Consider the following 257818-nt stretch of genomic DNA (forward strand, 5'->3'; position numbering starts at 1 on the left):
GAGCTCGTAAAATGACTTTGTGTAGTGAAATGAATATCGGAGTCGGACTCTCCCATGTTCATCACGTACAAAGATAAATGAAAGCTAAATGAGAAATCGCCCGTGCTTTTCCGTGCTCTTAATAGACGAGGCCTCCAATAGTTTTGCTCGAACTTTAACGCGTTCATGCGCGAAGTTCCTATCTATTCAGCATAAACAATAACGACCCTCCATTATATATGCACGTGCATATTGGGTGGACATTAGTTTAACATGTATTTTGAATGGGACTTTGTTTTAAGTTGGATATGGACCTCAAAGTCACGATTATATTTGCAGGTGGGGCAAGTTCTCGGCCTAACGGCCTCGAACTCGCCCCACGTACAAAAATAATCGTGAATTTTCGGACCATATCCTGCACATAATACTGAAATAAAATGGTCCTTTCTTCCCGAAGTGCATCAAATCACGTGAGCAACTTGATTAAAAACATGACAATATTTGCAAAATATTTGTTAACGGTACACATGCTTTGCAAATCCTGCAATCGACCGAAATCTGCACGGCAGTTAAGGAACCAGATGTTGATTTTGTTACGCGATTTTCATTGGACTATCCATAGACTCGTGCCATCCAAAATATAACTCCATAATACCAGCCTAGATCGGCAAGGGTGGAAACTGGACTTTTATAGTCCGTGAACTCCCTTGCCTCGGGAAGATGGTCCACGGGTATATATGTTGCTGTATACCCTAGAAACATAATCACGGCTCACTGGGATTCGAACCCATGGTCATTGGTTTCTGGCAAACATCCGGATGATCTCGAGAACCGTGCGACCAATATTGAATAATCTTCACTGGCTCTGGACCGCCTGTTTGCATTGCTTCGTTGCCTACTTTACATTCATGATTTAATTTACGTAAACCGAAAGGGATATCCATTAATGAGTAACTGCTTATGACGTGTCCTTTTAATAAAACCATTAAAGCAAAACATGTGTCAGTTTGCATAATGTCAGTTTACAGTGACAAGTATTCCCCTATCGTCTGAGTGCAGTGTTAAATTTGCATACGTGTTATGAGGTATTCGTTTTCTTCCTCTGATATATTTTATTAATACAAGTATTCCAGATTAACATATACTGAGGACGATCTACGCCATGGTCTTGTTCTGGGCAGTGGGGTAGCCTGGTGGTCAAAGCGTTCGCTCAACACGCCGAAAACCCGGGTTCGATTTCCCGCATGCGTGAAGCCCTTTCTGGAGTCCACTGACACTACAGAATATTGTTTAACGCGGCGTAAGTCGCCACTCACACACTCTGGATACGATTATAAATTTCCTACACATGTTATTTGTTGAAACTCATCATGTTAACTCTTACAGAAAATATATTTGCGATGTAATGATTCTGCCAAAATATTACACCATTTAAATGTACGATAATAGTTTTTGTTTCCACACATTTCAGTACTATAACGATCCCCTTGCTTGTGGGTTTCACCAATTCGTGAACATCTAAAACCTGTATCACCTCGGGCTTTCTCCGCACATCAAGTTACGTGGGAGGCATGTGTCCATCAATCATCACACTAAAGGTACTGTTTTTGTAGTTTTGTAGTTTAAGAAATAGGGCAAAGACAATAACTGTGAATATACACAATGATCGTGCTCAAAAACTTGAATAACTCAACAATATGTGAGTTTGTGTGTGAGCTTGAGAGAGAGAGAGAGAGAGAGAGAGAGAGAGAGAGAGAGAGAGAATGTGTTTGTGTGGGAGTGTGTCCGTGTTTCTCTGTGTGTGCCTATGTGCGTGTCCATGTGTGTGTGCGTGCGTGTGTGTCCATGTGTGTGTGTGTGCGTGCGTGCGTGCGTGCGTGCGTGCGTGCGTGCGTGCGTGCGTGCGTGTGTGTGTGTGTGTGTGTGTGTGTGTGTGTGTCCGTTGTGTGAGTACCTCGTTTTGTTGAACGATAATACTCGAGTATTTTTACCAGTAACCAAACAAAGATTAGATGAGCCAGAAGATACTATTGCCTTTAATCTACATTAGCTTTGTCTGAATATTTATGTATAGCGTTGTATATTTTAGCATACACATATTGTATTAAATTCAACGCGGTATAAATACAACTGTTATTGTTGTTTGTTGTTATTGTTGTTGTAAAACAACTAAATTTCCGTTCAGGAAGTGTGACAATGGACAGCTACAGTTGAGGTAGCCGCTTCACGTGGTTAATATTCCCCTGGTGCTCTCGACCATCTACTGGTCAGCTAATAATGCATACCCTTATGTTCAAAATCGGTTCCTAGATTATTTTTTCAGGACATTGTCCTTGCATAGTGGAGCAGGCAGCAAACCTGGCTAGCGAAATGTCTTGTCGCCGACCATAATCCGTTTTTGTGATTTAGGGTTTAAATTTGTTTAGTTGTCATGGCAAAAAATAGAGTACGACCTTTAGCAATGTTCCCGCAAAATCACGACGAGGGACACCGGGAATGTAATTCACACCAAAAAAAATAGAATTGTTCAGTAAAAATAACATAGGCCGAGAAGAGGAAACATCGATTACAATCACATGGGATCTCTGAGCCAGACGTCTTTCTAATATTTCCATTCTTAGATCTTTTCCTTTTTATTTTTGGATGTGTTATTGATCTCAACAATGCTACAGGCATGCAAATTCAAAATCATTTATATTATTTAGATAGATGCGGCTTTCAAAATGTGTTCAGTTAAGCTTGTTGCCTGCTTGAAGATTGTGTCGCCATTTTTTTCAGGTTCGTGTATCAACCAGATTGGGAAGCCTCTCGTTTGTACACTTCAATGCGTCGAGATGTAAACGATGCAAACAGTGCGAATGAGTGAGTTTTGTTTTACGCCGATTGTATTAATATTCTACCACTATCACGGCGGGGGACACCAGAAACGGGCTTCACGCAATGTACCCATGCGGGGAATCGAACCCGGGTTTTCGGCGTGACGAACGAACGTTTTAACTACTAGCTGTAGGCTACCCCACCGCAACTCGCCACACAAAGTTCTATTCCCAACATGGAGCGACTCTGAAGTATGGTCATCTTATCGTTGTTAGTCACTGCTGTTTCTCGGGGGGGGGGGGGGGGGGGGGGGGTGTCCCCAGTGCGAATGATGCTAATGTCCAAATATGTTTTTTTCCGAAATATGGACGGAGAAATAGATTGTTCCGGTGTAAACAGGAGAAGAGAACATTGACTCAATATTGACGATGTGTAACGTTGCAATGTGCGTAGTGCACACACCAAACATGCAATGTGAATGGGTGAACTTGCTCGATCAGTACAGTTGTAAAGCTTTCTGATATTTCCTCTGGCAAGTGACTTTGTACGAAAGAAGCACGTGTTTCACATGCTGTAAATGAGAACCCGATAGCATCTATTGGAAACAGAAATTCAAACTGTCAGTGCCAGAGAATAATTAGTCTTTGACATCTGCCGAAAAAGATTCCATAGAGCGTTACTGACACAGTCTGTTACGTTTCTTTAAGGGTTCATACTTGAGCTCTGTATGAACCCTCAGGGAAGTATGGGATTAGCCTTGTCGTTTAATGTTTGTTTTTGTTGTTTGTTTCACGCCGCACGCAGCAATATTCCAGCTATATGACGGCGGTCTGTAAATAATCGAGTCTGGACCAGACAATCCAGTGATTAATACCATGAGCATCGATCCACGCAATTGGGATACGATGACATGCATCAACCAAGTCAGCGAACCTGACCACCCGATCCCGTTAGTCGCCTTTTACGACAAGCATAGTCGCCTGTCACGGCAAGCATGGGTTGCCGAAGACCTATTCTACCCCGGAGCTTCACGGGTCGAATGTAGATGGGCTGGAATCCGGTGCAGGGCCAAAGTGTTATAACATCATGTCAAGACAATACCCGCCGGATCACCAAATCGGTTGCCGATCAAAGCAACTATTGTTACGTGACCAGTCACTATCTAACTGATCGCTAGGGGGGCGTCATACATAAGTGCAACATTCTGATTGGTCAATATAAGCAATGAATACCATACAATTTCATTTGAATGAACATGACTTTACATGATTGACATTTATGGTTTAGGGGTGGTCAGGTGGCCTAGAAGTTAAAGCGTTAGGGTTCGATTCCCCATATGAGTACAATGTGTGAAGCCCATTTCTGGTGTTCCCGCCGTGATATTGCCGGAATACTGCTAAAATCGGCGTAAAACTATACTCACTCACTCATTTATGCTTTTCTATCTATAATGAAGCTGAGACTTAACATGCAGGGAGTAAAAGAAGAAGAAGAATAGTTTAAGATGTCACGTGTCTGTAAATACATGAGTTGCGTTATATGGCCAATAGAAACATTATTAAAATTGAAAGTTAAAATTATATGTTGGCACAGATGTTACAGAGTAAAAATACAAGTTTCATCCTCGACAGTATTTGTGTTACAAAGTGTAACGAATTCTTTGAACCAAGCCAACCAAGCTCGTCTTCTAAGGGGGGAAGTACCACAGCGGAATGTGCTTAAAATACTGCGTTGTGACCTATTCATGATTGTACTAACATACGGTTCTACAGGCAAAATATCTTTAAACAGTCAGTAGGTATGGAGCTTCACCCCTGTCATTCCATAGACCCGTTAACCAATCAGTATAGTCAAGAGAGACCAACCAGGCTTTCGCACGATGAACATCTAAACCAGACATTCTGTACAAATCAGGGACAGGTCAGTGTAGCGTATTCAGCAATGAAACAACAGAGTTAAGGTTGTTCCAGGATTTGAAAACGTGTACAGACCGTCTACAAATAGAGTCCTGTTTTCATCGACAGAGTGGAAACCGTAACATTTCGAATCCCTTTTTAGTTAAAGAAGACAACCCATCTCACCTCTAACTGCTAAATTGGGAGGGTTTTTTACCAACACAGAGAAAAACTCTTGCAGCTCTGTTTTGAACAGAGTTAATGCAACTAAACTGTCTCGTTCCCCAAATACCAGAGCCATAAGATAAGATTGGCTGGTCTAGGTTTTCATACAGAGTGTTACATTAATCATTTCAAACATTATAAGCCATGCCATCAGCTAATTTAGACTTGCATATCAGGACTCCGAGTGCTCTTCTGGCAGATGTAGCTATTTCTGTAGCTGTAAAGTTCCAGTCAAGATGCTCTTTACAACCAAATACCTAAATATTTATAAGCATGAATAATGTCAATGTGATCACAACCAAATGTGAAATTAAATCCGGATCTTGTAACAGACTGAGGACGGTGGTGTACAATGTTAGTTTTCTTAACATTTACTGAGAGTCGTTACTGCGAGGACCAGCGAGCTAGGCAATCCAACATGCACTGCAACGAATTCTCGTCGGGCGCAATAAGCGCGGCGTCGCCTGCATGCAATAATATACTCACCATGGAGCCGTCCAGCTGAATACCAGAACCTAGAAATTGATTTCTTCAGCCAAACCATTTATGAAAACTGAAAAGAGCGTTGGTGACAGCACACAACCCTGGCGCACTCCTGGTCTCACAGGGAACCAACCGGTGTTACAATTATTTACACGAACGCATGACCAAGTATTGTCGTACATGGACTTCTCAGCATAGAGACATTTACCATTAACACCAAGATTCAATAGTTTATATCACAGACAGCGATGGTTAACCTAATCGAAGGATTTTACGGCATCAATCTTACAAACATAAGTAGACTGTCTTGACATCTTCCTATTCCGAATATAGACTATATATGGGCTCTTGTGTGTTGCGCTTAGAACGGAAACCATTTTGTTCATCACCTGATACATAACTAATGTCCAGTCATCTATTAAGTCGAGTATTAGTCTATCTGAACAACTCTGACATGATACTGACAGTGAAATACCCTGATAACCAAGAGGGCCACGGGGATCAGTATCTGCCTTTTAAATTGGAATAATAATACTAGTGCTCCAAATATCAGGGCAAACATCGTTTTCGAAACAGTGGGAAAACAATCTGAACAGAATGTCAGTGCAACTCGCATTCTTTGGGGACTCCACTGGAAGTGGGTCATGTCCTGCAGCCTTCCCACGATTAGCACGTGCAATCGCACATTCAACCTCAGCCCTGGAAATGGGATGATCAAGGTCAGTTGTACCTGAAGTCAAATCTTGCGTTACTAGATTGTTTTCAGACTCATGGCATACTTTCCGTAAATGTCTATCATCAAACCACGGGTGGATATTCTCTACACATAAGAGTGAGTGAGTGAGTGAGTGAGTACGGTTTTACGAGGCTTTTAGCAATATTCCAGCAATATCACGGCGGGGGACACCAGAAATGGGCTTCACACATTGTACCCATGTCGGGAATCGAACCCGGGTCTTCGGCGTGACGAGCGAACGCTTTAACCACAAGGCTACCCGACCGCCCCTCTCTACACATAAGAAACCATAATCGTCTTTCCACTTATTGAGAACATCACCTCTGTCCGACCATCCCATCTTCCTCGACTTCCCACGGAATACCGTTATCTCTATGCCTAGCTTTCCTATTGCTTTCCAAAAGCTCCGAAAATCATTACAACTGTCTGAAATACGCTGCTGTTGCGAAAGCTGATATGAATTACACATGACGGACAACGTCACAAAGCACGGACAGGCCAAGCTGTGATACTTCATTACCTAACGGTACTTTTAGTGTGTGACGTCGGTGCGCTAACAGTGCTTGACGATAAGGTTTTACTTTAATGTTTTAATTCATAACCTTATTTTTCCTTATATTTATAAGTCATGTAAATCTGTATGAACATTTTGTAAACGTATACACGTAAAAGTAGCTGAAGGACAATGCCCTTGATGGACGGGTCCCACAGAGTGACATCACCACGGACGCCCACTCACCTCCGGGGAGCCCCAGACACTCCAAAGTGACATCATTCCACAGAACACTATCAGGATCTGGGTAGACTTTGCAAGTCTGTGATCCGGTGGTGGATATACCCGGTACAAGACTGTACTTTATCATCCAAAACTGGCTCCCACAGGAGATATTCGTGGATGAGATCGAGCGGTGTCTACATTGTAGATATCGTTGCAATGAAATTGCATCACAATGCTTTGCAGACCATTGTGATGTCGTTGGTTACCATGACGTCACAATCAAATGACATCACTAATGGCTCTGCTACTGAAGCTGTTAGCAGTACTTTTCACACTTAAGACATTGCTTATTACTGTCTACAAACTGAAAAAGTTGGAAGAATGATGTTGGATGATAAATAAAATCTCACCCTCGTGTCTTTTGATATCAAATATATCAACACTCGTTGATAAAAGTGGAAAAACTCCTCGACAAGCCTCGGAGTTTTGCCACTTTTATCAACTCGTGTTGATATATTTGATATCAAAGACACTCTGGTGTGATTCTCATTCCCCCACTGGATCTTGTGCCCCACATGACTGTCACGTGTTGGTGCATTCTTTAATCTGTCGCTGGGCCATGATAACTGGGTGCACTCGGCGACGCATTTTGCCCTTCATGTATTTTGTATTGAATAGATATGTATACCAGTGTAAAGTTTCATTTCATTAAACAATAATAACGACGTCACGCTATTGTGGTTGCAGTTGACCCTGAGCCTGAAATACCCTGGCCATTCTCAACGTGCATTTTGTGCAAGTGTCCAAGAGCCTAAATTTCGCCCTCGGATGGTAGCTCAGGGTGGAGACGGAAGACAAAACTCAGGGGTGAAGTTTAAGACGGCAGCCATGTTTATTGTTGCAGGTCGAAATGGTACAGATGATAATTATGGGACAGAACGCACACCGGGGTCGAGTGGCCAAGGTTCCCGGGTGCGAAGACGCGCTCTGTCACTTACACAAGTCGGTGATCTGCCCCGTCTCCCTGACTAACCATGTCAGTCAGGTTTGTAGATAGAGGTATGACCCACGTGTATGTATGTACATACGTAAGATCTGGGGACGCAAGGAGGTGTTAATTGACATTTATAGATAGCGCTGGAGATTAAGGGTCCTGCCGGAAGGGGGCTTATGATGAGAGGGGATACGCCGAATGTTTCCTGAATATATTGAACAGACAAACTCGAAGAATTTCGGTGCACTTGGAAACATATCAAACCAATTAAGATAAATGAAGTTTTAAATAAAAGTATTGAAATAGTTTGCACAAAAACACACGAAAGCCTGATCCAACTGTAGGTCATTATGCAGAATTATAGAGAAATGTTATATCAAGATAACATGGTTGAGGACGGCAGAATCACTTGAATCGAAGTAGAATTAACGAGCCTCCTTCTCTATTCCCGGAACCAACAGATTTGAGTGATTTGCCCATTACGGAAAATGCGTTTAACTTTCATTACTGTCAAAATGTCACCACTGTCACATGAAATGTCACTGCTGATATCAGCTTTGATTTGAGTAAATACACTGAGGAGCAAAAGAAAGTCTACCCAGTTTGTTTTTATTTAATTGAAAATTGAAAGAACTGTTGTTAAATTTGATTATGTCCATTTAACCATCACTCATTCCTGCAACAGTTTAGAAAAAGTAATCTGTGGCTGGGTAACTTTGTGAAAAACGAAATTGGTTCAATGAAGACTGGAGTAAAAAATGAATTTGCAACCACATGACGCCTTCCATGTTTAAAATGTAAATTTGTGCCCTAAAAAGCGCCTTTATTGATTTTCAAAGAGAAGATGTAGAGTGTATTCTCTGAGTGCTGACGAAGCGCCAGGTCGGATCATGCTTTGCACGCAATATCGCTCAAACACGATTAACAACTGAGGGGTATAGTTTCTTTTGTTCCTCAGTATACCTCAACTTTTTATCTATTACCATCTGAATAAAAAAATATGCAATTGTAGTCTATCAAAGGGAGAAGACAGAAACAATTGTGTTGGTTTGCAAATGCTTGTTCTTTTAACTTCAGATTGTATCAAATGCATGATAAGAATCAAATCCCTATCCTAACATGGTGGCTTGTGTCGGCACCATGTCGTCACTACACCTCTAGGGTACGTAACTGAATCATCTCCTGTTAATCTCATTGGCTGTGTCATTATATTGTAATCTTTGTACATTATCCAATCTCATTGGCTGTGTCATTATATTGTTATCTTTGTACATTATCCAATCTCATTGGCTGTGTCATTATATTGTAATCTTTGTACATTATCCAATCTCATTGGCTGTGTCATTATATTGTTATCTTTGTAAATTATCCAATCTCATTGGCTGTGTCATTATATTGTTATCCTTGTACATTATCCAATCTCATTGGCTGTGTCATTATATTGTTATCTTTGTACATTATCCAATCTCATTGGCTTTGTCATTATATTGTTATCTTTGTACATTATCCAATCTCATTGGCTGTGTCATTATATTGTTATCTTTGTACATTATCCAATCTCATTGGCTGTGTCATTATATTGTTATCCTTGTACATTATCCAATCTCATTGGCTGTGTCATTATATTGTTATCTTTGTACATTATCCAATCTCATTGGCTGTGTCATTATATTGTTATCTTTGTACATTATCCAATCTCATTGGCTGTGTCATTATATTGTTATCCTTGTACATTATCCAATCTCATTGGCTGTGTCATTATATTGTTATCTTTGTACATTCATCAAATCTCATTGGCTGTGTCATTATATTGTTATGTTTGTACATTAATCAAATCTCATTGGCTTTGTCATTATATTGTTATCGTTGTACATTCATCCAATCTCATTGGCTTTGTCATTATATTGTTATCTTTGTACATTCATCCAATCTCATTGGCTGTGTCATTATATTGTAATCTTTGTACATTATCCAATCTCATTGGCTGTGTCATTATATTGTTATCTTTGTACATTCATCCAATCTCATTGGCTTTGTCATTATATTGTTATCTTCGTACATTCATCAAATCTCATTGGCTTTGTCATTATATTGTTATCTTTGTACATTCATCCAATCTCATTGGCCGTGTCATTATATTGTTATCTTTGTACATTCATCAAATCTCATCGGCTGTGTCATTATATTGTTATCTTTGTACATTCATCCAATCACATTGGCTGTGTCATTATATTGTTATCTTTGTACAATCATCCCACCTTGTGGTGTGAGAACATATGTTTACATATGCTTCATTCGTTTTAGGTTTTAACCCATATGATGAAACAGACGATATTCATCTGTCTTTTCTTTTCTTGTTCCCATCATCACATCATATATATAAAGCAATGATTGGAATATATATACGAGTTAAAAGCTAAAGCAGACACTTTTATTTCTGAAACATGAAATTCTCGTTCAATAAAAAGGTGTAAATCAACATGAGAGAGCGTTAATATGATTTCAAATCATAGAACTCAATCTGTTTAAGTCATTCCGGGCCTATCGGGATTGCATGGTTATTTCCAGATGAAGAGGCACGGAACCATACATGATATCGGGCCAAAAACTGTAGCTAAAAACTGAATCATCAGCTTCAAGCACATCACTTCTGAGGTTCTGTTTTATGTTATTATGCCCAGAGCATTAAATCATGTAAGCGTTCCACATTTTCACGCGTCTCCAAATTCTCCCGGGGCGGTGGGGTAGCCCAGTGGTTAAAGCGTTCGCTCGTCACGCCGAAGACCCAGGTTTAATTCCCTACATGTGTACAATATGTGAAGCCCATTTCTGGTGTCCCCCGCCGTGATATTGCTGGAATATTGCTAAAAGCGGTGTTAAACAATGCTCAGTCACTCAGACAAACGTTAGCGATCAAACGAGTCAGCTTCAATCAAAAAAATTAAAATCATTCATCAACATCCACAATTTCTTTGAGTGGCATTTAGAAGTTGGAGTGATGAAGTAAGACGAGTTCTATGGATGAACAACTTCTTTATTACAATTAGTGCGACGTTTCGGTGTAGATCCTAACACCTTTATCAAGCAAGTGATGGCTGTTTTATAATATAACAGTTCACTTGCTTGATAAAGGTGTTAGGATCTACACCGAAACGTCGCACTAATTGTAATAAAGAAGTTGTTCATCCATAGAACTCGTCTTACAACATCCACAATGTTCCTGACTCTAGGCAACGACATCACTTAACAGCTGTGTCTTACAGGCTCTTCCAGCAAACGATGTCCGATGTCGCACAACGTTATTATATCCTGGTGAAGTTTCTCAAAATGAGGGACAGGGCAGGAATTACTCATATTCAAGAGATATTAGATTGGTTCGAAGCACAAACGGCATAACAGTGATGGCAATTATGTGAATGGATGACTGACAAGGGTAAGCATGCCCTGCTCAACCGGTAGTAGCCGTTACTCACGCACGTTTCATGCAAAATGTACTGTTTGTTTGTTAGTTGCCCAATGCCGGACAATACTATCGCCCATTTCAGGTGATATTGCTAAAAGCGGCGTAAAACAATACTCACTCACTCACGCCGCAAATTCCAAAGTCCAAATTCCGCAACATGTTTTGGGTGAATTGTTACATCCTTGAAAGGTCTCAATATTAAACCGAACAAGACCGTACATGTATGCATGAATTAATACCCCATCCCTACCACCGCAGGATATAACATGTAGTTCCCTAGCTTTACACTGACTTTACACTGACTTAACACTGACTCTACACTGACTTTACACTGACTTTACACTGACTTTACACTGACTTTACACTGACTTAACACTGACTTTACACTGACTTTACACTGACTTAACACTGACTTTACACTGAAATTAATGCTTAACACCAGCTGTGGAGTGACATGTACTGTTATCCCACTGCACGAAGACCGTATTTAGAAAGCGCTAATGTCAAAATGAATGATATACTATTTATTTAGATCTATTTGAGAGGAGGGACATAATCTCCCCTTGCTATAAGTATCCAATATATGTTCATTGAATGATTTTTTGCAAAAGAAAATACCCACAGATGACGTATTACAAACTGCTGCAGGAATGAGTGGTGGTTAAAAAGCCATTGTGAAATTTAAGGACAGTTCAATTACATAAAAAACAAACACTGTATCATTTATTTTTTCTCATTTTAGAATCAAAATATTTTTGGATCAAACCTATTTTTGATATCGTTCCATATACATTTGGATTTTTTGGATTTCATTGACAAGATCATGCAACATCTCAATATACATCATAATGCTTTGTGTCCGTGACCTTGACATTGTGTACTATTATAGAGAGTGGCCAAAGTCGTTCTCGCCAACGTAAACTCCGCGTCTTCTTCCCGTGATGGATCATCTTCTTGTCGTATCAGCTTGGATAGTGTACAGGGAAATAGAGTACGGATGTAGAATGTCGGATACATGCATGTGTACATGCACACGACAACACCAGGTGAAGATTCCGGGTTAGAATTGGTCTCCAGCAACCTATGCTTGTCTTAAGAGCGAGTTAATTGATCAGGTGGTACTTGACCGATAAATGACCATCGTATACCGACCTTGTGGATCGTTGTCTGTCAATCATTGGATTGTCTGTCGCGATTAGTTACAGGCCGTCGGCATGTTTGTAGCTGGAACTGGAATATTGACGATTGCGTCGTTACCCAACACACAGGCAACAACATCCCTGTCTGAAGTTGCATACAGTATATGTTGATTAGAATACAGGTTGCTTCACTATTTTGTTTGTTTGTTTGTTGTTTAACGACGCACTCAGCAATATTTCAGCTATATGACGGCGGCCTGTAAATAATCGAGTCGGGACCAGACAATCCAGTGACTGACATCATGAGCATCGATCCACTCAATTGGGATGCGATGACATGCTTCAACCAAGTCAGCGAGCCTGACCACCCGATCCGGTTAGTCGCCTCTTACGACAAGCATAGTCGCCTTTTACGGCAAGCATGGGATGATGAAGACCTATTCTACCCCGGATCTTCGCGGGACTTCACTATTTAAACCATATAAGTATTTATTTCGATCTGAACCGTGACCTCATACACATGCTGAGCCGACTATCACCAACATTCAGATCGCATCTCTGCTATGTCAGTGAAACTTCACTTCACTACTAGCTGGTCTGTCAGATATGTTCCAGAGAGCGGAAGGGTGGGTGTTCTTTCCCGGCCGCGTAATATCAAACATCGTTAAAAGATGGTACTTGTTGTTACCCTGCCTGGCGCTCGGCATTTAGGGGCTAAAACAAGGACTGGTCGGCTTGGTGTCAGTATACTGTGTCTGAATTGGGTATTCATGTTAAACTGCAGCATGGTATCTCAGTGGGCTGGCACTATAAAAACGGCATTAGTAAGAACAAGTACAAGCAGCAACACGCACGTCGCTATATAAGTGCAATAACCTTGAACGCGACATTAAACCCCATTTCACCTCACCTCACTTATCTGAGATGCTGACGTGGTCAATGAAGGCAAACCGGGCGGTGATGTCGTGGGGTCAAGACGGGCCATTCTACAGGACGGCGAGCCCTGGCTACTGTTTTGTTCTGCCTGTGCCTCAGCCTGTCTGTCTCAAAGACCCCAGGAACTGTTATATTATAAAACAGCCATCCCGTTTTTATTCTCCTCACTGTTTTAGCTCTGTATTAATCTCAATTTCAGCTTCACTAAGAGAATTGAGGGTTCCTTGATAGTTGGCGTGACGGAACGTGACTTAAAATTAATTTCACTCACTCACTTAACAGTCGAGATTAATGTAAATATAAAACGTTAACGGCAAAATAGAAATGAAAATTCTGTGAATGGATCATATGGCACGTGGCATATTCAGTCATTGCATTCAGTAGTTCAGAACGGCATTTTTCTTAACACATTAAGGTGTTTCTAGCAGGTGTTATCGCATTCTATACCCTGTCGTTGCGATGTGAAACACTACCTCCCAGGTTTATAACTTGATCCGCCAAATGACAGGTCATGCCCATTGTAACTGACCACCACCAGTAGCAGACCAGAGTGCAATGGCCATGTCTCCTAACCATTGGTCTGTGGACAGACCCGTGAAGATCCGTTCTAGAATGGGTCTTCGGAAACCCATTCTTGCCGTAAAAGGCGACAATGCTTGTTGTAAAAGGCGACTAATGGGATTAGGTGATCAGGCTCGCTGACTTGGTTGATGCATGTCATTGTATTCCAATTGCGTGGATCGATGCTCATGATGTCAGACACCAGATTGTCTGGTCCCAACTCGATTATTTACAGACTGCTGTCATATAGCTGGAATATTGCTGAATGCCGCGTTAAACAACACAACAAACAATACCATGCCGTGGAGCTTATTTACGCTGTTAGCTGAGTGACTGAACAGTTCACAATTACGCAACATGAGGACTTTCCAATCTAGTGCCTGTTATTACCTATAAGATAGTAGTTTTTGTGTATATCTAAAGAACAGCGCAAAATCCACTTCTACAGCCCTAGCTCTACACCGGGCGGCCTTAAACAACAAACAAAAAAAACAAAAAATACAGAGCACGTCTTGGACATGAGGCCACCCGTACGTCAGCCGAAATGGGCCAGACGCTGCAAGCTGTAAGGAAAAGACTCTCTTAAATTGTCATTGGGTGATTGGTTCGGGCCATGCCACGCTTACCATTGCACCCTTACAATACGCGGCCAACATGTCCTGTTGATTGTCACGTTACACCTCGTACTTATTTTACTTATTTATCCACTGCCGTCACTCGATAGCACTTTTTATTTCAGTAACAATCTGTTATTTCCTAGTGTCTCCTACTTGTTTGGACAGACAGACAGACAATTGCCCGGACATTTTGGTACATAAGCAGCAGGCACTATATTTTCAAACGTTCAGCAAAATTATAACGTTTACAGTAATACAGTAATACAGTGGCAGTTACAAAAGCAACGATGAATTTCCTACTTTTTGCACTTCACCCAAGACACAGGAACATGGTAGTGTTTTCACAAGCCATAAATCTAATAGAAGCTGCCAGTGAAAGGTTTGATGTAATATAACATGGAAGACATTCTCGCAGTACAGATTGATAATATTTTCAGACCGTTATAACCTGGAACTCATTCTCCACGCATGACATGTTATGTGAATGACAACACTGTAATAGCCTATAACATAAGGCAGTATGACATTGTCTTCGTGATTCCACAGCCAATCTGAAGTTATTGCCTCTTAACCTCCCTAGGACATGTTATGTGAATGACAATACTGTAATAACCTATAACCTAAGGCAGTATGACATGGTCTTCGTGATTCCACAGCCAATCTGAACTTATTGCCTCTTAATCTTCCTATGACATGTTGATAAAATACTGGAATGTCATAGGAAAGGTACATTTCAACATTAAGCATTATTTTGCAATGTCCATATGAATAACATTTGGAAGATAGTTCAATAGCATTTTACCATTCTTATCAAAGACCATCAAATAATCTGTTTAAACCTGACACAACCATACAACTCCAAATCCATACTGAAGCGAAATGAATGTTTGAAAGAGCATACTCTCTGTGTATATGCTCTGTGTGGGTGCCTGCCGGAGAAACCCAAAATAGCAATGGTATTTCTTGAACACGCTAAATTAAAAGATCTTTTTAAGACTCGCATACTAACCTTAATCAATGCAAGTTTAAACTAAGGATGCAGTGGTACAGTAAATTCGCATAAAATGGGTTCATTGTAATTGCTTCCCCATCTGTACAGTAACAACCTACTTACTGATGGTTACGGTCAAATTTCAAACTGCGTTTATGAGACATTGGGAAATGGTAAATATCCTCGGTGATGCCTGCCATATGATGTTCTATGAAGAACATAATGGACTCGCGAAGTTTCGATGTAGTTTTCTGTATATTTGTGAAATGTCAGTGCATCCGCAAGTGGAAATTAAATCAAACTGTATGTCAGGCATTGGTTCTACCGTCGTTTTCTATTCTCTATCAGAAATTATATGCACTACTTTCATCAGATGATAACATTTACAATTATCCTCTTTTACCATGAGGTCGCACTGCTCTGTACAGAGTTGCGTCCCTTAGTCGTGCCAGTATCCGATAGTCGCGGGTTGGAATAGCCTTTTTTATAGTTTTGCTTTGTCATATGTATCTTTATTTAGTATAAATTCTGCAAGATTTGTTTGTTCGTCAGATTTTCACCAAAACAGTAAACGTCTGGAACCAAGATCACTGCAGGCTTTGCTCCCACATCAAGCTGGGACGCTGTGAAGAAACTGACTTATTGTATTACAGCGAACGTATTCACGCCAGAAGATCTATCTCTATGTTATCTCAACTCATCAAAAGCTATCCTCAATTCCCCTTATTTAGTGACATGCCGTCTCTCTGCTGACAGTATTATTGCCTTTCTAACCAGACAACTGGTTTCTCCAGTCGTGCAGTGATATCATTCCTCCCATAGAACGCACTCGCCTGGTCCTCGCATAGAGCACTGCCGTCTAGTTCTCTCATACAGCACTGCCGTCTAGTTCTCTCATACAGCACTGCCGCCTAGTTCTCTCATACAGCACTGCCGTCTAGTTCTCTCATACAGCACTGCCGTCTAGTTCTCGCATACAGCACTGCCGTCTAGTTTTCTCATACAGCACTGCCGTCTAGTTCTCTCATATAGCACTGCCGCCTACTTCTCTCATACAGCACTGCCGTCTAGTTCCCGCATACAGCACTGCCGTCTAGTTTTCTCATACAGCACTGCCGTCTAGTTCTCTCATACAGCACTGCCGCCTACTTCTCTCATACAGCACTGCCGTCTAGTTCTCGCATACAGCACTGCCGTCTAGTTTTCTCATATAGCACTACCGCCTAGTTCTCTCATACAGCACTGCCGCCTAGTTCTCTCATACAGCACTGCCGTCTAGTTCTCTCATACAGCACTGCCGCCTAGTTCTCTCATACAGCACTGCCGTCTAGTTCTCTCATACAGCACTGCCGCCTAGTTCTCTCATACAGCACTGCCGTCTAGTTCTCTCATACAGCACTGCCGTCTAGTTCTCGCATAGAGCACTGCCGTCTAGTTTTCTCATACAGCACTGCCGCCTAGTTCTCACATACAGCACTGCCGTCTAGTTCTCTCATACAACACTGCCGTCTAGTTCTCTCATACAGCACTGCCGCCTAGTTCTCTCATACAGCACTGCCGCCTAGTTCTCTCATACAGCACTGCCGTCTAGTTCTCTCATACAGCACTGCCGCCTAGTTCTCTCATACAACACTGCCGCCTAGTTCTCTCATACAGCACTGCCGCCTAGTTCTCTCATACAGCACTGCCGTCTAGTTCTCTCATACAACACTGCCGCCTAGTTCTCTCATACAGCACTGCCGCCTAGTTCTCTCATACAGCACTGCCGCCTAGTTCTCTCATACAGCACTGCCGCCTAGTTCTCTCATACAGCACTGCCACGGAGTTCGCATTTAGTCCTCGCCACTTCAAACAGAATAACGAACTCTCGCGATGATTAATTAACGCAGATAGCTACAGGTGTGCTGATACCATTAAAGTGAAAACAAACCATTCCGCCGATAAAAACTTTTACTTAAAGTAATGACAGAAATTGCCAGCACTAACTTAGAGAAAAAAGGCGTGCACATATAGTATTTACAGCGCTATTGGCAAAGTTCACTGTAAAATATAACAGCTCACAGTCACTTGACTGCCGTTTGTTACCCTGATTGTAAACCCTTGATCAAATCTCAATCATTCTTGCTCAGCGCACTTTGCAGTTTTACCATAAGTAACATTCCTTATCGGTAGAATGGTTTGTGTTCACTTTATAAGTATTAGCACACATGCAACTATCTTCGTGAATTATTCATCGCGATATTTCGTGATTCTATTTCAAGAGGCGATGACTATAGGCCTCTCATACATCACTTGGGGCGGTCGGGTAGCCTAGTGGTTAAAGCGTTCGCTCGTCACGCTGAAGACCCGGGTTCGATTCCCGACATGGGTACAATGTGTGAAGCCCATTTCTGGTGTCCCCCGCCGTGATATTGCTGGAATATTGCTAAAAGCGGCGTAAAACCATACTCACTCACTCACTCACTCATACATCACTTAAATCTTACAAGTGGCAGTTTTCCTCAAACAGTTACATTGAGGCTCAGGCATGTTTTCATTATTACTAACACAGTGTAGTAAATGCCACAATCTCACATTTGGCTATTTCCGTCAAGCCTGGAAAAAAGACACGACTGCCAATGCCGCAATATTCGCCTACGCGTGGAAACAGCGCGAAACAGCAGTGACGAAGCAGAGGCAGAGTCCTCATGCTTATAACATAATCAGAGTGCACGATTCGCTCTATGTTGGGAATAGAGCTTTGTGTGGCGAGGGGCGAGGGGATAGTCTTGTGGTTAAAGTACTCGCTCGCTCAGGTCCGATTCCAAAAATGGGTTCAATATATGAGACTCATTGTGGTACTCCCGCCGATGTTGCAATGTGGATATAAGCGGCGTAATAAGATACTCAATAATTCATTCATTGAATCATTCATTCGTGCACTAACAATTGGGCTACCTCGCTGCTACTTTAGACACTTTGCCTATTTTTTTATTAAATTTTGTTTAAATAAATATGTTCCCAGATCATGAAAGAGGACGTGACGTTCGATACGTGTCCACACACCCTTGTTGACGAGGACGTGACGTTCAATACGTGTCCACACACCCTTGTGGAGGAGTCCTTGACGTCCAGGACGTGACGTTCAATACGTCCAGACACCCTTGTGGACAAGGGCTTGACGTTCAATACGTGTGAATACTCCCTTGTTGACGAGGACGTGACGTTCAATACGTGTCCACACACCCTTGTGGACGAGGACGTGACGTTCAATACGTGTCCACACACCCTTGTGGAGGAGTCCTTGACGTCCAGGACGTGACGTTCAATACGTCCAGACACCCTTGTGGACAAGGGCTTGACGTTCAATACGTGTGAATACTCCCTTGTTGACGAGGACGTGACGTTCAATACGTGTCCACACACCCTTGTGGACGAGGACGTGACGTTCAATACGTGTCCACACACCCTTGTGGAGGAGTCCTTGACGTCCAGGACGTGACGTTCAATACGTCCAGACACCCTTGTGGACAAGGGCTTGACGTTCAATACGTGTCCACAAACCCTTGTGGGGGAGTCATTGACGTCCAGGACGTGAGGTTCAATACGTCCAGACACCCTTGTAGACAAGGGCTTGACGTTCAATACGTCCATACACCATTGCGGACGAGGACGTGACGTTCAATACGTGACCATACATAATGGCTTGGTTGATTGTATAACATCGTACTCCGAATGAGTGGGACATGGTTCATAGTATCAACCTCTGGTTTGTGTGGCACAAACTCATTATGGCTGCTTTATATTTTTACGTACCAACAAAACTGTCAACGTCATCGGCGTGTGGAGAAGCGCGAAATTCAAAATGAGTTTGAGTAATAAATATGGTATTTCTTACCTCGGTATTTGGTTATATAATTTCATACATTAAAGTTTACACTGTTTCTTTCATGCTGGTTGGCTGAACTGGTAGTCACGTGATCTGATATTTGGAGTTCACACGATGTTAACAACTTTTTTGTGAAATTGATCTTGTGAACTTTTGCCGGGACCATTTTCTGGGGTTTTCCCCGAATTCTCGATCGGTGTTTACAATCAACTCGTTTTTCTATTTTCCTTTAATCCTTGCATTTATCAGCAATATAATTTATTTAGTATTTTTGCCTTGTCTTGTAACATTTCATCTGATTTAAAAATAAATAAATGCTTTGTTTCTGGTGTTTAATGTCGTCTAGCTGTTAGATGAAACAAAATGGATTGTCCTTACGGTGATTTGGATATGGAATGGCTATCTTTCAATACTAATAACGCAAGTAAGAAAATGAATTCTGTAAAATGACAGGTGAACGCAATCGATTTATTGAGTGATATTGACTTTGGTGCTTTGTTTTCGGAAATGACAATGTTGTACCTTGCTCAGATGTGGCCGTTGACACAGATCAAAGCGACTGCTCCTGGTCAATCCCAAACTAAAACCCGATTCACTATCGTATCGGGAAAAAATCTAAGATTTTGAGAAACCATAAAACATAAAAAGGTATTGAAAGAAACTTAATTTTTTTTTTTTAAAACACACAAAAAAATTGCCTACCTGTTTTACCGATTGGTCATCGGAGACGAGAAAATATCCGTAGACGGAATTACTATTCCGATTTCTGAGTTGGCCGACCATAAAATTCTCCGTGCATTCTAGGCCGAGAAGCGGCGGCACGTGATGAATGACGGGGCACAGAAATGAAGCTGGCATCGGGTCATACAGTAGGTCCATCTCGGGTGACAAGAAACACCAGCTAAGTAAAGTATTACAGCACCCACGACAAATCCCAAACTCCAAATACCCTGCCGCATAACACACAAGTTTCAGAGCACTCCGTTCAATCCCCACCAGTCCATTCCACATCGTTCAAATTGGTTTGCGATTATCCAAACACATTCATAAATCGGTGATATTCCCAATTTGCTTGTGCCATTGGAGGGTTCATGCGTCGGGGTATTTTCCATAACTGTTCCATAAACGTCATTTTCAACAGCAGTAAGTATAAATTTCATCCTCATGCTCCCGTTCGACTCGAAATGCACCTCTTTACAAACTTATATATAAATCCACACTTGGATGGTTGACCTCGCCTCGGTCCATCGAGTCATGTTTATGTTTTTATTCACTTTCCTGTTAACTATTTTTAAGATTTGATTGATACCAAATATCGTTTGTCAATGTATTCAGAGAATAAAATTATGATGATGTTGACATATTTTCAGATTATGTGGTATATATTTATAGAACTATTTTACGTTGCGTAACTGAGTATGAGTGGGGAAACTCTGTGACCGAGAGCCGGCAAATAACGACAAAATAACATTGTTGCATTGTTCTTCCGCGAAACCAGAGAACTTCAAATTTAAGCAAACACTGTTACGATATTCAGCAAGACCGATAAACTATAAAGTATGACATTATAAGAATTGAACGTCAGTTTGGATGGGTTCATTGAAGTGTGAACGATTTATAAGCGCTGGTTAAACTGTGCGAACCACCTCAGGCTCCACAGTTTAACCAGCGCTTTTAAATCGTTTCACACTTCAATGAACCCATCAAAACTGACGTTCAATTTTTATTTGGCCCTTCTTCCTCGATAGTTTCAACACAGTCCTTGGAATTGCCCTCTAGCTATTTCTCATGTATTATTAAAGGACATTTCCCCAGATGTCTAGAATCTTCAGCTCCAGTTCAACTGCACTTCCTTTGTTTTTCCGACGTCTCTGAAGCTTGTTTTTCAATTTTGGAACCAACAATTTTCAAAACAAACTGACTCTGACAAGGGGAGTTACTCTTCGCCAGGGTGTCTCCAAACATGCACGGGATTCTTTGATCCAATAATAACCATTCATCAGAAAAGACAATTTTACTCAAGTATTAAGCTACTGTTTTCGCTCGCCGTACTCAGTCCGTGCGGCGCGATGTTTCAAATTGTAGTCCCAATTTCTTATTTGTTTTCTTAAATTTATTTTCATAAAGTCTACACCTTGTCGTTCTGTTGGCAACAGGTATGTGTCAATTTTCACTTACTCGTGCAGTAATATCTTATAAATGTGGCTTCTGGTTCACCCAACATAAAACGTTCACGAGAATCACTTGGAGTCACTCTTCTCCCACGTCCAGTACGAGGTGTGTTTTCAATGGAGTCTCGCGTGTGTGATGTGGTTTACGTTTTCAGAAGTTTGAATTTCCCACTAATGTATCTAATGATATGGCCATCCGCTGCATAAAGATCAACAGACTTGTTTCATTAGATCTTGGTTCGAACCAACGCCTGGAACGATTAACATTAAATGTGTAGCATATAAATAAACTATAGTTAACAAGCGTCTTTGGAAAGTGAAATGTTTTAATGTGTTAACTAAACTGCCGAGCAAAAGAAAATATACACTTGAACATTTGATTTGACCAAACAGTTGTCGATATCAAAACAGTTGACAAAGTAGACATAATTTATGGATAGCAACTTCTTTAATGCTGTAAAAAGCGACGTTTCGGTATAGATACTTATACCGTTGTCAACCAAGACTGAATGAGGGACATTGTACAGAATATATATAATAGGTGGAGGATTAACAGTAAAAACAATTGCATACATGTGTTGGATAACATGAGTAAGTAATGACAACAGAAGGATAATAATCATATATGCAATTGTTGTTACTGTTAATCCTCCACCTACTATACATGTATAAATATTCTTATAAAGCATAAGAATTTATGGATGAACAATTTCTTTATTACAATTAAGAGCGACGTTTCGGTGTAGGTTCTATCACCGTTAACAAGCAAGTGATATGCAGAGTGTGGTTGGCAAGTATGTATACAAGTAGGAGGCAATGTTTATACAGTAGAGTAGACATTGTTATACTGGAGTAGATCTACACTGAAACGTCGCTCTTAATTGTAATAAAGAAGTTGTTCATCCATAAATTCTTATCCTTACTTAGTACTCCAACTTCTAAATGCCTATCAAAGACGTTAATGTATATATTCTATACAATGTTCCTCATTCAGTCTTGCTTGGCAACGGCATAAGGATCTATACCGAAACGTCGTCTTTACAGTGTTAAAGAGGTTGTTATCCATAAATTGTGTCTACTTTGTCATCCGTCAACTTCTAAGTAATGCCTATCACACAATTCACCAAAACAGATGCTGAAATATAAGCCGTTGAAGGTCAAGGTCGGGGCGATAACAGGATGCAGTTGATCCTGGTGACATAAAAAATGCTGATTCATCAATAGGAGCTCGAGGAAAAAAAGAGCTATATGTTTTAAGACAATGTTAAAACATGACCAGTGTAAAAACACCGACAAGTCATCCATTTAGAGTCTTCTAACATTAACGTCATGTCAGGACTAAAAGTACCCACTGCCCAGAGGAGTGATCACTGTAAGACGTCTCGCTACTACAAGCTACATCATTGCTAGGGCAGTGTATGTCATTTTTTTCAGTTCTCGTCAAAGTTCACGTCATGGACATTATTTTAACATTTTATGTTTCATATAGCCCCGGGGCCAGAGAGCAGGTCGGTACAGCAATGGACGGGACTGAAAAATAAGTTCGTTATATCGGTCAGTTCGTTATAAGCGTGTTCGTTATAAACGTAGTTCACTGTTAGAGCTACGAAAAACATTTCCATAATTATAAGAAATCTAAGCTAAAGCAGAATCTAATGTGCTGTTGTAAATAAACACAGCTCATAATTTTGTGTTCATAATTTCAGCCTCCGTCTGCTTTTGCAAAATAATTCAGCCTAAAAAAATTAGTCTTTCCCGCAAGATGGCCATCGTCATCAATGAAGAGCATTTCGTGAGCAAAACAGTAATCTTTGACATAGAAACATGGCCAAGCCAAACACTTATTTGTTTTAAGAAAATTAATGGGGAGGAGTTTCCGTTTAAAAGACGTAAACAACATTTTGCAAGAATCTTTATCTTTGCCTCATATATGTATAATGGAATGTGGAATGTTTAATAAACAAACCAAAATGTAAATCAATACGCTTAAAACGTTTTTGTTTGTCGCGGGCTATGATAGGAGGGAGACCATTACATAGACATGAGTGAGTGAGTATAGTTTTACGCCGCTTTTAGCAATATTCCAGCAATATCACGGCGGGGGACACCAGAAATTGTACCCATGTCGGGAATCGAACCCGGGTCTTCGGCGTGACGAGCGAACGCTTTAACCACTAGGCTACTCGACCGCCCCCATAGGCATGAGTAATCGTTGGACATATGTATACAAACTGTTAAGAGAAACTTTAACCTTGCCTCACACATGTATTGTAGTATGTGTGCATACGAAAAACCTAAATAATAATGAGGATATTTTAATATTTTGTGTTTGTGGCGGACAGTGATCGGGGGAGCAATGTCTGTCACGGAGGCAGGCGGGGAACTTTGACCTACAGTATGCATTCTTAAAGCAATCTATTGGTCATGGATTCTATTCTTTCCCGCCCTGAAGGCGGGGAAGTATAAGGGTTAGTTTGTTTTTGATTGGAGGAGAGCGCCATTTTTGGTTTCTTTAAAAGAATTGGATTTTGTAAAAAGAAATGAGAGTGACTTAACCTGGATACGACTGTATAATATATTCACAATGTTTTGGTTGAACATAGTAACATTCCTCTGAACATACTTCAAATCTAATCCGGAAGTAATCACAACACAAACCAAATTAACCAAACGGGACTGTACACAAGAGTAATGAGTGAGTGAGTTGGGTTTAACGCCGCTTTGAACAGTATTCAAGTTATATCACGGCGTGTCAGCTTAATGTGGGAGGAGAGCCCGAAGTGATGCAGGTCTTAGACGTTCACCACTATGGTGCTCACAAACCTAGAAACCGAGATTCGAACCCACAATCATAGGTTTCTGGGGTGTCCAAGGGGCGCAACTCTGCACAGCAAATTGCGGCGTCTTAGATGACTGAGCCACCCGTGCCCCCTATTGCTCAAGAAACTTGCAACAATGGTAAGAGGTATTATGTCTAATTTTCTCTAAGGATATCGTCCTTACAATGGTGTTCAGTGTACAGCCATAGCTTTAATAGCTCTGTTGGGTTTTCTTCAGATTCCCCTGCCAATGAATTGGATTGCATTTAGCACGCGATTCTGGTCATGCAGGGTATTTAGAGCCTAATCAGATTGCTGATACTGACAGATAATTAGAGGACATTTAGCCTTAGATATTTCTGGGGTTTTTTTGTGGCCACATGTATAACTACCTTAATACTGAGGCAGGAGAGACGTGCTTTTGTCCAATCAGTCAGTCAGTCAAGCAGCTTTTATGTCAAATCATCCCCTCGTCACTGTCAATGATCTTAGGGTAGCATTGCATGTGGATTTACTCAATGGAGTTGATTAACATGTTTGTGTTACTCGGCCACAATGATCGAAGTGAGGTTTTTCGCCGCTTTTAGCAATATTCCAGCAATATCACGTGAAGTTAAGCAACGTCGGTCTCGGAGAGTAGTTGGATGGGTGACCACGTCCAGCAGCTAGACTCCTGGGAGTTTCTAGGGCTTCGGTCCTGCCCCACACTGAAGCACATGTATCACATGCGGTGTCTCGTTAGGCAAGTGACTTTGTTCGAAATGTGCCTCTGTTCACCCAGCAGTGAGTGGGTACCCGGTAGGATGAGATAGTAATGTGGCTGTTAACCTTCTAGCGCCTCACAGGCAGCTTGGGATGTATACTCCCCAGGGAGATGAGAATGAAAATCGAGTGCTCACTGATCCATTGACCGGGGTAATAATAGTGTAGCGCTATGAGCATCCACTTGGTGAATGGAATCTGGCGCATTATAAATGCAATTATTATTATTATATTATTATTATTATTATTATTATTATATAATGTACAGCAATTAAGGAAAGTTGAACATGTCAAATAATTTGTACAACCGTGTTCTTAAGTCGCCACAAAATGTAAATCATAATAATCGTGCGTCTCTAAATTATATTAAATGACTGTATTATGGGCCTCTGACCTTTATACTGAATAAATCTGTCTGTCCGTCCGTCTGAAATCAGCACATTAAACTTCACTTAATCCTCCAGTGTCACACTTGTCAGTCAATATCATGTATACCCACCACGACCATCAATGCCCGCCCAGCCCGACAACGTGTAGAATATGTAAGACGTCTGGATCACAGGAAATGAGATTCGACGCCAATCTTCTCGGGGGCCTGTGCTGACTGATCCTTGCTATAAGGGCGACCTGCTCGTGCCGTAATTTGTCGGTCAAGGTGATCCCACAAGTGTTCTATGGGTAATGAGTAAGAGGATTGTGCTGGCAAAGGCCAGACGTTGTATATTTTCATTGTCCTGTTTTAAAATCATCTACATGTGATCACTTATGTTCCAGAGAGCCGTGAGGAACATTCTCCTTGGGTTGTGACGTAAATTAATTCTTAGGAACTCTTTTCGGAAGAAAAAGGTCTGAGCCTTTAACAATGAAGAAAAACAACTGGACTCTACAAAAAACCCGAGTCCCTCCCCTTAGTTGTTCATCCATATATCTTAGCCTTACTAAGTATTCCAACTTATAAATGCGTCTCAATGTTTCTTCAAGGTGCATCAGTGCCATGCCCGTGGGATTCACCAAGTGGTAAGCCACTAAGACCTGCATCACGTCTGGCTTCCCACTACATCAACCTGACACGCCGTGTTGGAAACGGAACTGTGGTGTAAATCCAGTCATACGCTAATAACACAAATCTTACCCATGAACTACAGCATATGCCATGTTTGTTTCGTGACATAACATTACATTTTGACAAAAACAACATTACATTTTGAGAAACCGTTCATGGCATATGTAACCGTTGCACACGGAATGTTAAATCAAGTTTTAAATGAAGCCATCGACCGAAAACGAAAAACAGGAAGACCTACAGTCCCACGTGACCTATATACGTAATGGAATTCCCTTACTGCACACGTGTAGTTAGTGAGTGAGTTAAAGTTACGCCACTTTTAGCAATATTCCAGCGTACGTGAGGCATTTCTGAGAATTGACGAGAATAAGACAGGCCTTTTTAAGTTCTTAGCTGAACAAGTTATTTCTTTAGAATGTGGGGACAGACAAACTATAAGCACTTACCTCTCACAGGTTCTGTTCAGAAAGGGTAAGCCTTTGTCAATGATCTGCATCCTTGTTCATATAAATAAGCTGACACAAGGCTCTTTTTGAACATGTCAAATACTGTCAGACAGGGTCCTGATAGGATTATAATTCGAACAGTTGATACTGATCGAATTGTTCTGACCATTGCATTTTAAGACAGAGTATATGTGTCTCGTGTGTTGTAATCTTGATCAAACAACTTCTGAAGGTGTATGACGCTCTTTGAAATCTTGGAGAAAAAAATCCTGCTCGATTGTACCTCAAAAGTTGTGAAATGTAAACACCAAAGGCTGGAGCTGCTTGAATATTGCTCGACATAAAGGGAAACTTATACAGTCATCCCTCTTGCCATACAGTCACAGGTGGCACCAGTCACAAACACTTGCAAAGGCAAGTCAAATTGTTCAGCTGAAAAAACACAGGAACATGAGGTACAAATCAAAATAGGGGATTGAATGGGACATAATTTTTGTTCACGACGCGTCAAATTTGGAAATGTCCTCCACATGTCTACCATAAAACTTTTTGAAAGCTTAACTGAGACCTCGAATGTTGTAACATTGATCTAACAACTTCTGAGTTGTATGGCGCTCTTTGAAGTCTTGGTAGAAAGAGCATGTTAGATTGTACCTCAAAAGTTGTGAAATGTAGACACCAAGGGCTGGAGCTGCAGGAATATTGCTCGACATAAAGGAGAAGCTGTCTTTGGAAAGTTGAAGACATCCATTTGCCATGCAGTCTTGTAGCGAGTGTTTTGTCACTCTGAATCTTTATGCATAGATCTAAGTGAGTGAGTGAGTGAGTGAGTTAATGCTTTACGTCACATCGGCAATATTTCAGCCATATATAGATCTAAGTATGAAACAGATGAGACGGCCTCACTGGTCTCCTTTATTTCTAGTTCAGGTGGTAAATCAGTGGAAGGGAATTAGCTACTTGATGGTTACTGAACGATATCAGATCATCGATATACCTGAAGCTTAAGTAATCTTGGAAAATTGCTAAATTCGGCGTTAAACAACGAACAAAACACTGTAATGATTATGCACTGAAACGTGTTTTTATTGGAGATGGCCATGCAAGTTTCTCAACTTGTGTCTTCATTTGTCAAAATGTGTGTGAGCTAAACGAGCGAGCGAGAGTTACCCACCACCCCTTTGAGCCCCCGCTGACACATCATATCTCTGGTTTGGGTAGTGACATTTTCGATAAAGTCTCTGCACACGCATTAGTTCACACAAACCATGTAAATGAGAGAGTAATGTAAATATATACCACGTAACTCGAAGAAAACTTTTGTAGAATGTTCCCAAAGGAGTTATACACACAAACTACTGTCTTATAGGTAATAACAGGCACTAGATTGGAAAGTCCTCATGTTGCGTAATTATGAACTGTTCAGTCACTCAGCTATCAGTTAGACGAGGCGTAAATAAGCTCCACGGAATGGTATTTTTTGTTGTGTTGTTTAACGCGGCATTCAGCAATATTCCATAATATTCCAGCTATATGCAGCGGTCTGTAAACAATCGAGTCTGGAACAGACAATCCAGTGATTGACATCATGAGCATCGATCCACGCAATTGGAATACGATGACATGCATCAACCAAGTCAGCGAGCCTGACAACCCGATCCCGTTAGTTGCTTCTTGCGACAAGCATAGTCGCCTCTCACGACAAGCATGGGCTGCTAAAGACATTTTCTACCCCGGATCTTCACGGATCCCAGGCCATGGTACACACAGCGATATGACAATAATATTAGTGCTTTGAGGTACGGGCCTACGGTCTGCGGTCCTTGGATAAGAACATAAACTGACAGCTTAAAGAAACTTTACCACTTGAAATTGCAAAGACAAGCTCGAACTAAATCAATGCAAAACACATCGTCCAAACACAACAATGCTTTATGCAGAAGGGGATACACGTCCACGACCTGTTTTGTCGCAGAAAATGCGAAGAAGTGAAAATCCTGTGCCGCTTGGGCAGCCGAAACTACCCGGTCAATAAAGGTATATAGATGATACGAATGCCGTGTCAGACACCACCACAGAAATGCCGCTACTGACACCCGAACAACGCGAAGAGCCCTGGGTATGATACAGATGGGAGTCCACATGCCCACATTGCGAGAACTTTTGGTTTCTCCCTTGTTCCTGATGCCACGTTACAGACAGACCGGGCAGACATCAGAAAGACAAAGAACAGGCTGACCCATGGTAACTACGCCCAATGAAGACCGGTACTTGCGTCCTTTGCATCTCTGGAATCTATTCATGACAGTGACGTCATCAGCGACAAACGTCTTAGGGCATATGGTAAGTCGACAGACAGTGTCCAGGCCACTTGGGGCTCAAGGAATTAGGGCTTACAGACCTTCACACCAAGCCGATTTGGGTCGCCGGAGCTATACCGGAGCACAGATTTGGCGATTTTCGGTGATCGGTACTAGTACGGCAGCGCAACGGTATCACATCGCATAGAACGGTAATACATCGTCAGAACATCGGCGAAAAATTTGCCAACGGCAGGCGACGGTAGAAATTGTTTAACATGCTCAAAGATTTCCGCCGTTAAGCTGCCGGAGCGAGCAACGGACCACAACGGCAGTACAACGGCAATACCTCCATAGCGTAATACTAAACATTACACAGTAGTGGTGATATATTTTCGCCCTGCCTGACCCGTGATTGACAAGGAAAATACGCCGATTCTGTATTATATGATTGTACCATTGATTTAATATCACTGTACATATTGAAACTAACGTTAGAAATCGGCCCTCAATTCCAGTGTTTTTCATTTTCGACCACCGTCCTACTCTTAAGACAGTATCAAATGCCTTTGTAAAATCTATTCAGTAAATGTTTTTTTAATCTTTAAATAGCCATTAATGGGTGGATAACGAGTATCTTTTCCGCAGTTTGAAACCGTTTCCTACATCCCAACTGCGCTGGAGTAAGCATATCATTGGCATCCGTCAATTTTAAAATTCCGTCAATCGTTCATTTAGAATACTGGTAAAAGGTTTTCCCAAACAGCTCAATATCGTAAAAGATCTTTACGAATTTGGATCAAATGGATCGCCTTTATCTTTGAAGATAGTTTTATCATTCCTGGTCTGCTACGTTTCAGGGATTACACTTAATGAGAGCAAAAGATTGAAAAATCAGAATATAGTGGGGCTAGTACTCCATTGCTATCTATGCTATGATCATTCTCGACAAAACCTAGCCCGGAAACCTTTTTTCATTTTTAGTTCCTTTGCAGCTTTTATAATTTCTTCAGGTGTTGCATCATCGTTTAAGATGTTACAATCATAGAACAAAGCTGCAGTTGCACATTATTATGCTAATAATTCAGAATCATTCATTTTTTTCATTTAAGGTTTTATAAAAAGGAATTAATATCACGGGTTTTCGAATTATTTTCTTTCTCACTTTTAGTGAGGATCATCCAAAATGATGAGTCGACTCCATTAAAATCAGAAAAGAGCGGAAGGCACATTTGTAACACAATAACATAATCGACAACACTTTTATCTTCACATGTTGTTTTACCTATCATTTTATATTTTCCTAGCCTGCCATTACCCATAAACACATTTAATTTTTTACAGATTTCAATAAGTTTAATGCCAAAGTTATTTATTCTCGTTTGTCCTGTATTGCTCTCTCACGCGTGGCAACTCACGTTCATCGAGTACAGATTCAGGATGAAATTCTTATCTCATTTCATCAATATCCTAATCAAATTCTTCAATTATATATTCGTCCTAGGTTATTTGTCCAGACATTAAAGTCCTAATTAAAGTGAGATACTCACTTTTTGACATATTAATTATGGATTGCTCATTTTCATAAAATGTATCTTTTGTAATATCCTTTGATCCTTCGGGTGGGATATAAGTAAAGATCCTGATCAAAATTAAATAGAGCTTTACATACTATTCCAAAGAATGTAATCGCATGTTTCTTCAGTTACGGACATACAATATCTTCTATCTCTATATTCACTTGTACATGCTACACCTATACCTACTGCACGCCGAGCAGTGCCCTCCCTATTCTGAAGAAGAAGAGTATATCCGGCTATATCATATCTTATCCAAACTGTTTGTTTTTGGTTTTTGAAATCCAATTATGTCTCTTTAGCTATTAGATCAATACATTCCTTATAGTCAAGGCGCTTTCTGACGCAACGTAATTTAAACTTAAGAAACTAAGACTATTATTTTGGTCATTATCAGCACAGTGATTACCATCATTATCATCATCATCATCATCATCACATCATCAACAGTATAATCATCATCGCCATCAGCATAAAGCACTTACCTCAGCATCATTGTCAGCCCTATCTGTGATAACATCATGAATTTCAAATATCTTTACAACATCCACAGCATGTGGGTTCACTTCTGCATCTTTAGGTTTATCAGTCATAGAAACACCCGTAATGCTGATATCAGACACAATATGAACAACATCTGTGTTTACTGGGGAATAACATGGGATGTTTACCTGGGTATATTTGGTGTTATTACCTGTGGTAGTCTCTAGATTACAGGTCTACAGGTTATACTGCAAATGTCATATTTAGACTCACTTGCTTTACCCAATACAATTACCTCAGTAAACAGTGTTAGTGTTTCTGTCCTACCTAAATCTAATGTAGACTCCTCTCCACCCTCGCATCCCTGTGGCTAATTCAAACAGGTTCGGCTCTATATGGCGGGAGTAGCGACTTTTTGGAGATTATTGTTTATATAGAATATGTCAACGCTGATGATGTCCTTTTATACCCAGACCAGCCGTCTTTAGCAGTGACATGAGTCCCCCCCGTCTATAAGAGTTTACCTCCACCGGGAACTACTCCTGAATACCGAAGGGCTTATCTCTCAAATTCCTCCCTGATCTTCTCACTGCAACTATCTCAGACGAATACTAGTACTTGAATCTGGCTATCATGGCGAGTGGTCGGGACGGTCTCATGGGTTAGCTGGTGTGCAGTTAGCTAATGCGAAGAACACGTTTGAATTTAATTGCGGTCCAGACCATTTGTAATTCTGACGGTATAAAGTTCCTGAGAAACTTTATAAATTCTTCGAATGCCTCGGGTTTCTTTCTCTGGTATTTTATTGACGATCAGGTTGTCTCGGTTTGAATAGCATTTCAAATCGATTAGAGCTTCCTTAAGGCGTGTGTTCTCTTGCTGATGTTAATAAATGGTGTGTGAGCCAAGCTGAATCTTTAAATGACTTAATGTCTTTTTCCATATCAACTTTACACTCTCTCCATTCATAAAAAAATGGAGCTACATTATTTAAGCCTTCTTCTTGGCTGATTACTTTTTTCCTTCCGTTGTTTCAGTTTTTTTGTACTTTCAGATCCAGATGGAATTTAGTGTTCATGTTCGCAATTGAGACTTCGATGGAGTCTAGTTTTGAGAGCTAGCTGTTCATTGTGTTTAGGGTTGCCAGGACGTAAAAATTAAAGACATCTGGAGATACTTGATTATCGTTAGTTTGTACTGCTGGAGTAGGCTATATTCAAGTGAAGACTCATTCAGTATATCTAGTGACTGCTTTACAATGCTACCTGTTGAGCCAGCGCTCATCGTGACTTGTGGGACTGTGCGTTCTGGGGTGTCCCATGTATTCGTGTCAGACTCAGCTGTGCACACCGACGAGGAAGACTGTTTCTTACCTATTCTATGAGTGAGTGAGTTTGGTTTAACGCCGCTTTTAACAGTTTTCTACATCACGACGTATCACTTGACGAGGGGGGTAAGCCCGAAATGATTCAGTCTTGGACGACGTTTACCACTTTGTTGAAGCCCGCGAACACGGGTTTGGAATCGGCAAACCTAGAAACATAATCGGGGATAACCGGAATTCAAACCCACTACCCTCGGGTTCTGGCATGTCCAAGGGACGCAATTTGAACATCCACTGCGTTGCCTTTAAAGATTGGGCCACCCGTGCCCCCTATTGTTTTGGAGTTACCTATTGAAATGGAGAGTTGCAACCACTCGGACTTGCTCTTCTGTTTCATGGTTTCATATGAAATCTGCCATGAAATCTGCACGCAATGATAAATTACACCCCTAACCCTCATGAATTAACATTAAAAGCCCCATGTCAAGATTTTGTATTTATAGAATTAATTATACCACAGATACTCGGTAATGCCGCGTAGCACGAACGTTATTCTATGAACTTATACATTTAGGCACCTTGATTCGTCCATCTGTGATTTTTACCCTGGTGATTAACTGGGAACGGTACCGTCACGATTAACGGAGTTCCTCAGTATAGTAGTGGCGACGGAAACGCTTCCGTCAGTATGGATATGCCGACATTTCTAAATGAACAACTGAAGCCTTCGCAGATGCGAATGTGATACAAACTGTCACGGCGCATTATAAGCAATAGGATCATTTCTGATTTAACAGATGCATAGTTGGTCAGGAGATATACACATCTACAAAGTTATTACTAGGTATGTTACAGATTCTCAAAATAGATCCCTCGGAACAAACCATGGGTAAACGCAAAGACAACATAGATGATATACTCACGTGCTAGTTGGTGATTCATCGGAAACCACAAGTCACGACCAAGATGCATTGATCCTTGTGTGAATATGCGTAAAACTACTCTTACATCCCCATCCTCATCCACATTACAGGACGTTTCAGAAATCCAAACTCTACAAGAGGAACCTATAACAAACGCCAATAGCGCCGTGGACAGGCTGGTTGTGAATCCACCAATACGGAGCAAGCGTCGGCGAGAGTCTCACTGTTCAGTGCGATCAATGCCCGCGTCTTACATACAGTGGACGCTTCACGCTTTTCATCTGGTTCAGTAATTGGGACTTTCTGACCCCCGGTTATTATGATCCACGACACAATTAGATCCCATATTGTGTGATCTTAATTGAGTTTGTGCTGCTAACAGAGCTACTTAAGTGAAGCCAAGAAAAGCACACATGAAGAAAACAATATCTGGCCGTGAGTGACAGATTGAGGAATTAGATTTGCCAAAGAGATGTTTGGCCCAGAAAGCAAACTTTCCCACATGCTCAAGTGACACTGAAAAAAGAGATGGTTATTTGTTAGCTATAATACCTCGTTAGGGCCCATATGTTATAACATAGAGGATAAATTTAACACTGTCAACGAATGAATTGTTTGGCTAATTTTGGACAATTTGCGTATAACGGTACTCTTTCATGAACCTTGCATTGACACAAATTTGAATGTTAATAGCTTATTTATACCCCTTTATATCAGGTGTTAGTTTGTACTACATGTAGACTTTGATGATAGTGATTCGATTAGTGATCCAGTTTTATTTATAGCCACTATGCCAAGCACGCTGCTTCGTTTTGCCTCTTAATTAATTACAAAGAAGACATGTTGTCAAAATACACTCAGAAGATCCTACGATTATGTGGCTTTGTCCTTCAAGGGAAACTACTTTCTAACGCATTTTAAACAATTAATTAGCGCGTGTGATATAATCCGCTTTTGTAACGTTCTTGTCTTGATTTAGTTAATGTCGCCAAGTGTTATAAGATGAAACTGTGGCTACTCAAAGAAGAGGGTAATTTCAAAACGTGTATATAAACATAGAGCATGATTCACTTTCAATTTGCAAACAATACCAGGCGCGTTAATTAATATGAAACCATACTTAAATTAATAAAAGCAATAAAAAAACTAAAGTCTGTTTATTACTATCCTTTCCAGGTATTATATCCGGGAGTCTGTTAAAGACGTATTTTGACATATCAACGTGTTTTCATCCCATGAAACGCCCAAGTTTTTAGTTTTTTGGCAGCCTTTCAAAATTGTTCCAGAAGGGCCGCACATATTCAATAGTTTTTGTGTAAATAAACAATCTGATTCCAATGTCTAGCATTTTCCAAGCTGTAGTGCCGAGTAATAATAATATTATCATTTTTAAACCGATTTTAAAAAGGAATGTTATTACAAAATATTTGTTTCCAGTATTTCAAAAATAATCCCGACAGTGATGCTCAAGATGGAGATGAGTGTCTGAAGTAAGAAACGAGACCCCTCTTCGTCCCTTGATTAAATTTGTTCGTAAAATTCTGTGACGTGATCCTTATTACAGCGTTTCAAGTGAAGACTGTAGACAGAGGTTCTGTACCAAGTGTCTAGCAGGGCCCACACAATTGGATCATGTTTAGTCGTTGTCTATCGCAATTATATTATGACCTGATCAGTCAGTACTTGTTAGTGCTTTGTTAAATATAAGAATATTTTTTATCTTATCCTGCATTACTACTTAATGCTTCTACTGCTTTTCTTTTGACCTAGGAGACGGAGCTGTGAGAAGTCCTGTTACAAAAGTTGTTGTACCAACTGGTTGAGCTGCTTCCCTCCTCCCTCAGCTACCACGTGACCGGAAGTGACGATATCACGTATAATCACATCACTGCTTGTCAGCGGACAGAACCAGATAGCATCCTTTGCGTATCATTTTGCTTATCCTTTGATAACCAATATGATCTCAATTGTGTTTATTATAGTCTGGTGTCCTGGGGGGTCTTTTCAGGCCTACCATAGCAAACTTCCGCCTGACTTTGGCTATTCGCTCGTGTGTTGTACCATACGCCATCTTGTTTTGCCACGTTGTCATGTTTACATGTCTTGTGCTTTGATAATTCAACATGTCTATCTTAGCTATTGTTCATATGCTAAATACTTTTTCTATTCTGGGCTTTTTTTAGTGTATAATAATAATCTTGATATCGTAATTTCTCTCGAAACTTTCTAAAAGTTTGAGTTTTAATACAGCTTTCTTTGTTGACATGTGTGTCTATTCTGCTTGCAACGTTTGTCAATTTCTTTGAAATTATCTGTCGAGTTGCTCACAATTCCGGGGAAATAAATCAGCCAAGGATCCACATCCCCGTTGAACCGATTGTACAGTCCCCTGTTCCTTGTCATCGCGGTGTGATTTTTTCCGCGATCTCTCCCTCAACGACTTCGTCGTAAACCTCACGGTTTGGGAAACACACCCAACGTGCCCGCAAGCATCCCCAGATGCCCGAACACAGGGACACTTCTCCGACATCGACATCAGAGGTCGCCGATCACGTCGATACTGAGGTGCTGTTATCCCCAACAACGCCGTAATCATCAGTCATGGAGCTGTGCCTCTCCTCCCCGGCGTCGTCCATTGCGTTCATCCCCGCCGTGTCCGCACCAACGATCAGACTCCTTCCGGGTTGTCAAACTATAAGCTCTAGTGGCACATAAAGAACTTGGAACTCAAAGCATCATCCTTGACGTGTCTGTCCCGTGGTTGACCCGGCTTCAATGCTCGCCTTATCCATGACAACATAAAAGTCGGCTGGTGTCTTCGCAAACAGGAGACTCTTCATTCGTCATTCCTACTGGCTCAAACCTGGCTCGGTACCTTGTACGGTTCCTCGTACAAATATAGTTTCCGACCTCACTCAAATCTGGCTTTGCGTTTCTTTTTTTGAAGAGTATAGTAATGAACAACAATGGACAGAGGAAGAGACAGTGACGTTGCTCTGGACATGAGACTTATGGGATGATGACCCGACACCACTCAGATGATCACTTAAGGCTATAAATGTCATAATATAAATAACAGTAGTTAATGGGAAGTGATATAGTAGCCCAGGTTGGCTGACAGTCAATCTACAATGAAATGCAGGAGAGGATTAACAACGGCGATTTGCGTCTTATAAATACTGGCAATTAAGTTATGGAGACATATACATGTCATGGCTACAGGGTAATTAGCCTTTGGAATCAAATAAACATTCTGAAAATGGTTGTCCCAAATGAGTCGCTATGACAGCTCTATCGGACAGGAAGGTCTGTGGTTTCCGTTTATCCCGCTCAGAATGCTATCTGGTTAACGGGACTGGAGGGTATTGCCCAACCATTTCTGTAGAGCTTGTATACTTGTTAGCCGTATTTACTGGGGTTTAAACCTAAAATGCAGCGTGGTGTTTCAAGTGAGTGAGTGAGTATGGTTTGGTTTTACGCCGCTTTAAGCAATATTCCAGCCATATCTACGGCGGGGTACACCAGAAAAAGGGGTTCACATATTGTACCCATGTCGGGAATCGAACCCGGGTGTTCGGCGTGACGAGCGAACGCTATAACCACTAGGCTACCCGACCGCCCCTGTTTCAAATGAGTAAATGAGGTGAGTGAGTGTGGTTTTGCGCTGCCTTCAGCAACAGTTTAGCAATATCGTGACGGGGAAAACTAGAAATGGTCTTCCACATTGCACCCATGTGCGGAATCGAACCCGCGTCTTCGGTGTGACAAGTGCACACTTTAAACAGAAGGCTATTTAAATCATGCACCGAAGGCGTTCCCGGCCATCGTCGTTATAATATAAATTATATACAACACTCGGTATAAAGTTCGATATTTGTGTCTTTACTATTGATGTCATCTGGTGCAATCGCGACAAGTCGAAAACTAGGTGTTTTTCATCGTGAAAACGGGGGCACGGGTGTCCCAGTCGTCTAAGGCGCCGCGATTCGCTGTGCAGAGTTGCGTTCCTTGGGCACACCAGGAAGCTATGGTAGTGGGTTCGAATCCCGATTCGTCCCGATTATGTTTCTAGGTTTGTCAGCACCATAACCGTGCCCATGGGTTTCACCGAAGTGGTAAACGTCTGAGACCCGCATCACATCGGGCTTTCCTCCCACATTAAGCTGACACGCCGTGAAATAACTGGAATACTGTTAAAAGTGGCGTTAAAACCAACTCACTCACTCACTCATCTTGAAAACAACACGATTAATTCATACCAGCGTACGTTTTTACGTTAGCTTAATTATATGCTATTTGAGGATTTGTATCAATGTACAACCTTTGTGTAATGAATATATTCTTTGATATTTAACAAAACCAATACGGTATGAAGTGATGGTGGTCGGTTTCACACTGTCTAGATTATTGATCTTTTATATAAGCGTGGTAGTTGTAGCTGGTGAACATCTCATTAATACCTTGTGCCTGCATTTTAGATTGCAAGGAAGTCAAGTTTGAGGTCAGTTTGTGGATATTTACCCTTTAAGGAATGATGAAAGGCGTTTTTCTATCGCTATAACTGGTTGCAGTGAATTCTTTTCACACGCAGTGATAGACCATAGTCTTCAGACATGATTCACAGTTTAAATCAAGTTTCATTATGACGTGGGTGCTTAAAGCTGAGGGACTGGTGTTAAATTACACACGTGACTAACTAAATGCCTAGATGTCCATTGTTCTGAAATATAAACAATGTCAAATTTGTACTGTAGACCCATAAGTGGCATAAGTGGCGTATGAGTGAGTGAGTTGGATTTAACGACGCTTTTAACAGTATTCCAGTTATATCGCGGCGTGTCAGCTTAATGTTTGAGGAAAGCCCGAAGTGATGCAAGTCTCAGACGTTTACCACTTCGGTGAAACCCACGAGCACGGGTATGGTGCTGACAAACCTAGAAACATAATCGGGGCGAACCGGGATTCGAACTCACAATCATAGGTTTCTGGTGTGCCTTAGGGACGCAACTCTGCACAGCGAATCGCGGCGCCTTAGACGACTGGGCCACCCGTGCCCCCAAGTGGCGTATGAAATGATACCACATACAAGTAGAATGCCAGTATGTTAACTGAGGAAGCCATCTGCCAAAAGGAACCTACTCAACTGTACAAACACTGCCTCCTATCCTGTATGTATACTTGTCAACCATACTATGTCCGTCACTTGCTTGATAACGCTGTTAGAACCTACACCCAAATGTCGCTCCTAATTGTAATGAAGAAGTTGTTCATCCATATACTAGTATCTTATCCTTACTTAGTGCTCCAACTTCTAAATGCCTCTCAAAGTAGTCACGTATCAGTACTATCAACTTTTGACTTGACTCTTAGACTCGAAGACATGTTCAGTCCTCTTTGGAACTGGATTCCAAAACTCCATAAATTCCCTACAAAGAAAGATACATTGTTGGATCCATCAAATGTTCCACTAATCTCTATCTCCAAGATTAACCATAATCCGTAATACGACCAAGGAAGGACTTCCTTCGTCATATTCACAGACAATATTTGCGACAAATAGAATTAATATAATGTGGATTCTCAAAAACTCAAACAACTTGTTTGAATGTTAACAATACCAGAATACACGTTCAATTATTTCAAAACATTTGATTTTCAACTTCATTCACCCCCTACAGGACACACTTAAGGAAAAGCTTCAATCCTTGATCCATAGGACATTTTTTGCTTAACGTGGTGACCATCACATCTCTATTTTCATAGGTTCAGAAGAAATTGTCCAAAATGAAAGCAAATGTCATCTGAAGTTTACTGAGAAAATTTCTGAATTGCAGAATTGATAACATATAGGTGAAATTGAAAGATATGTAAAATATGGGGTAAAACATTTAGGCATGAAGCGAGCATCTCCATGGGCTTCAATTGTGCTCCCCTTCTAGCTGATCTGTTCCTTAAGCTTACGTATCGGAATTTCAGCTCAGGTTGGCAAAATCAAACCAATTTGGAATTTTCGCCAACCTTCCGGTATATCGTTGATCTAATACATTTATAATTCAATAATGGTCAAGTAGCCACTTATTTACCCACCTGAACCAGAACTCTGTTCATTTAAATTCAGAGTGACTGAAATTATCAACATTACAGTATGACATGAGGGATGACTTCAACTTTCCAAAAGTCAACTTTACCTTAATGTCGAGCAACATACCAGCTGCTCCAGCCTTGAGTGTCTACATTACACGACGTTTGCGGTACAACCGAGAGGCTCCTTCCACGCACCTTGCAACAAGAGTCATACAGCTCGTGCTCACAAATTGTTTGATCAAGGTAAAAACATAAAATTGACGCATCAGTGACACAAGTGATGCCTGATGCAATACAGATGCCTGTACTATAGTCGGTATCGTCATGGCAATGCTTTTTTATGTCGTTTTTAATGCGTTTTTAATTTTTCAACGTCACATGAGGATGTTTGCAGCTATTTGCGGCCAAAACAAGGTAGTGAAACTACTATGAAGGAATACATGGACCAACAACACGCCCTGAAATGTCTTCAACAAAGAAATGTTGTCATCAATGTCAATGTCCATTGTTCACGCGGCCAACTACCATCAACAAGGGCTAAAAGCTTGCCTAAATCATACTTCATGTGCTCGGGTAAAATCATATGTTGTAATGTCTAACCAGAAGATGGTAGTTGTTGCCTGCCATCTTCCGGTTTGGCGACTCGTACAATGGACAGATTTCTTACGATTATTGAAATGGTTGTGTCTATATTATTGCAAAGTTTCGTTCCACGTGTTACTATTGTGACGTCACACCGCTCCACGTGACCGCAATATATGACATCACAGTCGGAGATAGAAAAGCGCCAAATCCGAAGCCCTCTGTAGTCCCTGAAACTAGAAACATACCATCTTTGTCGATTTCTATCGTGTTTTCTGCATGTATTGCAACCAATACTATGAATATTTTAGTAACCGCCCAGTGGTTGAAGCGTCATTCACTCGTCGTGTTGAAGGCCAGACCTCCTTTCACGCATGGGTACCATGTATGAAGCCGATATGTGGTGTCCAAATATCCACTGTGATATTGCTTAAATAGAGGATTCATCACGAGTGTTTTTTAATATGGGAAATATCAACCGAGTCTTAGTTAATCGGTATTTGCCGAGCCTTTGGCGAGGCAAATACCGATTAACGGGACGAGGTTGATATTTCCCATATTAAAAAACACGAGTGATGAATTCTATTTATCTTTTCACATTTTTGCTTCCCAATTAAGGAATAATTGCATTAAACATTAACATCAGCGTAGTGATACATGTATTCCATAGCCGTGTTAACCAAAATAAACAACCTCTTAACTCCTTTATGACATATTCCTTCGCTGAGAAAAAAAGTTCCTCGGATTATTTTAAACAAAATACTTAAACAGACTTTTGCAGAATAATTGAAATAATGTCTCCAACATCAAAGGTATCCATGTTGTTTGTAAACACCTACTCACGTGCACCGGCGAAAAAAGTCCCACTTCCGGTTATCTAATTTGCATATCTAGTTTGCATACTTATGTCATTGGGGTATGACATACATGTTTTTATGTCATAAGCTTATGTCATGGATAAATGCTTTAGTTAAATGATAAATATTGCTAAAAGCGGCGTAAATTCATATTCACACACTCGTTACATCCAGACATTGATTATACGACTCCGTATCAATTGTAGTAAAAATGAGAATTCACATATATGTATAGTAATTAATCACGGGGAATTAGTATCATCGGTGATCAAGGTTCGAATCTCAATGTGGGTGAACATTGATGCATCCCTCCGTCACTCACTCACTCACTCACTCACTCACTCACTCATTTTCGTCGATCCAAGGACTTTTAAACCTTTCCAAGCGACTTACAAGACACAGTTGCCACGTCCACACACCAGCTTAGGTAATGTACCATGACCAAACGGTTAGGTCCTTCGTCGCAGTAGGCGAGGAGAGGTGAAATAAGGTGTAATGTCGCGTGCGTGCGTGCGTGCGTGCGTGCGTGCGTGCCTGCGTGCGTGCGTGCGTGCGTGCGTGCGTGATGGTACTTACACGTTTTTATGGTGCTGGCCCACTGGGATATTATGCCGCTCTCATACATATTATATTGACTCACTTCGTGTTTTATCCCCTTAGTACCGAGCGCCAGGCAGGGTAACAACAAATATCATTAATTATTTTAACGTCTTTTAGTATGACGGCCAGGGGATAGAACCATCCTGAACCACCGACCTTCCGCTCTCTGGTCAGACGCTCTCGCCACTAGACCACGGAGGCGTTTTGGTTGTGAGAAGCCATTGAGTCTGTCAAAACTCAAAGAAATATGTTTTATGAAAACATTCACTATCGATTGATAATTCATTTTCTGCCAGGAGTTCTACAAGTTGTTTCACGTGTATGTTTTCAACAAATGTAACGCGACAAATAAACACAATTAGGTTTTCTGTCGCGTGTGTGTCACCTCCTGGTGTTTTCCTGCCTGGCGTTCGGCATTAAGGGGCTAAAACAAGGTCGGCTCGGAGTCATGTTCAGAAAAAGTCAGAAGAATGCTGATCAACTTGTCATATACTCAAAATGTTACGGAGCATTGGTATTTTCCGTTACAATCAAAAGTGTTTTCTCAATTAATGGCAACATCTACGTATACAATCCCTGAAACACCCTTCCACGACTGCTACGAGTGTAGGGATAAAATAATTTTAGAGGTTAACCAGTCCATCGGGGTAGATGGTGTGACGAACCCATGTGGGCCTATGTACCCGAATCGGTAGACGTTAATTAGCGTCGGGTACATGGGTACCCACACAGGGTACATAGCCAGAGGGACGGGTGGACAACGAATTTATTCACCTCCATAATTTACGCACGCTTATCTTAAATGACGTCATCAGAAGAGCAACCGTTTCACGGACATCTTGCATAGTGACGAACGAACGACGTCAACACACCAAGCTTTACCGCCCTTGATTTACAATCGGATATTCTCGGGTAAGTTCGCATATGTGCATTTGACAGGTCTTCACATTCGAGACAGTATGATCAAATTGTATTCGTATTGGTAAGATGTTGGGTATTTCCAAGCGGATATTTGAAATGGGTGTCTTATCTGACAGCGGGGTATAAATATTGTCCATCCAGTGACCAATCCGGAGCGAGTATGCAAGGTAAGATACCGGTTCTTGGCGCTCGCTGCTGTTGGCTCCATCGTGGACAAAACATTAGCTCGCCAATTCCATTACAAGGTATCGATTCAGTAGTTTCAGCCCGTGCTTGTGGTGCGGCGTTACACAAAAGTCACCCTTTATATATCTTGTGGTCTCCTAAAGTTTCGAAGACCTAAAGCAACTCGGTATAACACGTCGGGGTGTTGGGGTAGCCTAGTGGTAAAAGCGTTCGCTCGTCACGCCAAAGACCCGGGCTCGTTTTCTCACATGGGGACAACGTATGAAGCCCATATCTGGTTCCCCGGCCGTGATATTGATGGAATATTGCTAAAAGCGGCGTACTCACTCACTTACTCACGTCACAGTGAAATGAATGTTGGCATACGAAGCCAGTGGTAAAACTACCCCTTCAATACCCTGCATGAGTGAACACGTCATTTTATCATTGACATTGATAAAATAAGAGCATCAAAATCTAGCTGCATCTATGCATCAGTAAAATCACGATGTTGAAAATGTTTTCGTTTGTTTGTTTGTTGTTTAACGACGCACTCATGAATATTCTAGCTATATGACGGCGGTCTGTAAATAATCGAGTCTGGACCAGACAATCCAGTGATTGACATCATGAGCATCGATCCACGCAATTGGGATACGATGACATGCATCAACCAAGTCTTCGAGCCTGACAGCCCGATTCTGTTAGTCGCCTCTTGCGACAAGCATGTTCAACTTTTACGGCAAGCATGGGTTGCTGAAGACCTAATCTACCCCGGATCTTCACAGGTCATAACAACAACAATCGAAACAGTCCCTGCATTTTGAACTACACTGCACTCTCCAATAGATCAGTGGAAAGTGACGGTGAAGTGAATTGGTTACAATTACCTGAACGGCTTTATAGGCACCCAACTTATATAATGAAGCAATACAGAACATTTTGAAAGCTAAACTCTTCAAACAAAGCTACTGAAAGATTGTTGAGTTTAGCACTGGACACAAACAGTACCTTAAGTTGAAAATTTCAAAGGGCATCATTTCATACAAAGTTTCATGGAAAATACTGAACCGTTTCTGCTCTATGTTCTGGAGGTGAACCCTCCCAACATTTGAACGAAGTTAATATTTTTCTTTGTTAACGAAAAACCTAAAATCTAAAAATTTTGATGAATAGCAAAAGCACCAGTTCGGCACAAGTCTGATTTTTACGCAAAATATCACATGTTTTAATATTGAACAGCTTATGAGTTAAGTTCCGGAAATGAATTCTACACTCAATTTGAACATATATCCAACGTGTTGCCTGGGAAACACGAACAACAATTTGTTTCTAAATTCATATATATCAAAAGGCGTCAATTTTCTGATGTGTATACAAGGTTTCATAATTAATATTACAATTTTCTCTGTGCAGAGTTGCGTCCCTTGGGCGCGTCAGGAACCTATGACAGTGGGTTCGAATCCCGGTTCGCATCAAATATGTGTCTGGGTTTGTCCGCACCATACCCGTGCTAGTGGGTTTCAACAAAGTGGTAAACATTGAGACCTGCATCACTTCGGACTTTCCTCCCACATTAAGCTGACCCGCCGTGATATAACTGGAATACTGTTCAGAGCGGCGTTAAACTCACTTACTCTCTCATAATAAATATTGAACAGCTCATTGCTAACCACAACCACCATTTCCACGTGAGGCCGTTTAACTACCGTCTACATTGACGACAACGCGAGACCACGGTTCTCTACAGGTAACAAAGATCCTCCAGCAGAACGACATCACGACATTCCGAGGCCTCAACATGTAACACATCCAGGACAACTTTCAGAAATGGCACATGTTTCAATACCATACATTTGGGGCCTGTTTTTTCACAGTACCAAAACCATATCAGTTTCCCTTCCGTTCAGCCCTTACTGTTATGCTATAGCCCTAAATGAAGCAAGTCTAGATGTTCCCGGGCTCTGAGTTTCCCATCTCGCTGGGTCTCCCGGCTCCTTTCCAATTTAAATGTAGTTACTTGTTTCCTTCAAAAAATATTTTTCAGAAACTTAGCGTCAGTCTAGTTTGGGGCAAGCGCACAGGTTTTCAAAGTTTAGGGCCAAAACAGCAGGGGGCACTGAACCGTTTTCCATGTGTGTGGGTGTGTATACTCAGTTAGATAAATAGAGAAAAACTTCGAGTAAATTAATCCTTTTACAGGCGATCGCTGACAGTTCCAACAAGCCTCTTCAGACCATACATTATCGATAGAGGACTGAAGAGGTTTGTTAGAGCTGAAAGCGCCCGCTTTTAAATGGATGTATTTACGCCAAGTATCTATTTTTATCTGGATGCTGTCTGTGGGTTGCATTCCATTAACCTTAGATGTATTAAATATACATCATTCCAGGAAATTAACTTCTTGTTAATGCTTCAGTGGACAATAAAGCTTACGAAATGTCAAAATGTCAAGAAAGGGCTTTCTTTAAATTCACAAAAAAAAGTGTCTACAAGTGGAATTATCATTATCATGTGAATTCTCAAAAACTCAAAGTGTTTGCTTGAATTTTTGCAATCTCAGAAACGAACCAAGTTAAATCTGGTCAAAACATTTGCTTTTTAAGTTTTTTTGTACACCACTGTCCCACACGAAAACACTTAAAGTCTTATGGCTATTTACAACTTTGAAGATTTGGATAGATCGTAACATAGTAAAGGCAAATATCATATTCTAAACATCGAACCCGGCGCGTAAATAAGGTTTATTGGATTATCAATTTATATGCAGGAGCCCCATATATGGTCTCGTTTTAGGAAATTACCTCCAAACTTGATCACACAAGTCCTCCAAAATTACACGCGTGATCGGACCCGTGAAGATTCCGGGGTAGAATAGGTCTTCAGCAACCCATACTTGCCGTAAAAGGCGACTATGCTTGTCGTTAAAGGCGACTAACGGGATCGGGTGGTCAGGCTCGCGGACTTGGTTGATACATGTCATCGATCCCAATTGCGTGGATCGATGCTCATGATGTCAATCACTGGATTGTCTGTTCCAGACTCGATTATTTTACAGACCGCCGTCATATAGCTGGAATACTGCTGAGTGCGGCGTTAAACAACAAACAAACAAACTTAGCGCGTGATCACACAACTAGCCCGCCACACCCGTTTGCACTCCAGCAGGCAAGCCTCCGTCCACGGTCATGGTCGGCTGCATGGTCATCTTCTCGGCAAAGCTAACCTTTTCTTCATCCTTTTTAACCCTTAGACATTCCCCTTTTCACAATTCGCAATGACCAGTGACTCACAACTTTCCTTCCTATGAGTGGGATTAAAAGGATTAACATAACCTCATCTTTCTTTCAACAACGGACATATGGATCACCATCTGAGGTCAATACTCGCCGAGAAACATGTTATTTCTTCAACTGCGTTTATTGTTCGCGCTACGACACTCATCTCATTTATTTTGCTTTAAGACCTTTCTTTGTTTAAAATATTGTACAAAATGATGACGCATCGCGCCTACTTCGTTCCATGTAGCGATAATCGTCAGTTCAAATCGATCGTAACTTCCCGATGTGTCCGACTCTGACAGTGACACTAGTTATCACGTGAATGTTTCCCGGAAGATGAATTGGTGATTTCCAAAGAAGTACAAATGAACCCCTACCAGTGACCGACATTAGTGAAGAAAATAATCAGGCTGATCCACATCCTGGACGCATGGATTACAAGTGATTGCAAAACTAAGATTGGTTTGTTTGTTTAGTTTATTGTCTCCAAATCACAATATTGCCAATTGCTGTCTTGAAATAGCACTACAAAGATGAAGCAACGTGTCATAGACTCTGTGAAATCGCGTCACTTGTTAACGTGTTACTTTCCACTATACACATGGCTGAGTGTTTAATGATACCTGGGCTGACTGCTGGCATACATTGAGGAGATAAATATTTCGTTTTCTTAGATTTGGTGATGTTATGCTGAATGGATGTACGGAAATTTCATTCGAAATTACACGCCGTAAGTAAAGAAAACAATCTTCATATAGATTTTGACAAAACAGTCTTATGTAGAAATATTTGAAAAAATAATCTCTGTGTATTCTGTGTGAGTCGCAGTCGCGTGATGCACGTGTTGCACGTGATGCACGTGGATTGTGTTGCTGTTCATGCACGCACACAGAGAACCTACTCCTATACCCGTCTACCCCTCTACCCCCCACCCCACCCCACCCCCATTTGAAAAACAAATGTAGTATTTTGTAGACAGTAAAATTATCTGAGAGAGGATTTTAATATTTTGGTCCCCTCCCTTTTAAAAATACTGATTCCGCCCTTGACAACGAAACGTTTTGGAAACATGTTGACGGGAATTAGAGGAAATATGGAGCCCTGAACAAGTATCTAAATTGTATGTTTCTCCTGAGTTTTAGTTTTTCGTATCAAGGAGTAATCTAATTACTTTGACTGATACAACATTATACATATTACAATGATTATACAAATATTTGAAGTTGTTTAATAGTTAATTTTACCCCATTCCTTAGCCGAGGTCGCCTATTACCCAAAAATCATACAAAGCCGTCCAAGGACGCTGGGACACGCTTCTTAAAACAATAGTTCTGTCAAATCAAATCGTACATTAATTGAAATGTGGATTCAAGTCAACTTAGCCATGAATAATTGACAACCAACTGTTCATTCATGAAAAATAGTCGATCCTTTCAGCAACACAGTGACGTGAGAGATGTGTTTTAATCGAATCTATCAATCAATGTCTCTTTCGCTATGAAACTATCAAACATCAAACAAAATAAACTTGTTTCGCAGATATAGAGCGCCTGGTTACCAATTATAAACATCCATGTTTATACAACTGTACAATAATATTCATGTAATTGCAATAATTTCTTGCTTCTTTAGTGCCAGAAAATAAACGTTCGCTAAGTTGATGAAACTGTTAAGGGTTTGTTTCTATTTAAGTCTCATTCCAATTACGACTACCGGTATTTTCCAAAGGACGTTCTATCTTTTTCTTAGAAAATGATCAATTAGTAGGTGCAAATAGGAAGAACCTGAGACAGCCCGTTGTTAATAGGGCCAAAATGTGGCAGTACAGCCCTGTCCAAACTAACAGGCGTTTGATTAACGTGCTGTCACGATACAAAGTATACGTTGACGTAATCAATGTGTGTTGGCGTGTCTCATATACTATTTACTTACAGAGAATTTGGGTTTCGATAGAGCTGAAAAAAATGTAAATAATTATAAAAAAAACAACTCCCAGGGCCACCATGCAGCTTACCACGTGACCTGTAGGATGTTGGTTTTGCGTGAGGTGTAATAGAAAGTTGCCGAGTCATTCAGTTGTTAATGAAGCCTGTTTATAGGGCTACAGGCTGTGTTGTGAGTCATATGTGTAGGATACTGTAAGGGACATTCCCGCGATCTCGCATTCTCGCGATCTCGATTTTATGAAACGAGCTAAATATGCCAAAAGTGCGACAATGCGAGAACGCGAGAATGTCCCTTACAGTATTCCATAGATACGAGGTCGTAACGTGAACATATGGACGTCAACCGCCAAATATTATATGTATACTTAAGGGAAGTAACACGTAACAATATTGCCGCAGAATGTCCACATACATATTCTTCTCAACCCTAAATATACTGTAGAAAGCTAACAATGAAACAGAAATATAGCAGACATAAAATAACTTCTGTGTTTAATATAGATCCTTCTTCTCAACCATAAATATTCTGTAGAAATCTAATAATGAAACAGAAATATAGCTGACATAAAATAACTTCTGTGTTTAATATAGATACTTCTTCTCAATTATAACTAAATTGAGGAAAACTAGCAATGAAACAGAAATATAACAGACATAAAAATACTTCTGTGTTTAATATATATCCTTCTTCTCAGCTAAACATATAGTGAATGTCTATCATGGATTTCATCATTTGATATATTTTCGATGTCACTCATACTATGACTTCTACGTGCCACCTTCTGTACCATCATAGTAGAGAAGAAGTACCTCTATAAGACGCAGAGTATATAAGTATTTGTACAACGTAATGCTACGTGATTTCTTATTTCTTTTCCTCAATAACTTCGACCGTCTCCGTGGTCTAGTGGTAGAGCGTCTGCCCGGAGAGCGGAAGGTTGAGAAGAAGGATCTATATTAAACACAGAAGTTATTTTATGTCTGCTATATTTCTGTTTCATTGTTAGCTTTCTACTGTATATTAAGTGTTGAGAAGTGCCGATTTATAGTGCTAGCTCACTGAGATACCATGTCGCTGTTTAACATGAATACCCCACTCAGACACAGTATACTGACTCCCGAGCCGACCAGTCCTTGTTTTAGCCCCTTAATGCCGAGCGCCCGGCAGGGTAACATCTTTTGACGTCTTTTGGTATTACGCGGCCGGGAATCGAACCCCAGACCTTCCACTCTCCGGGCGAACGCTCTTCCACTGGACCACGGAGGAGGTCCGGGCGTAAGAGGCAAAATAGTGGTAAACATTATATGAATGGATCACTGAAAATCAGTATGGACACCAGGTGTTCGTGAAACACACCACTCAGTATCCTCGATTATCCAAGGTGTTATACCTCCACTTGATAAATCCCATGTTACATTCGCTACCATAGCTCTGGGTGTAGTCGGATTTGCAGGACACGACGCTAAACAATAGCCGCGCAATCAAGTTACACTCAGGAGCTAGACAAATGATGTGATTAGTTACTGATAAGAGAGCAATGGCAGCGAAGGGGGCCAGAGTATTTATCATAATGGATCCTGCTCGACTTGTTCAGGATTCTCTTCAACAAAACAACGTGAATGTCATCCCCTGGCCGGCTCGCTCCCCTGATCTCTCACCAATCGAGCACATGTGGGGTGAGATGGATCGGCGCCTTCGACGTCAACCACGTGTTCCACAGACACTCCAGGAACTTCGAAACATGCTCCAGCAGATATGGACAGATATCCAACAGGACATTATGCGACGCCTGGTCCATTCCATGAGACGAAGCTGTGTTGCTTGCATCGTAACCAGAGGGGGACACACACGCTATTGATTTGTAAATTGACATGTTGTTTACGGATTAAAAATAAAATGCAGCAAAGAGGGTTTGGGTGATCCTGGCACAGTCAGGCTGGTTAGGCTCATCATCAGCTCAGGGCCCTTGCCCACTCTACACGCAGCCCAGACAGCGAATGGGTCTTCTCCCAGGTAGCACTGCCTTGTCAAACCCACCCAGAACTTTTCGGAGAATGTGAAGACTCTCCAACACTGCAGCCTTCTGCATTACCTAGATTGTCAGAAGGGCTGTATTCCTGGTAGCAAACCCGGGTACTCTCCCAATGTCAGTCCACAGATTGGGAGGTTCCAAACCTAAGGCACCGAGAACAATAGGGAGTCGGACAACTTGGTACTTGGGATACAAGCGTGTCATTTCGAAAGCGAGATCCGCATATTTGCCATGTTTTTCCTGTATCTTATCAATCACATTGGGGCAGAAAATTCAATGATATAAATGATTTCATTGGATTTATCAAAAGAGGACAAGATCAGGTTTGTTGGCCTGGATACGTCTGAGGCTGTAAACGGGCATATTGTATAAAGATTTTGTGATTATTATTTTCCATGACGCCCTCTACATATTCTGGGTCGTATCATGGATGGACATCTGCGTCAAAACCACAAGCATGGCGAAGACGGTAATAATATAATCGAGCTACTCAATCATGTCGCTTAAGATACTAAGTATGTGTTTTTGCCAAAGCGGGGCATCCACTGACAATGTGTTGGTTGGACAGTCTCGTTAAATTCATTGCGTATTCTACATTTAATCATTTCAAAATCACATACTGACGGTATCGACCGGTAAGTGACTGGTCCTGAGCAGCAAACAGAAAGCCTTCTTGACTCTTCAGGCCAGCCGAGTAGTAGTAGTAGTAGCAGTAGTAGTAGTAGTAGTAGTGGTAGTATATACCGCACTTTATCGGGTACTAGATTAAGTATCTGCTCAAACACGGTATATTTGATCCCCGACCTGTGGATCTGTATGCACTCCAGTTATCATTCTCAACTCCCTGGGGAGTATACAAACCAAACTGCCTACGGGCGCTAGAGAGGTTTTACACCCACCTCACATATCCATGCTAGGAGAACAGAGGCACATTTGAACTAAGTCACTTGCCCCGTGTCACACCGCACGCTGTGTTTGTTTGTTTGTTTGTTTTTAACGCCACACTCAGCAATATGACGGTGGTCTGTAAATAATCGAGTCTGGACCAGACAATCCAGTGATTAAAATCATGAGCGTCGATCAACGCAATTGGGATGCAATGACATGCATAAACCAAGTCAGCGAGCCTGGACACCCGATCCCGTTAGTCGCCTCTTACGACAAGCATAGTCGCCTTTTACGGCAAGCATGGGCTGCTGAAGACCTATTCCAACCCGGATCTTCACGGGACCCCACGTTGTGACACTTATGTTTCGGGCGTATGAACGTATTCGTGTGCAGACAAGCACTATGTTGTCTATACACGAATATTCAGACATGGAGTGAATGAACTCTCGGCTACACCACTGCTGGTATCCGGACAACAGTTTGGTCAAAGATTTATTCCTTGTGATACCAGTGCGGAATTCCACGCTCTTGTAGAAGTATTAAATAGTTGAGAGAAGTGAAATCAGTATGAGTTTGCCATGTGAACCAACTTCCCTGAATACAACTTTCCCGCGACGTTGCAAAGACGTCAATATGTAAGTCTTCGGAACGTTGTGATAACGTGATTTGTTAGCGGCAATTGATCAATTTATGTGGATAACATCCTTTATCCTTCGGGGTATCGTTACCCTGTAATGAAAGTGATTGTTAGAAGCGCTTACGAGTATTCAGCACTGCTGCTGACGTCTCCATAAGCCTCTCCTTGGGCTATGATTACTCTCCGCCATAAATACCATACTTTGGTCGACATCATCAGACGTGACAGAAATCCCAAAACCGTCAATACCGTTAAGGCATTAATCGCATGCATGTGTGATAGGCACGGTGCTGACGTCAGTGACGTCACAGTCGTAGACTGAAACGTTAAATGAGCGACAACGCCAGAAAGAAAGCATGAAGGGAGTTTTGATGAATTTCATCTCATCCGGTTTGAAGTACCCAAATCCGAGCTCTAAGGAGCAGGGGTTCTGCACAAGTACAGGCTCTTATACATATTGATTCAGAATCGCCTGAAGAGTTCGTAGGATAACCACTGACGTCGTGCTGGATCGCCCATCCAAGGATCACTAACGCGTGCTGAACTAGATAAACTCTGATCTTCATAAGTCGCGGTTTCAATACGTAATCATCAAGATAAAGTTCCTGTACAAAGCTCCACCAAGGGATTTACTGATGACTTACACAGACATAACATGACATAAACGATTATCTTTGCTGTTCTTGCTGTTATTAGCAATAAATAACATTTCTTGTCCTCTGTCATATGCGTTGACGACAAAAGATACATTTACAGCATCAGCTATATCAGGGAAATATCTCTGAATATCAAGTTATTTGAATATTTGGAATCTGCCATGTATTGATGTTCAAACGCGTGATCATTATCCATGTTCATTTCAAGTATCCATGTTCATTTCAAGTATCCATGTTTATTTCAAGTATCCATGTTTATTTCAAGTATCCATGTTTATTTCAAGTATCCATGTTCATTTCAAGTATCCATGTTTATTTCAAGTATCCATGTTCATTTCAAGTATCCATGTTTATTTCAAGTATCCATGTTTATTTCAAGTATCCATGTTCATTTCAAGTATCCATGTTTATTTCAAGTATCCATGTTCATTTCAAGTATCCATGTTTATTTCAAGTATCCATGTTTATTTCAAGTATCGATGTTTATTTCAAGTATCCATGTTCATTTCAAGTACTCTTAGTCCAGCAATCTAGGCCATTTCTTCACTCAACTTGGAACAAATAGCAACAGAATCTATTTCACCACAATGCATTTCTACAAGGTCCCGGGGGCGGTCGGGTAGCCTAGTGGTTAAAGCGTTGGCTCGTCACGCCGAAGACCCGGGTTCGATTCCCGACATGGGTACAATGTGTGAAGCCCATTTCTGGTGTCCCCCGCCGTGATATTGCTGGAATATTGCTAAAAGCGGCGTAAAACCATACTCACTCACTCACTCACTCACTCACTCACTCACAAGGTCCCGAAAACAACATACTAAAAGTCCCAAGCAATCCTAGTTTGTGAAATATGTCTAATTTGCAAAATCCAATATGGCCACCAATTATCAATTTACCTTCCATATTTCTGATGAGGTTCAATAGTGTGATGAAAAAAGCATGTGTTGTGTTTCGAAATAGCCATATTATGTTTCTTAAAAGATATTCACAACTACTGAACGTTTTCGACTATTGACAAATCGGAAAAAAATCAAGATGGCCGACAATTTCAAGATGGCCGACAAGTTTCCTAAATGTGTGTTTACACTGTTGAATCTTTTAATTCTAAAATCGTGTGCTATATAACTTGGCACACTAACTCACTGAAGTATAGTTAAAACTTTAAGATAGAAATTCCGGCACCAGAGCCCCCTGGTGGCCAAACATTCCAAGATGGCCGCCAAGGGTTTGATGGCTCGACAGAGGATATCAATACACTGTTGATCTCTGATGACATTTTTGAGTGATTTCATCTACATTGGGGTAAACAGACCCAAGGATGCATGTAGAAGACACAATCATTTGCATAAATCCAATAAAACCACCACATGTCAATACGTATCTGTAAATGTAAAATATAAATGACATGTTTTGGCGACTTTAGATCAATGTTGATTGTTATTGTCTGAATCTACTTATCAACATGGCAATAAACGCTGTAACAAGTTTCGTTTTCATTCATGTAAATACTTGTTGGAAACAAGTATGACCTATATGAGGTCCTCTCAGAATAAACCCAAGCCAGTTGTTTCACAAGAAGTCGATGAGTTATCTCCCTTATGGTTCATTTGCGGAAGTTCAATATAACCACCAAATAACAATATTTGGATGTAAATCTGAAACTTGTTATCCACTGCTTATTCTGTTACATGATTGTGTGATTCATGAACATTATTACGTGGTGAACAGTGGAAAACATGTCACGGGAATGCTGTAGCTTCATGTGGCAGAGTCATGATATACATATACCTCGAAAGTCTCAACAGATTTGTCATCCCCTGAGAAGTTTGGTAACTGTTTATTGGTACAGCTTGTACCATGGTATTCCCCGCACACAGCACTGCAAGTAAGACCAAATTTCCGGCAAGTGCATCTTCGTGTGTTACATTCTTTTTTGTAATTACAGCAGATGATATCAAGGAGTGCCGAAGGTGCTTCAGGCTGATCTGACTGCATTGGTAAGCAACGTCCATCCAAAAACAAGGCTAAAAGTATAAAACCTTATTGATGTACATAACGAGGAATACAAAAGGCATGATGTGTAAATAAATACAGTGATTGCTTAGGACAAGTTAATATGCAAGTGAGGTTACTTAACAGAACTACTTCTAATATACGCCATACATCGATGCGATATCCACTTCCTCAATACATTATTGTCAAAGTTTCTCAGTAAGTTAAGAGAGGTATTTCCGATCTGACATAGTTCAGTAACCATCAAATAGCTAATTCCCTTCCACTGATTTACCCACCTGAACTAGAAATAAAGGAGACCAGCGAGATCGCTTCGTCTGTTTCATATTTAGATCTATGCATAAAGATTCAGAGTGACAAAATACTCGCTACAAGACTGCATGGCAAAAGGGATGTCTTCAACTTAACAAAAGACAGCTTCACTTTCATGTCGAGCAAACTTCCTGCAGCTCCAGCCCTTGGTGTCTACATTTCACAACGTTTGAGGTACAATCTAACATGCTCTTTCTACCAAGACATCAAAGAGGGCCATACAACTCAGTAGTTGTTTGATCAATGTTACAACATTCATGGTCTCAGTTAAGCTTTCAAAAGGTTTTGTGGAAGACATGTGAAGGATAGTTCCAAATTTGACGCGCCGGGGACAAAAAATATGTCCGATTCAATCCCCTATTTTGACTTGTACCTTATGTCCCTGTGGTTTTTTCAGGTGAACAATTTGACTTGCCTTTGCAAGTGTTTGTGACTGGTGCTACCTGTGGGATAGGATACGCTCACCTTTTCATGAACACCTGGTGTCATCACTATGATTCATAAACACATGCTCACGATGTAGTCGGAATAGTACAATCGGCAGAGATGTCTTATGAATATGAAAAGGGTTTTGTCGCTTTATTTAGAATGACTTTGCAACTACATAACCCTGACGTGTTTGAAATGTTGTAAATGTGTGCCGAAAAAAGCAAATTTATTGTTTTCAAAGATAAGATGACTAATATACCCATCAACATTTGTGTATTATGTGAAAAATGTAGTTAATTTTAAATCATGTTATATTTAAAAAATAAAACCATGAAGAGTATTCTTTAAGATAACTTTTGGATATATCACTGACTTAAGATAGTTATTATTGAAAATCAAACATAAAATCAACTGAGAGGTATAGTTCCGTGTGTGCCTCTGTTTAATTGGGTATGTTTACTCTATCATTGTACTGTAAGTGATAACTTTGATTGTTCTAAGAACGATACAACTTGAAAAAGAGATTATAACCATCGTGTATTTTCGTATCGTAAATATCCCATATAAAGAAAAAATAATACCGATTATGTTCGCTTAAGGATCACAGTTTTATTTTATCTCACTGATGTACGACACGGAAACGCCCGGCTTAAATCCTCTGTCATTTGTATCCATTAAAATCAAATCCAAAACGCGAAATGATGGATACTTGTATCGGAAATCAAAGAGTTCTGTAGCCTGAAGGTATTTGAGGTATGGCTTTCTTCAAGTGGTTTGTTCTTAAAGACATTTGATAGGGTAAACTTACCGATGCTTGTTTACATAATGGGGTTTTGTTTGACATACCTCTACCTCACTGCACATGTTGTGAGAGTTTCATGTTACAAACCCGTTAACTCTGACGTGAATGCAGCCACGCAGAAAACGTTGTGATATAGGGATGATTTTTTTGTCATGATTAAACGAAGTCTTCAGAAGTGAACAGAGCTTTATTACACGTAGTGGTGTAAGTCGATATATACTCCTCACACAAACATATGCAACAACAATCATTTGGAGGTTTAGGTATTCATCAAGTTGTAACTCAAATGATCCCACAACAAACCGTTTGCACAAAACGGCAGAAATGTTACAATTGTACCCTTGAAAACATCACACAGACCTTGAGATGACAGATTTGTTCTCCAAAAAGAATGTTCCATATCTGTGTGACGATTTTGTATAACAGAGTCCACAAAATAGTAGTTACAAGATGTGTTGTGTTCAATAGGTACATTTACACAACACGGATATGTTGAATGTATGTGTATTAATATTATTTTGGACGGGTTTTAAGGAAAGCCTTTGCATTCCTCCACGTCATTTCTACATCCAAGGTCAACAACACGTCTTTCATCAAGCTCGACACACCGTCATGTAACTGAAATACCGTTCAAACCATGGTTAAACCCAGTTACCTCACTCACTCACCAGTACATTAGTAACACATATAACACTCCTGGACCATTGTTATTGCGTCAAAACAGTGTTTGGGACTTAAAGGGGCCCTACAACAGTTACTTACCTAAGCGTATTGCTGTTCCGCATCGTCATGGTCAATGTAAGCCATGACTCTACAACTCGCCTGGTCAGGAGAGGGTCATCTAAGGTCAAGGAGAGATTGGTCTATGGGCCGTTACTCTGAACTGTCCTCATCAGCATTCATGTACGGCCCTTATACATAAGAATTAAACATGACACAAGGTTCGCATAAGTTTACCAAGCTCCAGTCCAAAGCTCAAAATACAACTTCTAAACAAGACAGGGTAGGCTCGTCACAGAGTGGGAAAACAGAGTACTGGCGATTTGCCTCAGTCAACTGCAAAACCCGCACTACTCTTTTGGTGTTTAAAGTATTTGTTCAAAGTGTTCGAGTCTGACCTGTCTTTGTCACATGTCTTGATACATCAATTTGATTCGCTAAAAACTAAATCAGACCATGAACTCATGTGTGTCGTAATCGAAAAAATACACATAAAACCAATGTCGCTTTTTGCACAAATATTTCAGAGGAGATTACATTGTGGTATATCATACAAACGTTTCGTAATAAAGCAGAGTTGCGTGCCGTAGTAGTTCCAGGATCTGAATATCCCACATTCGCTCTGATTATGATTCTTGTCTTGTCAGTACCATTACCAAAGTAATAAACCCCGAATCACCCATACTTACTTCCAACAAGTAGCTGACATGTCGTATAGCTTATAGCCCAAATATATATTAAAAACAGCGATAAACTGCTCAGTTTCAATTAAATGCCTCAAATATTGAATGAATGAGGTTCAGCTAATCATGAAACATCCCGAAAGGTCTCTTTTGGTAATTCTGTCAAGTTGACTATTTTCAAACATTATAGTAATTCCAACTATGATGATTGGTATGTCAAACTACAAGTGCCGAACACTCAAACTACACTCTTCAAAAAAGAAACGAACAGGTAGATTTTTAGTAAATTTATTGTACCTAATAAAGTCGATATATTTAACTTAATATCATAGATACAAATATGGAATTTTGGAGCTCGATAGTCACATGTTGTCGGTGCATAAAGGCATTGAAAACTGTTCATTGTCATAAGGCCACAAGGTTGCACTGAACTCAGTATCTTGTGTGACCACCCCGGGCAACAATCACGGCTCAATCCTTGACACTGACTGGATAAGTGTATGCATTCTGTCCTGCTGAATTCTGCGCCATTCTGCTTCTTACACATTTTCCAGTTGTGGGAGTGTCTGCGGCATGTTCTGACGTTGACGTACACGTCGATCAAGTTCATCCCAGGGGTGTTCGATCTGGAGATCTCGACGGCCAGGGCAAGTCTTTGATGTTGGCGTTATGAGGGTAGTCGACCGTGAAATGAGCGGTGTCCTGTTGAAACAGCTCCGTCTGGCAGTCAATGATTGGAAGAAGGTGAAGTTTGATTTGCTTTCAATTTTCCCTGAATCGCAACCAAGTCAGATCTCGTGGTGGAGGATATGGACCCACACACCATGAAACTACCGCCACCGAAATTGTCGAATTCACGGTCGGCCCGTTCTCGGAATTGAATTGTGTGTATGGGGTCAAAACGGTGGCAAGTGCTGTGGTGGACGTTAAAGTGTGTGCAACAGAAGACTGCGATTCCCCTCTTTGGATACGTCCTGTGGCGATGTTCCGATGTTTTCAAATGTTGAAAAATGAATGACAATTGATTGGCTTATGCTTGCCTTTTTATAGCCACTACCGCGAGTTACGAATGCCATAACTTGCAACTGCATTTTGCTTTACTGTTTTCCTTGACATTTTTTAACAAGTGTGAAAACAATACCCTTTAAGACATTGCAAATCGACAATGGCTGCGTTTTGACGCACCGTTTGTCGAATATCAGGCCACCAACATTTTCCAATAACATATATCCAATTTATATACCTGAATTTTGGTGTAGTCAGGTTCAATGAACAACACACTATCTGTGCGTTTCTTCTTTTTTTTGTAAGAGTGTATTTCCTGTTTTTATTTTTTTTAGTGATAGGGAAGATAGTGAGTGAGTGCAGTTTTAACATGGAAGTTCAGCTATTTCACAGCCATATAATTACAGTAAGACCCGGTTTAATCCAATGTAATTGATCTCAGAGCCTAACAACCTGGTCCAGTGTAATCTACACTCACAAGTATACTACGGTCATTTCTCTCAGGACTGATATAAGGTGGTTATACCATTGCATAAGCATATACATGTATATCACAACACATTAGTTCATGAACACAGATGGCGTACATGTTATAGTTTATTTGATGGTAAGCATTTTTTTTCGCGTAAGAACAACCCATGCTTGCTGTAAAAGGCGACTATGCTTGTCATAAGAGGCGACTAACGGGATCGAATGGTCAGGCTCGCTGACTTGGTTGAAGCATGTCATCGATGCCAATTGCGTGGATCGATGCTCATGATATCAATCACTGGATTGTCTGGTCCAAATTCGATTATTTACAGACCACCGTCATATAGCTGGAATATTGCTGAGTGCGGCGTAAAACAACCAACCAATCAATAACAACCTTTTTCTGTTAATATCTAGCCACCATAACAGATATGGGATCAGAGGCGTTTGTGAATTCCTATTGTTGTTGTTGTTGTTGTTGTTGTTGTTGTTGTTGTTATGATGATGATGATAGTGGTGGTGGCTTGTACTTGTCTGGACTTCTTGTACTTGTCTGGACTTATGCCAGTCTGATAGTGCTAGCACACTGAAATACCGGACATGGTGTACTGACTACGAACCGGCCAGTCCTTGTTTTATCCCCTTAACACCGAGTGCCAGGCAGGATAACAACAAGTACCATCTTGTACCATCTTGTACCATATGTTGGTATGACAAAAGGGGATACCAACATCCGCTCTCCGATTTGACACTACCCACTAAACCACGTCATGGTGAAGATGGTGAAGACGTTTATGTAGACAATGACGACGATGATGATGGTGGTGGTGGTAATGACAGAGGGCTTAAATCGTAAGACACAATACCCTCTGCGTGTTTTCAAATTTGCGCTCAGCTCAAACTAAAAGGCCTTATACACTCCGCCTGTAATTGTATTGGAAAGTGTCCATCGAGATCCGCTAAACCTTTAACACTTTCGACTTTTTCTTACTGAAGCTGGAAATATTATTTTTGATGATTGAATCAGTTTTCCAGTTTACAATTATTTCAATCACTCACACTCGAGCTCATGTTGTCTTGTGTGTAACCAATATCGAAAAATACATTTGACTACCAGTCTGCATTTTATGCAAATAGTTTTGTCACATGTGGCGTGTGCCAAATCGTGTAGATGCAGTAGTGCCTAAAGCATGTATCATCCGTTTACTCCGTATTTTGAGTAGTACCGACTCTCAAAGTTTCATTTGTAAACGCTAAATTAATATGGATTTATGTTTCCAACTCTTGCAAAAGTGTTATCTAATCATTAATTAACAGTTTTTAAGTAAATGAGAATTCAATCAAACTTTGTATTACTGGTATATGTTTCCTCACAGAATGACTTCAAGATAATTATATTTTTCTAAATATCATCCAACTTTAGGTCATTCCCGACTTTACCAGTATATAGCCTGCTATGTCATTACACGGGAGGTTGGCTTACCGATCTAATTGTCCAAATGGTTCGATCACAGGCATCCTAAATTAGTTTTGTCTTTACAGAAACAATCCAACAAACAAGACCTATCTATCATTGACAATAATCTTTATATTTCAGACTTGTCGCATCACGTAGCCATCATTTGAGTAATATACATTTCGAAATGTAAACGTCAAGAAATATCGATCAAAATATCTTATTTGGCTTTTTCTATTTTTCAACCAACTGTAAAATATTTTTTTCTATGTTGTGTTTTTCAAACCGACTGTCCGATGCAATGTTGAAGCATTCGTTTCGTGGAACTATCAATTCAAAGAGTTGCACATGTCCTGATGTATGTTTCATTAACAATGTAACCTTTTAACGTTTGATTTTAACTTCATGGAGACAAGAAGTCATTTTGATACTTTTTGTAAACGCTTAAACTTCCCTTGTGCTGAATTTAGGACAAAATCAGTATTAAACAAATAATGTTGACAATTGCTCACCGGAGCCTCTGTATGTGTAGTTTGAACTGGGCACAAAAACAATCTCAGTGAACTTTTTCGACACATTCGTTTTCAAAGCGAGGCTTGGAGTGCTTTAGGTCAAAGTCAGCAAGCCACGCTTGCAAGCAGGACAAGCGGCGTCTATTTGACGTTCCTATCTATGATGGCTTGCGTTGAAAGAGCTGGTTCTAATTATTTTTCAACATAATCTCCTGCGAAATTCACATCTTCCAACTATGCTGAAGTGCCTGGATCCTACTTCTGGTGGTGAAAATAGTCGTCCAAGGTTTGTTTGGGAAGAGTTTGAAATCTGACAATGACGAATCTTGTGAATGAAGAGGATGAAGAGAGTCCAAAGCCACAGTCAACATTGTAGCCTGGTGGAGCAACACATCTTTAGTGCTTTTTGTCCATGACGTGTAGCCTTGATATCATCATGCAATTGCCTCACCTTTAGGGAGTGGACCACCAGTGTGATTCCTTTGAAACTCCAGAAAACCTTTCCAGCTGTTGGAACCAACTTTGCCTTCTTCACCAGGAGACGTAAGATGTTTCCATTGGGTGTTGTTTAATCTCTGGCTGATAATGGTGAACGCAGGGCTTATCCATGGTTACAAATGCTCAACAAAACCAGCAGGGTCTACCTCTCACGAAACATGATGAGCCTGGGGTGTTTCTGAACAGGAATCAGAAGCCAGGGAACCCAGCGTGTTGAAACCTTTGTCAGTTCACAGTTCATTCATCAGAATGTTCTCAACACTCTCATGCCTACTGAACTGCCTCTGTGTCGTGTTGTTCGTCTTCGATCATTCATAATTATATCACGTTATATATGAATAGGGGGGCACGGGTGGCCCAGTCGTCTAAGGCGCCGCGATTCGCTGTGCATAATTGCGTCCCTTGGGCACGCCAGAAAACTATGATATTAGGTTCGAATCCCGGTTCGCCCCGATTATGTTTCGAGGTTTGTCAGCACCATACCCGTGCTCGTGGGTTTCACCGAAGTGGTAAACGTCTTAGACCTGTATCACTTCGGGCTTTCCTCCCACATTAAAATGCCGTGATAGGAGTGGAACACTGTTAAAAGCGACGTTAGATCCAACTCACTCACTCACTCATTCGTGGTTAGGCACAGAACTTTTCAGCCACACCTCGTATGCTTCTCATACGCGGCTCAACTGGATCAGGAGTCACGGGGGCCCAGTCGTCTAAGGCGCCGCGATTCGCTGTGCATAATTGCGTCCCTTGGGCACGCCAGAAAACTATGATATTAGGTTCGAATCCCGGTTCGCCCCGATTATGTTTCTAGGTTTGTCAGCACCATACCCGTGCTCGTTGGTTTCACCAAAGTGGTAAACGTCCGAGACCTGAATCACTTGGGGCTTTCCTCCCACGTTAAGCTGACACGCCGCGATATAACTGGAATACTGTTAAAAGCCACGTTAACCCCAACTCACTCAATTGGATCGGGTGGTCTCCCTAAGGCGTAGATCGTTGCTCGGGCTTTTAGTCGGTGGCTTACCTGGTCTAGACTCAATTATGAACAAGAAGCCGTACTATAGCTGGACCATTATAGAGGCGTTAAACAACAATTCAATCTGGAACTATCGGGAAGGCTGGAAATTCAGATCTCTGCAAAATAATTGCTGGATTATGTGAGTGAACTAGGAGATAAACTTGTGATTTCAATTTCAAACGCAGGTAGATTTTTAGTAAATTTATTGTACCTAATAAAGTCGATGTATTCAATTTAAAATCATGTATACAAATATGAAATTTGGAGCTCGATAGTCACATGTTATCGCTGTACAAAGTCATTGAAAACTGTTCATTGTCATGTCACATAAGTGCCACAAGGTTGCGCTGAACTCAGTATCTCGTGTGACCGCCTCGGGCAGCAATCACGGCTCTGCATCTGGATAAGTGTACGAATTCTGTCCTGCTGAATTCTGTGCCATTCTGATTGTAACGCGTTGGCCAGTTGTGATAGTGTCTGCGGCGTGTTCCGACGTTGACGTACACGTCGATCGAGTTCATCCCAGAGGTGTTTTGGTTGATTGGGTTGAGATCTGGAGATCTCGACGACCAGGGCAAGTCGTTGATGTTAGCATTATGTGGGTAGTCGACCGCGACACGAGCGTTGTCCTGTTGAAACAGCTCCGTCTGGCGGGTAATGATTGGAGGCAGACGAGGTTGAAGAATGTGATTCATGTAGCCATTTGCTTTCAATTTTCCATGAATCACAACCAAGTCAGATCTCGTGGTGTTTCGAGGTTTGTCAGCACCATACCTGTGCTCGTGGGTTTCATCGAAGTGGTAAACGTCCGAGGCCTGCATCACTTCGGGCTTTAATCCCACATTAAGCTGACACGCCGTGATATAACTGGATTACTGTTAAAAGCGGCGATAAACCCAACTCACTCACTTAAACCAACTGGTACACAAGTACAACTTCAAAATAACTATAAGTATGTTATTTAATAACGTTTGTTGATAATTAATTAGTTCATTAGTGTCACTACAACCAGTCTCTCCTACAATGGGAGATGCAATGTTGACTTGCACGAAATGACTTAGTTGAGTCCAATCAATGAAATACATATTGAACAAATACAATAGATATGGATCTATGGAAAGTGATTTGATCGCTTCTTTCTTTTGATCTGCGTATCAACCAGTCAATAATACAAATAATTATTCTTCAATATGAGTATTAATATTTGTTACGTGTTTCACTACCTGTGGCCCCCGTTCGGGATGTTCTAAGATAGCTGTCCTATTTACTGATATGTAGTTACGCTTTAAAAAAGAGTACCGTTTCCAAACCTTTATCGTCATGGTAAATCAATTGGTTTCAAATTCATAATAAGACGCATCAAATATCAAGACACAGTAGGTTTATCACCTATTCGATACTGCTTTGCCGAGCAACTAAATGCAGGATTTTAAAATGTGAAGGTAGGATTGGGCTTAACGCCTGGACGTATCATGACTGGGAGCATTAAAATGGGCTTGGTGTCTTGAGGAGTCGACCTGGCAAGATAACACTTGATCTACTGGCCCTGTTCCTCGCTAGGTCAGACTAATAGGGATGTATTTGGGTAATGTACCGATATCTTCAAACTGGTCACCATGACAACCTTCATACATAACCATTTCTAAGACTGCAGCAAGCTAAACGTTTTTCAATAAGTCAGCACAATAACCTCGTTCCACTGAAACCGTCACAATCTACCTTTTCTGACCAGCAAAACGATCATAGAAATGAGAACAAAAATATATTTTTAAGAACAATTCTAATTTTCTGGTTTTACCTTTTGTTCGGGACGTAAGACATTCCGAGTTTACTTGGTCACGTGACTAACACCATTCTGTAAACATGGATTTAACTTTTGATAGTTTTCACGCCAGTGGCACTAAAGAGAGAGAGAGAGAGAGTTGACAGATTTTACTGCCTCTTTAACCGGTAAAGCTTGAAATTCAGCAGCGCGGCAGCAACATTTGGAATACTTGTTCTTCGGAATATCATCTCCCTTGTGTGTAGTGATTTCCGAATGATGTTTGTTTGTTGTTTAACGCCGCACTCAGCAATATTCCAGCTATTGGACGGCGGTCTGTCCCACCCCTTCCTTTCACGTCTCCACCTCCCGTCTCCCGGTCACTACCCTCACATCAACACTGCCCCACCCATTCCTTTCACGACACCACCTCCCGTTTCCTAGTCACCAACCTCACACCAACACGACCCTCACCCTTCCTTTCACGACACCACCTCTCGTTTCCTAGCCACTACCCTCACACCAACACTGCCCCACCCCTTCCTTTCACGACACCACCTCCCGTCTCCTAGTCACTACCCTCACACCAACACTGCCCCACCCCTTCCTTTCACGACACCACCTCCCGTCTCCTAGTCACTACCCTCACACCAACACTGCCCCACCCCTTCCTTTCACGACACCACCTCCCGTCTCCTAGTCACTACCCTCACACCAACACTGCCCCACCCCTTCCTTTCACGACACCACCTCCCGTCTCCTAGTCACTACCCTCACACCAGCACTGCCCCACCCCTTCCTTTCACGACACCACCTCCCGTCTCCTAGTCACTACCCTCACACCAACACTGCCCCACCCCTTCCTTTCACGACACCACCTCCCGTCTCCTAGTCACTACCCTCACACCAACACAACCGGCACCCCTCCCTTTTACGTATGCTTCCCTCTCCAAGCCGCCCATTCAACGCCTTCACTCCAACACGCAGAAACCCTGTACAGAGTTGTGTCCCTTGGACGAACCAAAAATCTATGGTCAGAAATTCATTCTCCCTGTTTTTTATCCTTGTTTGTCAGCACCATACCTGTGCTGGTGGATTTCGCCAAAGTGGCAAACGTCTAGGACCTGCGCAACTTCCTCCTACTATAACCTGAAGGGCCATTTTATACATTTTGACATTTTACGCGCTGTCATTGAGACTGACTTACTGAGGTAGTTCTTAACGTAGGTTTCTCATCTGATGAGAATATTTTTTTAAATACATTTGTTGTAAAGAAACTCCAAAAGTTCTACCTGTAGAGCATGTTGAGCACACATACACTCATGTCACCTCTCGTTTTGAGGAACTATTTTATTCTACGATACAGCTGGATGCACAGCAGCTGTCAATGTAAACATGAAGTCCAACTAGAAACTGAATAAAACTGTGTCTAGATCTAGACCTACATCCTTCGAGTTAAAAAATAGTGATATAAAAATCATAAGAATTTACTTTCATTTTTTGTGAGTTCATTGGAGTATGAACCATAATAGAGTGGGGGCCAAATATTGTATGAGTGAGTGAGTGAGTGAGTGAGTGACTTAGGTTTAACGCCGCTTTTAACAATATTCCAGATATATCAGCTTAGTGTGGGAGGAAAGCCCACAGTGATGCAGGCCTGAGACGTTTACCACTTCAGTGAAAACCACGAGCACGGGTGTGGTGCTGACAAACCTAGAAACATAATAGGCATGAACCGGGATTCGAACCCACAATCATAGGTTTCTGGCGTGCCCAAGGAACGAAGGAGCGCAACTCCGCACAGAAAATTGCGGCGCCTTAGACGACTGAGCCACCCGTGCCCCCAAACACTGTATGAACGTCGTCGTTGAATATATATATATATGAGGTTCCTGCGAACTCTAGGATACCATGGTGAACGCCGTATACACAGCAAATAAAATGCAAATTATCTGTACAAGATATGCTATATTTTTCGAAATTCTGACATGGACTTCCCGAACAATGATATTTTTTTTTTTATTTCTTTTAAGACAGAGAGATCTTGTGTACGCTCAAGGTTAATTGGGGGCACGGGTGGCCCAGTCGTCTAATGCGCCGCGATTCGCTGTGCAGAGTTGCGTCCCTTAGGCACGCCAGAAACCTATGATTGTGGGTTCGAATCCTGGTTCGCCCCGATTATGTTTCTAGGTTTGTCAGCACCATACCCGTGCTCGTGGGTTTCATCGAAGTGGTAAACGTCTGAGACCTGCATCACTTCGAGCTTTCCTCCCACATTAAGCTGACACGCCGTGATATAACTGGAATACTGTTAAAAGCGGCGTTAAATCCAACTCACTCACTCAAGGTTAATTAGTTCCACTCCTAAAACATCCAAACTCATTTTCCTTCAACGGGGACGCCTGTTTAGCCTAATTGCCTAATTTCTTCGCACAAGACATTAATAAAATGTCATATTTGGGCATGTGTTTCCAAAATATTTATATATCGATATCAAAATTAGATCTAAAAATTGGCATTCATATATATCCTTTTTACTCATAAAACGCTGCTTTAATAGATGGTTATAACAAATATGTTTAAAGACTAAACTATGTATGCAGGCTATTAATTGAAAAAAACGTCAATATATTATGTACTGCAGCGCAATAAAGGTATTGACTATGCACAATGTTCGACCTTGAAAGGAAATTGCCTACCGACCCCCGTTGTTCAGCGTAGTTTTTGCCTTACATTGTTTATGAGGGTTATTGATATTCATATATATCAATGTCTGTCATATTAAATAAACGGAAGCGGTGTCCAAATATTTCACCTAAATACACTCCATTAGTTTATTTCGAATATTTTGTAATAGGACAATTTCTTCCCTGATAACACACATTCCCAAACCGAAAAATGGCAGCTGACCGTGAAGACGAATCCTGCTACCTTGGCGTACACGAGTTATTTCCCCTAGTCGTCTCTTGCTCGTGCATGCGCAAACAAGTTTTACCTCACGTGGTGTATTCGCGTCCCAGTCAACAAACGACAGACGGCAAAAGGATGGCCTGTCTCTAGAAAATGGCGAATGTGTTTGATATTTTCAATGTCAAGCGCCCAAGCGAAGTTGACAGCGGCATCAAATCCCAAGGGGATTCAGTGTCATTCAAAACTTCTGAATTGAACTGTCAGAAAAGGGTTCAAGACAGCACGGAAGCAGACATTTTTGAAAACAAACATGGCGCGAAGGTACCCGGAAATGATACATTGGATGATGAACAAAAATCAATCAGAATGGACAACACACCTTCTTTTGTCATTCCTAAGCTGAAGAGGAAGGAAGAAGGTACATTTATGTATATGCAAACTTAGTTGACAGAAACAGAATGTTTACATTATCTGGATAATCTAGGTAATCTTTGAAACGGGTAGTCTTACGCATTCAGACCCGTGACGTCATAACATTCTTGCTGTACTAAATGTCATGCTTTCGTGACATTAATAAGTTATCATTATCAAATGTATATTTGATCTATCTATATTTTTGCATTCACACAATAGATTATGTTTATGATTTCACTTGTAATGTAAATATCTTCAAAATCGTCAGTTAGGTACGGTTAGTCAAATGCATTGAAATATTATGCATACAAATATTGGCCATGTCTGCATGTTGTTGCACCAGTCAACCTCCCAATATGATTATGCATGAAGCAGATTCGTGCTGATAGATGTTTACTCTGTTCTATCTGCTGAATGACAATTGATATCTTATTTACCAAAATTATTGGTAAGTATTATATACATGATATTATAATATAGTCTATACATCATGGGCAGGAGAAGATTAGCAAGTTAGGGCCTAGTACAATATCAGCCTTGGCTGGATCACATGTCATACTACTGATGTAGCATTGGAACATCAACAGCATCATAAGGTGACCCCAATTTTCAATACATGTCAACAGATACAAGTTTTATCGTCTTAGAACTTTTGAAAATATTTAACAAATATTGCTGAACTAAATTTACAAACAAATTCAACTACCGGTACATCATGTACATGGGTAACCCAGAGGTTAACTTGAATGGCTGGTAATAATTTCATGTCACATTTCGCAAATGTTGTATCTCAAGAATGTTGACAGGTCTACAATGCTGCTTCACATGTTTATATACATGGCAATATATTCCCCGAATGTGGAATTGAGACTACCTGAGAATTCAGCACCACCATGTTTACAAGCACGTCGCAATATCCTACCAAATATTTTGTGAAATTTTGTTGCATAACACAGATGCAAAATAATGCCCTGGTAGGTCAGTCTAGCAACAAAGTTGCCGGGGTAATGGGGTATGCATAGGCTCCTCTTAGTGATCTATCACCTTTACACACATTGTCATTGAATAAGTCCAGCAATGTTGAGAGTTTTGATATTATTTTAATAATTTTATTCAAAATTTCATTCAATATTGTTTACATTAATTTCGATGAAGTAGTATGTGAAGTGATCGATAGATCGGTCTACTGACAGCAACCACGGTCAGATAACCGTTAGTGGTGCCTTGAAACGAACTTTAATTGATAGAGAATGGATACATCATAAATGTTATACTCTGACTCATTAGAAGTCATATTTGCTGTTGTTTGACTGTTATATGTCAACATAGAGTTCTTGAGCACGGGAGCCTCAACGGTGACCATGGTGCCTGGTTATTTTTTTCCCTACGTAAAACATATCGGGCAATAGCGATCAGCAATACTAAAGTTAGTGCTACGCTTATAGTTATTGTTGTTTTAAATATATATAGTAAAGCCGCAACTAAAATATATCGATATTGGAATATATTATTCCTGATGATAGTTTTGGGGTACAATTGTTATGATCATTTCATCAAAGTTCTTTAAAGTTGTATGATTGGGTAATTTTTAACCAAATCACCGGTAGATTATGAGAAAACATGTGTACAGCTGATTGCTGCTTCTGGCTTAGTTTACGAGAAAACACACACAGTAATCTAAATCTCTGCATATAAAACCATGCCTTGTAGGACTGGAAATACAATACTAACAGTAGATCATCTTGTCTAGTGATGTTTTATCTCAAATTTGTATTGACCAAGTTTGTTATCACCTGTTTGTTTACCATGTTTACCTGACTGTGTTGAAGGGATACAATATAGAACTTTTATGCTCATAATACTCCAATTTTCCCCCTAAAAATACTGAATACCATGGTGGAGTCGGGTGGGGTGCATTATACAATGGACATACATGTACAACAAGAAAAGTATTATTTATTGTTTATTTACCTGTTTACACGAGTGTAGCAATGCTGTGGTGTATATCTGAAGTGAAATACAAGATTAATCCATTAAATTCCAGTCAGTACTCCAAGTGTACTCTTTAGTTTTGCCTGTACTCCTATATTGAAATAATAAGGAGTATGTACTCCTGATGCTGAAAAATTACCTGGGACCCTGGCAATAGCTAGTTTATGAAAGCACTTTTAGTTTCAGTATATTGTGTATTTCGATTTAAACTTAATTCGTGGGGGTTAATGGATTATAAATGGGAACCAGTATACATATACATAATTTTTTTTATCAATTATTATTCAATCTCCTGAGGGACATCTTTTCAATAAATAAATAAATTAGGTTTGTAGGCTCCAGTTCTGGCTTCACTGATCGTCACTGATTGTTAGGGTAGGTTACCTTAACTATATCCTTAGCCCTTGGATACCTTTTATGATCAATCACCCATTTAGGATCATTAGGGTTAGGAACCAGTTTAGTGGCTATATTAGTTTCTATAGTGGCTCTTAGTAGTCTTCAAACACAAAAAAACATCAAGAAAGCAGGATGAAGTGGTTTAGTGTCGAATATTTTGCCTTCTGGAAACTTTCCCAGAACATCCACAAAATCAGTTTCTCCAGTTTTATTTTTTCGGTACTAGCTGACTCACTCTTGTGTCATCATCAGCAATACTTATGCCTTCCTCATTCCTTACTATATCCACATCCTTATCGTATAACCTCCTACACATTTCTGTCACAAAATCACCTGACGAAATATTAAATTATTAAAAAATACCATGTCTTTCATATGTACCCACGAATTTGACGTCGGATGCCTGGTGCTGTTTTCAGTTTGCGCCATATCAGTTCTTTCCTCACCACTCAGTAACTTGTAGATTACTGAATAGGTCAAGCGTGTCAAATGGCATCGGCATCACTTTTAGGTGTCCGTAGAGTAAAACCATGAGACGCCATGCCTATCTGTAACCTTCGTAAGTGTCCGTCACCTATTGTGATAAATATGATCAAGATACACAGCAATGTGTTGAGCATGTGTGAATGATTTGGTAGCTTTTTCAATGTTTACTCTGTTCCAGATAAGCTGATAAAGTATGCACAATAAATCACCAAAACACAGCTTATTTTCATTTGCTTGCAAACAAATGTGCATGAAAACTTTCACCTCAATAGTTTAACAACACTGCATGAATTACCCCCAAATCCTTTGTAACTTGCATACATGTACCGGGTATTTCATCACAGACATCTTTTTACTTTGTTAGTGATCAAATGCAGGCAGGGCTAATGCATTAATTATGTATATGATCTCTACTGTGTTAAATATTACATGAACAAACACTACGTCTTGTTTATTGACTATTAGTCATGTTTGTCGCAGTTGTGAGTTTGTTACACACTTGGAACACACAGGCACATTGAAGAATGTTTATCATGCTTGTATCATATGCATGTCACATTCTAGAATACTAAGTACATTTGATGACATAATAATCTTATATCCAAAAGATTATAATATAGTATGCATATTTATATCATGCTCTTTCATGTTCTTTCGAATATTTTTCAGATTTGTTGACTGAAATTAGCAACGATTCCCATGAATTCCAACAGGAGATACTACCATCCATCAGCAAGAGTTTCCGTTGTTCCTCATCACCAAGCAGATTCTCTTATTACAGGATACGAACTGTCCACAATGGTGACCTCACACAAGCTGTAAGTAGGCACCGGTACTGGTAATATTTAGCCCCAAATCCATTGTTCAATCAACCCAGAAAGTGGCCTGGACAGAAATGTTATACATGAATAATGCATCTGTCGGGTCTGTGTACATGGGGTGGTTGGACTGTGACATGTGCAGCGTTAGAAATTGGCACTCGTCCTGTAGTCCTTGCCATACTGCCCAATAGTTAAAGTATCACAAGGACTTGTAGAAGTTTGCCATTTTTAAGGGTTTTGCCATATGTTATCATCATAAGGACAAGTGGGCTAAAAATGTTTATGTTTACCATTAAGTTTATGATTTATTGGAATATTTTTCTTGATAATAGTCAATATACAATACAGAAATGAAATATACATGCATATAAGAAAATAATACTGTTTCTGTTTTCCCCTGTTTTGACATGGGTCATTACATCCTACCAGACCGTCTCCACGTTTTCAGCAGGTTTGTTATGGATAGTTACATCCTTCCGTAGCGCCTCTGTTTTCCCCTGTTTTGACATGGATAGTTACGGTAAAATTAGGCTTGGACCAGTAAATCATGTGATTGCCAGTCCTTGTGGATCCGCAAAATATAGTGCCTTATCAAAATCTTTGTTGTTGAACAAATCATAAGCAATATTCAAATTTTTCCGAACGAGGTCAGCTTGTCTGTTACCATCGAGGTTTCCCCTTGTCTACTTTTAGTGGAAGGAAATAACATTTTCCCTTGCTTCAAAGTAAAATATTTGTAGCAACTTCGTCTCGAAAAACTAAAATATATGAAAAAAATAGTTACTGAACTTTGTGTGAATGACGTGTAGATATAACTTTGACTGCAGAGATGATGTCATTGCGTTGAACATGATGTTGAAGGAATTAAAACCAGGTAATTTTCATACATTTTGTATTTATTGAAAGTTGGGACTAACAAAAATTAGGGGGGGGCTGGTAATTTCTGGAGTTGACAGTCCACCAGGACTGGCAGTTTCAAAAGCCAGCTGGAACACTAGTTATGGATAGTTACAACCTACCTGACCACCTCTCTGTTTTCCCCTGTTTTGACATTGATTGTTACATCCTACCAGACCGCCCTGTGTTTTCCCCTGTTTTGACATGGATAGTTACATCCTACCTGACCACCTCTCTGTTTTCCCCTGTTTTGACATTGATTGTTACATCCAACCAGACCTCCTCTCTGTTTTCCCCTGTTTTGACATGGATAGTTACAACCTACCAGACCTCCTTTCTGTTTTCCCCTGTTTTGACATGGAAAGTTAATCCTACCCGACCTCTCTGTTTTCCCTTTTTGACATGGAAAGTTACATCCTACCTGACCACCTCTCTGTTTTCCCTTTTTGACATGGATAGTTACATCCTACCAGACCTTTCTGTTTTCCCATTTTGACATGGATAGTTACATCCTACCAGACCTCTCTGTTTTCCCTTTTTGACATGGAAAGTTACATCCTACCAAACTGCCTGCCTGGAGAGCAGAAAGATCAGTGCTTCAATCCCAGGCCAAGTCATACCAAAAACGGTTAACGATGATGCTTGTTTTCTCCCTGTGTTCGGTATTAAGGGGATAATACAAGGACTCAGAGCCTGGTAGCTGTATCTGAGTGGGCTATGTGTCTATGTTCAAACTGCGGCATGGTATCTCATTGGTCAAGCACTAAAAAACTGGCATGTCCAGACATGACATGAAGACACACACATGCATGCACGTAGCCATTAAAGTGAAATCATCTTCAACGTGACGTTAAAACCCATTTGAATTCACCTCACATGCTGCCACTCCCTAACAAGACCATCAGCTGTTCCATTGTTCTGCATCATACCCTGGTTTATCCATATACTCCTTATTGTGGCTCACCACATGAAGCATCCTTGACAGATGTTACACCATGTGTACAGAGATACACAGGGATTTATTTTAGTAGGACAATAATTCTGTTTTGTTCAAAATATGGATTTGTTTTGTTTATGTTCTAGTTTTCCAGGGCTTTACCTTGATCTACAAGACGTGGGTTCCATGGGACCCCCAAGAATTAAGTCCAGGGGTCCTGTCCACTAGTGTTCAGAAAATAATGGTGTATAGTGTACTGTATTGTAAGATTTGATAACTGCTTTAATTACCATTGATTACATGACCTTTGTATTTCTTGTCTAGAGTTGGGTACAATGAATATTATTGTGCATGTTGTATATACATTTGTGCTAACGGGATGAACATTTCTGCACTAGTAAACCCTGTTTTCTTAACATTTGTATAATCTATTATTACTTTGTATTAAACATTGAATTCATTGCAATAATGTAAAATTAAACATTTAAAGTGTTTCTCAATATTAGTCATGTTAATGGTAGAATACAAGCAACCTCAACCAAGCCATCTCATTAGTTATAACTTCATTAAAATGAATAGGAAATAATTTTTTTCCATTTGGGGTTTAAGCTGACATTTGCTGCAGACTTGGTACCAAATATCAGCCTATGAGCAGATCTAGTGGACTAACATCTAGTTTCTAAAATAAATAAAATCTCTTAAAAAAATAGTATAAAAAGGAGCCAAGAGACTTTCTTCATTTTAAGGACTGCAGTAATCTAGACTTGCCAAACATTATTAACTTGCATAGGCTGTACTGGATATGTTTGTTTCAGTGTATGACAGACTACAGGTCTAATATAAAATCCCCAATGCGTCTATCTCATGCATCCGATAGAATTTTTTATATATTGATATTATTTTTTTAAAATGGCTTCTTTATTATTTTCTTTTTGCGATTAAAGATGAAACCAGTATCACCTTTATGCAGTAATATATGCTTATATCTGACCATAAAATTTAAATGTAATCAACAAAATATTCTAAAGAATATAAAAGAGTTCTAATTAATTTTTCAAGGGGAATTGGCTGTATTTTTACCCCAGAATTTTGTAATTTTAGCCAAAGAATTCCTAAAATTTTAGCCAAAGAATTTGTCTAGGGCTGGTTGTGTGCCATGGCACAATCTGAGGAAGTGTTACGCGTGTTTGAAGTAAAGCATAACCCAAATGTTAAAAGTTGATGATGTAGGTCTCCCTAGATTCAAATACTATAGGAGCAAACAAATACATATCTGCAATTTGATTAGTTTATGTGGTCATAACACCACAAGAACGTTTAGAAAGGAGAAGCTGGAATATTGCTGAGATCAGTGTTAAACAGCAAGCAGCAAAGGACATTATTTCTATCAAATTTTGCCTTAAGGTAGGATTGATATTATGTATGTTTGAATTGCAAACAATGAAATTTCAAAAGAAAGCTTGAAAATAATGAAAATTACTGTATTGATTGATCAAAAAAGGCAAATTCTGTGGGTTTTTTCTGCAAATCTGCAGTAGGTTTCATTTTCATTTTCAAATCTTATGCTACAAATTCATTGGCAAATTATTCAGTTGTAATATCATAATATTTATAGGACTGTATGCTCGCAAAATCATTGTTTGACAATGATTGACACTGATGCTTGATCATTTTGTCTACATACTAATGTAAATATTATTCATGGTCAGACATCGCCAATTTAATACATGGATTATTGTAAGATACGTGAGAGAAAAATCTCTTCCACTTTTTCACCTTTTTGTCTATTGATTAGAAGGGTAATCATTTGTGAATGAATATCTGTGTATATTTTTGGTTAGATATTAACAAAAGTTGTTTTATATATTTTACTCATAATACAAGAACAGTATGTGATTTCCCATTGACAAGACTGCACTGATGCAAGTTAAAATCGGCTTGTGCAGGTTTATAGTCAAGTCAGTCATGTTCAGAGCTCGATTTGGCTATATCAAACATGCACAAGTGCAACCTTTTATTGAAAAATGAAACCTAATATTTATGTCTGCCTGTTATTTGCACATGGTCCTATTATATTCTACAGCATTGCATCTTTATTTAAGTGACAGTGGCAGCGGGCCGGCCTATGTATCAACTTTGATAAATTTATGGGACCAGAGTGCAACCTGGTTCTGTTTGATGCAACTTGGTTTTCATGTCAGCATGCACCAGATGCAAGTTAAATCAAGTTCCTTAAATCGATCCCTGATATTAATACAGTTATGACTAATATTATGGCTTAGTAGAGGTGCCTTGTTATTTCACTGATAACAGGAGAACATAGAGGATAAGGCATTATCGTATTGGGTACACAGGTGTAATACACAATATAACGATTTTTCCCCAAAATTGTCTGGCAGGCAAATTACATAATTCCCCGTGTATATTTTGTCATTTTATGACTGTTAATTAACATTGTAAAATATTGGACCAAAGTGTATTTTGAATAGTTATTTACGACATGCCAATCAACATGCTTAGGTTTGATCTGTTGATTGGGCTCTGTGAGGCCAGATGTGCCAGATGTGCCTGATGCTGGCTGTACTTTACTGTACGTACTAAGAAAGCCCTGTTCTATGGAAGTATTGTAACAAATTACAATATAATGACGTCTTAGTGATATCATATTTTCTGGAAAATAGTGCACACCCAAGTATAATGTACACCCCCCTCTTGGGAATTCAATATTTTTCAGAATATTTTTGTGTGTGTTTTGCGCAGTAAAATCTCCATCATATCTCTTCAGCAAATTCAGGTAACGAACAGGTGATAACAAACTTGTTGAACTTGGGATAAAACATCACTAGACATGATGATTTACAATTTAAATTGTATTTCTTGTTCTGCTTGGCATTGTTTTTTTATGTGCAGAGGTTATGATTACTTTGTGTATTTTATCATAAACTACGCTGGATATTGCAATCAGCTGGTCACACAAATTCTACCAGTCATACAGTTAAGTATTATACCCAATATTGTAACTTAACAGAATTATGATGCAATGATCAGAAGAATTGTATCTGGAACTATTATTTCATGAGGAATACGAACACCTGTGTGGTCGAGTTGTAGAGTGTTCCCCCTGGAGTGCGGAAGGCCTGGGGTTTGATCCCCAGCCGCGTCATACAAAAACACTTTAAAAGTTTGTACCTGTTGTTACCCTGCCTGGTGCTTATTTTTGAGGGGCTAAAACAAGGACTGGTCAGCTGGGAGTCAGTATACTGTGCCAGAGTGGGGTATTTAAGTTAAACTGCAGCATGGTATCTCATAAAATTGGCATTAGTCCAGACTAGTACAAGCAGGCACGCATGCATGTACGTTGCTATAGAAGTGCAATAATCTTGAACTTGACGTTAAACCCCATTTCACCTCACCTCTCATCAGGAATAATATATTCCTTTATTGTGTTCTTTTAGTTGCAGCTTTTACTAGGTATATCTAAAACAATAATAACCACAATTGTAGCACTTTGGTACAACTGGTTGCTATTGGCAATTACATTTATGTAAGCAATATTGTTTGGATTTTTTTAAATTGTTTCCAACTGAGTTAAGGTTTATGGTGTACACTTTTCCAATCAATGGCAACCATGCTAAATGTGATTTGGGTAGTTTTCAAAACAACTATCTCTGGGCTTGGTACTATGGGTTTAGGGTTTAGCTTACAGAATCGTGTTCATGTGCTAGTCACGGACGCCTGAACAATCTCATGATATTAAATATGCTTGTCAGTAGGGCCAACTCAAATACCCTTGCTGTTGCATGTCAAATGAAAACTAGAAAACTCTGAATAAACAGTGTACAATGTTTGTTTTTCATTTTTAATACAAAGTCTGATCTCTAATATGAGTGACCATTGAACTGTTACATTTTAGCCAGGACAAGTATTTTCGTTTGCTACCCTACTCACACCACCACCCCCAACCCCAACCCTACAAGTGTTGATCCCATTTTTCATGCCTCAATGGACCCTCCAAAACGTTTTCCTGAAACACCAAGGCCTGATATGTTGGAACTTTTACATGTATAGAGTTACAGCCACATGAATACATATCTGATAATTAACTGAATATATAATGAATACATGTATAATGAACTTGGTATGCATAATGTAACCTCAGCCGCCAGCTGAATAGTCAATTGATTATGACAGCTGTGCAAGGAATATTCACGTGTGAGGAAGCTTACGTGTTTGTTATCTGGCAGTCAGTTTTGTTTCCTTTGTGTGTCAGGGTTCTAGTTAACCATATAAAAGATGCACTAGTGCAACCTTGTTTTGAAAAATGGAAGCTCTTATTTCTCTCTTCACTAACGGTGCATGTCAAAACTTTATAAATTTGTGACTGGCTTACTAAGAAAGTTTTGTACACAACATCAATATTTGAACTCAGTACACATTGTTTACCATACGGTTACCACATCATTATTCTCTGAGTGCTATTGGACATTTTCCTTTGAGTAAGAATAGGTCTTCAGCAACCCATGCTTGCCGTAAAAGGCAACTATGCTTTTTGTAAGAGGCGACTAATGGGATCAGGTGGTCAGGTTTGCTGACTTCGTTAATGCATGTCATCGATCCCAATTGCGTGGATTGATGTCATGTTGACCATCATCATATCTAGAATACTGCAGAGTGTGGTGTTTAACAACAAACAAACAAACAAACAAAACATTTTCCTTGGACTTGGTGTCATCAAATGAATCTATTCAGGTCAATCTTATGATAATAACTAGAAAGCAAAAGAACGCATGGGATGTATAAAGCCATCTTGTCAGTGAATAAAAAGATTCAGAATATTTACGAGACTGATTATAAACATCTATTGTTCCATAATGAGCACATGGTTTAGTCTGGGGCAGCAAGGTTGTGATGTGAACAGTGTATGAATTAGTTTCCAAAGTTCAATGGCCAGGATAATGTATCAGTCACAATCAGTGTACAGCTAAAACCCAGTTTTCGATAAACTGCGAAATGAAAACCAAACGAAAACAGACTTTGACAGTAAATCATGCCTTAACTGACCACATGGTTCATAGAAAATGCTAGAAATAAACAAGTATTGACAACAATTTTCAACTAGACAGTCAAGACTCTTTAGGGAAATGTTACTAGCCCAATTTATAAGTCACTGGCATAATTGGCTAACAGACAGACAGCTACCTGACCACTGGATTTCAACTTGCACCAGGAGCAAGCTTATCTAGTTCCTTCAAGCCTTGTGTTTTATTTAAATGTTACCAAAATATTATGTTACTGAAATAGATGCCTGAGCTAGTGTGGAAAATGAACCCGCGACTGTCAAAATTGTTATCGGTCTACTAAGCTAGACAGCTTGTATTTGATTTTTTAATTTACAGACCAGGTAGACCTAAGAAGTTTGGCAGGCAATACATTGTAGCGATAAATTTCAGACATCATTCAGACTTTGTTCATCTTGTTGATTTGACAAGATCTATTCATTTATCCAGCGAAACATACAAGAAATATGTTTGAAAAATATCTTTAATTCTTACTCTAAATTGCTCCAGATTGCACGATTTTCAGTCTACCTCCAAGATTCTGGGCTATTACTATAAGTGATATTGCTTGGTGTCATACACTGCTGAACAGAAGGATTTCCAACTGCAGATACATTTGTTTGTTTGTTTGTTTTTGTTGTTTAACAACACAATGAGCAATATTCCAGCTATAATGACGGAGGTCTGTAATTATTCAAGTCTCGACCAGACAATCACGTGATTGACTTCAATGATAAACAATCAACCAAGTCATTCCATCCGATATCCACCTGATTGAGTAGGGCATGTTTCGTGTGATTGGTTTTTACATGTAGAATGTGCCTTTTAACATAGATTAACAGACATGCGTGAAATAGATAGCTTTCTGTGAACTATTTTAGATCCTATTCTGATCTATGTCAGTTGTTGCTATGTAACCGTGGGTACTGTTAATGTGACAATCATGTTTTGTAATCTAATCTGGTATAAAATACAGTTTTATGACTGACAGGATGACATATTGCAGAGTTTATTTTTTGTATAAGTCACAATTGTATAGTATTTCAGGTGTTTAATTATTCTACTATTGATCAGGTTTTGATGTTTACGTCAGCCTAATGAATTGAGGACAGTATTGATGTTCCAATAAAGAGAGTGCCTTGTAAGTGGATCACTTTTGTGCAATCCGATTTCTTCTTGTCAATAAAATGTGTTTAAGCTAATAGAAATAAGATTGCCAGTTTAGCGCATGACAAGGAAAGCCTACAACACTATGTTGGTTTAGATTACCTGACTGACCCTTATTTTCAAGGGAAGCAAAGCTTCAAGGTCTGGTGCCAACCTTCTGCCATGGTGGAGATATTCTAATTAACACCATGTGGGATATTTAGACAATGTCTCTGTGTAATTAGCAGAGGTGCATGGTATAGACATAATTAACAGTATACCTGGCATGATTTGAAATACTGATGACTTCGTATCACAATACCAGTACATTGTGTTTATCAAAAGCATGCACATTGTCATTTTGGTAAAGTTTACATAAGTGACAATTCGAATGAAATATTGAAATTAGCAGCTGATCTTTATAATTCCTAGGCCCACTTTCATTAGACCCGAACCTTAAAAGACGGGGGTGTATAATTATTCCAAGGAATTCTGTCCATCTCTCCGTCCTTCCAAGGACATGCTTTGTTTGCGACCAACTTGAAAACTACTGCAGAGTTCTTTCCAAACTTGGTGAACACTTTTTATACTAATAGGAGAGGTGCAGTTCAAAGTTTGATTTTCATATATGTAGTTTTCTGGGAAAATGTAAATTTTTACATGTTTTGAACTAAGAATGTTTGTTTTACTTCAACATTTTTTCGACCTATAACTTGAGAACTACTTTATGGATTCTTTTCAAATTTAAGGAACACTTTCTATACTAAAACTAAAAGGAGAGGGGCAGTTTGATTTTGATATGTTTTCTGAAAAAATTAAGGTTTTTTTTTTTTCATGTTTTGAACTTGGAATTTTTTAACTTCCAACATTTATGTGACCTATAACTTGAAAACTACCTGATGAATTCTTTTCCAGGGTGTACAATTTCTATACCAATAGGAGAAGTGCAGTGCAAGTTTGATTTTGATAAGTTGATTTTCTGAGAAAATATTGCTTTTTTTCATGTGTTGAACTTGTCAGGAATTTACATAAACTGATGACAAATTGCCGTAAAATGTAATACGAGCATGTGCACATTATCTTGACGGACCCACAGTTTGACATCAAGCCCAAGATTGCATGACAAATTACACAACACAGGGATTAGTGATGTTGTATGGTACATAATGCTTTATATTATTGAGTGTTCGAAGATCGTTATGTGTAAAAGTTAAGAGTTAGACACACTTTTAACAGTTTTTGACATGATACATCTACATTTCAAATTTGATAAATTTGTGGGACCCGGATGCCACCAGAATTTTGTCTAATGCACCATGCTTTTCATGTCCACATGCACCTGGTGCAAATTACATCAAGTTCCATAAATTGTATATGTTTCATGTCAATACTAGTAACCATGGTGACAAGAAAAAAATTTTAACTTGTAATTGCAGAGGGGTAAGGGGATCACAGGTTGTGAAAAACATAACAAATAATTTGGTTTACTACTTCAGACTTTGCCCATGTTGCCCTGATTGGACTCAACGAAGTTATTTTATGCAAGTCAACATGACATCTCCCATTGTAGGAGAGAGAGACTGGTTGTAGTGACACAGTTATGCTAACTAATTACTTTCTTATCAAACTTTATTATTGTACTTTTTGTACAAGTTGATTTGAAATGACTCCCCAACACGCCAGCAGTATTACACAATCAGAATGTTTATCTCTCCACCACAAACTTTCACCTGGCTGAGCTTAACTTACTACCCTTAATCTTTGCTGTCCATGACTGCCAAAATAGTTGATGGCAATGACAGTGCTATTTACAGGTTGCAAGAGGATAATTTCGATGTGTAGTTGTGTTCAACATTAACGTCATGATTTACTGGTGGAAATATGCCGACTGGCACAACTATTGCAAACAGAACCAACCTGAAGGATGGTTCTATAACCATTTTTTTAGCTGAAGGGCGTTAAACAACAAACAGACTTAAAAAAGCAAATCTCAGCTGAAGACGAGCCAGGCCTGCTCGTGTTTGTGACTTGGTGGCTAATGTTGTACTTACTTATGATGTGGTCCAGATTTCATCATGTTTGATAAGCAGTTTCAGGCCTCACAGTTGCGACTAAAACGGTTGCCAATGCGACCTAAATTTCAATTTGTCCACTGTCTGAAATTCAGAGGTAGCCAAATGACTACCTTGAAAAATATCTTGTGGCGACTGAATTCTATTGCTACACATCTGTAGACACAAAAATAAATAACAGCTGATCTTGGAACAATTGTACTCGAAAATAATTCTTCATAAAGTCTACAATGAAGCAGAATACATAAATATTAATTTAATTAGTATTTTATTTTAGTTGACAATGCTCATTGGATAAGCAAGGATATGCCTTTATTATCTAGTAACATAAATTGCATCATTGTTCGAGTCACAAATAACAAAAATCAAGTAGATCTACAGTTTCCACTAATATACAATTCCAAGACTAGTGCTATGGCTTGTACATATTATAATAGAACTTTATTTGATAAATGATAATTTCAAATGTTTTAGGCTAACTACAATATTGGCTTGACGTCTTGATTTTACATGCAGTTGACTTTCAGTTGACTTTTATAGTCAGTTAACACCCTTACCTCAGGTAGATGCAGCTCATTTGAACAGCTGTTTTCTATCCATTTTCGAATTGTTTTAATGCTTTTACTGTAACAGATTGGAACATGTGGTGTCAAATCGAATGGGGGATTCATAAAACCCCGTACTCACAACTGATAATGCTACAACATGTCATTATTTTTTTGTTACCCCCTGGTATGTATGAAGCTTTTGAGTATGAGATACGATAACAGCTGTGTACACCATCCTCTGGTATTCTTACAACAAACACAACATTTCTGGTGTATGTGAACGGTGAGATGAAATTGGGTTTAACATCCCATCCTAAGATGTGAGTGCGTGTGTGCGTGCATACGTAAAAGATCCACAAGATCACAATTTGTTCTGAGAACTTTTAAAAGACTAACAATACCCATCAAGTTGCTGAGAATTATTATGTTGATTATACAAAAAATAAATATTCTATAATCACTAAATAAAGGTGAGATTCTGTACCGTGGTACTCTAGCTTTTTCTACTGGTAAAATATATGTGCCTAAAAATGCAGTTCAAGTACCACAGAAGACCTCCAGACTCCTCCCTTCCTTCCTCCTCCCTTCCTCCTCCCTTCCTCCTCCTTGGTTTAGCTGAGCACGTCCTGTATCATGTAGATGATATCAGGCTGAATTTTTTATCTTTCTGGCAGATGAAGCATTTTTTATGGATATTTCCTAAATGACGAACATGATCGCATGTTGAACAATAGCTCTCTTACTTCCTGAATGCTTACACACCTAACATGTTGGTATATGCGCAATTGTGATCATAATTATCTAGGACCACTGAGACTGTGCGTGTTCGGTTACAGGAACGACAGCACATGAAATTGACACATGTGGTTGGTTCCTTGTTTTTCCTATATCAGCTGAACAAGGGTGAGTCAGATCAAACAGGTGCTATTTGCCTCACATGGTTTCATGAGGCCTCAAAACTTGAAGGCCAAAAAGACAAATGTGCGAGTGTCCTGTTTCCTGGCCAACCCTGATATGGAGCCCTCAATCCTAAGCTATTTTTATTGCTTTTCTTTAGTTGCATGATAGGTTTTCGCACCATCCTGGTCACTAGCACACATGTGTTGTGCTTCACTACGGAAAAACAACTCAATATGTTAATTTGAAAGTAGGCTTCTCAGCAATAGAAACATAACAGTTTTAATCCACTAGTCCTTATGATGATAACATATAGCAAAACCCTTGAAAAAGGTAAATTTCTACTAGTCCTCAGGATAACTTTTGGAAAGTTTGGCAAGGACTAGTGCCAATTTCTAACGCTGCTTCTACTGACATTCTGCAAATACTGTTTAGAAACAAGAACTCAGCCCACCAGCTGACTGATCCTATTTTGGGATGAGCTGAATTAGGGACATTGTTCCAAGGTTTTTTGCAAACTTAGGCCTTTCATGTTTTATAAGTTGGTTTACAAAAGATTTGACCCAAAATTCAAACACAATTATCAAAACTGTTTCATTGATGTTTGAACGTAGTTCACTACCATTTGAACTCTTCTTGTATTGTTTTAATAACTTTATCAAAAGCCGGTCCTTTGTCTGGTTTCTAAGCTGCACATTCATTAGCCTGTCCTTGCCAAGCTTGCCATAAGACCCGACTATGTGAGATGGTCAGGCCCAATTACTTGTTTGATTGCATGTAATCGGAAGGAGATGACATGTGACATTGCTCTCAATAAAATCATATCACCTAGACTATATAATTGACACGCCCCCATAATATAGCTAGAATATTGCTGTCATAAACATGATAATACAACATTCACATACTGTAGACTTAAGATGTTTAGACATGAGGTAGTCACCAGGTGATCAATCATGCTTATCATGCCTAGAAATTTGTCAGATTGGCATCCATTTGGTAGAGGGCTGGTCAGTGTTGTTTTGCCGTGGAACAAAAATGAATGCTAAAGTTTTCTATTCACCTTTTAATATCTCACAATTACATTTTTACATATATTTACATACAAAACCAAAACAAAGCATAACACTGGACAAAAATAGTACTAGTATTTCCTTTCCGAAATCAGTCCAAATATGAGTGAAGGTTAAACTATAAACACCGATGTCATGGCCACCATGATGAGCACCGTCAGTCTAACGATACGTTCTAATGTCTAGTCACCACAATGGTTGAAGCTAGACTCCTTTGTTTAACACAAGCATTCAGGCAAAGCACATGCATTTTAATGTTCTTTCCTCAAAGCTGAATGCGTTTGCGACACAGTTCATTTCCTGGAAAACAAATATATAAACAAGCAGTCACAGAACAGTTATTCTAAACATTCCATCGATACACACTGAAATCACATGCACCATAAAGTTAAATCCGCGAAGTCGATTACAATGTTGTATTTGAACTACACATCAGACAATCCATGAACAGTTCTTCAATCCAATTGTCTTTAAGCACAATTTTTGGTACTTCAGTATCTGGAGAGAAGACGTGAGTTGAAACAAGCCGGATACTCTGACAGAGATGTTGCTGACAGCTATGCATTCCTTCTTGTGGACAGTGAGGCTGAGGTATGTTTTTGTTCTGATAAATCAGTAACCGTAGCAATGGCGATTAGTGTTTGCCGGTAGGCCAGGGGATAGTAGAAATTACCTCAGGCTAATAAAATTATAATACTACTCACCTGTCAAATCACTGCACTAGACATTTGCCACAACCTTTCAAGTCTTTCTCATTATGGATAATGTTCGCAGTTTACGAATTCACGCAGTACAGATCTTTTATGTTATTGTCAAGCAAGTCTGTTGTCATTCTTACTTGACAACGGTATAAGGATCTATACCAAATATATATAATAAAGAACTTGTTATCTATATATCTACTTTGTCTTCTGTCAACATCAAAGATGGCCTATCAAACAACTAAGTCGACAAGAATGTGCTTGTTAATTCATCAACCTTAGCTGACATTTCACGCTTTGCGACACTTTGTATTTTTCCAATTTTAACATGTGTAATTACTAATATTTACTATTAAAAATATGTGTACTTTTATTCTTCTTAAAGCTAGATGTTCTGTATAGCTATTATATATAAGATAAATATCCAATTTGAAAGCTTAAATCATTTTTGTACATGCCTGTATATGTTCAACTGTAATAAATACCCTGACTACCGGTTGGGGAAATGTCAAGACACTGTTTCATGGATACATACGGATCCTTCTTGAACATGTTGAATGTTATTGTGATGGTGTTTTTGTTGTACTATTGTGGGATGTTTACACTGTTTATTAATAGTGGCACAATACACTGATGCATCGGTGGATCGCAGTTGTTTACTTCTCAATACAAGAAGCGATCACAAGTATTGATTCTCAGCTTAAATGTATTATTTAATAAATGTTACACCAATCACCAATTACTAGCGAAAACGAGTAGTGAAAACATAAATATTTTCATCCATTACGCCATACTTGACACAACCAACCTTAAATTTTTAATGTGCCAGGTATTTGGCCATCTCGTCTGTGAAAAAGATGGCTGATGCCCCCAAATAAGACCACTTGCAAGTATCGTGATACATATTGGATTGTGAGCAAGGTATCGTGATACATATCGGATTGTGAGCAAGGTATCGTGATATATATATTGGTGTATCGTCCCAGCCCTACTGTTTATACAAGCGAGTATGCTGGTAACAGCTGATACCACATGTAGACCTGTGAAGATTCCGGGGTAGAATTGATCTTCAGCAACCAATGCTTGTTGTAAAAGGCAACTAACGGGATCAGGTGGTCAGGCTCGCTGACTTGGTTGATACATGCCATCAATCCCAATTGTGTGTGTCGATGCTCATGATGTCAATCACTGGATTGTCTGGTCCAGACTCGATTATTTTACAGTCCGCCGTCATATAGCTGGAATATTGCTGAGTGCGGCGTAAAAAAACAAACAAACAAAATGATACCACATGTATCAGAGTGCCTGTCCTTCTTGCAGGTGGAAACGATATGCAAGGAAGGGGTGAAGATTGGGAATCTCACGACATCCTGTTTGGGACACCCTCACATGGGTATGGTGCTGCCATTTTGCATTACTGAACAGTTCTTACATGTTATTATTTTTTCTGAAATGTTATATTTAGATTTTTATGGTCTGAAACCTTTTGCATTTATAAGCTTGCTTGTCGTAAGAGACGACTAATGGGATCTGGTGGTCAGGCTTGCTGACTTGGTTGATGCATGTCATCATATCCCAATTGCGTGGATCAATATGATGCCAATCACTAGATTGTCTGGTCCAGACTCGATTATTTTCAGACTGCTGTCATATAGCTGGAATATTGCTGAGTGCAGCATTAAAACAACAAGAAAACAAAACCTGTAAAGGCACTGGTCCTAAGCCTATGTCTAGTATAATAACTTTTGTATAGAAGCATGGCTTATGACAGCTTATACATGTAATGAATACAATCAGTAGTTCAACTTATCTACCTTTGTCAACACTCAGTTCAGACCCTGTTGGAGGATGGTATATTCATATCCCAATTGTTTGTTACATGTTGTATAGATATGAGCATGGTCAAGACTGACAATTGTCTGAAGTATTGATGGGAACACTAGGTCTCCAGTACTCCATGCTTGTATAGAGCTGACTAGAACCTGTGTCAGGCAGTTAGCTGGTTGCATGCCATCATGTCCTGTGGCTCAATTATCTACAAGATCCCATTAGTCAGGATATGGCTTAGGCATTACTAACTACAGCTATAAATAACACTCGCTCAGTCATGATTGGTTGCAAGAGCTCAAGATGACATACCTATTTGCATAAAATACGCAAAATAAATCACCATCATACCATTAATTTTGGGTGGCTTGCATAGAAATATGCATGAAAAATGTCAAAATATATACGGTATATTGAATCCCAAAAGAAAAGAAAGTACTCAATGTGAAGGATAACATGGGACTAAATACTAAATAGCACAGAAAATTATCAGGATCCCCAAGTTACATTGTGATAAGTCCAAGGAAAGATGTGGATGCTTGTTTTATTATAGTTAATTGTGTGTTTCTTTGGTCTAGGAGACCCCAAAGTTTTTTGACACAGACTATCATCTTAACCTTACTACAAGAAATAGTGCTTATCAGAGAGCAGAGACTTGCGTGTTTCTAGTATTTCTGTACGTCCGGTGATCCATGCCACTGTTTCTGTGTAGGTGTGCAGCTGAGTAAGCATGCAGATGTACTACGTCCAACATCCATCCCTGTCCGCAGCAAGGGACTTGTAATCATGTTTAAAGTCATGAAGGTGAGTGCTATATGTAATAATAATTGATCTGTGTTTCTCCTGGTTTTGTGACCTGTGAAGATCCGGGGTAGAATAGGTCTTCAGCAACACAGTCTTGCTATAACAGGCGACTATGCTTGTCTTTAGAGATGAATAACGGGATTGGGTGGTCAGGCTCGCTGACTTGGCTGATGCATGTCATTGTATCCCAATTGCGTGGATCGATGTCCATGATGTCAATCACTGGATTGTCTGGTCCAGAGTCGATTATTTACAGACTGCTGTCATATAGCTAGAATATTGCCGAGTGCGGCGTTAAACAACAAACAAACAAAACATTGTGGTTTTGTAATTCTACATTTTTCCCTAACGACTGATTTGAATAGGCTCAGTTCGAAGTTATTTGAAAGTACATGTATAATAAGGGGTATATATCTCTCAGGAGCTTTTATATTTCACTCTTTATGTGTCTAATAGTGATTGACATGAAGTGACAACTGTCATTTAAGACTGTAAAATTTATATGACTGGGGACAACACATATGAAAGTAGCCTGGTAACCTGACATACAGTAGGTCCTCAGCACACTATTGCTTGTCCTAAGAGCCGACTTGGTGTGGTCAGGTGATCAGTCTTGATGACTTGCTTGATTGCGTGGCATTTTAACCTCGACGATGTGGAGTGTTACACATATGTCATCCACTGGCTTGTCTCTCCCCGTGCAGTGGTGCGTACCTTGGCCATGCCAGAAACTTAGTCTGGGCTCCATTTGGATATTTTTTTAATTTATTTTGTAGATATACATTTTTAACTAAGATAACTTATTTCTGGGACTAAATGTCACTCTCCCACATTAGGCTGACAGACTGCAGGGATTTATCTTGATCTGCCGATATTCACTCCCAAGTTTGCAGCTGATGTGACTTTTTGTCAGTCAAAATTCCCAAATTGGAAATACAAATTTCCAATTCATGTTATGTAGTAATAACTTTATGGTTTTGTGGAAGTGACTTGTATTCCACAGACAAATTTGAACACAGTAATGATTCTTTTCCAAATTGCCTGCCAAGGGCAATTTATTTGGAATCCCAACTGTAGAAATTGGCCAATAGTTATGGTGTCATAAGGACTAGTAGAAATTTGCCATTTTTAAGGGTTTTGCCATGTGTTATCATTATAAGGACTAGTGGACTAAACATATTAGTTTCTACCGCTGAATCCTGGATAAATCACCGTGTTGTCATATAACTGCAATACAAACTCTCACTCTCACTTACTCATGATAGTTCTACTACTTCTGTTGGAACGTTGTGTGATGAAGCCGACAACTTTGATTTCTGTGACAGGGTCGTGTGAAGCCTGTGTTTGAGAACCGAGGCATGCCCTACCTAGAACCAACTCCAAACCATGAGTGTCACGTTTCCAAGGCAAATCCACAGGATGGGAATACTGTCACACTCACACAGCTGTTTGAAACGTCACAGGTGAGTCGACACTCCTACATTTTGGGGCAGTGAGGTTGCACACTGGTTTAACCACTGCATGTCATACCGAATGTACCAGCTATTCAGGGTCAAGAACTCTCTCTGGCATAATAGCTAAATAAAACCATGACCAAATTTTGCTATTATGATTTCACTTGTAAGAGAAGCTCATGAGATGACAATGATTTTAATGAACAAGGAACTAAACCTGATAACCTATTAATAAACTATGGAAGATCTACAAGGAACTTAATGTGATTTTCTAATTATGAGACAAAAAAGTGACTAAACTTGAATGAGAGAAACTAAATATATAATACTATTAATATATTAATGCTTATTCTGTCTAAGTAGTATGTGTACCATCAGCCCTACGGGATTCTAACATTAACTCACACTAAATCCAGTAGTCTGATGCTAACTGAAACCAACTGGCTGAGAGTATGTGTACGTTACCCCTACAGGAGTCTAACACTAACTAACACTCTAACTCATGGTAGCCTAATGCAAACGCTCTCGCAGGAACTATCTAACTAACTGATTGATGCTCGCTACCATCTTATATTTGTTAAAACCTTTGCATGTCACGTGCAGTCATAGCCATACGTTGGTGTGTTCATGTGATGCGATGTTTATGCATCAGGTGTGTTTTGGAGAACATTCTTGAGAACAGTTTATGATTGCACGTGAAGCACGATCTAAAGTCTCAGGTTGCGTTTTGGAGAACATTTCTAATTAACCAACAACATGTGTTCAGAACACGGGTCTATCAAGTTGGTACACCAGGATGCCCTCAGAAATAACTTGAGGGGTCTAAGGTGTATGATGGTCTAGTCACTGTAACCTGTTTGCTTGTGATGCTGAGAGGCTGGCAACATGTGGCACACTACACTTGACTTCATAAAAGGTGAACTGAATGAGGCCTAACAGATGGAGATTTCTTTGTTTGAAACATAGTTTATTGCTTGAGTGAAGAAAATCTGACATGGACAATCTGAACAGATGTATTTCTGATCAATACAGAAATATCAGTTGAATTTAACATGCATACTTCAATTGGGCAATACTGATTCAGAAAAAGATACGATGATTCATTGGGATTCACAATGCATGTTAAATGCATCCTGTGTCAGTGAGTGGGTATGCTTTTTTTAGCAATATTCCAGCAATATCACAGAGGGGGACACCAGAAATGGGCTTCACACATTGTACCCATGTCAGGAATCCTGCATCCTGTGTCAACATTTGTGTGTATGGGAGTCCCAGCGTTAGAAATTGGCACTAGTCCTATCATATAGTCCTTGCCAAACTGCCCAATGGTAAAGGTATCATAAAGACAAGTAGAAATTTGCCCTTTTTAAGGGTTTTGTTATCACTATAAGGACTAGTGGACAAAAACGGTTAGTTTCTAACCCTGAGTCCTGATTTGGTATATTGCTTCTTGTCAAACCCTGTGGGGTAGCCTGGTAGTTAAAGCATTCGCTTGTCTTGTTTAGTCAAAGCCCTGGGTTTGATTTCCAACATGGGTACAATGGGTGACGCCCACTTCTGGCATCCCTGCCGTGATATTGCTGCAATATTGCTAAAAGCGGTGTAAAACCATACGCACTCATTTTTGTGTGATGCCTGCATTCGATCAGTTAATAAAAATGTAAAGAAATATGGGTTGGAAGTTGCCAAGGTACATGGAGTAATTACTCAGTGTTCTTCCACTATTGGGTTTTTGAGTTATCTTATGTATTTGTCGCAGGCTATGCATAATTAATTTGGTGATCATAAAGGGTGACATTTTACGCAAATACATGGCTGATCTGGTGAATATGTAAAGTCACCTGATGTTGTGTTTCCAGCTGTACCTGTATGAGTATGGGGACCTGACTGTAGAGCAGCGTCCACGCCACATCTGCCCCTTTGCAGTCATGTCCTTTAACTACAAGGACGATGTCAAGAAGACGAAACCTGCGGACGCCCCAGTTGTCAGGTGTGTTCATACACGTTTAGTTCATTACCTTGTCTTGTTTGCCTCCTGTACATGGAACCTTACTGTGCCATTAAACAACACTATGTCCATTTATAAAGCGCCAAATTTCATTCACCAGGTGATTGCTCATAACGCTACATGATACAGGAAAAATAAAAGTAAAACTCAAGAAATATACATATATAGACATGTGGTGTAATTTACAGTTGACTCATTGTAAAAAATGTTTAAAGAAGTGTGTCATTAGTCCAGATTTGCAAGGTGAACCCACTCAGAGCTTCTCTGCATGGTTATGCAGGTATTTTTATAGTCAAATAATAACTAATTGACAATAATTGTCAGAATTCTGGAATCCATACTTGTGGCAACAAACGATAACTATCCTGACATCTTGATGTCTGAAATTCTCAATATACCTTTAGATAATGCAATTGCTTCTAGCTCGAGTGCTAATTTCTGTCCCCAAATTCTGGTCATTTACCTTTACATAACAAATGAAACTACTGATGAAATTATTTTATGTAAACTTGTTAAAAGTACCGGTAATCTGTTGTCATTGAAGCCCCAAGCTGTCAAGCCCCAAGGTTTTCAGCCCCAAGTTGACAAGTCCCCCTGTCTACATCAGTCCTGCCTCGCGGCCTCCATCTGCCTCGTCTCCGTACCGGGAGTCGGCAGATGAAGAGTACACCACTTGGAGCGGGCAGCTCAGTGTCAAGGGGCTGTTTACCTGCAAAGTGGAGATGGTCTCTACAGCGGCATGCATCAAACCTGTCAAACTGTGAGTTTCTGTTTCCAGGAGGACACAATGTTTTGTTGGATCATATGTGAGTGAACTACACACAACCAGGTATATTTAAGTGGCATTTTAGAAGTAGATGGTATCTTTATCAAGCTCCAGTAGCTGATTGAGTGTCATAATTCATGCCCTGATTGCACAGATCATTGCTCATGTTATTAACAACAGGTTTACCTGGCCCAAGCTCCTAATTCATGTCCTGATTGCACAGATCATTGCTCATGTTATTAACAACCGGTTTACCTGGCCCAAACTCCTAATTCATGCCCTGATTGCACAGATCATTGCTCATGTTATTAACAACAGGTTTACCTGGCCCAAGCTCCTAATTCATACCCTGATTGCACAGATCATTGCTCATACTATTGACAACAGGTTTACCTGGCCCAAACTCCTAATTCATACCCTGATTGCACAGATCATTGCTCATACTATTGACAACAGGTTTACCTGGCCCAAACTCCTAATTCATACCCTGATTGCACAGATCATTGCTCATACTAATGACAACAGGTTTGCCCGACTCCAATTTTTACAAGCCACCATTAAGTAATGTGAAATAACAGTGCAGCATGAAGTTAAAATTGTTGGTAAGGGTGTTTGTGTTATTTTTGTTGATCAAGATGAGATGTTCATGTTATGATGGCGTCCAATTGTGACTCTTTACGAGGGCCGACATTTCGTTAAGCTTGTTGTTGTTTTTCCAAAATAATATCTCTTTGTGACAAACATTTATGTGTACTGCAATCATTTTCCAGAGGAACCACCCTAAATGTGACTAAGAAGTGCAGCTTGCCCCTCGCCCAGACCAAGTACTTCGGCCAGCTGAGCAGCCTGAGGAAGAACGGGGAAGTGTACTGGCGTGGGAACTACATCAATGTCTGTGAACTTCGACCTAAGGTGGACAGCAGGTCACAGTTCCAGAAAGTGATGAACTATCTGGGAAAGAACAACAGTGTAAGTTGACTGGCCATTGAAGCATGTGATTGTCTTGATGGTGATATGACAACGTCAGCTGATTTGGATTTAATGCATATCGCCATATGTCTTCTTGTAAGGCTGAAATCATATCTTGAGTGCTTTGTTATTGCTGTAGTATGGCAATGAAGACAGGTTTGACTTATTGAATTCAGTGAATTTTGTCGACATGATGGTGTGATAGTTGTCACCAAAAAGCAGCCCTGCAGGTATGTCTAATGTCTACTTTCAGATGGCTGTGTTAAAACCCGACTCGGACACAGTGTTGTTGATGATGCCTGATTGCTCTCTCACATATCAGCTAGGTGAGGACCAGTTCTCATATTCCCATGTGTGTCAAGGATGTATCTAGGACTTTAAACTGAATGCTTGAAGGCAGGCAGCTTCGGGATAAGAATAATATTTTGTTCAAAGTTGGGACAAATATGGTCTTAAGTTTCTTCAGCATTGCATTCAGTGCAATAATAAAGAAGTAAGTATTGTCAGTTGAAGATTATTTTTCTGTATTGTTCCTGTTGTCAGTGAAAGGTAATTTATCTTGGCAAGACTTGGACATTACTGGGTGTTATCTATTATTATAACTTTAAATGGGGACAATATAATTAATCTTTGGGAATTTGTACCAACTGGAGACATGGGTCGGAATATAAACCTCTGCAAATGCCAAGACAAACTTGTATATATGTACTAGGGCTCAAACGAATACACAGTGTGGCCAATAGGATTCATATCACCAATATGAGGTAATGAATGAGAATAATTGTTCAAGAGTACCATAGTTTTTGCATATAATTTAATTCACATTATCTTTTTCACGCCCCCAAAAATATACCTGTGAAGAGCAGCATGCTGATTATACACACAGACAATGGGTTTTTATTTTCTCCCTTCTTTCCCTCGCTTCCTCCTCTCAGCTGATTGCATCAACTCACCCCTATTTACAGCAACCATGCAGTGATTACCACTAGTGACACCTTGAAACATGCTTCAGTTGTCAGAGAATTTATACACACAGTTCGAAATAAAACATGAGTCATGTCATGTCATGTCATAAATCTATTGTTTCGAGTTAAAGATTTATGAGGTCCAAGATTTAAGTACTATGGAAGAGCCACTTTTAGACTGACACACTGTGATATGACAAGTGCTCAAGTCAGAAATAGACCTCATGTACCAGCTCATTTAAGCACCAAAACAGTATCAGGAAGTAAATTCATGTTATTAACCAGGACTCGATTTAGCTATATAAAACATGCACCAGTACACTCTGCTATTGAAAAATACATCCTAATATTTATGTCTACATGCACCAAGTGTGTGTTGTAAAAACATCAAAATTTGTTGTCGGATTCACCTTTACATGTCCATACAACAACGATCTTTGAACACTACTCCAAACCCATGAAGATCTGGGGTGGAATAGGTCTTCAGCAACCCATGCTTGCCATAAAAGGCGACTATGCTTGTCGTAAAAGGCAGCTAACGGGATCGGGTGGTCAGACTCACTGACTTGGTTGATGCCTGTCATCGTATCCCAATTGCGTGGATCGATGTTCATGATGTAAATCACTGGATTGTCTGGTCCAGACTCGATTATTTTCAGACCGCTGTCATATAGCTGGAATATGCTAAGTGCGGCGTAAAACAACAAACCAAAACAAACGAACACTAATCCATACCTCGAAGCTTTTTTGATCATACTACATCACAAACCCTTTTGTTATGTGTAATTCATGACATGACACAGTCATCAGACTTCTTTCTGATTTAGACTCATTTATGCATCTATGTTTCAACTTCGATAAAAACAAGTTACTTAAATCGAGCCCTGTGAACATCTAAAAAATGTAATATTATAGCTAAAATGGATAGAATTATCATTAAACCGCCCGCATGTTATAAGAAATGGGCGGGCCACTGTAACTTGATAATGCCCTCATATTGCTTGATGACGGGCCATTATCACGATGTTGTTAGGTGACGTCACAGAATAGGTGACATCACGTTCAATAGTGACTTTCCATATTTGTAAAAGTGGGTCAGTGACATTCGTGTGGATTGCAGTAAATGTGTCAAAACCGATATTGTTGTTTCTTTTTATTTGATAACAAATTCCATCCATTTTAGCTATAATAACGGTAATGCTCTTTTTCAGGGCATTATCATTTGCAGAGGCCCTCAGTCTTTTCAACTGCCCTCCTTCGTCGGGCAGTTAATGGAAGACCTCGGGCTTCTGCAAATGATAATGCCCTAAAAAATAGCGTTACCCTTATATTAGCAAGACGTGGAGTGAGGATATTTACTGCATTGTTGGTCTTCAGCAACCCATGCTTGCTGTAAAAGGCGACTATGCTTGTCGTAAAAGGCGACTAACGGGATCGGGTGGTCAGGCTTGCAGACTTTGTTGATGCATGTCATTGATCCCAATTGCGTGGATCTTTGCTCATGATATTAATCACTGGATTGTCTGGTCCAGACTTGATTATTTACCGACCCCCATCATATAGCTGGAACATTGCTGAGTGCGGCGTTAAACAACAAACCAAACCAAAACCAAACCAAATACTGCATTGTAACTTGTTACTTTCAGGTTTGACCAAGCCTCATCAGTATCCTATTGTTCTGCACTGTATATTTCTGTCCAAGCAGTCCTGCAAGTTCAAATCTCCCCGTAAGTTTCTTGTTGTCAAGGGTGATCATGTATAGCAAATACTTTTATTTGCAATTGTCTGCTATAAAAACAACCTTGATTTTGTGTCCCATATGCAGGGATGAGAATCTTCCGTAGACATGCGAATTTTAGTGACCGCAAATTTGTTAAAATCTGACCAAGCTCCATTGCAAGGATCTTTCAGCTGTAAAGGAAAATATCCATTATCATCCCTGCATATGCATATACAATGTTTACTCATCACATAATGTGCTGTGTGTGACTGGAAGACTGTAGGTATTCATTATTCAGATTAACAACCATTTGTCTTTGTCAGATCTGTGATCATTGGTGAGATTGCCAGCAATTGAAGGGAGATAACTCACATTTAACTAGCAGGTGCATTATTGAACTGAACCTTAAATAAGTAAAGTTTCTATAACCGTTGTACCGATAGCGTACGTATTGTATCGCACCCTCAGTATTCCAATAATAGCCTGAATATGTCAGTAGTTAGTTCTCAAAGGGCTAGTAATGTGTAAAAGGTCACTACCATGCTGGCAAGCTCAACCTCAGCAAACTATTTTTTCTCTTCTTTTGTCAAATTGAGTAACAGTGTAAAGTGTATTTGTGTACAGTGTAAAGTAACAACAATGTTGAATAAGTTCAGCCCATGTAGCTGTACATTTGGCCGATTTGAGTTTCATTTTGTTGCACTGTATTTCAAGGACATTTTAAACACCATCGGTAATATAGTCCTTTTACAATGATGATTAAGTGGTATTGGCAGAGGTGGTTATTGTGAATTGATACCTCTGACTGACCAAGCAGAATTGGGTAGTTTACAAATTCATTGTCAAAGGATACAACAATTGGTATTGGCAGTGTACATGATACAGTCTGGTGCATTTCTTTCTTCCATCTACCTCCAGGCTACACAATGAACCAGTCTCGAATCCAGTCTCCACCTCTACCCACCTGCAATAACAACACATGTGTTGCCAGATCATCAATGTTACCACCAAACTTTGCGACACCTCTGCAGATCAATATCAACAATAACAACAACCAGCTCCATCCTTCTAGCCCCTCCCTCTTCACCCCTCCCCCCTCAGCCCCGCCACTACCCCCAGAGCCCTGGTCAAGCACACCACCATCTCAGCTGCCGTCTCCACAGGCATGCTCCCCCAACTTCTTTCCACCTTCACTTCCATTCAACCTATGCATACCTCCACCACCACCGCCACCACCCCTTCCACCTCCCCCTCCCCCACCCCCACCACCCCATCACAGCCCCCAGTCCTACCCCAGCAGCCCTGTGAAATGGCCAGCCCTGTCTCCGGGCCAGAGACACAAGTCGACCAGCCAGCCACTGCTGACATGTGACATGATTCCTCCCTCTCCAGCCAGCCCTAGTGGTAAGCTAGTCAACATTTAATGGATGACCAGTAAGCCTTTGTACAGCAACACTGTACGCAGCAATCATTAATCAGTTAGGTGCAAGAAGTTCTTAGGAACATTCCACCTCTTGTCTAGTTACATTTTGCATTCCATTTGCATGTTTTGCTGTTCTATGTCATCATCATGAGCATGCTATTGATATAAGGGAGATAACTCTCATTCCGGAATTTCTCGTGTTGTGATAGCATGTGAATTGTATCGGTTGACAGTTGCAAGTATTGAATGTTACCTTGACTGTGTTGTCATAGTGTTTGTTGGAATGATTGTATGTGTGTGGAGATGATCATTGGTCAGTTGTATAATGAAATTCTAAAGAATAATAACGTTTACCTGAAGCAGAGGGTTCTGTTGTCTATCACTATGCTGCACTTTCAAGTGACATAAACTTAAGTCTACGTAACTTGGGTTGGTACTTTGTGACTGATGCTCTGCTTGTGTTTGTGCTCCTGTCATGTGAACCCTTAGTTTCTTATTGTAAGAAGGCACAGGTGTCCGTGATCCTGAGGTGACACAATTGTCATGAAGAGTTGCTTAATCATGTTTAAATCAGCTAGTTGGGAATATTAGACATTATAATCCATATGAACATGTGCCTGTTTCAACAAAATGGTAAATGTCAACAACCCACGTTTATTTCACTTAGAACTGACACACTGTTTATACCAGTTGTGTACTATTACTCATTACCTGTAGTAGAAAACATGTCTTTGTGTCATCAAATCCTGCATACCTGAATGGCTTTGCTCCTTGCTTGTGATGTTGTGTGTGTGTTTGTTGTAGTGCTGGTGTCTGCCAAGTCGAGTCTGTCGCCGTTGTCACGCAGCATCGTAGCTGCCCGGGAGTGTGGACCTGCTACAAGACTAGGGCCCGTGGCTGGTAATGTCTTGCTATGCAATCCGTACTTGTCGTAACGCCAGCATGCTGAGAAGCTACTCGTGATGCATTTTGTAGCAAGATTGCCATGTAATCTGCATGAAGCAAATAGTGACTTCATATGTTACCCGTGGGATTCCAGGTTAGAATTGGTTCGTAGCAACCTATGCTGGTCATAAGAGGCGACATGGATCCTGTGGTCAGGCTCGATGACTTGGTTGATTGTGTCAACAGCATGTATTGTTGTATACATCAGTCACTGGGTTGTCTGGTCCAGACTTGATTGTTAATAAAACAAAACATACATTAATGGTAGAGGTAGATGACATAGATGTTACATCAAAGTATTACCCCTTCACTTCAGAGTAGTTCTGTTTGTCACAATAGAACGTGTATAAGTACGTCAAGTAGAATGTGTATAAAAAGATGTGTGTACTTTATCTGTTATTGCCTTCTTGGTGCATGATAGTAGATGTTGTTATTGGTGTTTGTTTTCAGAAGCCAAACTGTTGTACCCTCAGTTGAGTGGCCAGCCCCCTAGCTCCACACCCTACCTACAGCGAAGCAGTTCCACCCCAGACATGCATGACCCGCCACGCCCACTTAGGATGACCAGCCTTCCTTTGGGCTTTGACGAGGGCTTCGTCCAGAAGGTGCCAAACCACTGCATGCTGAATCTCTCTCAGATGCAGAAAATCTTTGACTCACAGAATAAAGTGCAACATGACATGAAGAACAAACCACGACAAAAACGTAGCGACTGTGAGCAGGATTCCACCATAACATCAACCTGTGCTGAAGAAGAGGCACATCTGGCTTTTGAGGCAAGATTAGAGTCACAATTGGCGGAATCCTCTAAAAGTGACTCTATGTTTGAGATGAGACGCCAGAGGACAGCAAACATGCATTCCCACTCAGATGTTGAACTTTCTGAAAGTGAAGTCGAGTCTATTGTGAAGAATTTCTCAGTATCGGACGCTTCAGGAAAACATGGAAAGAAGCCCAAGTCTGATGAGGAGAGGCTTGATGACAGTCCATCGTTGAGGCCTCCAGTTACGGATGTTGTAGCTAGTGCTCAAGACATGAGAACTTTCCTTGAAAACAATCTACAACGCTCCAGAAATATACCCAAAGGAGATAAAGATCGCACTGATAAAGTTGTCATTGACACCGTACAGCCAGGCAAGGCTGTGGCAAAGGCTAGCAAGGTGGAGGAAGAACCAACTGTATCATCAACGGATGGGGCAAGAGATTTGAAAATGGCCAACCAACTCTCAACTGCAAATGACATGAAGGAGTTCCTAAATTCCACACTACTGAAACCCCTCAAACGCCCTTCTCCACGGAAAGATCTCAAGAAAGGCACCAACACCAAAGATAAAGTGACCAAGATATCCGATCAAAGGTACGGTATAAGGAATTTGAATGCCAGATTTGTGAGATATAACTTCCATTCTGTGAAAGTGGTGTCAGTCTTAGTGTTTCCTTAACAATAATAGTTAACTTATCCCATCCCCCAATCATTTGACCAAGACCCCACGAAATAATCCTACAGCTTTCAGTATTGTAATTTTTGATAGTATTGTTGTAGATCACAGAACAGGGTCCAGGTTCCTTATGGGAAGCTTGAAACATGACTGTCTAAAGAAAGATTAATTAGCACTCTTATCAGTGTTAGAATATTTTCTTACCCTATTCTTGCTAACGAACTGCAGAAAACAGTGGTCTTAAATACATAATTTCATTGTCATTGGTATAGTATTGCAGACATATCCCAGCCTGGGTGCAACAGTGATGTCTGTGTGCTAAGATATCCCTTCCTGGGTGCAACAGTGATGTCTGTGTGCTAAGATATCCCTTCCTGGGTGCAACAGTGATGTCTGTGTGCTAAGATATCCCTTCCTGGGTGCAACAATGATGTCTGTGTGCTAAGATATCCCTTCCTGGGTGCAACAGTGATGTCTGTGTGCTAAGATATCCCTTCCTGGGTGCAACAGTGATGTCTGTGTGCTAAGATATCACAGCCTGGGTGCAACAGTGATGTCTGTGTGCTAAGATATCCCAGCCTGGGTGCAACAGTGATGTCTGTGTGCTAAGATATCCCAGCCTGGGTGCAACACTGATGTCTGTGTGCTAAGATATCCCTTCCTGGGTGCAACAGTGATGTCTGTGTGCTAAGATATCCCAGTCTGGATGCAACAGTGATGTCTGTGTGCTAAGATATCACAGCCTGGATGCAACAGTGATGTCTGTGTGCTAAGATATCACAGCCTGGATGCAACAGTGATGTCTGTGTGCTAAGATATCCCAGTCTGGATGCAACAGTGATGTCTGTGTGCTAAGATATCACAGCCTGGGTGCAACAGTGATGTCTGTGTGCTAAGATATCCCTTCCTGGGAGCAACAGTGATGTCTGTGTGCTAAGATATCCCTTCCTGGGTGCAACAGTGATGTCTGTGTGCTAAGATATCCCTTCCTGGGTGCAACAGTGATGTCTGTGTGCTAAGATATCCCTTCCTGGGTGCAACAGTGATGTCTGTGTGCTAAGATATCCCAACCTGGATGCAACAGTGATGTCTGTGTGCTAAGATATCCCTTCCTGGGTGCAACAGTGATGTCTGTGTGCTAAGATATCCCTTCCTGGGTGCAACAGTGATGTCTGTGTGCTAAGATATCCCTTCCTGGGTGCAACAGTGATGTCTGTGTGCTAAGATATCCCAGCCTGGATGCAACAGTGATGTCTGTGTGCTAAGATATCCCAGCCTGGATGCAACCGTGATGTCTGTTTGCTAAGATATCCCTTCCTGGGTGCAACAGTGATGTCTGTGTGCTAAGATATCCCTTCCTGGGTGCAACAGTGATGTCTGTGTGCTAAGATTTCATAGTGGACTGAGCCCTGTTCTTTCCTTCCCCTCCCATTATTGTTTTTTGTTGAATTTAGAATTTGTTTTCTTTATTGACATACTGTTAAGTATATTCTGGATGAAGCTAATCTAACCATTTTAAAATATAGAAGTTTTCCTATTTGGAAGATAGATTGAGATCTTTTAGCACCCTCACCTGTTTAGTGTAGCTTTGTGTTTCATCATACATCATCAACTTGTTGCTCATCGTGGCTGTTGGTACCATTTCTAATGAAGTACAGATTGATCCAGTCTTCCATATTATACCTGAAGATGTAGTTGTTTTTTAGTCATTTTGTGTTTGTTTGCATTTATTAATAACATAAGGATAATTATACAAAAATAATGAATTCTGACTATTCATCATAGATAAAGTGAGTGAGTTGGGTTTAACGCCGCTTTTAACAGTATTCCAGTCATATCTCGGCATGTCAGCTTAATGTGGGAGGAAAGCCCAAAGTGATGCAGGTCTCAGACATTTACCACTTCGGTGAAACCCACGAGCACAGGTATGGTGCTGACAAACCTAGAAACATAATTGGGGCAAACCGGGATTCGAACCCACAATCATAGGTTTCTGGCGTGCCCAAGGGACGCAACTCTGCACAGCGAATTGCGGCGCCTTAGACGACTGGCCCCCCATACCCCCCCCCCCCATCATAGATAAAAGACAAGGAGTTTATTTCCAGAAATATGAGGATTTCAAATATAGTTTTATTTTCACTTACCTTAGTGTTTTAGGTATAAGCCTGGGTGACAAAGTGACTGATTTGCTGAATCAAGCCTTACGATCGGACCCTAGTCATCATTTAAGGGTAGCCATTGAGCTGTACCAAAGGGTTGGAAGATCTAAAGAAACACATGATCTAAGTACATCATACTGGGATCATCTTTCTGCGCATGACACTAGTCTTAAAACTACTTGTACAATATTTTGATTGAATGTATCTGGCAAAGCAAGCCATTTACTGCTGCTACTTTTGTTGTTGACAATTCATGCCCATAGCTCCCCAGATGTATATTGTATTGGGTACTTTGACTTAAAGCATTTGAGTCGTTTGTTTATAAACACTTGCTGCAAGGTGAATACAGGGTTGTGTAATATAAACAAACATCTCAATTAACAATAGGGATGAAAATTTAAAAATCTTACAGGGATATCTAATATTCTAAACAAAGTGCCCTTGGCAGCCAAACTGAAAAGAATTTTTAATTCGTGTATCTAATATTCTAAACAAAGTGCCCTTGGCAGCCAAACTGAAAAGAATTTTTAATTCCAATTCAGATTTGAGGCAAAAATCGGCCCTCTGATCAGGTCCAGATCATAAATCCCTAATTCATAATATCAGATTAATGAAGTGAAAGAAAACATGTTTTGTTCAGCTATTGCTATTTTTTTCAACTATAATCAGTGTTCTGAACATGAAATCAGAAGATACAGTAATATATTTTGATAGCAACACAAAACTAAGATTTTGGACAAGGTGAGCAGCATACACACTGATTCCACCATGGTTCCACTAACTGATACACCCTGCTGGCACAGAGGAGATCCCTGCAGCACTGGCATGCAAGGCTGTGTCGTAGCTGTGTATTGCTTGTTGTAGGCTCCATCTTTGCAGAGATGCCAACATGACGATTTTGTTGAAACCATAACCATATCGGTACATCGTGAGTTTTTATGTGACGATAGGTACACGATATGTTTTTTTCTGTACTGATACATTACGATACACTTGCTAAAACATTACGATGAACTTGCTAAACATTACGATGAACTTGCTAAAACATTATGATGAACTTGCTAGAAATAAATTACTTTCTACTCATTTCATGACCACCACCACACATTATAGCTAAATAGAAGAAGAGAAACATTTATGGTATGAACGTTCACAGTTTCCAAGCAGACAGTTCTCTTACATTTGGCTACACTTATGTCATTGTAGGGATGAATGTGGGTTTAGGAAAGAGAAAGACAATAGATAACTGAATCATGATCACTTGTGAACATCCAGGTTAGACTAGGTCTTCAGCAACCCATGCTTGCCGTAAAAGGCGACTATGTTTGTAGTTAGAGGCCACTAACGGGATCAGGTGATTAGGCTTGCTGACCTGGTTGATGCATGTAATCATATCCCAGTTGCATAGATCAATGCTCATGATGTCAAATACTGGATTGTCTGGTCCACGCTTGATCATTTACAGACCACCATCCAGATGACTGGAACACAGCTGAATGCATCAAACACCAACGCCAATTTAATTTTTTTAATATTGCTTATTTTAGACTCTTTCTCAAATCCTCAATTTAGAGTTGGAACCTGTTTTTGTCCCTGACAATTTATGAAGGTAGGATTTTAAGGGGGGCAGCCAATGCAGTAATAAGTATATAGTTATCAATGGCTTCAATACATTTAAATTGGAAGTCTTATTCAATTTTGAAACAAACTTAAGTGAAACTTTTTGTTTCAGTGACAAAGGTATATTCTTCAGTTGCTGGAAACAAGACATTGTTGCTCCATCGGCATTGTATTTTAACTATTTAAATTTACAAAGCCGACTCTGCTAAAAACTCCTTTCTAGCTTTGTCTGATCTTAACCCTTATGGGTTGTTATTTTGGCTGCTACCTTCTAGATCACTGGAGTGTTGGCCTCAAGATGGTCTTCTATTTTCAAATGTCCTTGTTGCTATGCCCAGGAGGAACACAGCTAATCCTGTTCTTTCTCTGACACAGGTCTACAATGGTCAATATTATTAGACTAAAATTTAAGAAGGGAGTTCATTGGAGGTCATTTTAAAAAAATACAACCACTTTTTTTTTAATAACCTGCCCAATTTACCAAGACAAAGTGGAGTAGATTTGAGGCTACTTTTAATATGTAGGTTATGATGGTGACAGTATTATGGTTAATTTATTTCTCAGAAGGGACACCTTGTTTCTTATTTAACTGAGTACCAGAAGAGTAATAGAAGCTGTCAAAGGTCCACTAGCGTCTTTCATTTTGGACAATGATAGTGTACCAATAGAAAATATAACATGTTATTTGAACCTAGGCATTAAATTAATGGATACAAAAACTGCGATGTGTAGGATTAACCTGCCATGTGATGCACTACTCTATACCGATGGCAGAAAATGGAGGGCCTCACCAGATAGGACATGACACTTGCAATGAAGATTTGTTCAAGCACAATTTTCAACTGTCTCAACTATACACTCTTTGTTTTCCACATGAAAGAATTTCCGTGAAGATCCGGGGTGGAACAGGTCTTCAGCAACCCATGCTTGCCGTAAAAGGTGACTATGCTTGTCGTAAAAGGCGACTAACGGGATCGGGTGGTCAGGCTCGCTGACTTGGTTGATGCATGTCATCATATCCCAAATGCGTGGATCGATGCATATGATATCAATCGCTGAATTGCCTGGTCCAGACTAGATTTTTTACCGACCGCCTCATATAGCTGGAATATTGCTGAGTGCGGCGTTAAACAACAAACAAACTACATGATAGAACCTCCAAACTTATTTCTGCAAAAAACGAATGGGGAAAACTGCAGCCATTCTTCAAACACAATTCAAAGCATAATCTAAAAACGCCAAAATTCATAGAAGAGTTATGAACACACTGAAAAACAATGTATTCACCATCAATAATTCAGTGAATGTTAACTGCTCCTCCTGTTGTTTTAACTATCAGTGTAAAAAATGTTGAAGTATTTTGTCCTTTTGTTACGATGTACTTCCCTCCATGAATGCTTGACACATGCCGTTGTGAGAATCTGACCGCCTTGACGATGCTACTGATGCATGATACTGTGTACTTCTCTGCTCAAGTGTCAAATGTGAAATCTTATTCAATTAGTCTGTGATCTTCCTTCAAGTCTTACAGCCGTCTGTGACATGAGCCACTAGTCAGGGTCTAGTCTGTTTTGTTTGATTTAGTAAGATCAGCTAGTACTTGTACATATGATTATTAATAACACAAATATCTGCAAAATATGCTTGTCGTAAGAGGCGACCAAATGGAGCAGGTTCGGTGACTTGGTGACATCGTACTGTGACGATGCTCACAATAATCTGTGGATTGTCTGGTCCAATATTTATAGGCCACTGTGATATAGCTGGAATATTGCCGAGCCTAGCATTAAATGACATACTATACAAACAAGGAAGAAATGAAAAATGATTGTGAGGTCTGTATGGACTAAGTTCCGTTGTGCCCGGTTCTAACTACTCTTGTGTGCACTAATTAGTGTTTTTCTAACAGCTTTTTAAGTCCAATTCTCAAGAAAATCAAACGAAGTAAGATAAAGTCATGGATAAAGGCCATCAACACTAAATCACCGACAACCATCATCACAGGTGCCCTTTTACAAAACCTGTTTCCTTTTTAACATGTTTGCTGTTGCATTTGTTTAAGGAACACTAATGGCATTGCATGGAGTTGTTCAACTTCTGGACATTGTTCCCAATAGCCTATTTTATATGAATATCAACATTTATGACTCATTTCTAGGCAAGAGACACGCAAGCCAGCAATTTTAGCAGGGCCCCATTCCACAAGGCGAGCTTAGCGTTAAGATGATCGTAACTCCCATACTTTACATAGGCTTACGATAGTCGTACCGCTAAGATCGCTTTGAGCGACAGGCCCTGATCATGCTTTTTTCACAATCATCACATCATTGCTATTACTGAAATCTGCTAACATGATTAAGATATTATGTTTCTGAATATGATAATGATAAATGTAGTGTTTTCATTTTCCTAAAGATGTTGCATTCCTGTCCTTATAGTGTATTAATGTTCATAACAGCCCTGTATGTTGATATTAACCATGTTAACTGCTTGACAATAACGGTTTGCCTCTTGTTGCATGAAGCATAATGTGCATGCTGCATTTAGAAATATTATCTAGATAGTTTGAACTGATATACTTTTTCTTACAATTTGACATGCACCATGTTGCTTGATTTGTATCCGAGTTTGTGTTTCCCATCTTGTCATCCTTGATATGTGAAATAAATATCCAACACAAATACCTATAGTGCTGGAGTTGAAGAATGATAGTTGACAGCATTTGGATCAAATCCAAGAGCCAGATCAACAATACTGGCTAAGAAGCCATTCTATGTCCGTATACGATTACCAATTTTCCCAGATAATTTCTTCTTTCTATTCCTAAGAAAACTGGTGATAAAATCCTGTGTGGAGTCTTGTTAAGGATGACAGCTGGGGAATTTTATGCATTATGGGTGCAGATAATAGTTGTCTGCCCTGCTCACGTTGGTATGACAAATCCTGGTGTTTACAGTCCGACCCGATAAATAGCTGAAATATTGCTTACTACGGCATTAAACAACTTTCACTAACTCACATGTATTGAAAAAAGTAACAAATCAAATTTTTTTAAAATGACATTAAATTCATTGAGTTTAAGAATTCCGCCGATAAATTCAGCTGTTCAATGGTGTCTGCCGAGTTTGCCTAAAACCAACTTGTCCAGACCATTGTAAGCATAACACAGGTTGAGATAGATTAACTCCATGAGGTGCTTCAACGTCTTCTGTTTGATAGTAACTTGGTATTCAAGGAACATGGTGTATGTTAGTCAGTTAGTAGTAATATTGAAGTTACTGCCATTTGAATAATTCAATGCATTATGTAACCCTCACTGAGCCACGTTTCTATTGTTTTGTTTTCACCTTCTGGTCCTGGTAAGTTTGGGGCAATTCCCAGTGTTTTTTTGTGTTTTAATTCTTTCATGTTCGTACTTACGTGTTGTTGTCAATGTGCTTTTGATGTTCTTTTTTGTTTTTGTGTCTTTCTTTATCAGTAAAAATGTATAATTTATTTTCAGTTATGTAAAATTTACTTTTCTTTTGTCCAAGGTGAAATATATTTATTTGCTTGTCATGCCTATGTTGTAGAATCTAGATAATAATATTGACCCACAAACTGTCAGGAATTAATCTGAAATTTATTGAGGATATGAATGAAAATACCAACTTTTAGGGTTGAGTTTTATAACATTTGTCAAAATGGTTACCCCATATCTTGTGAGGAAATGTGTCTTATAAGTGCAGGTCAAAGGTTTATTAGTCAAGTGACGTTTGGAGATGATTTTTACCCAAATGTTAATGACAATCCGTCTCATCTGAGGATAGAACAAATTTATGCTGACGTTGCTTTTTCAGTTATTGTGAATAATTTCTTTTCTCCTAATTCAAACACATGCTGCCATAATTTACTTTGTCTTAAATAATTTTAAAAATGATATTGTCAGGACATATACACCTTGGTGTTCTTGCTTTCGACTCTGTATTCTATCATTCCCAGCATGCATTTTTGAACAAGCTCCTTGCAGGCAGGAAGCGTAATGCAAAGTGAGGGAGTATGGTTTTACGCCGCTTTTAGCAATATTCCAGCAATATCACGGCGGGGGACACCAGAAATGGGCATCACACATTGTACCCATGTCGGGAATCGAACCCGGGTCTTCGGCATGAAGAGCAAATGCTTAAACCACTAGGCTGCCCCACCATAATGCACAGTGATCGCCCTTAGACTTAACATGTAATGGGAATTCATTCAGTATACTAAGCTACATGTCTATCTTTCCGTGGGGATATGAAAACAGCTTCCCTGTGTTCTGTATGTTGTGTCATGTGATATTTGAACTGATAAAAGAATATGTTTGCTTCATCTAGCCTCTTCTCATCTGAAGAGAAGTAGCAGGACAGAGAAATAATCTAGATAGGTATCTGGTAGTACTGTCAACTCATCTTTAACTATGAAAGTTATGAAAGTTGCAAAAGCCTTTGACAATGATGTTGTCACACAATAGATCACATGCTATTTGGATCACATCTTCTTATCTTAATGGGTGCTTAGGAAGCAGGGAATATATACAAGGCACTTGCACAAGTAAACCTGCTCCATGCTAAGGAAGGTGTCCTTTGGGCTTGGACAAAATTTGTTTAGCAATAACTCTTTATGCATTATTCATTATTCAGGCAAGTTTTGACTAACTTTGCCACTTGTCTGTAAACTTGTAAATGCTAGTAAACTTACTTTTGGTCAAAGTATCTCACCAAATTAGTGTCTATTTGGTCAATCATATTCCTGCTGAAAACAATCTGACTAGAAGATCAAGTTTCAGGCACAGTTAGCTACGGCAGGTGAAAGTAGGCTATTCCTTGTCAGCATCAGATATCACATGTTTGTGGAAGTGTCTTCATCTGACATCAGGCAGGTGCAGTAGACAGCAAGCATCAACTGCACATTACTGATCCACATGCATCTTATTTGTTCTGGGCAATAATGGTATCTCTCCCTCTACATTTGTGTTGGTCTTGGCCTTTTAATGTTGGGACATTCTTTTTTAGTTTTGTCACCCTAAATTCGTCTCGGTAAGATATGTATTGAAACTTCATATATAGGTATTCTGCAGCTGGTGTAGCAACCTAATACACTCCAGCAGGCAGATGCTGCATATGTACTTCCCTATAAACATAGCATCAACTTCCTCAGGATAACTGCCAGTGTTGAATAAATGTATTTGGTTACAGGGTCTTGAAGAAATATTTTGTTCTAACTAGTTTCAGGGGTTTTGAACAAACATTCATAGATTGGTTCCAGAAAATTGGTGTAAGCTTAAAAATTGAGCTATTTCATTGTGTGTGTACCGTAAATATGAAAACTATTGCACTATTTCACCTTTCTGACATCTTTAAAGCACCATCATAATATGTATATATATATATTGGTTCTTAGTAACATGTTGTTTTTACTTATTTTAATAGTGCCGTCATAACAAATATGAACAATGCTTTGTGCTTAAAAGGACATATATAATGTTAATATCATGAATAGGTACGGTTCTCAATATAATGTGGAGTAGAAGAATTGTATACAAGCCTAATTTTAACATCCTGCTTTTCAGTGCTTACTGTCTCTCAGCTATAACATTTCCGTCAGACTTTACACTTTTTGTAGTCAGGCCACAAACATAGTTGGCTTTCATATCTTGAACTTTTATTTCAGTCCTGCCAACCTTCATTAGAGAGATTGACAGCAAGCACCTGCCGACCATCCTGAGTAAGCACAGCAGTTCTGGGTCCGACACTGGAGGGTCTCCAGACACACCTTCATCATCCACATCTTCACCTTTACCCCCCAATTCTTTGCCTAGTTTTACCTCTCCAGTCACTGACACACAGACACTAGCAAGCCCGGAATCACAACAAACACCATCATCCAAAACTTGTGAGACTCCTGTTGTGCCTCCCTCCCCTGGATTCTTGACTCTGTCGAGAAGGAACAGCGATCTTGCTATTCAGAACCTTTCCGCAGCAACCCTTTTCTCTCCCCCTCGACATGTGCGAGTGACAGCTGATGTGACGGAAGTGAAGATTGTCAACACGTACCAGCATTCTGCTCCTGTCCCTAAGCCTGGCAAGTTGGAGGCAATACAGTACATGCTGCATGGGTAAGTGGAAGAGACACAGTACATGGTGGATGGGTAAGTGGAGGAGAGACACAGTACATGGTGGGTAAGTGGAGGAGAGACACAGTACATGGTGGGTAAGTGGAGGAGAGACACAGTACATGGTGGGTAAGTGGAGGGAGACACAGTGCATGGTGGGTAAGTGGAGGAGACACAGTACATGGTGGGTGGGTAAGTGGAGGAGAGACACAGTACATGGTGGGTGGGTAAGTGGAGGAGAGACACAGTGCATGGTGGGTGGGTAAGTGGAGGAGACACAGTACATGGTAGGTGGGTAAGTGAAGGAGACACAGTGCATGGTAGGTGGGTAAGTGGAGGGAGACACAGTGCATGGTGGGTGGGTAAGTGTAGGAGACACAGTACATGGTGGGTGGGTAAGTGGAGGAGAGACACAGTACATGGTGGGTGGGTAAGTGGAGGAGACACAGTACATGGTGGGTGGGTAAGTGGAGGACAGACACAGTACATGGTGGGTGGGTAAGTGGAGGAGAGACACAGTACATGGTGGGTGGAGGAGAGACACAGTACATGGTGGGTAAGTGGAGAAGAGACACAGTACATGGTGGGTGGAGGAGAGACACAGTACATGGTGGGTTGGTAAGTGGAGGAGAGACACAGTACATGGTGGGTGGAGGAGAGACAGTACATGGTGGGTGGGTAAGTGGAGGAGAGACACAGTACATGGTGGGTGGGTAAGTGGAGGAGAGACACAGTACATGGCGGGTGGGTGGGTAAGTGGAGGAGACACAGTACATGAGGCAATACATTGTATGTTGCAAGTATTCATGGAAGAGTTACCTCACAATAAGATACTCAAGTCACAATGCACTTCAGTGACTTCACAGCTTCTGCAGTATGTGCATAGTGGGGTCTTCAGAGTGTTTGTTCTACTACCTTTTCAAGAATATGTTTCAGTGTCCAAGTTGGTATTTTTATGTATTTGTCACATGATTTGAATTCTTGAAAATTGAAATTGCTACAGATTGCCGATGTCATTGACCTCTGAGAAAAAGTAGCCATCCAATTCTGAGGGACCTTTATCCATTAATTTTGATACCACATTCATTGTTGCAAGTGTTGGGTCAGTTGTTCCATAAGATTGTTTGTGGTTTGCTCTACAATCAGCAATATTCAAGCTATACTACTAAAACAAATGTTAAGGACCACTCAGTTCTTTCATATTGATATGACAGATTAACTATTATAATATGAAAGAATCGAATGGTCCTTAATATTTTTGTAGTATATATGATCCCTATAAGCATTCCCTTCCAGCTTAATCATGTATGGTATGTGTTGCAGGCTGAGTCAAGAGGTGCCCAGCTCACGTCTTTCAGAAAGCATCATGGCTGTCTTGCACCAAGAAGAAGAGGAAGAGGACATCCGTTATGTGAGGTCCGCCGACTCCAGTGACAAGCTAGGGGAAGACAGCAGTAGTCAGGACATGCTGGACAGTCCTAATCTAGATCCAGATGCTAACATCAAAGATAGTCGTAACATTGTTGTCGGTGATGAACTGAATATATCTGATGAAGTTACTGAAAAACAAGAGGAAGGGGTGCTTGTAACAGATGCTGTTGAGGTGTCTCCTGCAACTGATAAAACACAGCAGTTCATGTCAAGGTCACCGAGTAGATCTAGGTCACCGTCACATTCTAGAACTTCAAGTGGTAGCTTAGATGCAAAACCAACCAAAGACAATCCTGAAAGTCACACAAAAGATACTTCTGAAAAAGTGATGGATAATTTTTCTGAAAGAAAAGATGAAGAAAAACATGAATCTCAGACTACATCCAAAGGGAACTCACCAGAGAAAAGCAGGCAACATAGATCTAGGTCTAAGAGTGGTGAGTTCAGTAAAGGAGGAAATACAGAGAGCAAGAAATCAAAGGGTCAATCAAAAGGTTTGGATAAAGATTCAAGGGAGACCAATGTTAAACAGGGAAAATCGAAAAGAAGAACCACTGCGACAGTTGAAGACAAGGGAAAAGAAACATCACACAAGCACAGTAACACAAGTGAACTATGTAGGAAATCGGGGAAAGAGAGAGTTCATAACCATAGTAACACTACTGAAAGATGTAGGGAATCGGGGAAAGAGACAGTTCGAAACCATAGTAACACTAGTGAAAGGTGTAAGGAATCTGGAAAAGAGACAGATCATATCCATAGTAACACCAGAGAAAGGAGTAAGGAATTGGCAAAAGAGACAGTTCGTAACCATAGTAACAGTAATGAACGATGTAAGGAATCAGGAAAAGAAACAGATCGTAACCATAGAAACACTAGTGAAAGGAGTAAGGATTCAGGAAAAGACACAGCTCGCAACCACAGTAATGCTATTGGAAGAAGTAATGAGCCTGGGCGATCAAGACATTCCAGCAGATCATCGGGTAGTTCAAGATCCAGTTCCAAATTTGATTCCCAGTCCAGGGAAAGTAGCTTAGAGAAACAACTGAAACGTGTGTCTAAGATGGCTGACAACGTTTCAAAGAAGAGTGACAAGGACAGACAAAAAACAAATAGTGATCCAAAAGAGAAGTCTTCTGACAAGACTAGGTCAAGATCAGGAGAAAAGACTAGAAAAAGCCGCTGGATGCAGGAAAACGACAGTGATAAACCCAAACCCAGTAGAAATGTGCAAGATAAGCTCACTGATAAGAGTCTATGCCGCATGTCAGACATTGCCGATAAGGTATCTAAAGTCCCTAAACCAAGAGCTGGTTATTCCACCAAATTTGGTGATGGCAAGCCAAAATCAAAAGCACAACTGTTGTTTGAGAAAAAGTATGCTGAGAAACTGAAACAGTCCTGCCTTCCCCAAATACCTGGTTTGTACAGTAGTGAAATGGTGGAGCTCTCCAAACTGCAGCCACTGAAACTGGACACAAGTGTTGGAATATCCCCAGCCTTCAAGCTGTTGGATACAGGTTCTTGTCGCAACAGTTCAGCTTTGCCCAACACAGCCGTAAGGAATCTACAGAAATCTTTGGACAGTAAAAACCATTCGCCTCTGGTTCTGCTAGACAAACAGAATGAAATAGCTGGCAAGTCTGTATGTGAGGTTAAGCCAAGACAAGCACAAAAATCTGATGCTGGTTGTCGAACAGAACAAGAATCGGAGAGACACAGTAGGCATGGTTCTGTTGAATGTTCTAAAACAAATTCTGTAAGCCTCCGTTCAGTTGTCACAACCGTGTCCAACACTGACAGGGTCAACAGCGACAGGGCGAGAACTGATGGACATGAGGCAGCACAAAGCACCTGTGAAAGACGACCCAGTGGGGATCCAAGATTGGAAAACCGAGCCAAAGTTAATCATTCCAGAAGCAATAGCAGCAACAGTGACAAGAGGATGACTGATGACAAGCCTGTCAGTGGAGACAAGAACAGTCAGAATACCATGGATGGAGTAAGTATTGTGATGGCAATATGTCGCAGATACAGTGTAATCTTGCTCCTCCAGAAACTAATCCTGATGTGGTTGCTATCAGTTGATCTGGGCATTGTTTCATAAAATGATCATCCTCCTGTCATAAGACTGTTAAAGAGTAGGAGTTACGATTCTCTTCGCTCTATGACTGTTATAACTCCTTCTTAAGGAATAGGAATTACAATAGTCGTAGCTTTAACATTGGCAATGAAAATGAAATGGGGCACAGTGATTCACTGAACCAGAAACATGTTCTGCTGGTGGCATGTCATTGAGACAGGTAGTCCCAAAAACCTATTCATCCAATGCGTTTGTTCACAGTAGCTGTTTTATGTTTCTTTATCTCCATTGATACAGATGGTTCTGGCTTGCAGTGTATTATGTGGAAAGAATGGCTGTTCTAGCAAGTCTGTTTGTGTAGTTTGAGTGCATACACACTGATGTTGATTCACAGAGTTGGACACAATGTTGAAGAGTTAAGACGGTTATTGTGCTACAATTTACTCCTCCATTCTCTCTCTGTACATGCAGGTCCACCATAACCAAACACTCTCCCAGTATGGAAGCTGAGTTAGAATAGGTCGCCAGCAACTTCTGCTTGTCGTAAGAGGCGATCAAATGGAATGTGTTGACAGGCTCTCTGTCCTGGTTGCTTACCCTGACAGCGTGTATCATTGCTCACGATATTGATCACTGGGTTGTCTGATCCAGATGCAATTATTTACAGGCTACGGTCGTACAGCTGGAATATTCCCTAATGTGGTCACATGCAATGACAGTTTATCAACCTGCTTGTTGCGTATGTTACAGCTTCTGACAGCTGGGATTGATGCTCATTCTATTAACTGCTGTCTGGTGCTAATTTATTTGCTGCCATGTTAAACCATCCTATTTCTGTTGGTGAAACATCATTTGCTAGTTCGACAAGTTGATTCTAGTTGGAGTGGTCGCCAGCAGCTGTTGCTTGTCATAAGAGCCGACAACATGGACGTGGGAATATTGCTTGGTGTAGCATTACACAACAAACTAACTAATGACAAGTTGGACAGCCTCTGGTAGCTAGTCCTGCCATGTTTTGGTTTGGTTTAGTTTGTTGTTTTACGCCGCACTCAGCAATATTCCAACTATATGACAGCGGTCTGTAAATAATCAAGTCTGGTCCAGACAATCCAGTGATTGACATCTTGAGCACAATCCATGCAATTGGGATCAATGACCTACTTCAAGCAAGTCAGCAAGTCTGACCACCCGATCCCGCTAGTCGCCTCTTACGACAAGTATAGTCGCCTTTTACGACAAGTATAGTCGCCTTTTACGACAAGAATGGGTTGCTGAAGAACTATTCTAACCGAATCTTCACAGGTCTCCTGCCATGTAACTTTGTCCCTGCCATTCCAGCCCCCTGGACGACACCCAGTGAGGAACCTCAACATGGCTCAGATCACAGAAGACAGGCACAGTCGACAGTTCCACCCCTACAAGATGACAGGGAAGAGGAAACCAATGGCTTCCTTCAACATTGGAGTAAGGTAAGTTGATAGCCTCGGTGATGTGTCCGAGAGTCCAGGAGTTGTCTGCAGCAAATGACTGATGCAGTCACCAAACTGGCTATGACCTATAAAATGTTAATCACATGTTTTCAGTTGTTTTTTTGAATGAACGTGTATCAATTTGAGTATTCTTCAGAAGGTGCAAATGTTTGACAACCAGTAATATGAATCAGTATTCCAACTGAATGACTCGAGTCCAAGCAAAAACATCCTTTAGAGTTATAAGGTCAATCAAATAGATAAAGCCCTCCACAATAACTGGTTCAAGAAATAGTATTTCACTGCATATATACTCTGCACACAAAAAGAAATGCAAAAGTGATTTTTGATATATATTTTAAATATCATACAAGTAATCAACAGATGGTAATCAATTGTTCAAAATTGGTGCACATCATTGTCATTGACCCAGGTTCCAAATGGCACACATGGAACAGTAGATTTTCAAGGTAAAGGTCATCTGCTCTCAATATCTTGTACGGCCATCATCAGAGTTCAAAACTGACTGGCACCGTCGTCCCGTGGAAGCAATCAGATTCCGAATTGTTGGGAATGTTCACCCACTCTGCCTGCCAGTGGTTGTTGCTGATGTGCTTGCAGTCATTGATCCAGTGCATCTGATAATTGTTTGATTGGGTTTAAATCTGGATTGCTATATGAAGTTTCGTGCATAACGTTCTCCCTGCAATGCCTGTAAACACGACGTCTACCATCCGCACAGCGAAGCATTAAACATGACTCGTTACTATACCAAACTTGTTTCCATCGCAGTTGTGGCCATACTCTGTAACCATGACACTATTGACGGCGCAGACAATGTAGGTCCATCAGATGACACCTAGAACTGGTCATCTAGTGTGAATACCTTGAGTTCCTAAATGGTTCCTCACTGTCTGGGCTGATGTCCTATGCAATCATGGTATTGTCGTAGTAGAGGTGGCCGTGGTGGTTCTTTCACGTAAGTGACATAGCAGTTTGATTCTGTGGGAAGGTCACGTATTGTCCAGTGTGTATGATAATGGTTCCACAGTCCTGTGCTGGTGCTTGGTGCTGCTACGTGCAAAAACCTAGCTACAGCTAAAGATGATTCTCCTGTTTGCAGTTGGCTGATATGCATGTATAGTTGTTGCGTTGGGCTTCCGTCAGTCGTAGCATGTTTTGCTGTAAGATTGTGATGGCATGCAAATGAAAAGCCAACGTTTGTATAGCCCAACAAGTTGCATGTTGCAGTGGTTTTGTCTTTACAATGTTTCACCAAATTCCTGCAATACCACATTCTTTCCACACAAATCGCTCCCAATCCATGCCATAGTGACCAATTCATTTTTATCCCCCCGGCATATAATGCGGGGATATATAGCGGTCAGCCAGTCTGTCTGTCCGTCCGTAATCATTTCCTTTTCCGGGGCAGAATTCGAAAACAATTCAGTGTATTTGATCGAAACTTGGCAAAGCTATCAGGCACATACTGAAGTGGTGCCTTTTGATATTTTGGGATTTTTCTAATTTTTATTTTTTTAAATTTTTATGGAATGAAGTTGGACATAGACTCAATTGGGGATGGGGTTCGTTTCCGGGGCAGAATTCGAAAACCATTCAGTGTATTTGATCGAAACTTGGCAAAGCTATCAGGCACATACTGAAGTGGTGCCTTTTGATATTTTGGGATTTTTCTAATTTTTATTTTTTTTCAATTTTTATGGAATGAAGTTGGACATAGACTCAATTGGGGATGGGGTTCGTTTCCAGGGCAGAATTCGAAAACCATTCAGTGTATTTGATCGAAACTTGGCAAAGCTATCAGGCACATACTGAAGTGATGCCTTTTGATATTTATTTTTTTACGAATTTATATTTTTTTACAATTTTTATGGAAAGAAGTTGGACCTAGACTCCATTGGGGAACGGGTTCGTTTCCGGGCCAGAATTCGAAAACCATTCAGTGGGTAAACAATGTATGCTTCTAAAAGAACATTCAACTGTTGACTCATTACATACAGAATTGCACATTTACTAGTGGTTACTTTACAGACAGCTGCCGGGGGGGGATATGTCATCTTTCTGATGACTCTTGTTGGTATTAATTTTGTATGTATGTCGGCAAAACTCTGTCAGATATATAAAATTTTACTACTTTTGCATTTCTTTTGGGCATTATGACAAGATAGATTATGAAATACAAATTTCTCAAAACATGTTGCTCCCGAAACTAGTGTACAGGCCTGTTAATGATGTGATGGTGTTTTCAGCGACATTGACGAGCTGCTTAGTGACCTAACTTCAACTGGCCTGAAATGGAAGCGCCTGAAGGAATCCTGGAGCTTTGGCCTGCATCACAACTTCAGGCAGCAACCTCGCTTCTCTGACTACATGTTCTTCAGGAATCCTGTGCCACCTTCGCCCATGAAACAGGATAGGTGGGAAACTGATGCAACATTATGATGAATAAAGAACATATTGCATTGAACCCTGTTCGGTAGGGACTGGAAATGGTTCCCAGCTGCCTATTGTTGTTGTAAGAGGCATCCTATGGATCAGGGGGCCAGACTTGGATGACTGACGGTCATCGTTGATTGAGTGGACAATTACTCATAATATCAGGCAATCTATTTTCTGGTCCAGACTGGATTATTTACAGTCTGTCCTCATATAGCTGGATTGCTGTGAAAATCGAAGCTAGAATGTCCTCAGCAACTCATGCTTGCTGTAAAGGCGGACCGCCTCCGTGGTCTTGTGGTAGAGCGTCCGCCCGGAGAGCGGAAGGTCCAGGGTTCGATCCCGGGCCGCGTCATACAAAAAGACGTTAAAAGATTGTACTTGTTGTTACCCTGTCTGGCGCTCGGCATTAAGGGGCTAAAACAAGGACTGGTTGGCTCGGAGTCAGTATACTGTGTCTGAGTGGGGTATTCATGTTAAACTGCGGCATGGTATCTCAGTGAGCTAGCACTATAAATCGGCATCAGTCCAGACTAGTACAAGCAGCCACACACACACATACACGTGCATGCACGTCGCTATATAAGTGCAATAATCTTGGACGCGACGTTAAACCCAATTTCACCTCACCTCACCTGTAAAAGGCGACTAACGGGATCGGGTGGTCATGCTCGCTGACTTGGTTTATGCATGTCATTGTATCCCAATTACATGGATTGATGCTCATGATATCAATCACTGGATTGTCTGATGTAGACTCGATTATTTAAAGACCACGGCCATGTAGCTTGAATATTGCTGAGTGTGGTGTTACACAACAAACAAACAAACAAGTCATTTTGCTGGAATGTTGCTGAGTGCAGCATTAAACAACAGAAGATGAACCTGGTATTGCAGACATATTAACATTTGTGATACTAATAACTAGATTTATGTGTTAATGTTAAAGTATTAACTTAACGTTTAACTTTTATCTTCAAGGTATTAAGGGAAAGGGTATATCAGCATATAGGAAAGCAGTTATTTTATGTCACATATTGTTCATCATGATTATCATTTGGAAGTTTAATTTTGTGACTAGATTCGAGGGGTCACAATACCCTGGGAGTAAACAGCCTTCTGCTAGGTCTCTGTGTCACTTGTGTTGTTCCATCAGCATAAATATCAGTATCACTTGGCTGGGACGGGTAACTTAGGTACCCACAGGTCTACCCGGAACAGCATTAAAATCAATATCCCTTAGGGCTGGCACGGGTAACTTAGGTACCCACAGGACTACCCGGATCAGCATAAATATCAATATCCCTCAGGGCTGGGACGGGTAACTCAGGTACCCACAGGACTACCCGGATCAGCATAAATATCAATATCCCTCAGGGCTGGGACGGGTAACTCAGGTACCCACAGGACTACCCGGATCAGCATAAATATCAATATCCCTCAGGGCTGGGACGGGTAACTCAGGTACCCACAGGACTACCCGGATCAGCATAAATATCAATATCCCTTAGGGCTGGGACGGGTAACTCAGGTACCCACAGGACTACCCGGATTAGCATACATATCAATATCCCTCAGGGCTGGGACGGGTAACTCAGGTACCCACAGGACTACCCGGATTAGCATACATATCAATATCCCTCAGGGCTGGGACGGGTAACTCAGGTACCCACAGGACTACCTGGACCTGTCTTTAGCCACATGATATGTTGTTAGTGACAATAGAACACAATGGTTACACTACAACTTGCTAATGTTAGCATTTCTTTCTGACTGCACGCATTCCTTCTGACTTTTAAATGTTTGAGTAAAGACAAAAAAAGTCAGCCAACTGCAGTGTATTTATTATCAGATCATTCTTATTCTTGATTCTAAGAAGTTTTTGCCTGGGCTTCAGTGAAACAATTCCTAATCGGACATTTTGTACCCAAGTCATGATACCTACAGCGGGTACCCGGGAAGTGTATTTGGACTGGTCCTAGCCCTATTGTCCATCTTTGTCATATAAGACTGATAGGCATTTAGAAGTTGGAAGGTCTAAGACCTGCATCACTTCGGGCTTTCCTCCAACATTAAGCTGACACCCTGTGATATAACTGGAATACTGTTAAAAGCGGTGTTAAACCCAACTCACTCACTAGAAGTTGGAAGGTCTAAGACCTGCATCACTTCGGGCTTTCCTCCAACATTAAGCTGACACCCTGTGATATAACTGGAATACTGTTAAAAGCGGTGTTAAACCCAACTCACTCACTAGAAGTTGGAAGGTCTAAGACCTGCATCACTTCGGGCTTTCCTCCCACATGAAGCTGACACCCTGTGATATAACTGGAATACTGTTAAAAGCGGTGTCAAACCCAACTCACTCACTAGAAGTTGGAAGAACATGGAAGACATGAAACGTTTATGGAAGCAACTTGTTTGTTGTTAGTAACAAAGTTTCAGGGCTATCTCTTGCCCCTTCATCAGGTGATAACTGTGTGAGCTATTGAGTCCCGTTAATATACACATGCTGATATGTTTAAACAATGTAGTATTAATGTACAAAGATAACAACATGATGATAAAGCCAGTAGGGTTAATAGGAGAGAAGCCTGAACAGAGAGGAGAGATGGGACTGAGTGATAACGAAGAGCTGACTAAGGTAACAACATATTTAGGTGTCCGTGTCCGTTTGTAGGTAATGATTGGTTGTAGCACAGGTGACTGCACGCTGGGTACATACAAGTGTATATTATGAGTGGTCACACCCTATAGTCTTTCTTCTACACATTTTAGATCAAACAGACCAGTTGAAAAGGAAAGTGACTTCACATCCGACAACATCCCTGAGTTTGAGAGAAGGGCACAGCAGGCCGACATGTTGGACGAGTTCTTCATGGAAGGAGGAGGAGATTCACAGCCGGAAATATCAGCAACCTTTGACATGGAGAAGCAGTCTTATGATTCACAGGAGGTAGGCAGACTTAATCCCTCTTGATTCCAAGTTATTTTTCTCACACACCTGTCTGCCCCTCCCCACATACAAAGGGAGAGAAGGCCTATTGTTTTTGGCTCAGTTCCTGTCGCCGTTGCCATCCTATTCCGATCCATACCTTGAAAACTATTCAATATTTTTCAACGAAACTTCACATATGGATTCCTCATCAGTTTGACTGGTGCCTTTTGCTATTTAAAGTGTTTCAAAATTTTATTTTGTAATGTTTGCATCCAAACAATTTTGACTTAATCACATGATGGCAGTGTTCGTTTCCGGGCCATAAGTTGAAAAGCGTTTGACTCATTTCAACATAACTTGGCATATGCATTGCTCATAGTTTCAACTTGTGCCTTTTGCTATTTTGAAATTTTTCAAAATTAAATTATTATTTTTTTGTTTCCATGGAAACATTTTGGACAAACAACTTTATTTCCAAGCCATAACTCTCAAACTTATGAATATTTTGATGAAACTATATAAACTCAATATATCCATGAAACTATACATGTGCAATGACTACATGCTCAACCATTGCCTTTTCATATTTGTCAATATATTTTTTTCCTAATTTCTTGTGTTTCCACTGAAATAGCCCAAACATCTTCCTGAACATTCTCTAACACTCCACATCAGTCCACCCTGTTCTGGATGTTTACACATCACACTAGCATCGAAATATAATAACTTCCTCACCACTGCTTACATTAAATATTAGTACATACTAATAGTACAACTAATCATTGTCCAAATACAATACAGTGAACTTCTACTGAATCTCAACAGAAACAATGTAATACAGTTACAATCATTGTTTAACAATATATTTCACTGCCATTTAACAACTGAACACACAATGCCATTTCGAAAGTAGTCAAATGTTATATTTGGGATAACGGTTTCTTAGTAAAGTACAGATTCTCATACTTTTTGGGGTTGAGTCCCGACCGGGATTCGAACCCACACTGCCAGAGTGAGGCACCTAATAGCCAGCACACAAAGTCGGCGATCTAACCCACTCAGCCACCGAGGCTTCCATGTACTAGAATCTATACTTTACTAAAAAAGTGTTATCACAAATATAACCTTTGTTACATTTAACAATTATTTACAGGTTGTCATCATAAAGCAGAAATATTGCGTAGTGTGGCATTAAAAAATAAAAAAACAGACACATTGGCCATGTATAACACTTAGTCTCTATCATGTTCCAGTCTGGGATCAGCCGTGATGTGTGTCAAAGCACAGAAGGATCTCCCCAGCTGCCAGCTGGACAAGCAATTCACAGCACTGCTGCTGACATATCTGGGGAGGTACCACTGCCTGCCAGCGAAATCTTGGACAATATTGCTGCCTCTGAGAAGAGACCTGATCATGCCGGTCCATACAGTCCCGAGGAACTGCAAGAGGTACGGCCTCCCACTGAAGGAGGAAATCAGGAAGATACTGATGACCTTAGAATAAAGATTGTAGGCTGTCACTCTCTGGCAGCTGCACCTGAGACAGTTGAGCCTGCGGTTGATGGATTCTTTGATCAGTTAGAATGGTCATTTGAGACCGATTCCATCAAGTCCAAACAAGATTTAGGCGTACAGCAAATCAACTTTACTGATGACCATATCATGTCAGAGGGAAACAACACAAGAAGTCTGGATAGGGATTCACATGTGGAGGCTGCACATTCAGTGATGAGACCACGCGATCCACGACTCGCCAGAAGAAATGTGGTGCCTTTAAAACCAGTGCTACCTGTCACACAGACAGATGAATGCCTGCCCAATGTCTCAGCACCAGTAACTTCAAAGGCACTTTTGAGCAGCACCCTGCCTGAAGATCCTCACCAGCTTGATACAGTGAAAACCCCTGATAGTGTCACATGTACAGAATTGAATCAAGCTGTGATACCAGACTCGGAAGTAATTGCCAGAAGTATTGAGATGAAGATGTCCTCACAAGGTCATGATGACCTGCAGGAGGCGCCAATGGACATGAGTGACAGTGAACATGAAGCACAATATCAGGTTGATGGACAATCTCAGATTAGCAGTACAATGGACAGTCCTCTGAAAGGAAACAATTCTTGTAGTGAGAAATATTCTGGTGTGTTTGGAAGAAGCTTGTCTGTACCTGATACTCATTCTGCAAGAAAAAGGTCATTTGCAGTGTTCCAGGATATGTGGACATCCCAAACTGGACTTGATCTTGCTGTTCCTGCAGTCTTGAAAACCTTGCCGATTAGTGAAAGTGCTGCTTGTGGTTTGACAGCTCACACAGGTAGCGAATCAGACTCTTTCAAAGATGAAGGAAAGACTGCTGGTGCTGCTGTTAAGAAAGACCGCAGAGAAGATGTGGCTAGGAGGAAGAACGAGGCTGCTGAGATGCTGGAGGAATTAAACAGCTATCTAGAAACTCAAAAACCAAAAGCCAAACATGACACTGAGCATAATTCAAAAGCTGATCATGAATTTGAACAGCCTATAACCCAATCACACAATATTGTCATTGACCAGAAGCTGACATCCTTTCTTGGACAGGTTGATCCAGTTGATATTGCAATTCAAGACTCAACAAGTGAGTCCTTGTCTCAACCTTGCTCCCCTGATTTTGATATGCCAGCCCCCTTCCCGAGACATACAACAGCTGAAGAAGGCCTGTCACCGAAGCTGAAGACTTTCACCAAACAGTTGAGTGGAGAAAATGAAATGCTGTCTTGTCCTACTTTGATCAACTCAGGGGATGAAGACTTGCACGGTAATGGAAACAGAAAAAAGAAAGCATCATCAAACAAGACCAAACGTAGGGAACAAGGTGAATCTTCACACTCATTTTAGCCACATTGTATAATGTCATTTAGAATACTGAAAAAATGGTACACTTGAGCTAGTCCAAGACTTGTACCATTGAGTAGATATGAACTCTAAAGTGATTGTTAAGTGACAAGTTAATTTTTCTAACCCTGTTGAGGGTTGTTATTGGTTACAACCCTAATTATGAGATATGTCCCATTGAATATTCTAAGAAAAGCAAACTATGAAAAGAGTTGCTTGTTAAATACGTTTACGCAACTTTATAAGTCCTATTGAATATTGAGGTTAAAAGCTTGCTCAAATGTTGTCCTCATGCAGATATATAAATTTGAAAATGTTTTGATGTGCAGCAAAGAAGAAGAAAGTTCACCGTGCAACAGGTCCCCATCCGGACCGGTTCAACAGATGGGACCATGTGCTCTTCCCCTTCACCTTTGACCCCTGGAGGGATTTCAGTAAGTCAGTCAAGTCCAATGTAAGCACAAAAAGAAAAAATGTACCGCAAATAATACCATTTAAGTAGGTGAATGTCCGTTGACACTCTCTGCATATCAAAACTATCCTGATTCACAGCATCAATTTAAAAGTAACATTTATTTATAATACTTCTTTAATTCACGGGGGACATGTATGGGGGAGCTCAGGTGTCTTAGGTGTCGAAATAAGCATCACTTGGGCATGCTAGAAACCTATGACCATGGCTTCAAGTCCTGGTTGGCCCCTTTTATGTGTCTAGGTTTGTCAGTACCATATCCGTGCTCCCACATTAAGCTGACATGCTGGGATATAACTGGAATACTGTTCAAAGCTTTGTTAAAACCCAACTCACTCAATCACACAGTCAAATGTAGCTTGTCCGGGGGAAAAAAAACCTTTTCAAGAAGAATCTGACATTCTGATATTAATTTACTATGGTTTGTACATGATATAGTGAAAATGAATATATGAATTGATTGTTTATGGTTACTATGACAACATGTGTCTCATTTGCTTTCAGAATATGAGCGTAACCCTCAGCTTGGCAACTACCATCTTCTTGAGCTTCATGACAGCCCTTCATCAGATCCAAGGAGAAACAAGGCCATCCTGCAGAAGAGGGACAAGGAACAAACTCAGCAACACATGAGGAGCCAACTACACAAAGTCAAGCCAGACAGGAAACCAGCAGTGAACTCCATGCTAGAGAGGGAACTGTTTGCTCCCACTCTTGCTGAACAGATAACATGTGCAGCTCAGGCGAGACGTATTCAGCTTGGTCTCACAAGCTCCTTGAAGTCTGCAGAGAGACCTCCGAGCCCTGAACACACAGAGCCACACGATGAACAAAACACATCTCTATACAGACCCAAAATAGACCCTGAAACACATTTACAAACTGAACACAGATCCTTTTTGCATAAATCTGGAAAGTCCAAGACGAGTAAGTCAGATATTGGGGACAGTGGCTATTATTTGCCTGAACTAGAAGTGGTGTCAAAAATGAAAGAAAGTGCCAACGACAGACCTGGAAGAGAAACTGAAGCGAATTTTGAGCAATATGAACAGAATATACCTATTTGTGTTAGTAAGTTGAAATACCCAAGGTGTAACAGTTTACATTCAGTTGCTAATGAAACTGATCATTCCATAGAAGTAGATTCTTTGCATCTCAGAAGATACAGCATCTCGGCTCCTGCCTGTGCAGCAAAGACTCTAGAAGAACTACCACAGAAGCAACATTCCACAATAATCCACCAAAATGTACCTGCATCAGGAAAAAGAAAGATGGAATCATTTAGTATTCCCCCTCCAACTAAGTATCATTCCAGTGAAGGAACAGCGGTACCTCAGACTTTAGGATCAACCTCGGAACATTACTCACCTCAGGTAATGCAGCCCACATCCTCTCAGGATCTAGCATGTTCAGTGCCTCGTACAACATTCCAAGTAGACTGCAATACATCTGCTCAGGAGCTTCTCTGTGATAGTCAAACTGCTAATTCTCAACATGCTACAGAGGCAGTAGTCAGACTGATGAATGGTGCAATGAAAGGACTTCAGAGCTCTGGGGATGCCATCCTTCGCAATTTAACATTGGAATATTTTGATCATGAAACACAGTCATTGTTAGCAAGAGATTGTGAGCATCCTGTAAATAAGAAAAGGAGATCTGAAAGCAACAAAGTCCTGCAATGTTCTGAAGAAAACCCAGGCCAATCTTATCGAGGCCAAAGAGAAACTGATAGCAACGCATGTGAGGCAGGTGAATCAGTTTCATTTGGTAGGATTATGGACCAGACTTACCCTTATCAAGCAATCAAACCATCTGTGAAAGCCAGCGCAGAGCAAAACATCAACAATACTGTGAACATTGCAGCATCTGTAAGAGGCAGGGACTCAGCTAAGCTCCAGAATTGTGAAAATTCAAGCCTCAAGACTGGGACAGCATCCAGTGTGAAAACCTCAGATACAGCAAAACAGTCTGTGACAAGTATTGCCCTCACTGCGGCAGCAGACAAGTCTCAGAACATCTCTACATCGTGTGTCATGGTTACTAAGATACACCCAGAAGAAGAGCAGAGGACACAGGAAGCAAAATACCTAGATATTGTGCCACATAAGTCATCCAGCAGTCACAATCTTTCACCTTCTAAATGTGATCTATTTGAATTGAATAAATACTACAAAGATGTTGAGCCTTTGGTAGAAAGTGTTATGTCCCAGATTATAGTGGTAGAAGATTCTACAGATTCGGAAAATGAAGTTGAAGGGTGTGTCAAGTCTCTTTCGGGTGATGGTGAATCCCAGGAAGCTCCTAAAGACTTAGATACAACTGATGTGTTAAAAATGGGAAAAAGGATTCCTACAATTGGTGGCATGTGTGCTAGAGACTCGAGGTATAGTCCTATCCAGCAAAACGAATCCCTCACCCCAGCTGTTGGTTGCCAGATACCACAGTTTATACCGACTTTAAGACCCTCCGCAGAGATGAGCACTCACCTGAGCAACTCGGATCAAACTCACACAATGAACAAGCTAGATTTGGTTGGAGAAAGACCTGACATCAAGCCAACATTACAACCAGGGACAGCCTTTCAGCTCCCTGAACAAAGAAACCGGGTATACTTTAATCCTCGTATGATGCATTTGTGGCCTCAGGTTCAACAATATAACCAGCAGGCCATTCAACAGACCTGTGTTATGTATCCTCAGTCCGTTTCTCCACTCAGCTATGCACATAGTTCCTTGCCGTACCCAGTCTCCAACTTGTCCAGCGCCTCTGGTCTGCCATGGAATGTCAATGCATCACTGGGTGTTAATTTATATTCGTATCAGGGCCAGCCACAACCATATCCTTCAGTGATAACCTCTCCCACAGAGTTCACGTCCACACAAAGAGATGTGTCGTCCAGGACTTACACCCCACCTCTGAGGGAGCCTCCTGTTGATGTGGAACATGTTGCCATGCTGCAACAGCAGAAAGCCCGTCAGCTGCTCCAACAAACAGTTTCTCCAACTGTCACTGGTTATTGTGCAGATGAAAGTGTTGTTGATTCTGGTATGCCAAGAGATGATGGTAGCTCTTCACATCAAACCGGTGGCCCTTGTGTTTCTCCTATCACAAACAGGGATCTCAAAAGCAAACCTATACAGGTGTTAGGCCAAGTATCTGAAACAGAGGCAGTTACATCTTTGAAAGAACTTTCCAAATTTGATCAATATCTTGAAGATATCTCAGACAATGATGACCTGGGTCTCAGATCAGTAGAAATAGATGTCCATGTGCCAGAGTTTAGAGAAAGGCTTCAAGATCATCTCAAATCCTGCATTGACAACTTGAATGATTTCACACACGACCTGCATGAGAGAAGACCTGATGCTGACCTGGAGCCAGGGCTGGACCTGTCCAGCATGTACTACACTTACTGTGATGAAGTGCCCATGCCAGAGAGTCTGCAGTGTACTCTGAGTCAGGGGGAGAGGACGGTGCTCCGGCAGTTTGCAGATGTTCAGAAGCAGGTATACGAGTCTTTGCCTGACAGTCCCAGGGGACCCCGCGGTGGTGTCACTGAGGGTGGCATTGTCAATGCTGATGATGACTTCCTTCTTCAGGGAAAACCAGGTAGGAATGTGATCAGACAAGGGCATTACATCAATTTGCCAAAACCAGAAGTAAATGGAAGATATCGATCAAGTAGTATATATGTGCCGACATTTCTGTATTCCACATTCTAACAGCCAATATATTATAAGGATATTGTTCACTTTGGCAGACCACAGTCTCACTAATTACATATGCAGTAAACTATGGTAATAACGACCTTGAAAGGACCACTAATTGTAGTTTGTTATAACCGTAGTTCCTTATAAGCATTTCGACTGTCAGACATCAAGTTTACTGTATAATGACGCATGTGCCAAAACAAGAAACAAGTTAAATGAGTTGATTGATAGTGTGTACTGTGTGTCCCAGGTGATCTGGACGACATCCTGTCTGGCATGTATGCTCTGTGTCGGTCTGGGAAGAAGTGGCTGATGCTTGTCCACTCCAGTGTCATCATGCTGTTGGCTAAAACAAGGTAAACACTCTGGACTGCTCTGGCAGTGCCTCTGCCCCAAAGTGTGATCAATCACAACATGTGAACACTAGATGACTTGTACTGTGTTACACTGGCAACATGAACACTAGGTGACTTGTACAGTGTCACACTGGCAACATGAACACTAGGTGACTTGTACAGTGTTACACTGGCTACATGAACTCGAGGTGACTTGTACAGTGTTACACTGGCAACATGAACACTAGTTGACTTGTACAGTGTCACACTGGCAACATGAACACTAGATGACTTGTACAGTGTTACACTGGCAACATGAACTCTAGGTGACTTGTACAGTGTTACACTGGCAACATGAACTCTAGGTGACTTGTACAGTGTCACACTGGCAACATGAACTCTAGGTGACTTGTACTGAGTTACACTGGCAACATGAACACTAGTTGACTTGTACAGTGTCACACTCGCAACATATGAAAAATAGGTGATTTCCACTGTGTTACTCTGCCAGCATTAAGTATATGGCCTGTACTTTTACAGAGGAGCGGACTCAGAGCAGTGTGAGGTACACAAGACTTTGGCCTTGATCTCCACCTTCAGGAAGCGTGGCATAGTGAGGCTGGTCTCCCAGTGTGAGTGTGATCGCTACATGCGCAGCGCCTACAGCCTCGGCCTGTGTGTGGCCAAGTTCCGCCAGAAGGAGTTCCCTCTGCTCCGACTTAGCCTTGTGGTCTCAGGTAGGCACTGACAATGTTTTATTGTGAGCAAGGAATTGTTTTTGATAATGGAAGTTGCATTTTCTGGATGAGAACTGACTGATTTGTACACTTGAGGCACAGGAGAATATATAAATGGTCTAATGAGAAATTATTATTGCTCTCTATTGATGATTTTGGTTGCAATCATACACTCAGTAATATTGGAAGTAAATTGCCAATTGTGAAAGTTATGTCTCTTCATTATTACATTATAATAGTCATATTAACATGCAAGCCAAGTATATGTTCATTTAGGCATACAAAAAGATAATGCTGTTACATCTAATTTCCTCTGACACACAATAAAGCTCTCTAATCGTGTTATTTCTTGCATAGTGTATTAATTGTGTTGTTTTCAGAAAAACCTGACAAAACATTAGAAGTAACTGATGGAACGCGCCATGTTGTCTACATCCAGCCTAAAGCCTTCATTCAGCAATATCTCACATCTTGACCAGCCACCCTCCACCATCTCGTTTCCCAAGTCATCACCAACCTTTGACTGCCAGCTGTTAGGTCCATACCTCGATGTTACAGCCTGGAAAATCTGTTGGTCACACACTAGTAACATACTGTACTGTACAGTGAACATGTGACAAGTGACAAAAAATTTCCCCCAGGTTTCAGATTTGACTGTAATCTATGTTCAGTTTATTTTCTTCAAGTTCTATGTGCCGGACAACTTCTCGAAACTACAAGAGTCCGGTTTCCACCCTTGCCCGAATTATGGAGTTATATTTTGGCTGGACTAACAAGTCTATGCATAGTCCAATCAAAATGTTACGAAATAGACATCCGGCTTATAAACAGCATGGCAACTTCTGTGCAGATTTTGGGCGACTGCAGGATATACAGAGCATTTTTATTGTCAAATGTGCATCGACAGATAATTTCCAAATCTTTCTCTCTTTTTTGAGCAGCATGCTCAAGTGCACTTCGTGAGGTAAGATCCATTTGATCACAATAAAGATCCTGTTTATCGATCAGAACTTTTTGACTAGGAGCCACCAAATTGTTTCAAGTCAATGCAAGTGATATGATAGGTGGAATCTGATTGGCCAATAGGAGGGACATAACTTGAAAAAGCCACTAGTATCAGAACAATCAAGCCATAAAATTCAAGCCTAGTTCGCCTAGATGGAAACTTGACTTTTGTAGTGAGTAATCTCCCTTGCCTCAGAAGACGTGTGCCAGATTGTAAATACGTATAAAATTCAGCTTTTTGTAATGTCAACAATATCAATTGAATGTACCTGACAAATTGATTAGACCTTACCATACACACAGGGCTATTCTCTCTCATAAACTGGGGCACAACTCTCACAGTGCTCCCTCCTTGCACTATGACGAAGCTTCGTCAACGATATGTGTACATTGTGTAGACATCCTTGCACTGTGACGAAGCTTCATCAACGATATGTGTACATTGTGTAGACATCCTTGCACTGTGACGAAGCTTCGTCAACGATATGTGTACATTGTGTAGACATCCTTGCACTTTGACAAAGATTCATCAACAATATGTGTACATTGTGTAGACATCCTTGCACTGTGACAAAGCTTCGTCAACGGTATGTGTGAACAGTGTGGGCTGTCCATGGATTGGGTCAAAACTCCAAACAATGTTAAATGTACATTCTGTGAGCTGTCCTTGTTTTGTGCAAAAATACAATGGATGGGAATGCTATGTATTCCTTTCACAGCGGTTGAACCCGGACAATGATGTTTAAACATGATTTCATCAATTCCACATGTGCCCCAAGCCTAGACATATAGCAATGACCTGTGACTGTGTAGGAAGACTTCTTTGTGTTTCAGTGCTTGTTTTCCTTTGGATGTAAACATTTGTCATATAATAAATGACTTCATTATCATTAGCCCATTACCACTAGTCAGTGTTAGGCTAGGTCTGTGAATCTGTGCCACACTCTTTGTCTAGTGCTTGCCTGCGAACAATATGATTCAAAGGTGCCCCCATGTGTTAATAGTGCTGTATTGCATTTAGCAATGCTTATCAGCATCAACTGTTTATGGCTATGCACCAGCTTATGAGCAAAGGTACTGAGAATTACACTGTAAGCAGTGCTTCAAGCTTAATATTTAGCAAGTGTACAAACTAAAGTCCTTTGTCAGCTTATGTACAAACTTATGGCAGATTGTTAATGCAAGGTCACGCAAATTGTCAGTATGTGAACAAAGTGACATGTTTTTCAACATGAGAGCAAAGCTTAATGTTTCTTTTGAGTAAAGATTAGTGTGTCTTACTGCAGGGTTAGAAGGAAATGCAAAAGCATTTCCGTGCCAGCTAAAGACATTTGGAACATTTTAGCTAGCCCAATGCTAGCAGGCTAGTGTTGACTTCCAACCATGTGCTGTGTATTGTGATAAATACTCTGATAAGTGTGAAGGAAACGTTGTGTCCTGTTTTATTGAAGGTTGTACAAATGCCCCTTGTCTTCAGAAACAGCGATGGTCACCTATTGAAATGTTGTTATATTATTATTGTTATATTTTTGAACTGCATTGATTATTTCGTGTCACCAATGCTCACAATGTGTGTGTTGTCTTTCAACTTAACAAAGGGAGGTAACTTCTATTTTATATTGCACTTTGGTTACCGAGATGAGTTGATATTTTTAAAGGTGAAAGTTTGACAAGTATGTGAGACCTTCAACACATGGAGAGAGTGTTGCAGCTGACTGGTCTCTCCGGTTGTGAAATGTGGGAGTTCCTTCTGACATTTGTTGCAGACTTTGGGCAGAATATAGGCCTCACTGCAGGTCCAGATAATCTGGGCATCATTTACTTTTTCACTTGAATGGTTTGACATTCCTTATAAAGAGCACGGTGTGGAGAGAGTAAATGGTAGTCGAAAAGAACACTTTTAATCCATTATTGTTTATTCTAGTGGAAAGATTGCTGAGAGTGGCAGTAAGCAGCCAACAAAATCGTGTTTCATTCTCTGTATGTCATAACTGAAGTTGGAATTCACAACCATCACGTTTATGCAATAATGTAAGTAATATGTAAGTAGTGTTCTTGACGTTGCCTTTGTCCCACCATAATGTGAATAATCTCACCTTGCCACTTTCTGAGAATATTGTTGGCATCATAACCTGGTGCTCTAGCTAAATATTTGACTCCCTTAAATCAAAATGAATGTTTGAACTGGTTATACATGTGATCATCATGGTAACCTTATGTTATGTCAAATCCATATCAAAGATATTCCTAGCGCAGGGTGCATGGCACTTCTAGAGAGTACCAGTGTCAAGATATTACTCACTCTTGCAACATTACCTCCACAGCACCTTAAACCCAAAGAGATGCTTTCTCGGCTTCATATAGTATTTTCTGAAATTTCTCTTTTATATTTTTTATATAAATTGTAAGGCCCAAACAAGCTTTCTTCATTTTGCAACAAAATTAGAAATCCTCTTTTACTGCAAAATAGGGCAGTCTGCAATTTGAGCCACAAGTCCAAAGTCAAAGTATAGTAAGGTCACTTTATGGTAGTCTATAAACTTAGACTAATATATGGTAAAAATAAGGCCAGTAAACTTTTTCGGGCTAGCAGGCGCAAATGTTTCTGGCACAGACTGATCGAGAGTTCTGATAAATATCTTGTTTCATTTTAAGTATGTTGTTTCAGCCCTCATTATTTGGCTTTGTACAGAGCAGCCAATATCAAGCAAGCAGTCCAACAAGACCTGTTTTCTCTTTTTTAACAAATGATCAAGATCTTTATGGACAATATTGTTTTTGTTTCATAATTAAAAACTATCAAATGGTTCACTTAGTGAATCTCATGATGTATAGCCAGAGTCCATTATCAGTAACATGTATATGGTCCGATGTCAACTTGTTACCAGTGACTTTGTTGCATTCCGTGGTTGCACAACATTCCACCGACCCGGGAAGATGCTGACCAATCACATCCTGCTGATAGTACATAGTATGCCATGTGATATTTGATCAAATGTTTGTAAACCATGTGATAATGTAGAGATATTTGATAATCATGACATAAATTGAAAAATCTTTGTTCCTTCCACAACTTGAGATGCCATCATGTGAAAACATAGGATATGGCTTGCATTGTACGTCATTCTGTTGTTAGTGTCTCAGGTAGTATGATAGACTCCTGGACACATCATTGAAGAATGTTTGTATGGCCCATGTACGTGTGTATAGATTCGTATCCCCAACAATTGCTCTGGTGTGGCTTGTGGCAGTATATGGCATCCAATCATATTATTCTTTGTTCTTGATCTACATCCACGGCAAGGATTGAAGAGGCTAGCTCAGTATTCTTGTCTGAATTATTTCATCTTCACAATTTCTCAAATCAAAGTGTAAAGAGTTCCAGCTTGATTTCCCCTTGGGTTGTATATATAAATTATTGCTCTTGTGTACATTATGGGAAAACCTAATCAAGCAGACCATTGCAGAGCATAATTTTGCATAATGTTCTTGAAATTGATAGTCCATTCTGTCAAAGAAACTTATGCAATATTTGTAGAACATCACCTATTTATGTTTTTTGTTGATTGTCAAATGTTTCTAAGAGCTCTGTTTCAAAACAACCTTTGTTACTGTAGCCAGAGACATATTGTTGGCGTTCTGCCTGGTTACATACAATCCACTCATATTTCTCTATTTGATACAAAGGGTCATATTTCTACAGAGGTCTTCATTACAGCTGAATGCATAAACACATCTATTTATTTCCATTACCGGTAGTATTTATTGTCTTCTAGGAATCCACATAGTTGACATCAGTATTATCATGATAACCCAACTGCATAGTTTTATATTCTTTGCAATGTTTCATCTCGTTTGTATCGTCATATCAACAAGTATTGTGTTGTGCTGTCTACTTCTTGGTGTTGGCAGTGGTGCTTTGTGTATTTCAGTTTTTAGTTTTTTATACATGTGTAACCTGGTGATGTTTTTCATTGTGTTCATCCCATGTCGTATGGCGACCAGGGCTCGATTTAGCTATGAAAACACACACACAAGTGCAACCTGTTTTTGAAAAGTGCAACCAAATATTTATGTCTGCCTATCACAAAGTGCATGTAAAAATAAAAATTAATTTGTGTATGACTAACCCTTACTTGTCCACAAAAAATCGATCTTTGAACACATTCAATTCTTCTTCAGTTGTCTGCACAAAATCGATCTTCGAACACATTCAATACTTCTAAAGTTTATTTACTATGCTACATCACTAATGCCTGTTACGTGTAATTTGTCATGTTTTCCTAGACTTCACACGGTAGGTACTTCAAGATTATGTGCACGTTCCTTTTATGTTTTACAGAAATGCGTCATTAATTTAAGTGACACTGGCAGCGGACCGGCCCATGTTTCAACTTTGATAAATATATAGAACCAGGGTGCAACATGGTTTTGTTTGCTTCAACTAGGTTTTCATGTCAACATACAAGTTGCAAGTTGGATCAAGTTCCTTAAATCGAGCCCTGCTTACACTAGTCTGTGTGTCCCTCTTGATACAGTGCAACTGTTGACAAGTCAAATTCCCATGTGCGTTCTTCTACAGTCTCTTGTTGACTGGGATCTTCTTAGTTTCTGGTTACTCTCCTTGCTGGCCTTTCTTTTCAGGATATTATTATCCGTATCCTTAAGCTGTCATTTTTCAAGCAGGTTGTATATTCATGTTTGTGATCTTGTTTGTTACACTCTGCAACTGGAAATAAATTAGTTTAACTCAATTATCACAAAAAGACACGTATCTGTGAGTTCGCCACAGTCCAAATTACACCTTATTTGATTATATGAAGCTATCCACCCTTTTATTTGAAAAACATTGCATTCACTGTGAGTTAGCCCTATCTTCCTTTGTACCGGTGTACTAACAAGGAATCCTGACTGACAGGTTACCACTGGGAATGGTTAAACGATGAAAGTAGTCATTATATGAGGTCCTCATTCTAACTTATATCAAACTACAGTGCAATGTCTTTGATATAGCTAAAATATTGCTGACTGGTGTTTATCCAATTCGCTCACTTTCCTCAACCATTAGTAATGGTATCAATATTGAACCTCTATTTAGTGCAATTACGTTCGCTGCGTATCTCATGCAGTAATGTGAAGGTTCGCTTTTAGCTTCAGAAGGGATTATACAACTCAGTGTGTTATAAGTAATCAGGGTGCTGTGTGACAAAATAGAAATAACATCAATGAGTTGTGACGACAAAATGTGGAATGTTATTTTCAGGGTGTAGTGTTGCTTGTTTTCATGACATATCTTCTTATCACAGAGCATTCCAGAAGTAATCTACATGTAGTGAGATTATGGTACATCTTTGTCTTTTCCGATTTGGACATATCACTTGTATTTTTGAAGAGAGATTTCAGTTCCACTTTCAGAACAGTGTTTTACATATTTTAGTCAACATAGTGTACATGTAGCATAGCGTTAATATTATTTCACCTTTGAGCTTATGATCATTTCGTATCTGTTGAAAATAAAGAAAAGTACATTGTTGAGTATCTGTTTGTGTTCATCATTGTTGAGTTAAGCTTAAGGACGATTTAGTTTCTGTAAGGTTGCAGTGTTTTCACTGACCATTCTATAGGGAAGTGTATTAGCATTTCGTGGTGTGAAGCCCATTTCTGGTGTCCGCCGACGTGATATTGCTGGAATATTGCTAAAAGTGGCGTAAAACCATACGCGCGCTCTCTCATTCACTCTCACTCACTCACTGAATAGTACTGATTCGTGACAATCGCGGGAATGCACTCGTAAGAGTAATGCGTAGCAGATGCACGTGCGCGGTGAACTCCTCGGACGTGTCTGTCCACCGACTTGTGATACTCTGTGAAACGAAGGGCTATGATAACAGTGGGGTGAGAATCCCACCCTACCATGTGTCGAGAACGCAGAAGTCAGAAGGAATATACCGTTTGTCGGATGTTTAAGTGAGTGTGATCCTTTTTGTGCTCGTCACGTTGAACTATTATATAAAGAGAAAATTTGACGCTTGCAAACCAGTATTGGTTTCGATGTGGTTTCACCAAAACCAGACAAAAATGACCATTTGCTAGCAAAGCATGTTTATTCGTTCGTTTCTTGAAAACCGAAACTAGTTTTGGCCAAACCATACAACAGGGATGGCTTGAAGGTTTGGTTTGCGGGGGCGAAGAAGAAAAATATGGCATCGCCGTCGTAATTGTTTCCACTCCTGTACAAGAAGCACAGGACATTTTAGCGAGGATATTATCCTACTTAAAAACATCCCTACTCTTACACGATGACAAAACATTCTAAAGAGCCATAGAACAAGCGTTGTGAAAATCAGCTCGCGACGGAGCACGTGCAACAGCGGCAGAGAACAACTCGCCATTACCGAAACACAATGGAGCTCTCCGACAAGAGAATGAACGTCACCGATGTGATTTAATTGAATCTTACGACCTAATGGATTGCTGCATGGGACCTATTCAAGCCCGAAATCCAAACGGAGTGGATGTGATAATATGTTCAAAGGCAAAAGATACTGCCAGGTGGATTTTTGCCACTTGCAACCTTTTTTATTTGAATATTTGGATTTGAAATTGTTTATGAAAAAGTTCGAGGAAACGCAACCAGCCAAATGACTCTGATTTTGCTAAGAAATATCGAATATTGGGGAGAAGATGCTTTAACTGACCTCTATAAAACGCCACACATCCGACCCCATATCACTGTCACCTGACCAACTGCGTGGATTGATGCTCATGTCAATCACTGGATTGTCTGGTCCAGAATCTATTATTTACAGACCGTCGCCATATGGCTGGAATATTGCTGAGTGCGGCGTTAAACAACAAACAAACAAACATTGACACCTGAAGATGGCACGCCATAGGAATACTTAAACCAGTACGTCGCAAGTAAATACAATGTACATGTGATCACCACATGGCACACAAGTCGACGTCATCAATAGAACAACCACGTCATTGTGGCCGCCCACCCATGACAACTCTTCGTCATGACGTGGATTTTACCCACGCATCTTTGACACAGACAACTCACTCAGTCCATACCATCCCTGGCAACGGAGGCGTATTTGCGACGACCGTCCAACGACATCCACGCATCTACGGCATCCGTGCGAGACGCCAATCATGAAATCAACGTCGACGTCAATATTCTCATGACTTTTTTTTTTCTTTTTTTTTCTTTTTTTTTGGTTTTTGTTGTTGTTTTTGTTTTGGGTTTTGGGGTTTTTTGTTTTGTTTTTTTTGGCAATATTCCAGCTATTTGCCGACGGTCTGTAAATAGTCAAATCTGGACCAGGCAATCCAGTAAGTGACATCATGAGCATCGATCCAAGCAATTGGAGATCGATGACATGCATCAACCAAGTCAGCGAGCCTGACCACCCGATCCCGTTAGTCGCCTCTAACGACAAGCAGGGTATCATGTAGATTGTTATTCGTTAACCATTCGTTGTGGAACTAACAGTGTTGCATAAGTTGAGGTTGTAGGACCATGTAGGATGATAGATTCAAATGCATCCGCACGTTTGTTTCCGTTCAGGAAACTGTTCACTTGACTGCTTCATTGAGCTTAAACTCATTAAGTATTAATACTTTCCAAAACCATACTTGGATAAATACTAAGAAAAAAAAACGTAATTGAACTCATCGACAGTTTCGGGGCGGTCGGGTAGCCTTGTGGTTAAAGCGTTCGCTCGTCACGCCAAAGACCCGGGTTCGATTCCCGACATGGGTACAATGTGTGAAGCCCATTTCTGGTGTCCACCGCCGTGATATTGCTGGAATATTGCTAGAAGCGGCGTAAAACCATACTCACTCACTCATCGGAAATTTAAATACAATATACAACCGACAAAAGATAAGGGAAGTAATTTAATTAACGTGGAGGTGTAATGGAGATAAATGTTTGTAAGATTAATTGTTTAGATCAATATCCGGGGTGTCCAAGTTGGGCGATACATGCACGACACTTGATGGCATACTGTTGATTAACTTGACATGTGTATGGATGTCGTTAGTATTGCCCGCCATAAGTGCAGGTGCTGGGTATCTGGCGTACACCCTCCGCCCCAGAACATCCAACAGGTGCTCTATTGGGGACCCCAAGGGACTTAGCGGGCCAGTCCAATGTCCGTATGCCTTCTCGTCGGATATAATCGGTGACGACCGGGGCACGGAAGTGATGTTTCCGCCATCTGTGAATGAGAGGCAAAGACCTTGATTCGTCTGTGAACATGGTGTAACGCTACTGGCGCTCAGTCCGTCCCTGGTGTTGCCTGACCCACCCCAATCTTTCCGCCTATGGTCAGCTGTTAGGGTCACACCCTTCACAGGACGCCTTGTTCACAGCAAGGAGCCGTTTTTTAACGGCAGATGTTGAAATTCGCCTTCCTCTTCCGGATTTCTCTATTGAAAACAGGAGCGGATTTGAAACTATTGCGTTGGGAAATTAATGTAATGAGACAATGTTCTCTATGTCATGCTTCATCGCAACCCCTCCCGTGTGGCGGTACTTGTCTCACAGTCGACAAATTACACTTTTTGATATGCCAAACATTCAGGCAACTTGGGACATTTACGTATGTCCCTCTGCTATCGTTCCCCACATTCGCCTTTTTGTCTGTTCATCGAGGAGGCATTTTTAAGGGTGTGATTAACTCAATTGCTCTACAGTGATTGTGAAATCTGCAACAGACGTATTTTGGCTGTTCGTGCATGATGTGAAATTTCATTGTGATTAGATGTTGCGTTCGATCCGTGAAGATCCGGGGTAGAATAGGTCTTCGGCAACCCATTCTTGCCGTAAAAAGGCGACTATGCTTGTCGTAAGAGGCGACTAACGGAATCGGGTGGTCAGGCTCGCTGACTTGGTCGATGCATATCATCGTATCCCAATTGTGTGGATCGATGCTCATGATATCAATCAGTGGACTCGATTATTTACAGACCGCCGTCATATAACTGGAATATTGCTGAGTGCGGCGTTAAACAACAAACAAACAAAAGATGTTGCTTTCAGATGTAACGCCATGGTATTGTTGTGAATGTACACCTCAACGATAGCTTCATATAAATTATAAGTTCCCTTATTTTTGTCGGTAGTATATAGGAACTGTAGAGACATATAAACCTGTTCATTTTCAACAAAGAGCTGCATGAATTCGTGCAGTGAAATGAGTTTTTGCGAATCTACAATTATATGCAGATCTCATTACGTATCTGTGCAGGCAAGCATATAGATCCCCAGGGGTAGTACGCATTTGAACATTCGGTGTGGGATGGGGGGAGGAGGGTGGTGCTGGGAGTTGGTATAAGATAAGATTATTGTTTCAGCTACAAAACCAGATAAACTTTTTTAAGCAAGTGTATTTTTTGTAGCAGGCGCATTTTTTTTTCAACAGTCTGAAGCAAAATGGGTTTTTTTTCAAGAATTTGAGGACAGTATATTTTTTTGAGAAAATCCCAGACAAGACCGCCGCTAGGGAATCCGTGTTGTGTGTCAGGCGTGTTGGTGTTGTACACTGTCTGTTGTTGGAGTAATCGTTGACCTGTTCGTCAGTAGGCGAGGTTAGTACTGCCATTGGTCCGGCACCCGTGGGGATTCCGGGTTAGCGTAGAGGCCCCCAACAACCCATGGTTGTCGTAGGAGGTAACGAAATGGACCGTCATTGTAGCCAGTTGTTCGGGTCAATCTCTGGATTGTGTGGTCCAGACTCGGTTACATACAGACGGTCGGGGTGTAGCTGGAACATTGCTGTGTGATCCCACCTCAATTCAAACCTGCATTGACTGGCTGAAGCCTCGTTGAACCCCACCCGAACCAGCAGGGCTCTGTTCCTGACTGGACCGTAAAGCCTCGCATCTCCAGTAAACCAGGGTGATGCACTGTAAGTTGAACTATTGACTGCGGCGCCCCAGACGGTTAGCATACAATGTTCGCGTGAGCTTCTTGTGAACGAAGTCCAATACTTTACATCTATAATAATAATTAAAAAAATAGGCTATTTATATTGCGCATATTCCCACACCACTCAGTGGCATGCTCAAAGCGCTACTTTTACTCCGCCCACCGGATCAGTGTGCACTCAAACATTCTCAACTCCCTCGGGAGTATACAACTCAAGCTGTTAGGCGCTAGAAGGTTAACCACATTGCCATCTCATCCTACCGGTTACCAAAGTACAAAAGTCAATTGCCCAAGGAGATATCTGGGTCTGCCCCTCACAATCTTCAGCGGAACACCCGACTTTGAGAAGACTGAAATGGGTCACGTGTCTGGGCTCTTGACTTGATGGATTGCGTGTCCCATTGCTCATTCTATCAACCACTGGTGCGCCTGCCCAGACTTCATAAAGTCCAGGCCAGTGATACAGTTGATTGCGCGTTCAGCAACAGTCACTTGTTTGGCAACAATGCTCGAACAATATTCACATCAGAAATCATTAATTACATTGTATATGAGCATGCCGAATACTTTCTGATTTCTGAATATCATTTGCGTAATACCCAGACCGCTGACGAGTGAAGACGACCAGATCCCGCTTGATGAATGTTGGTGCTCCACGATTGTATGGGGACACGGGTGGTCCAATCCAATTTGCTCTGCAGAGTTGCGTCCCTTGGACACTCCAGAAACCTATGATTGTGGGTTCGAATCCGGTTCGCCTCGATTTTGTTTCTAGGTTTGTCAGCACCACACCCGTGCTCGTGGGTTTCACCGAAGTGGTATACATCGGAGACCTGCATCACTTCGAGCTTTCCTCCCACATTAAGCTGACACGCCGTGATATAACTGGAATACTGTTAAAAGCGGCGTTAAACCCGACTCACTCATATATATGAGCATACTGATTTATATATGTTTGTTTGTTGTTTAACGCCGCACTCAGCAATATTCCAGCTATATGACGGCGGTAACCAAATAATCGAGTCTGGATCAGACAATCCAGAGATTGACAACATGCTCATCGATCCTTACAATAGGGATACGATGACATGCTTTAACCAAGTCAGCGAACCTGACCACCTGATCCCGTTAAGTCGCCTCTTACGACAAGCATAGTCGCCTTTTACGACAAGCATGGGCTGCTGAAGACCTTCTCTACCCCGGATCTTCACGGGTCTATTTATGTATGAATAGTGCTCATAATTTTCATAAAGTCCTGACCGCTGACGAGCCAAGACGGCCAGTTCCCGCTCGATGAATGTTGGAGATCCACGGTTATGTCATGTGTTAGGATTAACAGAAGGAGACACGTTAAGACCGATGTGACAAATTTTATATGAAAACCTCAACGATGAGCAGGATGACAACGTGGAAGTGGAGTGTCTTTAGAATGTTCCGTTTATTAAATCATTACCATTTACTGATGGGATGAAACCGCTTCATATGAATAGGTTAATTTTTGTAAAAGCGGAAGTGCAAAGTTCTCTGATCACGTTGTGGAATGGTATGTTGAAGATAGTGATACATTATAAATAAACATTGTAGCTACACAAGCACTCCATGACCACACGGCTAGATATGTAAATTACAAAAACTACAATCTTATTACACTGGAAAGGCACAATATTAATTTTGTACTAAGCGTGAAACCATCGTCCTACACACGGACTATTTTACATGCGCCTTGCAAAATGAACAAAATATCTCACTGTAGTCCAGCGCCAAATAAACGGCCAACAATTTGGAGAGACTAGTATCCGACTGGAGATTGACAAAGTAAGCGAAAGAAATGGATGGACTTGTTTTAGTCATCAACTGCTGGGGCCAATCACCGACCTCATCTGAAACTATAAACAAAGCATGTTAAGTACTGTTTCTTCAAACGTGTGACTACTATTACTGCTCTCATAATCGATACTAAAGTTTATTTGAAAATGTTCAACGCCGCACTCTGCGATATTCCAGCTGTATGAAGGCCTGTATATAATCCAGTCATTCATATTATGAGGAACGATTTAAGAGATTTTATTGGCCCGTGCTTCAAAACCACCGGCTTGAATGCAGTTATTACAGATGTGACAGAACGATGCCTCAGTGTATAGACATTGCAAGAACGCTGATAACTGGCATCCTTATCTGAAAGCAAGAAATACCTACACAAATATTCTCCGTGATAAAAAGAGATGTTGAATATATTTGTAGAAAGATTTCATCCTGCCTTCCAAGTAGTAAGCGCGTATGGTGATTAGACATTAACCAAACATGACTCTTTTTATAAATATGATACTGACGACTGTTAACATGGATTTTTGTGATAACTGGTATGGAACGTAAAATAATATATGAGACTCCAATATCACGGGACCAAGTTATCGGTGATATCAATACCTTGAAATGTTGTAAATCACAAGGCAATGATTAATTAATTGCTGAATTCTTTAAATATAACAGTGATATTCTTGCCCCATACAGTTTGTAATATGTAATGTGTTGTGTGAGAGTGAGAGTCTTGGTCAACTGGAAATAATTGTTCTATTACACACTAACAATCCAGCCACAAGAAACGGTTCTTAAAAAATTATGATGGCACAACGTATACATCCTCCATTTTAGGTGAGGTGATGTGAAATGGGGTTTAACGTCGCGTCCAAGATTATTGCACTTATATAGCGACGTACATGTACGTGTATGTGTTTGTGTGGCTGCTTGTACTAGTCCGGACTGATGCCGATTTATAGTGCTAGCTCACTGAGATACCATGCCGCAGTTTAACATGAATACCCCACTCAGACACAGTATACTGGCTCCGAGCCGACCAGTCCTTGTTTTAGCCCCTTAATGCCGAGCGCCAAACAGTGTAACAACAAGTACCATCTTTTAGCGTCTTTTGGTATGACGCGGCAGGGGATCGAACCCCGGACCTTCCGCTCTCCGGGCGGACGCTCTACCACTAGACCACGGAGGCGGTCCTCCTCCATTTTATAAATATATTGCAGGTAATGTATTCAAATGCAAAAAAACGGGTCGTTGGCCTACATTTACCGAAATATAAAAAGACAACGCTCCACACCGTCGGGGTACAATGACACCCAATCAACCATGTCACCGAGCCTGACCACCCAACCCGTTCTAACGGGTCTGCATAAATATAGAAGAACAAAGAACATACCTTTGCTGCCCCCTACTCGCTCGCCTGTTAATTGGCCTCCATCACCGTGTGATCCGGGTAGTCTTCACTATCCTCCTGCAATACATGTGCGTTTGTTGGGTTTAGCAATATTCCAGCAACATCACGTATATAAGCATATATAGGTGTACAAGATGACATATATTTAAGACAACATCCTTCACAGGTAGTTGAGTTTAGGACAATGCGTTACCCCACAGGTTCCAGAAAACACGTTTAAACAATACCACTTTGTTTGGACCTTGGCCTTTGGTGGCGATTAATAGGAATGATCTCCACAAATACCATCAACGAGCGAGAGAATATTGCCCAACCACGAATGACATCTATTCGCGGCAATAATAAGACATGGAAGCGGTAGATGGCATTATTGTTTAAGCCGCAGTCAGTATATTCCAGCTTTATAGCAGTGGCCTCTGTCCTCGGGGTTCACTGCAACATAAGGGACATCTCCACCTACCTGTTCCTCTTCATCTCCCTCCTCCCCGTCACCGGAGCTTCCCCCTTCGAGATCCCCGCCCCCGCCAGCTTCAGTGTCCGACCTTTTGGAGGGAACTACACCGGACAGGGAAGAAATAGACGCATTTCTAGTAGGCCACGTTCAACTTGTATATTTATTATTTCAGATTCTGTTCCTCTTCCCGTTGGCGGTCTATTGGCCTGTAAAACCTCAACTCTGTCCTGGGGGACATCGAGTTGTCCATAGTTCGAGAAATGCGGAGTACTTATATCAGATCATAGTGCCGCTATCGCTACTACAAAGTTACATCGTCTTGAACAAATAAGTGTCCAGTTAAATCGGATTTGTCCTATTACATCAAATACTTCAAATACGCATAAAAAACATTGATATATTAGTGAAGCTGTCATGACTTGCGTAGTTTCAATATATGTGTTTGTTGTGTAACGCCGCTCTCAGCCATATTACAGCTATATGATGGGGGCCGGGGCAATCCAGTGACTGATATTGTGAGCAACGATCCACGCCTTCGGGGTACAATGACAGGCAATCAACTAAGTCTGACCACCCGGTCCATTAGGTCGCCTCGTACGACCAGCATAGGTTGCGACCCGTGAAGATCCGGGGTAGAATAGGTCTTCACCAACCAATGCTTGTCCCCTGGGAAATTCCGGGGTAGAATAGGTTTCCAGCAACCAAAGCTTGTCGTAAAAGGCGTCTATGCTTGTCGTAAGAGGTGACTCACGGGATCGGATGGTCAGGCTCGCTGACTTGGTTGATGCATGTCATCGTATCCCAGTTGCGTAGATCGATGCTCATGATGTAAATCACTGGATTGTCTGGTCCAGACTCGATTATTTACAGACCGCCGTCATACAGCTGGAATAATCCTGAGTGCGTCGTTAAACAACAAACAAACAAACAGCACAGATTGCTAGGGACCGGAGACTCGGAATCCCGACTGGGCAGAATATATAATCTGGTGGTCTTACGTGGTAGTTTGCAGGACGGCAGGTCATCACATGTCTTGACGGTTATGCCTTCACCTGGAACACCGGAACATCATCAGTTAAACACTTGAACTAGGTTTGCGTCTTACTACACAAACGGAAAACACTTCATATAAAGTTCATTAAAATAAATTTCAATACATACTTGCATTCATGAAGACATCTCGATTGTAAGGTCGTGAAACATAATTTGCACGTGTGTGTTCATGCAGGGCTCTCAATTTGGACGTGTTCCTGTTTGTTGGGAGTATGATACCCACACACGTGTTTTTGTAATGTGAGTGAGTGAGTGAGTGAGTTGGGTTTAACGCCACTTTTAACAGTATTCAAGTTATATCACGGCGTGTCAGCTTACTGTGGGAGGAAAGCCCAAAGTGATGCAGGTCTCAGACGTTTACCACTTCGGTGAAACCCACGAGCACGGGTATGGTGCTGACAAACCTAGAAACATAATCGGGGCGAACTGGGATTCGAACCCACAATCATAGGTTTCTGGCGTGTCCACGGGACGCAACTCTGCACAGCGAATCGCGGCGCCTTAGACGACTGGGCCACCCGTGCCCCCTTTGTAATGTGAACAGCACACATTGAATGTTTAGGTATCACGTACTCATAGAATGTTTGAGCTTGACCCTAAATAACGCATAGGCAACAACGACACAGCTTGCTGTAAAACCACGTCTACCCGCCGTGGGTATGCGTCAGGCATTTTAATATTTCTGAAAAACAATATCATCTCTTTGGAGACGTTACAGCAGGGCAACACTCATGACTTGCCACGGGCCGGTCGTCCACGTGTGAAATCAACAAAAACAACCATATTCGGTTGTTGCAGAACCGCACGCAACTGGTTAAGGGAGCACAGCACCCGTCCCCGACGTACAGCAATACGCTCAAATTTGCTTCGACATCACCGTCAGGCTCACATAGCGTAACACTGATGTACTGCTATGGCCGGCTGTTTCTTCAGACCTCTCCCCGTAGAACATATCAGGGGTTAAACGGAACGACGCCTACGACAAGACAAGAACCAGCCGGGTTCAGTTGGGCCAATATTTGGTTGACATTTGGAACAACATCCCCAATCACTGCGCCGCCGCTGCCTCGACTGTATCACGCAAATGGTGGTCACACCTGGTATTGACATTGTTCATTGAGTTGTTACACCCCACCCCCACGCCCACCCCCACCCCCACCCGCAACCCACTTTTAGGGCGTCTCGCTCTCTCCTGTCACCGTCCAGTCGTCTAAGGCGCCGCGATTCGCTGTGCAGAGTTGCGTCCCTTGGGCACGCCATAAACCTATGATTGTGGGTCCGAATCCCGGTTCGCCCCGATTATGTTTCTAGGTTTGTCAGCACCATACCCGTGCTCGTGGGTTTCACCGAACTGGTAAACGTCTCAGACCTGCATCACTTCGGGCTTTCCTCCAACATTAAGCTGACACGCCGCGATATAACTGGAATACTGTTAAAAGTGGCGTTAAACCCAACTCACTCACTCACTCACTCTCTCCTGTCACCATGTATGGGTTGTGTCAATGGATTTGTCAATGACAAATGACCAAAAGTTATGTTATTATCTTCCACAGCATAACATGCACATCTCTTTATGTGATGCACAGTTACTTTTTTCCGTTGGTATATATAATATCTACAATGCTACAGTCGTGTCATTTACCAGCAAGGATGAGTGAACGATACCACCCTCCAGGGCCCGTTCAACAAAGCGACTTAAGTCTCTATTACAGAATAGGATTTACTACACCCATGAAACCCGCAGTACTAAGATCGCTTTGTAAAGCGGGCTACGTTCCAAAAAGCCATATTAGCACTAAGACGATCGTAACTCACAAACCCTTAACATATGCTTACGACAGTCGTAGTGCTAACATGATCGTAACTCCCATACTGTAAAATAGGCTTCATACTTTAACATAGGGTTACGATATTTGTAGTACTAAGACGATCGTAACTCCCATACTTTAACATAGGCTTACGACAGTCATAGCACTAAGGTGATCGTAACTCATATACTTTAACATATGCTTACGACAGTCGTAGTGCTAAGATGATCGTAACTCCCATACTTTAACATTGGCTTACGACAGTCGTAGCACTAAGGTGATCGTAACTCACATACTTTAACATGCTAGGCTTATGAAAGTCATAGCACTAAGGTGATCGTAACTCCCATACTTTAACACAGGCGTACGACAGTCGTAGTGCTAAGACGGTCGTAACTCCCATACTTTAACATTGGCTTACGACAGTCGTAGCACTGAGACGATGCCTGCCAGTTTCTCCGAAGGACACTCACAACAGGTGTATAATTAAGTGTCATAAACAAGACAAGTATTGTTAAAATTAAGTCACTGTACATTGACAGATTTCGGTTCGAATCCCAGGTCTGCCCCGATTGACAGGACATTCCGTGTTTGGGGATTTCGCCAAGGTGGTAGACGTCGAAGACCTGCATCACTTCGGGCTTCACTTCGAAACTAGAGTGACTTTTAAATTTAAAATAAAAACGGCAGTATTTCAGACATATCGTGACTAGTATCCCAAATCAAAACTAAACCGCCGTGACATAACTGAAATACTGTTCAAACACATATCCGGTCCATCTCCCCGCTTAACCTTTATTGGGCAAGTGTAAAAACCATCGCGATGCAAAATGACCACATCCTGGGGGACACCTGCTTCGGGGTCCCTTCGAAGTGAATTAATTACCAAAATTGAAATAATTTGCCTTTTTCGTCAATTTTGTAATCTTTTGTACCGATTTTATAAATCTCAATCAACGATAAAGGAAAATAAACATCAAAGCAAATCTACAATTCTGAAGTCAAAGAGAAAGTTTGTGAATGTTTGAGCATCTGTCCCAGTCGTACTTCGTGTTTTTCCAGTCTGTCAAGGACATGTGATGTTGAGTGAGTGTCAAAGGGACCGCGAATGGGGCGAAATCTCCAGAGAACCGACTAGCCGACAACGTTAATTACCGTCCAGGACACAGCCGCACTCGCGCAGTGATTAATCCGACTCTCCATCGGGGACGCCAACTTTTTCAATCTGTCAAGCCTAAAACTTTTGTGCTGAATCCTTTCCTGAGACACGAGGTGACCGTTAAAGTTAAATATGGCAAAAAGTCTTCTTCTAAACTCATTTATTCTGTGTTAGTTGCGTATAGGTTTTTTTAAATCATACGAAATACATCTACGCAAGTAAAAAAATCTTAATGAGATCAGTTTTCAACAGCCAGTGTGGCGGCCGGTGTTTCAAGATAATTCTCGCTTGTCCTCAGGCAGTGTTGAGACATAAATTCTTGATCCCTTCTTACACACACATTGCGTCTCCGCGGTACATGTAGTGAACGTGGTGGGATGTTTAGTTCAGGCTGACATTAACGGGGAGGTTTAGACCGCCTGCTGTACGAGGCGAGGTGGCGAAATGGGGTTCAACGTCGCTTTTCAGATTACTTCAGTTATATAGTGACGTGCATGCACACGTGTGTGTGTGTGTGTGTGTGCGGCTGCTTGTACTAGTCCAGACTAATGCCGATTTTTATAGTGCTAGCTCACTGAGACACCATGCTGCAGTTTAACATGAATACCCAACTCAGACACAGAAAACTGACTCCGATCCGACCAGTCCTTGTTTTAGCCCCTTGATGCCGAGCGTCAGGCAACGACAAGTACTACTTTTTAACGTCTTTTGATATGACGTATGTTGGGAATCGAACCCTGCTTCTCTGCGCGGTGAGCTTGTACCACTTGGTCTTCAGTCCAGGGAATTCACGGGTACCGATTTGAAAGTCAGTAGTATATTTGTATGGTGCAGTCGGGTATATTACAGACATATTACGACGGCCTGAAAGTATTCAACCAGTGTTGGACTGTTCAACAACTATTCTGGGGTACGATGCTACACTATACGTGTAGTCCGACCGTACACCTAGACTCGCCCCGGTCTCCCCACACAGGTACCCGACACACGTGGAACTGTATCTCGAAACAGCATTTGTATAGATCTTATTTATTGATCAATCGCATCAATTTATCGCCATTATTCCAAAGGTTTGTTTCATTCTTTGTGGTTTAACGCCGCACTCAGCAATATTCCAGCTATATGACGGCGGTCTGTAAATAATCGAGTCTGGACCAGACAATCAGGTGATTGACATCATGTGCATCGGTCCACGCAACTGGATACGATGACATGCATCAACCAAGTCAGTGACCCTGACCACCCGATCCCGTTTGTCGCCTTTTGCGACAAGCATGTTGCTGAAGACCTGTTCTAACCCGGAGCTTCACGGGTCTTGTAACAAAGTAAAGGGTTAGGGTTATCATTTGCCCGATGCAACATGACGTCACTCCATCGACAGAACATAAAGTACATTTAGCGAATGTGTTATTAAACACCGAAGTCATGAATTTTCCAGCTATGTGACGGCGGTCTGTAAATAATTGAGTCTGGACCAGACAATCCAGTAATCGATAGCATGAGCAACACTCCATAATGTAACTTATACCTTCACCACCCGTGAAGATCCGGGTTAGAACTGATCTTGATCCGATGCTTGTCGGAAGAGGCGACTAACGGGAGTGGGTGCTCAGGCTCGCTGACTAGGTTGATGCATGTCATCGTATCCCAGGTGTGTGGATCGATGCTCATGACGTCAATCACTGGGTTGTCTGGTCCAGATTCGATTATGTACAGACGCCGTCATATAGCCGAGTGCGGCGTAAACAACAAACAAACAAACAAACAAACAACACTTACCATCACACTCGGCACCCCCACTCCTAGGGGCGGGGCACTTGCACTCCCTCTGTCTCACCCGGAGGGCGGCCTCCAACTTACACGTTGCTGTACACTTGGACCACTGACTCCACTCGCACCACGTACCATTCCCTGGAACCATACATTGCACATTTCAAGATTTTTCAGAAAAGATAGCTCTTCATCACAAAGACCATCTTGCCCTGGTTCCATAAGGGCTTCCAAAACGCCCCTTGCCACTACCACTACTGCTAACAACATGTGTGCCACTTGAGAGACTGAACGTTGTTTTAAACACGATGTCAGCTACAAATGTATATGGGGGCGATCTGCAAATAATCGAGTTTGAACCAGACAAACTAGTGATTGATAGTATGAACAACAACCCACGCCGACGGGTTACGGTGACGCAATCAACTAAGGTGAGTGGGCTACGATTTTATCGAAAATAATATATTGTCCCGTAAAACTCTTGAATCAAAATTACTATGTTACACTTTAACCCTGCATGCTATCGGGGATTTATGCCAAGACCGAAATGTTGCACCAAAATCTATAAAATTTAGTTTACAACCATCGGATAGAATTCAAACACGTTTATATCATATCCACATTGATTCCAAGACAGAAATGTTAAATTGGAACATATACTACTCAAAAGAAGTTAAAGAACACCAGATTCTTTTATTTACTATAGTAATATGAAAGAGTCGGGTCTTCTTTAACTTCGTTTGTGTAGTATATGAAAAAAATAGTTAAAAAACGGCTTAAAGACGTAAAAGGAAGCTCGTTATTTTCTCGCCGTATCAAATATTTATTCCTTTACCAGGGCCAGACACAGGAATTGGCGTTCAAATGACGTGATTCAGATCATCTGTTTTTCTAGGATAAGGAAATGAGCGAAATGAAATGGCTTGTGGTGCATTATATTTCAAAGTAAGACCAAAGCTGTACCTGTCTACGATCCACAACATCAGTAAAGGATGAGATTTTGATACGTCTCATTACCCCACTTGAAACGAATCCAGTGTCGCCAATTTCAGTAATAGGTTCATCTTCAAAGTTAAAATGGCTTTGGGTTCATTTTAAGATTGTTTTGGATCCAATATAATTCATCCAACAAAACCCCGTTATTTCTCAGCTACAGTCAATGTCAATTAAATATTCCTGAAAGTCTTCGACTGACTTACAGAAGCCAGTGACCAGCACATGTTGGGAGTATACTTAATCCAACCCATCGATTGATCGATCTCCAGCTGAAACGATATATTGTTTCCAATCTTGTATGACCAGGTTAGTTCTTGTTACCCTGAAACCACTCGAGGTAGGGGTGAAACCTTGCATCGCCATTGTCTGCGTTCCGATGGTCGGATACTGACAAGCTAAAAAATTAATAGTTAACACGAATATCGCGCTTCCCTATCGACATTTTCGAAAGACCTAATAAAATGAACAAATATACTTAAGTGTTGCAATCCCATTTTCCGAGGCAAGGGAGTAAAATGACTATAAAAGTCCAGTTTCCACCCTTGCCGAACTAGGCTGGAATTTCTTAATTATATTTTGGCTGACTAAACGAGTCTATGCATAGTCCAATCAAAATCGAGTAACGAAATCGACATCCGGTTCGTAAACAACATGGCGACTGTCACGCAGATTTCGGTCGATTGCATTTCTATTGTAAGACAGGCGATTCACAGACATGAACATCTGTGACAAACAGTGGACCTCGTGTGTAATGTATTGGACCTTATAGTATACTAACTGGGGCAGCCTTGGTCGTTGAAGCATTCGATACGTTCATACTGGTCTCCGTCACAAGGCCTCCCTCCATGCACTGGTTTTGGCTGATTGCAACCACGGGATCGAACCTGGAATCCCTTCTCACACCTTTCAGCTCGACAGAAGCCGAAGTTTGTCCACTCAGACCATCCACCATTAACTGTAAACAGACAACAGAATACGTCATAAGATTGTGTGATTACGTCAGCAGAACATGTGTACACGTACGCAGTTTGTGTGATTACTGCAGTCGGTCATGTGAACACGTCAGCAGTTTGTGTGAATTCATCAATAGATCATGTGTATACGTCAGCAGTTCGTGTGAAAGCAAACGTCAATAGATCATGTGTATCAGTTTCACAAAGCAATCGTAACCCGACAAACATCGTATTCACATTTTAAAGCACAGGACAAGGGATAGGCCCTGATTAAACAGCGCGATTCGACCAGCAATCCGTATTAGAGGAACACTTTTAATGCCCTTTTACTTACGACGTTGCCTCAAGAATTACGGATATCTAACAGTTCGTCCTCAAGTCCTCACCCGGCAGCCTTTGTCCTGTGTCACTGGGGGACAGGTTCTGCCAGGTGCAGTATAACAACCCTACCTACCTGAGTGGTCATGATGTGTTGAACCAGAACAACACCGGTGAATATTTAACGCGATGACATGACATCGTCTGGCGAGCCAATCGAATCCCGGTGTTTTCCCGGGTTGTGTTTGTTTTGTTTGTTGTTCAGCAATATTCAGGCATAGTCGCCTTCTGTGGCAAGCACGAGTTGGTGAAGACCTATTCTACCCCGGGTCCTCACGGGTCACATTCTGTATGCACCAGGTTTGGTCTTGTCTTCTGTTTTGTCTGACGCCACTGTGATTAGTGTTCCATGTACATGTCTACCACGGCGTGTCAGTTTAATGTGGAAGGCCCGAGGTCGCATGTATTCACTTCTTTGGTAAAACCGACCAGTACAGGTAGAGCGCCGACCCAAGGATCTTAATCGGGGTGAACCAGTGATCCGAGCTCACACTACCGGCACTACCACCGCAACAATCCTATAATGTTATGGAATGAGCGGAATAAGCCGATTGGATCCAAGTGAACCTTTGGATCCTGAGTCGGCAAAGGGACGCAAATCTTCGAAGCGAAGTGAATCCCAGACAGCATGGATATTCGTGTCCAAATGTCAATAGGAAAATATTGATGTTTGTAAACTAATCTAAACGCTCTCATCCCTTATTTACCTCACTGTCCCGTTCTGCCCGGAAACCAATGAGTATCGCATGAGTTTCATAATCAAGAAGAAAATTTGATTTATGACTAAAACCCCGAAAACAATTTCCAAATTCTCCACAGCACTGACTTTCCGCAAAGATTTTTCCTCATGTTAAATACACTTTAGCTTTTTGCCATATGAGACCATACACAGTGGGATTCCATCAATCTTCTGTGGGGGTTTCATGACTGTTTCTAAGACAACTAAACGACTCACAAATTTAACTTCATGACAGAAAACTGTGTATTGATCTTAAACTTTGGCGAACTTGCGACGACAATGTACGGTTTTTGTCTGAGTGCCGGGGGGTATGTAATCTAAACAGATGGGCTTCTTTGATAAAACTGCCTCTCCCTTCAGTGTTAAAGTAGGTAAAATCGACCAGTACGTAAAGGGACAATTACACTATGTGTGTCCTCAGCATGTTCGCGAAAAGGATGCAAAGACGGTGACGTCGCGGGGAGACAAATGGGCTGTCACGCACGATGACGTCCCAGGGACGCCTCTGACGTAACGTTTATTACTGGCAAATGGGATGTTGTGATGTTGAAATGGATCGTTTTGTGTTGCTGTCTCTACTTCAGGGTGTGCATTTATATTATTTTTTATTTTTTATTTTTTTTTGTGGTTAAGGATGGTCCAGGGCCATTTATTAAAATAGCTATCATTAAATAGCCTGGATAATCGATGATGAGCTAGTTCATGATATCAAGATTTTTTCAAGATTAATTTGGCGTAGATAACCCTGAATAAGAGACATGGCTCCAATTGCCCGACGGACACTAAAGCAACGTACCAACCCACGGTATATTTTATGGTACTCGCCATCCATGATAAAACAAGTGCACAATTTCACACATATAGAAGTTTTCAACAGAGTTGCAAGGTTTTTAAAAAATCACTACAATTTTAAAAACAAACGCCATCCCTATTTGTAAATTAAATGCAATCGGTACCACAATATGGATTTATAAATGACCTGATTGGATTTCATGTTTACCTGGACACGGCCTCCCCCCATAGCACATGAGGGTCTCCCTCCCGCCCCCTTCGCAATCCTCCCCTCCATACAGTGCACGTGGGCTGTCACATGACCTGGTTCGCTGTCGTGTCCCCTGTCCGCAGGTCACAGCGCACTTGGACCACGACCCCCACAAGGACCAGCCTCCGTCCTCTGAAACAGACATGAAACAGACGTGAAGCAGACATGAAATAGACGTGAAACAGACATGAAATAGACGTGAAACAGACATGAAATAGACTTGAAATAGACGTGAAAAGGCGTGAAACAGGCATGAAATAGACCTGAAATAGACGCGAAACAGACGTGAAACAGACATGAATTAAGCGTGAAATAGACATGAAATAGACGTAAAATAGACATGAAATAAACGTGAAAACAACGCTTCCGCCCAAGTGCGTAATCGGCTCCACCGGAAGCGGTCGGAAAATCTCCCATTATTCTAAACAACAAACTATGTCAAGAGTGAATAAGTAGGATGTTACGCAGCGTTAGCAATATTTTATGTAGGATTCACACATTGCATCTATTTTGGGCATCGAACCCGGGTCTTCTAAATTCGGTGAGACGAACTAACGCTTCAACCAAGCACAGGTATGGTGCTGACAAACCTAGAAACATTTACAGAGCGATTCGAACCCATGGCCAAAGCTTGCGCAAGGTACGCATCTGTGCACAGCAAATGGCACTGCCTTAGAAGACTGGATCACCAGGACGCTTAGGGACCGGTGCAAAAGTTCGACGTCGAATAAAAAACTTAAATTCTTAAAGTTGTAAGACAAACCCTCCTATCACTTGACGAACCCCATAAGCTAGAGGTGGTGCTGCCAAACCAAGGCTCATTATAAGTACGAAACGGCGCACCCTTATACCACAGGGTCATTGTGCCCCGTCGTTTACAAATAGTGATATTATATCCAGGTTTTGTGCCCCGTCGTTTACAAATAGCGATATTATATCCAGGTTTAAAAAGGCACACTGAGTTTGTAATGTGATTCCACACATCTCAACTCAACGCACAAACAGAACTTTCAGGAGCTGAAATAATAGTATTATAGTATTACGCTAATTTTACATACGCTTGGGGGTACCGGGCAGATGCTCGGAAATCGAATAACCAAGCTCAGGAACTTTCCAAAGTCTGTTTTGTCTGTCAAAAAAATTTGCTACATTCCTCTAGGGCCATTTGAGGACTGTAATCTAATTTGTATTGAAGGCAGGATCATTAATATCACAGGCCATTGAAATCGTGTTTAACGTGAAACCCGAGTCTGCTGAGTGTATGTTGGTGAAAGCTGGGCGCTCTCAGTAGTAGTACTGGTATTGCGCCGCAATCAGCAGTATTCCAGTATATGGCGGCGGCCAGATAATCCGGTGATTGATATTGTGAGCATATGTTACTGGGGACCAGTTCTAACCCGGAATCCCTGCGTGTTGTGCCAGTGATGTTAAGCGACCAAATTCTTTCCACATTCTTAAGAAATTTCTGTTAAAAGCAGAATCGATTGTACGATTCCGGCTATATAATGAGTTTGTGTTTATGAATCACTATCAAATAATGTTGATATCAGGCGATCAGGAAAAAAGCGCATCCTGCCCCACAGGTGGCTTCGGTCACAAACACATGCACAGGCAAGTCAATTGTTCACTTGAAAGAACACGAGAACATTTGGTACAAGTGAAATATGGAAAAGTCAGTTTAAGGCAAGTCAAATTAAGGCAAAAGTAATGAAAATATGAAAATGTAGTTCATGTGTTTGCCGGGCTTAGTTGAGTGACTGCATGTTGTTTTATACCGTAGTCTGCACAATGTCTGATATATAACAGCGAACCGGGCCAGGCAAATCGAGGATAGGGGCATGAGCACGCTCTGGGTCTTCGATGAAAGGCAGTGAGCCAGGCCCCCATTGTAACTACCGGAGTTTCAGAGAAGTCAGCTCTTTCCACAAGCATATGGTTCTGGAATTCACCCCGTGCACTCCCCAGTAGCTCTCAAAAATATATGCTTATAGGTTGGGCAATTCGAGCTGTAAGGCTTAGAGTTGAATCTGCACCGAAGGCGGTGGTCTCGATATCATTGAAGATAAATCAAAATGGCTACTTACGTGGGCATCTGAGAGTTTGGCACTTCTTGTTGCTGTTAGCTGAGCCAACACAGTTCTTCCCCCCGTGAAGGGGGGCGGGGGAGTTGCAGGCGCGCGTCTTCCGCTTTATCCCCTGACCGCACGTGGTGCTGCACAGCGAGAACTCAGACCAGGCGCCCCAGTTTCCATCAACTGCAACGACAATGTCAACATTTCACACCAACACCATTAACGACATTTTATAGACAGCAACACATGGTCGTCAAAAACATCGTCTCATATTAACGTTAAGAACGACGTCACGGGTCAACTTTACCTGACGATCAATGTCACTAACGACGTCTCAGGTTAGGTTAACGTCACTGACGATGTCTCAGATCAATGTCACTAACGACGTCTCAGGTCAGGTCAACGACACTGTCGATGTCTCAGGCCAACGTCATTAACGATGTCTCAGATAAACGTCACTAACGACGTCTCAGGTTAGGTAAACGTCACTGACGATGTCTCAGGCCAACGTCACTAACGACGTCACAGACCAGGTCAACGCCACTAACGACGTTTCAGGTCAGGTCAACGCCACTGACGATGTCTCACGTCAACGGCACTAACGACATCACCGGTCAACGTAACTAATGATATCTCATATCGATGTTCAACGACGTCTCTGGTCGAAGTGAAGAACGATGTTTCACACCAATGCCAATGACGTCATCTCGCATTCTGGCATCACGTATACTCCATTTAACGCCGCTCGTTAACGCCTTGACATCTCGGGTAGCCAACCACCCGATGAAAGTGGGCAGGTCTATACGAAACTAAGCAATATTCACAATTATAACAACGGTGGATGCCCAAATTGTTCTTATCATATCGTATCCACGTAGCGAATTTGAACGTCAGGGATAACCTCTTTCATGCATCGGGCGGGGGCACGGGTGGCCCAGTCGTCTAAGGCGCCGCAATTCGCTGTGCAGAGTTGCGTCCCTTGGGCACGCCAGAAACCTATGATTGAGGGTTCGAATCCCGGTTCGCCCCGATTATGTTTCTAGGTTTGTCAGCACCATACCCGTGCTCGTGGGTTTCACCGAAGTGATAAACGTCCGAGACCTGCATCACTTCGGGCTTTGCTCCCACATTAAGCTGACACGCCGTGATATAACTGGAATAGTGTTAAAAGCGGCGTTAAACCCAACTCACTCACTCACTCATGTATCGGGCACCCACCGGATGTAAGAGTGGACCTACCCGGGCATGGTTGTTCATTGCAAGTCTGATTGTTCTCCGCTTGTCCAGGACAGACGAGTCCACCATACGCAGGAGGGGGATAGTTGCATTTCCTCTGACGGATCCTGGAACCCCGGTCACAGGAAAGTGAGCAAGGTTGCCATGGAAACCAGGGTCCCCAATTACCATCGACTGAAAACAAAACAACATTGTCACGCACATGCAGGTAATAATCTTCAAAGAAACGTCCAACTGTTTCAGATAAATCGCCCCAAACCTTTCCATAACACCGAGTAGAATACATCCACTAACAAGACGTCGCGTGTACTGTGTGGTATTTTAGTCTGGACCGTGTCCCCCCGGCCGGGTACGTGACACGCAATTACACCAATCACCGAGCGATGGGGTTTTGGTGGGGTGTAGGGTGGAGGGTGGAGGGTGGGAGGTGATGACTGGGCCTGGGAGTACTTGGCCTCAGATTTTACACACACACATGTTCATCAGACACTTTATTTGACTGAAAAAGAGTCATGGTTCAATAGTATATGCTTTTACGAACAAGCTAAAAACAATCGCCAGTCATCTTCAGATACATAGAAATTATTATCTTGGCACAGTCAGGCTTGTTAGGTTCATCGTCATTTCAGGGCTCTTGCCCCTTGTACACGCAACCCAGACAGGCGCAGTCAAACCCACCTAGAACCTTTCGGAGAATGTGAAGACTCCCCAACACTGCAGCCTTCTGCATTACCCAGATTGTCAGAAGCGCTGTATTTATGGTAGCAAACCCGGGTACTCTCCCAGTGTCAGTCAACAGATAGGGAGGTACCAAACCTAAGGCACCGAGAACAATGGGGAGTCGGACAACTTGGTACTTGGGATACAAGCGTGACATTGCGGAAGCGAAGTCTGCATATTTGCCATGTCTTTCCTGATGATGATTATTATTATTATTATTATTATTATAACCCACTCAAGGATTGAGTGAGGGAGTATGGTACACCCAGAAATGGGCTTCACATACACCGAAGCCGGGTCTTCGGCGTGACGAGCGAAAGCATTAACCACCAGGCTACCCCACGGCCCTGTGCTGATGAAGGAAGCGCGTGACATTTATCAGGCGGCTGAGCCAAGAGGATGCGATCCCTGGTAAACATCTCTGCAAACATACAAGATCAGAAGCAATTTCCCTTCAGTTCCTAATATAATTCCTATTTTGAACTCCAAACATAGCCAACACGTATAAAGAATTATCGCACGTACGCCTAACAGTGCCCTCTCAAATTGGACAGAAACTCATTAAAGAAGCTTTTATGTCATCAGAAGTTCTGGTGCAAGACTTAGAGCTGGCGTTACGCAAATCATCGAAATTATCGATCCCAGAGCCAAAAAGCTTTCATCGACCCAGTTCGTTCCAATATCGATCTTATCGCGTCAACTGTTTCAGAATGGCGCCTAAAATAAGCTGCATCAGACGACATCCGGTTGAAATGTTTGCGTCTCCGTTGAGCCTGATGACAACAATTTATTTTGACAGTTCAACTTCCCGCCGTTATTTATGTAAGATGTTGACCCTCTATGTTAAAGGAGGTCGGGATTTCAAGTCTTTCTTCAGTGAATAAAGAATGACGAAGCTAGCTCCTTTACGTCAGGAATAGATTTCCTGATCAAAGTGTTCATGAATACCCATATCTGCTCTCGCGTCGAGGCTTTAAAATCTACCAGATAATATATAGTTGTTTACATAACAGTATTTACGAGTTTTTCTGCAATTTATATTCTTTTTATTGAGATTGGTTTTCAGGAAAACGCCAGTGATATTTTTTACAAATAACGCAACATAAAATTCATAACCCACTTTTGCTTCTTATAGATTTCTCCTCTTACAAAACATATTTGAATTTTACAAATTTTATCTCAATATAAAATGTCTAATTTTCCAAACGGTGAAACAGCAATTCAGATCTAGACGCGCATCCACATTTATTGATGCTAATCTGTAGTCCGTCGTGGGCGGTCGTTTCGCAGCACATTTTTACAAATGTCCCGGCCGAACATATTTCAGTAAAATATTCAAAGACTGAAAAAATGTTTGCCTGAAGAGCGCCAAACTAGAAACATTTACTCGGTGTAGTCGTGTGTATGAAGCAATAGCTGGTCGGGCCATGCAATGCATACCAATATGTGCAGCAGTACAGGATGTAAGACCGTTCATCGATTTCCGTCTGGACCCGAGCTAAAGACCATCGAGACTCGCTTCTTCTGACTGTTTCTAAATACACCCACTATACCAACACTCCCCAACTGAGCAAACAGTCTAGTACCTTCAAATTTCCATCCTAGGCCCCAACAGCGCCGGATCTGGTCGGATATCAAATTTACGTAGTTTCAGTTCAATCCGGTTCTCCCCGACTTCAAAGAGTTTCAAGTGTCGTAGCATGAGTTTCAATTTCTTGACGGGGCATTGATTATTTCATGGCATGACCAAAGTGCCTCCTTGATTTACAAACTCAAATCAGGACCCCTTGAATATATCTTCAGTGTTGTTCAAATCCAGATCTAGGATCAATTATTAAGTTAAGAAATGCGAAATAAGTGACGACAAATTATCAAGTATCTGGAAAGTGTCCCACATCTAAATGTCAGAAGTATGGGTGGACCAGTCATCTAATGCGCCACAATTTGCTGTACAGAGTTGCATCCCTTAGTCGTGCCAGAATCTGCAGATCTCGGGTTCGGATTCCAGATTCGCCCTGTTGTATAAGGTCACTACTACCATGCTTGTAGTGGCCCTGTGGTATAGGGATCCGCAACTCAGGACAGTTGGTTGTGGGTTTGAATCCCAAATTGTGTACTGATTATGACCCTTGGTGTGTCAGCACCAAACAAGGTGAGGTGGTGAGGTGAAATGCGGTTTAACGTCGCGTCCAACATTATTGCACTTATATAGCGATGTGCATGTACGTGTGTGTGTTTGTGTGGCTGCTTGTACTAGTCCGAACTGATGCCGATTTATAGTGCTAGCTCCCTGAGATACCATGCCGCAGTTTAACATGAATACCCCACTCAGACACAGTATACTGACTCCGAGCCGACCAGTCCTTGTTTTAGCCCCTTAATGAGGAACGCCAGACAGGGTAACAACAAGTACCATCTTTAAACGTCTTTTGGTATGACGCGGCCGGGGATCAAACCCCGGACCTTCCGCTCTCCGGGCGGACGCTCTACCACTAGACCACGGAGGCGGTCCCAAACAATTGCAGGTAAGTTTTACCAAAGCGGTAAACACATATAACCTGTACCACATCGGGTTTTCCTCCCCATCACTCTCTCACGCCGTGATTTAACAAAAACATTACTCTAAACCAACTCACTCCAAAAGTTGAGTAACGCCCAGACAAGTACGAGATAGTCAAGCCGAAGACCTGGCGTGTGATGACGCGGAAGCCATGTTGGTCTCCCGAGTATCTAACTTCAAGAACAATTACAGTTTGTCTCGGGGCCAGCGGTGAGTAATCAAGACAGAATTCACATCTATCCCTCCCTAGACCGAGTTGGTCCTCGGCCGCGACCCCAATAAAACCCACAATCAGAGACAGAATACTTCATCCTGCTTCAGATTGACTGCTCCGTGTCTTCTGGTCCGACGTGCAATGTGGCAGTGTCTTCTGGTCCGACGTGCAATGTGGCAGTGTCTTTGGTCACTTTATCTTGCTGACTTTCCGACAATATTCTTTGCATAACCGTAGTTAATCAGATTCCATCGATCTAACATCACCCCTCGTTCGTATCATTGAGGATTCGTCAGGAATCGCAGAGGATTGATTTTTGATGAATTGATAAATATAGATCCAACTTTTCAGTGTGGTTAAGCTCCTATTCCTGTTTCTTTATATATTCACAGGGGAGCAAGCCTCCGAGATGATTCTATGAGTAATGAATACTGAATCTACCACATTATTCCAGCAGTGATCAAGTTGAAGCGTGAATTTCAATTTCCTTAAAATATAAAGATCAACCAGTAGCGGTAGGGGCTTTGGTTCGTGTGAAACAAGATGGAGTCCTTTGTGTTGGGAAAGGGCGGGATATTAATCCAATCATGGTGGGATTGATTCACTTCTTAAAGGAATTAATTACAAGAACACTGGGTACCAAGCATTCTCCAAAGATGTTTAAACATTCTAACATAACCATCTAGGTTCCTAACAAAAACTGACAACTGTTGAATGAAGCTGGCGTACACTACCTCGACAAATAAGTGTACATCCTCGATTATCCAGAGTATTGTATCTACCATTCGATTAAGAGGGGAGGTGAAATGGGGTTTAACGTTGCATTCAAGATTACTGCACTTATACAGCGACGTACATGCACGTGTGTGAGAGACGGACAGACAGAGAGAGCCAGACAGACAGACACAGTATATTGACTGTTGACCAGTGTTCATAGCTGCGTTATGAACCCTATTTGAATGCGACGACGCTCAAAAAGCCACCCAAACAAATTACAATCATAAGCGAGAGAAACCCCGGACAAACTATAAATGATGATAGATGGCAATGGTGACATATCTCCCGACATGATTTTTTTGTCTGTTGTTCAACGCCGCACTCAGCAACATTCCAGTTATATGACGGCGGTCTGTAAATAATTTAGTCTGGACCAGACAATCCAGTGATTGACATCATGAGCATCGATTCACGCAATTGGGATACGATGACATGCATCAACCAAGTCAGCGAGCCTGATCACCCGATCCCGTTAGTCGCCTCCTACGACAAGCATGGGTTGCTGAAGATCAATTCTAACCCGGAATCTTCACGACATGAGCTATGGCGGTGAAGTATCATATTGGAATATAGACATCATCCTCAATTATCTAGGTTATTATAAGAGCTTAACTTTTCATCCCTGGTGAACTGGTAAGGTAGACACCAGAACGACGATCAGTTGTAAGCAATCATATACAATATATAACGTCAAAGCTAGAGAACAACCAGTCTCGATTATCTGCCGAAACAGATTCCTTTGGGCGTTAAATGCACAACAGTGGTTAACATTATATGAATGGATCACTGAAAATCAGGTGTCGCGAAAAGATAAACATGTCCTGCTCCACGCCTTAGAATGCGGGTCGATCAGAAATCTTCTTTGAGAACGACTCACAGACGTGGTGCAAACGACTGCCACTTCAAGATACAGACAAACCCAGTCAGTCCGAGAACCATCACACTTTCCGGTCGATTACTGAAATGGTCAATGGTCATTGCTCCTTATCAGTATCGTGACACACGTTAATCCGGACTACTTCCTAGAGAACGATACGGATTAACGAGGCAGCACTTTGTTTATACATACTCGCAGGAAACTCTCAACTTCACGAAATCAACTACTGACGAAAGCAGACGTTGTTAACATCAAGACTGGCGGGGAAATATCGAGTTATTGTCAAAAATCTTTTTCCTGGTCTGGTCTGGAGACAGATGCGCGATCATGTTGATATAGCAGTCTCCCATTAGGCGGAATACGTAGAAAATATGGATTATATACCTGATTTATTCACAAGTGCTTTCTTTAGTAATGATCTGTTTGATAAAGTAAAACCCACATGGAAACATAACTGGACCTATCGTAAGTCTATGTTAAAGTATAGGAGTTACGATCACCTTAGCGCTACGACTGCCGTAAGTCTATGTTAAAGTATAGGAGTTACGATCACCTTAGCGCTACGACTGCCGTAAGTCTGTGTTAAAGTATGGGAGTTACAATCATCTTAGCGCTACGACTGCCGTAAGTCTATGTTAAAGTATGGGAGTTGCAATCACCTTAGCGCTACGACTGCCGTAAGTCTATGTTAAAGTATGGGAGTTACGATCATCTTAGCGCTACGACTGCCGTAAGTCTGTGTTAAAGTATGGGAGTTACAATCATCTTAGCGCTACGACTGCCGTAAGTCTATGTTAAAGTATGGGAGTTACGATCACCTTAGCGCTACGACTGCCGTAAGTCTATGTTAAAGTATGGGAGTTACGATCACCTTAGCGCTACGACTGCCGTAAGTCTATGTTAAAGTATGGGAGTTACGATCACCTTAGCGCTACGACTGCCGTAAGTCTATGTTAAAGTATAGGAGTTACGATCACCTTAGCGCTACGACTGCCGTAAGTCTATGTTAAAGTATAAGGAGTTACGATCACCTTAGCGCTACGACTGCCGTAAGTCTATGTTAAAGTATAGGAGTTACGATCACCTTAGCGCTACGACTGCCGTAAGTCTACGTTAAAGTATAGGAGTTACGATCACCTTAGCGCTACGACTGCCGTAAGTCTATGTTAAAGTATGGGAGTTACGATCACCTTAGCGCTACGACTGCCGTAAGTCTATGTTAAAGTATAGGAGTTACGATCACCTTAGCGCTACGACTGCAGTAAGTCTACGTTAAAGTATAGGAGTTACGATCACCTTAGCGCTACGACTGCCGTAAGTCTATGTTAAAGTATGGGAGTTACGATCACCTTAGCGCTACGACTGCCGTAAGTCTACGTTAAAGTATAGGAGTTACGATCACCTTAGCGCTACGACTGCCGTAAGTCTATGTTAAAGTATAGGAGTTACGATCACCTTAGCGCTACGACTGTCGTAAGTCTATGTTAAAGTATAGGAGTTACGATCACCTTAGCGCTACGAATGCCGTAAGTCTATGTTAAAGTATAGGAGTTACGATCACCTTAGCGCTACGACTGCCGAAAGTCTACGTTAAAGTATGGGAGTTACGATCACCTTAGCGCTACGACTGCCGTAAGTCTATGTTAAAGTATGGGAGTTACGACCACCTTAGCGCTACGACTGCCGTAAGTCTATGTTAAAGTATGGGAGTTACGATCACCTTAGCGCTACGACTGCCGTAAGTCTATGTTAAAGTATGGGAGTTACGATCACCTTAGCGCTACGACTGCAGTAAGTCTATGTTAAAGTATGGGAGTTACGATCACCTTAGCGCTACGACTGCCGTAAGTCTATGTTAAAGTATGGGAGTTACGATCACCTTAGCGCTACGACTGTCGTAAGTCTATGTTAAAGTATGGGAGTTACGATCACCTTAGCGCTACGACTGCCGTAAGTCTATGTTAAAGTATGGGAGTTACGATCACCTTAGCGCTACGACTGCCGTAAGTCTATGTTAAAGTATGGGAGTTACGATCACCTTAGCGCTACGACTGCCGTAAGTCTATGTTAAAGTATGGGAGTTACGATCACCTTAGCGCTACGACTGCCGTAAGTCTATGTTAAAGTATGGGAGTTGCAATCACCTTAGCGCTACGACTGCCGTAAGTCTATGTTAAAGTATGGGAGTTACAATCATCTTAGCGCTACGACTGCCGTAAGTCTATGTTAAAGTATGGGAGTTACAATCATCTTAGCGCTACGACTGCCGTAAGTCTATGTTAAAGTATGGGAGTTACAATCATCTTAGCGCTACGACTGCCGTAAGTCTGTGTTAAAGTATGGGAGTTACAATCATCTTAGCGCTACGACTGCCGTAAGTCTATGTTAAAGTATGGGAGTTGCAATCACCTTAGCGCTACGACTGCAGTAAGTCTATGTTAAAGTATGGGAGTTACGATCACCTTAGCTCTACGACTGCCGAAAGTCTATGTTAAAGTATGGGAGTTACGATCACCTTAGCGCTACGACTGCGGTAAGTCTATGTTAAAGTATGGGAGTTGCAATCACCTTAGCGCTACGACTGCCGTAAGTCTATGTTAAAGTATAGGAGTTACAATCACCTTTAGCGCTACGACTGCGCGCGCGTGCGTGCGTGCGTGCGTGCGTGCGTGCGTGTGTGTGTGAGTCTGTAATAATGCATATTATATTGTGCTAACCCACTGAAGTACCATGCCTCAGTCTAGCATGAATACCCAACTCGGACACAGTATACTGACTCCCAGCCCTCCAGTCCTTGTTTCATTCCCTTAAAGCAATACGCCTGGCAGGGAAACAAGAAATATGATATGTAAACGTTGGTTTTGGGGTGTTTTTTTTCGTATGACCGACCTTCCGCTCTCTGCAGACGCTCTATCAACAAGAGTCCCGAGGAGGCCCTGGGGTATTCGACACTTCTGTCACAAATACGGTTCTGTTTGACAACAGCTGTTTCAGCTACTAATCTGACTTCTTTCTACAACGGGGGCGGTCGGGTAGCGTGGTTAAAGCGTTCGCTCGTCACGTCGAAGACCCGGGTTCAAATCCCGACATGGGTACAATGTGTGAAGCCCATTTCTGGGGTCCCCCGCCGTGATATTGCTGGAATATTGCTAAAGGCGGCGTAAAACCAAACTCACACTCATTCTTTCTACAACGCTATCATTGTGCTGGCATTACCACGTGTCTGTTAAAGGAGTCACGGCAGTCGTAGTGCTATGATAGTTTAGTGGCCCTGGCCGCAGACTCACCTGACCCGTGAAGATCTGGGGTAGAATAGGACTTCAGCAACCCTTGCTTGGCGTCTATGCTCGTGGTAAGAACGACTAACGGAATCGGATGGTCTGGTTCGCTGACTTGGTTGATGCATGTCATCCTATCCCAATTGATGCTCATGATGTGAATCACTTGATTGTCTTGTCCAGACTCGATTATTTACAGGCCGCCATCACATAGTTGTAATGTTGCTGAGTGCGGCGTTAAACAGCAAACAAACAAACAAACAAACAAACGTGGACTCACCTGGACAGTAGAAGTTGACCATGCATGGCTGAGACTGCACATTCTCGTAGTCGTTCCTGTCGCAGTCATCACAGACCTTGAACCTTGACCTCCACCCTGCTCCACACGTGACGCTGCACGGACTCCACGGGCCCCAGCGAATCTTCTCTCTCTCCGGGTCCAAGTAGGAGTCTAGGGGAAGAGCGGACATAACTGTATGAACGAGGGGAGAGGGAACATTATTGCATGAACGGGTATGTAGGGAGGTGACTGGGGATTGGGGGTGGGGTGGGAGTATTTGGTTAATGCAACAAGATCATGCACTGTGACCACCCGATCCCCATTTAGGTCGGCTCTGACTTCACTCATGGGGAACAGTAGACGTAGTCTTGGGGGGGGGGGGGGGGTCGAGAGGATACTGGATGGTAAGGGAAGCAACTCGCGCATATATATCTATTGAGTGAGCTTTTATTGCTTTACGCCGCATATATATGGAGGAGGGATTCCGGAGTATAATAGGTCTCCAGTAACCTCCGTTTGCGTAAGAATCGTTGACTTGGTTGATCTGTGATGTAGTTGATCTTTGACTTGGTTGACTTGGTTGATCTGTGACTCGGTTGATTTGGTTGATCTGTGACTCGGTGAACTTGGTTGATCCGTGATTTGGTTGATCTGTGACTCGGTGAACTTGGTTAATCTGGGACTTGGTTAATCTGTGACCCGGTTGACGTGGTTGATCTGTTACTTGGTTGATTTGGTTAATCTGTGACTCGGTTGACTTGGTTGATCTGTGACTTGGTTGATTTGGTTGATCTGTGACTTGGTTGATTTGGTTGATATGTGACTTGGTGAACTTGGTTGATCTGTGACTCGGTTGATTTGGTTGATCTGTGACTTGGTTGATTTGGTTGATCTGTGACTCGATGAACTTGGTTGATCTGGGACTTGGTTGATCTGTGCCTCGGTTGACTTGGTTGATCTGGGACTTGGTTGATGTGTGAGTCGGTTGACTTGGTTGATCTGGGACTCAGTTGACTCAGTTGACTCAGTTGACTTGGTTGATCCGTGACTTGGTTGATTTGGTTGATCTGTGACCCGGATGACTTGGTTGATCTGTGACCCGGTTGACGTGGTTGATCTGTTACTTGGTTGATTTGGTTAATCTGTGACTCGGTTGACTTGGTTGATCTGTGACTTGGTTGATTTGGTTGATCTGTGACTTGGTTGATTTGGTTGATATGTGACTTGGTGAACTTGGTTGATCTGTGACTTGGATGATTTGGTTGATCTGTGACTTGGATGACTCGGTTGATCTGTGACTTGGATGACGTGGTTGATCTGTTTGCGAATTGTGTATCATCAGTCGACTGCTGGGATCGGTGCTCATGCTTTCCGTCACCTGTTTGCCTGTCGAGACTGGTCACTTACAGGCCGCCGGTACACAGGGTCGAATACTTCAGACTGGTGGTATTAAACAACATTCACTCACTCACACGACCAACGGAACATACTGGAGTTTTGTCAAAGCTGAGATGACCTTACAAGATTCCTCTTTGGTTCAGACAGTATTCAGACAGTTTAACGACTTCATAACGCATGGAATGCATGCAGTTTTATTCCTATTTATACATGCAGTTCTCCTGCCATCCATAATATGCAATTAAGCTGCCTAATGTGTGTATAATCTCAGACTGTTATTCCGTGGACATCTCGCTCTTTTGGAGAGCAGTGGGAAATCATAAACTCTCAACGTATAAACCTATTATATCTCCCTAGCTGCTCAAATTGCCTGCGGGGCAGGGGAACGGTCCGACCCCGGGCTAATAGATACTCTGCCCGCTCAAGACATTGATAAATCCTAACCAGTTGTCATGCTGAAATAAAGTCCATGAAATGACTTGAGTCTCGGGGGCTGCTTTACAATAGGCGATGGAAGGATGTGATCTACCGCTGCCTCAGACTGCAGCCGTTTGGACGGTGATGAAGAGCTAACTGGACAGAATAAGCATCCCAGTGCATTATTCGGAGAAGGAAACACGACTATGTTCTAGAAGTGTCTATATTAAAGTGTGAATGAGTGATGAGACGCAGGAGTGGGTCGAACCCAGGCCGACCACGTGAAAAGCTAACACTTGAACCACAGGGCTACGTCCCATTGATGTGCGTGTTTCAGTATATCACGGCATGTCAGCTTAATGTAGGAGGGAAACCCGAAGTGATGCAGGTCTCAGACATCTTGTTTTCTTGTATGAATCTACAGTGAGTGAGTGAGTATGGTTTTACGCCGCTTTTAGCAATATTCCAGCAATATCACGGCGGGGGACACCAGAAATGGGCTTCACACATTGTACCCATGTCGGGAATCGAACCCGGGTCTTCGGCATGGCGAGCGAACGCTTTAACCACTGGGCTACCCGACCGCCCCGTATGAATCTACAGAATGTACAGTGTATGTATATATATATATATCAGTTTAAGAGTCAGAAAGTTTAACGCCGCTTTGAACAGTGTTTCAGTTGAATCACGGCAGTCAGCTTTTGGAGGAAAGTCCAGTCGTGGACGTGTCATAATCATGGAAAATCTGGGATTCCAACCGACGATCAGCGGAGCCTATCACGCCAAAGGGATGTAATTCTGCACAGGGCATTGCGGGGCCTCAGACAATTGTCGAACCCAAAAAGCTTTAAAGTTTTATCTCGAACGAATGTTTAACAAGGATGGCATTGTGTTGACCGGTTGGTTTCTATCAGTGTAAAATTGTCCACCCTTGTATTAAGAACTCTTTCTTTTTAATTATACCCATTAAACTGTTTTTCTTTCATATATTCTTATTGGCCATGGCGTGGAGTGGCCAAATCGATAGTGTGTTCGCTCGTCACACAGTCCTGGGTTTGAATCTCCGAATGAAAACCATAATTTTGATCTTGACAAGACTGCGACATATTTAGAGTGGCGTAAAACAATATTATATTATGTCAACTTACACGATATATCTGTTCTCTTAGACGGCTTATACCACGATTCTTTAGGTTTGACCACGACAACTGGCTCTACCGTCTGTGTTTCCTCGGTGGGCTTCACTTTCTTCTCCTTCTTGGGGTGTTTCTCTTTACGTAATTTCTGCAACTTCTTCGTCTTTGGTCGCTTGGTTGGCCTGAGAGTCTTTCCTACACACGGATCACATTTAAACCGGTTCTTGCCAACTTTTTGCTGAAAAAAATATTGCGCTTTTTAAATTGCATGATATTATTCTCAATGCCATTTACACTGAAAAAAACACACGTATTTGAAACGATCGATTAGCGTTGCCATGTATTGTTCCGCCACAGTAGCGACACATTGACATCCATCACGAAGTAAATGAGGGAACATTTCTCTGTGGTAGAGAACTATACTCGGACGTCATTAAACCCTCGTTTGCAAGGAATAGGCAACATTTCAATCGAGATAATTGGGTATTTTCCGTGCTTGCAATACTAAATTGGGTTGTACCTCATAACAAACAAATTACCATCGAGACGATTATCTACTATACTCTGGCATTCTACTGAGTTGGGTAGAACGGCTTTGAACAGTATTTCAGTTATGTCAGTGTGCAAGCTACCCTTGGGACTTAAGCCGTTAGTGGCATAATTCATAGGCGTTTGATAACCACGGTGTTGAGACCAACGTGTATCGATATGGTTCTGACAAACTGAGGATCATACTCGACGCGGATTCGAACACAGGACGCGGATCCTAACAAAACCAAGGCACGCAACTCTGGGCAGCTAATTTCGGCGTCTCAGAGGACGACTGGGTGCAGTATAAGATGGTAATCTGTATGAGGTGAGGTGAGATGAAATTGGGTTTAACGTTGCGTCCAAGATTATTGCACTTATATAGCGACGTGCATGCACATGTATGTGTGTGTGGCATGAGACAGGTATGTGTACGCCGTAGTTCCCCGGGAGCTTTATATGTTGTTGTAGTCAACAGAGCAATTTCCCGTACCTTTCTGAGGGAATATCCATACCCCTTCTGACAGCAGGAGGCCGGTGTCTCGAACGCGCCTTTCCGGATCAGTCCTGCGCACTTCCCGTTTCGCTTGACTTTCCGGAAACACGTGATCTTTCCTGCAACATAGATCACAAAGAGAATGACCTTGATGTGACATCCGGGTGACAGCACTGTGCGAAGATGCGGCGGTGTTGAAGTTACAATCCCTATCTTTATCACGCAGCTTGACACTAATCAGATTACTTCAGGCCACGATGGACGATTTATACTGTTAGTTGCTATACGTGTTCATCACTTAACGGATTAAGAATAATGTTAAACGAATACTAGAGGCTCAGATCTATCAATCATGATTATCTAATATCCAGAACTCCTTAAACGATCATACCTCCAGTCGTATCAAACTTCAGTCGTATTTTACTGACAAAAAATACGTTAAGAAGGATGGTCCAGGTGGACAGAGTCCACCATGACGCACATCGTAGACTGGGGATACTGACAAGCAAAGGATTATAATCGGATCGAATCCATGATCAATGGACACTGGGACGGCTTAGAGACAAAATTTGCAAAGCAGAATGAAGCTGTTAAGACGATATCGTATCGTGAGGGTGATCACGTTTCTTAATGAGAGGGTGAGAAGTGTATGCTCGCCATCCACGTTTCTAAATGAGAGGGTGAGAGAGTATGTTGGCCATCCACGTTTCTAAATGAGAGAGTGAGAGAGTATGTTGGCCATCACGTTTCTTAATGAGAGGGTTAGAGAGTATGTTGACCATCCACGTTTCTAAATGAGAGGGTGAGAGAGTATGTTAGCAATCCACGTTTCTTAACGAGAGGGTGTGAGAGTATGTTGGCCATCCACGGTTCTAAATGAAAGGGTGGGAGAGTATGTTGGCCATCCACGGTTCTAAATGAAAGGGTGGGAGGGTATGTTGGCCATCCACGTTTCTAAATGAGAGGGTGTGAGAGTATGTTGACCATCCACGTTTCTAAATGAGAGGGTGAGAGAGTATGTTAGCAATCCACGTTTCTTAACGAGAGGGTGTGAGAGTATGTTGGCCATCCACGGTTCTAAATGAAAGGGTGGGAGAGTATGTTGGCCATCCACGTTTCTAAATGAGAGGGTGAGAGAGTATGTTGGCCATCACGTTTCTAAATGAGAGGGTGAGAGAGTATGTTAGCCATCACGTTTCTTAACGAGAGAGTGAGAGAGTATGTTGGCCATCCACGTTTCTAAATGTGAGGGTGTGAGAGTATGTTAGCCATCACGTTTCTTAACGAGAGGGTGAGAGAGTATGTTAGCCATCCACGTTCTAAATGAGAGGGTGAGACCACGTGATAATAAGCGAACGCTGTAACCACTACTTTACTCACATCGCCCCTGTTTCTCAACAAATGAGAAATCAATGCTACAACCATTGTACTACCAAAGTCTTCAACATAGTATTGGCAGCAAAGGAAAGCAACTCTCAATGTCGATTTGACCAAGTGGCAACCGTTTATCCTTCCACACCAGAAGGACTTCATCGCTTCCATCACTATCGCAGAAACGTCGGGATGTTTCAAATTGTTTCTCAACTTATTCCAGAATAAGGCTTACGTTATCATGTGATTTTTAGCGTCACTTTTTTTAAAAAATAAAACGCATCGTAATTTGTACTTACAACACTTGTTGGAAAGGGAACTCTCCTGTGACGTAATTAGATCACGTGTTACATTAGGTCTTCGAACATTTGGGAGCCGCTCGATGTCTGCCTTTAATAATAAGCAATCACACTAGCTACCTTCAGACAATGAGTCAGAGATGAGTTTTGATCATATTGCAAGCATATCGATCACAAGACACGTCCTTCTTACAGTCAAACACAAGTTAATCAAGCAAGAATCGTATCTAAATGCATCAACGCCGACGGCAGGGCGACCGCAACGTTGTTGTTGCTGCTACACCAGATGACACATGCTTCAACAACATGCTCAGTAAGAAGAAAGAACATTATCTACGGTATATTATTTCGCCATAGCGAAATTTGTAATCCTTCATCTTAACGAAAGCGCTAATATCATACAAGGCATGATTAACAGTTTAAAACATGTTTTGGATTTTTTGCCATCAATTCTCAAATAATCAAACTTGAAAACAATCTCTTCAAGCATTCACTTGAATTACATTTACAGGACAATTGGACTGAATGTTCCTTTTTTCTATACTTAATAAAGCAATTGGAATTTATCAGAGAGAGTATGGAGAGTATATTCCAGCAATATCACAGCGGGGGACACCAGAAATGGGCTTTACTCATTGTACCCATGTGGGCAATCGAACCCAGGCCTTCAGCGTGAAGAGTGAATGCTTAAATAACCACAAGGCTATCAAAACGCCTGTTTGGATTATCAGAATACATCTAGGCTTATTGAATCCCTAATTACACGGAAAAGAGATATTTTGACTGACAGTTTTTCCTATTACACGTTTACAAAGCAGCCGTAAGATACGATTGTCTTTATGTAGTGAAGTATTGACTTACGACAGTCATGTTTCATGGGGGGGCGGTCGGGTAGCCTAGTGGTTAAAGCGTTCGCTCGTCACACCGAAGACCCGGGTTCGATTTCCGACATTGGTACAATGTGTGAAGCCCATTTCTGGTGTCCCCCGCCGTGATATTGCTGGAATATTGCTAAAAGCGGCGAAAAAACCAAACTCACTCACTCACTCACTCATGTTTCAGGGACCTGTTCGTCAAGTGCTTAACCTGCTTCGCGATGCTGTGAACGAAGTCGTGACGTCGTATTAGAAATTCGTCTTTGACTTCCCGGCCACATTTAGTGTCCACATATCAGTCTGTATACATTGGGACCACCTGTAGATTCCGGGATAGAACTGGTCCCCGGTAACCTATGCTTGGCATACGAGTCGATTGTTATGATCGGGTGGTCGGGATCGGTGATGTTACCCATGATATCAACCACTGGTTCGTTTGCTTTAAAACCTATTATGGTGCGATCGGGTAGCCTAGTGGTTAAAGCGTTCGCTCGTCATGCCGAAGACCCGGGTTCGAGTCCCGACATGGGTACAATGTGTGGAGCCCATCTCTGGTGTCCCCCGTAGTGATATTGCTGGAATATTGCTAAAAGCGGCGTAAAACCATACTCACTCACTCACTCACTATTGCTGGAATATTGCTAAAAGCGGCGTACCAGTATCGTCACTGACTCACTAAAACCCATTATACAGGCCGTCGCGGTATAGTTGGAATATTGCTGAATGAGACGCAAACAAACAAACAAACATACAAATCATACATTTCAGTCAATGTATCAATACTAGTATATGTATCTGTTATTCAGCTAAACCAAAAATACCACAAAGAGATATTTATTTATTTTTGCGGAGAGACAAAGTCAATCGACACATTGTGAGATAGCTATATCTCTTAGACAGCGAAGTGTAATCGATACAGTATACGTGCGAGTATCAGCATGCTTTGGTAGCGATGTATCACAGAGTAGTTGCATCCAGTTGATCGTCTATGAATACAGCGCCGATCGTCTTATTTTATTAATCGAAAGGCTAGAGCGTTTTGTAAGGAAATTAATCAACCCGTAGATTGAGACTCGGAATTTCTCATCTCTTTGATCACATAGCTAAACCCACGTCTTCTGTCAGTATTGTCTGCGAACAAAAAACACTAGTGGAAGTTGTTGTTTTTTGACGTCTAACATTAGTGTTGGAATCTTGCTTCTCAAAGATCAATTCATATATCAATCACTGTACCATGGTATATTACAGAACGAAGTAAACAGGTCTGCACGTACAAACGAGCAAAGAACAATCGATGTTTAGATGAAACAAGTTATCCCAGCACAATACATCTGCTCAATATATATCGTTAATGGATTGTCAGAACTGAACACATCTTGCTTACTCTCATGGTGAGCGGTTAATTTCCGCACGAAGGGTACAAATCCAAGTCTTTGAAAGGCATTTAGAAGTGATACACATAAGGAAGAGAATTTATGGGTGTGAATTTATATATTATGAGGAACACATTTTTCGGAGTATATACTGACTCCTTCATCACCTGTGTTCCTCACAACGTTTCGGAGTATACACTTACTCCTCCATCAGGTTCACCCATGACTCTGTTCATCATAATAAAGAAGTTGACATTCAAACAAGTCTCTTCCTTATATGGGGGTCACGGGTGGCCAAGTCGTCTAAGGCGCAGCGATTAGCTGTGCAGAGTTGCGTCCCCTGGACACGCCAGAAACCTATGATTGTGGGTTCGAATCCCGGTTCGCCCCGATTATGTTTCTAGGTTTGTCAGCACCATACCCGTGCTCGTGGGTTTCACCGAAGTGGTAAACGTCTGAGACCTGCATCACTTCGGGCTTTCCTCCCACATTAAGCTGACACGCCGTGATATAACTGGAATAATGTTAAAAGCGGCGTTAATCCCAACTCATTCACTCACTCTTCTTTATGTACAAATCCGGGTCTCGCATTTACAACAATCCTACTAACTTAAATGAGTGTAAACTGTATCCACGTTGTTGAACACTGCACCCACTAGGCTATCCCATCGCCCTTGAATGAATGCAGCCTCCATGATTTAACGCCTTACTCAGCAATATTCCACCTTAATGACGTCGAACTGTAATAGCGACAAAATCCTTTCCATATTCATAAGAAATCTCTGCCAAAAGCAGAGTCAATTGTACGATTCCTCCTATATCGTGAGCATGTGTTTATGAATCACTATCAAATAGTGATAATACCAAGTGTTCGCGAAAAGGAGAGCGTACCCTGCCCCACCAGTGGCACCCGTCACAAACACATGCAAAGGCAAGTCAATTGTTCTCCTGAAAAAAAAAACTGGGACACATGGTACATGTCAAAATAGGGTATTGCATCGGACATCATTTTTGTCACTGATGCATCAAATTTGTAAATTAATAATCAAATCTGGACCAGGTAAACAAATGATTGATATTATGAGCAACGATTCACGAGTGAGTGAGTGAGTAAATGAGTGAGTGAGTGAGTGAGTGAGTGAGTGAGTGAGTGAGTGAGTGAGTGAGTGAGTGAGTGAGTGAGTGAGTGAGTGAGTGAGTGAGTGAGTGTTACACAATATCTCAATAACCTAATTGGAACACCAAGAATAGACTTTGTACATTGTGTACCCAAGCTGGGAATCGAACCTGACTCATCGGCACGACCAGCCAAGGTGTTAACCAATAGGCTACACTGAATTCTGTAACAGAAGTTCAGTATGGCTTTCGTCCAAGTTCAAGTTGGATTCCGCACCTTTGCACATGGAACCAAGAGGGAAGCAACGTGGAGAACCATCTTCATTGGCAACCGCACCTTTGCTCTGGTGCTTCTTGCGTGATTGTCTTAAACGACTTTTTAAAGCTATAAATTATTCTCAACTCGTTTTCACTCCCGCCAAATAATCCTCTCCAGACGTTAAGTGTTTCATCCCTAATCCATTCATCACTGGTTTAAGTGGGGGGAACGTGTCTCCCTCGGTGACAATGCAATCAACAAGATTCAAGTTTATTGTTTTCCTAGACCCAACTTTCACTAATACTGCAGTACAGCACGATACTATCGATTGACAACACAGCTTAATTAGCACTAGAGGGTTAATGCATTCAAGTGTGGTTAATAATTGAGTTTGGTCTGATTGATGTGGCTACAGGTTAACCCCTCTGAGGCTGGGTTTCGTGACATATTACTCATGATCATTGATTTGGGGTTAGGCAATGCCTTGCATGTCACGGAGAAAATGACGCGTGCCGTTTTCACTCTTGGGAAAACAAACAGACCCAGTCTAGTAACAGGGTGGAAATAGTTTTAGAAATTACTCGGATCGATTTTGTATAGTCTATATTTGCAATGTATATATAAATAAGATATTATTATCGCCCAGGCCACGACGAGTCAAAAGTAAAAATTAATCAATGCTCATTTATTTTATATTTTTGAATTTGACAAGATTTGATGAAAAATATGAAACAAATAGAAGTGTAATTATATACAGTACATAAACACCATAATGAGTAAGTGAGTTGAGTTTTAACTCTTTGAACTGGTATTCAGTTTTATCACGGCGTGTCTGCTCAAAGTGGGAGGAAAGCCCGAAGTGATGCAGGACGATTACCGCTTTGATGAAATCCACGAGCACGGGTTTGGTGCTGGCAAACCTAGGTTCATAATAAGTCACAGGATCCTGACACGCCCAAGGACTACAAACAGAAGGACAGCGTGTGGTATACATACACAACTACCACGGCAATGTTACAAGCATCTTCATTATGCATTAATTCCTTGAATCTTTCTTATACTGTAATTGTCCTGTGGTTGTGCACGAAACAGTGAGTGAGTATAGTTTAACGCGTCTTTTAGCAACATTCCAGCAATATCACGGCGGGGGACACCAGAAAGGGGCTTCACACATTGTACCCATGTCGGGAATCGAATCCGGGTCTTCGGCGTGACAAGCGAACGCTTTAACCACTAGGCTACCCGAACGCCCCTATGCGCGAATCAGGTGTAGATACATAATAGGTATAGCTACATAATACTTGAACTTTAAATATTCTGTCAGAAAAGGATGAGTGAGTGAGAATGGTTTTACGCCGCTTTTAGCAATATTCCAGCAATATCACGGCGGGGGACACAGAAATGGTCTTCACAAATTGTACCTGTGAGGGGAATTGAACCCGGGTCTTCGGCGTGACGAGCGGACGCTTGACCACTAGGCTACCCCCACCGCCCAGAATATGATGACGGGGAGTGTGTTACTTGATGTAAGTACTTGTCTGGTGAGCATGAAGCCAACTTTACACACGTCTTCACCGTGGCCTCTCCACACGCTGTCAACTCAACATGGCTCCGGGAAAGGTGATATCAAATATTCATACGACAGATATTTCCAAGGTGAAAAAGATTGTTCCAAAGGTCATTCGAAGAAAGCTATCATTCCGATCAGTCATTATTAGTGTTCGCGGAGGAAGTACTTAGACGAAGTCAACGAATGCAGGGACGCCTCTCTATTCTTGTTTCCTATTTCAGTAAATCTGTCGAAGCTTTGTGTATAAGATGATGTGCGTCTGGAACACATTTGGCTGTCTGAAGACTTTATGAACATGGCGCCGATTTCATCTTAATCTTGATATAAGATATTCGGTCGGTCTCTTTGAATGCAGACATTGTAATATCGAGGGAATGACTATTAAGATGGTGAAATTGCTCTCACGAGGTCAGAGCGACCTTAACCAGGTCGACGTTACTCGAAAAATTAGCCCCTACACCATATTAATATGGGTATTTGATTAACAGCCATGTTCCAACACACTTGGTACCGGAATATTTACATTAGTGAAGAACACCCACCCTCATTCATTGGCGCGCGCAATCGTTCGTGACGTCACAGAGTATGTTCCCTGATGGTATAACAGGTCGAGATAGTATTCCCCATCAGGGGCCGACATGTTTCACGCGCTGCAAACACATCCTGGTTCTGTGTTGTCTTTGCGCTGCGTCTTTCTCTATTCTTTTCTCTATCGTGAATCTATTCTTAACAGTTACCCGTGATACAATGCTACTTTTCAACGCCCCTTATCTTTGCACTGCAGTCATTAATGTCATTGTCAATTTTGTAATATGAAATACAACATACGTGAAAGTTAATGCTACAAAATTCAACCGACCTAACGTCTTTGGTAACACTCGGAACGGGAACTTATCTCACGGAGCTAAAATCTTTGCACTGTTGGCTGTTCAAGAGCGTGTTGGTGCGGTGGGGTAGCCTAGTGGTGAAGGCGGTGGCTCCTCACGCCGAAAGCCCGGGTTCGATTCCCATTTCTGGTGTCCCCCGCCGTGATATTGCTGGAATATTGCTAAAAGCGGCGTAAAACAATACTCACTCACTCACTCAAGAGCGTTTGAATTTTAGATGAGCAAATGAGAAAACGACACCGATATGAATGCCTCCGTGATCTGACAAAAATGCCACATACCCACAAGATCTCAGAGACCCACAGTTCTTGGCTGGTCATTCCAAGATGATAATATCATATGGCGCGGGATGTTTTAAGTCCGACAGTTGCATCTACCCTCTAACTTAAACATGTTTCAAATCAGGACTGAAGAGTGAGTGAGTATTGTTTTACGCCGCTTTTAGCAATATTCCAGCAATTTTACGACGGGGGACGCTTGAAATGGTCTTCACACATAATACCCATGCGGGAAGTCGAACCCGGGTCTTCGGCGTGACGAGCGAAAGCTTTACCACTAGGCTACCCCACTGCCCCCAGGACAGAAGACGTCACTGCTGCAGACGCTCCGAGAAAACTCAGTGTCAAGTCCAGTGAATTATAATGTATTATGTATAGTGATGATTATGATAATGATATCAACACAACTGTAAATTATTATTTATTGTTTACTATCATCATGGTCATCATCATCATCATCATCATCATCGTCGTCGTCGTCGTCATCATCATCGTCTATCATCATAAAAGCCTATGTATGGTCAGTCTAGCCGATATCAAAATTCATTTTAAAAATTCAATATCTAATACGTGTGGAAATATAATATTTTTCAAATGTTTCTGGAAAATGATATTTTTTTAATTATCCCAATCCCATATAGTCTCCATTTCCAACAACCTTTCTCAGTCTATATACCAGAGTCCTCCAACTGAGTCTGATCTGATCAGGAAACAGGAAGCCTCACCCACGTATAATTTCACTCATATTCTCTCGTTTGCATATTTTATATATCTGTAGAGACCATATTGTCTGACATTTGAACTGACTCAGCTATGCATTAATATTGTACATGTTTGGTACACGTGCACTTGACATTAGCAAGCTAGACGTGTTTGCATAAACGTTACTTGGTTCAAGTTGGAGCCATTGGGATAACCTAGACTTTACTCTCCATTTATATGCCAAAATTTTGCGGTACATTGAAGTGACCGCATCTTATTCATGTCATATTCTCCAACCAAAGGGTATCTCGATATGTAATTTATATTATTGCAAAATTTTTCTTAACATAATTGTCATGGTTGCGTGTATCACGGTAACAAGTTCAATATTGCTTTTAATCCAAATACATACAACACTAGGATACCAAGCAAACATCGGGATTTTAATTCGTAAACGTATTCAACATTCTCCATTGACAAAATGTCGTATATTTCCAATCAAATCATTAATTTCACATGAACTGATAAAATTAATATCTTTTCACTTTATTAAAAACTAACAAGCCCCGTTATGCCTCGTTCGATATGAAGACCTGGAAACCAGATAACGGGGGATTAATCATCCCACACTCTGATTCTTGTCCCTGTCATGATGCAGGATGCTGTTGACGTCCGCTAATTAATCCGATAGACGTCCAAAATATCCCTCCCTTTCCACCCTCCGTGGTGAAATAGTGTTTACTAGCGTCATCCCACGTAAGTGAGTGAGTATGGTTTTACGGCGCTTTTAGCAATATTCCAGCAATATCACAGCGGTGGACACCAGAAATTGGCTTCACACATTATACCAATGCCGGGAATCGAACCCGGGTCTTCGGTGTGACGAGCGAACGCTTGTACCACTAGGCTACCCCACCGCCCTCATCTCATGTACGCTACAACTCTGCCTATATACAATGTCGGTGCAAAGCGCCATTACGAAATAAGAGTGAATATTATAAGAGAGTTTGGTTGAACGACGCCTTGAGCAGTATTCCAGTTATATCACGGCGTGTCAGTGGGAGGAAAGTGATACAGGTGTCAGACGTTTATAACTTTAGTGAAACCCACGAGAATGTTGGTGACAAGCCTAGAAACAACGGGGTGAAAGACCACGATCGTAGGTTTCTGGTGTGTCCAAGGGACGCAACTCTGCACAGCGAATTGAGGCGCCGCAGACAACTGGGCCATCTGTGCCCCCCAACGAAACATGAGGGACGCCGCTTTGAACAGTAGTTGGGTTAAATCACAGCGTGTCAGCTTCACGTGACGATAAAATGATGCAAGTCAAAGACATTTTAACACTTTGTCGAAACCCACAAGCACTGTACACCGAAATTCTAACCCGCTACTGGCAAATCCTGCACGGCCCAGAACAGTTTTTAATCCTCAATATCTTCTTGTTCTACCGGCTTGTAAATCCCAGTGAAATAGGTATGATCTATTGGATAAAGCTTCCCTTGTTCATACAAATTTGGGGGACACGGGTGGCCCAATCGTCTAAGGCGCCGCGATTCGCTGTGCAGAGTTGCGTCCCTTGGGCAAGCCAGAAACCTATGATTGTGGGTTCGAATCCCGGTTCGCCCCGATTATGTTTCTAGGTTTGTCAGCACCATACCCGTGCTCGTGGGTTCACCGAATAGGTAAACGTCTGAGTCCTGCATCACTTCGGGCTTTCCTCCCACATTAAGCTGACACGCTGTGATATAACTGGAATACTGTTAAAAGCGGCGTTAAACCAAACTCACCCACTCATACAAATTTGACACACGTCTCTCCTGGGCAGTTGTCATTCCCCATGAAAACTGATGCCTCCGCTAAAGCATCAGCCGCACCAATCTCACTAATGTTCAAACGTAGACAAAATGTGTCTCCCCCATAATGATATGTAGATGTTCCTGCATTGTATGTTGTGCATGTATATCTTCTACTTATATCTTAAAACTTTGTTTCTTTCAACTTGTATGTTTTATATCTTGTAGCTATATTTTAGCACTTTGTGGTCCTAACGGGTACTTGACTATGGAACTAGTGGCCGAACTTTGGCCAACAGTTGACTTGTCATTCATTTACACAGAACTTCTGCAAGATTACAGGTTAGAGGATGGTGGCTTGGTGGCACTCGTGTGCAGGGAACATGCAAGGATCGGTTTGCTACATAGATTTGTTTGTTTGTTGTTTAACGCCGCACTCAGCAATATTCCAGCTATATGACGGCGGTATGTAAATAATCGAGTCTGGACCAGACAATCCAGTGATTGACATCATGAGCATCGAACTACGCAATTGGGATACGATGACATGCATCAACCAAGTCAGCGACCCTGACCACCCGATCGTGTTAGTCGCCTCTTACGACAAGCATTGTCGCCTTTTACAGCAAGCATGGGTTGCTGAAGGCCGAGCAGTACCTGATCCCCATTTAAATAGAAAATACATGCAGTATCCATTTACCGTGTGACACTTTAATGAATATTCTTCTTCCTATCACACTGGCGCAAAGAACATTTAATAATGTTAGACATGTGATAAAGATGGTGTTCTATAGGCTTACACATATTGATATAGCCATACAAACATCAAACTACACCATTCTGCAATCAGATAAATGCGCGTATTCTCGGGATAGATGATCTAATCAATGGTATTTTGTCCACAACGCCCTACGCGAACCTCTCTCGTATATACCACCACGAGTCTATACGACAACGCCAGGCCGAGGGACTTGTCTACCAATATGCATTAATACTTCAAACACTATTTCGTTGTCACATTTAACCAGTGTATTAACCCTCGGGTCCGCACCACAAGCTAACCTTTCAAATCTGAAGACGCATTCACCTGTTTTCAATAGGTTTTAAAACCGAATACGTTACCTGTGAAAGAGCGGCCTAAATGAAACATCGCGGTTGTTCAGGTATAACTGAGTGCACACCTGCGTCTAAATAGCACAGGCTGAAAGACTTACTTTAATTACACCCGGTTTCACTAGCAGTAGAGCGGTAAGAAAACACTGTTTGATTTCGCCGTCGACATAATGCGTTGACCTCTTGCCATGTATTTATATAAGAAATGTTGATACGTTAAGACGGGTGTATTGACATTGTCTATTAGAACATACTTATACCAATTCATAGACTTGCATCTTCGGCAGGACGGTTGATTTTTGACATATATATTTTTATATATAACATGCATCGAGAAAATATCAGTAAATTACTTATACTACGCTAGTTCTGGTATATTCGGACGTTTGAGACAAATCGATTCTACTGCATGATCAAGTGTCACCTGCAAATTAAGCCATTAAACCCACCTTTGCTTTCTGCTGCGACTATCCATGCGAGGACAAGGCCGAAGACACAATATCCATTTAGATTCATCCTAAGAAGTATCCGAGTCCACTAAGTCCTCTAAACACGGTGTCGGATCGTATCAGAGAAGTCCACACTCGACGCCAGCGGAACGTTTACTGGGAGCGTGTATGCGACGATGTGTGCATGTACGGAACACCAGCCATAACATAATTCCTAATTACTCGCGCAGACAAACCTTTAACAAAAGACTGATCTGGTTAACTTAAACAATACGCCGTGTTGACACAATTCAAATGTAATAAAAACTAGCGTCTACTGTTATACAAAAGAAACACGCAGACCCAATTAGGCCCTGAGTGGACGGTTTACATAGTGGCGCCGACAGGTTTCCGTAGATTGATGTATCGAATGAATCAATAGTGTAGAGCAATGGAATCGTTGGGCTAGCTGTGTGTGGGAAAGAGGGAAGTGCATGCATCTTGTTCCCTGACTCATAAGCCTCATCCATACCACCATGCAATAACCATGCCGTGCTGTAATTATTCAAGCAATTATTCATGAATGCGGTGCGAAACACAAATGGGAATCGTGCGTCATTACGGTGTTGATAGCACATAACTGCACAGAAAACAATGGATTTATTTGGTTAAAAGATCATAGCAGGTGCGCCTCTAGACAATCAATAGGAGACGGTGAGGAAAATACAGGTAGACAGTTGAGGTAGACCCGTGCTTTTGTTGTGGTCTTTCCTTGTGCTGCAACTGAGTGATTGGATACACGGTTGGGCAAACAGTGTTAGGAGTAGGTGTTCCCGTTCCCACAAGCCTGTTGAATAGCTGTTGAATCATCGGGAAGGAATCATATGCAAAATGAAGAGAGCGAGAATAAGAGTCGAATTAATCAGTGCGTAAAGTGAATTATAGCAACGAGCGTTTCGACAAGACGTCCAAATGTTGCCGAGGCATCAATCAATCAATTATTTAATCAATCAATAAATCAATAAATCAATCAATCAATCAATCCTTTGACTTCCTGTGGTGTGATCAGATTCACGGAAAGATTGTATTTCTCCAATAATGTCACGAGGTATTGTATTTTATTATGAATCACGGACGGCTATGATTCTGCCTATGGTGTGACCTGGTACTTTATTGAATCATGACCAGCTATGATTCTGTCCATGGTGTGACCTGCTACTATATTGAATCACGGACAGCTGTGATTCTACCTATGGTGTGACCTGGTACTATATTGAATCACGGACGGCTATGATTCTGTTCATGTGGTGACCTGGTACTATATTGAATCACGGACAGCTGTGATTCTACCTATGGTGTGACCTGGTACTATATTGAATCACGGACAGCTATGATTCTGTCTATGGTGTGACCTGTACCGTATTGAATCACGGACAACTATGATTCTGCCTATAGTTTGATCTGGTACTTTATTGAATCACGGACAGCTATGATTCTGTCCATGATGTGACCCAGTGCTATATTGAATCACGGACGGCTATGATTCTGTCAATAGTGTGACCTGGTACTATATTGAATCACGGACAGCTATCATTCTGCCCATGGTGTGATCTGGTACTTTATTGAATCACGGACGGCTATGATTCTGCCTATGGTGTGATCTGGTACCGTATTGAATCACGGACATCTATGATTCTGCCTATGTTGTGACCTGGTGCCGTATCTGTACCGAATCTCTATGATTCGTTCGATACTGTTTAAAGGGCTTTAGCTCAAGATAGAGACACTTGACGACTACGGGTATGATCCAGGATCATAATCAGTACGAATGTGGGATACGATCAGCAGATCCTGGGAACTAGTTAAACTGCAGTGACGAGCCCAAGGGAGATAACTCTTATTTATCTTCATACCTTGCCAGGTCTTCGGTTATCTGTTTCAGTTAAATCCCTGACTGTATACGGTATACTGTGTATACAATTGTGTATACGTTGGTACAGTATTGAGGGCCTCTTTCACCAGTCTGGCATATACGAGTATGTCATCATAAAATTACTTATTTTGATTATTGATTGAGCGACGTAAGTTTCGTGAAACGAATGGCGTGTGCCAAGAAGTGGGTCGAACAGCCTGAGATACAAGGCGTTCAGTCCTGCCAGGGTCCGCTGGTCCAGGTTCGAATCCAACTTGTTCTCGGATTCGCACATATTACGAGGACTGGTCAAAAAAAGGTGTAAGCCTGACTAACTATGAGCCATAACAAAGTGAACTAGTCATTGCTGTATATTGTTTGAGTAGTTCATTGCAAGTGTATTTTGCCTGTTGAGACCGTTTGTATACTAGTATTAGTGACAACAAGCTGAACGTGATGTGGGTCCAAATGGACGCAGAAATGAAAAAGAACGAGTACCGAACAGTCAACAAGGTTTTGACTTTACAGAAAAGTACTTCCCAAGAAGTTCATGACCGCATGTCACAGGTGTATGGGCATAAGTGCCCTAGCTATTCCACTGTTAAACGTTTGGCAGCTAGCTTTAAGGCTGGGAGAACAAGCCTTGATGATGACCTTGGTCAAGACGTCCCTCAACCTCCATCAATGAAGATTTAATTAAGGTGAGGTGAGGTGAAATTGGGTTTAACGTCGCGTCCAAGATTATTGCACTTATATAGCGACGTGCATGTACGTGTGTGTGTTTGTGTGGCTGCTTGTACTAGTCCGGACTGATGCCGATTTATAGTGCTAGCTCACTGAGATACCATGCCGCAGTTTAACATGAATACCACACTCAGACACAGTATACTGACTCCGAGCCGACCAGTCCTTGCTTTAGCCCCTTAATGCCGAGCGCCAGACAGGGTAACAACAAGTACCATCTTTTAACGTCTTTTGGTATGACGCGGCCGGGGATCGAACCCCGGACCTTCCGCTCTCCGGGCGGACGCTCTACCACAAGACCACGGAGGGGGTCATTTAATTAAGGAGATATAAAGTCTTATGTTGTCAGATAGACGTATTACCATTGCTGAGGAAGAACAAGGTCTGAGGCAAGGATCCGTTGAAAGCATTATTCATAAACATTGCTGACATTGCCAGAGACAACTGAGGGCTAATTGAGGATGATTTCGTCAAATTCAAAAAGAGATTAGTAAGGGGTGTTGAAACATGGGCCTACCACTATGATCCCGAGTCAAAACGTCGATCCATGGAATGGCACCATTCCTCTTCTCCGGCACCAAAGAAATTTAAGTCTTCAAGATCAGTGAAGAAAGCTATGGCCAATGTATTCTGGGATTCAAAGGGTGTGATCTTTGTTGATTACTTAGAAAGTCAAAAGACGATTACCGGTGCCTACTATGCTGATTTGCTTCATCGCCTGAGAGATTTAATCAAAGAAAAGCAGCTAGGAATGCCGACTGCTGGAGTTCTATTTTTTCATGACAATGCCTCTTCACGCTTCTCGACTTGCAAAAACTGCTTTGCAACAATGTGGGTTCGAAGAGCTTCCTCATTCTCCATACTCGCCAGACCTGGCACAGAGTGACTTCAGCCTGTTTCCTTAACTGAAAGAACACCTTCGGGGAAAGCGCAAAGAGGACAACGATGACATCAAAGCTGCCGTAAATGGTTTTTTTTAGGGTGGCGTCGCAAAATTTCTCCCTGACTTGAATTGAAAAGCTTCAGTATCGTTATGAGAAGTGCATTGCAAAGATTATGTTGAAAAATAAAATCAAAAACACTTTCACAATTGTTGGTTTTGTTTGTTAGGCTAAGCACTATTTTATCAGGCCTCGTATTTTATTAGTCTTGGTCCGCCAGCACCGTGTCTTTCAGCAAAGAAGGTCTATCTTTGGACATTGCCCCACATCAAGCCGGCATCTGACGCGGTACAACTGAAATTTCGTTGAAAACACTTAAGCTTTAACACAAGGATACTTCAATGAAGCTTTGGCAACAGACGCATTAAATAGCGTTCGGGGTCTGACAGTAGATTCACCAATGTTCGGGAGAGAGAGTAGATACATTCATCATATCGGACTGAAGCGGAAACATACGATTGGATCTGACTGAAAGGCTTCCGGTGTCTCTTTCGTATCGGATGTCGTAACAGACACCTCAGCATGACGCCAGCGAAGTCGTCACTAGATCTCGGATTTGCGCTTCATGGTCACGCCAAGAGAAGTAAGAGTCTTAGTTCCTATTGTATGGGGGTCTAACGTTTTCTTTGCGGAAACAGCTTGAAGAGACACGTCTAGAGAAAATTGTTCCTGGGCGAGCATCGGTAAAATAATAGATAGCTCTACGAACAGCGGCATAGATGAACGAGGACCAGAGCCGGAAGCCATTCTTGCGATGGTTTGTTTGTTTGTTTGTTGTTTAACGCCGCACTCAGCAATATTCCAGTTATATGACGGCGGTCTGTAAATAATCCAGTCTGGACAAGACAATCCAGTTATTGACATCATGAGCATCGATCCACGCAATTGGGATACGATGACATGCATCAACCAAGTCAGTGATCTTGACCTCCCGATCCCTTTAGTCGCCTCTTACGACAAGCAACGTAGCTTTTTACGGCAAGCATGAGTTGCTGAAGACCTATTCTATCCCGGGTGAAGCAAAACCGAAACAAAATGTTTAATAAAATCAGTGAAATGTGGTGCCTTCTTTTGCGAACACCTGGTGTCATCACAGATCTTCTGTGATCCATGTATATAATTTCACCTCTATTTCGCCTTTTACGCCCAATTTGAATCTGTATCGGCAGATATCGATATAGTACATATTATAGTTGATCTTCCTTCCGTATTCGTGACCAATCGTGCCCATCCGGGTCAATAAATGGCGGTAAAGAACGAGTTACGTGATCACCATACTGTTCCTAAGGGAGACAACTGTTGGGTCGTGTGTGGTTACTCCTTGAGATATTCCATGGCCTTGGGGTTCGGGCAACGTTGTGCACATGACAAAATGACAATTGTCAAGGTTAGATTCAATGTCTCGCGTGTCAAGTCTTAACTGGTATCTCCTGCCCAAGGACGAAATGCGACTTTAGATCATATGTGGGAATGTGGGTCAGAGTGAAGCTGTCATGCGCAGTGTAATAACTCGATACAGGTCTTCTATCGGGTTCACGTCTGGCTATTGAGAGTCAATAAGTATTGTTTTACGTCGCTTTTCAATATTCCAGCAATATCAATGTGGGAAACACCAGACGGGCTTCGCACATTGCTCCAATGATTGGAATCGAACCCGAATCTTCGGAGTGACAAGCGAACGCTTTAACCACGAGGCTATCCATCGCCCCTGGCTAGAGAACCACGAAAGAACCTGTACTTTGCTGTTCCATCGAATGCTGCTCATCACAGGTTCCGTATGCTGTCTGGCATTGTCATGTTGAAAGATGAAATCAGAATAGTTCACAATGGGAACATCATGCGGCTAGGGGATTTCTTCACAATAGCGTTGGGCCGTTAAGTTGCCTTGCACCAGGTTACCATACACGTGTGGGGGAACAACCTACATCATTACGCTGCCACCGCCAAACTCGCCGATCGGAGGCAGTTGACGGTTAAACCTTCAAGGCGTCCTGCAGCAAACAGTTCTCCATCACTGAGTGGGTGATGTCAAGACAACGCCTCCGACAGGCTCTGGCTCTGAGACCTGATCCTGCAACACTGGGACTGTGGATATTGTACACTGTTTGGTCGGTCACGTGACGTTGGAACCGACAACAAGGTCTAGAGATGGTACCCTCGGACACATTAACTATTCTGGCTACACCTGAATCCGCTTCTTAACCCTTCCAATCGTTTCACGGCGTTGTTCAGCCGTGCTTCAGTCAGCCACGTGTCATTGTCACCCATTTTGAAAATTCCCTTCTTTGTGTATATTATTCTATGAATAAACCTATATTGACAAAGTAGGCGTCCTGGGTTCGTTGCATAGTGCCCATACTGACTTGCCGGAGACATGTTTACATATTATATTGGTTTCACAGGTTTTAAAGACCGCCTCCGTGATCTAGTGGTAGAGCGTCCGCCCGGAGAGCGAAAGGTCCGGGGTTCGATCCCCGGCCGCGTCACACCAAAAGACGTTACTTGTTGTTTCCCTGTCTGGCGCTCGGCTTTAAGGGGCTAAAACAAGGACTGGTCGGCTCGGAGTCAGTATACTGTGTCTGAGTGGGGTATTCATGTTAAACTGCGGCATGGTATCTCAGTGGGCTAGCACTATAAATCACCATCAGTCCGGACTAGTACAAGCACACACACACACACACACACACACACACACACACACACACACACACACACACACACACACACACACACGTGCATGCACGTCGCTATATACGTGCTATAATCTTGGACGCAACCTTAAACCCCATTTCACCCCACCACCACCTCATAGGCTTTTATAAAGTTATTAGTGAGTGAGTGGGTTTGATTTGGGAGGAAAGCCCGAAATGCTACTCGTAGACGTTCACCACGTTAACCTAAATATCTACTCACTTCACATGACTCTGTGAGGCCTTACGTACGTATTCCGATACAGTAGGAACGCAGACCGACGCCTCACAAGACTCACACTCGTTCCCTCTTTCCCAAAGCTAAGGGACGCTACTGCGCAAGGCGAATTGCAGCGCGATAGACCACATGGCATCAATGCCACCCATTAGTGTCAAGCGCTCGAACCAACAGCTTAGGTATGAGATTCACATTGTTGATCAGCCAAAGAGTATATTATATACTTCTGCGGGGTCATATTGGTTATCAAATAATGTTTAATCTTGGCATTTTCAAAACGACGGTAAAAAATTTCGATTAAGCTCTCAATTCTCTGTGACAGGAATCTCTAGAATGAACACTTAAACTTTCCATTATTTTCTGTAACATATCTAAATGCTTCTCCACAGGGACCCGGAACATATCAACATGCAAAACATGGCTTCATAATTCCATTTAAAAGTATTGAATATTCGGGATGTTTAAAATGGTGAACTTAAATAAACCCTGTCCACTGGGTGAAGTGGATCAATCTGTGAGGCAACTCGAGACGACCTTGTCATGGGAAACAAATACGAAGTCAAATAAACAGATCGATTACCTAGAGAAAACATGCACCGACCTTTTGCTGAAACATTTATCGATCAGTTGTCTTCGTATCAAGAAAAAAACAAGCATTCTACAGAAATTTTGGCAATTAATCCATTCTGATATCAGACCGAGTCACAGTCCTAATGGAGATGGACGCGATATGTTCTACGGCATGCCTCGTCGCCTGCAGCCTCTCGAAGCTTTGCAAAGTTGCTGATGCAGGTTTGGAAGACGTTACTGATGGAGTTCTCCGCTCCTCCCCAGAAACTCCCTCATCATCAGGGACCTGTCACAGAAGCTGATAGAGGGGTAATTTGTTAACATGAGCTGGTTTAGAATCCTGTGGCAAGAGATACATTCTAATAAACATTCCTGATTGAATCAACCTCGGAAATGTCCAATAGTTTCTAATATTTATGGCATGCCGGGAACTACCTATCATGACCCCTTCCTCAAAACACTTATCTGTCGAAACTGGTAATATTATTTTAAGCCACAGTCAACAAATTTGAAGTTCTGTCCAGACAAACCAGGAATTGATGGACGATGGCATGCAGTTAGGTTCTGATGACATGTCAAGCATAGATGCTTGGGACTGCCGGCTCGGCGTGGGGATCAACAGTTAGAGGGTCAGACAGGGGTAACTCCCAGGGAGATATCACAGAGGGGATACAGGGATGAATGTCACCGTTACACTAAGTGGAGAGTATTCGTCCCCACACACCCCGCGGAGGCACCAGCATGATCCACGAGGATCTAATCTGTCCAGAGATCTTCACGGGGACGCCAGCAATGGACACTACAGAGGTAATCTGTCACGGAAGCTTCACGGGGAGGCCAGCAATGGATACTAGAGACCTAATCTGTCACGGGACCTCCACTGGGACGCCAGTGATTGATACTAGAGACCTAATCTGTCATGGGAAGTTCATGGGGACGCCAGCAATTGATACTAGAGACCTAATCTGTCACGGGAAGTTCATAGGGACGCCAGCAATGGATACTAGAGACCTAATCTGTCATGGGAAGTTCATAGGGACGCCAGCAATGGATACTAGAGACCTAATCTGTCACGGAAGCTTCACGGGGAGGCCAGCAATTGATACTAGATACCTAATTTGTCACGGAATCGCCACGGGGACGCTAGTAATTGATACTAGAGACCTAATCTGTCACGGAGTCTCCACGGGGACGCCAGCAATTATAAATCCTAATACCATTTCCAAGCCACCTCTTGTGTCTACTTTGACATCCGTCAACTACTAAGAGGTGAGGTGAAATTGGGTTTAACGTCGCGTCCAAGATTATTGCACTTATATAGCGACGTGCATGCACATGTGTGTGTGTGTGTGGCTGCTTGTACTAGAACGGACTGATAGTGCTAGCCAACTGAGATACCATGCCGCAGTTTAACATGAATACCCCACTTAGACACAGTATACTGACTCCGAGCCGACCAGTCCTTGCTTTAACCCCTTAATGCCGAGCGCCAGACAGGGTTACAACAAGTACCATCTTTTAACGTCTTTTGGTATGACGCGGCCGGGGATCGAACCCCGGACCTTCCGCTCTCCGGGCGGACGCTCTACCACTAGACCACGGAGGCGGTCTCAACTAAGACATGCCTTTGTTTGGTTTAACGCCGCTTTGAACAGCATTTCAATTATTTCAGACGGTTATCACTTTGGTGAAAGGGGGCACGGGTGGTCCAGTCGTCTAAGGCGCCGCGATTCGCTGTGCAGAGTTGCGTCCCTTGGGCAAGCCAGAAACCTATGATTGTGGGTTCGAATCCCGGTTCGCCCCGATTATGTTTCTAGGTTTGTCAGCACCATACCCGTGCTCGTGGGTTTCACCGAAGTGGTAAACGTCTGAGACCTACATCACTTCGGGCTTTCCCCTCACAATAACCTGACACGCCGCGATATAACTGGAATACTGTTAAAAGTGGCGTTAACCCCAACTCACTCACTCACTCACTTTGGTAAAAACCACGAGCTCGGGATGGTGCTGACACATTTAAGAATGAACTATTTCACTGTGGCAACCGCATATGCGGTATCATATATGTAGTATTTATGACGTGTGTGTCGTGTTTGAAGCGGAACCGGGGAGAGTTGCGTCGCATTATTGGTTCGAATCCCACGTTCGCCCTGATTATTTTTCGAGGTTTCTTAGCACCATATCCCTCCTCGTGGGTTTCACCAAAGACCTGAATGACATGTGGCTCATCAGTCTGCTTGAGACGTCGTTGTATAATGAACAACCGTTCAAAGCGGCGTCAAACTCAGCACAATCAGTCTCTTCCATGAAAGTGGTTTATAACGTATTTACAAGAACAAAGCGTTAATGACAGAGAATAACCAGTCTTGATTAATCGCCAAAACAGATTTCTGAGAGGTGGAAATTATATGAAGGGATCACTGAAAATCAGCGATGACACCAGGTGTTCGCAAAAAAGTTACGTTCAAGGGCTAGTTTTGCAGGTTTGACGCCTACCCCTGGGGCATTTGTCATGCAGACACAGCCTGGCCCAAAGTAAGCCAGAGTGAGTGAGTTCGGTTAACGCTGCCTTAAAGTTATTAATTCCAGTTGCAGCGTTAGAAATTGGCACTAGTCCTAAAGTCCTTGCCAAACTGCCCAATGGTAAAGGTATCCTAAGGACTAGTAGAAATTTGCCCTTTTTAAGGGTTATGCTATATGTTATCATTATAATGACTAGTGGACGAAGACTGTTAGTTTCTAACCCTGCAGTTGTATCGCGGCGCATCAAATTCGTACAACAGAGGAGCACAAACTGACTTACACGTTCATTTTGTGACCACGGGCACGTATTTCCTGCCAATATCACAACGAACTGGGATCTGGAATCTGGGATTCGGACACACAATCCTTGCTTGACCAAGACATGCAAGCATGTTCATCAAATGGCAGTTCCTTAGCAGCCAGGCGGTTCCAATTCCACAGACAATATAATTATTGTTGATTTCTGTTTTGTTAATAATGCTCGGCTTTTTTTGTCAATACAATTGACCCTTGTCTTTTATTAAAGAATCGGTCATGTTGATATGCACATTATTGAGAATCAACGAGAAGTCAAAAAGATTGTCAAAATATGAAGTGAAATCATTATCTTCCTCGTATTACGTGTGGTCAACGTGAGCTCAAACATGGCCTTTCCATTTCAAGATCAATCTAAATGCCCATACTCTTGGACCGGTCAGTGGTCAGAGCTTCGGATAATTGAACCCTCTGGCGTTCTGTTCCCCTCTCTGACCTCTAATCCCTGGACGATTGACCAGCGTCCGATCCCCGCGACCCGGCAGACATCAAGACAAGTGGGGGGATATTGTAGGCCGGATGATAATCGCAGGAGTGATTTCCAATCTCGGTTGATACTTGAATACGAACTTGTAGTAATTTCTTGGCGTGGCACACGGATGTAGAATCGTAAATAAGATAAATCGCACTGGATTATTTTCTAAAAAAACAAGCATTGATAACATCGTGCGAGCAAATACACATTATCAGAACCCGGACTGCATCTAAACACGTTTCAAACACCGTTTGACTTTCAAAGATAATTATTCAACGATTTTTATATAAAAAAATCAAAAATGATGCAAATGTCTATTTCATATTTGAGTTCCATAAATGAAGAATACTGATAGAAATACGTTAACGGTATAAATACATCCTGACGCATATTACACCAATCAATATGTACCCACCGCTGCAATCATTCTTTTATCAATATTGACATATGATGAGGGAATAAACGTCATATAAACGTACATCGTGATCAAAACACTCATTATCCTTATATTGATCAATATCATCACAGAGCAATACGCACATTTAGAACAAATTCAATCTGTTTGCCATCGCAATGACTGTGTTGATGATGTAATGGTCGTTAACGTTATTGTTGGGACTAGGACGGTGTTCAGTTCCATGATGACTATTGTAAGGCCCATCAGTCACTGATATGTCCTGACTGGGTGATTATCTGTTCATTGTTGTGTTTGTCAGTCAGGGCCACGGCAGAGAGGATCTGAAGAGTCAGAATGTTCTGACACGGAACTCCAAGAACTAGGGTGCTTGAAGAAAAGGGAACTCAGAAACGTAACTGGGGTAATCTCGTCTAACAACCAGAAACATGCACAAGTAATTAGGGGAATTTTAGCTTAAGTATACGGCATAGACCAAGGAACAGATTTTGTTTGTCAGAACCAGGAACACAATTAGTCTGTCAGAACAAGGAACGGGTACTTCAGCCACAGAATGAGGGACTACTGGTAAGCCAGGATAAGTTGAGTTGTGACCTGACAATTAACTCCGTATGACTATTTCTAAGATGCTCTGCTAAAAGATCAAAGGCGAATACTGTACTTTAGCCTGCGATAAAGTACACTTACGTCATAACGGACTGACGTCATGGGGCTGTTCAAATTACCTCCCCCATGATCTGGCGTATCCTTGGTAACATCGTTCTTTCATTACCGTCAAGCAAGGTGGCGCATCCACATCAGTTATAGGTGAAATAGTTTTTTCAGACTTGTCTAATGTTTCAGTATTACGACGTTGGTGTAATATTCTTACGCTTTAAGAATGATGTGTAGCACTTGAACAAGCCCTAGGCTGTTGTAGCCTCCGACGAATAAATAATGGAGAACGACATTCTGTGTTCGGTCTTGTATTTATTATCATACATACACGGGTGGTACTTCCGGTAAAACAGGGGGGTCGTTACACTCTCGGTAACATCGCTGCCACCAGTGTGGGCGCGGCCATTACAAGAATCTTGAAATGTGCCCTCTAACCCCATATGTAGTAACGTTAATACTTTTGTTTATGTCTTTGGGAATGCCATGATATTTCATTTCGAAAAGGTTTAGGACTGACCATGTTTTCCAGATGAATTTACTTTGTTGTTTTAATAATCAGATTGGTTCGAGATTGCAGCCTAACGGAAAATCAACCAACTTCTCCCTTACATTCTTACTTTATCAATAACACGATAGTTTTAATGAAACAGAAATTCAAATTGACAAACGAAGAAAGTAATTTAGCAGCGATAAGTGTATTCGGCGTCACGGCAGTCTTCACTTGTTTGTAAACATAACGGCCATTCGGTTGCGAGTTCAACTCCAAGCATGGTTGTGGCCACCTATTCACAGATGGGAGTTTTGACTGGTGGCAGCGATAGTATAGAGAGCTCCGCGAACGGGCTATCGCTGTGAGGAGCTTGTATAGCGAGCTCCGCGAACGGGCTATCGCTGTGAGGAGCTTGACGGCTAGATCGCCAAGGGAGATTACTCTAAGACGTTATACACCATCACAGCTTCTTAGGCATAATGCAGTACGATAACAGTACAGTGTCAACCTTCTCTCATGCCGCAGGCTTATCACAAACATTCAAACCATTGTGTCCATGTCACAGCAGTCACAAAACTCTCTGAGGCGGATGCTGGTGCCTCCGAACTATGTCTGTCTCCGGACAAAGGAATGGGTCAACTGCAGTCTACCCCAAAGATATGAGCAATCCTTGAAACGTTATATAACCACATATACACGTGTCGCTCAGCGTACGTCATTTAGCAACATACTGCAAACAAAACGGCCGCTGTATTGCTCTTTTTCCGCCATGTTCGTCCAACGGCGACGCCATATCACGCCACAGGCCCTCGCTTCACGTCGCTTACGGTATCATGTCGGGCTACCAACTCGGTAAGCACACCATTGTAATGGCTTGTGGTTTGCTGCAGTTTTCTAACATTGGGGCAACTTGTACAAGAGAAAACAAATTACAAACACCAGCGACGCAGAACGTCGGCCGGCTTTGTTAACATTTCTTAGCTCGGCCCCACAATGGACTTGTGGAATGTTTCGAGCAAATAAATATAAAAACTTAAATTTATAAGTTTATTGCTGCATGGGATCATGGATCACAGCACACTGAACGACTAATGAAATATGACGTCATTTAGCCCTTTTCGAGGATTTTCAATTTACGTCACAATTTATAGGGTTTTGATTTTAAAACCTGCTCCAACTAAACATAAGGTCAATCTTAAATTCGGCATCTTAGAAAAGAAATAAAGTTTGCTTTATCCCACATATCCATACACATAGAGTAATAAAGTATAGTTTTTTAAAGAACTATTATAACGCCAGAGCAGTCGGAGCGTAGTCAATTTTATTGTCATGACCTGCTGTTGCACAACCCTGTCTCCATGTAACAACCAAATATATTGCCCAAATTCTGTGCAACGCCTACTTGTCTCAACACACACACACACACACACACACACACACACACACACACGTAAATGCACGTCACTATATAAGTGCAATAATCTTGGACGCGATGTTAAACTCAATTTTACCACCTGAAGTGTACATTTACAGTACATCTACTCACAATGAAATTACACACCTAGCATGAACAGCATGTGATGCACGTGCACACAGAAGCCAACGTGTGTGCGCCTATAGGGTAACTCACAATCGCTAATGCAATTGAGTTAAGAACACGCTTACAAGAGACAGCATCACAGTAAACAGTCAAAATGGCAAATTGTGGGTGAAGTCAATATCACAGTTGCCCGAATGTTTGGCAAACTATGCTGAAATCAAAGCGTCCTGTTAAAAGGTTTGACCTGCACCTGTAAAAAGGTTTGACCTGCACCTGTTAAAAGGTTTGACCTGCACAGCTTACCATAGGCTCGGCCAGGCAACACCAGGGGCGAGCTGTGCGCCAATGTCGTTACGCCATGTTTACAGACGAATCAAGGTTTCACAGATAGCAGAAAACATTGTTTGCGACGTAGCGGCGAGCGGCATGCCAGGGCAACAGTTCTTTATAATGACGGAACGGGGACGGTATTGTCGTGGTCTGGGGCGGTATCACATATGCAAGGTTAACTAAGTTTTTGTTATTGTGAACGGACTTTTGACTGGCCTGCTGACGAGATTTTGCGTCATTTTGACAATGCCAGACTATCGTGCCCAGGTCGCCATCGATTACCTCCGACGATAAGGTATACGGACATTGACAGCGTCCCCTGACATGTCTGCACCCGCCATCGTGGCCCACATTTAGTCTCTGTTAGAACAGGGCAGCGGGGTAGCCTAGAGGTTAAAGCGTTCGCTCGTCACGCCGAAGACCCGGGTACAATGTGTGAAGCCCATTTCTGGTGCAACCCGCCGTGATATTCCTAGAATATTGCTAAAAGCGTCGTGAAACCATACTTACTCACTCACTCTGTCAGAACAGGAATATATTCACTCTGTCAGGACCAGAAATATATTTAGTCTCTCAGTGTAACCGTCCAGATTATGCCGACGAAGTACACCAGAAACTTGACATCTTGACAGAGTTTACTTGTCATTCATTTATACAGCGACGTGCATCCACGTGTATATGTGTGTGTGTGGCTGCTTGTACTAGTCCGGACTGATGCCGATTTATAGTGCTAGCACACTGAGATACCATGCCGCAGTTTAACATGAATACCCCACTCAGACACAGTATATTGACTCTGAGCCGACCAGCCCTTGTTTTAGCCCCTTAATGCCGAGCGCCAGACAGGGTAACAACAAGTACCATCTTTTAATGTCTTTTGGTATGACGCGGCTGGGGATCGAACCTCGGACCTTCCGCTCTCCGGGCGGACGCTCTACCATGAGACCACGGAGGCGGTCTACATCCATAAAGGGATTCTCCAAAAGGGGACTAATTAAGAGGAATCTCCAGAAGGGGACTCTTCAAGGGCACTCCTCTTACCGAGACCCTCGTAGGGGCCGACCATTTCATATTCTTGGGGATATTGCCTGCCACTAATATTACATTATTGCAAGGTGTTCATCTCTTAAAAAATAAGTCTCATAGTTTTAAATAAAAAAAGTATATGGTTTTGCATCTGAAGCTAAAAAAATATCTAATCACGATACAAAATCTTAGCTCCCCAAGAATATCCAATGGTCGGTCCCTCAAGGAACTCGTTATAAGGACACCATCCATTTGGTGCATCACTAAAGGAAAGGACACGCAGCCAATTCACTTAATTGCTAAAAAAAAAAAGATCACCCGAATAAGCAATAATTTTGCAAACAATGACTTGCTTTGGTACTTTCTTGTTGCTTAGTGACGTTTTTGTAATGTCTCGAGCTTGACATTAGCAATCAACGAGTGGCAGTTACAACACTTGGTCGTTATAACCTTGGTACCCTCCACGTGGCAAGGGATCAAAGATGTGACATCTGCATTTACAGGACCTGGGCTCATTGATGGCACGTGCACACCCTGGCGGTCACGTACATCTGCGTGTTTTACACGTGCACGGTGTTGTGTAATCAATCCCATGTGTACAGCTCTAGAAATCACAGGATGATGGTAAAGCCACTTATCACGCCAGTTCATAAATACCCTCCTTAGGACAAGAACTTGATATTTCCGTATTTGCAAAGCCTTCCATTATGCCTTCAATTAACAGTGAGTAGAGTAGACTGGTGCATGCAATATACCAGCATTACGGAGACACTAAGATCAATCTCCAACTCAGGAATAATCGTCCTAACTACCACTTACCATGCAGTTAATTATTATCTTCAGTAAATGTAGGAAAAATTATCCTTTTGCCAAGCTCAGTATTTGAGTGAGTGAGTGAGTGAGTGAGTATAGTTTTACGCCGCTTTTAGCAATATTCCAGCAATATCAAGGCGGGGTATACCAGAAATGGGCTTCACACATTGTACCAATGTCTGGAATCGAACCCGGTCTTCGGCGTGAGGAGCAAACGCTTTAACCACTAGGTTACACGGCCGCCCCAACAGTATTTGAGGTCAGGACTAATAGTGATGACGATGTGATCAGGACAATTCATTCAGTAGATGGTCATTGAGACAGCTGATCATGATAATCAACTGGTTTGTTCTTCTGACAATGCCATGGTAACGAGGAGCCGGTGTGTCAGACTGTTCTGACACGGAACTCGAAACCAAACCAAGCAACCAGGGTAATCCTTGAGAACGTCCTGAAACACACAGATGTGAAATCAATTCCCTCTTTCATCACAATAAACGTCAGTACAGATACAGAACCAGGTAAATACTGCCCCTTTGCACAACATACACAAATAACTAGGCTAATTTTCACTCACTATGAGAAACACAACCAAATAATCAATGTAATCTTAGATTTTAGTAAACGAAGCAGGCGAAGGGTAAAGATGAATCAAGTGTACGATTCCGACCATATGATAAGCAGCTGTTTTTGAATCACTATCAAATAGTGATGACACCAGGTGTTCGCGAAAATGTGAGCGTATCCTGCCTACCGGTGGCATCCGTCACAAACACATGCAAGGGCAAGTCAATATTTACAATTGTTGCAGTGAAGTATTTTCATCCAATTTTTAGGCTTCCATGAAGTTTTGGTTAAGGGTCCCCGAAGTTATCATGCGGGCCACACAAGGGCGACATGCGGACAACAAACTCAAAACAACCCACAATGCGCTACATATCCGTGTGATATTAGTTTTAATCTAAATGGTGGCACAGTGCCGGGTTCAAGATGCCAAAACCATTCTTTAAGAAGAAAGAGTGATTTAGTGAACTGGGACAGTATTCCAGTTATATCAAAGCCCGAAGTTATGCAGGTCTCAGACGTTTACCACTTCGGTGAAACCAATGTGCTGACAACCCTAGAAATATAATCGGAGTGAACCGGGATTCGAACCATCGATCATAGGTTTCTAGCGTGCCAAAGGGACACAACTCCGCAAACCGAATTGCGGCGCCTTAGACGACTAGACCGCTCATCGTGTATTAGAACTCTCAAATACTGTTACCTATATTTACATAATTACTGTTACTTATTTTTGTGTTACCTATTTTTAGAATAGTAGTGAGTGAGTGAGTGAGTGAGTTGGGTTTAACGCCGCTTTTAACATTATTCCAGTTATATCACGGCGTGTCAGCTTAATGTGGGAGGAAAGTAAGACGTTTACCACTTTGGTGAAACCCACGGGTATGATTCGCCCCAAACCTAGAAACATAATTGGGGCGAACCGGTGTTCGAACCCACAATCATAGGTTTCTGGCGTGCCCAAGGGACGCAACTCTGCACAGCGAATCGCGGCGCCTTAGACGACTGGGCCACCCTTCCCCCCTTTTAGAATAGTAATGAAGTTATGGTATTATATTCGTAATAACGAAGTCGTACTTTTACCTGCTAAGTACATTTTAAAATGTTAGATGAGTTACATGTGGCAATGTTTCAGCAATCAAGCCAGGTAATAACCACTGGTTTAATAATGATATTGAATGTTTTATTAGGCCATCTCAAGGCAATATATTCCAAACAGTCTAGCTGTAAGTAGGTAGCCCCGTAAACATCTAATAACTCTGTCTGTTGACATTTAATGGATAACCGAAATTGATTGGTTTTACACACACATAAAACACAGCTAATAAATATTGTAAAATACACGCGCCCTGAAGGTAGTGTACCGTCTGACACCAACGTTCCTCACTGTGTAAAGCTGACGATTTAGATATGTCGTAGACGATGTTGTAGACGATGTTGTGGGCGATGTCGAAGCTGATGTCGAAACCGATGTCGAAACTGATGTAGATGATGTCGTAGATGATGTGGACGTTGTCGTAAACGACGTCGTAGCTGGTGTCGTAGGTGATATCGTAGGTGATGCAACTCTGCACAGCGAATCTCTGCGCCAACCCCCAACTGTCAAAATGGCCCAATACAATGTTCTTTCCTTTGTAAAGTGGTAGGTGCGGGATTAACTTGCGATAATTACTTTACTGAAATGTGTGAGGAAACTATGGGGCCACTTTCCAATTGACATAGATGAAACAAAATATTATTAGTCTGATGAAGGACTGTAAGAGAGGAATGTGGAATGGGTTGGGTGCTGTGTGTGGGGTGGGGGTGGGGTGGGGGGTGGTGGGAGGGAGGGGTATAAGGGTCGGGTGTAAGAGAACCCTGGGACACCATATTGGCGGAGAAACAATCTGATCTGATCGATAATTAGGATCTATATTGTAACAAAACGGGTCTTACTTCGAAAAGTGCATCAAATCACGTGAGCACCTTGATTAAAAACATGCAACGCTTTGGAAAATATCTGTTTAGGCTAAGTTGAAGGTATACATGCTTTCCAAATTCTGCAATCGACCGAAATCTGCACTGTTTTTACGAACCGGATGTTGATTTCGTTACGCGATTTTGATTGGACTATGCATAGACTAGTCCAGCCGAATATAATTTCATAATTCTAGCCTAGTTCGGCAAGGGTGGAAAGTGGACTTTTATAGTCAGTTAACTCCCTTGTCTCGGGAAGATGGTCCTCGCATAGTTAGTGAGTGTTATTGTTCAACGCCAAAGCCAGCAAATACTCTAGCTGTTCACGAAGGCCGGTACAGAATCAACCCTGGGGACACCGGCGGGAGACTGACTGAGCCACAAGCCAAGCCGCAAGGTGGAACACACTCAGCCATGTCAAACACAACAATCACCCCACCCCCAGTTTAGCTTGCTTCTTACGACAAGCATGGGGTACGAGGGAGTTGGTCTGTCCCGCCACCCCAGGAGGCACGCGGGACAGTGACAGCGTGATGGAGATGGCTCTCTACCAAGATGGCCATTTCATATTTCTAAATTCTAGCTTCAAAATGAAGTAAAACAAATCCATGACATCATACGAGAAGTCGTCACCCGATACATGCACCGACCGTTTGATGTATTTTTCAATCAATTCTTTTCCAATACATTCAAAAATTATTCCAGGAAGGACGCCTAACCGAACAGAACATGGCTATTTCTTGATATGTCTTTTTGAAGATGTAACTGATGGTGTTCTCGCCACTTCCCTGAAAGTGGGTACAGACCTGGGTAATTTGAGGCCCTTTATCAATCGGTGTCATTGTTCCAACCGAACAGGCGTTCAATGAAGATAGATGACACCGATTGTCCTCAATGTTGTCGTTTGAAGATCCACGAAGAAATGAACTGTTTAACCTTTTATACGTTAAATTTCAATCACAAAACTGTTAACGGTATTTGTATTGAATCTAAGATTTTTATATAGCCATCTTGGCAGCCAGCCCACGTTCTCAAAGGCTTTGATTAAAACATATGCCAATGAAAAGTTAAAGTTACGGTTTAATAAGTTGGCTTTGTAAGCGCAATTCGGTGAGGAGTGTTCGTGGAATCTGATTCATCGACTGTGGACCCGTGTCCCTCGGATTTGTGTCACGCGCGTGACACTTGTGACATGTCCCCCGTAGGGTAAACATCTTCTGTCATGTTCACTAATGTGTTCACTGTTATTGTTGTGTGTATCGTGGAGCCGTCTGTCAGCCCACATCATTAGAATGGTCTTAAGCTGCTTTTCCACAGTGAGGCGATATAAAATGGGCTTTAACGTGGCGTTCAAGACTATTGCACTTATATTGCGCGTGTGTGAGTGTGCGCGTGCGCGTGCGTGTGCGTGTGCGTGTGCGTGTGCGTGTGCGTAACCACCGGTACCATGCGGCAGCTTAATATGTATTCGCTACTCAGTCACACGGGTTAACCTGCCGTGTCCTTTTTATGATTGAGTATGGTTTTACGCCGCTGTTAGCAATATTCCAGCAATATCATGGCGGGGGACATCAATAATGGGCTTTACACATTGTACCCATGTCGGGAATCGGATCCGGGTCTCCAGCGTGACGAGAGAACGCTTTAACCACTAGGCTACCCGACCGCCTCTGTCTTATGAAGGATTGCCAAATCTTGACGATGAGAGGCATCGAATAGGAGTGGAAGATATTTTTAGAAATTTTGATATGGCAGAAGTGGAATCAGATGTTATCAGCCAAGAGCTTTCATACTGCTGGAGCAAAATAATAATTATTGAAATCCATGTACAACAAATGGAAAATGACAGGAGGGTAAGTAAGATGTTGTTGATACATGCCGCAATTCAAGCTCGAGGTTTCTCTATATATCAAGATGAGGTGAGGTGAGGTGAGGTGGGTGAGGTGAGGTGAGGAAAGGTGAGGTGAGGTGAGGAAAGGTGAGATGAGGTGAGGTGAGGAAAGGTGAGGTGAGGAAAGGTGAGGTGAGGTGAGGAGAGGTGAGGTGAGGAAAGGTGAGGTGTGGTGAGGTGAGGAAAGGTGGGGTGAGGTGAGGAAAGGTGAGGTGAGGAAAGGTGAGGTGAGGTGAGGTGCATGCGTATGTGTATGTGACCGCTTGTGGCAGCCGGTTTTATAGCACTAGCCCACTGCGATACCATGCCGCAGTTTAGCATGGATACCCTGAGCCGGCCAGTCTCTCTGTTACCCCCTTAATACCGAGGCAGGGTAACAACAAGTATCGTCACTTAACGTCTGCTGGTCTGCCGCGGCGAGGGAATAGAGACCCTGACCTTCGGCTCTCCGAGCAGACTATCCACAAGACAACGGGAGCAGTCCACGTGACCCAAAATGTAAAATGGCGTCAAATCGTAGAACCCTGCCAGTCTTTAAATCTCTACTGCGGATGAAACTATTTGGGGAAAGTAGTGTGCATTTTGGCAAATTCGAGTGAACTTATGGTGTAGTTCTGTTGACAATATAAGTCAGTAGCATACATTGCACCCATAACATATTCTACTGTCTATATGTATAGTGGGCTTCATAAATTGGGTGACCCGTGTACTCCTGAGTTATCTCCCTTATAAGCCTCGATTTGAATTTAGATTGTTTGGATCAACATTCAATATGCTGTCGGTGCCTCCCGATTATCTGACTAAACAGGGACTTCTAGATACGTATGTATACATGGCTCCTCTCCACTCCTATGTGTTGAGACACAATTAAGACTGCCAAGAAAATGGTATGCCATCAAGCTTAGACTTTGCAACCGTCAACTGCTCGAAGTCACCTCATGCTAAGACTATTTAATCTCCTTAATCTACTGACTTACGGCAGTCTTAGTGCTAAGACTCTTGATGCTGGTTTGGTGCTAAAATCCAAATGGGTACCAAATGTTTTTGCAAAGCTTGTGTTGAAGTATAGGGTCTTACCTTGACATGGTTAAAAAGTTAGATTACAGATCAGATGGGATTGTTAAACTTCCACGGAGTGTAGGATGTTTTACTCATAGGCTTTACTGACGACGGAACGTTTTACTCATGACGGAACGTTTTACTCATGTCGGGACGTTTTACTCATGTCGGAACGTTTTACTAATGTCGGAACGTTTTACTCATGACGGAACGTTTCACTCATGACGGAACGTTTTACTCATGTCGGAACGTTTTACTAATGTCGGAACGTTTTACTCACGACGGAACGTTTTACTCATGACGGAACGCTTTACTCATGTCGGAACGTTTTACTCATGACGGAACGTTTTACTCATGTCGAAACGTTTTACTCATGACGGAACGTTTTACTCATGACGGAACGTTTTACTCATGACGGAACCTTTTACTGACGACGGAACGTTTTACTCATGATTGAACGTTTTACTCATGATGGAACGTTTTACTCATGACGGAACGTTTTCTTATTCAATTGGTATGTATCGTTTGACGATGTAAGATGTAGAGTGAGTGAAGTATCGGGTTTATATGGTATCAATAGAACATCCAATACGGACAAGAGCAAATTCATGTAACCAGCGTCCTCCCTCAAACAAATCAGGACGACTCATAGACAGTGCGGACACTGACGACAACGAGAAAGCAGCTTAACGGGGTTGTATTCAAAGACATACTGGAAGATCAAGGCTTTGTAACTCTGGAATGTCTACAACACTAGGTTTAAATGTATAAATTATTATCAAAGGTGACAACATTATGTCAACAGAATCAGTTTCGATACCACAAAACAGCATATTTCATATTGATACTTTCACAGACCACAGCAGGTTAAACCATCAAAGACGCCGCCAAATCCAACATTCTCCATGCCAGAAAAGTACAATACATCAATGTTATAATGACACGTGCACAAATAGCTTATACTGGACTAAAATAATATTGTTAATATATACTAGTATAGTTGCCATGGCAACTATGTAATACATTTGAACAGTATTATGAGAGCACATATTTTCTCCAACAGTTTAATAAACGTAGAGGATTCAGGAGAGATGGAAAAAAACTAGCAAATATTGATAAACGAGAATGTGTAAAGATCAAAGGCCAAGCTCCCCATGGTGATGATAGGCTAGACGAGGTACCCAGCAACCTTATCGCGACCTGATGGATCGGGGGGTCAGGCTCTGTGACCTGGCTGACTGTGTGTCATCGTGCCCCGACAGCGTGTGACGTGTGTTTGGCCCAGACTCTGTTATTTACCACCGACATTCATGTTGAATATTGTTTAAAAAATGTAACAGGATTACAAATTACAAATATGAATGAGACCAAAACCATATTTAGGAGATAAGGCCCCCCAACAAGAACTACTTTCTGGTTCCCGCCAACGTCAGGGTCAACGCCTGCGTCCGGTTTTTTATTAACCAAGGGCAGGTAACTCTAACTTGCTTTCTCTGCTTTAAAATACATGATATGCTACTTTATAAAATTTACTTTGTTTGTATGTTGTTTTACGCCGCACTCAGCAATATTCCAGCTATATGACAGCGGTCTGTAAATAACTGAGTCTGGACCAGTGATTGATATCATGAGCATCGATCAACGCAATTTGGATGCGATGACATGCATCTACCAAGTCAGCGAGCCTGACCACCCGATCCCGTTTGTCGCCTCTTACGAGAAGCATAGTCGCTTTTTTACGGCAAGCATGGGTTGCTGTAGACCTATTCTACCCCGGATCTTCACGGGTGGCTACTTTTGAGTAATAAGGTAACTTTGATCTAGAGGATCATCACGGCGCAAAGAAATCTTGTAGCATATTGATGCAAGTACCTGATGCAAATACTGTTTATAAAGCCCACACGTGCAACCCAGAAGGTAAAACAAATTGCAAGTTGCATGTAGTACCTCCAGAATCAGAAATGAAAATGGCACATTTCAGTATAAATATTTATGTAATATAAAAGTAGAAAACAAACATATTATGAAAACAAACTGGTAATGTTTCCACAACAATGACTTACATTTGTTATTGTTTTCAAGGAACATGGGATATTAGGTTGACACAATCACAGTGGTATACATGATACCGTTGACGTTGATATGTCTACAGTGGTAAAGTTATTAATATCTTTTCGAAGTAATAGCTACATTGTCACCTCCCTAATGCTCATATGTTTACTCCTGTAGCCTGACTCGTCAATTATTCATGCTGTCCAAAAGTGCTCATGCCTCGTACACGGAAACCGGGTCGACGTTTCCCGCACAACGATATGCAGTTGTCCTATCGCCATCCCCCTCGACAGGCAGACCCCGCTTCACGGAAATGGAACAACGTTTCACCGCAGCGAAATGCTGTATGGGGAAATAGGTCGGAAAGAACTTGACCGGTATTCGCCCTTCGCTTCCTTGCGCCTGCAGGCGAGGAGCGCAAGCGCTATTGGGCAGGTAAACCAGTCAAGGGCAGAGCGTGGCTCCCTCATGATTGTGCCGAATATCACAAAACATGGCTAGAACAATAATTCACAGTGAGGAATATTTTTAAGAATATTTTCATAATTATTTTTTTTATTTCGTATGTACACATATCATCCTAACTACGAGAGACAAAGATGAAGTTCATTTTTAAGTGTGTTTACATCTTTCCAAAAACAAACAAGCATGACATACTCATATCCCCCGCCAATATGACATGTCCGGATGTGTCCAAGGCAAGACATATTGTACGGTTTCCAAGATCTGCTCCCGAAACGAGAACTACCGCCATTTTCAGTCCAACTCGTTATATGGAAACTCAAAAAATATTTTTGTTCAAAAGTTCCAAACTATCAATAGGCACCAGTTCACCACTAGACCTATCTATGTGCCAAATTTGGTAAAGATATCTCGCATGGTTTTAGAGTTCTGCTCCGGAAATTAAACGTGACTGACGGACGGACGGACGGCACCCATTCAAATATCCCCCTTCCACTTCGTGGCGGGGAATAATAAACCTTTGATAATTACCTGTTTCTTTGAACATTGTCTACACAATTGGCAAGTTTAGTGTGGTATGTGGTATTTCTTACCTTTAGACATGTGCAAGAAGATGAAATGTAAATGTAACTGCAGCATGTACTCCTTTCTTTTGGAGTGTAATAGTCAATATTGTAATTTCAATTTTTATATAAACAGGTTAATGAATATCCATTTTATTTTAGTTTAAAATATATTATTTTAACAAAATGGAAACATTTGTTTGAAATTATGTTTTGCACGTGATATTAAACTGTTTACGTTCTTTCTCCAAGAATTGTAAAAAAGTAAATATAAACCGTGCTATGTACCCCGTTAATCGAACCTTATACGATTATCCTGATAATTCAATACAAAAGGGGCTTTCTTCGCATCTCTTATTGCATAATTCTGAGAAGAAGATGAGGAGAAATAATCACATACATGTAATAATGAACAAATATCTATCCAATATTGAAAATATTTGTGTTTGTTTCTAAATATTCTCGTGAGTATTAGATATACGTAAAATTGATGCCAAACAGGTGCGTATCTTGTCCTATCAAGATACACAGTAAAACTATCAAATTGTATATCTTTTCAAGGTGAGGTGAGGTGAAGTGGGGTTTAACGTCGCGTCCAAGATTATTGCACTTATATAGCGACGTGCATGTACGTGTGTGTGTTTGTGTGGCTGCTTGTACTAGTCCGGACTGATGCCGATTTATAGTGCTAGCTCACTGAGATACCATGCCGCAGTTTAACATGAATATCCCACTCAGACACAGTATACTGACTCCGAGCCGACCAGTCCTTGTTTTAGCCCCTTAATGCCGAGCGCCAGACAGGGTAACAACAAGTACCATCTTTTAACGTCTTTTGGTATGACGCGGCCGGGGATCGAACCCCGGACCTTCCGCTCCCCGGGCGGACGCTCTACCACTATCTTTTCAAGATATTATTACATAGTTAATATATGTTGTGTTGAAAAAGCCTCATAAAACAAGTCATGACGTCAAAGACAATACTAGTACTCCAAACACTGGTTCTCCATTAACAATAGTCAAATACACTTACACAATCAGGTGAATGTGAGAATCTATCCATTTCGATATTACTTCCTCTTTTATGTAGTACGATTTCAACATTTCTTGTTATTTGTGTCATACCTACATTTCAAACCTAAGACCCAATATTGATATTTGCGTTTAAACAGCAAACTTACAAATAATTTTGATCTGAGTAACAATAAACTCGTGCCAAGAATAGGGGGATAATGCTCCTATTTTTTTCGCGTGTGTAAGCTGTCTGTCGCCTTTTCAACTCCGAAGAGGAAAATCAATTTTCCTCATTTATGGCAAGCTATTTCTCGTAATGAATGTTAAAGGTTATATGTAACATGCACATCCATTTGATATCTATTTATGTTGTTCAGATATTAGGCAGTATATTGGTCACTCCCAGATTGCGTAAAGCTTTTAAATAAAAAAAGTCGTCGCACACTACTTTTATCGGTATACGATGAAAAGTGGAGAAATTTGCAGTTTTGGGGAGTATAACAAATCTCGGATAACACTTAGCAGTGTATATTGTTCAAACAGGTTTAATAGTTGCAGTTACATTTACGCCATCAGATTGGAAATTTAATATTCTACATCTCTGTGTAATTTTATAGTTGGGGGAAGATCCTTTTCCGCGCGAGCGCAATTCTCGCACAAGATTCACTTTTCAGATGTTATAAAAATGCGCGTCATAAAAACGGGTTACCGACGTGTTCAAGATTTAACGACGTACCTACGTACGTGTGCGTGCGTGCGTGCTTGTATTAGTCCAGAGAAAATGCCGGTTTTGTAGTGCTACTCTACTTAGATAGCATGCCGAAGTTGAACATGAATACCCCATCCTGACACAGTTTACTGACTCTAAGCCAACCAGTGCTTGTTTTTATCCCCCTAATGCGGGGAGGCAGGCAGGGAAGCAGCCAGCCCTTGTTTTATCCCCTAAATGCCGACTGCCAGACAGGGTAACAACAAGTACCATCTTTTAACTTTTGGAATACTCGACCGGGGATCGAACTCCGACCTTCCGCTCTCCAGGCTGACCTTCTAGCCACTACACCACGGAGGCTCTCCAGTAGGCAATGGAGTGTATGGGACCTATTCTAAATTTTCGATTACACAAATATGTAGAATAATGATTACTTTATTACATCACCCAAATCAAGAAGAATAATCTGATCTAATTAACGTATGAGAGTAATTTCAATAACTAAACAATCGAGTCTGAACCAGGCAAACCAGTGGCTGAAATCATGAGCAGATATCCTCACCGTGTGGGTATTATTGCACGCCATTAGCGTCACATAGCGTGATTCCCTTATCTCTAATTTCTGGTGTCCCCCGCCGTGATATTGCTGGAATATTGCTAAAAGCGGCGTAAAACCATACTCACCCACCCACCCTTATCTCTAACGACAAACACGGGCAACCCAGTCTACCAACAACACCCCTAATCCCCACCACAAACACACACACACACACACACACACACACACACACACACAGACGTATGACATAGAACTGTTCATTGTACTGGTCGGTATAATTTAAAAACTGCAGTATCCTGACTAGGGGGGAACAGTCATAATTGAAGATAACGTTAACTTCCTGGCATTAATTGTCGATTCTTCTGCCCTCTAAACCCAGGACGACTGACCGGCATCCCCCACCCTCTCTCCTGACATTGGCGGGAGAGGAAATTACAAGTGAGAATATGGAATAGGGTGTCTATTTATACCTACAGTCGATCAACTCCAGCACCAGATGCACCAGTTAGATACAGTCCAATATAAATTCAAATCCGGAAGCGTCATCGCCTGGATTATCTTGACTGATCGAACTCCGAACTACCGACACTTAAGCAAGAGACACTAGCTCATTCACACGTTTCATTTTTCTAGTTTCATAGAAAGTTTCATTCTAGGAACAGAATCATGTTGTGATGTTTGTACTTATTCTCCTGATATTCGTATGAGGTTACAGTTCCTATTTACAGACGTGATGCAATAAAGACATAATGCTTCATGGTGTATATACAATATATATTACTCAATATAAGTTAAAGAACACACGATTCTTTTATATTACTATAATTAATCTATCATGGCATAACATAAATTTAGTAATATGAAAGAATCTGGTGTTCTTAACTTCTTTTGAGTAGTATACATATATATACGACGAAATTTAAAATCGAATAGATATATATGCTACTTAATATATTCGTTTTCAAAGTAAAAATTATTTTCCCATTTTAACTGATTAATTCCCCTCAGCCAATGCATGGAAATCGATCAACAACTGGGGCATCATCGTCTCTTATCCCGTTAATCACCCGTATCAAAGAACTCGCTTGGAATTCAAGGTGTATACATCAATTGCTATGAACAATTACATAAGGAATTTTACATCAACACCATATTTGGCACCACAGTGACGGCGTTGACGATGTAATGATCACTCACGTCGTGGTAAGTCGGTTCATTTGGTTCACTCCAGACTGAATGGTCTGAATGGTCTGAATGGTTTGCTCTACTGGCTGATGGGTCGTTATCTGTTGATTGCCGTGTTTGTCGGTCAACGCCACCATAACGAGGCTATGTTGTATCAGACTGCTCTGACATGGAACTCGAAACACGTACGACTAGCCAGCCTGAGGGTTATCTTGTCTCACAGCAAGAAACATGTACAACTAGCCAGGATTATCTTGTCTCACTACCATACACATGTACAACTAGCCAGGGTTATCTTGTCCCAAACCGAGAAACATGTACAACTAGCCAGGGTTATCTTGTCCCAAACCCAGAAACATGTACAACTAGCCACAGTTATCTTGTCTCACTGCCAGACACATGTACAACTAGCCAGGGTTATCTTGTCTCACTACCAGACACATGTACAACTAGCCAGGGTTATCTTGTCCCAAACCGAAAAACATGTACAACTAGCCAGGGTTATCTTGTCCCAAACCCAGAAACATGTACAACTAGCCAGAGTTATCTTGTCTCCCTGCCAGGCACATGTACAACTAGCCAGGGTTATCTTGTCTCACTGCCAGACACATGTACAACTAGCCAGGGTTATCTTCTCTCACTGCCAGAAACATGTACAACTAGCTAGGGTTATCTTATCTCACAGCCAGAAACATGTACAACTAGCCAGGGTTATCTTGTCTCACTGCCAGAAACATGTACAACTAGCTAGGCATATCTTGTCTCACTGCCAGACACATGTACAACTAGCTAGGGTTATCTTGGCTCACTGCCAGAAGCATGAACAACTAGCCAAGGTTATCTTATCTCACAGCCAGACACATATACAACTAGCCAAGGTTATCTTATCTCACAGCCAGAAACATGTACAACTAGCCAGGGTTATCTTGTCTCACTGCCAGAAACATGTACAACTAGCTAGGCTTATCTTGTCTCACTGCCAGACATATATACAACTAGCCAGGGTTATCTTATCTCACTGCCAGACACATGTACAACTAGCTAGGGTTATCTTGTCTCACTGCCAGACACATGTACAACTAGCCAGGGTTATCTTGTCCCAAACTGAGAAACATGTACAACTAGCCAGGGATATCTTGTCCCAAACCCAGAAACATGTACAACTAGCCAGAGTTATCTTGTCTCTCTGCCAGGCACATGTACAACTAGCCAGGGTTATCTTGTCTAACTGCCAGACACATGTACAACTAGCCAGGGTTATCTTGTCTCACTGCCAGAAACATGTACAACTAGCTAGGGTTATCTTATCTCACAGCCAGAAACATGTTCAACTAGCCAGGGTTATCTTGTCTCACTGCCAGAAACATGTACAACTAGCTAGGCTTATCTTGTCTCACTGCCAGACACATGTACAACTAGCTAGGGTTATCTTGGCTCACTGCCAGAAGCATGAACAACTAGCCAAGGTTATCTTATCCCAAACCCAGAAACATGTACAACTAGCCAGGGTTATCTTGTCTCACTGCCAGACACATATACAACTAGCTAGGGTTATCTTGTCTCACTGCCAGACACATATACAACTAGCCAGGGTTATCTTATCTCACTGCCAGACACATGTACAACTAGCTAGGGTTATCTTGTCTCACAGCCAGAAACATGTACAACTAGCCAGGGTTATCTTGTCTCACTGCCAGACACATATACAACTAGCTAGGGTTATCTTGTCTCACTGCCAGACACATATATAACTAGCCAGGGTTATCTTATCTCACTGCCAGACACATGTACAACTAGCTAGGGTTATCTTGTCTCACTGCCAGACACATGTACAACTAGCCAGGGTTATCTTGTCCCAAACCGAAAAACATGTACAACTAGCCAGGGTTATCTTGTCTCACTGCCAGACACATGTACAACTAGCCAGGGTTATCTTGTCTCTCTGCCAGAAACAAGTACAACTAGCCGGGGTTATCTTGTCCCAAACCCAGAAACATATACAACAAGCCAGGGTTATCTTGTCCCAAACCCAGAAACATATACAACAAGCCAGGGTTATCTAGTCCCAAACCCAGAAACATATACAACAAGCCAGGGTTATCTAGTCCCAAACCCAGAAACATGTACAACTAGCCAGGGTTATCTTGTCTCAAACCCAGAAACATATACAACCAGCCAGGGTTATCTAGTCCCAAACCCAGAAACATGTACAACTAGCCAGGGTTATCTTGTCTCAAACCCAGAAACATATACAACAAGCCAGGGTTATCTAGTCCCAAACCAAGAAACATGTACAACTAGCCAGGGTTATCTTGTCTCAAACCCAGAAACATATACAACAAGCCAGGGTTATCTAGTCCCAAACCCAGAAACATGTACAACTAGCCAGGGTTATCTTGTCTCAAACCCAGAAACATATACAACAAGCCAGGGTTATCTAGTCCCAAACCCAGAAACATGTACAACTAGCCAGGGTTATCTTGTCTCAAACCCAGAAACATATACAACAAGCCAGGGTTATCTTGTCTCAAACCCAGAAACATATACAACTAGCCAGGGTTATCTTGTCTCAAACCCAGAAACATATAGAACAAGCCAGGGTTATCTAGTCCCAAACCCAGAAACATGTACAACTAGCCAGGGTTATCTTGTCTCAAACCCAGAAACATATACAACAAGCCAGGGTTATCTAGTCCCAAACCCAGAAACATGTACAACTAGCCAGGGTTATCTTGTCTCAAACCCAGAAACATATACAACAAGCCAGGGTTATCTAGTCCCAAACCCAGAAACATGTACAACTAGCCAGGGTTATCTTGTCTCAAACCCAGAAACATATACAACAAGCCAGGGTTATCTAGTCCCAAACCCAGAAACATGTACAACTAGCCAGGGTTATCTTGTCTCAAACCCAGAAACATATACAACAAGCCAGGGTTATCTAGTCCCAAACCCAGAAACATGTACAACTAGCCAGGGTTATCTTGTCTCAAACCCAGAAACATATACAACAAGCCAGGGTTATCTAGTCCCAAACCCAGAAACATGTACAACTAGCCAGGGTTATCTTGTCTCAAACCCAGAAACATATACAACAAGCCAGGGTTATCTAGTCCCAAACCCAGAAACATATACAACAAGCCAGGGTTATCTAGTCCCAAACCCAGAAACATATACAACAAGCCAGGGTTATCTAGTCCCAAACCCAGAAACATGTACAACTAGCCAGGGTTATCTAGTCCCAAACCCAGAAACATAAACAACAAGCCAGGGTTATCTAGTCCCAAACCCAGAAACATGTACAACTAGCCAGGGTTATCTAGTCCCAAACCCAGAAACATATACAACAAGCCAGGGTTATCTAGTCCCAAACCCAGAAACATGTACAACTAGCCAGGGTTATCTAGTCCCAAACCCAGAAACATATACAACAAGCCAGGGTTATCTAGTCCCAAACCCAGAAACATGTACAACAAGCCAGGGTTATCTAGTCCCAAACCCAGAAACATGTACAACAAGCCAGGGTTATCTAGTCCCAAACCCAGAAACATATACAACAAGCCAGGGTTATCTAGTCCCAAACCCAGAAACATGTACAACTAGCCAGGGTTATCTAGTCCCAAACCCAGAAACATATACAACAAGCCAGGGTTATCTAGTCCCAAACCCAGAAACATGTACAACTAGCCAGGGTTATCTAGTCCCAAACCCAGAAACATATACAACAAGCCAGGGTTATCTAGTCCCAAACCCAGAAACATATACAACTAGCCAGGGTTATCTAGTCCCAAACCCAGAAACATATACAACAAGCCAGGGTTATCTAGTCCCAAACCCAGAAACATGTACAACAAGCCAGGGTTATCTAGTCCCAAACCCAGAAACATATACAACAAGCCAGGGTTATCTAGTCCCAAACCCAGAAACATGTACAACTAGCCAGGGTTATCTAGTCCCAAACCCAGAAACATATACAACAAGCCAGGGTCATCTAGTCCCAAACCCAGAAACATGTACAACAAGCCAGGGTTATCTAGTCCCAAACCCAGAAACATGTACAACTAGCCAGGGTTATCTAGTCCCAAACCCAGAAACATATACAACAAGCCAGGGTTATCTAGTCCCAAACCCAGACACATGTACAACTAACTAGGGTTATCTTATCTCACAGCCAGAAACATGTACAACTAGCTAGGGTTATCTTATCTCACAGCCAGAAACATGTACAACTAGCCAGGGTTATCTTATCTCACAGCCAGAAACATGTACAACTAGCTAGGGTTATCTTATCTCACAGCCAGAAACATGTACAACTAGCCACAATGGTACTACATCGCCCCGTAAAATCAAGCGAATGTACCGCCATCCTTTCACGTTCAAAAGAAAATGCATCTGCTGCTGAAAAGAAACGGCGTTATAAATGCTAGATCCACATGTGAAACGTCTATTCATTATTCATTTAAATTCCGTTTTCATTTGCAACTTTACACTCTGAATCCTGCCAGTAAAACAACGCGTGCTGGTCAAGGGAAACAAACCAGAGAAGTCAAATATACAGATCGATTACGTTGAGATAACATGTTCTGATCTCTTTATAAAATAAACATTCAGGATCAATCATCATCGCACCAAACAGGAAATTGCACGTCACGACATCTTTTGTCAATAAATCCATTCTGATATTCTGATAGACTTTCTGATGGGAATGACAATGCAACGAGTAGCCAAATCTGTCACACGCGTCCTCTTGCATACAACGTTGCTTATGTGGCTGTTGAAGACGTCACTGATGGAGTCCCCACTCCTCACCTGAAACTCCCTCATCATCCGGGCACTGTCACAGAAGCAGCTAGAGGGGCACTTTGTTGGCCTGACCTTATATCATTGTTCCAGTCCACGGTGCACACGATGATGATGGATGAAGGAAATTCATCCGAGTTGTCGATCTCGGACTACGAGGGTTGATTTGTTTCAGCCTTTATCTGTGTATTTGAACTTGAACATTCCTAAATGAGTCTGCGCCTTCAGCTGTGCTCGATGAAGAAAGTCAGACAGACAACTTGCGTCTTCATACACTTTGACCGAGGATCTAAGAAGTGGGTTGCAGTGATATATTGGCGATTTAACTGTGTAGATTAACAACTAGGGGAATACAATTAACCACATAAAATATTTTATGTTGATTGCATGTGACCTCATATTCTTTATCCTGTTTTTCAACAGCTTTGGGAAATCGGACTAGAATATGGCCCCAGCAGCCCAAACTTAATGGATGGAATTGCGACTTAATGGAAGGGTCAGGCTCTGTGACATGGTGATTGCATGTCATCGCATCCCAACAGTGTTGATCCATGCTCATGATGTCAATCACTGGGTTGTCTTTTCCAGACTCGATTATTTACAGACCGCCGTCATATAGCTGGGATATTATATTATATTTGTATCATGATCCCTACAATAAAACGGTAAGTATAAACTGACCTATAAACATAGACTAACAACATACGTAACGGAAACACGGGAAAAGGTCAGCAAGGCAAAACTGACTCATATAGCGCCCCATTGTTTTCAATGTTCTGAACAAACCCACCCCACGAGGATTCCGGGTTAGAATAATTCCCCTGCAACCGATTCCGGTCGTAGTTGGTGACTGAGGGGATCGGATGGTCAGGTCAGTGACTTGGTGGACTGTGTGTCACCGTAACCGACGGCGTGTAATAGTGCTCCTGATATCAATCACTGGATTGTCGGGTCCAGACTCGATTATTCACAGGCTACTGTGGTATTACTAGAATACTGAGTGTTATCCCTAAGTGCAGACGGACGGTGAACTGTTGAGGCATCTATTTTACTACTGCCGCCCTGGGGGAGTATTCCAGGAACGTAAGTGCCAGTCTGATGGATGTGGGCTAACGTCTGTGGCAACACTACCACATCACGCCACAAATAATCCCCGGATTCCTCGGTGAGAATTGAGTACTTGCAAGACGTAAGAAACAGATCGATTTGGATTATACTTACATGAATAAAAATATACCAATTCGACTTCCCATACCATCAATGTTGGAGTTATGCTTGAAACATGTTATTGGCCGACGAAACGTCTGACGGCAGTTTAATGGCGCCTGGATGTGACAGATTCTAACATGACCAGTGACCTTAGATTCAGAATAAGACACATCTACTGGTCATCTACATGATGATGGGCTTCAGTGCACATTGCTTACATATCCCATGTTTTTTCCACAATTGACTTGCCTTTGTATGTGTTTGTGACGAGTGCCACCGGTGGGGCAGAATTCGCTCACATTTTCGCAAACATTGGTGTCATCACTCTTTGATAGTGTTTCAGAAACACATGCCCGTTGTATAGTCGGTTTGTACGATTGCTTTTAGCAGATATTTCTATTGAATATAGATAGGGTTTTGTCGCTTTTATTCAGAAAATAAACTTTGGAATGATATCTTTAAAAAAATGTATATCAATATAATTTCATTTATTTACTTTGGAAATTAATGTTTTCAATTAGGCTTTAAACAAGATATCAGGTGTTATCCTTTTAATGTCGAAAGTAAAGTTCAATTATCTCTTATAAGCTTTGCAATGGGCTTAATCCATATAGACATTATGTGAATTATGACAACATGGCCACAAACACAAGTCACATTAAATAGCGTATATTGATTTTTTTATTGTTTACCGATTTGGGTCGGTGATCGAAATAAATTATATTAGATTGGACCCTTTAAATTTAAAAAAAAAGAAGAAAAAAATAGGTTAATGGTATGTGAAAACAATAAAATATAAACTCTCATTTTAATCTTTTACAGCTTTTACATGAGAAGACAATCAGACCCCGCCCGGAGTAGCGGCGTGGTTAGGAAATGGCAGCAGTCGTCTTGGCTGCTTTTCGGTCTTTTAGTCTGTCTGGCAGGAAACAAAGTATTTATTTATTTGGAAAGTCTGATTATCCCTTTCCGTGGTAAAAGTGGAATTTGTTTTCTTCTCAACTCTCCTTATTTTGGCGGATCAATAAACCAAGTAACGAAACAAACACGCTTCAGTGTCACAGTTTGAATACAAAATTATCAATAATCGTAATCAAATCTAGCTGTCTTCTACACATGTTGGTCCGTTGAGTTGTACGGACATCACGACGTCATGTGTTTCGTATGAGGTCATGTGTTTCGTATGAGGTCATGTGTTTCGTATGAGGTCATGTGTTTTGTATGAGGTCATGTGTTTTGTATGAGTCACACGAGTTACACGTGTCATCAGTGGAATTTACGGGATCTGACCACATGGGCGTTCGTGGTGAACCTTTGAACTCAGGTCTCGTGGTCTACAAGCTCATTCAGCTTGTAAAACCCTCTACACCTTGCTAGTGACACGTGACACTCATAGCATGGATTGACACCACAACGGCTAACTGTATGCATGCACTGTGAAGTCAGGATAGAGACATGACAACGAGCAAACGAATCATAGAAATCTCTGTCACTGTAGTTCAACATAAAGAGCCGTCAGCCAAAGTTGGGCCAGACATGAGTACAGATCTAGACGTGGTCAATATGTCCACTTCAACATGCACGCCAATATAAATTCAAATATTGTGTCCCGACTCGTCATCTTGGAGGTGTCAACGATAACGTCGGCCCAAGGCTGATGCATTAACTTCACAGACAATTCCAAGACTTGATGGATGGCACCACTGCATTAAGACTTCCCAATTTGGATGAGTGAGTGTGTATGGTTTGACGCCACTTTTAGGGGTGAGTGAGGTGAATGTGTCATCAGCTACAATCTTCACATATTGTACCCATGTGTGGAATCGAACAGCATAGTTTATTCTTGTAAATCATTCCAAAAGATATTGTTTTGAAAAAATACGAACTCCACGAGTACGTTTTTAAAGATGTGAGTGGGTATGTTTTAATTAACGGAATTTCAGGTAAGTCAGGGAGTGTTAATTTAATGTGGAGAAGAAGTCAGGCAGGTCGTAGAAGTCAAAAACTTTCTTGAAAGCAACGAGACGTGAATAATGCTGATGAAGCAAGGATCGTGATGGAATGTTGGATTTGAAACTGGACCATCGGATCCTGATACGGCAAACGTTCAATGCTGCAATCTGTGCACAGCTTTTCACAATTCCAAACGATTGAGGGAATACGAGACACGAGGGTGAATCATAACAGTTCTATTACTAAAAGACATATTGGTTATGTGTAAATTTTTAAAAGTACGGTGTCGTACTGAACCTGTCGGCATAAAGAAAAATCAGAATGTGAAAAGTTAACATCGATTCTAAACAAGTAAATGTTTTGCCACAGGGTATATTTTAGTCATGTTGCACTGATCAAAGAACGTGTTTTAATTCGTACATGCCTCGAGGCGACATGTGGGTTTATGCAAACATAGGGCAGGCTGTTCTGACACGGAACACGGACATTAAATCGAATAACCAGGGTAACCATTTGTTTGTTGTTTAACGCCGCACTAAGCAATATTCCAGCTATATTGAAACGGACTGTAAATAATCGAGTGTAGACCAGACAATCCAGTGATTAACATCATGAGCATCGATCTTCACAATTGGGACCGGTGACAAACCCGTGACAAACTGTGAAAACACTGCCCTTCTTTTGGAGGAATTGAATTAGACTAGGGTTGGGCGTAATCTCTGTGTATCATTGTTGCTAAAGAAACCTCTTGTCGCTCACGAGTGGAAAAAAATAACCCAGGATCAATAAAACATATTCACTAGTCCCTGCCTCCAGGAACAATGTCATCCGAACCACGTCCTGCCACGGAAACTGATCTTTTCACAGCAGGACCCTATCCGACAAAGGCGGAAGCAACGTCTGGTGTCATTTTTGATGTCATAACAGACGCGTCAGTGTGGACGTTGTAACGCGACCTTGGTCGGGGATTCCAAGCCGCTGCTGCACTGTAAGCCCTAGGCTGGACTTGACTCATTCAGGACGGAAGCCACGAAGTCTATATTGATTAGGTACAGAAGTGACTGCTTTCTTTATACATTTATCAAAGGAAGTTAAAGAACTCTCGAAGGTAAAAATCAACACAGAATAGACCTCTCGTTTGTGGCAACACCCAGAAATCGGCATACAGCAGAGATCACTGTTGGTGACAAGACAGCGAAGATAGGAGGTCACGTCACCTGACCTTTCTAATAAGCCAATCAGCAAGGAGGCTTCTAAACTCTAGCTGTGAGCAATTGTAGCTTTCTGAGAACCATATGTGAGTTCTGTCTCGAAAATACAAATTGAGAACAATACTGGCCGCACAATGGTGTGGATAATAATTTATTATTACACCCCATCCTTTCTCAGCGCTAGCATCTACATTCAAAATGGGTGTACCATCAAGGAGCATGTACCTTGCGTTAGATTACTTTCTTTCGGAAAAGGAGACACATTTGTGTTGAAGACATTTACCAAGAAAACACTCCTGACAATGGATCGTGTCAACAAACAATGTACTCAGGCGGAATGGTTGGATAAAGTTTACATCTGATCGGCTTGAAAAATATCCTTTATTTGATTGGGCCGTCAAAGTTCACCTGACGTGTTTTTCATGAAGAGGTTGTCAGACCAGGGAATGGGCACCTGCAGGCGATGACAGACAGTCTGTAAACTCACGGGGAATCAATTTACCAAGTACAACTCTCCCTGATCAGCTGTCAATATGATCAGAGCAAATTGAAATGTGCGTCTCTCACTCTGACATACAACATGCTAAATGACGACAGTGGGACAAGGGGGTGAACCAAGTAGACGATACAGCCCAATAGAGGAGAGTGCTTCGGTATTCAGTGTTCATGGGAACGTCATGTGTTGATGTGCTGGAGCCGAGTCCTTTAAAGCAGCCCTACCGAAATCGATTCAATTTTTACCAGAAATCGTAAATTTGACCAATCGAATCAACAGTAGAATTAACAAGCGGAAAGGAATTTGTAAGGTATATTCTGGTCGTCTTCATGTTAGTATTACAGGTGGTCACACACAGTACGATAACACCTTTGGCAGATGGATAGTGCGCCTTAAGTTACACTGGGCGTCCTGAGGTTAAAAACTGTATCAAGATACAAAGCCAGCTGTTATACAGTTTGTTATCATTAAAATAATATGAGAAAGAAATGACATCTTCACAAACACACGTTTCCAAGTTATTTGACATGCGTCGGTGGGGCTGCAAAAATGTCAAAGGCATGGTGTATCTGAGACACGCGCTCTTCTGTTTTCGTCCAGGAGTGCGCGCAATCTTATCCAGAGACAGAAAACTAATATTAAATCATAGAAACCAATTTCCAAGGAGAATATGACCAAATGTCATTTTTTCCAGCAAATTTAAATAGTAAATAATTGAAACATTTTGACTATACATTAACAAACATAACTACACAGTTAGCATAAATATTCTTGGACAAATACGGGAGAATATAAAATTTCAATATGGTGGACGTCTTACGCCATTGATTGGATGGTTGTTGCAATGTTTCAGCGTTATCAATTATCAGTCATTTGAGAGACCACTTGATCTACTTCTGGGAGCATCGATTCCATAAATGGTTGCATCTGTCATTTTACTTGAATTTGGATCGAACGAATGTCAAGATCACTGACATATCAATGAAGCCCGTTCCACCTAATGAAATAGAGAGAGATATACCCGGAATCGTATTGTCCATTTGGTCGACTGATTTTAGTACAGCCTTAAATGTTTCCTGGTGTTAAGTACTAAACTTCCCATGCTTACAGGCTGCACTTGAACCAAATACACAACCAGGCAGCATATTCCTGCAGGAATCAAAGGGACAAGGTTTTCTCAGTTGATGAACATGGGGAACATTGACTGTCGTGCTGTCATCAGTTGTCTCCAACTGAAAGGTCTAACTCCAAACAAACACCCATGCGGACATGCGGACATGCGGACATGCAGACATGGTGTCTAAGTTAGTGGATGATACCCAATACAGAAGGCATATTTCATGGGAGATTTGAGAAGACTCTGGAGGAAGGAAATGGCATGACAACAGTATCAGCACGCTGGGTTCCAAAGCTTCTGACTCCTGATCAGAAACACTCAAGGTTCATCATCTCTCGTGAGAATTTACATCCTTTTAAAGCAGACCCAGTTATGTTTTTTGGGGGAGCGATTTGTTACCATGGATGAGTCTTGGCGACACCAAAGCACTGGAATCATCTAAGGTCCCATCTAAAAATGGTAGGCCAGTCCAGTGAGTTGGAAAGGTGATGGCTTTTGTTAGCGGACCATTAATGGCCAATACTATGCTAATCTGCTTAGGCAATTGCGTGAGAATACCAAGGCTTAACGCATCGTGGAAAACTCATTACAGGTGCGTTGTTCCACGAGGACCATGCACATGTGCAGAAACCTGTTCTCGTAATGCTTTCAAAGCATTACTTGCTTTGAATTCATTCAACATGCTCCGTATTTACCAGATTGGTACCGGTAGAATTCCACCTCTTCCCAAACTTGAAGAAATCATTGTCGGGCAAACATTATGCAAATTATGATGTTCAGTCCCTCCAGCATCAATGTCAGAAGTGGACATTGGACGGGTTCATGTTGAAAATTAATTGGCAACCAACACCATCATAGTTAGGCTCAGAATATTTCCACCAACCCTCAAAAAAGATATTCAGTTACAGCAATATCTTGTCATGACATACACCTGTACTATCGAGTAGCAGGTGATCAGGTCTCGTTTGTCAAATGTAGCTTGTGTCATGATAGAATAGGTTAGACCATGAGGTGTCTTATCGTTGAAAATGTTACCACTGTCAAACTAATCATATTAACGACTTAACACCGGGGATTCGACCGTTCCAGTTGGCTAAAGTCCTGGATATAATTCAAACCAACATGAGAACTGAAATATTTAAACAAAATTGTTTATATAACCGTATTTCTTCATTCTATGTGAGTTGCTCCCATGTGCACCTCGCTCATGCTGACTCGAGTTATGAAAATATGAAACGTCAAAGGCCAGAGAAAAAACAGTCTCGATTATCTGCCAAAACAGATTCCATTGGGTGTAAAAGACAAAACAGCGGCGATAATTATAGGAATAGATTATGTTCCAGGACAGGTTGTCAATCCATATTACGACTTCAGAACACTTGTGATAACAAATCTAATCGTATGAGGAGGGTTGAATCATGTCCTTTCTTCACACACTTAAACCAAATCCTCTAATAAGAATCCCCCGAAGCATTACATAAGCAATATATATGGTGCTCCATTTGCCATCTCAGTGACAGCGTTGATGATATAATTGTCGTCTACGTCACCGTTGGGAGGCAGAGTGGTGTTCAGTTCAATGATGGCTATTCAGAATGCCCATCAGCACGTCACTGAAGTGTTGTCCTGACTGGTTGATCATCTGTACATTGTCGTGTCTGTCAGTCAACGTCAGAATACTCTCTGGTTGTCATCGTTTCGCCGTTGATCGTTGGTCTTCGTTTGTCAACCACCAGTACACTGGCAATACTAAAGTATGGCAAGGAAGAGCATAAAAGAATATGTATTCCCTCTCTCACCATGGAACCACAGAACCATGATACAGGTGGACGTATGGACATATCCAGTGGCAATATTCTCGTATAATCAAACTAATAAGTGGGTATGTTTTTACGCCATCTTCAGAAATAGTCCGACTGTCAAGACACGGTCAAGACACCAGAAATGGGCTTCACACATTGAACACATGTGGATCGCGCTCTCATAACTGTAAACATTGTCTGGGGAAAATGTCACTGCTTATGTACTACTCAAAAGAAGTTCAGGAATATCCGAGTATTCCACATTACTAAAGTTCACTTGTCATGCAATGCCAGATTAATTATATACACATGAGCATTAGTGAAGTACCGCCGTATTCAAAATCAATCTCTGGAAAATATTGACAAACCCCTGATTTTATCCCAATTGAACACCTTTGGGATTACCTTGCCCGCCATGCAAGAGCTGGAGACCCTCCAGTTCACAACCTGTAGGACTTGACCCAGGCACTGCACGGAATTGAATAGGATGTGAATATGTCAAACAGGGAATATGTATAATCGCTATAATTTTCAGGTATTATACATATTCCCTGAACAACAAGCCTTTAAGACATATTCCATGAAACTGCTTTATTCATGGTTGTTAGAAGTGTTCTCTGAGGTGTCAAACACACAATGTTAATGGAGTTTATTTATAAGAAAATATTTATTTGACAAATAATAACATATATGAATCAGTTTCATGAAGAGTGTAATATTCAAAGGAAGAAAAACTGAAAATATTTGTTTTGGTAATGATAACTGTTTTATTGTTAACGTTGTCATGAAAACTGTATTCTGTTTTATATATTTTATATATACTCGTACAATATTGCCAGACATATACATACCAACAGCGTTATGAAACTACACATGCTTATATTACCGAAGCAAGTAGTGGACGTCGACTTATTCGTAGTCCTAGTGGTCATACCGATGGTCTCGTCATCATCTCGATGTTTACCAGCAAATAAATCAAGAAGCCCTTTCCACAACCATAGTAGTAATTGAGGTTTTACACCGCTTTTAGCAATATTCGAACAATATCACGGCGGGGGACACCAGAAATGGGCTTCACACATTGTACCCAAGAAGTCCTACCAAAACCATAAGCAATGTCTACTAAAAGCAGAGTTGATCGCACGATTCCGACTTTATCACGTGCATGTGTTTCTGAAACACTATTTAATAGTGATGACACCAAGTGTATGCGAAAATGTGAGCGAATTCTGCCCCACCGGTGGCACTCGTTACAAACAAAGGCAAGTCAATTGTGGAAAAAACATGGGATGTGTAAGCAATGTGCACTCAGGCCCATCATCATGTAGACGACCAGTAGCTCTGTCTTATTCTGAATCTAAGGTCACTGGTCACATTCATGCGCCATTAACCTGTCGTCAGACGTTTCTTCGCCAATAACATTTTAAAATCATAACTCAAACATTGATGGTATGGGAAGTCGAATTGATATATATTTATTCACCGCCACAGAATCATGCCGTATCAACTTGAAACGTCTATCCATTATTCATTTTAAAACTAAGTTTCGTTTTCATATGCAGCTTACACTCTGCACCCACTCAGTAAAACAACGCGTGTGGCCAAACGGGACGTGCTGGTCAAGGTAAACAAACCAGGGAGGTCATATATACAGATCGATTAGATTACGTTGAGATAACATGCACTTATCTTTTCTGAAAAAAATCATTATGGATCAATCATCATCGCAACAAGAAGGATATTGCACGTAAAGTCATTTTTTGTCAATAAATCCATTCTAATAGTCTGATAAGACCTCTTGATAGAAATGACCATGCAGATGGTAGCCAAATCTATCACACGCGTCCTCTTGCTTACAACGTTGCTTATGTGGCTGTTGAAGACGTCACTGATGGAGTCCCCACTTCTCACCTGAAACTCCCTCATCATCCGGGCACTGTCACAGAAGCAGCTAGAGGGTCACTTTGTTGGCCTGACCTTATATCATTGTTCCAGTCCACGGTGCACACGATGAAGATGGATGAAGGAAACTCATCCGAGTTGTCGATCTCGGACTACGAGGGTTGATTTGTTTCAGCCTTTATCTGTGTATTTGAACCTGAACATTCCTAACTGTGTCTACCTCTTCAGCTGTGCTCGATGCAGAGTCAGACAGACAGCTTGCGTCTTCATACACTTTGACCGAGGATCCAAAGAAGATGGAAGCAGCGATGTATTGGCGATTTAACTGTGTAGATTAACAACTAGGGGAATACAATTTATCACAAAAATATATTTGTGATTGTATGTGACGTTATATATTTTTTACCCTGTTTTTCAATAGCAATTTTATCCCTGGGGATTTGGCTAGAATAACAACCTATGCTTGTCGAAAAAGGCGAATAAAAGGATCGATCGCGGTCTGTAAATAATCGAGTGTGGACCAGACAATCCAGTGATTAACATCATGAGCATCGATCTACACAATTGGGACCAGTGATAAACCAGTGACAAACTGGGAAAACGTCGTCCTTTCTTTTGGAGGAATTGAATTAACCTGACAGGGTTGGGCGGATTATCTGTGTATCATGGTTGCCAAAGAAATCTTTTGTCGCTCACGAGTGGAAAAAATAACCAAGTATCAATAAAACATATTCACTAGCCTCTGCCTCAAGGAACAATGTCATCAGAACCACGTCCTGTCACGGAAACTTATCTTTTCACAGCAGGACCCTATCCGACAAAGGCGGAGGCAACGTCTGGTTTCACTTCTGATGTTATGACAGACGCGTCAGTGTGGACGTTGTAACGCGACCTTGGTCGGGGATTTCAAACCGCTGCTGCACTTTCAGCCCTAGGCTGGACTTGACTTATTCAGGGCGGAAGCCACGAAGTCTATATTGATTAGGTCCAGAAGTGACTGCTTTATATACTTCCCAAAAGAGGTTAAAGAACAATCGAACACAGAATAGACCTCTCGTCTGTGGCTACATCCAGAAGTCGGCACCCTGCAGTTGGTGACATGACAGCGAAGATAGGAGGTCACGTCACCTGACCTTTCTAATTAGCCAATCAGCAAGGAGGCTTCTAAACTTTAGCTGTGGGCAGTTGTAGCTTTCTGAGAACCATATGTGAGTTCTGTCTCGAAAATACAAATTGAGAACAATACTGGCCACACAATGGTGTGGATAATAATTTATTATTACACCCCATCCTTTCTCAGCGCCAGGATCTACATTCTAAAGGGTGTAACCCGTCAAGATCCGGGTTAGAACAGATTCAGCAACCCATACTTGATGTAAAAGGCGACTATGCTTGTAAGAGTTGACCAACGTGATCGGGTGGTCAGGTTTGCTGACTTGGTTGATGCATGTCATCGTATCCTAATTGCGTGGATCGATGCTCATGATGTCAATCACTGGTCCAGACTCGATTATTTACAGACCCCCGTTATATAGCTGGAATATTGCTGAGTGCGTCGTTAAACAACAAACAAACAAAATCAGCATTAGATTACTTTCTTTCGGAATAGGAGACAAATATATGTTGAAGACATTTACCAAGAAAACACTGCTGACAATGGGTCGTGTGAACAAACATTGTAGTCAGGCGGAATGGTTGGATAAAGTTTACGTCTGATTGGCTAGAAAAATATTCTTTATTTGATTGGGCCGTCAAAGTTCACCTGGCGTGTTTTTCATGAAGAGGTTGTCAGACCTTGACGATGTGAGGGATCCAATCAGAGTAGAAGATCGAAGTTAATGAGAAACTAAAATGGTTCAAATTATGAAAATTGTTATATAAACCAATGACTGAAAGCGTGAGCATCGGTCCACGCTGTTGGGCCCCGGTGTCAGACAAGTCACACAGCCACACCACCAGATCCGCAATTTAGTTAGCTAGAAAATGATCAGGTACTGGGAGCAGATTCTGATTCGGTAACTCCACAAGGCTTGCTGTTTGTGAATTGGGGCTTACACTTTAAATAGTATTTCAGTTATAATACAGTGTATCAGCTTGATGTGGGAGGAAAGTCCGAAGTGATGCAGGTCTTCGAGGTACACCACTTTGGTGAAACCCAGGACCTCGGGTCAGGTGCCGAGAAACCAAAAAAACATAATCAGGGCAAATCTGGGATTCGAGCCAACGTTCTTAGACGGTCGTGTCCCTATTCGGACGATATACATGTCAATACAGTACTTCAGGATGGAGGGAACTTGTTCATATAACTAACATTCTCACAAGCCCCACCCCCGGGGAATACGTCAGTCATGAAATCCACGTCAGGGAAGGGGCACCTGCAGGCGATGACAGTCTGTAAACTCACTGGAATCAATTTACCAAGTACAACTCTCTCTGATCAGCTGTAGTGCTGGCTGTCAATATGATCAGAGCAAATTGAAATGTGCGTCTCTCACTCCGACATACAACATGCTAAATGACGACAGTGAGAAAAGGTGCGAACCAAGTAGATGATACAGACCAATAGAGCAGAGTGCTTCGGTATACATAATTAGAGTAAAGCTACCGTACTGGCGCATGCGCAGTGATCGTCCGGCCATGGTGTGCGGCGCATGTCTGGCAGTTTTGATTATCATCCGGGGCTGTTGATGTGCTGGAGCCGAGTCCTGTAAAGCAGCCCTACAGAAATCGATTCAATTTTTACCAGAATTCCTAAATTTGATTTGATCAGTCGAATAAACAAGCCAAAAATCCACAAACAGAAAGGAACATATTACGTATATTTTGGGCGTCACGAAGCCAGTATTACAGGTGGTCACAAACAGAATGATGATAATATTGGCAGATGGATACAGCCTTAATGTACACCTGATTTCCAAAGGTTGAAAACTTTAGCAAGATACAACGCGAGCTGTAATAAAGTAATGTTATCGTTAGCAGTATTTAAGGAAATGACTACATGATACTACACGGGCAAATATTTACATAATTTTCATTAAGATACATGGACAAATAGCGGGCAATAAAATTTCAGTATGGTGGACGCCCTTAATTGGATGGGTGTTGCAATGTTTCAGCGTGATAGATTCAGTGCTCTGAGTGACCACTTGATTTATTAGGGGTGAGGGGGGTAGGGAGCTTCGATTCGATAATTGGTTGCCATTCTATACATTTATTGGAATTTGGACCAACCAAATGTCGCCATCACTGACACAGCCCGGTCTAGCTAATGAAAGGACAATACTTATTGTCGATTTGGCCGACTGAATTCAAAGTGTTCTTGAAAAGACTCATTAACGAGGGGTGGCTGGAAGGTTCTGAGCAGAAATACGAAGGATGCACTGTACAGACTTAAGAGTCTTCATGTATTAAAAACAATTCTTTCCATGCTTACACAGCCTTGCAGCATATTTAATCTGGCATCAAAGTGACGCGCTGTCACTGAGTATCGACAACTGAAAGGGCTCACTCCAACAGTCAACGTTAGGGGTGATACTCCGTCCTTTGTTAAGAAGGGGGCGGCGGGGTTCAAGGGAGCCCCGAAGATAATGCAAGATGAGAACCTTCAACTGACACCACTGAGGCGGAGCTGATAAAATGCCAGATAGGATTATGGTTGATCGACGCCTAACTGAACGTCAAATGACAAATACAGTAGGCATCTCTCATGAAAGAGTTGAGACCATTCCGGGGAATGAACTGGGCATGACAACGGTTTCAGCACACTTGGTTCCATTGATTCTGACTCCTGATCAGAGGCGCTCCCGGTTCTTCATCTCATCCCGGTTTTGAATCAGGCCTAGCTTAATTTATTCAGTGAATTGCAACCATGGATGAGTCTTGGGTTCAACGTAATAAGCCAGAGACCATACAACAGTCAAGCTGTGGAACATCTGACGCCTCCTCTGGCAAAGAAGGCAAAGTCTGTTTCTAAGAGCTGGCAAGGTGGTGACTCTGTATTCTTGGATTCTGGAGGAAACTAATGGTGGACTGCCTCCCGAAAAGTCAGAGCAATATTGGTCAATATGATGCTAATCTGCTCAGACAACTGCCCGAGAGGCTAAACTCACCAATTGGGTGTTGTTCCACCAGGGTAATGCACCTGTGTATACGTCTGTGCCATGGCTGTGAACGACCGCGGCTCTGAATTCATTGAACATCCTCTGTACTGTGAGATGTCCACCTCTTCCCGAACGTAAAGAAAGAATGTCTGGCAAACATTATGCAAATAGTGAAGACGTCATTTCTGCCTTGAATGACTATTTACAGATCTTTACACCACCAGGAGGAATCTATGCACTCCATCCTCGATGGCAGAAATGTGTGGACCTCGGAGGGGATTATGTGGAAAATAAAAAAATAAAAAACATAATGAGCTTCAGAAATGTTCAGCTATCCCTCATACGATGACATGAAAATATATTGACTCACAACAATAGCTTGTGACGATATACGCCTGTACTATGGGGCATCAGGTGTTCTTATATCGTTTGTCAACATACAACAGGTGTCATGGCGGTGTAGGTTCATCCACGCGGTGTCTATTCGTGGAAATGGTGACCAGGGTCTAGCTAAGCATATCAACGATTGAACACCAGGGGTTCGACCATTCGAGAGATTGACGTCCCGGCTACAATTCAAACAACGTAAGATCAAACACGTTTTGATACTGTTTAGATAGTTTATGAACATAATTAATACGGTGATGTAACCGACTCCCACCTGCATCTCGCTCTTTGGCGGCTGTGAAAAACATGTTCCAGGGAAAGACCCGTGAAGATCCGGGGTAGAATAGGTCTTCAGCAACCCATGCTTGCCGTAAAAGGTGACTATGCTTGTCGTAAAAGGCGACTAACGGGATCGGGTGGTCAGGCTCGCTGACTTGGTTGACACATGTCATCGTATCCCAATTGCGTGGATCGATGCTCATGATGTCAATCACTGGATTGTCTGGTCCAGACTCGATTATTTTACAGACCGCCGTCATATAGCTGGAATATTGCTGAGTGCGGCGTTAAACAACAAACAAACCAACCAACCAACCAATGATATCAATCGCTGGATTGTCTGGTTCAGGCTCGATTATTTTACAGACCGCCGTCATATAGCTGGAATATTGCTGAATGCGGCGTTAAACAACAAACCAACCAACCAACCAACCAATGATATCAATCGCTGGATTGTCTGGTCCAGACTCGGTTATTTACAGACCGCCGTCATATAACTGGAATATTGCTGAGTGCGGCGTTAAACAACCAACCAACCAACCAACCAATGATCCAGGGAAAGTTGTTGATACATGTTACAACTGCATAACAATTGTGATTACAAATCAAGACATATGGGATTTGAACCATGTCACTTCTTAATGAGAATATTATACTCCTTCATCCAACCCCGCAGATAAGAAACCCACGAAGCGTCCTCTATGTTGCTTTTTTTGCCATCGCAGTGACAGAGTTGATGATGTAATGGTCGTTCACGTCAACGTCGAGAGGTAGAGTGGTGTTCAGTTCAATGATTGCCATTCAGAATGCCCATACGTAATTCAGTGATTTGTTCTCCTGACTTGATGATTTTCTGTACAGTGTCGGGTCTGTCTGTCAGTCAGGGCCAGGGTAATGAGGTGAGTAGAACGGGGGTTTAACGTTGCGTCCAAGACTATTGCACTTATATAGTGACGTGCATGCACGTGTTTGTGTGTGTGGCTGCTTGTACTAGTCCGGACTGATGCCGATTTTTATAGTGCTAGCCCACTGAGACACCATGCTGCAGTTAGACATGAATACCCCACTGAGACTCCGAGCCGACCAGTCTATGTTTAAGACCCACAATGCCAAGCGCCAGGCAGGCAAACAACAAGTAAATCTTCTTTTGGTATGACGCGGCCGGGGATCGAACACCGGACCTTCCGCACTCCGGGCGGACGCTCTACCACTGGACCACGGTCTCTACCACTGGAGGCTGTGCCAGGGTCATGAAGATCCTGAGGTGTCAGAGTGTTCTTAAAACATAAACAAATAATGAGGGTAGTCCTGAAGAACAACAAGAAACTCACAGACGGAATCAGGATGCTTTAGACCTGGAACAAACTAAATGTGAGAGTTGTGTTTCTGTAAAATGGGGTTCAACGTGACGTCACTTCCCACTTTATTGCACTTGCACGTGTACGTGTACTAGTCCTGACTAATGCCGGTTTTATAGTGCTACCCGTAAAAAACGTAAAAACTAGAACGCAAAGCAGAAATGTGTTATTTTCTACATTCACGAAAGGGTCGACACATCAGAGGACTATGTTGCCTGTCACACAGATTTGTTTTTTTGAAGTGAGGCAGTGAGGTCATCAAGAAAGTTGAACCAACTGTATTTTCATTTAGGAATTTACTGACTTCCGTTCCTTTGATATTCCCCGAATTAGTCGTTTGTCAGCATCCCCAGACACGCAGTGTGATGAGGGACTGAACCACGACTGAGGTTTTAAAAAGGTAAAGGCTACAAATCCACTCTATGTGGACCATCAAACGACAACGACAATCTGTGTCATCCATCTTCATTGAAAGCCCCGTGGGTTGGAATAATGACACGTGTTCAGGACCCCAGATTACCTCGTCTGTGTGACAGTGCCCGGATGATGAGGGTGTTTCGAGTCTCAAGATCCTCGCTGTCATGACCGACTTACTTGCTGAAGTTATCAATGCCACACCAGATCGTAGGCTTCATCAAAGTGGTAATCGTCTACGATCTGCCATATTTGTGCCCCCAACATTAAGTTGCCAGAACTGAAGTACCGTTCCAATTGTACCTTCCGCTTCGGTTTTGCCCTCATACACCCCCTTTTTCAACATTACATATTGTTTTCACTCAGAATCTTGATTACATCGCCGTGGATATCCAAGGTAATTGACCGCACAACAATGTACAAGTGTGCACTTCTTGTATTGATTCCTGATAATTATAGAAATCCGCATTTTACGACATCGGGCGATCGTTTGACGGAGACATACAGTGCGTAGCCATTAAGGGGGACATAATATCGGCAGCACAAGGTTCAAGACAATTATTTTGCATACCACATAAAAAGACTACTTTTTCAGATTACGATTCTCCAGATCGGCAATGAATAAAGCATTGTGAAGATGCCTGCTTCATGTTGCAATTTCAGTTCTCGTGACCTAGATACGTGTTCTTTTTTACTCCTCATACAGACTTGATAAGTTTCACAATACGACGTATCATTTGGTTTTAGTACACATGCTGTCAGGCGTGTGTAGCTTGTATATCATGCACTGTGTGTGATTGTTAAATTAGCTGTATATTTGTACTACCAATTAGAGATGTACATCAATTTGATGGTGAAGTCAAGTTTCTTCTTCTCGAAGGGGGGCACGCCAAAAACCTATGACCGTGGGTTCGAATCCCAGTTCGCCTTGATTATGTTTCTAGGTTTGTCAGCACCATACCCGTGCTCGTGGGATTCACTAAAGTGGTAAACGTCTGAGACTTGCATCACTTCGGGCTTTCCTCCCACATCAAGCTGACATGCCGTGGTATGACGGGAATACAGTCAGTCACTTATTCATTCTCTACCCTTATATCCCATTCACATGCGTGTGTAGAAATGCATACGCGAGTATACGTGTCATGTGAACGCGTTTACTCATGTGAGTATATTTACACCAGGAGAAAATTTGCATCATGTCTGGAGCAGGTACAAATGTAAAATGTAAATTTGCACTTTGTGTATATGTGAACGTTTATGTCAACGTAAGAGGATGATCTAATAAATACCTGTTCTTTTGCCAACACCAAACAAATTATCAACAGCTGGCAACTTTTATGCGTATATACAGAGTTGAGCGGACGGTGTTTTCTTTTAGTTTCAAGGCGTCAAAACTTTCTCATTCAACTTTGATTGGAAAACAACCTGTTTTGTGTTGAAAGTCGGGAACAGACTGACGAATATGTGTGCCTTACACAATTTACATACTTTATTTACACACACAGTTGATTTTCATGTGAACGCATAGTAAATTTACATATACACACGTATGTATAGTTACACATGTGCAAAATTACTTACGTTAGTAAATGTTGTGCATGTGAATGGTGTATTATAAGTTGTTTTACTACCTTGGTGTGTCCTTACTGGTGCTTTGTTGTTTAGTCCATGACATCCTAATTAAAATTCATTTAATAAAAAATATTGATAATGATCAGCTATTTTTGTATTTGTGTACACTTTAGTACGGTTAAGTCTTTCTCAGACCTCTGTAAGGTTGATTTTATCAGGTTTAATATATACTAATTATGGTCCAAATACGGAAATTGTTAACTGAGTGTCAGTAAGTGAGTGGGTAACTTTGAAATGTATTTGAGTTGTGTCAGAGTTGTGTCACACTGTGTCAGAGTTGTGTCACATTGTGTCAGAGTTGTGTCACATTCTGTCAGAGTTGTGTCACATTCTGTCAGAGTTGTGTCACATTCTGTCAGACGAGTGGGGAGAGGGAGGGTACGAGTCCTACCGTTTGTAATCATACTGAACATTTATACATTCGGAATTTGGTAGGTGTTTGAGAAAACAAATATTAATCAACTTTAAATAACTCAGTTGGTGATATATTTTCATTAACATTGCAAATCATAAAATTAACACGCAGTTGTACGTTTTTGTTTTGTTTGTTTGTTGTTTAACGCCTCACTCAGCAATATTCCAGCTGTATGACGGCGGTCTGAAAATAATCGAGTCTGGACCAGACAATCCAGTGATTGACATCATGATCCACGCAATTGGCATGGGATACGATAACATGCATCAACCAAGTCAGTCAGCCTGACCACCCGATCTCGTTCAATCACCTCTTACGACAAGCATGGGTTGCGGAAGACCTGTTCTACCCTGGATCTTCACGGTTCTCACAGCCTTAGTGCCAACTATAACATTCCACTCCACAGAGCTAATGAGTTGAACGTAACGCCACTTTGAACTGCAGTGAAACTTGATGTAGGAGGAAAGACCAAACTGCGTCTCCACTTTTATAAAAACCCATGCAAGTGCTGACAGACTAAGGATCATAATTGCAACAAGTTACTACAATTAGGGTCACTATCTGAGAACAAATCCTGGTACGTGTAAGGGGCACAACTCTTCATAGCGTCTCAAGGAGCATTGTGGGTAGATAAGTTTAATGGATAGTGACAGACATTGACGGAAGTAACCACGGCCATTTCCGACAGGCAACGGAAACAACCGATTGCAACCAGCCAACAACCAACCAGTGTGTTCAGGTCGAATGTTGTAACAGCGCCACAAGTAGGCGTAACGGTCGCTACAATACTGTTAGACGCGACAAGCGGCAGACTTGACCTATTCACTTGGTATATTTTGCTTCTGGTCGAACTTAGAATGATTTAATTGGAAATGCCAATTAAATCAGCCACAAGGCAATCTTTCCACGGTGACAAGTTTATTAACAAAGGATGTGATATTTATGTAACCTATGGGATTCTTGTACAAATTACCGGCCTACTGTCTTGATGTATAGGCCTAATTGTCAGGTGTCGACATCGGCGGAACCCTATCGTGGGTATTTCCGACAGAAACGGAAACAGACGATTGTGCTGAGTGAACTGCTTCTAGTCTCTCGGGCTTGGTGTAGCCGATTGCCTATTCGGGTCTACTCGTCTTTTTCCGTGAACTGCATAGAACCTTGGGGACCAGAGTAGCGATCTAACTGCATACCGACATACCCCTCCGCATAGGGAAAATTGTGAGGAAAGTAGTTTTTCATGGTGAATAGAAGTAAAATATACCATCTTATATCAGGCAACATGAACAATGGCCACGACTGCCTCCAGGTTCTAGGCAGGTAAAGGTATTCCCAACCTCCATACTTTAACAGAGGCTTCCGATAGTTGTAGCGCTAGTTTAAGATAGTGCTTTGGAACGTGGTCTATGTGGATAGGTTAAGCAACGCCGTCATATAACTGGGATATTGGTTAGTGCGGCCTTAAACAACAAACAAGACTAACAGTCGTCTGTTATCCTTTCCGTGGTGTCTGGTTACGATTCCGATAATCCCAATTAACCAGTATCCCGTGTGACCACATTCAATGCGATCCATGTCCCCTTCCCTTTCCTAACCAGACATTTGGTGATCATTCGCGCAAAGATCACAAACCACACAGAGAGCATTATCAGAGGCCAGGATCCAAACATGAAAAAAATGGGTTTTCAAGTTAGCATCTGATTGGCTATTTCTCTGCCTGTGACAGACAGGGCTGTATCGGTTAGCAGGTCCAGCAGGGTCAAACGTGTCAAATGTTTATGTGTACATAATAAATGACCACACCATACAAGAAACAAATAATTAATATCCTATTTTATCTAACTACTGACAATGTCAGTTATGTGGTTATACTTGCAATCCAATGGGACCCGTGATGAGACTAGGTCTTCAGCAACCCATGCTTACCGTAAGAGGCGACAAACGGGATCGGATGGTCAGGCTCGCTGACTGGTGGTTGATGCATGCCATCGTATCCCAATTGCGTGGGTCGATGCTCATGATGTCAATCACTGGACTGTCTGGTCCAGACACGATTGTATACAGACCACCCTCATATCGCTGGAGGGGGTTAAGCAACAAACAAACAAAGGTATCCAATGGCAATATTGACAATATAAAATGATCTTCTGTGTGTCACGGGTGGATCTTCTGGGACAGCAAGACCATGATGCTGGAGGCAGCACGTCAAGGACACGTTCCGGGACGGCAGTAGTATTGGCAGGCTTATTGGCAATACATCCTGTTTTATCTTTTAAAGAATGCCTTTCTTCACATAATTACTACCAGGTACTTCAAAAGTTTAGGGAGCAGACCGCCCTTTTTTTAATGTCATAGTAGAATTAGATAACTCCGAAACAGGAAAAACGATGACATTCATCAACCAAGTCAGCGAGTCTGACCACCCGATCCGTTAGTCGCCTCTTACGACAAGCATAGTCGCCTTGTAAGGCAAACGTGGGTTGCTGGAGACCTATTCTACCCCGGATCTTCACGGGTCACAGAAATGGTAACCAGAGCCAGTCTGGAATGATTAATGGTGGTACTTGGAGATTAAAGGAAATAGCAACATTACATTTACTGGAAGAGGACCCAATACGAATTAACTGTTTCCACCCCCGTGATGAAGAGTGAAGGGTGCCATGCTATCATCACAGAGTGAGCTCAGTGCCGGGCTCAGTTTCACTCTAATGTCACGTGTAACCATAAATTGAAACTCACTGCCCTCTAGCTATCCGACTGACAGGGGGGAAATTCAAATTTGGATTACAAATTATTGGGTATTTTTTCTAAATGTAGGCTTATTCTACTGTCTGTAACATTGTGTTTTCACTGTATACATTCCTATCACCCTGGGGCATGGTAGAGACAACTATCATAATGAAATATTAGATTGTTTTCGAAATATTTAAGAATTGTATTTGGATGTTGCTCTGTTCTTAGCCTTCAGCCAGTTGGTGAATTGCTGTGAAGAGACCCCCCTCCTTCTTGTATACTCAAGGTTTGTACAGTTTTATCTCTGTCGTTGGGCATGCTAAGGCACCAGTAAACCTTGTATTAAGTGAATAACATTTCACCATTAGGGCATAAGTCAATTACTAAGAAAAGAGACATATCTACATCCAAACAAGCATTCGTGAATAATTTTGAAACAAACAAGAACCCTTTGGTAAAGGATCAAATGTTTGGAGGACAGAAATGTTATTTTATATTGTTTTACGTTGGATTAAATTACCTATATGATTCCCTAACTTCAGTCGCTTCAAATAACCAATCTCCGCGTTATAGTTATGCATCGTCCTCTCATGCTCATTTCATTAATGTAAGCGTTCACATCAAACACTTTCACCGCGCATGCTACCAACACAAATTACAATTCTTGAAATTAGACTTGTTTCGTGTACTAGAGATGTGGGCAATCTTAATATCGTTTGGTTACTAATTATTTGAACAAAAATACTGTACTTGTTGCCAATATGGCTATTGTTGTGGTTGAAGTATGAGCGCGACTGAAGATTACCGCCCGAAGCGCCGTATAGTGATAGCGTCTACATTGTGATAGGCGGTTTGACAACATTTTCAGATTGTTTCGCTGAACACCACCAAAGCACCTTTACAGCATTGGGAAACGGAATCAACAGGAGTACTGTTACATCTATCTCCATTTCAAATAACCAACTCTGCTTTTGTTTCATTCATTTGCAGAAACGAAGAGGAATTTTAATTGTGGAGAGAAATGGGTATTTAACGTCGCGTTCAAGATTTGTCATTTACATAACGACGAACATGCGGCTTCTTGTACTGGTCCGGAAGTATGTCCGTTTGTTAGTGCTAGCCCACTGAGATACCATGCCGCAGTTCTTAACACGGATACCCCACTCAGATAAGTATACTGATTCCAAGACAGTCATTTCTTGTTCTGTCCCTCAATGAACAACAGGCAGGGCAACAACAAGTACTATGTATTAATTTTTTTTAGTATGACTAGGCCAGTGGATCGAACCACCAATCTCATTGAAATCAGATCTTAGTTCTCGCTACCGCTAAACAAAGATCTGAGGACATCCCGTTACGGGTCACGTCAGACCGACCTTGCGCGAATTTTGACCGACCAATGGAAGGACAGACAAGAAGTCGACATTAGCCAATCAGAAGGCACCTTCCTCGTGCTTTACGGCACTAATTGCTAATTTGCGACTACGCTTCGAAACATATTTTGAAAAAATCTCGATTGAAAATTTGAAACCTGAACAAAAGAAATATATGGTCTAGATTGTATGGATTTAGTCGTTAAACCCGTAACTATCGTTCGGACTACCCCGTGTTAAAGTTTGCATGATTAGAAATCAAATTCCGACCGTCACTTTCATGATCTGGTAAGCGACGCTCTGATTGGTTGGATGAAAGGTCGTTCTGACGTGACCCCTAATGGGATGTCCTCAGATCTTTGTTTAGCGGTAGCGAGAACTAAGATCTGCTTTTAATGAGATTGATCGAACCACCGACCTTCCGCTCTACCCATAGACCACGGATACGTTAAAGTGTGGGACGTCCAGAATTGGAATACACACGAAATAAAGCAACGACTCCCTCACCTGAGTCAGAAGAACACATCAGTGAGCAACAAGTCAACCTTATCATCACTGCTAAGAGTTGGTTCCCAGAGTAATTCAGCAAATAACCACACAAGATCCATGAATAGTTGACAAATTATATTGAAGCACACGTGAATTGATTTACAATCGAAAAGGACGATACAATAGGTCATATATGTGGCACCAGCAACAACAGGCCCATTTACATAAGTCAGTGCAGTCACGGAAGTCCAGAATGTGTCACAGTCGAATGTCTTGAATGAGGTACATGATCTGTTCCTGTATCCAGGAAACTGTATGTTTGAAGCTGGCAGAAACGTCGGCGCTTTCAGTTGGGTATTCCGCCATCACGGTGCAAGTAGATAAGACCCCAGAAGGCCTGGAATCGCCCTCGCCTTGCTCCTATATAGGTACAGCCAACGTTCTAAAAAACTGTTTTCTAACAAACGTCTTGAAAAATACAATCTATCCTAGTGTTGATACCTAAAGGCGGATAACTCTAAAGTACTCCCAAGACTCGCATACCGTTAACATGATATATCGAGGAACAGGACTTGATATTTTACGGGCGCTCCAATCTGCTGCCACGAACAATCACCAGATATATTTCATATGTTACAGAGTGAGTCTCCAACTCATAGCAATGTTGTAGCCTTATCAGAGAGGGGGCAGATGGAGTTTCACATGGGGTACCCGTATTGGAAGACAAACGTTGTCTACGGCATTGTAGGCAACTCTTTAAGACAAGGCTCCTTCAACATCTGGTGGGACAAAACGTGTTTGCCTGCGTGGCCTTTGTGACTGAAATATGGTTGTATTGTGAGTGAGTGAGTATGGCTTTACGCCGCTTTTAGCAATATTCCAGCAATATCACGGCGGGGGTCACCAGAAATGGGCTTCACACATTGTACCCATGTCGGGAATCGAACCCGGGTCTTCGGCGTGACGAGCGAACGCTTTAACCACTAGGCTACCCGACCGCCCGGTTGTATTGTGATACGGGGAAGTCAAGCTTACTGTGTTGATATGCGACAATGAAAACACAAAATAGGAAGAAAGCGTGACTCACTGGAATTAATGACATTGGATGTATCCTGCCAGAGTGTATTTCATGATCAGTATAAAGCTGACTTAAGACATTTCTACAACCACCATTTCTAGCTGGTGTAAATAAAAGCGTCAAAACCCTTTGCATAAATCATAAGTGTTTCTGCGAAGTGTCTATTGTACGATATGTTCATGAATCACTATGAGATAGTAATGATACAAGGTGTTCGCGAAAAGGTTTATCCTGTCCCACCAGTGGCACCCGTCACAAACACATTCAAAGACAAGTCAACTGTTCATCTTAATAAAATGGCAACATAATATGTGAACCACCGGGAATAAAGGGACCTTATGATTGCTAGGAAATGATTGTGCAGTGACGTCATCAAGAGGGACGTTTGACGTCAACTTACTTTCGTAAAAAGTGGCCATGTGTGCGGACTGTACAAAAAATATCTTAATAAAAACATTATTTCAAAACAATTTCAGCATACATCTACGTTCAATTAATCAGACATTTTATATCTAAAAACTGCAATTATTACATTAACAGTTAAATTAATCTAAAAATGGGACTTTGCAGAAAATTACTCCAAATGTTTTATGCCATGTGGCTGTAACAAAAATAAATTGAAGCTTGTGAATTGTAGTCATGTGATCCTAAGATACTGTAGTTTTCAAATATATTGAGAAGTCCGAATGTATTTTTTCACCCACGAGGTCCCTTTTCTCCTGGTGGATCCCCCATATTATCGTAAACGTCAAATGGGAAATTGCATCGGTATTAAATTGGTCGCTGTCATCCGCATGTCTACAAGAAACCTTTTGATAGCTTCACTGACGCCTTACATGTTGTAACACTCAAGAACATTCTGGAGTGGAATTCAGTGTTGTGAAATGAGACACCAAGGCTGGGCCTGCTAGGATATTGGGACAGCTGACTATTGGAAAGTTGATGCCATCCCTCTTGTGGATAGTTTTATGTTATTCTGAATGGTTGTGCAGACCTAGATACGAAACAGATGTGGCCGTTTTACAGGTCTATTATTTCTCGTTCAGGGGGGAAAATTAGTGGAAGAAATGGACTATTTGACCAATATTGAACGATGTCAGATTATCGCTACACCTGAAGCGTAAGTTAAATTTCTTGGCCCGATTCCCGTGTTCTGATTTTGCCAATCCGGGCAGAAAGTCTGATTCATATATGATTGTGGAAACAACATCGATACTTTTTATTAAAACGTCTTTTGTCCAGATTACCTAAGTGTCTCAAAATGCACCTAAATCTCTTTGCCTGTTTAATATATTAAGCGCTGTGTCGGCGAATCCCCTCCACCCCCATCCCCACCAGGGCAGGAACCTTATTCCCCAGCGCTATCTATAAACGTCAGTTAACACCCCAACAAGTCGCCGGGTCTGACGTATGTACATGAACGCGGGGTCACGGACCGTGCACCACGATATGCAATGCCTCTACCTACAAAAGCTCACCGACGTGTTCATGCAGACATATCAGGCCCATCGGCAGGAGCGGACGGATTGGAAGCCAAGTCGCGACGTCGGCGAAGGCAACAAAAGTCGACGGTGAAAAATCGCCATTCGTCTTCCTGTATGTATGCAAGACTGTCTCCGCACCGGGAACATTGGCCACTCGGTCCTGGTGTGAGATCTGACCCTGTGTGTCATCTGTCCCGGTGTGTCATCAGTCCCGGTGTGTCATCAGTCCTGATTTGTCATCTGTCCCGGTGTGTCATCTGTCCCGGTGTTTCATCTGTCCCTGTGTGTCATCTGTCCCGGTGTGTCATCTGTCCTGGTGTGTCATCTGTCCCTGTGTGTCATCTGTCCCGGTGTGTCACCTGTCCTGGTGTATCATCTGTCCTGGTGTGTCATCTGTCCTGGTGTGTCATCTGTCCTGGTGTGTCACCTGTCCTGGTGTATCATCTGTCCTGGTGTGTCATCTGTCCTGGTGTGTCATCTGTCCTGGTTTGTCATCTGTCCCTGTGTGTCATCTGTCCTGGTGTATCATCTGTCCCTGTGTGTCATCTGTCCTGGTGTATCATCTGTCCTGGTGTATCATCTGTCCTGGTGTGTCATCTGTCCTGGTGTGTCATCTGTCCTGGTTTGTCATCTGTCCCTGTGTGTCATCTGTCCTGGTGTATCATCTGTCCCTGTGTGTCATCTGTCCTGGTGTATCATCTGTCCTGGTGTGTCATCTGTCCTGGTGTGTCATCTGTCCTGGTGTGTCATCTGTCCTGGTGTATCACCTGTCCCGGTGTGTCATCTGTCCTGGTGTATCATCTGTCCGGTGTGTCATCTGTCCTGGTGTGTCATCTGTCCCGGTGTGTCATCTGTCCTGGTGTGTCATCTGTCCCCGTGTGTCATCTGTCCTGGTGTGTCATCTGTCCGGTGTGTCATCTGTCCTGGTGTGTCATCTGTCCGGTGTGTCATCTGTCCGGTGTGTCATCTGTTTCTGTGTGTCACCTGTCCTGGTGTATCACCTGTCCGGTTTGTCATCTGTCCTGGTGTGTCATCTGTCCGGTGTGTCATCTGTCCCGGTGTGTCCTTTGTCCTGGTGTGTCATCTGTCCCTGTGTGTCATCTATCCTGGTGTGTCATCTGTCCTGGTGTGTCACCTGTCCTGGTGTGTCATCTGTCCTGGTGTATCATCTGTCCCGGTGTGCCATCTGTCCTGGTGTGTCATCTGTCCTGGTGTGTCATCTGTCCTGGTGTGTCATCTGTCCCGGTGGGTCCTTTGTCCCGGTGTGTCATCTGTCCCGGTGTTTCATCTGTCCCTGTGTGTCATCTATCCGGTGTGTCATCTGTCCTGGTGTGTCACCTGTCCCGGTGTGTCATCTGTCCTGGTGTATCATCTGTCCTGGTGTGTCATCTGTCCTGGTGTGTCATCTGTCCGGTGTGTCCTTTGTCCCGGTGTGTCACCTGTCCTGGTGTGTCATCTGTCCTGGTGTATCATCTGTCCGGTGTGTCATCTGTCCCTGTGTGTCATCTGTCCTGATGTGTCATCTGTCCCTGTTGACGCAGGTTCTAGAATGTTATCACTTTAGAGAAACACAAGCATTGGGCTCACAAATCAGGGGTCATAACATGATTACAAATCTTGGGTTCGAACCAACTATCAGCAGAACCTGGCGTGACAAAGGGATGCAACTCTGCACATCGAATTGCGACGCATTGTACAACCATACACATCAAACAGCCCATGGACGCTTAACCCATGTCGATCATGTTTTCGTTCTTCCGCGAGTATCGTTGCTATATGGCTGAAATAATGCCGATGCGACGTTAAATTTAACTCACTCACTCTCCCGCGAGTAGGTTGTACGTCTGGAGTAAGTCACACACTGAGACAGCCGCACAAGCCACACAGAGGTTGTACGTCTGGAGTAAGTCACACACTGAAACAGCCGCACAAGCCACACAGAGGTTGTACGTCTGGAGTAAGTCACACACTGAGACAGCCGCACAAGCCACACAGAGGTTGTACGTCTGGAGTAAGGCACACACTGAGACAGCCGCACAAGCCACACAGAGGTTGTACGTCTGGAGTAAGTCACACACTGAGACAGCCGCACAAGCCACACAGAGGTTGTACGTCTGGAGTAAGTCACACACTGAGACAGCCGCACAAGCCACACAGAGGTTGTACGTCTGGAGTAAGGCACACACTGAGACAGCGCACAAGCCACACAGAGGTTGTACGTCTGGAGTAAGGCACACACTGAGACAGCGCACAAGCCACACAGAGGTTGTACGTCTGGAGTAAGGCACACACTGAGACAGCGCACAAGCCACACAGAGGTTGTACGTCTGGAGTAAGGCACACACTGAGACAGCGCACAAGCCACACAGAGGTTGTACGTCTGGAGTAAGTCACACACTGAGACAGCGCACAAGCCACACAGAGGTTGTACGTCTGGAGTAAGTCACACACTGAGACAGCCGCACAAGCCACACAGAGGTTGTACGTCTGGAGTAAGTCACACACTGAGACAGCCGCACAAGCCACACAGAGGTTGTACGTCTGGAGTAAGTCACACACTGAGACAGCCGCACAAGCCACACAGAGGTTGTACGTCTGGAGTAAGTCACACACTGAGACAGCCGCACAAGCCACACAGAAGCATGAAGTTCTAAAGGGGTTTTTTCCATGTTCGTCAGTTGGGATTAATTGAGTGTGGAGGCTCGCGTCGATACTAGTCTACAGACCATTGATCTCAATAATGAAAAAGGTTGGGGTTAGCGTCTTGATATAAAGGATTGTCCAGAGCACTCGCGGTCTTGAAAGTTCAAATATAAGAGATACATTAACAAGACTCCACATGTTATATAAATTATTAAATATTGACACTGTAAGATGTTAGAATCGATATCTGAAAAAAATGTCTGTATAAGTTGTATCTACACTGACTTAATTTGGGCTATCGAGGCCACCAATGAGTGAGTGAGTATGATTTTACGCCGCTTTAAGCAATATTCCAGCAATATCACGGCGGGTGACACCAGAAATGGGCTTCACACATTGTACCCATGTCGGGAATCGAACCCGGGTCTTCGGCGTGACGAGCGAACGCTTTAACCACTAGGCTACCCGACCGTCAAGGCCACCAATGAAGATTTTGTGTCAAAATGAGTGAGTGAGTGGCTTTAATGCCGCTTTGTTCGGTATTCCAGTTAAATCAGGGTGTGCTTAATGTGGGAGGAAAGAACGGAGGGATTCAGGTCTCAGACTCTGGTGAATTATGGTGCTGCTAACCTAGAAACATAGGGCGAACCGGAATTCGAACCCACGACCATAGGCTTCTGGCATCCCCAACGGACACCTATCAAAATGAGAAATACCCACCCAAAACATTAACATGATGAGCCAGTCCCAAGATGCACATCTGTCGACGCCTGTACAAGGGCTCTCCAACAGAGAAACAATATACGATGGAGGGAGCATGTTCATGCAACTAACACTCTCACAAGCCCCACCCCCGGGGAATATGTCAGTCATGAAATCCACGTCAGGGAAGGGGCACCTGCAGGCGATGACAGACAGTCTGTAAACTCACGGGGAATCATTTTACCAAGTACAACTCTCCCTGATCAGCTGTCGTGCTGGCTGTCAATATGATCAGAGCAAATAGAAATGTGCGTCTCTCACTCCGACATAACAACATGCAATATTACTACAGTCAGACAAGGCGCGAGCTATGTCGATGAGGCAGACCAATTGTGCTAAGTGCTTCACTATACATATTTAAAGTAAAGCTACTGTATTGGCGCAGTGATCGCCCGGCCATGGTGAGCGGAGTATGTTGGGCAGTTTGGGTTGTCAGCACCGCTTCTATTCCGTCAAGAAGAAGCGAATGTTCTAACATTTCATGCGCAGGCTAGGTTAATGTTCAACAAGGTACAGTCGCACCACTTCGGGGAATCAAACAGGTTTAAATATTTCAGTTCTAAAGGGTTTATCATACGGAATATTCATCCTATGGTATCAGCCCCATCAACAATAAGGGCGAGTTTACGCCACAATCTTAGAGTATGATATATACTACTCAAAAGAACTTAACGACTTCTGAAGCCTTTAACATCTTTTCTTTTGTTTGTTTGTTTGTTGTTTAACGCCGCACTCAGCAAAATTCCAGCTATATGGCGGCGGTCTGTTAAAAATCGAGTCTGGACCAGATAATCCAGTGATTGGCATCATGAGCATCGATCCACGCAATTGGGATACGATGTCATGAATTAACCGAGTCAGCGAGCCCGATCACCATATCCCGTTATTTGCCTCTTACGACAAGCATAGTAGCCTGTCACTGCAAGCTTCCGTTGCTAACCCGGATATTCAGGGGTCACGTTTTCATGTAACTTGGCGATCAGGGCGAGGGACAAGCAACGCTGTTCCAATATTCAGAGCAATATAAATTCGCACAATATCCCGTCCTAATGAATATTTGGAGAGATCTGGATTCGGAGATGATTGTGCCTTCTGGCAATATGTTGACCCCTACTCCCAGGACGTCTGACCAGCGTCCAAGCAAAAGATGCCGGAGAGAGATCAAGATCAGCGGTCATTGGGGAACATTTTATTTCGGTTGCGCAGCCTCTCAACACGATGTAAATAGAAACATAAGAAAGTGTTACCAGGTATCACCCATGTCCTAACTGCTGTATGTAGAAATAATACCGTATACCAATGAGAGGAAATAAAGAATTATGCATGAGGTCATACTAAATAAGTTATTAGATTTCACTCCCCGTTAAGACATTTAATTGTCCCAAAGTACCTTCAAAGAAAACCACGTGTTCCCTTCTTTCTTATGTGAAACGTTGTCCTATCAAGCAATCATGGTTCGTGTGAACCGCATCCGTCGACAGTGAACACTGATGCCCCAATTTGATTAAAACTAGAGTACCACGTACACACAAGCCGCCTTTTATTTACAAAAACGTGTGTCGGGGAGGGGGGTTGCGATGTGTCGAAGTAACAATGTCGCATAAAGGACACCGCCTAGCACTTGGATACAATGGGATTTTATTATTTTACGTTACTTTGGTTGTCACAGTAACTTGATGATGCTGACAAAAGAATAACGAAAGCCGTATTCCGGATAAAAAAAAGTTGCATTTTCGACGGAATGTCCATCTTGTTCTTCAAAACTCGCACCGTTATTATATATTGAAGTTCATCGACGAAAAGTAGAATACGTATTTAAAGGTAAGTGATTAAGGAAGAGATTGGTTTGTAGATTTGAAAAATATGCAATGGTTTGTAGACAGTCGGTGATGTAGAATTGCGCAGCTAATTCTCAGCGTGCTTTGGCAGACATTCTAACGTTCCGTTTGTTTGTTTGTTTGTTGTTTAACGCCGCACTCAGAAATAGTCCAGCTATATGGCGGAGGTCTGTAAATAATCGAGTATGGACCAGACAATCTACTGATTGACATCATGAGCATCGATCCACGCAATTGGGATACCATGAAATGCATCAACCAAGTCAGCGAGCCTGACCACCCAATGCCGTTAGACGCCTCTGACGGCAAGCATTGTAAGTTTGTCTGTTACTGCAAGCATCGGTTGCTAATCCGGATCTTCACGGGTCACGTTTTCATGTAACCTGACATGTAACAGGGCGAAGGACAAGCAACGCTGTTCCCATATTCAGAGCAATATAAATTCTCCTTGTACCGCAAGCATGGTTTGCTGAAGACCTATTCTACCCCGGATCTTCACGGGTCTCTGACGTTCCGTAGCCCACGCTAGTGACATTCAGATATTGAGTGAGTGAGTGAGTATGGTTTTACGCCGCTTTTAGAAATAGTCCAGCAATATCACGGCGGGGAACACCAGAAACGGGTTTCACACATTGTACCCATGTCGGGAATCGAACCCGGGTCTTCGGCGTGTCGAGCGAACGCTGTAACCACTAGGCTACCCGACCGCCCCTCAGATATTGAGAGTAATGAGGTGAGGTGAGGTGAAATTGGGTTTAACGTCGCGTCCAAGATTATTGCACTTATATAGCGACGTGCATGCACGTGTATGTGTGTGTGTGGCTGCTTGTACTAGTCCGGACTGATGCCGATTTATAGTGCTAGCTCACTGAGATACCATGCCGCAGTTTTAACATGAATACCCCACTCAGACACAGTATACTGACTCCGAGCCGACCAGTCCTTGTTTTAGCCCCTTAATGCCGAGCGCCAGACAGGGTAACAACAAGTACAATCTTTTAACGTCTTTTTGTATGACGCGGCCCGGGATCGAACCCTGGACCTTCCGCTCTCCGGGCGGACGCTCTACCACAAGACCACGGAGGCGGTCGAGAGTAATGAGGATGAGGATATACGGCAACCGCAGCTAACTGGGACCTCACCAGGAAATTCAAGTTGGACAAAAATATGTTCCCTTTTTTTTGTAACCTCTGTCATCTTCTGACTTCTGACCTAACCATTATGTACAGAAAATTATATTAAAGTGTCCAAAGAATACATTTTGTTATTTTAACATAATTTTTAAAAATTGAATATTTCGGAACAATAATTGAGCTCCTAAACATTACAATATTATACTGATCGCAAAACGTGCAGGGGCACCCAGCAGGACTTGGCCAGAGTAAACATCACGGGTGTGGGCTTCGGGAATCGAACCCGGGTCTTCGGAGTGATGCGTCTGTGCTTTAACTACAGGGCTATTTCACCTAACGTTATGACGACTAACCTACTTTTCTCTCTCTCGAATTGAATCTTCAGTTACGCGCATGTACAAACTCCGTTAAATCTCTTCAATTTTGTCATTACCCGATTCAATTCAATTGAAATTTTGTTTGAATTCCCTGGGTGCACCATTTCGAGTCGGGTGTGTTTGGACGATTGGACTTCAAACAGAGTATTAATTATGCAAGCTATGTTATGATAGACTATGGTTTAACTGACAGTGTTTAATATTCAATTACTTGTTGGTGTAGTAGTGTCTGTGTTTATCGGCTGTAGTTGTGGAGGTATTGATCAATTGGTGTAATTTGATTGCAAACAGAGCTGACCGGATTTTCAAAACACACCATCAGCTGAAACACGTGCAGCATTGTTTCCCTATGCAAACTGAGCCAATGTTCCCCGGGCAAGTGCGTTCGTTGATCATGATTAATTTTAGGGATATTGTTACGAAATTGGGTGCTCAGCCTTCACAACAAAATATCCCTAAAATATTCATGATCCCCAACTCTTTTTCTTCTGTATATGTCGTGGTCAGGGAGCAACCATTTGATTTCCAGGGTTTCGGGCGGGATTTTAAAAAAAAATGAATCAAGCTCTTGTTTCACTTTTTTTAAAACTACATATGCCTCGCATTGTGGGAGAATAAAAGTTCCCTTTTCTTGCTGACTATATTAAAGTGTCCATAGTTATTTACTTTTTCAAAGATTGAGAACCTATTTATGTTAGGAAAATACTTGCAATCCTAAACATTAAAAAAAATGCTGATCTTAAACAAGATCTTAGTTCAAGAAAATCACAATGTGTTTTTAAGTGAGTGACTAAAGAAAGTTATATAGATCTAGTATTACCTCTGACATCAAGAATATCCTTCAGATACTATACTACCGCCTCCGTGGTATAGTGGAAAGAGCTTCAGCCTAGGGAGCGGAAGGTCGGTGGTTCGATCCCCGGACGCGTTAAACAAAAAAGACATTGAAATAGGATAGTTGTTGTTTCCCTGCCTGCTGTTCGGCATTAAGAGTATAAAACAACCACTGGTCGGCTCGGTGTCTGAGTGGGGTATCAATATAAACTGCGGCATGGTATCTCAGTGAACTATGAAACCAGCATCAGACTGGACTAATACAAGCAGCCACACACACAAACCAGTGCAATGGTTTTGAACCTTAAACCCAATTTCACCTCCTACCAAGAAGGAAAATACCCTTTGAAATAATTCCAATATCCCGACCATCACAACGAAGAGCCATGCCACGATTTAGTACATGTGTTTCTTCACACGCATTCCACAAACGTTGCTGATGTAGCTCCTGAAGATTCTTTGTCACCTCCCCTTCCCTGAAACACTCTCATCATCCGGGCACTGTCACACAGACGAGGTAATCTGGGGTCCTGAACACGTGTCATTATTCGAACCCACGGGGCTTTCAATGAAGATGGATGACACAGATTGTCGTTGTCGTTTGATGATCCACATAGCGAGGATTTGTAGCCTTTACCTTTTTTAAACCTCAGTCGTGGTTCAGTCCCTCATCACACTGAATGTCTGGGGATGCTGACAAACGACTAATTTGGGGAATATCAAAGGAACGGAAGTCAGTAAATTCCTAAATGAAAATACAGTTGGTTCAACTTTCTTGATGACCTCACTGCCTCCCTTCAAATAACATATCTGTGTGACATGTGACATAGTTCTCTGATGTGTCGACCCTTTCGTGAATGTAGAAAATATAACTTTTCTACATTGTGTTCAAGTTATTAAGATTTTGTTTGTTTGTGTGTCTGTTGTTATTATTCCAGCTATGACGGCTGTCTGCAAATAATCGAGTCTGGACCGGAAACCAGTGATTGATATCATGAGCATCGACCCACGCATCAACCAAGACAGCGAGCCCGACCACCCTCCCGTTAGTCGCCTCTTACGACAAGCATAGTCCCTTTTACAGCAAGCATGGGTTGCTAAAGACCTATTCTACTCCGGATCTTCACGGATCAGTTTTTAAGGTGTTTACTTTGCGATGGTACACATGTACATGGCGATATTATCTTAACTTGGACACCTGTTGTGTGAAGTTCAAACCACGTCCTGGATTCCTTGACAAAAGATTGAAAATCGCGGAAAAACTTCGTGCAATGTATAGTTTTACGCCGCTTTTAGCATTATTCCAGCAAAGTCACGACGAGGGACACGGAAACGGGATTTACACATCGCAGTCATATGGGGAATCAAACCCGATCAAACCCGAATCAAACCCTAGCGCTTTAACCATTGTGCTACTTGGAATAGAAAATGTTCAATTAGCTGCTGTAAGGTCAATTTCTTTCTGACCGAGACCGCCTCCGTGGTCTAGTGGTAGAGCGTCCGCCCGGAGAGCGGAAGGTCCAGGGTTCGATCCCGGGCCGCGTCATTGTACTTGTTGTTACCCTGTCTGGCGCTCGGCATTAAGGGGCTAAAACAAGGACTGGTCGGCTCGGAGTCAGTATACTGTGTCTGAGTGGGGTATTCATGTTAAACTGCGGCATGGTATCTCAGTGAGCTAGCACTATAAATCGGCATCAGTCCGGACTAGTACAAGCAGCCACACACACACATACACGTGCATGCACGTCGCTATATAAGTGCAATAATCTTGGACCCGACGTTAAACCCCATTTCACCTCACCTCTTTCTGACCGTATAAGATACGATTGCATCGCTTTTTTCATTGAAATACAACACAATACCGCCTGAGATACCTGTATCCAACACATCACCATCGAATAACCAATTTTGGTTTGTCTGAAACAAGGGTGTATACTGGCCCGGCGGAGTGTGTCACTCAAGCAGCAGAAAGAACCACTTCAAGTTCTAAAGGATTTTGGCGCATGTGGACTAAACGACTGCCATGGTTACGTTTCTCTGATGTAAAACAATGAAATGCCTTAACGATTCGACGGGTATTTTTAAAACATGTCTTCAAGCCATTTTCAAATTGCATCAATTTTCTGGAACGAAAGACGGCAATTTAACGACGGGAGAATATCCCTTTCAGTTCGTTTCTTCGATGCGTTTAACAAGGATTCACCATGTGGGAGCATCGTATGGCAATAATTTAACATGGAGAGAAATGGAAAGAAATATTTTTTATAGATGAAACAAGTTAATGTTGGCTGGAGTGAAACACGTTGGTTCAATCATGTATGTCAGGACGGAGTGAGTTTGTTCATGTAACTAACATACTCCCGTGTCTAAGCCCCACCCCCGGGAATACGTCAGTCATGAAATCCACGTCAGGGAAGGGGCACCTGCAGGCGATGACAGACAGTCTGTAAACTCACGGGGAATCAATTTACCAAGTACAACTCTCCCTGATCAGCTGTCAATATGCTCAGAGCAAATTGAAATGTGCGTCTCTCACTCCGACATAACAACATGCTAAGCAACGACAATCAGACAAGAGAACCCAAGTTCAGCCCTCTAGAGCCGAGTTTTACAGTATATGTAATGCAATGCTAAGGTATTGGCGCAGTAATTACTATCCACGGCGCTATTGAGTGGTGCCTGTTGGACAATTTGGTTAATAGCACCGTGACTTCTTGCCCAATGTGTCAATGCAGACGAGGTTAAGCGCCGTGCTCACTTAGAAGAGTCTGGCAATACTACATCTGTTTGTTTGTTTGTTGTTTAACGCCGCACTCAATATTCCACCTTTATGACGGCGGTCTGTAAATAATCGAGCCTGGTCCAGACAAAACAGTGATTGATATCATGAGCATCGATCCATGCAATTGAGATACGATGACTGCAGCAACCACATGACCACCCGATCCAATTAGTCGCCTCTTATGACAAGTTTAGTCGCCTTTTACGGCAAGCATGGGTTGTTGGAGACCTATTCTACCCCGGATCTTCACGGGTCTCTGACGTTCCATAGCCCACGCTGGTGACATTCAGATATTGAGTGAGTGAGTGAGTGAGTATGGTTTTACGCAGCTTTTAGCAATATTCAAGCAATATCGCGGCGGGGGACACACATTCAACTAAGGATTATTTATGCTCTTGCGAACTCTAAAATATAATTAATGAGTGAGCGAGTGGGATGACATGTGACAGTGGCGCATGCGCAGGTCCTACACGTTTAACCATTTGGTGAAACCAACAATTAAAGCTACACACATCAAGGAACATACTCCTGGAAAATCCGCTCTGATTCTAGAACGAAGGGACCCAGCCCACAAATGTACACGAGAAAGGTAGGATGCAACATGTGAAATAATTATTACGTTCAGTATTTCAGGCAACAGGTGACCTGAGGTGAAATGGGGTTAAACGGCCTTTTCAAGGTTATTTCACTGATATAGTGACGTACATGCGCGCGTGTGTGAATCTATGTCTGTGTGTGTGTGTTGTACTTGTACTAGTCCAGACCAATGCCGGTTTAATAGTTCTAGCCTACTCGGACACAGTGTACTGAGTGAGTAAGTTTGGTTCAACGCCGCTTTTAACAGTATTCTAGTTACATCGCGGCGTATCAGCTTAATGTGGGAGGAAAGCCCGAAGTGATGCAGGTCTCAGACGTTACCACTTCGGTGAAACCCACGAGAACGGGTATGGTGCTGACAAACCTAGAAACATAATCGGGGCGAACCGGGATTCGAACCCACAATCATAGGTTTCTGGCGTGCCCAAGGGACGCAACTCTGCACAGCGAATTGCGGCGCCTTAGACGACTGGGTCACCCGTGCCCCCACACAGTGTACTGACTCCGATCATTAGGCAAGGCTACGACAAGTAAAATATGTTTTCGTCTATTTGTATCAGGATCGAACCACCGACCTTCAACTCTCCTTGCAGACACTCTGCACTGGAGGTGGTCTCTCGGCAGGGTACGATGAAACACAATCAGCCTCGCGCACGTGACTGTCTATATTCCCTGAGGGTCATCCGTTCACGTGTATGTCATACGCAGCAGACAGTTTGTCCACCCGATCACCATTTTAGTCGGTATACGATGAACATGATGTACCTATCGATCACGTGGTTACAATCAGGGTAAGATTCGGCAGTCGTTGATATTTAGCAGTGAACTTGATCAATAGCGCTTTAGATACTGAAGATCCGGGTTAGAAAACGTCTTCAGCAACCCATGCTGACTGTGCTTTTCGAAAGGGGAGACTAAAGGGATCGGGTGGTCGGGCGACCAGGCGTACTGTGGTCCTCGCCACTTGAAATAGAATCACGAAATATCACGAAGATTAATCAACGAAGATAGTCAAAACAAGCTATTCCGTCGATAAGGAATATCCCTTTCAGTAATGACAAAAAGGTACAGTGCGCTTTTCAAGAACTGTCCATTTTGCTGCCGATAAACAATATCATTGAGTTTTGATCACGTGGCTACAATCCGGGTAAGAAATGGCCGTGAAATATTTCAATAGCGCGTGAAATACAAAATGTGAAATATTTTCCGGCTATATTATGTATATAGTGTGCCTGAGTTTAGATAGCTTTAATCTTCCGTGTAAGTGACGGGAATGGGCTTCTTGTCTACCAATGAACAAAGGGAGACCACCCATGTCAGACTATTTCTCCGAGTGTGCCAGTGGCGATGCAAGTTGGGGATTTCCCCGGGCGTTTTGCGCAGCCTGTCCCTCCGCAGCAATAAGCGCCAATCTTAAACACACATCGCGCTTTACACACCAGCAAACAGTCCCCAGTTAAAACCAACGGTCATTACCAGCAAACACCCATGACATGCAGCTGTTGAGGTTTAGCCTTGCCGGAAATGGAACGATGACGCCTCGTTCTGACTTCGTCTCCGTAACGTAGTTACCGTTGTCGCGGCCAACGTCCCCTCTGTTTTCAACAGATTCACTATCGCTCTTGCTCCCTATCGCTCTGCATTTCGTTAACTACAGCATCGTTTCAAGATCTTCTACTGACAAGATGTTTACTAGGCTGCATATTCAAGGTATTTAAGAATGCATTTATTGTATTTGAAAGTGTTTAGTACGTAGATTAGTACTGAAATTGGCCGTAGTTTGACAGCAGTATCGGTGGTGATGATACTGGCCGCCATTTGCAATTGTTTTGCTTCAGAAATGTTTCTTTTAAATCTCTTGTCTGCTCTGATATGAGAGCGGTCCGTCTTTAAATATGACGGACGATGTTGCTCAAACATTATAGATCAAATGTGTGACATTGTATAACTTTGATATCTATTTATACGTAAAATGCTCTTTCAAACGACGGGCTTGAAATGACATGACTAAAACATGAACACAACGATAAAATGTCCTTTCACTCTTACTAACGCCTATTCATAGTCTCTGGTACTCTGTACTCCTAACCCCTCTGTCTGTCTGTCTGACTGTCTGTCCGTCCACCCATTCAGGTGCTGAGGAGGAAATAAGAGCTGACAAGTTTCTGTAGAGATGTGCTGCGTGTAAAATATCTAGGCCCAGATCTATGTTTGTTGACTAGAGGCTGGGCGATGTCTTTTCCTCAGTGAAACCTCCTTAACTCGAACTCCTTAACTCGATATATTCATTGAACATGTATTTTAATGTATTTTTAAATGTGTTTATTTTTCTCTTCAGCACGGGAAGACATGATCCGGTATCATGTCACTCCTGCTGCGAGTTTATGGCCGTCGCTGGATGAGGAATCCGACTGTGTATGTAGTTTATCTACATCTCTATCAGATTCGGTCGCCGAATAGCTCACCTTTTTTTCATTTGCCGATGTTCCCTCAAGCACACTATTGACGTGGCCCATTTTCTCTGTATGTCATTGTGTCTTGAAAAATAACTGCATATGATACCCCTCCTCAAAATACATGTTTCAAACAATCGATCAGAATTTTGGTCATGTTATACCGTCTTATAGAATGTGTCACCTGTTTATCACACTGACTTTATTTTACACATTTTATTTTTAAAATGACTATATTCCTCGCCCACTGACCCTCCTTTCTTCCTCCCTCCCCCATCACTAATGCAGCGTCCCCAGGCTGCGTCCCAGACCCCCTCTCCCAACCCTCTGAGTGTCTTCACCCCCTTCTGGGCCCGCCCTGACCACGGTGAGACGCTCCCCGCCCCAGTCACGATCACCTACGTCGACCACTACCCCGCCCCTAGTGATGACGACAGTGACTACTGGGTCTATGAGGACGAGGATGACGACAGCTTCGTGGAGGACCGAGAGGTTCATCCTCTGAGGAAGGCGCTGAGGAGAGTGGCTGCCTTCTGGAGGAGAATCTTCTCGTAGATTCCTCATCCAGTGTGTATGTGTATGAGTGTAATTGTAGTTGTGTAAATGTGAGGGGATATGTTTTTGCATGTGTGACAGAGTGTATGTGTGTGAGGATATGTTTTTGCATGTGTGATAGAGAGTGTAAGTGTGTATGTGTTAGAGGATGTGTTTTGTATGTGTGACAGAGAGTGCAAGTGTGTATGTGTGAGAGGATGTGTTTTGTATGTGTTGTTTTGTATGTGTGACTGAGTTTGTGTGAGAGGATGTGTTGTTGCAAGTACAACAGAGAGGGTGTGTTTTGTATGTTAGACAGATAGTATTTGTGTATGTGTGAGAGGATGTGTTTTTGCATGTGTGACAGAGGGCGTTCGTATGTGTGGGAGGTCAGATGTGTTTTGTATGTGTTGTTGAGTGTAAGTGTATGTTTGAGAGCATGTGTTTTGCATGGTTGACAGAGAGCATGTGTGTAATACTGTTTGTGTGACAGAGAGTATGTGTGAGAGGATGTGTTTTGGTATGTGTGACAGAGAGAGTATTGTGTATGCGTGAGAGGATGTGTATTGCATGTGTGGATGATTTTAGGAGTACATGTGCAACAGGATGTGTCTCGTGTGTGTTTTGAGTGTATGCATAAGAGGATGTGTCTTGCATGTGTGTTTGTGTGAGAGGATGTGTCTTGCATGTGTGTTTTTGTGAGAGGATGTGGTTTGGTGCCCGTGTAATAAGCATTTCTCCCTTTTGGACTGTTTTGGCTACATCCTTTCGGTTTCTGTTTCGACATACTCTTTCGATCTTCTTTTCATTTGTTTTGGCTCACCCTTTGACCGGCATTATTTAGTTTATTCAGTTCTCTGATATGGGAGAACAGTTTTTGCGCTAACTTTTGGCCCTGCTTTAATCACTTTCTTTTGGCACATTCCATTCCATTTCTTGAATATATCTAAATAAATATGAAATAATGGTATACACATGAGTCTGTTTTCCTTTCTTGGATCTAACAACGACTAGGTGACAGCAACACAGCAGTAAAGGCAGGTGACCCGAGTCTGATGTTAATATGATTTGAAGTTGTAAAACCGAGGATATTCATTATCAATTTAAGATATTAAGGGGACATTTGCCCTGAACCGTTGTGTTGCTGTCTTCTAGCCCAATGTACCAGAGGAATCTCCGATGGAAAGTCCGAAATCCACACCCATGGATAGCTGTTATATAGCTCCGAAGCCGGTGTAGTAACACTGGATATTTACGATCACTTAATTACTGTTAGGTACATGCATGGATGAAAGATCGAGAGTTATCTTCCTTCGCCTTTGCCAGTGTTTCTCCTATAACTGGATTTTCTTGATAATCCTATTTGTTTACGGGTAGCAGGTTGAAAAGTTAATATAGCAGTTTAGATACGCATGATCCCGATAAAAGTAATTAATTATTTAAAATGATCATGACATTGAAAACGTAAGTTTCTACGCAAACTAACACTTAAAGGGCGACTGCGCTTCTTTGTCTGGTGCCCAGTTTCGGTCCAGGTCTACACGTTGTAATTAATGCCCAATGGACACCTGGGTCAATCAGAGCAATCATGAACTCTAAGACTGATATAAATCATGAAATTTGAGTTTTGAAATTTGAGCGCTTTAGATGCTGAAGATCCGGGTTAAAATAGGTCTTCAGCAACCCATGTTGACTGTGCTTTTCGAAAGTGGCGACTAAAGGGATCGGGTGGTCGGCCAGGCATACCAAGACACCAAGAATGGACTTTAAGATAAGCGTTTATACTTGGAATGGAACCTGGGCCTTAGGCGTGATGAGTTAACACCTTAACCACTCAGCTACACAACGTCTCTTGATGCCATCTATGTGAAAAACGACGCTTGTATTACTAATCATCACTGCTACATTCACAGGTGCACAAGGGCATTCATCTAAGTGTTCATTTCTCCACCCACACTGACAAGACACATTGGCATTCAGGTATATAATTTAAATATTCAGCGGGTTCAGAAGGAGCGCATTATTTCCATGTTGACACGGGAGATCAACAGCGTGTACCTATTTGTGTTGAACGAAATGCACAACCTGATATAGGTTTGTTTATATTATAAGCATACAGCAAACCCGTAACCAATAGCTGATTGGAAAAGTAAGAAAGACGTTTAATCGTCTCTGTTGTTTGGAATATGGCCTTCGTCAGTTTAATTTGCCTTGACCAGACGGTAGATCAGGGTACAAATCTGTCCCCAAAATACACATACAGGCAAACAACGCTGAATGTGACAAGAAATCATTACGAGCTGGTATTCAAATATACATTAACCTGTAGACAATTAGGCCGGGACCCTAACTGCATTGACACGTGGATGAGCAGGGATATAGCTGGCGCTATGTTGTGGGACCGGCGTTAATTTCTTACTCATATCATGTCAAAATATACAAGCAAACACACGGACCGAACAAGCAGCTTAAATTGTGCCGGTAATGTACGTGTGCTGCACGCGCTGCTTCATATAGCCGCTAGCAGTCACCTGATTGTCAATCCACAGCCGGATTGTAACCACGTGATCAAAACTCAATGATGAAGTTCATCGCTAGCAAATAGATAGTTCTTGAAAAGCGCACTTTGCATTTTTTGCCATTACTGTAGGTAATATTCCTTATCGAGAGAAAGGCGATACCTTCGATAATTTATCATCGCGATATTTCGTGGCGAGGACTAATCTGCTCTGCCTCAGAGTGAGTGAGTGAGTGAGTATGGTTTTACGCCGCTTTTAGCAATATTCCAGCAATATCACGGCGGGGGACACCAGAAATTGGCTTCACACATTGTACCCATGTCGGGAATCAAGCCCGGGTCTTCGGCGTGACGAGCGAACGCTTTAACCACTAGGCTACCCGACCGCGTCCTGCCTCTGATTGATTCAATGAGTCAGTAGTGAGGATTTGCACCGCAGTCACCAACATTGCACTGTATCGGCTATATCACGCCGTCTGTACATGATCAAGTCTGGACTAGACAAACCAGTTGTGGAAATCAATGTTTGTAGTCTCTTAAGAGAACCACGAGGCCCTGAAGCAGGAGACGATTTGAATCTGTTGCATTATGCAATCAATGTAATGAGGCGATCTTGTCTGGGTGTCGTTTGTTAAGGCCTGCCACGCCCATGTCTCATTGCAACCCTAGCCGTTTGACGTTACTTGCCCACAGTCGAGAAATTAGACTTTTTGATTTGTCGGACATTCCGGCAACTTAAGATATTGACCTCCCCTACTCTATCGCACCAACAATTTGCCATTTTATCTGTTCATTGAGATACTGTCTCGTGGGAGTGTGCTCAGCTCAAATGCATTTGGGATTGTGAATTCCCCCTGCGCACGCACTTTGGCTTCTGTATGCACGTGCATCACGTGCTGTTCATGCATGATGTGAAATTTCATTGTGATTAGATGTTGCGTTCAGATGCAACGCCACGGTATTGTAAATATACACCTGACTTCATTCAAATCATTAGTTCCTTTACTTTATTATATGTCTGTAGAAATTGCTGAGAGGACCGGGCAATACTTCACCAGTAGAAAATATAATAGAATTCACATACATTTATTATTAAGTGAAAAATGTAACACTTTTGATGAAATATGCAATGTTGTTCTCAAGACTTTCAGCTCTCCGACCGTGAGCACATTACTTTTCAAGATGGTTCTTAGTTCCTAAAATCGATTTCTGTGGTTTTTTGAGTAAAACAGAAAATCTCATCTCAGGTTGGCAGCAACTGAATTTAAGACTTTGATTTTTTAAATTCTTTGAAATAATTTTTGGTCTAAACGAATACATCTGAGTTATGATTGTTTATTTCAGGCAAAAGTTATAAAAGTTTTAAAGTGATGCAAATGCTGTTATGTACTTGGGGACTAAAGCCTGGTGGTTACTCTCCACTGTTAGTTACTCGCTTACCCATCTATGACTTGCAACACAGCTACTGAAGACGTGGGTCGGGGGTATTCCGAGTTAGAATAGACCCGTGAAGATCTGGGGTAAAATAGGTCCTCAGCAACCCATGCTTGCCGTAAAAGGCGAATATGCTTCTTGTAAAAGGCGACTAACGGGATCGGGTGGTCAGGCTCGCTGACTTGGTTGATGCATGTCATCGATACCAATTGCGTGGATCGATGCTCATGATATTAAGCACTGGATTGTCTGGTCCAGACTCGATTATTTACAGACCGCCGTCATTTAGCTGGAATATTGCTGAGTGCGGCGTAAAACAACAAACCAACCAACCAACCGGGTTAGAATAAGTGCTCAGCAATCTATGCAGGTCGCAAGAGGCGGCTACATCGATCGGGTGGTCAGGCTCTGTGCCTTGGTTGATTGCGTGTCATCGTTTCGTTGATGCATGGATCCATGCTCACAATATCAATCACTGGATTATTTGGTTCGGACTCAATTTTATACAGACCGCAGTCATATAGCTGGACTAATGATGAATGCAGCGTTAAACTATAAACAAACTGAAGACGTGGGTTCAGGGGATCACATAACCCACACAAACATTTAAACGTCAACCTATCGGTACAGACATAGATCTACCCCCTTGTGTCATTAGACCCGTGAAGACCCGGTGTAGAATAGGTCTTCAGCAACCTATGCTTGCCGTAAAAGGCGATTATGCTTGTCGAAAGAGGCGACTAACGGGATAGGGTGGTCAGGCTCGCTGAGTGCGGCGTAAAACAACCAGCCATTAGACCCGTGATGATCCGGGTCTTCAGCAACACATGTTTGTCGTAAGAGGCGACTAACGGGATCGGGTGGTCAGGCTCGCTGACTTGGTTGATGCATGTCATCGTATCCCAATTGCTTTGATTGATGCTCATGATGTCAATCACTGGATTGTCTTGTCCAGACTCTGTTATTTTCAGACCGGCGTCATATAGCTGGAATATTGATGAGTGCCGCGTTAAACAACAAACAAACAAACAAACAAACCCTGTGTCATTACAGATGTCGGTGGTGTGTCTGAACACCAGCGCCAAGCTTTAAACACAGCACTATGTATCTGCTGGTCCCCGTATTGATTCTTGTCACACACGTCACATTGTTTGACAGCACGCGATCGTTTGACTGTAGCAACACTTAAAATCAACATACACAAAGAACTCAGGCTCCACTTTATGTGATGCAATATAACTCATTTTGCATATATACCATCGTTCCAGATTGAATACGATCTAATTCGCCAATGGCGGTTTCGTTCTTAATCTTCCATGTCTTATGTTACATTTTCACCATAACCGTTAACTGATCAACTTGCCAACCTGATTCGCAAAACTACAGCTATATTCACTCTAAAAAATAAATATTAATGATATATTACCAAATACTTTATGTGCAACTGCCAGTCCTTTTCAACGACCCCTGGGTAAACCTCTTAAAATTATTTTTTCGCCACCACCAGTGCTTGTCCATCTTTTTCTTGACCCTCCCCATGAACGCTAAATTACCAAAGTAGTTTGTTGCCAAAGTCACAAACATATTTTAATCCCTCAAAAGGATTTGGCCTGATAACTGTTTCTGTTATGATAATCTCAGCAGTGCGTTCTAAAATACCCTTCTTGACGTATGTAAACTAGTGTCCAAAAGAAACGATACCACCTGTTTGCAACGACAGAAAAGAAAAACTAAACAATGCAGAAGTTTAGGATTGGTGTTATGCTTTTGAGAAATCCTTTCACAACATCTTTACAAAAATTTCATTTCAATAATATCTGTACAACCAATATGACAAGCCTTTAAAGATGGGTGGGGTCGAAAAATGAACATTTCGTTAGAGCACTGATCACAGAAACAACGGGAAATGTCACACCACACGTCTCAAAGTCAAGTCAGTAGCGGGTATGTCCACCGTGAGCATCAATACATGCCAGAACACGCCTACGGACTGATGACGTCAAACGTCTGATGACGTTGGGAGTGATGCGTTGCCATTCCTCGAGGAGACATCGTTCCAAGTCCTGGACGTTGACAGGAGGCACACGGCGACGTCGGATTTGCCGATTGAGGTGGTCCCATAAGTGCTCGATGGGATTCATGTCCGGTGAACATGCGGGCCATGGTAAAACCTGTACGTTGGCGTTGGCAAGGAAGTTCTGTGTCAATCTTGCTGTGTGTGGCCTTGCATTGTAATGTTGGAAAAGGAGTCCACGAGGCTGTTGCTGAATAAAGGGCACCACAACAGGCCGTAGGATGTCATCAAGATAACGCTGTGCATTCAGGCTTCCACGAATTACGACAAGCATCGTTTTGACGTCACCACATATGCCACCCCAAACCATTAACCCTCCACTTCCAAACGGCCGGACCTGTTGGATACAGTTAGGCGCCAAACGTTCACCAAATCGTCGGTATACAAGCTGCCGTCCATCGTTTCTGAAGATGAGGAATCTGCTCTCATCAGAGAACATAACACGTGCCCAGTCCCGCCGTTGCCAACGTCGAACTCGTCTGTTGTTCCGGTGTCGAGGCGTCAGGAGCGGTCCGCGGTAGGGATGACGTGGCCGGATACCATACTGTCGTAGTCTCCTGTAGACGGTCTGTCGACTGATCCTGTGTCCCAGTGCTGTAGCCGCCGTGGACGTCGCTGTTACGGTGCGGTTCCTCAGGT

General features: G+C 41.9%; 3 protein-coding genes across 3 annotated transcripts in view; 1 reads left to right on the forward strand and 2 right to left on the reverse strand.

Annotated features, from left to right (window-relative positions):
• Positions 1-33478, reverse strand: part of LOC124136059 — a 125355-nt gene extending 91877 nt beyond the window's left edge. The window contains exon 1 of the mRNA XM_046501830.2: positions 33294-33478. Coding sequence (XP_046357786.2) covers positions 33294-33342 — 49 coding nt within the window. The 5' untranslated portion in view covers positions 33343-33478. The remainder of the gene's footprint in view (positions 1-33293) is intronic.
• Positions 33479-66634: 33156 nt separating this feature from the next.
• Positions 66635-133239, forward strand: LOC124136061. The gene is made up of 26 exons (XM_046501832.2): positions 66635-66949; positions 70492-70640; positions 83766-83861; positions 85292-85364; positions 86511-86602; positions 87928-88065; positions 89916-90046; positions 90609-90824; positions 91601-91799; positions 92053-92125; positions 94411-94491; positions 95403-95888; positions 96712-96807; positions 97303-98209; positions 103980-104074; positions 107759-108203; positions 109524-111633; positions 113053-113183; positions 115454-115621; positions 118419-118596; positions 119832-121425; positions 121775-121879; positions 122422-125526; positions 125878-125983; positions 126503-126699; positions 127080-133239. The coding sequence occupies exons 1-26, from the start codon at positions 66685-66687 to the stop codon at positions 127172-127174; spliced, it is 11331 nt and encodes a 3776-aa protein (XP_046357788.2). The 5' UTR covers positions 66635-66684; the 3' UTR covers positions 127175-133239.
• Positions 133240-138998: 5759 nt separating this feature from the next.
• LOC124136062 (coadhesin-like) lies at positions 138999-179615 on the reverse strand. The gene is made up of 13 exons (XM_046501833.2): positions 179297-179615; positions 167209-167330; positions 166200-166425; positions 163237-163407; positions 154534-154704; positions 153307-153477; positions 151181-151354; positions 148889-149065; positions 147124-147255; positions 142323-142376; positions 141331-141425; positions 140853-140927; positions 138999-139530 (listed from the first exon to the last, which is right to left on the reverse strand). Exons 1-12 carry the CDS (start codon positions 179361-179363, stop codon positions 140880-140882), a joined length of 1608 nt encoding a protein of 535 aa, XP_046357789.1. The 5' UTR covers positions 179364-179615; the 3' UTR covers positions 138999-139530; positions 140853-140879.
• Positions 179616-257818: the final 78203 nt, after the last annotated feature.

This window comes from Haliotis rufescens, unplaced genomic scaffold (assembly GCF_023055435.1).
Source record: "Haliotis rufescens isolate VD_foot unplaced genomic scaffold, xgHalRufe1.0.p SCAF_44, whole genome shotgun sequence".
NCBI classification, from domain to species: Eukaryota; Metazoa; Mollusca; class Gastropoda; order Lepetellida; family Haliotidae; genus Haliotis; species Haliotis rufescens.

Coding starts and splice junctions, on each gene's coding strand:
- LOC124136062 (XM_046501833.2), bottom strand. CDS start 179,363: ATGAATCTAAATGGATATTGTGTCTTCGGCCTTGTCCTCGCATGGATA. Junction 166,426..167,208: donor ATGGATATTCCCTCAGAAAG/GTACGGGAAATT, acceptor TATTTTTTTCAG/CAAAAAGTTGGCAAGAACCG. Junction 147,256..148,888: donor CAACGACCAAGGCTGCCCCA/GTTAGTATACTA, acceptor GTATGGTTCCAG/GGAATGGTACGTGGTGCGAG.
- LOC124136061 (XM_046501832.2), top strand. CDS start 66,685: ATGGCGAATGTGTTTGATATTTTCAATGTCAAGCGCCCAAGCGAAGTT. Junction 90,825..91,600: donor TGCATCAAACCTGTCAAACT/GTGAGTTTCTGT, acceptor ATCATTTTCCAG/AGGAACCACCCTAAATGTGA. Junction 125,527..125,877: donor CCTTCTTCAGGGAAAACCAG/GTAGGAATGTGA, acceptor TGTGTGTCCCAG/GTGATCTGGACGACATCCTG.